The sequence below is a fragment of the Strix uralensis genome, chromosome 1 (assembly GCF_047716275.1).
Source record: "Strix uralensis isolate ZFMK-TIS-50842 chromosome 1, bStrUra1, whole genome shotgun sequence".
NCBI classification, from domain to species: domain Eukaryota; kingdom Metazoa; phylum Chordata; class Aves; order Strigiformes; family Strigidae; genus Strix; species Strix uralensis.
In genome coordinates, this window is record NC_133972.1 from 39434306 (window position 1) to 39684963 (window position 250658).

Consider the following 250658-nt stretch of genomic DNA (forward strand, 5'->3'; position numbering starts at 1 on the left):
TGGAAAAAAATTCATCAGCTCAGTTTCCACACTGATCTTCTCCAATTCAAGAACAAGCATGTCCTAAACTGGCATAAAACATGAGATTTCATTTTACAAGTGATGCTGTGATGCTCAAGGCAATAAGGATATCTTATTTTTGAGGACATTTAAGATCTTTTTTTGTGTGTTTGTGAGTTACAAAATCAAATGAAGACTTAGTGACGTATCTGAGATTAAATCAAATTATTCCTCTGAATTTAATTGACCTGATTCATCAGAAATCTTCATAGATTATATCTATTATATCTACGATATATCTATGATCATAGACTACTCAATCTGTTAACTTTTTGGAAAATGTAATTCTTGCTCTGTGGAAAGTTTGATATTTTAAATTAGTTTTCACCCTGAATCAAGTTGAAAAATGTGACTGATCATAACAAAATCATCAACAAAGAAAACATTTACAAACTGAAATTGAAACTTATAGAGAACATATATATATATCTAAAAATGTTCTGAGTTAGAATGCTACTTTCACATTTCGTTTTTTGTTTAAATTAGAAAATTGATAAAATTTTGGTTTGTCTTCACACTCTAGCAGTGGTTTAGGCATCCTGCAGAGGTGCAATTCAGAAAAACAAAATTAGATTAAGTACTTAAGTGAGCAATGAAACAATTCAGAGAATTTCAGTTGCTAAAATAGCCAAGAAAAATAATGTAGAGATTATTCCCCTTCTCATCTGGCCAAAAAAGAAAACTCTCAGCTTCTGAAATGCCAGTTGGCATAAGGTCCAAGACACTTTTAACATGATAATGTCAGTAAGACGTCTGTGGAGGAAGTTTATGTAGGAACATGCTTCACTGGAGCAGAATAACTGGATATGACAGATATCAACATTTTACACACTAATTGATAGTGGTAGTTCAGAATTACACACCAAATGTCTCACTGCAGATCTTAATGTCAGCTACAGTATTGTAATGCTAAAGCAAATACAGATCTGTATGTGATCATTACATCTAGCATCTAGCAGAGAAAAAAAAAAAAAAGAAACCCACAGAAAAAAGGGAATGAATCCTCTATGGAGCCTTTTCATTGACAATTTTCTTTTGTCACTACATTAGAGTAAATGCCAGGGTTTTCTCAGGTTGAAAGGTAAAAAGCTGAGAAAATATAAAGGCAAAAAAATACTGAGAGCTAAACTGGAGACATAAATCAACAAGATTTTCAAATTCCTTTAGCTTTGTGACAACACCCAGACTCCAAAGATACACCCATATTCAGAGGCATTTCTCAAAGAGAGTCTGAAGTTAATATTAACTTTCTTTGAATTCTGAAGAGTTGGTAGAGGAAAGCCTCTGTTTATTCTTCATCTCCCCACCTCCCATCCCATCCCTTCTTCTCACTGCATTCCAAATCCAAAGATACACCTCTCCATGGCCGAAAAGAAAGGACTAACGATGTTACAGAAATGGTTCAAACATGTCAACAGCAGTTTTACTGACTGAGAACTGTGGTCTAAAATCTTCACCAATTTACAAGTAACTATACAGAGTTGTGAGGTCAATGTAATTTTTTAAAAAAACCTGAAGAGTGCAAAATAATGGATTTCATAAATTGTATTGCTTTATTCAGATTGACTATTCAGATTTTGCTAGATTTTGTAAACTTTTAAGAATGAACATGCATTCCCCAGGTAGCTCATCAGTCTCTTAAAAGCTTGAGAGATGATTCATGTCAAAATTATGGAGTTGATTCATTGCAAACGTACTCTAAGTAAACAGAACTGACCTTGGTAGTTGCATCTGGACTCTTGCAAATCTTTTTCTAATTTTCAACTATTTTGTCTTGAAAAATTGCAATAAAAAAACCCCACAAACCCCTAAGCATCCCCCAAAACACTACACATACAAATCTTACTTTCCTGATTGGGCTTTGGCTCAGATACTAAACCAGTAAGTTTCAGAACAGGTAAACAGCACAGCAAAGAAAAACTTAACAGACATCTTGATCACAGCTGCTGTGTAAGTTACTCTGTAACACTGGAAGGATTCCCCACAACTAAATATCAGGGAATACATTCCATACTTATGACATACAAATTTGAAGCCTATTTCATTCCCTGAACATAAAAAGAGATTAGAAACATTCATGAATATATGGAGAGCTAAATTTTGGAACTAGTATGAAGGAGGAAAAAATAGGCATTTCATTAGTGAATTCTGTAGTGGATAGTCTTTTTTTTCCCCTCAAAGTGATGTGTATGCATAAATGAAATTTCATTTATCTTTCAATTTATATTCCTCATATAAAAAAGGAAAAAAAAAAGAAAAAAGCTTTTGTTCTGGTAAAATGTGACATATATATTGCTTATAATTTGATTAATCATACTCATTTCAATCATTTATTTTATTAAATAACTTTTAGAGTTGTTCTTGCTTTTCATACTATATTAAAAAGTGTGTGGCATGAAATGAACTTCAAGCTTGCAAAATGAAAAGCACTCAAAGATTGAAAACTTTTATCCTTAAGCATAACAGACAGTTTTAGTGATTATGCATTTAATTACCTCACCATATGCTACCTTGTACCAGGCCTTTAACTAGATTTTTCCTCTAGATTTCAAATAATCCAGAATTTTTGGGGTTTCTACGAATTTTCACTTGCTTGCCTTCCTTTAAAGTTTTTTTCATAACATTCCTCCCCCCCCAATTATTTGCAGATTTTGTGGTATTTATTAATTAGTTTTTGCTCTGGTTTTAATTTTTCTTCAGTCCAAATTTCAGCTTTTAGTTGTTTCTGAAATCTAGAGCTAACAGCTTCAGTTAATTACCTTCTGAAAGGGAAACTTGATTAAAAAGGGCCTGCAACTTCTGTCTTTATCTGATTGCTGATTAGGGAAGAAGCTATTTAGGTCAGTAGGAGTGCAGCTAGTAGGTATTTTGACTATTACAGAGCCAGCTGGGGTGTGAAAAGCATGCTGGAATGTCTCCAGGTAGGATGGGATTACACAATATTTTAAGGTTGGTTCCTCACCATGTGACAGACAAATTACCTGGTGTGTATCGAAAGTACTGGAGCAATAAAGGTTTGGGCTGTGGGGAGCACTTGGTGCTTCTTCCTGGGGTGGCCTCACAGTGGGAGGTGTGCATTGGCAGAGGTCCTTAGGCACTGGGTGAGGGAGTAAGTGTGTGACTATATCTTCAAGGATGACAAGCAGGTGATGGACAGGGTCTTCACAAAGTCCCTGGAGCAGCATGAGCATCAGCTGTAGGACATAACAAAGGAAGGAGAGTAAGAGGCTCTTTGTGTATGAGTGGTGGATGGAGACCCCCTGGGTGGAGGAAGCTGGCAGCTTGTGACTCTGGGCAGCAGGAGAAGGGCTCCTTCTTTGCCCTCAGACCTGAATTTGCAGCACTGATGCAGTGGCTCCAGGTCAAAGAAGGGGAACAAACTCTACTGAGGGGGGAGCACCAGCTCTGGAGGGGCAGGGGAGAGTGGCTGTAGACTCCCTTCGGGGGGTGGTGGGGTGGCAGTGTTCATCTCCTACCAGGTATACGGGCACAGAGGCTTCTTGACTGCCAGAGTCACAGGTAATTTATTAGAAGAAAAAAAATGGATTTCCATGTTTCCAAAGGTGTTCTACCACCTTTGGTGGCTAAGCATTTTACTCTTTTAACTTTGTTCAAATGCATTAATTGCACTCAACATTTATAAATTACTGTAGTTTACTTAAAGGAGTCATCCACAGAAAATAATCTCTCCCTCAAGGACTAGGGATTTTCAGGCTAGGGAGAAATAGAAAGTATGTAACTTTCCTAGGAAAAATAAATTATTCCTCATGATAAAAATAGTTGATTTAAGGCCAGATGATGCTTGAAGACCTCAAGCTTTAAAATATTACCCAGTGATTTTTATCAAGTACATCTGCTGTCGGTACTAGAATATATCTTTAAAAAGATGTTCAGTGTCAATTTATGGCAACTGTTTTTATGTTGAAGTTCACCTATATGTGTATAATCTTTATAATTCTGTATGATTGTTCTTTGTGATAAAAAAAAAAAAAATCAGTGTTTTGGTTAGTCTTGCTTGAATGGTGGTACTGCCTATGCTTCCACTCAGAAATGACCCAAATGATTCCTGCCTGTACACATGCAGTAAAGTGGTAGCATGTGCTACAGGTCATGTCATGAGATTTCATGATTTTGGATCTACCTCATGTTGATATTCATATGTTCCTAATTCAAAAACATGAAAGAGACTATTCTGGTGACAACAAATAAACAGTTACAATCACTGGTCAGATAGGTCAAAGATCTATTAAATAGGTTATAACATGTCTGATCAAATGATCCTGATGTACAAGATATCTATCCTGAATCTGAGGTTGTAACCTATTTAATGCTGACATACCATGTAGGTTACAGCATGCAGCAACTTGAACCCTAGTGTTCCTAATAAATCAAACTAAAATAAGATTTTCAGAAATAAAAGTGCAAGAAATTACACAGCAGAGCATGCCAAATAAAATTTGGAAGCACTCACAACAGGTGGGCAGGCTAGTCTTCTAAAGTTACTTGATATGCTTGCCATGAAGATGGAATTTATTTTTCCAGTAACTCCCATCCCATCCCCTCTCCCACCAAAAAAACAAAACACATTTTTCTCAGTAGGAACAAAAGGTTAAAGTATTTCAAGAGCAGAAAATGCTGAAAAAATAATACAAAAATACCCTTTAAAAGTTTCTGCCTTATTCTTCAGCCTGCCTGAGTAGCCTGATGACTGCTTCCTGACTCATTAAGCAGCTGTGTTGTCTGCATCAGAACTGGGTATGAGCAAGTCAGATGGTGTGGGGCTACTCACTGCTTAAAAGCAGTTTCTTGGAGCTGTTTCAGGTTGTGCAGAGATAAGCAGCCCAAAAAGACAACTTCAGGGAGTGCCAATAACTGGCCTAATTAAAAGTTCACTTCTTAAGCAGATTGGTAGCTGAACACCCAGTAGGTGGGGCAGCCTAGTAGCCCACCCATGGGCAGCTGAACAGCCCAGGCAATAAGGCACACAGAGGATGAACAATCATTTAATCAGACAACATGCCTGTTTCTTGACAAATCTTTCTACAGAGTTTAGGCAAGAGATACCAAGATAAGTCTGATGTTCTGAAATTCCCAAGCTTTCCTCAACAGGGTAGAGTCTAGACTAACATGTCATCCTGATCGTCCATTCTGTTGTGAATGTCTGTCTTGACTTCAGTCCAGAATAATTCAAGCCAGTTTTAGCATTTTGTTTTGTTGGACTATTTTTTTCTGCTGATGGAGCATGATAAAATGGCTCAGCACAGTGTCTAATGACCATCAGGGCTTGCACAAGGAAAGCGCTGAGAGTGCACATCATGCAGCTGGAAGTGGGGGAGGGCTGAAACCACTCCTTAGGCACTCTTGGGAACTTCTTGCCATTACAGCGCTGTTCAAGAAGGCTAACATGCAAACATGTTAGAGGGATTTCTGCTTGTGATTGGCTCCCCAGAATCAGTCAGAGTTTCAGGATGAACCTCCCTGCCTGTCTTCTTTGCAGTCAGCATAGTAACCACACCAAAAGGGTTTTCTATCTCTAACATTGTTTTATTAGAATAGAAATTAAACCAAAGTAACTTCTGAAATACAGACAATGGAGGTTTTTCTGTTTGAGGACTAATAAAAATACAGAGCATGAAAGCAAATTCCCCTGTCGCTCACTGTGTCCTAACAGGGTGAGCCATTGCCTTCAGATCTTGTATGTCTCATCTTGCAATCTCATCTGGTTTTCTGGGTTGCAGCAACCTCTGCAAAGCTCCTCTGGTCTCCAGGAGAACCTCCCTCCTGCAGTTCTGAGCCACTGTTGTCCTTTTCCTGATCAGGCCCATGCCTCCTCATCTCATGCTACATCTTTCATCTGCTACACTTCTTGAACTATCCCCTCCTGGCTTCCTTGCAGCCTGATGGTCCCTTGTGAGCACCATCTTCTTCTCTTTTCAGAAGATGCCCCATGAGCCCATTCATGTGTGACAGCTAGAACATGGAGTACCAGGGAGCTTTCCTGTTGAGCTGAAACCCATCTATAAAACGCAGTATGTAACATATACAGTTATGTGAATAGGCAAATAAAAGTAAAAGCTTCCATCCTGCTAGAGACCGGGCTTCCAGAAAAAAGGAACTTTTTCAAAGGCGGTTACTGAAGTGCTGATGTAAAGGAAGCATCAACTGTTTGGATGTAGTTGCATGCTGACATATGATAGCCTGCTGAAGCCATATTTTTGGCAAATGCACAGGAGGCGGTGACTCCATGAGCTGTTCAGTTGATCTAATAACTTACTGCTGCTGAAATGAAGAAGTCCTGTTTCCACCTCATTCTCTCATCTCTGGTTTTTAGCTACGTGGACCTGTCCTCTTTCTCCTGGGCTTTTATGCCAACTTCTGCACTTCTTGGACCCTCTCATGGGCCACTTGGCTCACTAGAGCAGCAGAAAAATGTAAAGCTATTTCTTTTCTGGCTTAATTTCTTGCTATGTGAGTTTGTGAGGTAAATCAACTCATGGAGGAATCCTGTCAGCCTCTGTGCCAGGGCAAGGTAAATGGTGGAGAAAGCCTGTTAGAAGTAAGGAGGGAGAGAGCAGTGCTACCCACCCATTTTCCAGCAGAAAGTCAACATCTGGCTCGGCTAAGCAGGGGACCAAAGTCTAAGGTGCAGATGACTTCCCTGGCCAATACACTAGGGGACAGAAGGCAGATGATAAGGAATTTTAAGAATAAAAAAAATATTTTCTCCTTTCAGAGAAAGGAAAAAGATATCAGACATATTACTGGGTTTAAAAAAGACCCAAACCTGCTATAGGATCAAGAATAGATGCTAATAACAAATAAACATAGAGGATAAAGTTCTAAGACTAGTATGTACGTTTATCACAGTAAGTTTCCCCAACAGACTGCATGAAGAATGTGTTATTTTCTCTGGACATCTTGGCAACCCTTGAACAAATAGATTTTGTTAGCAAGTTGCACTGAATTAAATAATTTAGAATGATCATATATGAACACTTTTCTATGGTTAGCAGTCCTGCATAGAAATGGAAAGTTGGCAGTAAGTGGCTAAGTGCACGGTATGACATTAACATGCAGAACATCCCTGTCTTCAGGCTTCTGGAGTCAATATTATCCTGTTATTAAGAATTACGTATTAACACATAGCTTGTATAATATGAACAAAGAAACACTTGAAAAAATTTTTTTAAAAGGTACTGTATGATGTAGGGTTTATCACTGGCAAAGACAATGTTCAAACTATTTCATAATAACAGTTTTATAATAACACTGATACATTTGGTGCTCCCCTAATGACATCCATTGCCAAGCGTGAATATAGGTGCTGAATACCTGGAGTAGTGATACAAAAAAATTGACATCTGCTCACCACAATGCACTCATTTAAAGTGTTTCTATATTCAAAGATACTACAACATAAATAAATCATACTAAGCCCAGCTCAGTTCTGGATATGATTCAGTTTGCTGTGAGTAATTGCCAAGGCAGACTATATCGCCCATCCCAATTTCAACTTGCCTTAATTCCCATTATGAGTTTATTATTTAGTGCTGGTTTAGTTCTCAGAGAGACCCAAACAGGAAGCGTCTGGGCGTTCTCTGTTCATGAAGTGGGTGGGATGGAGTTCTTTAGAGAAAACAAAATATGATCCACCTACAGATCATGTTAGGCCAGCTCCCCAATTTCCTCTAAGTAGAACACAGGCTTTTGTTGCCTTAGTTACTGGAACGATCTACTAGTCAACAGCAGAATCCCAGTCTCCAGACAGAACATCCTTCTGCATTTTTGATGGTAACGTAGGATGGGAAATAGCTAGTTTTCTATTTTTTTATTGTAAAAAGGAAAAAAAAAAAGTAGGTTATTTAACTCTTTGCAGAAAAATTAATAAAAAAAAAATCCAACTCTCGCAAAAAAAATCTGCAAGGTCACTGAATGGAGTGAGCGTTGCCTGGTAGAGGGTTAGAATTTCCACTAAAGCAATGTTCCCGGATGCTTTATTTTCTATGCCTTTCTTAAAAAAGAAGTGAGCGAGCACTGGAAACTGCATGCTAAATTTCAAGGCTTAAATAGACAACAGCAGCTACATTTGTAGAGCCAGATTTCTGAAGCTTGTCTAAAACTCATAGATGCTCCAGATAGGATTTAAAATTGTTCTTCTCACCAGAGGGGTAGCTACCGTAGTGCTATCATCTATTCTTCCTTGGACACAGAAACTGGAAAACACACCCCTTTGTTTCTGCTGTGAGGCATAAAGTCCAAATTCTTTGATTTTGAAAAACAGAATTTCAGTATGCTGATACTTGGGTGATAATTTACACTGAAATGGGGGTCCAAAATAATAATTTTTAAGAAAGTATAGAGTCACCAAAAAATGGTGGATTTTCTTCTTTCTCAGAATGCTGTGATATGAGGTAGTAGTTCTATGGCACCTGAAATGTATCTCACCTTGTGCAGCCATAGACTCCTTTGCCCGGCTAATCATTCTTCTCACCCCAGAGTGGTCCCCAGATACTGTTAACTGATAATATTTTTTTTTTTGGTGGGATTAAGTTTTGGTCATTTTAACTCTGCAAGCTGATAGTGGAGCAAGATGAACACCAGCACCAGAGCAATGAAGGTCTCAGAGTGGCCTGCTGGGATGGATGGTGTGGCTGAGGTTAAGGGGAGTTCAAGGAGCTTGAATGTGAGTAACACCATAGAAATACTTAGGCTAATCTGAATGAAAAAGCAAACATTTTCTACCATATGTCATTGCCTGCAATGAAGATCTAGTCAGAATGCTGTTGATTTTTTGAGTAAATTTGGAATTTTCATTTAGATGAATTCTGATTTGAGAAGTTAATGACTAGAGTTCTAGAAGGATCTTGGATTACTGTAAAGCAACACTGGAGTTGAGAACATTAGGATGCCATTTTAAATTTTTACTTAGTGTAAACTATAAATATTAAGAGAGTTCCCAAATCTATTTCACCATTAATGCCATTTTAAAACACTTGTGCCTTGTTCAGCTTAAAGTAAAATATTTTTATTGGTACTTCCAGTAATTTTCTGACATTCATGCATTACAGTATTGTTACATTATTCAAACTGCAGAATATCGTCTAAACCAACCCCCCCGCTGTTGTTTAAATGGCAATATGTTTAATACTAACATCACAAATGTGCATTACTCCAATTATTTTCATGTCAATTTCTACATATTTTTCTTTTCTAAACAAACTTCAGCTGAAATTACCTGTCATAGTTCCTTCCAAAAACTAAGGGTTGTTTCAAAGTAGAAAGTGGGGTTTTTTTTAATTTAATGACTGGCAGGATTTAAATTGTGGCAAGATCCTTTACAGCAGGATTTACAGTCCATTTCTTCTGCAAAGACTGTAAGTGGAACTGAACATTTGAGATGAAGGCGTTGTTGGGACATTGTGTTATTTTATTTCTGGCTAATCTATTTTATCACAAAACTTATTATTTGTACTTACGCCAAACCTCTCAAGTGTGATTGACAAACATTTGACTGGGAAATGCATGCTCCTGAGCTTCAGACTGAAGGCCTGAATGCATGAATCCTGTCCTTATTCCCATTTCCAAAAGTCATTTTCTACAAAGGTATAGCATACATTTGTTTTCACCATTTCTTTGTGCTTCCCTAGTTTTTATTCCTTTGCAAATGAAAGCATAATAGATGGCTTTGGAGGCTACCTTCAGTATAGTCACGTTAACTGGAGCTACATAAAACTGAGCCGTGATAAGCCCTTCTGAAAGTTTAAAAAAACACAAACTTTTAATGAAAAGAGTGCTGGACTGAGCCATACAGCTGAACAAAAGAGCCAACCAGCACACCTCAGCTTGTTTCTCAAAGACCTTAACATTTTAATTTTCTAAAATTGTGCTTTTTATGCAGAAGTCAAAACCTGAGCCATCTTTTTTTGGGCACGGAAACCTGTGTAAAAGTGAAAAAAGGACAGCTTGACCTCTGCCGCTTAGAGATTTTTGAAGATGAGAAGGGAACTGGGCCATGCACTGGGTAGGTGTGCGAGGACTTTCTCCTCGCTCTCAGAAGTGGGTCATGAAAGTGATGACACATCAAAAAAAAAAAAAAAAAATCCCCAAACCCAACCCACCAAGAAAACCTCTGAAGCAGACGATTCAAAGAGAAATAAAAAACCTGAGGTTTTCCCCAGGGCCGCCTTCAGCCCCTCAGCGTCACGGCGAGCCGAAGTAAGGCCGTGGGGCGCAGTTAAAAGCCCGAGCGCCGCGCCCGGGAGCGGGAGGGGGCGCGGGCGCAGCGGCGGTGCGCGGAGGGAGGGCGGGCCCCGCCCCGCCGGTCCGGCCCCGCCGGTCGCGCACCTGCGGCCGGGCCGTGGGCAGCCGGGCCATGGGCGGCCCGCGGGCCACCGCGCCGGGGCAGCAGCTCCGCGCCCTCTTCTACGCGCTGCCGCCCGGCGAGAGCTCCTTCCGCACGGTGGAGGAGGTGCCCGACTACGTGGAGAAGGTGAGTCCCCTCCCCTCCTCCTCGGCATCCTTCGCCGCACACCCAGCCCCCCCGCGGCTGCCGCCTGCCCGCCCGCCTTCAGAAGCGGCAGGCGGCCCAAGGAGACTGTCCGCGAAAGGGTACCTAGATGAAGGTTAAATACCTTGACTTTCTCTGACCGCTTTCGCTCCTGGGCTGTCTGTCTGCAAGCTGCCTGTGCGGTCGGTTTTAATGTATTTTAAATGAAGGCTCGGATGCTTCCGCCTGATACCAGGAGCTAAAGGTTTTCAGAGAAGCACCCCAGGTGTCTGAGGGTTGATGCTAACCATTGTTCAGCTTGTCGGTGCTGCTGACAGTGCTGCTGTCGGTGACAGCAAACTGAACTGAGTAAGCTAGAAAACATGATACAGTGTTTGGCTGTTATGGTTCTTAAAGCAAGCAAAAAGGCAGGTCGCTTTACGCCCTTAAGGTGAGTGCTATGAGCTCGGTCAAAGCAAGAGAAATAAAAACTTCTGTTTAAAATAAAAAATAAAGATTAAGAGAATTGAGAACAAATATTTGGTTGGGACAGTGCCATCTCCTAAAGCTCCAAGGCAAGAGTACAGAGGTCAGGGGTGAGAACTCCCTTGTCAGCAGGCAGCAGCATATCCCTCCCTCCCTCCCCATCTGCCCTGCCCGTTTATCTGCTTCCATGGAGGTACCTTTGCTCCCTTCTGTCCTACCTATTGCACATATCTTGGCACCCAGCTGCTGCTGAACCTGGAACCGATATGAGCTTTTCATGGAGACAGCAGATAAACACTATTTTGCCCTTGTCAAATTAAATTCAGTCCAGCTTCACTGAAGGCCCACACTTTATAGGGGTGCTGGTAGCTCTGGCTAGCTCCTCTGCCAGGTGCTTGGACTGCTGTGCAGCAGCTGCTATTGGGCTGTAATGGGGGTGTCCTGGGTTGCGCAGAGCAGTGCAACACAGCAGCTTTCTGGGAATTGTAATATGCAGCAAACATTGCCCTTTTGGGTGGTGTAAGCAGACAGCTGCTGCAAACCCAGCCTGTGCATGCAGCGTCTGGTCAATGGACTGCTTTCCTCAGAGGCATTTTGCAACTAAGCTGTGGTGTCATGACTGAGGAAGACTGTCTACAGCTTGACAGTTTTGCCTGGTCTCTGCCAGTCACCTGATCTCTCCTTCCAGCTTTATCTGTTGCATATCTCAGTCCCATTTACTGTTCCTGCGTTTCATTTACTTTCACATATCATTCACTTTCTTGCCAGCAGCATCCCTTAACATGCCTGACCTTTCTTCTCCCATGTAGACCTGTGCAATATTCAGCTCAGACCTTGGTGAAACCTGGAATTTCTTTTACTGGACACACAGCTGTAAAAGTTTGCGGAAGGATTCTTAATACTTCTTTGCATTGTAAAAGTGCCTTCAGGCTTCTGCTGTTGTAGAGCATCGTGATAAGTTTGTAAGGGAATATATACCTCACCAAAAAAAAATACACTAAAAGTTTCCCATTACGATTCTACTTTCCTGAAGTCTTTTAGTGGTATAACTCTCTTAACTGTATGGCTTTGGTCTGAGCTTAGGCAGTGTTCACACCTCTTCTTCTGGCCATGTGTTTGTGGGCAGAAGGTAACTACCTATAGTCCCTCTCCAGCTGCTTTTCACTGTTGTTTATTTGACCTACTAGTCTGGAGCTTCTTGGTGACTGTGTAGGGAACAATTGCAAGAGCAGCAGATCCACTGGATTCAGCAGGGCTAGATTTAATAGTGACATGAGTGGTAACCCCTTGAATTGGTACAAAGACAGAAGCAGATGTCTGAGCTCAGCCCCACACAACAAAAAATTTCTAGTGTGGAGCTGATAATAAATGAAGGCCTCAGCTCACATAAATCACTCTAAAAGACAGTAACGATAATGTGGGTGGGAAACAAACTACTGATTACAATCAGTGTCTCCTAAACAGTTTTGGGTTGTTTTTTTGTTTGTTTGTTTTTTTTTTTTTTTTTCTGAGACACCATATAGAAGTGTCATTTAGATCTTGGCACTGTGATCTCGTGCGTATCAGATGGATGAGGGTATTTCTAGTACCTTAGATCACATGGCTACAGCTGTGGGGATATGCACTTTCCAACATTAGGCAGGTGGCAGAACCTTCTAATTCACTCAAATATTCATGTTTTTGGTGGTCTGCAAAATTGAGCACTTTGGTGATTTCCAAAATATATGCACTTCGTAGAAGTAGCTCCTATGAGCAAGTCAGGTGTACTGTTACATCTGGGCAGCAAATGACAGCAGTGGGTGAAGCAGCTCTGATTTTGAGAACTTGTGTGGTGTACTTTCTGGCTGTGGTTATATTACTTCCATTTCAGAGGCAGGACAGCTCACAGTCCCTGCGTCATGCTCTGTATATTGGCAGAGCTGTACATGAAGGCCCCAAGTCCTGTTTAAAACATGAGCTAATCAGCTACCAGTGAGTAGTAGCAAAGCTCTGCAGCAGTGCCCAGGGAAAAGTCACCCTTCCAGCTAATCTCCAGAATTCTGGGAGAAGGGGTCCAAATCCTGGAGTTTTTGTCCTGTAGAATTTGAAACCCTTGATTTTGCCTTATTTCTAGGAGGAGAAGGGAAAGTATAAGTCAATTTTCTTTCTCTAGGGCAGAACATCCTGATGCTTACAATGTATACCGATGCTTACCCTGTCCTTTCATGAGCATCCTCTTTGCTGTGGATATAAGATTATGCTCCGCATGCTCTGTTTTTCTGATTCTCCCATAATTTACAGATGGGCAGATGGAGTGCTGCTTTTTGCCAAAACCAGGACATTGCCCAATATAGTTTTCTTGAACAACTTCACTTTGCCCCTTGCTACGTTCTGATATTATCACTTTTGCTCAGTAAAGACTTTCATGAGTCAGACTTAGGAAGAGAGCGCAGTGTTCCTCCTGCCAAGAGCCCCAAAATGAAAGCTTTAAATTTAATAATCACTGTTTTTCTATTTACTCTCTGCTTTTGAGAGCCAGCCTAAAGATTAAGTTCACATTTACACTCAATTCATGTTTTAGGCTTTACTTCTAAATAATGAGGCACAGAACTTTTGCATTTAGTTTTAGATGAAAGTTGAGATTCTTATGTTATAAGGACCTGGGACTTTAAGAAAACAGAAACTTTCAAGTCTTGCAATAAAACCATGAATTTATGCTGAGTTTCAACTTAGAATATTATTTTTTGCAACTGTATGAAGCAGCAACTGATTTTAAATGGTCCTTTGCATTCTGTAAGAGTTGATTACCTATAAAGGAACCCCTCTTATTCAGTGCTCAGAGCTTTCAAGGTATGGATCAGTTATTCAAATAAACCACAAGCTAATGCAAACCTCCATTAAGTATTATTGGTGATGGGTGAAGAGAAAGAAACTGGAAACAGAGAGAGTAAAACATGTCTAGACCAGAAGATATCAAAAGGATCCAGCTTCTGTCTCTGTCATGTGATGCCAACAATGGCTATTTCTTAACTTTGTGCCATTTTGTTTGTAGGGGCAATCCTTGGAAACTTTTTTTTTGTTGTCTTACTGACTGTCTCCTTTTTTTCTGAATTATTTGCATTATCCTTCTACTGTCTTACATTTCATCCTTAGACTGTAGGCTGCTTGGGACAAGGAGTGCCTTTTCCTTCTGTTTGTGTAGCATCTAACATGGTACAACCCTGCTCCATGACAATAGCTCTTAGGTGTTACAGTCACATAAATAATACATACTAGTCTTGACATAGTTGATCTCTTTGATCTGCTTTGGACAATGCTTAATGTGGGTGTGTGGGAGAGAGGTGGTAATTTCTTAGATACTAAGAGGTATGCCATAAATCTTTCCTTTTGCAAGCTCCTTGATGGGCAGGAGGTTAAGGCTGTGTCAATGTTTCTCTATCCTCTTTGCTATGACACTCCCTATTTGTGAGTCAAAAAGTGCTGTCAAATGCTTGACTCTCTCACAGCTTCATAGTGGGAAGAAAATATTTAATGAAGTCAGTGGGAAAGAAGTTATATTAGTGTATATTAGTATAAAGTCAAGTATTTTAACCATTTCAGAGGTTACTAGGTAAGGTGAATCACCACATAGAATACAGGCATCATATATTTCCTGAATGAAGCATCCCAATTTTTTGTCCTGAGCCCATTCAATTTGCTGTGCAGCTTCTGGTGTTCCATAACTTCAAACTGCCTGTAGTCTCTGCTTAGACCTGGTTCCTAATATTGTGGTCAAGTATTTCTTAGTTGTTCTTAATAAGACCCTTTTTATCTCTTCTGGAATATACAGCTGTGGTCATCAACCTTTGTTTGAGAAGTCAGGAATATGTTCTTTAGTTATATCAATTAACAAAAAGCACATTAAAAGTCTTGTCTACTTAGAAATTAAGCAGCTAGAGCATAACAAGTATTTATATTTTCCTACAATGTTTCAATGATTTCAAATGGAAGGTTGTGGTGGTTTTGGTTTTTATTTATTTCTTTACTTATTACTGATTTCAAATATCCAAAGATTTACCATGTTGGTTTTCTTGGGTGCTCTTTAGGCTTTATCCATAGGTCTTCCTTTGCTTTCAAAGTTTTTTATATCATCAGTTAGTGCGTATCCCAAGCAGGCTTTTAGATACTTCAAATGCTGTTAAAGAGCAAGTTAGGCATCTAAATTAAAAAGTGCCATGTTGATATTAATCTCTGTTCATCTGTTATTGTAACCTAACCCTGAGCTGCTGAAGTTTATGAACTTTCACATTTCCTAGACGCTATAAATCTCTTGCTGCTTGCATGGTTTGAATCATCCAATTCTTCTTTGACTGAGCAATCTGGTCTATATCCATCTTAGGCTCTTTAGTGTCCCAGCCTGGTAGGAATTCCCGGATCATATCTCACTTGGCAACAAAAATGAGCACCCTCCAAAATGCAATGGCATTTGCAGAGGCAACATGCTTCTTCCATTAAAATGTCGTACAGGCAGGAGCAGCCTCTCTTCTACAGCAGTGCAGTTTGGAGGGTTTCAGTCTGTGAATCTGTATGTGTTTGCAGGTAGCTTGAAGGGGACAGCAGAAGACAAACAGGGCAGGTTTGGCAGTGTGATGCCTCCCATAATGGTGCAGAAAGTCTCACTGGTCTTGAGTTTCTCTTACCCTCCAAAACATGGTGGGAATTTTATGCCTTAATACCACTGAGAAGGAGTTGAGTTGTCTGAATGTCTCCATGGTCACCTAAAAGTTTTCTACAGAGCGAGGGAGACAGTTGAAGGAACATTCATGTGCACAGAGATCTGGTGCAAGTAAAATAGCTCCTTCCTATTTCCTTGCCACAGGCCTTCTAGATTTCGGTGGCAGTGGCTGATGTGCTGCCACTGCCTCGTCGTTCCTTCCACCCATGAAGCACAGGGACTGTTGGGATTCCAGTGTCAGTAAAAAAAGTGTTTGTTCTACCAATTACTGTTATACAATGCTTTTTTTCTTGCCTGTGCTGATGCAAATTTGAGAACAGCTGTAACAATCTTTACTACTGAAAAATGCTGTTGTCACAATAATGTTACCGGTCCTACCACTACTCACAGCCATACCTTTCTCTACTGGGTGCTGCTGTGGTGCGTTTTTGACTTGCCAGTTGATCTTGGACAGTGTGAATTGAATCCTAGACTGAAGCTGTGTTGCGAGGGAGAAATGTTTCAGTCTCACTCATCATTATACTTTTCTTTCAGAAAGATGTAAAATTATTTTACAGTTAGTGCAACCCAAAAGAAAAAAGGGAACATTGTATCATTGCTACTTGGTCTGGAAAGAGAACATGTTGTATGCCCCAAATTGGAATGGGCTGCATAGTTACTGGGTTCTCTGAAAAAGCATACAGAAGAGCTGTTGCCACCTGCAGCAAAAAGCATGGCAACAGAAATGCCAAATAGAAAGAAACTCATTTTACTGTGTCTTTCGGATAATATTGTTGGATGCCAAATTCAGTGGCTGAACACATTCAAAAATCATTCACATATCAAATCAAAAGCAGATTTCTATTTTACCTTGTGGTTAGAGGAGTCCACAAATGTTGCTCCTCCTACTGATTTTCTTGAATATGAGAAATATGAATTTTGAAAGACTTTTGTGTTTTGTTTTGCTGCCATTTAACAATTCGTGTGCAGAAGATACAAAAGAAAATAATATGGAAGGAGGTTAGTGCACTGGATTTATGCTGGTGTTGTGGATTAAATGGTAGCCATGGTGGTTCTGATTCATAAAGTCCATGTGGAGCTTTATTGTAGTAGCTAGTAAGGTGCCAGCCAATCTGAGAAGTATCTGGCTGCATAAACTGATGGTAGGAAAGGTGGATCTAATTCTATTTGTGTTGTGACTTCTTTTCTTCAAACTATTTTTCAGAGTATTCCATTCTTCATTGCTTTTATTGGCCTGGAGTTTGCTGTCAGCTGGGTTCAGAAGCGAAAGCTGTCAGGTCGGATCAATGATGGCATAAGTTCTCTTTCTTTAGGTATCCTGTCTCGACTGCCAGAGTAAGTATACATGTTATATTAGCTTTAGATTGTTTTTAATCACTAAAAAGGAAGAAAAGAGAAGTATATATTGAAGTTGTTATTGCTAACCCAAAATGATTAAACAGGGCATCTGGATCTCACTTTGCTAAAATGAAGTTGCATAAAGAGTGTAAATGTCTTTCTATTCTGTAAGGCTAAATATGATACTTGCAGGATATTTTCCAGCTCCAATTATATTCATCTATATTTGATCTTGGCTGTCACCTTTTGGTGATTCTGCGACTTCAGCTGACTTGACTGTATTTTATGTTAGACTGTATGTTAAAATCTGAGTTTTCTTTCATTAAACTTCAGAAAGAAGGAAACAAACCAAAACCAACAAGTCAAGTCCATTATTTTCATTAGCCTTTAAAAATATAACCAGATTGATAGAATTGTGAATATGCATGTGATCCAAAATTCTTTGGATTCAGTCATAATCTTGCATTTGACTTCAGTGGATTTTAATGCCTGAGAGGATTGTTGCAAACATGATCATCTACTCTACTCTCCAATGTAAAGGCCATAAGATTTACCTGAACTAGTTCAAGGTGAACAGAGTTGTGTTTTAAAGAAATATCCACTGTGGATTACTAAATATCCAGTAATAGGGAATCCAGCAAATTCTTTATATAAATTGCTCTAAGTGTTTTTCAGGAGCGTTCATTTCGTCTAAGCAATACCATGTTTTAGATCTGCCTTTGCATGATATGAGCTTCCAGATGATAGATTTTATTACATCTTTTCTGTTAGAATGGGATTATATTTCTATTCCCCATGTATGAATTTACAGATTACCACCAAATTGCATATAATCTGCTCATTACATGAAGAAAAGTTTCTATTGTTTAAATTTGACTGTATGGTGTCAAGGTTTTAAATTATTCCCACAGTCCTTTTTCTGAATCCTCTGCAGTTTTTCAGCCTTCTTACTGCTGATGTCTCAAGTGCACTCTGTAGTTCAGAAATTACTACCTCAGTGCCAAATAATGAAGTCATTTGTTCTCTATTTCTACTTGTTGTTTCTCCCTTTATATATTCCAGGTCCTCTGAGCCATCCTTCATCCTCAAATATTTTTTTAGGTTCTGTGGCTTACATTCCTCATTCATAGGCAGTATGTTCTTATATTTGGCCACATAGAAATACATGAATTGTACATTTGCTCATCCTGCAATAGCCTGAATCCATGAAATGTTGTCTTTGTTTCTTAGAGATCCCTGTTTTTTTGTAATTTCAAATTTTACTAGAAATCTTCTCTTTCAATCCAGGTTATTGATAAAATACATTAAAAGAGCACAGCAACAAAAAATTATCCCTTCTGGTGGGTAGCACCCATTTTCTGAAATGTGTAAGCTACCCACTTTGTAATCTATTGAACATTTGACATTTACTTGATTTTTTTTTTTAAAACCTTTTTAATTAAGAGAAGACAATTTGTGATGGATCATGTTAGTTATCAGTGGTAAATATAATGGATGAAGCCTTTTAAGGAGTTTTGTAGATAAATAATGTCACTTAGAGACACTCTTCCAAACTCTTCTTATATCTGGAAATAAGAGGCATGAGCTTTCAGCATGAGAAATACTCAAACATAATGTCTGTTATTTGAGAATTTCATGAAGTTATTTTTGCAGCTAGTGTACAATCCATATTCAAACCATTTTGTTGCTTTTAATATGCCTTGTGAGCATGATCTTGAAGGAGAAACATTCAATTTTTCATTATATTTTAAGCTGTAATAAATTGAATATTTATTCATACATTAGAGTTTTGTGTGTACCAACACACAACCCTGATAAAGGCTTAGTTTCCATGCAGCTAATACTGAAATAGTTCAAATGTTGCTCTTCAGCTTAACCCAAATTTTCTAGACAGTCATACACTTCACAGGTTTACCATGTTAAATACTTATTTTTTTCATCTGAAGTATTTAGGATAGCTTAAGTTAAACAAGGGGACTGAGATATATGTAAGGTGATTTTGAATGGTTTTGTGAGGCCTTTTGGCTTTATTTTAAGAATACTAAAATGCTTCAGATGCACTTATTCCTGGAAGAAATGCTTGCTAAGAAGACTATTGTTGCGTGTGTGGAACACAGCTTTGCAAGGTGCTGAGTACTTTTATTATTTTGGCACTCAGTACTTTGCTGCAGAATTTGGCTTGCAGGCTATGCAGTTTTCTTTCGGATAAGAATTATTTTGCAAGGTTGTTTCAACTGAGTGAACCAAATGACCCTTAAGGACACAAACTTCACAGGCTCAGGCCAATCTGCAGGATTGGTACACTTAGTCATTGCCACACCAGCACAAGGAGTCTCTTCCAGGCCACTTGTGTGGCTCTCATGGCTGGAAATGGAAGACCCTCCTCAGCAGTCCTTTCCAAAAAAGAGTTCAGTAATGCTTTTAACTTTCTGGCTGAATGTGAAAGAAGCAGGCAAAATACAGACTTGCTTAATTATTTAATTGCATGCTAATATCACAGTTCTAATGGTGACTGCTTAGTGTAATGCCTCTTTTGTGAGTTGTGAATCAGAGACTGGCTAAAAAGGCTTGAACTAAAAAAACAGAACAGTTTACCCTTCTGTCTTCTGCTTCCATGGTGTGGAAGAACTGGGTCAAAAAAAAAAAAAGGGGGGAGAAAGAAAAGCATATGCAAAATCTGTTGCTAAGACTCACTTCAGTCTTTCCCTTTCAGGCAGAAAAGGTAGGGAAAGCTGACAGAAACTGCTAAAACAATATTTCAGCAGAACCCACAGCATCAGGGGAAATAGTAGTGCAAATCATTAACAGCTGAAGGTTAGATTAACACACCATTGATTGTATCCTCTCCCAGGGACTAATTTTCATTTTCTCAACTAGCAGCAATGGTTTGCCACTTCCTTAAAAAAATCTGTGGTTGAATCTAAAATGGTGGGCTTCAGTCTATTAGTTAGAATGAAGCTTCAGATGCATTGTTGCAAAGAGGTCTTTACGTTTAATGAAAAAATTAGGAGTCACAGACCATATTCAGCCTCTAAGTATGTTTTTCCATTTCACAGCCTGTATAACAGAAGTACTGCATATCTTGAGGGAAAAGAGTATTTATTCAGTGTTTCTTACTTCATTGTTGGAGAAAATGCAAATCATAAATTGTTGATATTCGTATGCCAAATATTAAAAATGTAAGTGTAAGAGGAAAAGTCTAATTGGACAAGTCAATGTGTTTTGTTTTTAGGCTTATTAGACTCAACAGCATGTAGTAAGTTGAATTGCTTTGTGCGTACATATCGTCTCTTGTAAAATAGCTCATACATTTCTTAAATATAATTTTCTCTGCCTTAATGCATACTCTGCATTCCTCTGCATGCATGAATACTAAATGTTATATGCAATGAAAAGTAATTTGGGGGAAAGTGAGAGACTTGAATTACTAGGCTTACTCCCGGCATCCTAAATGTTGGTGGTTAAAAAATTTCTGAGAACTTCTATTCTAAATAAATAAATAACTTTTCTAACCAGCCATTGCCAGGAGACTTGAAATGCTGCTTTAAAAATATTCTCCCAGGAGAAAGTTATTTTGGGTATAAATATCCACTATACAAGTATGTGCATTATTTCATATTGGCCCATTTCTTCTTTTAAAGCAGTAGAACATAAATCAAAAAGTGTTTGGGGGATAACTGAGGTAGGTACATTTTCAAACTAGTTGGGAAAGTCTCCGTTCTTTATGGTCATGCTCAATTGCCAATTTTTGGTGTTCAACTCTGCAACACAGTCATACAGTGTGTGAGTGTATATATATATATGTCTAACAGTTTTGTCAGTCAAGTCTGCAATGAAATTCTCCATTTCTAAAGAGAACGTTACCATTTCTATACATTATTTACTTTGGTTTCTGAAACAGAGGAGATTAGAGTTCTCTGAAGCATTGCTGAACATCGGAAAGGAATGAGAAAATGCTTTTTGATTAGTTCATGCTATTATGCATCTTAAGATATCTGCACATCAGTAATTGAATCAAAGGAGTACAAATCCTTTCTGCTGTAGACCAGTGTATTCAGTTTTGTATGTCATCAAGATTTTAAATAATCTTTTTCCAGAAGTTAGGTTGAAGAGGCTGTTTCATGTGCATTTTAGACCAGCACTTCTGCCAAATGAAGCACCTTTGCCTGACCTGTACTTCTGGCTGCTCATTCCTGCCTCCGCACCTTCTCTCCCCTTTTGCCAGCATCAGCACTTGTGTTGCCCAGTGGTGAAGTGGCCCAGGAGGCAGGTCCAGAACCCCCCATCATATTAACCTGCATCAGTTCTTACTACGGCTGTGCAAAATCTTTTGCTAGCACAAGAAATGGGCTTGGAAAAAAAGCAGTCAGGGTTGCTGGACAAGACATGCTCAATTCTTTTGTAGCATTACTGAGTTATCTGCTTTAAAACATATGTAAAATTGCAATCTGAAACCAGAAGTTTTCAATTCTTAATAGTAGCAATATGCAGAGCTGATTAGAATACGTTTGGTTCAAGTTGGTGCAAGCAGTTCACAACCCTGTGGAGCTGGCAGTGTCCTGACAGAACACAAAATACTTGCCTGCGTGGATTTATCCATTCAAAGTATGTCCTGAAGTATCTGCTAGGTACTTCATGTATGACTCTAGAAATTTATAATCCCATAAATTAGTGATTGCATCTCTTAGAGAAAAATTTGATACATGTGGTTTCTCATAAATTACATTTTCACTTCAAGACTTATTAGGTACATTTTTTCTCCACATCTGTTTGACTAAGACTTCGGACAGATGTTTATTTAGAGCATGGTCAGATGTGTTGCTTGTGATCCAGCTGCCCCCTCAGATCTGCCAACATAACTGCACATTTAATTGCTCCCTAACCTGGTCCTGACAAAGTGATCCAGCTAAAAGCAGAAACAAAAGCCCCCCAAGAACTATAAAAGAGGTGTTTAAGCTCAGCTGCATTCATTTTGACAGAGCCAGGTCAGGGAGCAGCTATGCATGCAATTATGCTGGCAGGTCTGAGGGCTGGTAACCACCACACTTAGGGCAGTGATGAGCAGATGGGGCCAAACTGGAAGGGTAATCACTTAACCTGGTTAAATGGCAAGTCCAATGTAACTTCTGGCTACTGCACTTCTGTCCCTCCTGTACTCATTTACATAGTCCTCTGTTTCTCTTGTGTTGGTTCAGGTGCTCATGTGATCCAGTGTGGAGTTATTTCAGTTCACTGTGGGAGCAAAAAGGTATTTGCTTAAGGCAGAGACAGACAAGTGAGTGGGAATGTGGCAGCCAAGAGCTGTCAGGCCCTAGGCTCAGGTGCTACTGAACCTGCAGTCATGACCATGCCTGCAGCAGCTAGCTATGGCAATTTAAGACACTACCTGTCAATAGACGTTTCCAAAACCCAGGATTTTAGTAGGTAACGAGCCTGAAGAGACCGAATGTACTCACCTCCTCACTCCTCCCGCTCTCCAGGTATATGTGTTTCATAAGAGCACCTTCCTGGCTGCACTGTCCCATATACACTGCTAATTGTTTCCACATTTTGCCAAAGGTCACAGTCCTCACAGCTCTGTCAGAAGAACAGGTTTTGAAATAACTCACTTCTCTTCTGTAGGTAAAGCCGTCAGAGTAGGATAAACAGTTTCAGTTAAGAGAGTAGTGCTGTGCAGCAGGAGCTGGTAGCATTTTCAGCAGGCAAATCTGACTCTGGAAAGGGATTTTCTAAATCAGTTCAGTTAAGCTTGTGGTAGTGACTGTCTACGTGAACAATCTTTGGTCTAATTAGGTTTTTTGATCTGGTTTGTCGCTGATGAATTGAGTGGAACTAAATCAGTAAAAGTTAGGATAATTAATCCACATGAGTTACTGTCTTCTCTCTGCATCAGTTTAATGCAGTTTTATAAATTTGGTGTAGACCATGCTGTGTCCTCAGGCAAGTCCAAATCCAGCTGTGGCCAGTAAAGATACTAGTGCTTCCTGCCTGCTGTCAGCTGTTCATCACCACCTCCCCAATCCCCTGTTTCCGTCTCCACTTCTCTCAGTGGTGAGTCTTTCCCAGGCATATAAGCAGCATTGCTTTTAGTGGTTTAAAATGTAGAATTCTGTTAACCTGGTTCATTTTGTTTGAAGCAGGCTGGAGAGCACCCATGTGGGCAGACCTGCTGGCAGAGCAGCTTTAGACAGCCTGGCATGCATTTTTGGTGATTTTCACTTTTTGGTGATGACTAAAGAAAGGTCTGAGCCAGAGTTTAAAACTCTGGAGTTTCTAATGCAATGACATATAAGCTACTAAACATTAAAAGTAAGTATTTGGGAGAGAGACCTGATAAAGTCAGGATGTTCTCCAACTAATTGACTGAAACAACTGGTAGTCCCTACCTACCATATGTTCTAGAGATTGCTGTATTTCACGCAAGCCTGTCAGGGAGCCAATTACTCTTTTTAGGTTGTTACCTCTTACACAGACACAGCTGTTTGCAGAATGCATATTTATCTACAACCTTAGTATTGCATCATTGCCTTTTTCTATACAGTGAGGCCAGTAAATGGCTCAGTGATTGCCTGTTCCTGAATCTGAGAGCCCAGCATTGCACCTGCCATGTCTTTAGAAACAAAGACAAGCTGTCAGTGTTTGTTCTCAAACATACTTGTGCTCTTCTGTGAAAGTACAGGCTGTGAACTGAGTTTACCCTTACTGAAAATATGTTATTAATTAAGTTCAGTAGTCTCTGTAGCTCACAAAATATACCAGTTTCTCAAACCCATTAATTGTGTAATTTTTATTCTATGTTTCTGTATTTTTATTTAAGATAAATTCTGTCAGTTTGCACACATTTTGGAAAAAATATAAGGAACTGCTGCTGTGTAGAGTACCCTTCTGACTGAAGCACTTCTTTGCTAAAAGATGCATTAAGCTTAAATCAGCATTCCACTAGGTGGAGCACAGGGGTAGCATTTTTAGAGCTGGCCAACCTTGTTTCCTGGGTCAATATCTAGAAGTTACGGAAATTGGGGAAAACGTCTCTAAACGATTCTGTAAATCAGTGTTACAGATCTGAAAAGAATAGACTTTCACCACTGTGTATATCACAGACAAAAACAAACTATCATTTTAAAAGTTGAGAAGTATGACCAAAGCAGTTCAGTAGAAATTCTCATGTAAATATTTTTCCTTATTTCATCATTTAATGTGCTATGAAGTCTCACTGAAGTTATTTCACTATATTTTTAGAGACAACAGAAACAGTCATGTTACCTTTGTTATATTTTTTCTAGATAAATTCAGAACTAATCTGAGTTGAATAGAATACTGTTTTCTCTTTCTTCATTACTTACTGTTATAAGCTTGTTCCTAATCTAACTTAAACTGTAATGCAAGTTTGCTGACTTCAGTGGAACAACAAAGTAGGAGAGCAAAATCAGATCCTCTGTTGGAAAAAGGTACTAAATAAGCATTTGTATTAAATTTATACAGTGATATTTAGACAAATATTGAAAAGTCAGGCCCGTTACCTCACAGAAGATGACATTCTAGAATCTCCCAGTATTGTGTGTCCTGAATTTACTGAACAGAACTTACTGCCCAGTGTGCTGGGTGGGTATAAATAGGCCTAAAGAAATATAATTTCATTTCTCATAAAGGAAGCTACAATGCCAGAAGCTCAGCTGTACTGAAGCTTTTGAACTAGGTTTGTAATCTTTTAAAGGTCACATGTAATTAAATTTACCAGAAGACCTTGCATATCTTAGGACAGAATGTGTTACTACTATGGATTATATCACCAAATGCAGTAGAACTTCTCATGAAAATATTTAAGTTGTGCTGGACTTTATTTGCTTATTTGTGTATGAAAGAGCAAAGATAAACAAGCGACTTGAATTATATTGGCAGGATTTAGAGTTAATAAAAAAAGTGTAACACTGACTTTTATTCTTTTCCTTCCAAAACCTATTATTTAATGTTTTGTTCCACCCACTACTGTAAATTAATATTAGTCTCCTAGAGAATAAAAAGTGAAGTGCAACAGGAATAGGTTTGGTAAAGAAAAGGTCAGGTCTATCAGACAAACATTATGCAATACTGTGTGCAATACTGCATACAATACAGCTAGTAGGGTTACCAAATTCACCTCCCTTCTACTTCATTTTGCATTTGATAGGTTTTTTTTCTCCTTGAGGAATTGTGGGATTTGCATTATTTAGGCTAAAATGCTAGAGAAGAAAGCCGTACTGAGGAAGAGGAGAGGCTTTGATTCAGCTTTTTGTGTCTGGTGGGAACATTTTCTCAAAATGTAGGTGCTATTTCCTGTAATCAAGGGCTTTCCAGAGCCTGATAATCATTTCCCAGCTGTATCATTTTGGTGAATTATTTTTTAGCCTTGGGTTATTTCATGACTGGTTTTGCATATTAAGAATGGGAGAGGATCATATTCATCTTGATGATAGAAAACAGGGAATAGAACTCCCACAGCTCCCTCTCCCTTTCCCTTCACCTTGTGGAAAGTTTGGCTTTGTGCTAAAGTGTGAAAAAAGCCTTGACTGCAGTATGTCAGGCATATTTCAGCTCGATTTGTGTCAACCCTAATAAGTCAGCTGACAAGGTAATAAATTGGGTGTCTGTTCAAGACCTGGCACCTGTACAGGAAATAAAAGGGGATTTCAGTTGCAGGAGGTTTGCTTTGTTTTGCAAATGGACCTTTTCTCAAGGCTCTTCTACCTCCCCCTCTCCCCTCCTTCTCCTCTTTACTGAAATCGTGTTATCAAAATGTTTATTTCAATTGTGACTGGAGCCAGTTTTTCATCTGGAAAATAAAGCTCTATGAGTATCCTTGGAAATGGAAATCCTTATGCTTTCCACTCTGAAACAAAGGCTTACAGAGTATTTAATTATTCATGTATCCTGCTGTTACATGTATGGTCTGAATAATTTCAAGTTATTGAGGAGAAACTGCCTTTGTTCAACATTTTGAAACTTCACATTCATGTAGTTTGAATCAGGCTAGAAAAACTGAATTTATTTAACCCAGGGAAACCGTATTAGTAATATCTCACTATTTTTAATGATAATATAACCTTGTGACCAGGGTGTCTTAACATGTTTCCCTCTGTGTCTGACCTCAAAGGATGCAAGTCTGCTAGAGCCCTTGAGAGCCAAGCTTTTGTAGGTCCAGCTGTAGAGTTGTGTTTTTAGCTCAGGGGCCCCAGGTCAGTTCCCAGTGTGACATGAGGTGATGACTCCAACAGTGGTGAGAGCTGAGGCAGTTTCCTTGGGGTCTTCACTTTCAATACATGGATCTTCCTCGATGCTCAGAAGAGAGATGACAGCTACTGTCTCTCACCCTTTTCCCTTCTGGTGACTGTCCTGGGCACCATGAAACAGGTTTCCTAAAACTTTCAGGGTCTAAAACTGATCTGTGAGTTGGAGGAAGCAAAATGGGACCTTGTGTTCATTGAAATGGGTAGCTGCCTTTTTTTCCAGTTGAATATCCTCCACCTTTTCCCTCCTTCATTATCCCGTAGGGATCTACCATAAGCAGGTCTTCATCTCCACATGGAGAGTTCATCTCCCAGAATTTCCTTCTTGGACTTTTTTAATTAGAGAAAGTCATAATCTGACCCAGTGGAAGGAGAAGGGGGGAAATGGTTTATTAAAACAAGTATTATCACCTTTGAATAAAGTATGTATGAACTTTAGAAACAAGGAGATGAGAATGAACTCTCAAAGTCAAAATAGTTGCCTAAGTGTGCATACTTTGCACATAATAAGAAAATTTTCAGTAGAAATGTTAAAAATCCAAGAATATGAATCTATGCAATGTATATAATAAGGTTTTCTATTCAGTCTGTCTGTTCTAGGATTTATTACTCCTTATGCAGAGGATTGGACTAGATGACAAAAGTCTTACCTATCTGCTTCTGTCATATTTATGGTTAAAACCTAATATTTAAATGAGCAAAAAGTTTTCTTAAGTTCTCTTCAGTATTTTCAAGAAGTGAAAATGGAACTTGAGGGATAAAAAATGGGCAATATAAACCTTTAAAACTCCAAGTGAACTTTCAGAATCGTAATTGAATGCAAGCTCTGGACTTTCCTATCCATCACACTGTAAATTTTTAAAAAATACTTAGCTAAGCAACTCTTTTTTTTCTCCAGCATTGCATAGTGATATGATGGATTATTCTAAATTAATTACAGTAATCAGCTAGTGCTATGTGCTATAGAGTTGTGATTCAAGCATGAAGGAAAGAATGTACAGCAAATTACTTATATAAAAAATGTGTTGCAGGGTTAGCTCAAGTTTTACACCTTGGCCTCAGCCTATGGAAAAAAAAAAAAAAGACTCGAGGGTGAAATACTGAAAGCTGATCAAAAATGGAGGAAATGTACCAGTTCACATATCTTTGGATGTACTGCAAAGGCATTATATGTTAATAAAAGCAAAAGAATAAAGTAAGAAAACAGTACCTAATAATAACTGATACTCTATGTTGCAAGAGGTGTTTTAAATTTCCTGGTCATTGAAAAGATGTTAAGAAATGCCCATTTCTTTGTGTTTGAATAATATCAGCTCCTTTCTGACCTGTTGTGAAAGGGGTTCAGAATTTATACTGAACTTTACAGATGCCGCATGAGGTGAATTGCAAAAATCTGGTTGGACACATATAATCTTCTTTAAAAATATTTATAGAACACAGCTCTTATGAAAATTAAACATGTTCCAGGTGTGTATGGTCCAACTTCTGGGCATAGCTAAGTTGTTTCTGAAGTGGCAGATACACCTGTCATTGCTAGTCAAGAGAAATTAATCTGCCAGCTGCTGCAAGGAAACTTCATGGGTTTTGTTGTGTTTTGTTTTTGTCCAAGACAAAACCTGGGATGATTGTAGTAAAGGTAGGAATGAGTTGCAGGTAAGATGTGGCAGCTGGCTGTGGAAAAGATATTAGTTCTCTTCTTCCCAAGCAACAACTACTTATAATGCTTCAGCTTCTTGGGATAAAATAGTGGATGTGATACTATCTGCTTGTAGGCTAGTTTTGGGAGCTTGGGATTTTTCAGATGACTTTGTCCCTCGATAATAGAGAAGCTAGCAGCACAGAAGCTCAAGATGTTTCCTTCTAGCCTTATTCAAAACACTGTTATGGGGAAGAGGGGCTAATGCCAGAAGTATAAAAGCTCTGAATGGATGTCTCTGCAAAAATATGGAAGTGACTGCAAAGTTCAGTCATAGCATGTGGGATGGTTTGCGAGCTGAAACAGCCATGTTTGCTGAGGTTTCCTCAGGTTTCAGTGCAGCTACCCAAAAGGACAGGACATGGCCAAACTGTTTTCAGGGATGGTTTCCAGGTGTGTGAAACAAGGCTTTAGAGGAGGAGGAGTGTAATATGTCCTTTTTTAATTTTGCAAATTCAAGTATTTTGGGGGCCATGCTGTAAACTATATCAAAAATAATCTATCTGAGAAAAAGAAAAAAACCCAGGGTTTGGGAAGAACTACCATTGAGAAGTGGCACTTGAGACAAGAATGAGCAGCCATGGATAGGGAGATGCATGGAGACTCTCTTAGCTGATTTCAGTGTAAGGTGAAGTTCCAGGTTGAGACTAAAGTGAAAGATGTTGGTCTGTGACAGTATTTCAGCTGAGGTTTTGCAAGGCTATGACACCTATGTGCAGTTTGTTACCACCTCATTCAAGTAGTGTCTTGCAGGTATGCCGTTTGCGTATCCCTTTGAAGTTCCCTGAATTTGAATCCCTCAGTCTTCCTTCAACCATGAATATGATTTATAGATTTCTAAAGTCTTGGCAACTTTACACAAAGATATTCTGATGATGCTTCCTCGATGCGCGCCCCCCCCCCCCCCCCGCCCCCCTCAAATATAGCAGCAGCAAAACATCTGAGAACTAGATTAGTTTTTTCTGTGTGTAGATGATGGTGCTAATGACAATCTTATTTCTGACTCTTAGGCCTTAAACTGAGGTGCGTTTCATCCACTGGCATATAAAAAAGGATATGTGTGACTTTCCTACAGTTAGTATCTTTTCCCTGTTTTTTTTCTGCTTGCTGCTTTTCAGTGGCTACCCCAGTTCAGTTCACCACAGTTCCACAAACATTTCCAGCAACTCGGCAAAGGAGGGTAGCAGGAGGGGGTGTGAGGAAGCTGCTGCAAATCATGCTGTGGTCTACTCTCTTCTACAAAAATGCCAGTTTAAATATACACCAATCTGCAGCTGAGGCACCATTTCACAGCTACCTAAGCCAGTTGTCACCTGGGCCACTCCAGTGTCTATGGCCTCTCATCTCTCTCATGCTGGGGTTAACATTTCCTCATCTGTCCAAAAACTCACCCAGCAAAACCAAACCAATTTGTTTGGAGGCAGCTCAGCCCCCAAATCAGTGAAATGAGGTGGGAGGTGGTGGGTCACTGAGGGGAGGGTGTGACTGTGGCAGCCCAAATTTGTATTAACCTGAACAGCTGTGGAGAGTTACCACAGCATCTGGCCTGCCCATCCCAGAGCTACTTTCTTTCTCCTTCTCCTGGTCTCAGCACCGACTTGCGTTAGGTCAGGGATAGCTGCTCACTCCCTGTAATCCAGGAATTTGGCAGTAATAAAAGGTGCTGTCTGATGGCTTTCCTGCCTTTGCAAATTCATGATTTTTTTTCTCCCCCTTTCTGTCAGCTGTGCTATTTCATTCTATGAATTGCCCTTTCCCTGCTTTTCAAAGGCACTGGACTTTGTCTTTTCCTGCTGCATTTATCCTCTTTTAAAATGAAGTTCAGTGATATGCTGGGCAGATCAAATATCTCACTGCTCCCAAAAGTCCTGTCACCTTCTGTGCCCTTCCTTACAATGGAGGCAGTGAAGGTAATTTAATGTCATACATTAGTGTTTGAGCATAATTGCTGCTATACTTCATTCACTTCTGACTTGTGAGTTTAGTAAGGATGGGTTTCTTCCAGATTGAGGAAAACAGAACAGCATAGCACCTGCAGAGCACTGGAGTGCTTCAGCCTTTGAGCACGTATAAATCCACAATATGGGTGGTACGTGGGTGAGGGTTGGTTTTAAAAATCTTGTAGACCTTAAGCAAAGGTTTCACTGAAGTCAATAGTAGTGTTACTTGACAGAGGTTGCAGAACTTGGAGACTGGTTTTATGTGTTACAAAAAGACAAAGTTATGTGGTAAATATATAGTAAAAAGGTTCTGTAGTTAAAGTTGACAAAATTGTTGATAAAAATTTTTGGATCTCTATTTCAGTGTTTTATTCAGAAGTGTTGACTTAATTAGTTATATCTACGTATGGAATAACTACAGACTCTTTGAACTGCCCTGGGACTCACCATGGACGTGGTATTTGACATTCCTGGGAGTGGACTTTGCATACTACTGCTTTCATCGCATAAGCCATGGTAAGAGTTAACGAGTTTTTCATGTATTAAAATACAAAATATAATTAATTTACTAATAAAATGAGGTATTTGGTTTTGTTTCTGTAGTTAATCTACTCTAAGCATATATAGCTGCTCTTCTTCCCAAGGATTAGCAAAGACTCACTTTTATTTGAGCATGGAAAACTGTTTATACATCATACTCTGTATAATAAACGTGATTTTGTGAAAAGAGGGAGTATCATTCTGAAAGCAGTACCACAATGAAAGTGAAGTATCATAGGAAAAAAATAGGAAGTACAGAAAAATTTTAGGGTTAGCATCCCTATATGCCTGTATGAAAAATACAGCACAGTACAGATAACTGTTTCAAAAGAACCTCATGGATGTACACAATGGAGAGCAGTAAAAAGCGAGGTGGCCAAAATAATGATGGGACAGCTGGCTAACTTCATCTCTTTCTGTGTGCTTTTTAAAACCTTTTTGAACATTTAATCATTGTTTAATTGATAGATGAATAAAAATGTTTCTATACTTTATATGTATATATGGACCCTAGTATACATGTATATATAAAGTATTTTCGAAATTCTGTCTGCAATTAACACTTGACTACATAAAAGCACATCTTGCCTTGTTTTTTTTAGAAGTACATTTTTAACGCTACTTGCTTTTATACATGAAAGAGAAAAAATACAGTTTAGAAAGGATTTAACTTTTATTTATTGTAACAATGGAGCCCATGTAAATCATGCTAGTTATTTCTGTACATGTATATTGTGAAGATGTAATAGTATTGATCCCTATGTGTCTGTCTCATTACATATTTCTGTTCTATAGTGACAGCATATATTTGCTCTAACGTTTTATGTCATATCTGAAAATGCAGTAACACTTTCCATCAATCCTAATTTTGGGCCTGATCTAAAGTCTGTAGCAATGAAATAAGAATCTTCGTGTTGTTTAAGAGACTTCGGACTGGGTTTCTGAAGGCAGAGCGCTCACAGCTCGGAAAAGCCGTGGGATCTAGTAACGATAGTTTATGTAATGCACTTTCAGAAAGGAAAAATGTTTTGATGCCAGTAGGTCAGCAGTCTATATGGAAGTAGGTAAGAAAGGAGCCTGAGCTGCTGCAGGGAGTGGGAGGGAGGGAAGGGTCCCTCCTGGGTGGGGATGGCAGGCGGGCGTGAGAACAATGCAGGGTGAGTGCAGGGGGACAACAATGGTGTGGGGGGGACGGGGTGGGAGGTGAGGAAGCAGGGGGAGCGGGAACAATGCAGCGGGGGGGACATTGCGGCCAGGAGCTGGGAGCCCTGTGTGGGTGTACGCAAGACTGGGAATACGCTTCGCAAACAATGACATTAACAGTGCTGGCAGGGCTACAGCCTCAGGCTGAGAACTGGTCCAGAGCAGGAGATATTCCTGAATTTTAAAACAAAAATAATTGCCTTCAAGTGTTAGAAAATCACTAGCCTCGCTGTGCTTTCACTGGAGTCCGTGGTAAAATTCCCACTGGCAGGGAAGGGAGCAGGGTCAGCTCCGTGCTCTCCAAATCAATTGCACGTAGTTCTGTTCCTGCAGCAACTTTGCACTTACGGTCGCCTGTTCCTCTATATTTTGAGGGGATTGCATGCTTTGAAATGAATCTTGCTAGCAGATTTAGAATTAAAATCCAAACCAATTCTGTCTATATGTAATGGAGTTGAGGAAACGGCATAAGAAAATACAGCTTTTGTCTTAAGAAGGTCAGTGCTGAGCCATTTTATAAATGTTAATTTACTCTTCAGGTTACAGAAATACTGTTTGCTGTTACGTCTGTGTTACTCGGCAGCGAACTGATGCAACATTATAGAAAATCACTCTAAATGGAGATTTTTATCTTAACCAGCACTCTTTTCTCTGGTCAAGCAATGATGAAATCCGTAGCACGGCAACACAGCTGCGAAAGTCAGATGGTTTGGAAGTTGCTAAGGAAATTTAAGTGTAGGAGATGGCTTTAAAAAGTAAAACGTAAACTCCTGAAAAATACTTTTGCACTTTGAGAAGCCAGCACTGGAACAGTCACTGGTACAAGCGGACACAACACACCCTTGCTCTCGAAAGTGACAGGGCCTGGTGATTCAGGCTTGGATCCTAGAGCAAAGTTAAAAATTAATAGCACATGTATATCCCAGGAAATTCAAGCTGTGTGGGCTTATGTGTGGGGACGTAAATAACAGCACTAATTGTTTCAAACTGGAAAACTAACATTCAGATACATTTTGCAGCTTTTTCTTAATACTTGATATAATTTTGATACAAAGAATCATCATCACGTAGCTTTTCCTGTCTCCAGGCAATAATTTGGTAACTCAAACCCCTGGCTTTTTAGCACCTTATTTCATGTTGTCCATGCAATAATTAGATTGTCTCTTCTGCTTTTCGAATAGTCTAAATCATTACAGATTTAAAAGTGTCTTCTGTAGCAGAAACTTTACTACAGAATATCGAGCTTTTACCCAGCACTTGGGAAGCTGTTTTTTCCTCTTCACTATATGTGTGTAATAGCTATTATCATAAACTGAAGTTATACAGCAACAAGAGGAAGTATTTTCAGGTGTGATCTCATTTTGCAAAGGATAGAGTTATTCTAAGTATGTGCTTGTATTTTCCATTGTTTGCAGTAGCCACTAAAAAGTTAGAAAATAAAATGTTTCACCACTTATTCCAGCATTCTTCTGGGTGTGATCCAAAAGCCATGGCAGTCAATGGGAGTGCTCAGTTAGCCACTGCTTTTTCTCCTGGTGTTTTAATGAATTTATAAATCAGTGTAACTTTTCCCTTTGTTTCAGTAAAAACACCCGTTATGGCTGTACTACTAAGAAAAGTAAGCTGTAAAATCACAGGTTTTATTTAATTTTTTTTTTTCAGGGAAGTATATGTGTGGGTTTGAGGGACTTTTACCAGATACTTTAATCTAGCATATATGGATTACTCCTCAAGTTTCCTCTCCAGGTGCAGAGTCCTTGCAGAGTTACTCCTGCTAGAAAGGGGGATTCGACGGTCCCAAAGCAGTGCCGAGCCCTAGCCATGGTGCAGCACACCCCTCCCCACACCCTGGCCTTGCGGATACTCCTGTTGCAGACATATGACAACGGCAGTAAGGAATTTGGAGGCTCTGTAAACTAATTTCTTCAGCAGCCACACCTTTTAATCAAGGGAGGAAATCTAGAGACTTCCAGATCCATGCAAAAACAAGAGAGACGCGCTTGTGCGGAGCCCAGGTCCTGGCTGCGGGACAGTGGGGGTTTTCATGGCTGTCCCTGGTGTGGGGGGCTCTACTGGTTCCACGGGCACCCCCCGGTCTGATCAGGGCCCTCGGCAGTGGCTGCGCTCTTAATCGTGTGCCCCAAAGGGGGATAGTGGGGAATGGTAAAACTCTGGTCCTTGGTGTAAGGGAGTAATTTTTAATCTATGCTTCCCAGGAGGTTGTGTCCTCCAGAGCAGCATGGTTGTCTCTCAGCCAGGGGACCCTCCTCTCCTCTTTCAGGCCCTGGAAGAAGCTGTCTAAGTCTGGCAGCCAGCAGGTTTAGAGAGCCTGTCTCATTTTAACGGCAGCTTCCAACACCTCTTCTTTTGTTCTCCTTTACTGCTGGGGAATTTCCATTGCTTCAGTGTCCCTCCCCTCAGACAACCTGGGAGAAGCCAGTTTCCTTCAGCAGGGCCAACCTCCGCAGCAGCTGCATTGTTTTGCCAGGGCCGCGGCGGCCCGTGTCAGCCGCTCGCCCCCATTGTCCGTTGGTGGCTTCCAGCCGCCCTGTGGGATACGTGACACGGTCCCTGTCAGCGAAAGACCGAGCCAATATGACCTGATGGTTTGAGTTATGTGCAGAGGTCATAAAATAGACCTCAACTGATAAGTATATCCTCAGCAGATTCCCCAGCTGCTATATAAAATTTTGAATTAATGGTGTGTGTCTTAATAATTCTGAGTTTGTTTATGGTGGATGAGAAATAAGCCTTCTACTATACCAGATATATTTTGGATCAATAGACTACACGCTTCTCAGATTCTCCGACACCACAGGACTGACCTTTTGGTCAAGGCCAGCTTCTGAAGGGTCAGAGGACAAAGAAGAAACTGAAAATTCACTTCAGTTTTGTCCCTCAAAAGGCCATGCCTCAGATCTGTGGCAAAATGTCTCAACTGAGGTTGTTGAGCAGACTTTCTTTCTAAGATTTCCATGAATTTGGAAGCTTTGTGAACTTTTAATCTCCTGTTTTGTAGAATTTTTTGAAAAGGGATTTCTCTTAGCCATGTTTTACATTGCTTCTGCCTCTTCTCTCAGTAAGCATCTTTTCTTACTGTTTCATAGAACAATTTCTTCAGCAGCAAAGCTGACTTCAGAAGTTTCTGGCTGCTCTTTCCTACACCATGTTGCAGTTCACCACCCACTCAGTTCTGACAAAAAACTCCTGCATGGAGACTGTGTGCATAAGATCACTGAAATAGTTCATGTTAAAAAACAGACTTGTGTTGGGTTTCTTTCTTAAAAAATTCAACTCAGTTCAGTAGACAATGGGGTCATTTTAGCCGTGGGTCAGGACATGCGGACATAAGCAACATAAGCCAGACTTGCTAGCATAGAATCTATGGGATAACTGGAGACTTCAGAGAGAGCAGAGAGGATTTTCTGGGTCAGTAGTGCACAGGCAGGTAACTCATTCTTTTATAAGGAACCAGAGTGGATAAATTGGGGCAGGTAGTGTCTCAAGATTAATGCCATTAAAATGACTGGAATGGACAACAGTAAAACCCAGTCCTATTCTTTCTGCTAATTCTATACATAGTCTGCAAGAATAATCCTAATATGTTATCACTTTGGGCACCAGTGCTATGCTATGTTCACTGTTGAATGAGGAGATGAGTTTGAACTTGCAAGCTTGTTAAAGGAAAAGGCAGTGGGGCTCAAAGTCTCTTTACCATCTACATTTACTGCTCATTTTTGGAGGGTGTATTGGAATCATATGATTGTGCTATCTTTATTTATCTGACCCATTCCTGCCTTTGAAGTGCCTTTTTCATCTGCATTTTATAATGTACTTGTCTGAAGTCAGTATATTAGAAGGCACTTGTGAAGTAGATTTTATATGAAGAATTGATAGTGTATTGAAATAATTTTGGATTTAAAGGATTTCAGATTTATGGGAAATTCATTTATAATAAAGTGATGTATGACTTTTGTTATTGGGAACATGGTCAGAGACACAAGGTTTTCTTTTCAGGAAAATCTGTATTCCCCTAGAAATACAGTAAATGACAATGTTCTTTTACATGCCAGAGGCTCCATCTGGGCGGGCAGGGGGAGAGGGTTGAGTGGTGGTAGTTTTTTAGGCTTGTCCTTCCATGTGAGAAAATGCCACTGCTTACCTATCTAGAAATTCAGTACCATATTGATTACCCAGCATGAAACAAATTTAATTCCACACCAGTGAAAGATAGAAAACTTTGGGAACTGTCAAGTGACTGAATGAGGCTCTGCTCTTTTTCTTGTCACAGCTTGTGTTGATTGCAAAGCGAATTGATACCCAGAGATTAGGAGAAAAATACTCTCTTCTTTTGAATTTTAGAGAAAACTTTTTTTGCCATTCTGTCAGTTGTTTTTTCTTATTTTTAAACAGGCTTGGGAGAGCAGGATATTAAAATGCTGACTCTGCTTGCCTCACAAAAATAGCAAAAGCAATAGCTGTTTGTCATATTTTCTGTTCTGTCTTCTGATTGATTCTAGTGTAGTACCTGCAGACAGCATAACATGAATTGAAAATAAATAGAGAGTTCATGTGAATATGATTCATTCCCTGCCTTCCAAGTCCACTGTAAATAAACTACATCATTTGTTGTTTCTATATGCTTGATTTTATAACTAAGTCTTTTACCTTTCTGTAACTTTTCAGAAACAAGAGGTGCTCCTTTACCATGTGTCATCTAATTTTCTGAGTGGACACTGAATTTGTAGAAGACCACAGTCAATCTTAGCAAATCAAAATGTTGTCATTCCTTCTGACATTTAAATGTATATTTTGGTTGAGAAAGTTCACCTGAAAACCACTTCAGCTGCAATGAGGCTTCCTGACATGGAGTGGTCTAGGGTCCCATAAAATTATAGGAGCCTGCTTGTATTGTTTTCAGGTTGTTATTGTTCATAATAAGTTCCTGTTGTTTGAAAGACTGGTTTCTCGCATACTGATAAGAATAATGTCATGGTATGAGGTGAGGTTGACTCATTTAGTCCGTTAAATTTATTGTGGCACATGCAGATATCACAAGCCCCTTCCTGTTTTACTTTAGAAGCTGTGAGATAATAAGTAACTTTCTGAAAAATCTCCATAACCTGAAGAGTTCAGAAGATGGAAATAAAAGAAAATCCACTAGAGAGTTTTCGCTTAATTTTAATTCCTGAATATCCAAAATATGTTTACAGGTGAATAGATTTTCTAAATATGTGAAATGCCAGAGGTTATTAAGAATGATGGTAGTAACAAATCTGCCAACAAATTGGATGGAAGTGATCAGCCATGAATTTTTGGCTCTTTAGAGCTGCTGTAGGATATGTTCTGGAGTGGGAGTATGATGTAGCAGAGGGTAGGACGGCTCACTGCTATAGGTAAGGAATCAAACTCTATGGTCTGGGTTCAACATCTAGTCCAAGAAGACATAACCGGCTTATCTTTGGATGATGGAAGGGTATCAGGAGAAAAGTCACTGTTCACTTGCCATGATTCTTGTAGGTTTTCTGCAATATCTATTAATTGCTTTTCTTTACCGCAGGATACTGGGAGGGATGGATTTGTATGGTTGTTATGAATTAGGCCTTGATATGAGTATAAAAGCAATCTTTTAAATTTTTTTTTTATGATGCCAAGGACAATGTATCTTTTAAATATAATGAAATATGTATTCATGAAAGTGTGAGCTGACAGTATTATGACAATTTTTATACCAAAAATTCAGTTGGTAATTCCATCTCTTCTCAGCACTGTTTATCTTTTCTTGAGCTCCCACCATGAAGAGATCTGGCAAGCTCCCCAGTACAAAATGAGAAAGAAACCATATTCCTCCATTTTCCTTGTTAGTTGTCTTTTCTCATGGTTGGGAAAGGAGCCAGCACAAGGTTAACACTCCTCTTAAGTATCACTCAAATCCTGCTTTGAGGATTTACATAATACATTGGTGTTCTTGAGGCTCTGTATATAGACATGCATTAGCTTGGGGTACCTATGGGTGTCTGGAGGGTAGAATCGTGTTTTTCTTACCTGCAGTGCCTGAGTGCACAGACTGGGGAAAAAGCTCTGGATCTCCTTGCACAAAAGCAAGATTGTAACATGCTGTTACGTAAAACATTAAAAAATGTAAAATAAATATCCTTAAATATTCAAAGCTATGGGGAAAATCTCTGTTCTTTTTCACCTAAGTTTTTCTTTAAGATGGTAAAACCTAAACTTTCTGAAGCTTGAAATGAATTCCAAAAGTCATTTGTGAAATGACTCTTTTCTGAGATCCCCAGGAAATGTGCACAGTGTGTCGATTTAAACAGGTGTTTGTAATGAAGAAACTGATACATTACACACGTGGCTGTTGTGATTACAGTCACGCTCCTGACTATTAAACTAATGTGATAGAAGTGACATCGTGCATGAACAACTTAAACCAGTATCTTATGGGATGAAGTGGGAGAAGAAAATTTTCTATAAATTAGCACGGTTTGACCATTCAAAAAGTCGGCTGTCTTCACTCCTTCGTCTCTTTGGCTAGTGCTGCCCTCTAGTCTGTGCATGTGCATTTTAAACAGGGAAGAAAATAATCCCTTTTTAGTCTGAGTGGAGACATGGGTATGAAAGCATCTAATTCACAGTGCAGTGAAACAGTTCGTTTGACATACTTTTCCAAGTGTGCTGCTGAAAACCAGTGAAATGGTGCATAACACTTGTACTTCTTAAGGTGTTATAGAACATAAAGTAAAATGTGAATTATCCAAGTTTTATAGTGAACCTTTTTGCAGTTAGTGAGTGTGGGAGAGGAGAAACTAGTTCTTCTGCAATAGCTTCAAGGTTTTATTTTTGTGGGGTTTTACCTGAAAAAGGGTTTGAAATAGTTGTTATACACTATTTGACCTCCTAGATGTTATAGTCACCTTCAGTCAGGTGACTTCATAAATTGAAGAGAGAGACTATGTTTGGAAGTTCAACTACTTGTTTAAGGAAAGCAGTCCAGCTATGTCTGCCTTCTTTTCCTTTTTTGTTTTTGTCTTAAACTATGAATGTGTACCTTATGCTAGAAACTTATATTTAGAGTAAGCGAAAACCCAGCTGAGAATATATATTGTTTCCCTTGACTTAATTTTAAGCCATGTTACTTCAACTAAAGGCTTCTTACTAAATTAGAGAGAAACATAAAAATGCGCACTAATATCTATTTCCTGAATAAGTTGCACACAAATCACTTCATCCAGGATCATTTTAAACACATTTATTTCTGAAACCAATTGCAGTGACTTTGGAGATGCTAGCTGTCAGTTTCTGATACAGCAGCTTTGCCCACTGTCTTGCTAGAGGGCTTTGTCCTGGGCTGGAGGGATGTTCGAACAGGGGTGAGGTTCATTTTTATGTCCCTTCCATGTTTTGCCAATCTATTGAAATCAGCAGATCAACGATAAAAGGTGCCAAATGTAATAACAGTTTTTAATTTGTGATATGAAAATGTGATTGTAAGGAATTAGAGTAAAAGCACACATCATATAATTAATCAAACAGCAGCAGTGGTAACTATTTTTTGTCACTAAGTTTTAAAGTAGAAGCAGAGGCCTAGAGAAATGAAAGGCATTGTTAAAACAGATGGCCCATTGAGATGCTTGTTCTTTTTCTCTTACAAAATGAAGATGTTTTTCTCCCGCTGTGCTAGTAAAAATTGCCTGGTTGTTACTGCTCTATTTGTCGGTCTGTGTAGTTTTAGCATGGAGAAAGAAATGCACAGAATTCTATCTCTCTGCATCCCTGCTCTGAAGCAGCACTTTAGCTAGGAGGCACTATGAAGACTTCGCAGTTTCAAATAGCTCTTTTCAAATTTCTTTTCAAACGTTTTTCAAACTGTGCAGAATCTAGCTGTGGAGCACCTTCACAGTCTACCTGCAGGGAAAGGTAAGGTGACTTGAGGGGGGCATATGCGATTCTGTGGCTGGGGGATGTGGCACAGGGACCCAGCTCTCCTCCCAGGGAGTTGGGCCACTCTGAAGGGCTTGGACTTGCACTTCTGTTCCTTAGTGGGACATTGCTAACAAACTCCCATTTCTGGACTATTAGGGCCAAGGACGTACCAGAAATACCATTGGTATTTCCATTTCTTCCATGCTCTTCATGGAAATTTTTCTGTAACTTTAATACAGTTTTTCAGTATGTATCCTATCAATACATGACTATTTCATGCATATATACATAGAAATTTTTTAAATTATATTTGGTATCAGGTTATGTGACTGAAATATTTCCAAGTATGTACAATTGATCATTTCAGAATTAGCTAAAATTAAAAAAAGGAAAAAATACTGTCCATTGCTAATTGCACCCTCAGTTTTACTGACTGATGTGTACTCCTTGCAAAGAATAGATGCATGATTATTTGCAAATTTGAAAAGGGCCTTGTTTTTTTGCTATGAGTAAGAAATTTAAAACTACTTTTCAAAGCAGACTAAAAGTGCATTCCACCCCAACCCCCAAATGGCAAGTTGTTCCTTTCAGGATATTACTCAGATTTCTAGAAGCTGGATGTCTGTAATAGTTTTCCTCACTTGCTAAAAATCTAGTGAGGCCATTACCATTTAAAATACTTTATTATACATTTCAAGATTGGCAATTAACATTTAAAGTGTGTTTGGAGCAGAGAAAACATTATTGTATCTGGACAATGTTCTTTGCATGTATGTTTCCTTCAATGCATCTTTATTGGCATAATAAAAGTATTTAAACTGCCAAAAATACTTTTTGAGTGTAGGAATGGCAATCTTTTCCACATCACACTATCTAAAGTGATAGCACGTGGGTGGAAGATGTAACTTAATAAAAATTACTAAGCAGATTTTTTGCCTTTTTTTCTTTTGAATAGCTAAAATTATCAGTAAATCCTTTTTGGCACAACTTTTCTTTTTTTCAACCAAAGATATTTAAATAACTACAGTATTTCTCAGTTTTTCTCAAGAATCAGTAATTGTCAAGCCTGAATAAATTCAATAAGGTGAAATATTTTAAAAGTAAAATTACTTTTTTAATCTTAACGAAGACATACTCTAAATAAAACATAAGCATCCTGTTGCAAGAACATATCTACAATGTTTTCATGTATAAAGCTGAATGAAAGACAGATACCCTAAATAAGAACCACTCAGCTGTTGTTGCGGTATTCATAGTTGGATTCTGTAAAGCATGTGGATTTCAGCACTGGCTGTTGGCCTCTGGGCTGCTTATTTTGAGGGCTAAATGGGAACTGAAGTATTCTGAAAATTTCTTTCTGTTGCCAGCAAACAAAAATTGTGACTAATCAAATCGTACTGGTACGTATGCGTGGGCAATGCAAAATTTTGTAGGTCCAGGAGGAGGACTCTTGATTCTATCTAGCTATTAACTTTCAAGAAACTTTTCTTCTGAAAAAAACATGACCATGCTCAGCCTCTCTGAGGACAAGTCAGTGGCGGTCATTATGCAGACTAACAGTAAAATGGAGGGGGTATTGCTTCAGACAACACAGAGCAACCTGGGCATGTGACCTTGATGAGAGTTCCCCTTGATACTTTTAATAAAATTAGGAGAATTCCTTTCTATATAATGAACATTTATCCCAAATATCACTGTTGTTTGAAGCATACCTTGCCATTTTATAGTTGTAAGTTCAGCAGTGACAAAGCTATTGCTAAGTATGAAAAGGGAAGTGCAGACTCTCAGACTGTAATAACACTATGGCATGCGACATGTTTTCACAAGGAATCATTTCAGAAATCAATGACGTCATGTTCATGCCTTCCAGCAACTGGAAACTGGCCTATTAAATTGAGACGGAAAAATGTATGATTTTTTGATTTTTACAGCACAATGGTGTAAGGAAAGTATACACTTCATATGTGTATCATATATTTTATATGCTTTTATGTTTTCTTTTATTTTCTTTTAAATTATATTCACTATTAACACATATGGATGCTGAGATCCTAAAAAGTTTGTAGTCATAAAAATAACTTTTTTTCAGTAAGGTAACCTATATTGGTTACAGAAATAAAAATAAAAGGAGTTTTTTACCCAAAACTGTCTTTTAATTTAATATACTTTTGACTGGAAATTACCTTCTGTTTAAAAAGAGAAATAAAATAGATAAATAAAAAAAAGGAACTGTTCCGGAGTTGTTTGTTGCCTAGAAGTGATGTGAGGCAGGAATGAGCAAACCTTTCAAAGCCAACTCTCAAGTCTTTCCTACTGTTTGCAGCCTTGCTGTTTTCCTGATCTCTCTTATCCACTCATTCTAACATGAAATTTAATTTTTTCTAATTGTAGATTTTGTATTGGTACCTAAATATATATTTTATTTGTTGATTTAAAGTTGAAAAATAAATCTAAAAGTATTATGGACAAATGCAGAGTTAAGTATGTAAGCTTGTTATATCATTAGCAGCTTCCCTTGTACCATATGGTTAAAATGAATCTGAGTCATGAATGCTTTACAGCATTCCTATGGGACAATGGCAGTGTGCGAAGTGCCCACAGTACACATATAAAATAAATTCATACTAAATGATAAAATTTTAAGAATCCATAATATTAATTTTTGGTATTTTGTCTTTAATATATGCGTATGATTTTTAAGTTAACCTCTCTTCTAAGAGCACTTCAACTTCACCAAGCAGAGTTAACTTGGAAAGTGTGAAGCTGTTTCAAAGAAATAACAAAGGAGAAGTGAATGCAACCTCAGCTAAACAACAGACTTCAAAAAACCTCATTGCATAATTTGAATTTTTTTATTTCTTGTCCAAAGCATTTTGCTAGGCAAATTCAGTTTGGATTCCAGGATGGTGATTTGGAAAATTTAAAGTTGGTAGTAGCTTTCAATTACTGAATAGTAAGAAAACTAAACTCATAATTAGATAGATTCAGAAATGATTGACCTTTTCCTTTGCTAAATATGTACCTTTGATAGTAACATTTGAGTCTCTCTTTTTTTTCACAAAGTGTTTTGCAAAGGAGATGAGTTTCATTATGCCCCTCTGTAAAATAGGAGAAGGACGGAACAGGCAGATGAAGAGACTTTCCTAGAACAGTGGCAGAACAAGGGGGTGAGCTCCTCAGTCTGGTGCCTCCAGTCCAAAGACAGTACTTCCATTACAACAATTCTGCAAGTGAAGTGATTTGGTTTCTTTTATTTTTTTTTTTTAAGTGAATTGATACTCACTTTTCCTGTTCTGTGACTATCCCAAATCCAAAGTTTAATTGCCGTAAGTTTGCTATATAGTTTATTCACAAATCAATCTGTATTCTTACTTGTGATTTGCATGGTTTCTTCTGGATGTATGTAACATTTAAAAAAAAAAAAAAAAAAAAAGCCCGTTTAAAGATGTAGGATATTTTGCATGCATTGCAGATATGACTGTGTAATAAATACAATTGCATATGTATGCTCCCTGTGGCTACAGAAGTACATATTCACAGAATAAAAACCACAGTCAAAGGAATCCAGACTGCTTATTTTTATACTTACTGATATCCCAGGGAAAAAGGTAAAAAGCAGTTTATAAAACCTGGACAAAAGAAGGATGTAACTTTTTTTTGTACTCCCTTGGGCAGAATCTCAGCTGAAATAACTGACAGTTTTTGGACTTACTGAAGGAAATGATGAGTGAAGATAAATATCCAGATGTTTGCTGGCCAGATGTGTAAGGTTACATTTGGAAGGCATGAATGCTCTACCTGTGTCTTCTGAGAAGGAAGCTGTAAATAGTAAACATGCTAAATTTTTATTTCTATGGTTAGGGGGGAAAAAAGGGGTTTCAAAGTAAAACTTTGTTTTGCCTTCAATCTAGTGTTTTAAGAACAGATACAGGTTGCACATGCAAATTTGTACAGCATACAAGTGGGATTTTTTTTAATGGCAATTATGTCTGCGTGGCTAACTTAACACCCTTTGTACATTGCTTTTAATTTAAGGGAGATGCAGCTTATAGAACTGTCTTAATTTTCCAGCAGTAGGAAATAGGTGTGTCAACTCTCTGAAAGTTTCCTATTTTCTGTTCCCATGTTTCAAGCTGCTTATTGACGACAACAAAAAATTTAAACCTTGACTTTTTCCCCTCTTTCCCCCGCCTACGCTAAGTCTCTCCCTTTCCCACCTAACATACAGATCTGCTTCTTTTCAAATAAATTGTTGGAAGCGGCTGCCTGCTCATACAGCAGCACAGCTCATCTCAGCTTGTGCTTGCTCTCAAACTTGGGAAGAGGAAAGAAAACTCTTGTTAAAGTCAAGTAAATAACTTAGCTGCTAGGCAGTAGGAAAAATATTGGATTTGATTGTGTATTATTCCCATATGGGTGAGATATATTTAAAATTGAAAAGGAAACCAGCTCCCTTAAAACTTAAAGGGACAGATTTTCAAAAATTGGCAGCCAATTTTCACCTATAATTGTACTTAATGTGGAAGGGATTTTCCTCTGCTGATGAGGGATAAGAGGGTCTTGCCACCGGACTAGCAGTGAGGCAGAGAAAGCCCCTTCCAGCATGTAGATGTTGTTACTGGCCAGATCTTTCTCTCCTTCCTCGGGCTAAAGATCTCCCATGGCCTGCAGGGTCCTGGAGAGGCAGGTGGGAGCTGGAGCCTGCCACAGTGCATGGGAGGTGATGAACTCATTTATGTGAACTCCCCACTCCTTTAGGAGCTCCAAAACAAGCATGTCAAGAGTGAAACTTTAAAAAAAAAAAAACAAAACAACAACTTTTTAATGGAGTTATCATTCTCCTGGGCAGGCGGTGTTGCAGCATCTTCCAGCACTGCAAGCTCCCTTAAATGGCATGGCTTGTAATTTTAAATAGAAACAGCCTTGAAGGGTTTTTTGTTTATTGTGCTTCTGTAAACTTGGTTTTGTGTTCCCATTCTGCTAGTGTGTAAACATTAGAAAACATAAAAACCATATAATTACAGAAGTCCAGTCTCTTCCTCCTTAGAAAAAATAAAGAGCTTCCAGAAATCCTTGTCTCAAAGACACAAGCTGTCCAACCCCAAATTTCTTCAATGACTTACTCATTTCTTCCCAGTCGTGTATAAGAACAAATAGGCTCTTGACATGATCTGAAGATTGGCCATTGCAAGGATGTAGAAATAGCTTATTTCAATTTCAGTGTAATCCTCAAAACATTGCTCGGAAGTGTCATGTGCTCAGGACAAGGCAAGATGTTAAAAGGTGCAAAGAAAGTGTGGAGGTATCACCAGATGCAGTGCTTGCTGCCATGAGTCTTTGAATGTAGAGAGGGAAGGGGAGCAGTTAAGAAGAGAAAACAAGGAAGAGGGATGGAGAGTGACCACAAAGAAGTGATTATAGTAGTAGTGTAATCCTGGTCCTGGGAGTTCATCCCTGCTCCTGGGGCAGCTGCTGCTCCCCATGAGGAGTGAATAAATTGCCAGGCCCTGGGAGTAACCACGTGACACTTAGAAGCTGCCCTGGTCCATCACTGTAGTTATGGTGGGCACTGCAACCCCCCGGGAAGGCAGGGCTTCTGGACCCTGCCACCCACCTGCTCTTCCCACTCGCGGCTGCTGTTTCCTCATGCAGGTGAGGGGACAGGAGAGCAGAGTGACAAAACATGTAATTCAGATTTGCTAGTCAAACTAGGTGTTTTTCAAGCATGTCGTGGTGGCTTATCTGCATGTGTTGCTAGTGTTGCTAGGTCTTGCAATATTATCGCCCGTCTCAAGAACTTGTGGTGTTGGTTTTGAAATAATTCTGAGATTATTTTTCTTTGGCTTTGATTTTTGCAGCTGTAGGACACATTTATTTTATTTTTTTCCTGCATCTTGGAGGAGTGAAATAATTTTTATAATAGTGGAAAGGGTCTAGACTACAGCAGTTGAAGCACTCGGAGAAATTTTGGATATCGCAATAACTGTATAGAAGAAGAAGACTGGGGCAGGCAAAGTGGGGTACATTCAGATAGGGATGTTACGGATTTGCCTGTGTGAGCGGGCTATGGAAGCACCACTGGATGCAGGGGAGAGTGTGGGGAGGGCTGGATGGAGCAGAGGAATGTGAAAGGAAACAGTAGGCATTGGGGTGGTATGGAGGAATGTATGCGGAGTCAGGACGAGTTTAGAGGAGTGGTCTGAGGCTAGGTGAGGAAATTTATGATGGATAGATTTATGGCCACTGCATGACAAAGCTGAGGGTAAAGCCCTGTGCTAGAGAAGCCTGCAGAAGTTTTGCTGTTAACTACAAAATGAGAGTTTGCACCAAAAATGAAGGAAAGTCCTCTTTTTATATCAGGCACTAAGAAATCCTGTAGTTTTGCATACAGCTAAAATGAAATTTTGCCATACATCTTGGGCAGCCCTCTCTGCTTAAAGTACTCTAGTCACTTCCCAGTTAGTTATGCTTCAAAAGCTTATGATTGTCAAGCAAATATAATGATTTTTCAATGTGTAGAACTAGCAATAGTAGTTTTTAGTGGATAAATTGGGTAAAATTGTCCTCTCTGTTATAAAGGAAAAGGCAACGGCAAGTGCTAGAGGACTATATTTTTATGCATATTTTGTATATTTTTCCGTCTTTTTTATCTCTTTAGAGATAGCTAAGATTTTTCATTTGCTTATAATAAAACACTGTATTAATATTTTTTAGTTGCATATAGATTTATATCTATTAGTCAAGTAATACAAGCATCCCTTGAGAGGTGCACTACTGAGTGTTAATATAATTGCTGAAAAGTTTCACACATTTTTTTAGTTGGGAATAATATCCAATATGTAGTGTCTTTTGTGTGAGGCGATAGCACAACATTTTACACATTAATCAAAATAATTCACAGAGCTTACTTCATCTTCCACTCTAGTAGGATATGGTTACTACATAAATAACTTTAGGACAGGAAGTAAGAATAATACTGTAATTAACTGAAATTGCAGGGGAACTTAGGTAGTCAGAATGTAATTATGCAAGGCAGAACTCAGTCAGGAAACAGGATTAACTTTCCTGTTCTTTTGAAAAATGCCAGATGATTGCTAATATTTATAAATGGTTTTTACACGTCAACTGAATGATGATGCCTGTGACAGAGGAGCTGCCTTTAAAATTATGCTAAGCAGTTGGTTCCTCTCTGACTCAGTGATAAAGATGCTTCCTCCAGAAGCAGCTGTTAAATGTCCTTCTTGCAAGAGAGATTTCCTTAACGGTGTCACATCCAAACATTGGCCCAATCTTTATTAGTTTGTCGGGACTAATTTGATTGCAGTATACCCAAAGTAAAGTCAAATTGAAAATGACTGAATAAAACTGGTTTATTTTAGAAAAAAACCCCAAAATTGCATATTCTATGTTATGTTAGACAGTGACACGGGGAAGTTCAGCATGGCAGATACCGGCTCAATAGCAAAAGGCACAGTTATCTCTTAACTTTCAAAGGATTACGAGACCCCTCCTAACTTTAGTAGAAATTGTTTATATAACCTGCATCATTGTTGAAAGTGTTTGTCATGTGGTTCATAAGTAGCACAATAGAGGTTAAGTCAGAATTAAACTGTGCCAGAAGAAATACAAAACAGGAGTAGCTACTAAGTACTGTCAATTAAAATCCAAATGCAGGGAATATCTAGTTCAGGAAGAAATTCACCATATCTGTGATTTGCTCTAAACAGAGCTTTGGAATGCTAATTGAAACCAAAGTATTGCAGACCCCAAGTCTGATGCAGGTGAATGCTGTATTGGCAGCAGCTTTGAATGCTAAATATTAACAAGGTCAAATGAGCCACAGTGTAGTCCTGCTGTACGCTATCCGTTCCCATACATGAGCCACAGCAATTTTAATTGTAAGCCTCCAGGCAAATAATGAATTTCATCTTTCATTGTTTTATTTATTTGTCATTTATTTTTTAAAGTTGTGTTTGCGGTACTCTTAAGGATTTTAAAATTAAATCATTGATTACTGTATTAAAATTTGAAACAGGTTGGAGTTGTTAGCTATTTTGAGTTGGGTATTTATTTTAAAGTAAAAAATCAGTTTTTCTTCTAAATTTCTCTTCTATCCATAACTGAATAATTCTGTGAATTCTCTATAATCTACTAGGTTGATATACTACATTTACAATATGGTGACTATTAAATATGTTATTTTGTAAAAGACACCATGATGTTATTCTGATTTCAATTTAGTGTAAAATATTTATAATACTGTAATCTGACACTTCAAGAATATTATTCTCAATGCAAACTAAAATTGTTAATCACACACCTAATTTTACTGGATTGACTGAGTTAGTCTACAGGGTAAAATCACAATAAATCCTCTGCCTTCTTAATGATCTTGAGAGATTTGTTCTGCTTTTGACGTGTATCTTTGTATGGAAATAAGATTTCAGTAAGCAGTGTTGTTAACATTAGATGCCTAAGTGTCAGTCTTTTTGATCAGATAGCATCCTGAACTCAAGGGCTGAGGGTGGGACAGTTCTGTATCTTGCTTTAAGGAAAGCTTACTTCTGCCTTTTTGACTTCCCATAGTGGTGAGCAGATCAACAGAGAGATACAAAATGTTAATCCTTCATACTCACTAAAGTATGTCTGACATCATGAGCACAATTCTGTGGTATTTCTTAGGGAAAGACTTGCCAAGATTGTAAAGAAAATGTTTTTGCAGGGAGCCTTACTTTGTCTTGACATTTATGTGAGGACACAATTCGCCGTGAACCCTTTAGTCTTCCTCTTCCTTCAGAGAATAATGAAAGGAGCCTATTCATACAGGTCTCTTGGCATTTTTGTGGAAAAATAATAGTTCAACTGCACAGGCCCACTCCTCATCTGAAATATGAGTAAGCCCTGGAGCCACAGCAATCTGTGCCCACTGCATATTTCTACCAGGATGCTGGACTGTTGCCATTGTTAATAATGTTGAACCTAAACCCAGCATCCACAAATGAAAGAAACAGATAAAAATACTTATAAAAGATCAATGCTTGTAGTATAAATATACCAAAGATTACGTTAGAAAAAATATGTAGCATAACTGTTTATTATTACATTAGTTTTTAAAATATTTACACTTAGAAATGGCCTTTGCTCATTTTGTAGTTGTGGAATGTTCCTTTGGGAGCAATGGCAGGATGTTTTCTGTTAACCTCATTTTTTTCTTTAACTACAAAAGGAAAACCTTTTCTAGCCAATTTTTCTTTTTTTCTCCTTGTAACTAGGTAATAAACTTGTATCTAAAAAAACACTTGCTAGAAAGTGCTGTTATCTGTTTAAAATTTACGGAAATGCTGTAGTTTAATGGTACAATAACTAATGCTCAATTATAGAGGAATTCCTCCGGAAGAACAAGTCATGACTGCAAGTGCCAAATAAATCTGGTGGTGTGACATGGATAGTAAAATTTCATAACAATAGTAATCTGAGGGTTATGTTTTCAAAGAAGATTGTGTTGATAGTACTACAGCTGACCTGGCCATGTTTGATTTGGTGTGTATGTGAGGTATAATGCTACTAAACTATTGAGGATTGAACAGGGTGATTCACTGTACATAAGATGAAGACTCATGAAGTTATAATCCCGATTAAGTGCTTGAAAAAGAAGAATGGTATTGTGGCTGTGGAGTTCTCAAAAACCTGAGTCTCTCCTCAGATTGGTACCCCTAACTGCAGTGTTGAAACCCAAATGCGTGACTATCAAAATAAAGCAAAACACTTTTGTAATGCCCTATAAAAAGAAAAATATTTAAAAATTGAAGGGGAGAGACAAACAAGGAGAACCCTTTTCAAAATTGGAATACTATCGTATAGAATGAATTTAAAAACTGAATCACCACAGGCAGTCTCCAGGTATAATATAAAGGAGAAGAGTTGCAACTTCCTGCTACTGTGAGTTGCAGGACTGCTGCTGTGGCTAGTATTGGTGTTAGCAGGGAAACAGGTAAAATATTTAGATTCTAAATGCCCTCAGCCTGCATGTCCTTGTGGTATTCTGTTTATTAATGCTGTTTTTTCCCCCCAAAGATTCTTAAGTCTTAAAAAGTGAATCCTATTGTTCTCAGATAAGGTGCCTATGTTTAAGTGCTTATATTTTTGCTAACGCATGAAATAGAACAAAGTATTACTCTATTTATTCTTTTAGATAAATTAAAAAGACTTTCTATTGCTGAAAGTTCTAAATACAAACCTGCAACAAAGTTTAATGCTCCTATTTTATTACTTGTTAATATATTTGCTTTTAAGAGTTAAGAAAAAATATTCTATACCTCTATTACTGTTGTGATTTAATCTTTTTTCATAGCATCTGGTAAAAATACACAGCTGACTTCTTAAAGAAGTCCATTCCTGATTTATATTCTGGAAATATGATAAAGAACTGACGTTTTCTTACAATTTCAGATTTCCAATTAAATGAGACGGTCCTGGCAATTGAAGACATATTTTTTAATGAAATAAGATTAATTGCTTTTAGGACTGTAAGGGTTTTTTTTAGATGAGAGCATTTTCATTGTTTTCATTTAATAAGTGAATCAGAAACTTTAATTTTCTAGTTGACTGAAGCGATGTGTAAAGGTTTTGTATGAGCATGATTTGCAACAGTATAAATTCCATACAGGGTGCACAAGATAAGATTATTTTTTATCTTTAAGAAGCTGAAGAAATAAAGGACTGGGGAATTCACTTAACACTTTTTTAGTGAATATAGGTGACATAAGAAGCATAAATAAAAATAGTGTCTCAGAAGTCACTCATCATTTGGTTGCTGGAAACATTAATTCAATAGTACAGCTCAGGGAGTAATTACTACAGCAAATGATTATTTTGCAGTGTCTTGAATATGGTGATGACACTGGCATTTTAAAAGAATCTGTAGAATCCAGATTTTGTTTAACATACAATTTATATAATATTCAGTCATATATTAATTTTAAATAATAAGTAATCACTCTATAACAATACAGTAACAAGTACCAAACCCTAGATTTTAAAATTCTAGGTATCAAAATCAATTATCAAGGTATGTAAGTCTATGGAAATAGCATCATTTTGAGAGGTGACTTCACAAAGCTGATATTTAAACATTTCTTTTCTAGCTGAGAGTATGTGTGTGTTGGCAAGGATTGCAATTCATGTCTATTTGAGAGCCTGGTACTATAGGACCATAGTGGAGTAACTCTTCACTAGCTCTATGGATAAAGTGAATAATGTTTTCATTGTTCAGAGTTCCCATCATTTGGGAAGATTAGGTGACCTGAGGAAAAAGTACAAACATATTTTACCTCGTGGTGGAGAAGGAAACAGTCATGACAAAGAAATGGATGAATTTCTTAAGAAGATTCTAGTTTGCCTTGCTTCTTTGGGCAAGAAACTGTGAACTGTTGCAAGGTAAGGACTGAGGGCAGGTGCTGCTGTTGCCTGAGAAATTACGGGGTTGTTTGAGTTGGAGCCTCCTTTACATGTGGAAAAGGTCAACGGAAATGTTACTGGGGATGTGCTGAGGCTCTAGAACTTCCCTGCTGGCTTAGGAGAGAGGGCCTTTCCCTTACTGCACTGTGACTTGTAATGTACTTTACATCCAACCGTAGTGGAGGAAGTATGGAAAAGTCATCTTTGCAAGAAGAAATGTTTTTGAACCTGTGCACACTTAATGGATGGCTATTTTTATATGTTCATAACATTATAAATATACGGAGTATCTTCTATTTTAAAATGTTTACTTGAGACAAATGAAAAACTTTATACACTATGAGGGGTGAGGCCGCTAGCGTAATGAAATGTATTGCTTCTTATAAATACATCTTTATAATTGAATCATGCAACTGTTGAATGACAAACAACTTCTGATAATCAATGTCCTGAAAACTTGAGAACATCCCTGTGATTTTCTTTGTATCTAACTTCTTCAACTGGTACTAAATTATACAACTGTTGAGTTGTACATGTAAAAATATAACCATAAATAATGCCTAAAGATGCTAGTAGATAATATTCTTGCCATAATTTTTAATGCCATGTTCAATACATTTTTAATTGTATTTAATTATAAAATATGAAACATTTAAAAAAATTCCATTGGTGATATCCTCAGTATGGAGATCTCTAGAACCAGAACCAGAGCTTTCCATTTGCTGGGCCAAAATGAATTGTCAGTCATATTTTCAGGCCGTATCTTGGACAGTCATGGACTTCTGAATCACTAAGCCCTACTTCTTGGTGTGATAAGCTGTAAGGTTAGACAAATCAGTTCACTGAGATAAGCCAAAATCTTTATAATTTCTGATCCATTGGATTGATCCCATGCTGTGATCCTCAGTCAGTATGAGAATTAAAGGAAAATATACAGATCTATGTTTGTCCTAAGCACCAATTCCTGATATTTGTTTTAAAAAGCTTGGATTTAATGGAGAACATTGTACTACTTTCTCATGTCTGAAGGGAACAACCTAAGGAATATGTTTTCCCCTGAGAGACTGAAGAAAATTATCTCTTCCAGAATTGCTGTGTTCTGTAGTAATTGCTCTTGTGGAATTAGCTGCTGCTCATGGGGACATCCTTAATCTAACTGGTTTATTTCTGATAGCCATGGAAAAACAGAGCTCATTGAAGCTCTAAGGCTATTCTAACAAAGCAGGATTAGGTTGTGTTACATTTTGCTGCCTTGGTTTGTGGTAGGCAAAAGAACCAGTTCAAGGTTAGCTTGGGTAATTCTACCCAACCTGTAGTCACCTGGGAAAGTCTTCACATTTGGTGGCTTTTAACTCATATTGCTTTAAGCAGGAGTTACTGTTAGTCTAAGGACACGCAGAATGTATGCATCCTCTGAAAGAATATTGTGCTGGCTGCTGTTTTGCTGCCTATGGAAGAGCTTAACTGCAAATTAGAAGAACATACCTTAAAGCAACTTTCAAAATATGTGTTGCATAGAATGATGATTAAGTTTTGGGGAATGGTTTTAATTAATGATGGCCAGTACCTTTACCAAGAGAATATTAGCAAATATGTAAGCATGATTCAAAAATTTTACGGTTTTATAAAACCATTTTTGTATGTGTGAAATGGCTCAAAAGAGAGAAAAATATGGTTTTGTACAGCATGAATGTTATTTTACTCTGCCACATTCTGACTCAATAGCAACATGTGCATATATTTTTGAATGAAAGATTTTTCCAGTTGCTCAGTCTCCAGGATGAATTTATTATGAAATATTTAAGTGACATTAATGTTCTCTTTGAGCAAAATAACAGCTTTTGTGGGGTGTCAATGTTCATTCAACTTGTTTCCTTACTGGTAAAATTGTCCATCATGTGAAGGATTTGTTTCATTGATCTACTCTCCTACTGGCAAAAAAAAAAAAAAAAAGGCAGAAAATTCTAATTTAAGACAGGTTAACCCCCACTTCTATACACAGTAAATGGACATGGCAGGAGCAAAACCATCATTCCCTCTATCTGTCTTATTAGACTTTGGAAGTGGTAGTCTTTAATTTAATGAAGGCCCTGTCCTCCAGCTGGATTTGTGAAGGGAAATGCTCCCACACAAAGCTGATTGAAACTAATGCTTCTTTTATGTGAACATGTTATACCTATCTAGACCTTATGGTACTTGATACAGTGAATGCAATCTATTAGTCATCAGTATTTTATAAAAGTGAACAATTTGGTCTGTGATGTCTCAATAACCTGTCATATTACAAGCTTCTATTTATCATTTAAATAATTTGAATTGTATAGTGCTCGTGGTTTCTTTTATGTTGTTGATTTCTATATTCACTTTAAAACTTGATTTAAATTCCTTATGCCTTTTGCAGTACATTACCCATAAATGCTTCTTGCACATTGTTCAGTTTATAGCAGAGAATATTACTTTTTTATTGGTAATTGCACAGCAGATTATTATGTGGTGAAAAAAAATCCATTCTTTTCCTAAGGCATAAAACCAAGTTCCTGTCTGTTTTGCGGATGTTAAAAATCCCTTGACACTCAAAGAAGAAGAGTGGGAGTATTAACTCTCAGGAACCCTTGGCTGAGTATCCATGAAAAGACTCTTTCTCCTCCCAGCACAGGGGACTAAGTTCTTAGGAATGCTTACTGTGAAAGAAACACTTTATGTAATCTTAATAAATAAAATAAATTTAGGAGCATTTTCTTAAGCAGGAGGGGAGGAATGGGAACAAGTTCAACTTTTTATGTATTAAGAAATATACAGAGTAGGACAGATTATCTGAGGATTTGTCCAGGCTTCTAAGCATGAACTGCTTTGGGGAAAATGACTGTAAAAATAATTTTCCCTACCTATTTTTAATGTTTGATAACTTCAGTGGAAAAAACCCTGTCATTTTTCTCCTTTTTCCAAAAGATAAATGCAATAAATAGCCAAACCACTTGCACTGTAAAGGTCATAGGGGCCTTGGAAGTAACTTTTAACATGGTAGCAAAGAATCTCTTAATTATTAGAAATGACAGGGGTTTTTCAGTCAGGGTGACCACTCTACATACTCAAATAATATTAGTGACTGGCACATAAAAATAAAAGGACTTGCACTGTATTTCGGTATAATCAGAGTGTCTATAATGCTTTTATTAGTTCGCCTTGCAAACTTTTTACTGATTTTGCAGATTTGCAAACTTTTCTGAATATGTAAAAGTATAAGCCCACCAGCTAAAAGCCTTTAGAAACCTGGACCGGTTCTTGGAGGTGTGGGTCATCTGGGCTGACACAGGTCTGGCGGGGCTACTGTGCCTGGGGGAATTGCTGGCTGCCCTCGCTAGAGCTGAGGGCTTTGTGTGCACCGGTTGTTAAGACAAACAGGGAAAGCGAGTGCCAAGAGAGACCGCCCTGCAGAGCTGTGGATAGATGTTATTATTTTTAAGAAGAAGCCCTCTGGTGATATAACAGGGCTGACCCTGTTAGCGGAGGCTTCATAAATCTTTCTCAAGTGAAAGTTCCTGGCCGCGCAGGTTGGAGGGCAGACAAAAGAATCAAAAGAGCCAGGATGTGAAGTCTCTGTACTGTACATGTGAGGGCTGCCTATGGGACTCTGCAATAATACAACAATAGCCAAGATTGCAAGGCACAGCTTCAGTTCACTGCCTGCTTTCAACTGCTTCTAATAACAGTTTTAATTTTAGATTCCTCACGGCCTTCTGCGTAAAATCTTAAAACCGTAATGATTCTTTACCAAAAAAAAAGAAAAAAAAAATATTAAATACTATTGAAACCTCTGCTTAGAAAACACTCTCTTAACAATATAGCAATAATTAAAGGTGGTGATTAGAATAGAAAATTTAAAAAGATAAAGTGGCTAGAGCATAAATATGTTTGATTCACTTTGACTTTCCACATATTTGCCATGCTGTGATGAAAAGAACTTTATATATTGTGTTATCTGTCAACCTACAGGAGACCATTTTGTCTTGTTATCATCTGCTAATCATTTGAGTTAGATGCTTTGCAGTACAGGACCTTCTCAAAGCTGTTTGAAGAAGCCTCCTTGGAGCATACTGGTGACATGCCAGTCCCACAGTTCAGAATGAAGCTGAGAAACATTCTTTGTGGTTAATACTTGCACCTGTTCAAACATGATATATGTGTATGGAATATACATAGCCTCTCATACTCCATCAGTACTGAAGCCGCAGGCTTTGGTGTTTGCCAGCTGTGTACTGGTGACCCTGCAAATGGAATAGACACTTTTCAGGTCCAAAAATCACAAGACTTCTGCCATTTGAGCTAACTGGGTTTACAGTAGCATTTAGGTGGTTTTGCATTGCAGCAGGTATTAGAGATGACATAATCCCTAATTCTTGGATGTACCTGAAACTTTGCTTTTATCCCTCTGTGCAGTTGTGCATTAACAGTTGGAAATTAGTTGTATTACCCTGGAATCCATATTTCTTGCGCGAGAAGAAAGGGAAGGGCGGAGAAGTGGAAGTGTAATATTTAGACAAGTATGCAGGGCCAGCTTTAAGGCCATTTGAATTGAATAGAGAGACTCAGGTTTTTCTACTTGGAGCTGGGACAGGAGCAGAATGTATGTTGGTAGAGTATATGTGCTGTAGTATTTCTAGGGTAAGTTTTCCTTTCTTTATTTGCTATTTTAACATTTCAGCATACCATCATTCCCCCAAGTGGAAAATTTACATGAGGTGAAACATAATGAAAACAAATGAGCGAGTCTTGATTGGCTTTGCAATTTACGTAAAATGTTGGCAAGAGCTTTGATTAAGAGTTTAAATTCACACAGGCTTAATCAAAAAGAAATTAAAGTTCTATAAAAAGGCTGCTCAGGATTCCCATGCAGAAACCAGAATTGTCAGCAAGAGCTAATTCTGTGTGTTTATATCAAGACTGGGAGAAAGGAATGGAAAATAGAGCATAATGGGCAGTTGAAGTGTAATTAATATGTGTACATCACTACTCCCAGAAAATATGATAAGTGATACACGCTGTAGAGCTGCGAGCTTGGGGGAATACTATCCAGCGGAAGACCCATCCTGATCAGGTTGACAGGGAAAGGTACCCTTGTGGGTGCAGCCTTGTGGCATGAGCTGGGAATGAATGAGGACAACCCTAACAGCTGATAATGGGTGGACTTAATGTTCCTTCGCAGTAAATCTGCTCAGGCTTTATCTCCTTATGTTATAACCTATGCTCTTTTGTTCAGTAGTACAGGAAATTCTTACTGTACATGTTGGAAATTTTTAGGCAACACATAGCTAAACAAAATCAGACCGTTACTTTCCATATGACTGAGTTATCATTCACATTATCCATCATCAGGAATGCAAGTGGTACATTGCAGTGCATTTTAATTACATACCAGGAAAGAAATTGAAAAGTAGTCTAATCAAGTTCAGAATGGACAGAAAAAATGGAGAAAAAGGAAAAATTTGGAAAGAGTTAATGCTGATTTGACAGAAAGATTCTCTGCATTAAAGATTTAGCCAGTCACATTCTTTTACGCAGTATTTTACAGCTTAGCAGACTGGAGAAATGTGATTTTTGAAATGAAAGATAGCATATCAGGAAAAGAACATTATTTCACAAGTGAAGATTGAATTATTTATGATAGCAATTGGTATTTTAGTATTGTGGCCTGAGCCACCTATTTTATAGCAAATCTCACTGAAAAGAATTTGGCCCAGTAATTCTCATTGTAGATGCCCTGACACTCCCGTGCTTTCCAGTCTTTACCAAATGAAAAAAATCTACTGTTTTCAGTGTGTGGATTTATGTAGGTCAGTAAGACACAAAATGAGCAAGGTCTGTATCCTTGATAACTAATGTTCACCAAAACTTTTGAACTTACGGAATTTTTAAATGGAACATAAACCCCAATAATTTCACTAGGAGCATGTTATTACTGGGACAACTAATCATTTCCCTTTTGAGGGTGTGAGCCTTTAATGTGTTTGAAGCTATTTTATATTGTTGGCAGGTATTTCACAATTGTAATTAAATTCAAAATATGCCAAATGTATGATCCCGCTGGACTCTGGGCAGATAATAGCTTATAGCAAATAGGAGAAAGTCAAGGTCCTACATATTGGCACGCTTGTTGCTGCCATACTAGGAGATCTTTATTTTAGCAAGCTACAGACCTTTTGTATTATGGGGAGAGTAATCAATAAATTGTGTGCTAGTAACAACTGTTCCATGTATCACATCATATTTCTGTATTTCAATAACCAGCAAGGGTAGAGGGTCCCCATGGTTTATTATAATGAACTGTACCTGTTCAGTTCTCAAAGCCAGGTTAGGAAGAGTTGTTTTCCAATTCATAGTAATTACAACAACAAAAAAATCCCTTCCTTCTGCTGAAGGGGAACAAAGCAAGGCATTGAACAGAAACCTCTGTTTACCCAACATTCTCACTTCCTCAGTGTCTGTGGCCTTACTAAGGAATTGCAAGTTGTGCAAAGTAAACAAACTGCATTCCTTGTAAGAAATCTTCAAGAGTAAACTGCTCAGATGATAGTTATAGTCCCATAAAAAAAGACAAAGGTACTTTTGACAATAACAGTTTAGATGCTTTGACATTGGGGCCAGAAATACCTAGACTGACTTAACAGGAAACCATTTTTATATAAAGTTCTGGGGCTTGGTTTGGTTTGGTTTTTTAGTTAAAAAGGGATTCAATGTACAGGCCCCCAATTTATATTGTAGGCTGTAGATACCAGACATGAATGCATATACTGTGTGTGTGATTCTGCAGAACACATTGACTCTTTAAGTCCTGCAAAAAATGGTCACGACCCATCATCAGCTTTCAAGGCCACATTCATTTAGTAAGTGTTCAGAAAATATCAGATATGTCAAGTCTCACTTTGGCAACAAGTTTCTTGGAGATGCTCAATACTTAACTTATGACTAAAGCGATGAGGTTGGAAGGAGAAACCATAACAAAATCAGAATAAAATGGCTTTTGATATGCTTTCTGTCTAACCTTTAGGTAGTCAGTATAAAGACTTGAATAAAGAAAGAGACCATCTTGAGTTAATCAGAGTAATTGCTGGAGATTTAAATACTGTTGCACACAAGTAATTTTTTATTAAAACTGATTTGAGAGAGTCTGCATTTAATATAAAAAGCAGGTTTTTCTGTTGGCATGGGAGTGAGAACAGCAGTGTGATCTGTGATGACAGCACGTGACATGTCCAGTGTCCTAGGATCCAATGGTTGTTTTGCTTGGCCAGCATCACGCAGCAAATTCCATAGGATTTTGTACACCATTGACTCTGCTGGTGACAAGATCTGAAGTCACTCAGCAGACAGAAAATCAACAGCTATTCGGCATATTGCTTGCATGTGCTTGACTCTACTGTTTTCTGTAAGGTTTATTAGCTGCTTTCATTATTTTTTGTAGTAAGCATTGCACTTTCTGATCCAGAACAAGTTCAGACAGCAATAAAAAGTGATTTTGTGCTGCTTTGTACAGTTTTAACTGTGTTTAAAAGTAGAAGCACATGACAGTTTATTGAGTTGCATTGATTTTAATGAGTTTTCAACAGCTCATCTTGGTTATTTTTTTTTTAAAGGTTGCAATTCCAATGTGAAATTTCCTCCCTAAAGCAGTTAGTTGTTCAGATTACATTGTAAAATGAGAGATTTCCTTTTTCTTCTTTACTGGCAAAAGCTGGCATACTGCTTGTTTCTCAGTATTTGAAAAAAAATTGCTCAAATACTCGTGTCTGTTGAAAATAATTTCCAATCATGTGTACTAGAACTTCTATGTGTGCACCTCTGAAAAAGAGACAGAGAACTGGAGTTGAATTCTTGCCCATTAGTGAACGAAATTCCTTTTTGAGCTGTCAGTGATTCATATGCAATATTTTTGTATGGCCCTTACAACTAGAATATCTCATTACCTCACAAATGATATTAAATATTTCCTCCCAAGGGGATATTTTCTTTTCATAGTACCTTTTGCAAACATCAGTGTAAAAAGAAAATGATATATATTTAAATATCTTTCATTTTAGTGTTTTGTTGAAACAATTTTAACAATTTCATTATGTATTCTGTCTTTATTAACAGATAGTGTACTATTAGGAAACTGAGAAATATTTTAAATTACCATTTCATAGATGGCTTTTTCTCCGTTGTACGGATTGTTATTTTAATTTATGTGTAAAAAGCTGCTGTCAGGAGAAGGCATATATATACCAGTTAGATCGAAGTTGTTTTTTCAGTAAGCAGTAATTCATGAATGCCACTCAAAAATGACCAATTTGACTTTGCAATGACAGAGAATGTCAAGACTTTCCTTATCGTGGAAGTCTCAGGTGTTGTTTTTGTGTTGCATGTTTTGGTGCCATGTGGGTATCAGTAGCATGTTACTGTCACCTTTAAATCTTGCAAAACTGTTTTCCAAAACACACTTTTCTGCAGGAAGGGAAGAAGCCTTTTCTCTTTCATGTTTACTGTCCATGGTGGGAAGCAGCAAACAAGAGCCAGGAGTTAATCTACTCCTCCCACTCACCCCTTCCCCAACAACAAAAGAACCCCATCCATGTATTTCTTTTATCTCCTCTTCCACCAACTCAACATATGAATAATTTGTAGGAATGCTTATAATTACTCAGTTGATTTCTTCAAAAGGAACACTTGGCTGTGAGTAAGCCCATAGTAATCTTCAAAGGGAAAAGTGTGTATCTACATGCATATTTTTTAGGTGTCTATGTTGACTTTTAATAGTCTGATACTTTGTACAGATGACAAATGAGCTGAGAGTGGTCACCAAAGGACAGACACATGCATAAACAAATATACGTTCAAGGAATTAAAAAAAAATAAATTTAAAAGCATGCCAGAGAGCAGGGTACCTTTAATGTGAATATATATACACATCTCTAAAGCTTTTTTTTTTTTTTTCAGTCAGATTATGTATTGCCCAATCTATCTTCCTTTCTCCTCTGTACAAGATCTTTGGCTGCACTTCTGTGATGAGGTTTTTTTTTTTGGTCTTTAAGTATGCCAGATGCTGAAGTTATTAGCTCTTCTACAATGACAAGCAATTAAAATCTTGAGATGCATTTTGGAGGAAGTCTGGATTCACAGTCCTACCTGGAGCTGGATGGGATCCACAGTCCAGGGATCCCTGCACCTACACAGCTGTTACTGTTTGCACTGTAACACCTCTTGCCATCACAACACAGAAGAGCAGGTCAGTCAGGATGATTTAAGTACTTTAAGCAGCAGCCTTTCAGGTGAGGGATCCTGCTTTCCCATCTAAGGTACGGATTTTGAGACTGCAGGGAAATGCTAAAGCATGAGATGGGCAGGGTTTGAAAACTGCTTGTTTGAGGTTTACTTTCAGTTGTCTTAAATTCAGAAGAGTGCCTGCCCTTCTGGACACCCGTACCTTTCCCTATGCATGTGATGAGATGTAGAAGCACTCTCTGAACTTCATGCCTGACATTTAGGTGTTTGTGTAGTGCTCACTGTTGTTAGGAGTGTATTTTTATAACTGTGTCCAAATGCTATCCATGCTGGGAAAAGCAGGGGTTAAAAGGAAAACTAAACAGATGACAGAGCCAAGGATGACAGTCCCACTTCTCCTCTTGTTTTACAATCCTAGCCAAAAACTAACCCAGTGAGCTGAATTACCTTGCAGAGTATTGTTGTGAGTGCCAGAGTGAGCAGGAGCATGTGTAGGTGTACAGGAGGAGAAAGGGGAAGAGAAGCTGAAGAGGGACATGTGATCGCCACTTTGGTTAGAGCAAACTACCAGATGCAGATGGGCCCTGTGGTCTGACTTCTCCCTGGAGCTCTGCTCCTCTTCTCACAGAAAACATTTCCTTTCCGTGTCTCCAGATGCAAACTGAATTAGGCCTTTAAGGCCTTTTCACTTAGGGTGAATCCAGTGCAGCCAGGGTGGCACAAGGGAAATCCCTATGGAGCTGGGTTTGGCAGATTTGCATGTCCCTATGTAAATCCCCATCTTTTCATTATTTTAGATGGACGCCCACTATTCAGCACTGCCAGGGCAATCACCAGGTCTTCAGAGAGAGAGCTCTCAGCTTTCCACTGCTTCAATAGGTGTGTGCTAACCCCAGGTAGCACTGGCAGAGGTTAAACATCGCCACCTCCTTTCAGGGATTTGGAGGAGTCAAGGTCAGAAGGAAATGTGTCTCAGGCTTTTGAGAGGGGCAAGTCTGTAGCTGCACAAAAGCTGATAATTGAAGAGAAGAAGCTGCCAATCCACAGGGCTAGTAGGAAGAGGGGGTGAAAGTAGTGGCTGTCAGGAGCTCTAGGAGAGGCGGGAGTTTCCCAGATACACAAATGTCTTTCTAGTTTTTCTCCACATTTCTGCCAAGATGCAGTTTCACTGATTGCTAAGCATTTTCCACACAATTGCATTTGCTTTTTTATTATTTGGCTTTTGAGTGAGGAAGCAGGGGATGCGTTTGGTGGGGTCTTTTCTGTTGTTTCTTTTCTGTCAGAAAAAACTTCAGTGACTGTCCTGTTACTCCAAAAAAATGTGCCACTGGAGCTTTAATTCCCTGGCATCCTACCAGAGGGGAAGAGAGAGGAGTTCAGAATAAAATCTCCATTGATAAATGGCAACTCTGATAGTGTGTTGCCACTTTCTCTTAACCTTAGTATGCTGCTGCAAGATAGCAGTTATGATGATGTTTGACTGGTTTAAGTTCACGTGAAACTTTTGGACAAGATAATTTTTAATACATCAGCTACATAAAATGTGTTAAACTTGGATTTCCATCCTGTTTTAAAATCACTTCTAGCTTTAAACCACTCTGAACTAGACTGGTCCAATACTTTTTTTAGGAGTCGATGTGAATCTGAAAAGAAAAAAAAGGAACATGATACCCTGGGATGACGGCTTGCCCTAGATAACAAACTATTGGGTTTGTGCGGCAAGATTTTTGTAACAGGGGGACTACAGGGGTGGTTTCTGTGAGAAGCTGCTAGAAGCTTCCCCTGTGTCCTATAGAGCCAATGCCAGCCACTCCAAGATGGACCCACTGCTGGCCAAGGCCGAGCCCATCAGCGACAGTGGTAGCGCCTCTGGGATAATGTATTTAAGACAGGGGAAAAAAAATAGGGGTGAGAGGAAGGTATTTTTAAGATTTGGTTTTATTTTCTCATTATCCTACTCTGATTTAATTTATAATAAATTAAACTAATTTCCCCAAGTCAAGTCTGTTTTGCCAATGACGGTAATTGCTGAATGATCTCTCCTTGGCTTTATCTTGACCCATGAGCCTTTAATTATATTTTCTTTCCCCTGTCCAGTTGAGGAGGGGGAGTGATAGAGCAGCTTTGGTGGGCACATGGCATCCAGCCAGGGTCAACCACCAAGAAAAAAATAATTTTAATTCTGTAGGAGGCAGAATGTTGACTTGCCATTTCATCCAATCTAAAATTTTAAGAGTAGAAGGAGTAGCCTGTGGCCAGGCCCAGAAAACATCAGTAGATACTGGTACCCTCATACATTGTCAACATTTCATTTTCTAAAATTATTTTCTGCTTCACCTCTCAAAGTAGCAGAAGCACTTAGTTTGTTTGCTGGGTGTTTGTTTTTAAAATCCTTGATGTAAAATTAAGCTTAACAGAATGGAGAAAGTAACCTCAAATAGGACTCAGAAGATGTGTAAATAGCTGAAATTATCTCACATTTGAAATATATCAGCGAAAAATTAAAGAACTCTGAAATGAATCTTGCTTTGTTTCAGCAGAAATCTTTTTGCAGCAGACTGTGGTTAAAAAAACCCCCGATCAATTAAGTACATACAATAAGTATGTACTGTTACTATGTTCATTCCCATAACATGTGAGAAAAGCCTCCTCATAAGCTTATAATATGTACTGCTAGTGGCCCAGCAGGATAGAATAAATATATCTGCTTTTTGTTAGCAATGTATCTACTAGCTGCTTGAAAAAATTCATAATATAAAGACACTCAGAACAGAAATGAATATTTTATTTTATCTATTTGTTTCTAATTTAAAGTTGAAAAGGAAAGTGCAGCTTTTTCTGTCCGTAATAAATTCAGATTTCCTAGAAGGAATCTGAATTTATTCAGATCCTGGATGGATTCTATTGCACTTATCTTTCAATTTTGTGTTAGCTAACTCTTCCAAAACACAATACATCATGAAATATTATTTATACGAAACATAATAAAAACCTTTCCTTTACAACCAGGTAGTTGTTATTTCTGAGTAGACTAAAACCAGAGAATTGAGGAATATTCTTCCAAGGAAGATAGGGTCTCTGCTATAGCCACATGTAAGCATTGAGAGGTCTTCTGTTTGAAGCCTGTGCTTGCTATAAAATCACTCTAATCTCTGCTGCTAAAGTTATGAAGTAATGGATGTTGTTTGGTGCTGACTGGTGGATTTTGTAGACAGGCAGAATGCCGTGATCCCTGGAAGACATAATGAGGGGGTCAGATGAGAGAATATCTTGCAAAAAGCTGTTTGAGCCATTCATATTTGAGAAGAAAGCTGACACTGTTTCCTTATGTCAGTCAGCAGAGCTGGCCTGTGCCTTCTCCAGACCTGTGTCCATTCAGATTATACAATCAGAAAGTGTCTTCTCTTCAGAATAGCGTGAAATTTCAGTTTGCCATGTTTAATTGCTAATCCAGACTGGTTTTGCTCTTCCACACCAGATATCCAGGGCTATTTTTTCCAGCCCTCAAAACACCTTTCATGTTTTGGTGGAGGAAGTCTGTACTGCACAATCTGCAGAGCCAGAAGGCTAAAAAAGTCCAGCTCCTTTCATTTTCCTGGGAGTCTCTGGGATTACATGTGTCCTCACAGAAGGGCTGGAGGACTTGACGAGAAATCCCACTATTCTGGAAAGATGCTAGAGGAACAGGCTGTGTGGACAAGGAAGGTCTCCTGGGAGCGGCATCGTTGGGCCCCTCTGGACTCTTTTCCCACTGCCCAGGGTACACGTTTGGAGGACCCCATGTTTCCAAAGTGTCTTCCCACTTGACCCCGGGTATAAACTATTTTTTGCCTGGTTAGGGAAAAGGCTGCAGCAGGAGGTTAAAAAAAAAAAAAAAAAAAAAGCGCTTCAGGCTTCATTCCGTATGCAGTGGATTATCTGGGACTTTGGGGAGTAGAGTGCATGCCCAGCCCTATTTCCAGGGTGTTTCCAGCCACACCAAGTACTTTCTAGAGAAGCCCCAGGAGCACAGTATGTTGCAGGAACAGGATGTATTTATTTGCCAATGTGTATGTTTAGAGACTGATCGCATCAGAAAATCTTGGGCTTGACCGTGAGTTACATATATGTAATTTCTGTATGTATCCACACAATGTATATATATTCCTGTTACCTGTGTACATATAACATGTACAGTTCCCGTGATTTGCATGTATCTATTTCAGGATAAGAAAGACAACATTGAGCCAGTGTCACTATTTTCCTCTTACATGAAACTTAAAATTTTGGTAGTACTGCTTGATTGATTCCAGCTATAGCCAATTTGGCAAATAAAAAGTAAATTTTTCCAGTTTTTTAAGCAAGCCCATAGAAACAATGTTGAGAAAGGAAATTGTATCTGGCAAGTTAAAGCAGCTTGGATTGCTATTCTCTACTTCACTACAACATACACCCACACAAACTTTGAACTCCATTGCATCCTAAGTTCCTGCTGGCTGCATTTCCAAAGATTCAAAATATTTCTAATAAAAGAAGTCATCAGCCAGTTTTTCCCTCTGAGTTCTGAAATAGATGGTGTGACCTGTAGTTACCAGTTTCTAAAATTAATGGATGAATCATAAGAAGACATACTTTATTCTTGTTTATCATTTGAAAATGTTGGCCCTTGTGTTTAGCAACGTCTGTCTTTTTTTTTTTTTTTTCATTATTCACAATTTCATTATTATAAATGTGGGAAAAGTTCCTAGTGGGAAAAGAATTCTGCAGACACACACAGAGATCCCAAAGCCAACCCCCGCATTGCAATTTTCCTATTGCCTCACATCTGGAATGTGTAACTTGCAAACTCAACCATAACAAGAATTATGGTTGAGCAAGTTAAAAAGCTTGCATTTGATGAGGAGAGGAGTAAAGTTGACCCTGATAAGGACTTTTTTTTTCTTTACATGAAGCCACATCTTTTTTCTTAAAGGAAGAGGAAAAGAAAATACGTGCTAACTTTTAGCCTAAACCCAGGAAGTTAAACCCCTGCTAATGAGAGCTAAAGCTCACACAGCTGGCTTGTAATCAGGACTGACTGTACTCCACATTGTCTTGCACATATATCCAGTCTTTTTTTCTTCTTCTTTTAAATAATCATCTGTACATTGCAGCTGGGACATGGTGATTTTTTCAGTTCATAGTTCATAGCTCATATTTAGTGAATAGCATAGTGAAGGGTAAATTGAAAAAGAGGTATTGGATTGGAAATTTCAACTTTATCTTCCATTAGACATAATTCAGAATTTCTGTACTAATACTTGGATGGAGTAAAATAAGACTAAAGTCAAAACAATGTAATTCACCTAAAATGATTATATATTTCAAATTATGCTAAAATCAGCAGCATAAAAAATAACAGGTTATATCCCTGATATATGTCAACTGAATTCAGTAAATGTACTTCATAGATGATTTTCTCCTTTCATCATTTCTACTTGGACAAATAAGAATTATTATATTTATAGAGACCTTTGCAAACCTGATGTGTCTGAAATCCTGATTATAGATTTTGTGCAAATTGACAAAATGTAGTTCATTACAGGTATCTAAATGTGAGTTCACGTTCCCATGAGCTATACAAGGATGTATAAAAAGTGTGAATCTACAGTTGAATAGTAATTTTTTATCTTCTCTAACTTACTTTAATAGCTAAACTCTAACAGGGTTTATAAACATCCATTACAGGATGACCTGAGCCTGATTCAACAGTCTTACAGTGTTTGTAAAAAAAAAAAAAGATCAAATGGATCCAATTTCCATTTTCCATGGTCAAAGTCATGGATGAGAAAATTACACAAAAATTCTGTGAGATCATAACCACCAAGTTATGAGATTATGCTTCTGTTTTCAAGGCTGATACTGCCAAGAAGAGATTTGAGTCTTGCCAGAGGTCTACTCCATCCTTCATGAGTAAAGAAATAGAAGATCTGCAGGCTGTCAGAAATCAAGATTGCTAAAGAACTGTAGAACAGTAGAAAAGTTTCACTATGATCCCCTAACAAAAGTTTTTCAGGAAGTTACGATTCTATAAACCCATGAAGAACTACTCCATTTCCAAATAATAGGAACTGGGGAGGTATTAACTGAAAGTTTTGATTACATAAATATAACAATGACTATCATAAGCAAGAAATATAATCAAGAAAAGGGAAAAGATGGATCAATACCAAGCCACAGTAAACACTGAGGGATACAGAGGCATAGCTTTATGACATTACTAATGCTGAAGATGAATAAATTATTACAAATAATTTTGATCTCCACAGGTACAAACTGATCTTTCTATTAACTGCTGATGAATTAACATCAGTTATTCGGTTAAAAAATTGAAAGATTCCTGACTACTGCAGCTAGATACATAACATGTGTCAAGCACACTTCTTTCAGATGTGTGCAATGAAAGCATCATTCATGGAATAGCTCCCAAACAGGAGTATGCTATCCTGAGAGCTTAAATCCTTCCACTCCCAAAGTGATCAGATCAATATGAAGAATGACTGAATCATTCTCACTATCAGCTCCCATTGCCAATCTCTAAGAGAATGCTGTAAAATATGGGTGGATATAAGATTAGCATATTAAATGTGCACTGGCATTTGTTCATCATCTGAAGTTGAAAATGGATGTTCAGGATAAAGATGGTCACAGTAAACAACTCCCTTTGATGAGAAACACTCTATCTGTTTCAAAATAAGTTGAGCTCATTAGCAACCTCCTAAAAAAAGTGCAATACATTATATTAACCTGGATGTCGCTTCCTTTCAATAGCTCAGTTTCCAGATTTTTCTTATGTCTTACAAATTCACTGATTTTTGTCCTTGATGATGTAGTTTTGGTGGTATTTTTTTCTAGTTCAACTGCACAGAGGCAACTAAATAATTTAACAAGGACAATATCGGCTGTGCAATAAACTTGGCCAAAATGAAAATCATTGCACCCATGGATGCCTAAAATAATTGACTGCAAAGCAGACACTGTGAATGCTATAAATTTCAAGTAATTTGATTTCCAGATACTGAATCTGACAGTTGGCATCTAAACAAATCTGTTGTGACTATAAGCAAGATGGTGAAATGAAGGCATTTCTCTTTTCACCAGGTTTCCTCTTCACTACTTCCAGACAGTTTGTTGTCTTTTAGAAATCTAAAAGTGATTTGTACTGACAAAGACGTTGAAAGCCATTCATAATATTGTCTATGCTTACCTTTGTACTGTACTGCAGAATAGGAGTCAAACTTCTGAATCCTACAGAGGATCTGGCTTTCCCAGCTCACTATGAGCATGTGATGTGGGGGTTGAAAGACCAGTTTCAGCATTTCACTATGCTCTTGCTGTATGCCCCAACAACCAGGAAGTAAAAAACCCAAGGGAATCTAAATCCTAAAAGTCTTGGTACTTTCTATATATTTGTCAGCCCTTTCCCGATGGCAGAAATTAGCTGCCTTACCAAAAAAACCCCAAACCCACAAACCAAAAAACTAATACTTATAGATTATTTTCCATTTTACAAACTTAAATCTGATGATATAATATTACCAATATATCAGTAATTTTACATGTTTAAATATATGTACATAGATAATGTGATACAGATGACAGACAATATTTGACTATAAATTGTTTATTGCCAAATATAGTACCTTGTCACATAAAAACAAATAAAATATCCAAAATGCTTACCTAAAACTTAATAATAACTTTCATTTTCTGTACTCCATTTCCATGTTATGCTTGACATAGTGGAAAAACAGTTTTCTCCCAGAAACTGATGAGATTAGTCTCTGTGCCCACTGTGGCTGTTGTCCTTCCATCAAATGTGTTGTTAGCTTTAGCACAAGTTTGTGGACAGAACTTCACAACTGGACTGGGATAACTCACATTTTTAGCACTTAGACTGATGCTTTGAACCTGAAGGATGCAGTCCCTGCAGTCCCTGAAGGATCGCAGTCCCATAAGGAAGTGTTTTAAGCATCATAAGATTTACAGAAGCAGTTCCTAACATGTACATCTAGTACATGTAAGGTACAAGTAGTGTTTGTATTTTATTAGTTACCATATTTCCTCATTCAGAATGTTTAGATCATTATTTAGAATGTAGCATTGCTAAATTGCTTTTATTTTTATTTTTTTATTTAACTTGTTCAATTTGGCTGATTTCAGGGAACATAAATTAGTTTACATTAGAATGGATGATATTAAATATATGTGACTGAACCTTAAAAAAATTACTTTAAAGGTTTTGTTGGCTTATTTGGTTGTTTTATAGTTGAATTAAAGAGTTGAGGAAGTTTTCTGTTAACCTTTATCAAGGTTCTTTTAGATTTGTGTGCACTGAATTTGAATTCAGATGTGGAGCCAATACACTGAAGTGTGCTTGGACCAGTTATTCTGAAGTAACTGCTGGTATAGCAGCAGCATTATGTTGTGACACATAAGGCAGATTTTACTATTAGTAGGTTCTAATACTGTGCTATTAATAAATCACATAATTTTACTATAGCTGACATAATAATTGTAGTTTTACTTAAGCCTTACCCCTTCATCCTACAGAATACTGAAGAAGAATCTTCAGTCTGTATAGAAATATTTTTAAAGTGTTTCTAGACTTTGTGATTTCAGTTAAAAAAAAATTAATCTTAACAATTGTGACTCAAGTGCATTATACACATTCTGAAATCAGAAGGAATATTGTCACAACCCATTTTTTGTTGTTGCTTTTTAATCTAATTGATTTAGTGTAATTTTTGTGGGTCTTCCCAGAGCTGTGTTCCTGATTTCTTAGGGACTGTTCTCCAAGGATGGGTTAAAGGACTACCTTGTGATGATGGGTAAAAGAATTTGATCTATATATTTTTTTTAATTTTTAAATTTAATTTTGGTGGGTTTTTTAGTCTTTTATTTACTGTTACAGTGACAAGTTTATATTGATAAAGCAATTCCAAGTCACTGCATCTGAATTTTCATTAATTTTCATTGTTTAAAGTTGTTTAAAGTTTTGAAAGGAAAGTTTTGCCTCACTTAGGAACAATCCCTTTGGGGGAGTTTATGGAAACATTAAATCCCAGTCAAGAGCCCCATGCACAGAAAAAAAAAAAAAAAAAAGGTCATCTTTTCTGCAGCACTGACAGCTTTGTCTTATATGAAAATTACAAAAACACCCTTAAAACCACATCCCAAAATCTGCCACTGGATTTTATTTGGAAGTAGAGCCATATGTTGATCTTCCCTTGCTATTATTAAAAAATGGATTGTTTTACCAAAACCAGTGTTTCCTCATTTTTGGTTGATCATGATTTTAAGTTTGAGTTCAGGATACAAAATGACAATATCATGTTGAGGGCATTTCAGTATTTTGGGGCCAATTTCTGTGATGAGGAACACACAAATTTTGCTTCTACAAAGCTTTAGTAAATATTAAACTTCATGAAGTCAGTAGAACTCTGATGCCATGAGTTGGTTTGAGTTTTGGACTGTAAAAAAAGTCAAGATAGCTATGTTTTATTTTCTGATGTGTCAGAATAACATGAAACTCAAAAGTAAGATTGTGCTGTTCCTTGTTATCTGCAGATTTGTTATTGATTTATAGCAGCTGTTTATGTGGTTCACAAAGAATCAGATTTCTTGGATGCAGGCAAAATTTGCAATGGAAGATATATATGTATACACTTATTATTTAGTTTTTCTATAAATTTAGGTAATGTCATTGCCTTGTGGAAAATTGTATTCAGAATTTTAACTTTAAACAATAAAAGAATTTTGATGCTTGTTGAATTTTAGAATATGTTTCCTTCAAATTTTTCTTAGCCTTAAAATAAGAAACCCCTTCAATTTCTAGTCCTAGCAAACAAAGAAGCTTAATACTCAACACCTTTAAACCTTAGAGTTTTTCCACACATGCATTCCAATCTAAGGAATTTTTACACAGAAAATTATAAGTTTTAAATAGAGTTTTTCCTGAAATTAGAAAACAAAATTACCTTTGAGAATGAAACTGATACAATCAGCTAGTTTCTTGAAAACTGTCAAAAGTGGGTCAGTCAGTAGGAGAAAGATTGCACCTGTGTAGGTTTTAATTTATTGTTGTCATGGTCTCTGGGAAAGAAATCAAAGTGGAAGGCAGAAAACAAAGTCCTGTTTCTTTTTCCATGTATCTTTTAATACATCAGTAGCATCTGGACATCAGTTTGATGTCTAAAATCGAAACTGGGTTCAGCAGAGTACAGTAAAGTGAGACTTTCAAAATGGCAATAAAAGCACTGTTGGATCTGCAGAGTAAGTGTAGCAAAGTGATGCCTCTAAACATGTTAAAGCTGATCGAAGAACAAACCAGAAAGTTGCTTAACAGAAAGTTAAATTCATGTAAGAGGAGAGTGAATTATTTAAAGATAAATATTGAAACTATTCTTGCTGTATGAGAGGAACACCTGCAAAGTGAATCAGATTTACATTAGAATGTTATGTGTGCTGGTTTTGTCGCCAGCCTAATTAAAAGATCCTTCTGAACCCACTATGCTACTTTTCTTCCCTGCTCGCTTTCCAGAGAAAATTATATGTATGGGGGATGCTGCCTTGATGTGCAGTCTGGCTGTGCAGATGCACTGGAGAGAACAACTGCCTGGCAGATCCCACCATCAGTGCAACACAATGCATCAATTCAGGACACAGCTGATGTACTCCTGTACCATGAACGTGAGACCTCTACTTAAAAACATTTAGATTCATAAGGCTAACCAATGAAGTTTGTTTGCATAATTTTGGGAAGCATAATTTCGTACTTTGTCTGCCTTACCTCTTCAAACTTCGATGCTGCCATGGCTTAGATACACGTTTGCCTTTCAATGCCATCAATGCTTATGTGGTGTGAAGTCATGTGATTACATTCAGTTTCTAGAAGAGAAGGACTGCCTCTTTGTTCTTTCCTCACTTTTCTTATCACTTCAAGCCCCACTCACTGTGAGTTGACTTTGAAGGGAGCAGCCTTGATCCCCTACTCCCTGTCACCCTGCACATGGCTGCCCCTCGCTTCCCCCACCATGCAGGTCACCGGGGGGTTTATACAACTCCAGAAACACAAGCCTCTGCCACACCGTCATTCTCCTCCATTCACACCCTCCCCTGGCATTTTCTTTTCCCCTAAATCCAGCTGCCATCTCACTCTGACTACTTTGTTGTGCAGGTGTGCATCAGCTCTTTCCCTGAGCTGATGCAATTTACTAATCCACTGTACTGCCAAGGAAATATATATTTTTAATTTTCCATAGCTCTAAGATCCAGAAATATAGGAAATCTTAACCTACAGGTAATATTATAGTTGCCTTTATTGCCATCTCTGAATCATCTCATCTAGCTAAAACTGTATATATATTAGCTTTTAATACTTGTGGGAAATAAATGGAAAACTTTTTACTTTAACTTTGATGTCCATTGCGTTATATTGTCTTTTGTATGAAATTATCAGAGAACAAGATTTCAATTACTAACTAGAGCAAAGTCACAATATATCTATGATAAATTTCATTTTTACTGAAGAGACATTAATACTTAAGTGATAATTGATCATTTAATCTGTATGAATGTAATGTTAAAAATTTTGTGTTCTTATGTGTGCTTTAGTACTTAGTGTAAGTCTGCACAAGCCTGATGCTATCCATTGGGGTGATTCATGTTAGCAAGATGATTTACACTTTTTACTTAAGCCTGCTGTCCACGGACAAGCATGGTGGATCAGCTGGACACTGGTATAGATTGTTAACATATATGTTGTTAATCAGCTTATTAGTGCTATTGACAGTTGATCCTGTTATACTTCCTATTTTTAACTCAAATTCACACTGAAAGAAATATACCTATTTAAAAATAGTAATTATTTTTAAAATACATATTTAAATTTATCATGATCTATTTTAAAATTTGTTAACAGTACTTTTCATAAAAAACTATCCTTTGTCCCTGGCATTGCATTGATTCTCCCAATTAACTGCTTAATCAAGTCATTTATTACTTTCCTGGAACTATAAAGAAATTAAGACATTTTAGACTTAGTAAGTAAATAGTTAAAGTACATTCTTTATATCTAATAAGTTCTTAATATTATAACTGTTAATGTCTCCTTGGAATTTTAGTATTAAGAATTTCTTTGTTCTTAAGTTACATCCCCTAGCCTCTTTTTTTGGAGGCTTTCCTTCATGGCTCCCTCAGCAGTACTGAGGCCACACATAGAAAATACATTGCTGATGCTTATTTGTAAAGGATTTGACCTATCCCTTCTGCTTGCCCCTTACAACTTCTCCCTTATGACCTCAACATTTCACTCAGGCAAGCCCTGTAAAATTCTGCTTGTTTGTGGGAAGTACTTTTTATGAGAGAAGTATGTAGTATCATTTTCCTTGGTTTTTGATCATTGTCCTCACAATTGCTATGGTAGAGTTGGTTGCACAGATGTATTTTGAACTGAAAATTTTTCATGACTGTGGTGTAAGGCTGCCTTAATCACAACAGGCTTTCTCAGCCGTGCTTTGGCTGTGACCTATGACGTCTTCACTCCCCTACTTCTAAAACCATTTCCTAATAGAACCCAGAAGATCTCGTCTATGATAAATTGTAATTCTGGGTTGCAGCTGGAGATCTCATCAGATGTGCTGTATGTTCTGGGGCTCATTCATTAATCCAAAATAGTGGCCACAGGCAAATCCCTACATGCACGTTTGAAGTTTTAAAGTTCAGCTGTGCTGAAAACTGTCCTAGTAAAATAGGCTATGAGTAGGATCTGTGTTCATAGTCAGTCACCTCTACCTGTATACCAATGGGTGACTGTACTGCAGATGGGATGTCATTAGATAATACATAACAACATACTTATACAGAAGTGCACAGAGTATGGCGTGTTTATGCACTCAGAGTCTTACGTGCATGTTGGTCAGCTTTCTTGATTTTACATTTGTATAACTTTAACTTCAAAGGAGCCGTCCTGTTAAGAGCTCAAAATCACACCTAATCTCCTCGTGCGTTGTCTGTAGCCTGCCTCTCTTCTGTATTTTAAGTGATTTTGTACTGATCTTCTGGGCTGAAGAAGCGTCAAATCCATCTTAACATGAAAAGCGATGTAGTGAATAACTGAGGGGCAGAGGAGTGTGCTTGTTCTTTGTCAGGAGCTTTACTAGTCAGTAAAGGATGGCCATGAATTTAAGGTGGTATTTTTTGACCATGCTCTGACTGCCATAAGCATCACTTGAAGTCATAGCAACTGACCTAATTCTAAACCAGAGTTTCCCATGAGAATGTTGAGGTAGAGCAAAGCCATATCTGGGAAAATCAGCAGCAGTGTATGAGTTGGAGCTGATGAGTTGCTCTCACAGGCCCTGGAGCTGAGCTTGACTGTTCCAAAGACCTGGTTGACAACCAGAGATCAAAGCATTAGGCACCACACTGAAAGAATTAACTTGCATAGATTCAGGATAAATGATTAAAGGGAGAAAAAAGCTGGAAATTTCAGGGCAGAGCAGCTATGTTTCTCAGTAATCATCTCATTGATCTTTTCTAGTACAACCGGAGATTAATCAGTAGGTCAATTTTTCTTGTCAAGACTTCCTCCAACATTTTGACATACAACAAAAAGTTATGAAGAAAAAATTTTTTTAGTACTGTGCCATCAGCAGAATTTTTATATCCAGAAATAAAGAAGTAATGTAGTACATTTCTGAAAGTGACTAGGGACAATGTTATGGATCTTTATGGTTAGTGATCATCTTGATTTATCTGAGAATTTAATGCAAATGTTTGTCATCTGTGGTTCACTCTAAGATGCAAGAAAACCACCCCACCTGTAGATTTCATGGTGCATGAGGTCATAAAACGCATACTCCTTAGGTTAGCAATTTATATGTAAGCTCCAAACATTCATAGGACACCAAAGGTGTGAAATTCTTCTAGAGTTTAAGTTCAAGAAAGTTTATTTGTGGTCTCTAGAGAGTCCCATTGTTTCACAGGCTTTATTATCTCCTCTTGCTCTAGTCTAGCACTGCATCTCAAGAGAAGACTGACACAGCCTGCTGTACATACACACTGCTGAGGCTTCAGCACCTTGCAGGATAAAGCCCTGTCTGAAAAGCTGCTTGTGAGTGGGACTTTTATCCTGAGCTCAATTTATATGCCATTTTTGTCTACTCTAGTTTCATAGAACAGTTTATGATAAGAATACTTAAACTGTCACAAAACTACTTAAGTAATATAAGGCAAAATACAGAAATTCTCAATATAATAATGAAAACAAATTGCCTTTGATTTTTTTAATAATAAACATAGAAATAATAATTTCTTTTTATGCTTAAACTGGATTAAAGTAAAAGCTTCTAAGCAATTTTGATAGAAAGAGACTGTCCAAAAATCTTTAAAGAGTTAAAAAATGCCAATGCTTACAACAAATCCACTCGCAGATTTTCTTTAAACAGATCTTTGTCCCTGCTTAGGCTCGAAACCATGAGATCTCAGTCTGATTAGATCTTTTTACTTGTTTTCTCTGTTGGAAGAGATTTGAGTTAAATGTGAACAGAAAGTTCTGACCATGCTGTTTATTCAGTGCTTTAGAGAATTCTCTGAGAAATGTGCTTGCTATGTCTTCCCATTTTGTGCATGTTCATCTGTTGTTTTAAGAGTCAAGTAGAATATTGATACACTTGAACATATGCTGGAAGAGTCATATAAAAGGCTGTGGTGGCTGGCATGGAGTATACTGGTTTTGCCCTTGATTCTTTTCACTTTTTAAGTGTCCTTCCGATATTCAGACTGATTATGTATGAGCATTCTGCTCTTCTCTGCTGCATTAAAACAGGGGGAGAGTAAGTAGTCCAGAGTAAATATCTTCATTAAAATATGTAAAGGCAGAATCAAATCTGCATAAATGAACATCTGTATATACAGTACACTAACATAATATTTAGTCAGATGATCACACAGGGATTGTGGCTCTAGGCTTCAAGAGAAAATCCCCAAATCTACCTCTCAGTATGTTTTGTTGCATAATAAACTCTTTCAGCTCAATTTCTTGCATTAATGCTTATTTTATTGTGCTGAATAATGAGGCTGGCATTAGCTGATGTAATACATGGATAAATACTAAGTTGTTTCGGTTGTTCAGTTTCTTACACAAAGGTTATCGGGACTGCACATGGAGCAAAATAAAAGAAGCATTTTTAAAGCTCTGTGATTCTGATTGAACAAAACACTTGAACACACAAATCATCACATCTCCATATGTAGCAGGTCCCAAATTAATGAGACCCTTGAGATACAACTGCTCATCTGACTTTCTTGAAATGCGAGAATGCTGGAATATAGTGAAGGCTTCCAATCTCTAAAGCTCTGCCTTACCACAACAGTAGATACATGTATAAACTAGAATAAGAAAACTCTTTGAATACAGATACCGAAACACTTTGAAATGCATCAAAGTGGAAAAAGATGTGAGAACTCATGTATTGCCTGCCCACTTGTCATTCCAGGGAGGCATGCAAGTCCAAGAAGTTTATAGTGACATCCTGATTTGAATAATCCTCATACAAGCTTTTTTTCTGTGCTCCTTGGAAACTATCCTTCTTTCCATCAGCTTTGTCTGTGCTCACTCCACTTGTCATTCCATTGCCAGGCCAGCCCAGTGTGATTAAAGAAAATGTGCTGTGTACTGTCACTATAAATGGTAAACAAACCAGACACAAATACATACCACGTGTGAATGAAAATCCTTGCATGTCTGAAGAATCAGGATCAAGAAAATGTGTGATGTATGTTGTTAAAGCTATTCCGGAAGTATGATCTATACTGGGAGCTGTAGTATATTTTTAGTTTCAAACTCTTCCTCCAGCATTTCTCTGGAATAATTATGAGGAAATGAAGCAGTAATCCATAACTATGAATATTAATTAGTAGCTGAAGGAAGTGCCATGTTCTGTGCCTGCTTTAATAAACATATATAAAAACTAGATATAGATAGTTTATACATTTTTCTAGTTTCCTCTAAGGCTCCAGATAGATGAGAACTGGAATTCAGCAGTTTTCACGTGGCCTCATGGTCCTGCACCTGGAATGCTTGAAGAGCTGAATCAAAACTGATAGGCATAGTTTACTCTGTCTTAAATATTATAACGTATGATATCAAATTACAGTGGAGAGAGCTATTTTGGAAAGTAAAGATAGGTGTTGAGTGGATTGCTCTTAACACCCAGTAGTAATACTGTAAAGCTTGTTACTCCTGTACTGTCTGTTAACTTTTTCACTGGATTATTAGAATCTTTACAGCATCAGAGTATACCCCACAACTAGTAATAAATTTGCTTTTCTAACAGTAATTTAGATCTGTTGTCATGAAAAAGCCATTCTCACATTAGTTTGAATTTTAAAATAAGCTTTATCTTATAGATGAAAATTGCTTGTATAGTTTTGAAATAAATTAATGCAAATTGGGAGTTTAGAGATGTTATTTTTTTTTCTTGCACCCATGAAATACCTTCCTGAATTTAAATTTATAGCCTCTGAACTGTAATCCATGTTAGATGAAGGAGAGATTTAGACACGGTTATTGCAGTTGTAGATTAGTGTGTTATGCAATCTGTGTGACTACAGGTTAGTCATGCCCATTAGTTTTCCTTCAAAATTTCATCTTTTAATACTGGAAATGTGGTTTAACTTTAGATTTTGTTTGTATCTAGTAGCACTTAATCCTCTGGATTAAGGTTTTGTTTTGTGGGTTTTTTTTTGTTTCACTTTTTATATGGTTTTCTACATAATTTGTGTTATAAAAGGCAAAACTTTTGTCACACCTACCAGTTTCTCCTCTGGGTAGGCAGCATTGTAAATTATTAAATACAACTACAGACAGTGTCATGATAACTTTTAATGTGATGGTGAAGTGAGAGCATTGATTTTATGTAATTTGAGTCAGAAAAACCTGATCAGGTAAACTATTTGTAACTTCTTGCAGCTGAATAGGAACATAAGTAATATTAGTAACAGAAAAAAGGCCAGCTGATCCAGCTTGCCTGAGTTTGTTTGATTGGTTGATTATAATCTCAACCACCTGCTTTTCCACTGAGCTCTACTTCACCAGTCCTATCCCATTCCAGAAACAAATGTATCTGTCTCTTGTACACCTTTATAAATCTTTCTTTATAACTTCAGTTATTCAGACCTTATGTGGTCTTATGGCACAGGAGATTCCTTAGTCTCAGAAGAGACTGGAGCTGGTAGGTTCTGGATGCTCAACAAATGCACAGAAAGAAATGCTCTTGATTTAGGGGGTTTTAGTCTAGTTTCAGAGAAAATATGTGGGTGATTAGAATAGTGGTGTGATAGAATTAGGTGAACATCTATGTGGTGATATGATTGCCTTGACTAATTCCAAAGCATAGATGTTTATTTTGTTTTTAGATTTAACAGCAGACACCTGTACTACTTATAATCTGTACTGATATCCTGCTGACATTTACTGTTCTTTTCTCCAATTTTTATTAAGGAAGTACTATCTTTCTTGTACTTGGGAAGAATAAGGAGAGTATTTAGTACTGTTAAATTAGAGTTCTTTTCACTAGTAGCAGTGAAAAGTAAACAACAGCCCTATGAAGTAACATTTTCATTCATTTACTGTTCTGCCCATGTCTCTCAATTCCAATTTACTTTATCAGATATGCTACTTCTCTATGGCAGTGGTTAAATAACTGGGAATGTTATTTAAATAGGATTAAAATGGTTTAAACAATCATGTCAACAATTGTTTGATCTGCTTTTGCAAAATAATGTTAACCTTCATATCCTTCAAGTTCTTTATAAACATCTGAATTTACTGTCATGTGTTTCAGCAACTAAATCTAAATTAGGTTCACTTGTGTTCATACAATATTTCTTTTTTTCTTTTCCCCTTCTTCCCCCTCCCTGGATGTGAAATAAAGAACGTTCCTGTGCTATAGCTACTACCCTAGATTTTGTGATACTGGCACCAGCTGTGTAAATTATACTGCTTTGATTATCTCAGATTGATTCCCTGGTGTAAACTAGCAATTCCTCCAGGATTTAGCAAAGGATATTCTTAGCCTGGACTGACACAATTGTGCTCTGCCTCCCTCTGGCCATTGCTCAGCTGCTGCTAAGTGTCTCTTGGCTGATCAGCTGAAAAAAACAAAAAAACAAAAAAAAAAAAGACTTAATCCATTGCTGGGACCTTCTACCAAAGTATGTAAGTTAGTGCTGGGATGAATATGGGGTAGTCGTTTAACTTACAAGCTTTGAGAGCTCCCATGCTGGGTATAGAGATAATGGGTACTGGCACGCATCTAAAATATCCTGTGAAATTATACATAAATGCTTACTGTTTGATATGTCTTAACACACTGTAAGACTTTGTACTTACAAGTATGTTTTCCATAAAAAAATCAACACTTTGTAGATAAAGAGGAAGATTCTCTGTTTCCTTCTCCTCCCCTGCTAACTGTGGGAGGAGATTGGCTGTGGAGTAACAGGATTTTTTTGGTAGACTAGAGTTATTTTGGCACAATCTGCCTAAAGAGGCTAACAGCACGCTCTCAATTTGGGTCAGTTCTTTTGTCTAGCAATGGATTTTAACCAGAGATCTCAAAGCAGAAAAACTTCTATTTTTATATTGAAAATACCCTACCCTTGCCAGATAATAATGACACTTTATAAAATAGAGGAGCCTATTTTTCTTAGGCAGATCTGTTTCCTATATACAATTTTAATAGTTGAGGTAAGTCTGCAGTCTAGTATCTTGCACTTCATAGCTTTAATGCTTATTTTTGTGTGTTTGGAAAATACAAAGTACAACAGATGCATCCTGCATTGAGCTTTCAATCTTAGCTTATCTTATAGTTTAGACCAAACAGATAAAGGATAAAAATCAATTAATTTACAGTTGGATGTATTAAAATGTCATAATTAATCAGCCATAATGTCATAAACAAATCATAATTAATCATTATCAGAAAAAATAATTATTTTTCATACTTGGTATTTTCTGTCTCTGAAAGCCTTTCCCTTTTGTTAGCTCTGTTACTAATCAGCCACTAGCTGTAGGCCTTTAAAGTCAGAAAATGCAACATCAGTCAGGACACATGTAGCTGCAAAAACCAGTGAGCATGTAGGAGGAGTGCCTTTACAGGTCAAGTGCTATAGCTGTTCTTTGACAAATCAGTCTGAATTAGCATCATAGGATCCTGTTGGTGTTCCTGCTCCCCCACACCTCCGGTTTCATCTGTTAGCAGCTGCTGTTGCCAACCCTCATTTTGCACTCCCAGACCTGTAATCTATTTCAGTGTTTGCTGGCAGTGCTGGAGCAGCTTTGGCCCCACAAACATCACTACCCAAACTTATGGCAAACATTGACATGAACTCTGTACCTGAAACCCTGCTGCCTGTGGCTTCACCAGTCTTCAGCTAGTAATCATTTATTAATACTTTGAGGAAAGAGCAAATGGAATATAAAGTAACTCCTCTGCCTGATGGTCCAAGTTCAAGAGATAACATGAGTAGCAATGGACACACAAGTAAAAGGGTTTCTTAAAGGCTGTTTCATGCCTTTTTGCTAAATGATCACACTGCTGGTACCTCTATCCCCATGGATGGCTCTAATGTAAAGACCTAATTTAGGCACATGCATTTGTTCCCTGCTGAAGGGGCAGTACAGAGAGTGGTGGGAGAGAAAACCTTGAAGATAGCATTCTGGTGCTAGAGGCATCCTCTAGATAGTTGTTGCTGACACATTTGGGGTTGGGCTCTACCAAATGGATCCTGGCTTGGTGGGGTATGGAGACAAACTTATAATGCCACCTTTCTTTTTCACCTTTAAAATGAGGCTGCATGCTTTGACAGCTGTCTGTGTTCTGGTCTCTTTATCTAACTTATCTGTCTACATGGCTCCCATGTCCTCCATGTTAGAATGATAAATGGAAAAGGCTATTGAAATTTCAGCATGCTTAATAGTGTCCAGAGCCGATCTGTTGTATGACAGATGCAGCAATAGGTAATTACTTGATGGACATGGAGGACCTATGGTTAGCTATGTGCTTTTAGGAATGGGAGTATACTGACAACACTTGTCCGAATGTAACCTGTGGAAGTGCAGGTTTCTTTTTCTGTGCATCACATATGCTGTAAATAAGCTGTATGACTATCAAATTCAATGGATCTATCACTGTTAAGTAAGCACATGGTATCTGTTACTATATTTGTTCTTTTTATTTCTCAGAGAAATAATTTGACACTTGTAGAACAAATTTATATAAATATGGGTGGCTAATCTCACTAAATACCTGAACTTGACTTCAAAGGGTTAACTGTGTTTTGAATTGTGTAATATATAATGAACTTGTTTCAAAATCTGTTAATGGTTATTTTTCAACTGAATTCAGTAAGTTTGGGATCAGGTCCGTAGAGAGTACAAAACTCACGTGCACTGCCTAAAGAATCTGTCTAGCTTTTTCTATGGCTTGCAAATCTGTGAAGGAGTGGGATGAAAATTAGATGTAAATGTTCTTTTCTAGAATATTTTAAATTTTTTTTTTTTTTTTTTTTTTTAAGGGGGATGGTGTGTCTTTATGTCCCTCAGGCTTTCCTAGTATCTCAGTAAATTTCAGTCAATTTCTTTGCAAATCTAGTCTGCATTTCCACACATCTACCATTCAGGAACTTAGCTCAATAAATCATCTAAAAAACTCTGCAAGAGAAAACTGTATAGAGCTAATTCCTCTTTTACACCAGGATAACTCCATTGATTTATCAGAGCTAATTCTTACTGTATCCGGCTTGGAAAATTGAAGAACCAAATAAATGAATGCAGGAATTCGATCTACAAGGTAAAAGTTATGTGAAGGAGCCATGGTTATGCCTTTGAGTTGGAGGACTTTAATTGATTCCAGTTCATCCTTTTTATTTTTCTTTTTTGTTTGTGTGTGTTTATTGTCCTAGCATTCTTTGAATGTATTGTTCTGAGGGGCAAAAACTAAGATTAATGTGGCTGAGTTAGTATCAGTTATTGTTTTCTTCCTAATATCCTGCAGCTTTATGTTGCTTTAACGTATGCACATTCAGAGTTTTGAACATTGTGGGAAAAGGTTTCACTGGCATCCATTCTTGCCGTTAAAGTGCTTCCCATCTGAATATTGCCTGCCAAAGTATGTGGTATCCTGCAGAGCAAGAGGATGAGGACATAGATTGCAATGAAGCTGAACAGTTTGCACTTCCTAACGGTGACACCAGACATCAATCTTTTGTAGAGACAGCCCAGAATACAGGAGAATAAGAACTTTCACCCCCACTCCCCCACAAAAAAAAAACAAAAGGAGAATTATCTTCTCTTTTCTTCCATTTCATTCCAGCAGTTTCCTTCTAAGATCCTCCAAGATGAATATGTTCTCAAATTGCATAAGCTGACATTTCAGTGGCTGAAATGTTTTTGGGGAAGGAAAAAAAGAAAAGAATTGAAGTAAAAAATAGTAGGTTCTCTGAAGTAACTTTTAAAAAAAAAAAATTATTTAGTTTAGTCTCAGTTCTCTTTATCATCAAGCTAAGGAGTAGAGTGCTAATTTAGTCACAGTTAATGTGTTCCACACATTTATACCACAGTTTGACATCAGTATTCAGTAACACCAAGTTATATTATACAGGTTGGCAAATGCTCAGAACTAAAGATTGCCAGTGTTGTAATCGACCATATCGGGAGAAGCTTGAGTCAAGTCTGCAGCTTGTATAAAGTGGCATACATCTATAGAAGTCACTTTGCACCAGCTGCTGAGGATCTTCTCCTGTAGACAGAAATTTGTTGCAGGTTTTTATTTTAATATATAAATCTAATTTCACCAACAGGATGATTTATAGTTGTGCAATTAATGAGCCATATGCTCCTCTTTGTAGTAAAAAAGGTGCAGAAAGAGCTAAGTGCTGAAAAAAACTGCTACATCAATGAGCTGCAGAAGGTAATGTATACAGTGTCACTCAATCAAGAGCCTCTTAGGGTGTGAGGTGGATAAACCTTGCTATAACCATATAACCAGTATGAACCCTCACCGAAGAAAGGATAGGTGAAAAATTGTAGCCCAGTGTTGGTGGGAAATGCTTGACAGGGCTTAGGACTGGGTTCACAAACTGGAGTTTATGCTATGATTTAGTTATCCTTGAAACTGCCATGGCACCAATTTATTTTTTGGTACAAATCAGAGCTGTTTTCAGACTCTTACTCCTCTCCTAAAAAATCTGTTAAGAAAGCCAGAACAACTGGAAAACAGCATACCCAAATCAAGCCTTATACACCCACAAAAGAGACAAGTGACAGTGTAACAGCCACCACCGTCATGATTCCTCACAATCCAGAGACTCAGATCTTTGTGACAGCGATCATCCAGAGGTCAGGTAAACAAAACTTTAACCAGCTGCAGAGCTGCTCCGAGAGACTAGCGAACTTGAACAATTGGCTTCAGGGAGGTGTGAGAAACAGGTTGGTTGGGCAACTTGGTATAATGGAATTTGTGCAAGAGACCTGCTGTGTACTGAGAGACTTGCCAAATATTCCACTATTTTGAGAGGTTACATATATACACATTACTAAAAATTCATTCCTTCTGTGTGTTTCTTCATCTTTTGAATTTTTCCTATTTGTCTTTGTGGAAATGTCCAAATCCAACATTTGCATGCTAAAATTACTTTGGATCATTTATCTTCTCAATATATTTCTCCACAAAGGAATGCAGATTCATTTTCTGTTAAAACTATGAGTGAAGTTAGAGATTGAGTCACTGTGAACTTCTGAATCCTTACCTAATAACCTTTGTTCCTTTGTGGTTTTCCATAGCATGTGTGGAAAGAGGCTGTTCAATTCCTGGCAACTGTATGAAATGCTCACAGGCCATGGATTAGGACTGTGCTAATGTAATTAACGGAGACTCTTACTCTTGTTTACATTGATACAACTGTGCTGCATGAAGTTTGATCTTAGCTTCCAAGGGAACTAATTCTACTAGAAGAGACTGAGTCTTTGGGAACACTGTGGCTTTTTCTAGACTTTCAGTTGATGTCCTATGCTTCTGAAGATACCAGGAGATAACATAGGGCACATACGGGTTGAGAGGACCATTATTTTTGACATGGCCGAGCTCTGCTTTCCTAACCACATGATAACTTAAATATTTTACAGATTCAGAAGTAATTCACAGTCCCCTGGATTCTTGCTAAGAGGGGATATGATCTGGCCCATTGTTTGTTCTGGGTATCATATGTAATACTTTGGCTTGTCTTGATTCTTCCCACGTTTCCCTAGCCCATTCTGCATCTTAAGTTTTGCAGATCTTATTGTGGATTTTTCGTGTGGGAGCAGTTTTGTGTTTTCAACTGGTATGGCAGCAGATCAAGCAGGAGGTTTTGGCTTGTGCACTGATTCTGGAGGCAGGTTTTGTAGAAGGTTGCTCTGATTTTTGGCTTGTAAGCCATGGGAGCATATACCATGTATGACTTGATTCTAAGTTAGCCCACTCACTAAATAGTTTGCTGACCACATACAGTAACTTAAGAAGAGGGCTGAAAAACAGAGATAATACTGAACAAAGCACAGAAAAAGTGCATCACAGAAGGATCAGATGCTGAATGCCTAGTGAAATTGCATAATTAAGCTTCTGGATTGCAACTATGTAGCTTACAGAGTGTTTCATGGTAGCATTATTTTCTGTTTGACACTGGCTGTGTGACGTGCTGTATGGTTGCCTATCCTGGAATTACCTGGGTACCCGGTGTATTTCATAGCAAAATGACCAAAGAGGGATAGATAGTGCTGAGGCTGAAGGAGTGCTTCTGAGTTGTTCCACTTCTGACACACAAACTCTGGGAGCAAAGACTAGCATAATCTATTTTTCCTGTTATTCTAAACAGTAGTGGAACTCCAACTTTCAAAATGCTGAGAACTGGTCTGTGTCAGGTACAAGCACAGATAGGTGCTTCTCAACAAAAATGTGCAGAAGAAGAAAGTTAAGAAGATTGTTTGAAGCTTTATAGTGAATCAAGTCTAATTCAACACTTGAACTCAGATTTCCTTACAGTTAGTCTTTTGATTTACATATGTGATCATCCTGAGAATACAAACTGCTAATACTCACTGTAGCCAAGGCCACAATGTAAGAAAAATGTGTCTTATTAAAAAAACCAACAAAAAAGTATATATTTCCCTGTATACATGCTTCTTTGTGTGTGGTATATAACACCGTCTTCCAGATAAATTCCTTGGATCTAATCCTGTTCTCATTAAACCCGCACAGCTCTACGCTTACACTAGTGTAATTGAGGAAAGAATTTGTTCCTGTAAGAATTATTTTTCTAATAAGAAGGAAGCAGAGACTTTTGGCAAATAAACTAACTTGCAACTCTTATTGAACAACGCTAAAACAAAAAACATAAAGATGAATTGGAAGAGTAACAAAAGAGGGACTATACAACAGACTAAAGAGAAGACTCATGTGCAGATCATATCTACTTCTACTTCATATCTACTTCATGTGGACATGATAACTCGTCTGTGTAGGTAGATTTCTGATTTCATGTGAGGTGGAATGGATTCTAGGGTGACTTCCCAGTTTTAATAAAGGCATCCACTCTGAGGTTTTTAGCCAACTTTTATTTAAAAAAATCTGGAAATTGTCCCTCCCAGTAAAAAAACATAAGGGGTGCTCTGTCTCATATACTAATACTATGTATAATACAAATATGCATACAAATACTATGTATTCTTCTCTGTTTTATCTTTGTATGGAGGGTTGAAATGCATAGAAAAGGAATGACTGGAAGATTTACCTTCCAGGCCATTTTTGTTTCCTCAGTCATCCTGGGTTTTCTATTAATTCTGACTGGAGAGAAGTAGACTGATGAGAGGATCCCTTTTCTATTGCTTGTAGATGAACACAGCACAGAGTACCTGCCTCTGAAGCGCTGCAAGTTACAGCTGCTCTAGGAAGCACCAGTTTCCGTGCTGAGGTCATCAGGGACCACGCCATGGGCAAGGGGTTTCTTGCCACGTGCTTGGCTTTGAGTTCATCATAATGTGGTAATCTGAGGCATAGTCAATGTAATTTTGCTATCTTCTAAGTTTCTAGCTAGGTAAATTGTAGTTAAGTTCCTCACTGAATACTTGAAGGTATCTAATCTTCTAAGACGGCAAGCATAGTGAAACTGAAGGTTTTGTTTAAATTTAAGTAGATGCTGAGGGGAAGCTTTCACCAGTTCTTCTAGCTACAGTCAGCACTGACTGAAAGAGAATAGAAACTTTACAAGACTCATCATATGGACATCTTTCTAAAAATGTATTTTTTTTTCACTTTACTTTAGATCCAAGTCTTATAAAGCTGTGCGCAAAGAAATTACCCCATTTTAATTAAAAGGTCTATCTAATCTTTTTTATTCACTAAAGATTCATTAAATCTTTACCATTTCACTGATTTGGAGGATTGCGGTAAATGGTTGTTTTCATTGACATCACTTCTTGAAATGGCTATTGGTTTTTTTGGCATACATATTTTCTCCTGTTGTTAATCATAAAGTGTTGAGCTATGGAAATCACTGAAAGCTACAGAAATGAACAACAGAGTCTCATTTTGAACTCTCTGCATAATGTATTCTTAAAGAGAAACCTTACGTGCATGATCCCCAGTTTCTACTACCATGGAAGAAATACTTTGGAAGTAGTGAAATACAGCCCAGGCATTGGATCTGTCTTTGGGTCTCACAGAAAGGGATTTTATTAGTGCCAAAAAATTAATTTGAAATAGAAAAAATCTAAGGCTAAGTAGAATCATTGGTTGCCATACCAATTTGGTTGTGACGGTGTGTGAAACGTGACATTTTATGTATTAATTAGGAGGAGGAGGGAGGGAAGAAGTGGAAAAGAAGGATAACATAATTAATCTTTCTTCCTTTTGGAAAACCCAGAAAAAAAAACCAAAATAAAGCAGGACTGCTGCAAAAAGCCTGGCTCCATCTTCTTGATAACTGGTACTTTGAGGCTACTATTAAGTTCCCCCAAAGCCTCCTCTTCTCCAGGCCACTTCCCTCAGTGTCTCATTTTCCTTCTTCTATCAGGAGAATTAATATATTGAACTGATGCTAAAAAAGACAAATCTTCATTTTCCCTTAGAATTAGTATTAGGATACATATATGTCAACCACTTGAAGCCCACTAATTTTATCAACTGCAGGTCTGACTCTGACATAACTTAATGTACACTTAAAGATCTAGAGTGAAAACTGAGGGCCAGATGATAACCCATCCATCATCCAGCAGTTCCTGTGTAGCACCAATTTTCTTTCCTTCCTCACCTATCTACATGGTGTCATTCATTCTCTTTTGGGATTACATGCTGATTGATTTATTGAGTGATGGAAGAAAATATTCATTGATTCTGTACAGTGGCAATAATAATGTATTAAACAATAATTAACTCCAGTAGCAAGATGTAGTTGTTCTGTTCTTCCCTGGATGTGAGTAGCTCCTCAGGTCTCCACCCATTAACAAGAACCTGGGAAAAGCCACACCAGCAAAGGAGGCCCTTGCTGTACTAGGTTATAATTTGTATAACTTTCCTCACATAAAATGGAAATGCTGACTTAATCTTCTGTTAGAGATAGTTCTTCATAATAGCAGAAGATTCAGAAGATTTCCAAGACCCAACTGGGTGTAGTCCTCAGGAACTTAAAGCTGGTCTCGCTGTGAACAGGAGGTTGGATTAGAGACCTCCTGTGGTTCCCTCCTCTGCCTGAATTATCCTGTGATTCTATGATGTTCATTCTCCTGAATCAAAAATAGTGGTTTTGTCCATATGTGTATTGCAGTTATGTATTTTTAAAATTGTATTTACCAATCACATTTGACTTAGAAAACATCAAAAATTCCATTAGAGCATTGTATGGGTGGCTTCTCCAGTTTCATCACCTCTTTTTTCCTGTGGCTTCATGAGAGAATTTGACTGGAGAGATCTAAAAAATGCAGTAATGCTTCCTGTTTTCCACACAAAAAAAAAAAAGAAAAAAAAAAAAAGTTGGAATTGGTCATATCTCAGTCTCACTCTCTTTTTTGGTTGTTATGTAATAATACATGTAAGAAAGTACATGTGCGAGAATCTTTTATAATTTCATTCTCATTCAAGTAAGTTTCCTCATTTTGCTTCAAGTTATCAACATTATGAAAGAAAAAGTGAAACCACAGCTCTTCTATAGACACATACATTTCAGTTTCTGTCGCGCGTAGTTGGTGAGCAGTCAGCTGTATTCCTTGAAGAGTGCTTGGTCTGTTTCTTACATTTGTGAGATGTCTTTTAGCTGTTATGATTGTAATATTTTAAATGTACTAATGGTTACAGACTGAATTTTGTGATGATCTATTTCACACTTATTCATGATGTTAGTCTTTTGCTTCAAATAAAAAGTTATTGATGATCAGTTTCTTCAGATAAATTTTTAAGACAAAAATTATGTCCAATCATCAGCTCTGCCTATTTTGCCAAGGAATTTAACATAGACTGTGCCGTTGATGTCAGCAAGAATAGGATTAAGGAGCAGGATTTAATTTACTTAGCTGTAACAGAAGAAGTCAGAATTAGCTTTAGCAGTTAAATTACTTGTGGCAGAATTGTTTGTTTATGTCCCTAATATTCCTGTGGTATATTTTTGAATGATAGATCATTTAAGCTGACTCACACATCTGAAAGATTAACATTTTACCAATATTCAGTTACCTTATTGCATATTCTTGTTAGTGTAAGAGGCAGTTTAACTGAAAAATGAATGCTAATAAAATGCCTTTTTAGTAATTCATTTTGAAAACCATTTGACCTTAACTACAATGAAAGTAGACTGTAAAAATCATCATAGATTCCCTTCCTTGAACTTTTCATAATGCTGAAAAATGACTGAGGGAAAGAAGCAAGATCCAGTTACTGTACCCTGTTTGTACAGCTGTACTTCATTGAGTGGAGGCTTGTGTTACACACAGTTTGTGATAGGAAGTAAATGCTTTTAAAACAACTAAGGAGACAGGTCTTTAACCTCCACCTTTTCAGATTCTTTGTTCACTCATTTAGCTTCTGTTGAGGTCTTGGAGAACATTTCAAATACAAATTATTATTGAGTACTGAAGCTCATCTGAATAATTCATCTCCTAGTGAGCTCATTAGGCAGAGATGCATTAAGGTTTTGTTGGCTTTTATTTTTTTCAGAGAGATCACTAATTCTTGATACAGTGAATGCTTGTTCCTTCAGGAACAAACGCTTTCAAAGAAGGGAGGATTCTCAGATTGAGTGTTAAATGTTTTACAATAGTTGAAATTAGTTTTAATTCATCAATTGTAAGGATTTTCAAAGACTTAGAGGACATTTAAAAATGATGTTGTCATGTAAATTACCAAACTGTCAAAATTAATTAGATTTGAAATTCTTAGTTTCTAGCATACAAGACTGTTACCTCCTGTTACAAGACTATCTAGTCCCCTGAAATGATGAAGACACCTTGAGATTCATTAAGGGGATTTTTTTGGCATTACTTTACATTGCAAGTATATGTTAATGACCAGACCTAAACTATTTGATACAAGCTTGGTACCAGATAATTTCAGGACTTCAAATATACTTTATGAGATCATTCTGTGAATGTAATTCTAGTATCTGCCAAAGGCACTTCTCTAACTATTCTAGTGAAACATATCAGTGGCAATGGGAGCATGCAGCTGGCAAGCCAGTAAACTTTTAATTTCTGTAATCAGATGAGAGTTTGTGTACACTTCAACCCGTGAAATACATGTGACCTTAAAATTAGGTTTATGCTAAATAGGCATTATGTGGGCTGCATTAACCACCCACTTTCTCATTTTGCTGCAATTAAGGTCATCCTCATAGCTTGGTAGCTATACATCTGACAGCCATGAACATTTCTATCTTAACCTCCCACTTAAGGCTGTCCAGATATCAATATACACTGCAGAGGGGCCACCCAGATCTGCACTTAATGAGAAAATGCATTGAAATACAATCAGGATTTTGAAGTAGTCTTCTTCACTGGGCTGCATTAGAGGTGCTATGCCTTCAGAGCACATGGCTGACACTGGTTTTGCCCTTATTTCAGCAACTTTTTTTGAACTGTGACACAATAGAGCGACTGCTTTCCTTTGGCTGGGTCTAGAATTCCCAGCAAGCAGTCATTTGTTTTTCCATTTGTCACTAGCAGACAGGCAACGGCTGTGTTTTGTGGTCTGTGGTACAAGTGGGCCTGAAAATTTACATGTCCCAGAAAACTGTAAGCACAACATCAGACACCAGTTAGGTTGTTTAAATTTGAAGTGTAAGAATTTTGGAACATTTTATGTCCCCTTCTAGTCTTGAAGTATAACTTCAATAAACAAATGCAGGCATAAAAGCATCCTTAGTCCTTGTCTCTCTGAACCCCATAACAGAACTCCTACCGACTCAGGTTATCAGGACTCAACTCAGACTTTCTGGCTGTTTAATTCTCATCTCACACATCTTTCTGCTTATCCAGCAGTGACTTAGTTCCTGCCACAGCCTTGCCTTCTTCATCATAAAAGTTACACTGACTTGTGTCCACTTACTGACATTTAACCTAGCCTACAGAAAGTCATCTCTGAGCATTAGGTTTTATTACTTTCTATACTATGGTAAAATAGCAAAGTGTGAATTGGGGGATTAGCTGCTTTTATCTTAAGAAAAAAGGCCATGGGAAACAAATGTTGCTTTGTTCTCTAGTACATACCTCATTAGAAATTATGTGTTTTGCAGAGGTTAATATACTGTGGGCAGCGCACCAAATACATCATAGTTCTGAAGATTACAACCTATTCACAGCCTTGAGACAATCTGTACTGCAGAAATACACCTCCTGGGTAAGTTGCACAAGATTTGACAAAGAAATTCATATCAACAAGTTTTAGTAAAAGTGAAACATAGTGTTTATTTCCCTTCAAAGAAAAACATATAAATTATGTAAGATGATTGACACTGAAAACACAGAAGTTCAAACTGAAGAATCTGAGAATCATAAGCTTTAAATATACATTCATTAATGTTTTTACAACAAACTTGAAAAGAGATACAGTAGTTAAATTTAAGAAGGCTAATTATAACCCTGCATTTATATTTTCATAACTTCCTGAGTAAAATGGGACAATTTTTTCGTTCAGTTATTCATGGATAAGTACAGGAAAAGACCACAGTATAACATAACTACTCTAGAATATGTCTGTATAACTGAAAGGAGCAAGGAGAGAAGTCATTCCTAAAGATTGCTTTGGACATGCAAATGTATTTATTTGTCTCTGCTCATTCATGTCATGTGTCAGTGCTCCAGTAAGGGCAGTATGCCACTACTTTTACCTAGTGTTATTTCATACATAATTTATTTTAAATGGTGAACTGTGCACATATCCAATATAAATTAAAATGAGTGCTCATATACAGATTTTAAAAGAGTATATTTCCAATTACATTCATAATGTAACATACTATTCAGTGTTTAGTCTTGGGCCCAGGATAACTGCTGATTTCCTCAGTTGCTCTCTCATGTTCTCTGTTGACTCTATTTTTAACTCAGCTTGTAGTTTCTTTGCTTGTTTTTTAAAAAAGAATAATAACTTCAAAATTTGAATTTTCAGAATTACAGTTCAAAAGCAATATTCAATGTATTTTTGTATATATATAAAATATATAAATGCTATTCTCCAATGAGGTATAATACTGGTGGTGGAGGAAACCCACAGTCCTCTGGAAATCTCTGCAACTAGCCTATGAGCAAATGACTCAAAGCCGAGATTGTGTGCTCACACAAATACAAATCCAGTGTAACTACATTAACTTCAGTAAAGTTAGTCTGGATTTATGTTCATATAACTGAGTATGGACTTAGTCTGTTATTCATAACAGTTCCAAGCCCATGACATTAGATGGGCACTAGGTTCCAAAAAAATTACTAGTTCTGGAAATTGTGAAGCTGATACTATTTCTTCATTTTGTTTCTTAAAGTCTTCTCTGTAAATTCTTGTTATTTTTTTTATTCAGGAAATAGTTATCTGATGTTGGTAGGAATCCCTCAAATTTACACAACCATCATGAACAATAATGGAAGGGATGCATCTCTCACAACTCTGCTTCCTATGTAAATACTGCCATGTTAAAGGTTTAACCATCGGGACTATATGTGCAAATCCTTGACAAAAACAATAATTCAAAAAAGACAAAAAGCCTGTGAGTACATATGGGTGTGTACATAAGTGCTTTGCCTGTGTGGTTTGGAGGATGATACCTCAGAGAAATATTCAGGAAGGCCAAGACGTCTGGCCTCGTTAGATTCTGAAGACCATCCTCAGGACCACACTGATATCACTTGGCAAATAATGTATGTACATTTAAAATTCATTTGCTTTGAACAAAGGGAAGCAAACATAGGAATCCATAATACTTTTGCGTGCAGTGTTTTTTCCACTAAATATTTGGTATTAGCCAGGATATTTGGTTAATGTAAACATCGGTTTACCTCCCTCCAGATCTTTTGAGAGGTATGCAAGTTTTCTTTATTCAAAGCCTTGCTGCACTGCTATTTTTTTGACTGCCAGACTTGTCCAGAACCCCATGGATGCATCTGCCTTGAAGCTGAAGCTCAGTGAAGCCTTTATTTAATCTCTGAGAGTGATCTGATGTTGCTGAACGTGTACTGTTGAATGCAGTTTGACATCCAGTTTTGTGGAGGCTGTGAGAAAGTTGTGGTGGATGATGTGGGATTGTGGGACTGTTCTACTGCCAGTTCTGTATGTGTTTTAAGTTAATCGTTACAAGATAAATAAATCAGCATATTAATCTGTGTGGGTTGTGCTCGAGCTGATTGAAGAGAAGTGGAATGAAAGAGAAGAGAAAAACATGCTTGAAGTACAGTCAGTTGTGTGAGATGTACTCCTGAACTTGGAACCAAATGTGTATTGCTTCATGTCGTTTGCACACACAGTTTCTGTTACTCCTGTGAAGGGGGCAATAGAAAAGCAGACCTACTGTTAAGACTGAGAGATGGTTTTGAAGCTCATTTTGTGGGAAAAAGATGTGGAAAAAAAATGTATATTCATTTTTAAGAAGTCAGCAAGCCAGTGCTACATAAATTTTTGCTTCTGATGAAACAGTGTAATTGTGAAAGGAGAGAGTTGCATATACACCTTGAAAAGCTATGATTTAATTCGAGTACCAGTTCTCAACTTTCTTCCAAGGGTAAGATTTAATTGCAAATATTAGATCCATAATAATTTGATAGATTTAGACTATACATTTAGATAAAGGGTTGAATTATGCCTTACTGGTTTAAAAGCAGTGGAAACATCTGTATATAAATCTGGAAAGGGAATAACACTGTTCTGTTCAACACTGAGTCACAAAGTTCACTTCTTATCTACTAAGCAGTCTGCCAGGTCTGGGATCTGTAAGGGATGGGTTTTTTGTTTTTTTTATCCCTACCTTTAACTCCTGGAGAACCCTCACAGAAGTATAGCCCACAGTCAGTGTCTGTTGGCAGCTGCCCTGTGGCCCCACAGCCCTGCGGTGGCTGGCTGGCTGGCCAGCAAGGGCCACCCCATCAGCAGGTGGCCCCATAAACCCGGCATGGAAAAGGAAGAAACTTTGCCCTCCTGCTACACCTCAGGAGTTGCACATTTTTCCTGTTCCATAGTGGAAGTGTTTATAAGCTTTTACTGACAAATGAGAGTGAGAAAGGTAGAGCATGCCCACGTTGGAGAGCGTGCAGCAGACACTCTTCAAAAGGGGCAATGCCTTAAGCGTGAAGGCACCCAGCTGCAGTGCAGCAGCCTCAGATACAAATCCCTCTCCACCCCCTCGCTGAGTGCCTTTCCCATCAGGTTATCAGTTATTGTGGCGCTCTCTCAATCTCTGTTGCTGAATCCACAGTGGGAAAAGATCTGTGAGTGGGATAAACATTCTTCTGCAGTTTTGACCAGAAATTCCATCTTGGAGCCAGGAAAGCTTTTCCTCTACAGATTAGTGAAAGCTGGTACATTCCCATGAAATGTTTTGATTTGGTGAACTGGCATTTCTAGTGAAAAACTGTTTAATGATTTTATTATTTTTTTCTGACATTGATCTTGTTGTTTCAGTGGAACCACAAATAGGAGAAACCAAATCTTTTGTATGGGAGAGGTTTTCATTCCTCCCTATGGGTTCTACTTCCGTAAATGATCTTTGAAATCCTTTCTGTGCAAAATAAAGCTTACATTGCAAGGAAACATGAAGCAGTTTGGAAAGCATTCTCCTTTGTCAATCTCAAATTTACCTGTAGATTTATATAAAATTTTCCTCGTCTCACCACTTAGCCAGGAAATCCTAGTACTCACTGTGAGAAGTAGGTTAGAAAAAATATGAAGATGATCCTTCCTTCCCCTCTGAGTCATCTGTAAATACCACCAAATTGCCTCTGATACTTTTAGGGAAAAAGCATCTAATTTTTAACCCTGCTTTCAATCCTGCAACCACTGCCATGAATAATCTGAAAACCATCTGTTGGTTTTTTCTAAATCAACTTTCCTCTCCATTCCTTCTAAAAAATTTCCTGCTCTTATCATGCCATTAGACAGGTACAATCAATAATAAGAGAAAACTGCAGTAGCTTTACTTAAATGTGGCTGTGTGTCCTATTCCTTTGTTGGCTTCTTTGTAAAATAATCTTTGAGAAAAACCATGCCAGGCTTCTGGCTGTAGTGGGACAAATGTCTGTCTGGTTTTGTTTGGGTTGTGTTTTTTTATTTTTGTAGCTCTCCCACTTTTAATAATTAAATACTAAGGGGGTCCAGATTAGAGGAAGAAGGAAAAAGGAACTCTGAAAAGAGATTGACTCCATGCCAGTGTTTAGGACAGTTCTTCTAAAGTAAGGGAGGCTTGCACTACATCACTACATGTCTGTTTCAGAGCATGGAGAATTGTGGGTTTGAAAGTTGCTCTTCTGTTCAGTGGCATCCTTCACAAGGCAGTCTGATCTGCGTTTTTAATTCTTAAAGAAGTCTCATGCCCGCTTCTACTCCAGAATTTCATGCCTAAATGCCACATCCCCCCAATAGTGTTTACTAGCTCCCACCTTAGGTAAGAGTTGCTGTGGATTTTTGTGAGTTTACTTTGAGTGATTCTTAGGGATTGAAGGTGCAACTTTCACCTTCCAAATATATTTTTCTTTCTTTTTTGTTTTACAAATGAAGAAAAAAAAAAACAAACCCTTTTTCTGAAGAAAACAGTCTGACTTCTAACACAATGCAGGTCTTGGAATTCTTATTCTATTGCTCAGCCAGTTAAGCAAGTAATTGTGAAATTCCTGGGACTTTACTCTGTATGTGAGACACCACTGTGTTTCCTAAGTAAGCAATTTTCTGAAACTGTTTTCATGCTAGCACGTCTTTAGAACTCAGCAATATATCTGGCCTTCAAGGGAGATGCCATGAGGAAGTTAGGGTGAGAATTTGTAATTAACTTTGAAAGCCAAGTAAGCTGCCTTGCCCTTATGGTGCTCACGTAGGGAGTTCAGGTGGAAAACCTATAGTATTATAAATTCACACCTTGCTTACTCTGTGATAATTCTCCCCTATAAGTGAACCCTTCATGTCAAGGATATGTTGCTGTCTGCTCCATATAGTACACAGAATAAACATCTAGCCTCAGGATTTCTGAGGTCTTTTCTTGATTTTTTTACTTGTTCGGTATGACTTTTGGGAAATTACTTTTTCATCAATTTATGTCTCATTTGCTATAGCACATCTAATAATCAGTAATAATCAGTATCTATTCTATGTAATGTCTACATTATGGAGGTATTAGAAGAAGTAGTTATCTTGAGCAGTGCTTTGAGCTCCTGAGATAGTACTTTGTTATATCATCACAAGTTTTGAATTATATATATAATGTATATTTTCTTTCTCATTTTTCAGATTTTCAACTTGCCCATGGCTCTCTTCATTCCCCCTTCAGTGTTTGCTGTTCATCTACAGTTTAATCTACTTTACCAGTTTTGGATACATACAGAGGTAAACCAGGTTTTTAAGCCATACCTAAACAGTTAGCCTGGAGCAGTGTCCTGGAAATCCACTAGCAGCTGATTTATTGTGTAAGAAAAATCTTTGTCTGACTTCTTTAAGGAGAAACATCTGTTCATTTTTATTCCTTTTTCTGAATATATATTGCTAAGTTTATAAGAAGCAATGAGGCCAGTTGGTCCCAATTAGATCTAAAAAAAAAAGTAACTGTAAGGAATCAAAACTTTTTGCTATTTTAATACTATATTTTCCTATCTTGCAGCTTATTAAACATTTCTGGCAGATACTGAAACTGATTTCATTTCAAAGATAAATATTTTAGGGAAAAACATCCAAAACCTAGTGCTTCTTAAAGATCATTTAGAGTTGCAACTGAGGTCAGATATTGTTTCCTTCTTAGTGCAAGTAATTCTCAGATGAAGAATGCTCTTTGATTATCTGATAGCTATTTGTTTATGACTGCACCTGTTTATTTGTATTTTGTGAGTACATAGACAATATCTAGTTTACATACATATACAGTTAATAACCCACTGTGATTAGTAAGTAGTTTCCCACACTTCTCAGGTAGTTGAACAGCCTCCTGCCCTCTCCCTCACACTGAAGTAGAGGTGTTTAAAGGTATACTACGTTATATGTCAGTAGCGTATTTCTCAGTAGCCCCTAGTGGGCTGCGGCTAATTACCTCTACATCACTTAACTCCTTTGATTATTCTGACTATACAGATGCCTTTTTCCCTCTATAGTTTCATTATGTGATCTATAGAACAGTTGTTTTGGAAGGCAGTTTTATTTTCTTTATCTGCTATTTTAGGTGATTGTGTTGCTTAAATTACAGTTTTCATTTTCTCTTTTCTGTGTGTCTCCTAAAAAGAAAAAAAGGAAAAAAGCTACTTACAGTGACCCAATAACCCCAATAACAAACTTCTGTTGTTGAAATTTCACGTGTATTGGGCATATTTCTAAAATCATTAATGCATGTCTGATGCTCTGCAACAGCATCATTCTGAATAGGAAAGGCTTACAATAAAATGTCATGCACATCACCAGAAGTGACATAAACTCAAACAATACACAATTAAGCTTGTCAAAATGTTTTGAACAAATTTGAACACTTTGAAATGATACTAAATGAATCCTCTGAATCACATGATAGCAAAGTTTTGTTGGCCATGCCTTAGGTTCCCCAAACTGGCTTTACTGTGTTTTGCCACTATGAAAAATATGACTCATCTACATCTTCTCTGCTGTCTGAAGTAATTTCTTCCGTGGCTGAGAGGTTTCTGACATTCTGCTGTGTAGCAGTAACTCAATGAGTCTCAGCACTGGTGCCACAGTGTGTGTCTAAAGTTTCTAAAGTGAATTTCAGAGACTTATGAATTGCCTATGTCCCTCTAAAGCGCTAAATCCTTCATAGGGCTTAAATGGAATTTCCATAGCATATATGCAATGTGCCAAGTTTAGACACTAGTCTAAACAAGAATGAATTTCAGTCTCAATGAAAAGATAAGCACCCCTTGCTATTAGATTATTGTGCCAGTAGAAAAACAATGGATTTTTACTGATCCAGTTGATCCAATCATAGATCTTTGTTTACAAGGGAAGTTATTCTTAATGTTGATATTGTTGATTTTGTAGCACAGCTGAAATCAGTTGAAATATGTTGAAGTCATGCTTTAAGGTCAAAAATAATGTCAAAATAGAAATAGGGCTACACCATGTATTAGCAGATTTCCTGCTCTCAAGGGCATAACAGAAATAAGAAGGGAAAGGAAGGGAAATAGTAGCAGCTATTGCAGCCAAGCAGGTTTATATTAGCCAGTATTTTTGGTGAAATGCTTCACCATTATACTGGGTTTTTTTGCAACAACTATTACAATTTAACTGTTTAAAGCTGTGACATCTTTAATTTGTTTTTTCTAACTGTCCTTTTCCTGAATTTTAACAGTTCTAATTATCTTACACAGATCATAGTAAAACAAAAATCCTTTCTCTAAGTTTCAGTTTCCAGAAGTTTCCCAATATGTGAGGTTTGTCTGGGGCTGCAGGGCTGGGATTATATAGGAAACAGCATCCTGTCTCAGTGACTGCTGCTACCCCTTGCTCTGAGAGCTGAGATTCATCATCCCCCAGCAGCTCTGGTGTCCTCTGGGAACCCGTGGTGCATGCTGTTACAAAGTGGCAGTACATGTCATTAAGGGTCTCGTGGAGATATGCTTCATTATTTCTAGTCCACCAGTGCAAGATGTAATAGTTCACTTCTAAACTGCAGGAGCATTTGATAAGAAATGTTGTTTGTCCTCAGATTTCTATTGCTTTTATTCAGTATCAATGTTTCCTTAGACAAGATTTGGCCCCATATTGACTAGTCAAGTATATTTGAAAATTGTAACTTCACAACTTTTGATTACACATCTTTCTCCTTCAGAAAAAGAAAATCTGGTAAGATACAGGAAAAAATCTCTTTAAGAGGCAATTTTTTTTTCAGAGTGCTGAAAAGCTTAATAATGGATATGCACAATTTATTGTTTTATAACAGAAAAAAGTGTGATATTTAAGTAATAGGAAAGAACAAAAGTATATGAAAGTTTCTGAGGGAAGATGTTTTGAGAGTAATTTAAATTTAATTCAGTAATTGCAAGAGAATGATCATGCTATGTCATGTTTCAGCCTAGAGCAAAAGCTTTTAACATGTATACTTTAATTTTGAATGTGTCCAACGTTGTTTCAAACAGTGCTAACAGAAGTTTCTTGTGTTATAACTTTGACCTTCTTCAATATTTGTTATGTCAGTTTTTGTCCAGCTTTCCTACCAGATCAGACATGGTCTATTTTATTTTAACTCAAGTGGCTCATATATTCCTGTGAAGACAGTGCACCAAATCATAAACATCAAAAGTACCCACTTGTTCTATCTCAGACTTCTTTATTTCCTGCGTTTTTGGTATATATTAGCTTTTGGCCTTTTATATAAAATAGTACAACATTTTAAATACCATAAATCTTACATGAAGATTATATTATACCATTCTTTCGGTGCTAGAGATCTTTTATTATTACTAAAATCAGAATGGGCTATTGGTACAGGAAAGGCATTTCTATAATTAATAAAGAAAGGTTGGGTGTGCTGCACTGAAAATATGACGTTATGACTTAAGTTATGTATTTGTATTTATATTCTCCCATTACAAGAATTTTTGCTGTCTGAAGTTCACTTTTTTCCACTGCTTCTGTGCATTGTTGCACTGTATACACAGCAATATAAAATAATATCAAATTTTCCAAAGATTTTTTTTTTTAAATCTCTGAGTAGCACCATGGTATTGAAATAAACTCATAATAGTTTATTTAAATGAAAAATGAAAAAAAAACCCTAACCAAAAAACAGCTGAAGAAAACACTTTTCTGTAATGGTGAATAAAGATAGGATCTCAATAAATCGAGAGAAAACAACGTTTTGTTCTATCCAATAGTATTTAGGTCAATGGAGTGAGTCAGTAGATCTGCTCTTAAATGATCAGGGAGAAATGACTAGACCATTCTCAACTAGATCATGGGGGGAGTAAAAAAATTACTTTGGTCAAAGAGCACTAAAAATCTAATTTTTCAAAAGCCACAAAATGTTTCAGGACTGTTACTGACAGACAGAAATACTCCATTTCAGTTTATTTTCACAGGTGATTCAGAAGGTCTATGGCTCATATTAAACTATATCCTTCCGTTATGCATTTATTACAACCAATAAGTTAGGTGTGTTTATAACCTGATAGACACCTGTGAAAAACAGAAATTAGTTTCTGTTGGTTTAGCTGTAATTTTTATGAGATGTCAAGTTGTATTTGGAAAGTATCAACTGAATCAATCCCTGATGGTAGTAATTGCAACAGCAGATTATTCCTTGCCTGTTTGATCTTTGACATGCATTAGTTTCTGTTTAATTTTCTAATTTAAGGAAAGACTGTAATCTGTCCTCTACCATACTCACGGAAGTCAGGTTTCTTAAGGCATCTCTTTTTCCCTTGTTTAAGTGTTTCTACCTCATCAAACTCTGGGAGCAGAAAAACGTGAGCCACCATTCTTAACTAGGAGTAACGTTGGTGAAAACAGGTGAAGAATGGGAAAAGTTTTGGCAACAGCTCACGCAGCCTAGAAAAAGAGACATGAAATTGCTGCAGATATAGGCCAAAATACGTTTGGTTTTGTCAGAAAACACCAATTCAGTAAAACTTAAATCTGTGGTGGAAGTATATAGTATTTATCAAAAAATATTTTGCACTTACGTGCAGTGTGTACTGGTCTAAGTTTCTGTATTACTTTCTTTAGCTTTGATTTCTGCTCAATTTTCTTTAATGAAAAACTTTGAAAGAGAGACAAATTGTGGAGGCTTGGTGCTTTCATGAAAAGGATTTCTATTCCTGGCAGGAAGCCATGCACAGCCCATCTGGGCTCCCTGCGTACAGGTGAGCTGTTGTGGCCTAATCTTGAAGTCCTTACATCAATCAGCTCTTACCTAGGAGGATGGCCAGATTCAGAAAAAAAAATCTTTCTATGTTTTGTTTTGGTTTTGTTTTTCCAAATATGAGCTTAGGGTCAATAAGGAAATTAAACAAGCAGATTGAAGAACCACGTAAAATTAAGTAAAATACATAAAAACATATATTTCTTTTAAGTAGCAGTACACCTGTGATTACCATATCAGTAGCAAAAGCTGTTCTTGAAACTCTAAGGACATATATGTCTTTTTAAGCGGAAGATGTTTGAGAAAAAGGTCTTTTGGATGGTGTTTAAAAGAATCATAAAATCTTTAGGACAATGTGATAAATAAGTGACATCCTGAGAAAATAAATAAAATATACAGTTATTAATTCCCAGGCTCTAACAATTGAGATTGGTCCTCTATTTCTTTGCAAATTTAATTTTTCTATTTTATTGGACCTACCTTTTCCACATTGTGTGCTGTAGTCTCATTTAAATAAATAAGAAAGGAATGCAGGAGTAAACAAGTGTAAGGTTTATTTAAAGTACTTTCAGTATTTTAGTAATTTAGAAGCAATTTAGTAATCTGTATCTTAAAACTGAAAGGTAAATTTGATCAAAAAATGAGACTTTGAATTTAAAAAGCATTTTAACAAAACTTATTTGACTATAATGCTTTTGAGAGTTTGCAGTGGGAAGAAGATTGTTTTGTTTTTGTGATTGTTTTGGGGAGCTGGAAAAAGATTTTCAGTAATGAGCTAAAATCTTCAATAGTTTGCAAATGAAAAATGGAGATGTTCTGCTGACAGGTAAAAAAAAATTGAGGCCTTGTTTACAGAGGCATATATTTATGTTTAATTTAATGTACTGTGAATAGTTCCTGTAAGGTCATGAAGTAATGAGTCAAATTTAACATGTGGAAGTTTTGGCAAAATGTTGGTATATAAGTGGTATTGAATGGATCTCAGTGGAACCAGAGTACGGTGGACTGATTTGATTTCCTGGCTGAGATGAGAAATGTGGTTTGGTTTCGTTGTGTGGTTTGGTTTTTTTTGGGTGTTTTTTTTTTTTTTAATAAGGAGTGTCACCAGTAAGAGATAAAATCAGTAATAATCCAATATATTGAGTGTAATTGTGAAATTGCAGTCTGTCTTGAATTTGATGCTGGAAACTCATTTTTAATTCAAATAGCATATGCCAACAAAACCTTTCATTTCGTGTATTCTAATACATTAGTTCATTTAATGAAAGAACAAACCTATTTTCTTTAATTCAGCCGCTATAACCAAAAATAGACATGGGTCTGTCTGATGCGCCCTTTCAAATTAGAAACACACACATCTATCCTAGTCATGTTACAAGCGATCAAAAACTTACCATTCACAAGACTTTTGATAAAAGTCATCAAAAAGATTAATGTAATTAGGGGTGATTACAGCCATTCTCCTAGTCTGATGTTCAAGATTGTGTCCAACAACTCTCAGTGATGCAGATTTAAGTGGTATTTCTAGAAACAGGTCGTGTTGTTTGACAGCTACTGCCTTATAAAAGCTGGATTTTCTCACAGTTACAAAGATCCAAGAAATTATTCTAACTCCAGTGGGGAATGAACTAATAACTGATTTGCATAAAGACCAACATTTTGGTTTACAAAAGAAAGTTCTGGTCCCATTCCTGGTAGCCGATGCTTTCATCATTCAGAAATTCATTGTTCGCCTGCCGCAAACTCTCAACTCAAGCATTTACTGTGGAGAGGAGGAGAACAAATAAATCAATAAATACCAAGGAGATAAAAATACTTTCTTTAATGCAGACAGTGCCTTTGTAGTCCAAATGGGATATATATTCAATATAGACAATAAAACTCAAACATGATTCCAAGAAACAGAGATCTCATTGCTTCAATCCAGCCTGTCTGCCAAAATGGCTTATTAGATTTTCTGAGCAACCTGCAGAATAGAAGTCTTGTCATCATTGCACTTGCCAGAGCGTGAAGAAGAGCAAAGCTAACAACATTATCACTAAGCAGAAATACTAGCAATAGCTGCAAAATGTGTTCCACTTTTCCATGTTTCACTTCCCTCACGAGGGGAGAAAAGTATTATCTTTCTAGATATATAAAGTGTATAACTCTGCTTTTGTTTTAAATAAAAATAATAACAAAAGAGAGAGAAAATAGAGCATTCATAAGAGAACACACTGTTCCTGTCCTGCTATGTAGGCTGCACTTAAACACAGTTTAATCAGGAAAAACGTAGTGGGATGAGGTTTGGAGTGCCTTCTGTGGCACCTAGGACCTCAGTGATGATTAGGAGTGCCAACTTTACACCTTAGTAGCCCCACGATGAGCCTCCTGTTTTAAAGCTAAGTGTCCCTTGGTACTTTTAGGTATCTGAGTCCATGCAGAAGTACCTTGACATGGTGAGTTAAGTATTTTATTCTTATCTAGCTTCTCTTTCAAGTGAACTGCAGAACAGAGAGGGACTTAAAAAATATGTAAGTCATTTAAATGAACAGAGTAGTACTCTGCACCCAGTAGCTCTGAGTTCAATGTGCAGCACAGGAGCTGTGATCTTTTTCATTCAAAAAAGCAGCTGCTCCACAATAATTGGCTTATATCGGTGATTTGCATTTGATGGGCAACAATCTGGGCAGAGGAAATCTTCCCTTTCGCTGTTGAAACTGGGTCACTGGTGAGGCCAGAAATTAAAAGTTTATGGGACAAGAATATACACAGGAACTTCACTTTTCATCCTAATAATTAAGTCCTTGAGTTTGAGTGTTGGCTTCTGGTCCTTGCACCAAAGACTCTTGCAAGAGACAGCTGTGAAATGTTTACTTCAGCAGCAGTGGGCCTGACTATTGCTAATCTGCCTGCAAAAACCCTAAAACTAAAATTCATAGTTCAAGAGTTTTATTTAGACTACTTGTATCTGTTATGTCTCTGGAGAATTTAAACACATGCAACACATTTCAGTTCATTCTGCATCCTGGAAAACAATCTAAACAACTCGTTTACCAAATAAAGTTAATATAAAAATAAAAGGATACCACATTACACAAAGTGTAGGCTGCTGACTATATTTTGATCTATTTAAAGAAGAAGGTGAAGAGCAACACTTGACTATATTTTAGTTTATTTCAGGACTAGCATACTGATTTATTTCTGTTTTTTTTTCCCTGCAATTTCCAGCATGTATTTATCAAGCTCCTGAAAAGTACTGAAATTGTATAGCAATTTTTCTCCTGGAGTTTGTTTAAAATGCTTAACATGATATATGACTGAAAGAGTGACTTTCTCCATGCTCTGCTATTTGTAATGCCACAATTAAAGCAACCAGTTAGTGTAGGTTTTGTCTCATTTTTAGCAGACAAATTGATTGAAACTCCCTATATATACTCATCTTTCCTACATGGCTTAATTGGACGTTAAAAAAAAAAAAAATTACATCCACTTATTGAAAGTGTTAAATGAAATATTCACAGAAGATGCCAGTTTGATTCAAACCTTACCTCCTGGTTGAGGCATAAAACAATGAAAAGTGACAACAGCCTGCCTTCAAGATAATTTATTATAAACACATTTCTAAGTCTGTGTGTTTATTATATAAATATGCCCTAAACCGGACTATCCATTAAAACTAGGCTTTCACCTCCCATTCCTACAATACAGATTTATCAGAAATTCACCCCCTATGAAACTCTTTATGATCCCAACAGGCCTGATTCCTCTTGCTTGTTTTATTTCTAAACTATAAATATTGTTTTTTCGCTCCTCAGTGTGGAAATTTGGCTACATCCATTTTACATGCTTACTGGAGTAGAAAACTGCCTGATCAGATAGGAAAACAGTTGGCAGTGTATAAATCAGGGTTTGCCGAGGATTTCAAAGTGTGAAACTGGCAGACGAGCACATATCCTAGGAGTTCTGCCTTTCCTCAGCTTCCCTGTAGAGATTTCACATGGCAAATCTGATCACCAGGGCCATCTGTATAAATATACATGGGTGTGTTGTCCTGAATTAACACAGCAGCTCTACTGGGGAATGTAATTAAGGTCTTATTTTTAAATTTCCCCATAAGACTGTCTGAAATACAGATTTATATACCAGGAACAAAAATCTTATCTTGATTTTGATGAGGAAATCAATAGTAATATGTGTTTTACTATCAACTAGTCTAACAGAAACCCCAAAATTAAGTTCAGAGGGTTGCTTAGTGATGCTCCAGGGATGAATTTAGCCTCTCCTGTCCTGCAGATCAGCATAACGCTATGATATTGAAAGTAATGCTGCGCTACAAACAGTTTTTCTTATACTCAAAGAAAAAAAAAACCACCAAAACCCAGAGCTTTTTATATACGAATGGTCTTACTGTAACATTGCCTTCTCTACTCAGTCGACATTCCTTCCTAACATTTATGTTGAAACAGAGTTAAGTAAAGATTCATGTTGTAGTGGTGACAGGAGGAGTTGTTCCACAAGATGTAAAGTTTCCCTTGGATTTCATGTCACGATTTTTTCTCATTATTTAAACAAGAACTACATTGAAGTGGTGCAGGTACCAGGCAATAAAGATTTCCCTTGGTGCTGACAAACTCTGAGACCGCAAACGGAGGTGCTTACATGCCACAAGAGATATTGCATAATGTACTTTTCCTAAGGCTAGGGATTGCTGTCACAAAGGAAACATCTTTATATAAGAACTACTATTATAGAAAAAAACCCCAAATATTTAGTTCTCCTATATGAAGATTTCACTTCCATAATGTTTTATTCAGTAATGTATGGAAACTGTTTCTAAGCATGCAGCTTTTAGCCTGCCTTATTTTTATTAAGCTGCTCTTTGAATTGCTTCGATTATTGTCAGTTATTGCACATTGTTACTTAGCAGTACCCAAGTACATTAGAGGGAATATCTTGTTTGTTTAGGGGAAAAAAAAAAAAAAGGAAGAGAGAGGAATATGTGTTTTGTGGAGAGATCTGACAAAGCTTTTATAACTTATGTAAGATACCTACCTATCCGATTTGTAGGTAGTTATTGAGTCCATTTGTAAGGCTTTTGGCAAGTGAAAAATTATTTTAGTGGCTGTGGGATGTTAAAGAATAAACAAAGCAAACAGGAAAAGTGTTTTACTGGAATGCTGTAGTTCATCTGTGGGTCACTGGCATGGGAGTTGAGGTGCACATGATGTGTTAATTGAGAGAGGAAGAATTGGAGACAGGAATTGATTTAGAACAGTAGGTGTCTTTATCAGGGAGACAAACACAAAAGTAAACCCCCCAGCTATATTGGTCAAAATACAGATAATGTCATCATTGGAAAGCAGTTGGGGTATTTCAGCTTTTAGGGGATTAGTAGCTATTTTTCTGTATTCCCAAAATTACTGCAAGATGATAATATAAAGAACAAGATATTTTATATTGACAAGCAGACTCATTTTCCTTTCAATAGGATGAAATAGGGTTTGAAGTAGTCAAAAAGGATATTGAATAATGACATTGCTACTAATTTTTTTAATTTTGAAACTAGTTTCCAGTAGAAAGGCCTGAAACAAAACTTCCTACTGCATACAAAAATTATAGTAGCAGAAAGATTTTTCTTTTTTTAATGAAAATTCTGATTACAAGCCACAAAAACTGAGCTGTTCTGATATTCTTATCACATTTATTTTGTTATTTTTAAAATTTTTTTTCCTGAAACGTGAACATTGTGAGAGGTCTTATTCTAAAAAGCCATTTTGAAAACTAAGCTATTCTAAGCTGACAATGTTTTTCTGTCTTGAATGACTGAGACCTAGTGGTGCTTTGGTGACTGGTTGCAACTGCAACATAAAGTTGGTTACTGCTACCATGAACACTTACGAGCTCCTTTGCAATTGCCATTCTCCAAAGAAATGTTTGGATGCAATGAAGACACAGAAATGAGGGTTGACTGACAGCAGAAAGGTAGACTAGTAGATGGAGTACCTGCCACTGCCTTTCTCCTCTCTGTTGCCTGTTAGGCATTCTTTTGAATATGGACTGTTGTTACACCACGTTCAATTTTGTTACAAGTCAATTTCTACAAAATTCCTTCCTTTCACTGTTATTACAGTAAGTTCCTGTCAGCCTGACATGACAGGGTCAGAAGCTTGCCTGGCAAAAGTTGTCATACTATCCTAACCTTGACAATTTACTTTAGTGAAGGATCTGCTTGTGGGAGTTTTGCCCCTGGTAAAATGGCAGAATATAGAAAAATTCAACAAAATAATAATGTTCTTTGTTATGTTGTGCTGCAGGAGCCTTCAAAATTCAGCTTTCCAGAGGTGATATGTTTCTGTTTGTTGGAATGATATATGGATATATCTATAAAATATACATTTATAAAATATTTATAAAATTTTTGACACCAAAAGTTTTCCACTGACCATAGTTTTTTCCGGTTTAGAAATGTGCTAAATATATAGAAGTAAACTTACTGATAGCAAAGGAAGTTTCTAGAAATAGCACCATATACCAGTTTAAATATCTGGTGAAAAAATATTTTTGATGTGTTTTAGCCAAAGTGTTGATTTATGGATTGCTAATTTCAGCATGCTGGATTTTTGCTTGGTCAGGTACAGAGTTCTGTACCACCTCTGAGCTTAAAAGTCATGTGGTTATAATTGTTATCTCAGATGATATTTCCATCAGCATGTGGCTAGTATGTCTTTGCAATGGAGGTAACCTTGGCTGAATAATGAATTGAACTAGACTCAGGCATCAATCACTAATGATGCTGCAGAGAAGATATTTCAGTAGATTTGTAAATATCATCACTCAAAGAAGGACTATTTTAAAGGATGAGAGAGGTTTCATTTTCCAAAGAAAATACTTTATCTACGATTAGTCAGAAGTACTTATTTAAAATTTTATGTAAATTCCTGAGGTCCTTAGGGAGCCCCAAGACACAAAGTTCTACTTTAGTATACCTATGCATTATACGGATTTTCAAAAGGATGAATTTTAATTTTAAAATATTAATTTAATCAGCTGGATATTGAAGACTTGAAGGCATTCATTCTGAGGACATTGTATTATAATCCACCTGTAGGCTAAAAGTGAACACTGCTATTCTTTAGTGATTCCCTGTTCTCCTAACACAGATTTGGATTATTTTCACAAAAATTGTTAAAACACAGCTAAAAATATGTTACAACCAAGTAGATCAAAGTTAGGTGTGACCTAATAGATAAATCACTGCTCTCTCAGGTGCTGGGCTGCAGTTCAAGACATTTGACTCAAATTAAATTAATTTAGTGGTCACATCTCACATAGCTTAAAACAGTGGGATTTTCTGCTTGAGAAAGGTGGGAAATGGAGCTATCATGAATGATAAATTGTTTCTCACCTTTAGGTGGTCTTTTCAGGCTTGAACTTATTTTGAGGGAGAACTGAGAAATACAAATGGTCCTACTTATGTTGTCCTTGGCTTCTGAGTTAAACAAAGTGAAACAAAGCAGTTTAACATTACAAAATGTCCCAGTATTCTGCTTTTCCAGTCAAGTGTGTGCAGGATTTTGAGACAGATGCTCCAAATGTTACAGTTCTCTGTATCTGAAGAATTTGCTAATTTCTATACTCCTTTAATTACAGAAATGCTCTGCTTAACCTATTAAGTAGAAGTTCTTTTAGCTGTTATTAAAGACAAAAATGAACAAAAGGTATTTATTCCTTTTATTGTGATACTTGCCTGATGCATACAAATTTAAATACATCTGAAGAATGTCCTGTGTTTACTTTTTGAGTACAGATCTACTTTCACTTGCAGAAGTGTGAGTTAAACAGAAATGGCTATAACATATTTTAGGACTTTGTTCTGTAAACCTTAAGTGATTAAAAATCCTTGTATGTTTAGGTATTTAGATGGATGGGCATGCTCTTATGAGTATTGATTGTTTGCCTTTCTACTTAACATGTTGTTTGCCACTATTATCTCTATTATTATATTACAGATCACCCATTTTGGCAGTATGAGTATTAAATGTACTAATTAAGTTCCGTAAAAGACAAAGGTGATAGTTTCTGGGTTTTGCCTGTTAAGGTCTAAGCATTTTTATTTAGCTGGTTCCCCCCCGTCCCCCTTTTTAATTTCAAGACATTATGGTCATAATCAGTTATGGTGAATAGATACCATATTTTGAAAGGAAATCCTTATTGGTCATCCAGTGATTGCATCTATTTGTGACTGATGGTTTTGTGTTTGGGATTGTTCAATGGTTGCTTTGTTTGGGTATCCACACACTTCCGTTGAACTAACCAAAGCACAACATTTGAAGTTAATGCTGGCTTTCCTCTGGCTCCATAACACAGAAGAGTACCTAATCTAGCATAAACCCTGCTGATACAAACTTAATTCATCAGCATTTTCTGACAAAGAGGCAGTTTGTGGAAATCAACACTTTCAGTGATTTTTGGTCTGGTACTGAAATGATCAAGGCTGGATTTTCTGTGCTGTTGAATCATTGACTTAGATCGCAGCTCCACTATGAATTTATTCTAGTCTGCTTTCTTTTCATGCCTCTGACTCATGCCAGTGTATTTGTAACCATATGTTGGATCAGATTCAGGAACTCATCCAATTAAACTAATTTAGAAAAACAAAAAAGAATTAATTTTAACCTGCATCAGTTCCCTAATCAGGTTTGTTGTGTTACTGCATTTGTGCCAGGCTAAAATAAGGGTATTGATAGAAGGAACAGCAATTAAAGGTACTGAAGGAGGAAGGAGAACTTGTTTCTGGGTCAGTGCCAGCCATTTGCTGGTGTAAAGTGTTCCCATAACTGGGATCTTAGAGTTGCACTGGATCCCAAGCAGTGCCAATGGATATGGGTGAAAAATGTGAGTGAAATGATCTATAAGGAATCATGAATTGATAATAAAATAAGAAGAAAATGTGCTGCTGGCTCAAAAAGAAATTTATTTTTAAGTTGCATTTTACTAAATTTCATTTTATTCATTAAAATTCTTATAACAGTAATATAGCGAAATGATTCAGGAAAAAAAAATGCATTCTTGTCTTTTTATGCAATTTTCCTTAAGATAAACATCTTCTTAATGCATTTCCCCACCCTCTTTTCCCTCCTTCTTCTTGATTTTATACAGTATTTTCAAATTCATTAAAACATTACTTTCTTTAAGGTTATCAGCAACCTTGGGCCTCTGGAGTGGATTCTTAATACTCCCAGTCATCACAGAGTTCATCATGGTAAGCTAAAAATATAACCTCTTATTCCTCAGTGTGTTTTTTCTCATGCTCACTATTTGTATGATAATAAAGTACTAAAGTTGTACTGTAAAATTAGTTTTACAGAAGGATTTTAATTTTGATCATTGCTTCAAAAATAGTCTTTGTTCAGTTAGAAATGTCACAATATTTTAAAAAAACTTTTTTATAACTTTAATTTTAAAATTTTTGCATTTAAGATTAGTTATTAGGTGTAAATTAAGCCTGGATAACATGAAATAATTTTAAGACTTTGAGCAAAACAATTCAACATTTGTAAACATGGAGTGATAGAAAAAAATCTCATCCTTCCCTGACTACTAAAACATCAACTTGTCAATCACTAACAGATGCTTTTGCATTCAAATTCAAGCACTGAACGTGTGAAAAGATGTGGTTACCTTTTAGAAGAACTGTAAAATGTTTTAGTGGAATCTGGTTTCAGCTGTCTGAATTATTGAAAAATCTCACTTCACACAAGTGCATGATGATTGACTTTTTATCAATATTCAGAGGAATTCAAGACAGTACTGCATATATAAATTGGATTAATAACTCCATTACACACTGAAAAATGTCATGAACATATCTGAGGAATCAAAGTGGATTTCATAGATGCTCTTGGCTCATGCAGAGATAATAAGTAAAAGAGTATTAGGGGGATGGAAGAACAAAATAATTTGAAACAGACTCAAATGCAGTTATATGTACAGAGGACGTTAATAATATTTATTATATCCTCCATGTGTAAAGTGTTTATGGCACAGTGTAGACTTTTTAAAAAGGCTGTGGTGCTGCAAGTGTCTAATCCTTAAAATTTGTACAAGTACTGGTAATCCTGGAGGGAGACACTCTGCTCTTATTTACTCTGCTGTAAATCCAAACTAATCCTCTAATCCTGATCGGAGTTAAGCAGAATCAGTCCAGAGCTGATCAAGTGTTATACAGTCACTCCATACAATCTCCACGAACCTGGGGATATGTAATCAATGTTTCTTTGCTCATACTTTTGATAGGACAGCTTATATACAAATACATTCCCTAGAAAACAGATAGAAGGATCAGTTTTCCTGACACTGAAGTTAATAATAATGAAGGCAGGATCAGACATATGGCTTAGAAGATAGAGACAGCTGAAAGCTATTAATGAGATGATTGTGCATAAATATATTTAGCACATATTTTCTTAGGTATAAACTGGGGAAATGATTTTTTGTTTGCTTTTTAATTTGTATTTATATTTTGAACTGACTTTACTCTCCAAATGAATCCTTTTGTTTCACAGAAATTTTGGGAGTGACACATTTTGTATGTTTGAATCTGAGTAGAAAGAGAGCAATAAGGCTAGTAAGAAAAAAAAAATTATAGACTTATAAGGAATGGTGGGTGTTAATGAAGAAGATTTGCCTTCGTAATTGAGTTGAGTGTATTCTTACATACACAATTATTGATTTCATAAATGGTTTTTATAGGTAGAAATCCTTACTGCATCGACAAAAATTATGGCGGCACACTCATTATCTGGGACAGGATATTCGGTAAGTAAAAAAAAGGCGTTCTCCCTCATGTTTAGTTGGTGTGGCAAAAATATGTATACTTTTAAATTTGATTGTTGGTTGTTCTGTTTTTTTTTTTCTTCTTTCATCAGGAACATTTGAGGCAGAAGATGCAGAAGTTGTATATGGCTTAACACATCCAGTAAATTCATTTGATCCCATCATGCTCCAGGTGCTATAGTTTGTATCACTGACTCTGGTATCTTCAACAGCACTCATGTTCAAAAGAAACTCCTCTCTTAAGCAGAGTTGAGGCTATCCTTGCAGCGCTGCGTAGTCAATTAAATCATCTACAATTTCTTCAGTATTTCATTACAAAACAATTATTTCTACTCACTGCATCGAGCATATGCAGAGCTTGTAGTCATCATGAAAATACAATACAGTAACATTAACAACTAATTGCAATGGTGATATTGTAATGGCCTTCGACTCAATGATGTCCATTTTGCCATATGCAAAGCAATATGCAGTGAAGCACAAAAATATATATTTTGTCTGTTATTTGTCTTATCTAAATATAGATATTTCATAAATAAACCCATGGTGTAATATCTTTACTATTATCTCTTCTGCATATTTGCTGGTTAAGGTACGCCAGAATGATTTGTGTTGACAGCATTATATAGCAGCCATCATGGTCTCAACAAAACCTTCAGAACAGGTTGAATATAAGTTTTTTTTAATTAAAAAAAAAAAAAGGAAAAGAAAAAATAAGAAAAAGTACTTAGTGTGGTGCTTCTTAGATTTATTGGTTTAGGATTCACTTAAACTGGATAAAAGTTCTCTGTAAAAACCTCCAGGACTGAGAAGCATTGAAGTCCCTTTTTGCTTTTCATGACTGTTCACCCAAGGAGGCATCTCAAAGAATGAGAAATTCTACCTGCAGGGGTGTCTGGGCTGGAAGCTGGAAGGATGGCCACAGCTCACGCAATTATGTCCGTTCCAGTCAGATACTAAATAATTTAGGTATTGAGAGTATGTCACGTCAAGGTCCCAGTAACCAAATTCTAGTTTAAAACAACCATAAATACAGCTATACAATATACCAGTAAATACTCTGGATTGATTACAGGAGAGACAGATTTTCCTCAGACCAGAAGTCAGTGTAATCCTCACTATAAACCAAGGGCTTTGATATGGCTCCTGCCTATTTCAGTCAGGTTTTCTGAACCTCTGACTGTCTTCAGCTATTCCTAATTTATTCTCTTTATGCACTTTGAAAAATCATTTACTTGAGAGCTAAAAATATAAATATATTTTTAGAAATGATTTATAAATGAATAAAATACAATGTTTTATTAAATTTTATTTTACTGACAATGAAAAATTACTTGCTCTTTTTTTCAGTTACGTCCCTTGGCTCATATTTGGAACACGTTTTGGGCCACACCTGGATTCTGCAATAAGCTTTCTGTCATATTCAAAGGGCCAGGCTGGGGACCAGGCAAACCTAGACTTGGCCTTCCTGAGGAAATCCCAGTGGTAAATAGAACATGCACAGGCTTTCAGTTTTGTGTAATTTACTTGGACCTCTTAATGCTACTGGATCAATGTTAAAAACTCTACACATGCTATTTTAAATTAGCAAATTAGCAGTCATAAAGCATAGGGGAAGATAAAATGGGAACAGAAACTGAAGGAAATGAATGTTTTAGCTCTCCTTTTTTTTCTTTTCATTTGAAGGAAAGAAATATATTTTTTTATTTCTCTTTTCATTATTCATTTCCTAAAGAGATTTTCAAAATTGTTCTATAGAGTACAATATTTTCTTTTTTTCTTTTAGCTGTGAACATAAACACACACGCTGTCTCACACTAAGTAGCATATAAATTTGATAGTAGATTATCTTTGTGCAATTATCTGTGTCCCTTAATCTTTTTTGTGGTTGTAAGTATAAAGAATACTAAGGAATAACAGGTCACTGTCAAAGGCTATTATCTGTTTGCTTTATACAGATCACTGGAAAAGAAGTTCCCTTCAATCCAAGTGTACCGGTTTATTTTAATTGCTATGCAGTTGTACATTTTGCTGTAATAATGGACTTGTATACTGAACTTCTTGGTACTGTGACAGTAAGTACTTCCTATCTTTACTGTTAGCATGAGATGATATTTCATAATATGACACACAACATGATTAAATAATAAAGCATCGAGTAGAGGCTCTACAGCCTGACTCATATACTATTTTATTTAAACTATTGTAATAGTAACTAGAGTCTGTAAAAGGAATCAACATAAATGGCTAAATATATAACTATCTAATATAAAATGTATAGTGTTTGATATTGTTTATTAATCAATATTTAATAACCATATTATTTACAGATTAATATGCTTAAGTTAATCAATTAAATTAAAAAATAATGAATGTTCCATAGAAGACATATGTGTCTGCTTCAGTTTTTAGGACCTCATGAGAGGAAAAATGTATCTCAGACTTGAAACTATGTAGGTTTTGAGATGTCAAGGTTGGTCACATTGTTAGATGCCAATAATACCTAAAATTTAGAAGGAAGATTGCAAAGGTCTTGCAGTGCTTGCTGGTGGGAAGCTTGGTGTCAGCATGAGTTCAGAGTAGCTGGAGCACAGACTCAGGGCAAATCCTTCTTCCAGTCTGGAACATACAACAGCACTGATAGAAATACAGCAAGGAGAGACACGTATTTCCCACCTCGTGTTTTGGCTGACAGCATCTCCCTTGTAACACAATGTGGTTCCTCCATGGATACCTGGCAGTCTCTGAAGGTGAACTACGAGGCCATCTCCGCCTGCAAGAAGTGAGATATGAACTGCTTCCCTGGGTTCACAGCCTTCTAACTTCCTTTTAATTCTGCCTTCCTTGACAACTCTATTTTACTGAAGCTAAAATCTTTTAGTTATGAAGCATAATTTTAATGCATCTAATATTCCCAGAAATCAGCCGAAGACCTACCAAAACACCACAAAAGTCTATCAGTTTGATAAAACGCCCTTTGGCCACCTTCTTAAACCCTTTCTAAGACCTCCTTGGTTAAAGAGCAGTCTTGTTGTGTTTGTGTCACCCACATTGCCATAGAACTGCTGTCAGGGTGCCAAGGGCCCCATGGGTTCTTCAGCCTCTGCTCGCCTGTGGACTCGCCTCATCCCAGCACACTCACCCAGTGATCTCCAACCCTTGACCAATGGTGATTACTGTCCCCTGCCCACCTCGATGGACACTGCAGGACATCACCCTTCTTGCTGGGACTATGGCCCTGTCTGCTGGCTGCCACTGGCCCCCCGCCCCTTCCCCAGGGAGCAGCCTCTCTCACTGCAACCCGATGCCTTTGCCCATCACCAACATGTCTGAATCCAGTCAAGAGACAGATTTCTAGAAATGTCTTTTGCATATCTGACCATGGTCATCCATGAAAGATTCCAGAGGATTGCAAAGCCATTTCAAAGTTGTCAGAAATCTTGTCCAAACATTGATGTTTTGGTCTTCTGGTTCAGACTTGAGTCCCAGGGCAAGAAGGGCAAGAGAAGGACTCTCTCTGCAATAATTTCTTGGGATACGTGGCAGCAGGCTTACAGCAGTTCTGGCAGCTCTGCACATACTAGCTGCTACAGCCCTTTTTTTTCCAGGTTTTTGGTTAGATGTATTCTGAGTAACACATCAGACCAGTAGAATGATGCAATTTTTGAGGAAAGTTTTAAAAATATTTTATGTAGCATTCCTGATATAATATAAAAGCTACCTCGGGCATACTCTTCTGATTAATATTAAGTTATTCTACATATTGTGTTCACCTCCGTAAAGGGTCACAGTGCAACTGCAGGGAATGTGGAGATTACTAAACCATCTGAGGCTTAGTCTATTCTAAGTAATTTCTGAGGACAGGAAATTGAGCCAAAGATAAGGATAAATACCTCCAGTGTATACAAGACATACAGTATACGTGATTGCCAATGTTCTTATATCGAGAAAAGCCTCTGCAAGATTTTCCAGATATGCTTCTAGATTCCTACATAGCAGAAGCAAGTCATATTTGCACAGGGATCAAACTGTGGAGTTTTTGTTTGATTAGTTTTCTGTTTCCTACTTTTTTGCTGTTGCTTTTAGCAGCAAGAAGTAAGGAGTCTGCTTATGAATTTTTTCCTATTTTATTCTTTTCACCTTTTTCTGGTCCTGGAAGGAAAAATGGATGGTCCAAATTACTTTCTCTGCCGATAACTGCAACTGTTTAAGAATAAGTAATAAGGGAAGTTGAAAAATGCACCCAAGCCCCAGATGATCATTAAATTCTTGCAATCATGGAAGAAACATCCTGAAGATCCACCATTTATGAACTTATTGGAGAAAAACAACTAGAAAATTCTCTGCAGAAAACTGCAGGGTAATAAGGTAGTAAGGATAAGACGGAGAGCGTCTAGAAGCACCTCATCTCAAGACATAAACCTTCAGCGTGGGTGTAGAAAGTGCTGGTCCCAAGGCAGAGTTCCAGCATCGCTCTGCAGTACAGTGGGGAAGCTGTCATGAGAAGGAAGCTTGTGTATGAATAACTTTACTTGGCAAAAATCTTTCTTCAATATCAGTTTTCCACTACACTGAGTTATGAAATGTCTATGGATACAACTGGAACTTTCTGTCTGGCTATGAATTATGTCATAACTGTGGCATAGCTCCATAAATGGAGAAAGCTAACTGTTTTCCTCATTTTTAGGTATAAGTTCCATTTCATAATAGCCATAAGACACAGCACACAGCTATTACATTTCTCAAGTGATTACAGTTGCTCAGTGTTTGGTCTCACGCCTGTAGAAGTGTTAAATTTCTCTGTTTGTAAAGAGCAACCATATACCTCCAGTCTGAATGACCTACATTTAACTTACGGAAAGAGCAAGACAAGAAAGAACAAATATATATATTTTCCACAGGAGAGAGCATACAGTGTTTATTTTCTATATAGTGATCTGCACTACATTTAGAGAATAAAAATTACTTCTGAGCTCTGCACATCTAGATCTGATCCAAAGCTCATTGAAGAAATGGGATTTGGATCAGTCCCAGAGAGAGTGCTAGGAGTGTAAAACTGCAGTACATTCAAAGCAAAAGTCTCATAGCTCCAGAACTGCATGTATCACATAAATCAAAGTGAAGTGTACCTTAAACACATATTGCAGTGTCTTCTTTGTTGTTGATAGATACTGTAACATTTACTGTGCCTCTAATGCTATGAATATGTGAACAGTTTTAATTAGAGGAAAAGTAGTAAGGGTAAGATAGATCTCTTGAAAGCTGAGAACACAATATATCCATCAGTAGGACATCACCAAGTATTGTATATGAAATATTGCTAAGAATTTACAATTATTTTAGGAATTCTAAGGTAAAATAAATTCATACAAAGACATCTAACAATACAAATTTCATAGCATTGTATTAGCATTCTTCATTTAAATGTCAAAAGGTCTGATATATGACAGCAAGGCATCTGTTAGCTTATGAAACATGCTGACATTGTTTCTAGCAGTTCTTTTGAAACACTGAATGCTTCAGGATGAGAAAATGCATCTATGTTATTCTTCAAAAGGATTAAAACAATCTGGGTTCTTTGAAATATAAAGTAAATTTGGAATATTTCAGTGTTCCTCTAATAAACATTTGGAAAAACATTTCCTTCATTTAAATTAATTATTTTTTCGTTACTAAAAAACCCATAAAATAATAATGCTGTGGCATTCTGTTGATTACAGTGTTATGTAAACTTCTTCCCAAATTCTATAACCCCACCCCCTTTTTTTTAAAGCTCCAAGATATTTTTAAAGCTTTCAATGAAATCAAAATCCAACAGAAATATTTTTTTCTGTTTGATTGCAGCCAATAACCACATTACAAAGTTGTGACTGACTTGTAATTGGGGAACCTGCTGTGGTCCCACAGGCTTCTCTCTTTATACAAATACTCCAGTGTATAAATACTCATTTATTGTATATATGCATCCATACATATTATGGTTAAGTGGAACGACGATGCTAGCCGTAACAAAAGTGTAAAAGGCACATTCTTTTCACACTGCAACTTGCAGTGTGTAGGTTTAATATATGATGTTTTGTTTAGTGATATAACCCACTGACTGTTTTGTTGATTTTGGTAGAGTAATGCCTAGAAAATGGATGCTTCAGCTGCCAGCATCCACTTCATAGGGTGATAACATGTTTGAAAGTAAATAAAAGAATCAAGGCAGCATGTAACTATACTACTGGAGCTATAAAGAGAAAGTTATGAAAGCAAACTAATAATGCTAAAATTTATGCTACGTGGCTGGTTTTCTAAAAACTGTTATTCTCAAATGACATCATGGTGTATTTCACCACAGATTTCTTGGTAGTCCTTGACTAGGAGCACAAATGAGGAAACACTTTTTTTTTGCTGTATGTGAATGTGGTGCATGTATCTACAGTGAAGGGTAACTTACACCTTCTACCTTCATGGTTCCCAGTAAGGCTTTATGTTTCACCCTTCACCACTCCAGAGAGCTGAAGAATTGGAAAGTGGAAGGCTGCAACAGTGTACGGGGACATTACAGTGCCATGCATTTGTGTGAATCTGATGGTAGTGCCAGTTTGCAATTAACTGTGATCTACAGGTTGTCCTTTAGAGTCCTCCAGTCCTTCATGTTCTGGGCCACAGGTGGTATTGGACCATAAGAAGTCTTACAAACAGCTAGTATTCAAAATGTTATGGTTCAAGGAGGAGAGTGTCTGCAGAGAAATGGAAATTGGCCTGAAAAACAGAATCTGTAAAATACAAACATACCTGGCTCAGGTAGTTATTATGCTAAAGAACCTCATATAGCATTTTAACCATTTAAAGATAAAGACTTGTTTATAGTTTGATTTTCCTAAATTATAAGGTTGCTTCAGTTCTGATTTACTAATATACATTAGAATGTATTTCGATTCCCATTTTTTTTCTGGAAATCCATGTTTAAAATGACTGCAATTTATTAATTTCCTTTTAAGTTCTTAATCTATGTGGAGAGTCAAATGATAACTCCAGGCTTCAATTTTGCACATCTTAGAGAAAATGTGTAAGAGAAGTTTGCAGGATCACACTCCCAATTCTTGTATTCAAACCCTTCTTTCTTTCTGAGGAGAAAGCTGCAGTCTGAATTACAATATTACAGTGTCTCTAATATCAAGCTTATCATTATTTCAAGGTCCATCAAGGACAATATAATAGAATAATAATAAAAATTGTTGTTGTTTCCTGAAAATATGTTAACTTTAATTTTTATTTTTCTCCCTACTCCTCTAGAAATGGCAGTTAAAATATATCTTTGAGCAAAGAAATAGAAGAGAGAAAACATCACTAAAATATGAACCAAAAGTGTCTGCTTTGGAGAAGCGTTTCCATCATCCACTCAAACACCTCTTAGTGCAGGGACCAAATTTAGCCTCTAGACTTGCAGTCTAGTTTATGACAAGAAATAGGATCATTTAGAAAGTTCTCTCTCTCCACTGATTACAGAAAATGGTTAAGTTAATAACAGGTTTTTAGGCATTTCAGTAAAGGTACTTAAAGGAAGGTAAAATGTATCAGCATCTCAGTTTTCTGAAACTGGAATCACAAGGAGACCCAGATGCCTGGGACTTCGTGACTGGTTGTGTAATGTTAGTCAGCTCAGAAACACTGGGAAGGCAAAAAAGTGTGAAATCATGCAGCTTTTTAAAATTGGAAATTGGAGACACCCTTATTCATTCATATCAGGTACTGCTGGATCCTTCCTGAAGACAAATATTAACATTTGTTGTCTCAAAACCATTGCAGGTTCACTTGTTTTCCTTAAAGTGTGATTTTAGCCATATATTGTAATGTAGCAATTACATGACTAGTTTGAAATTTGGATTTGATGTTCAGTTCCTTTTCCTGCCTAAGGGGGATACAAAACCTTATGTTCCTTTTCTCAGAATAGTGCCCTGCCACTGTGGGAACGTTTTTAAGGCAGTCTGTAGAAGCTAGTGCATTACACTGTAAGCAAAAAGCGAAATCAGACTCACCTTGCCAGAAGAACTAGGTTTCAAAGAAGGTGTAATTCTCCAATATAAAAGTGAGGACAGTCTCTAAGGAGGAAAACCGTGAATTCCAGTCCTAGGTCCCTTGGAAACTCCTTTATTTGACAAGTAACAATCATTAAAAAACATATCAAAGCATATCAAAACATTTCTAAGAAATGTATGGGTGAGTTCCCTTATGCCTGTGCCAAATCATGTTTTTCTTTGCTCACTTCTTGAAATTTTTTATGAGCCAGTTTCGACAGGAAGCTGAAGTGGGAGTTGAACTTACTGTGGCTAGATGAGCAGTTTAAGAACTACTCATTTTATTAAACTTAAATAGAGTCTGTGCCTGATTTCTATAAAAAAACACTGTCCAAAAATTTTGCCACTTCAAAACAAATTGCTTCGTGTTAACAATGGGGAGTCTTTTAAATTTGGCATAGCTGTGGGATTTTTTGATTATAGAAACTGAAGTTTTCAGAAAGAGCACCCTCAATTTAATCTTTTATTGGCAAATTTTAAAACTTGTATCTGGAATTTGCAAATGTATTCCAAGTGATACAAACCGTGATAAAGGACTATAAGCCCATTAGAGCATTTTCTACTTTCTTGACTTAAGCGAGAGTCTCAACACATAACTGCTATACTGAGTCCCCCCAGGGTTCAATATTTAACTAATATCCTGTCTCCTGTGATGGCTGATAGCAGATGCCCGGGGTAAGAATGTAAGAAAAGTGTAAAGAATATCCTTTCTCAAGGTCTACATATAAGTAGATGATGGTGGTAATCATCAGTCTGAGGTTTTGTAAGTTTATCATAAGGAGGGATGGAACAGATTGGAAATGCAGTAATGAATTTGATCTAACCTGGTATAAATCTCTGCAACAGAGTGGCTTGACAGGTGTCATTTGTGAGAAGTGTGTTCTGGCTTGTAAACTGGTGAAGTTGCTGTTTAGCTCACTCATTGCTGGGATTGTGTTTTCATTGTTCAGTAACTGTTTCTTAAGGATATCTGAGTAGGTGCTTGTGATTCTTCAGTAAAACAACAGAAACCTGCCCAGCCTGAGTGTGTGGTTTGATGTGTTTTGCAAACATGGGCACTGTAAGTTCACACAGCTGTAAAACTTGAGAATATCCTCCTGTGGCCTCCCACGCTCACAGAGACTTACCTTAGATCTCTTCGCGGGGTAGAGGCCACCACTGAAGGAAGGTGGGCCTGTCACTGAGTAGGATTTATCAAAATCAGTGCGGGCATTCATAGATTTTAATTTTTCCAGTGCCTGCAATCTTGAAATGCAAGATACTGTTCATAAACCTTATTGCTGTTGAAGCTAGAAAGGATTCCTATAACTCAGCCAGATCCACTATTTTTGTTTTGGGTTTTTTGTTGTTTTTTAAATGAAAAAACAAAGGCTTTTCAAAACTAATATTTGAAAGGAAGTCAGGGAGGGAACAAGAAAACTGATAAAATATTTGATTTTCAAAGACAGCTGTGTAGAATACAAAAAATATTTAATAAATGAAAAGAAAAAATTCAGACTTCATAATGAAAATAATTTCTGTTTTCCTGAGTTTCATTTATATCATTTTGATATAAATTTTAAGGACATAAATCCTCATGCTGCTATTTATGCAAGTACTAACACACATGTTAATGTTTAAAAGTGGTTTATGTCTGATTGAAGTTAATGGTATGAGTTGAAGAGTTTTGTTGAATTGGGAACCAAGTGTCGAGTTGTCATGAAGGCACATTAATTTTCTCACCAATGTATCGGTTTTGGTATCCACTGGGATTCATAGATGACTATTGTAAAGATGTGGTAACGTAAGATGAAGAAAAAGAACAGGGCTGCTGGGATTTTAATCTAGAAATAAATTTGTTCTCTCTTGGGTAAAGCCATAAGGGAATCAAGTAACTTTGGGAAAACACATGAATGTCTTAAACATTATTTTGGAAATACAGCATTCAGGAAACAACTATAAAGGTGGTTACTTCAGAAAAGTGTGCTATCCAGAGCAGATATTTTTGTTGTAAAATTTAAAGTAACAAATTACTTTAAAAGCAGATACTAACATCACTGAGTGAGGAGGTTGAAGCTACTGTTCTGTTAAAACTCAATTTCTCTTCAGAAAATTACTCTAAATGAATTCTTTGTCTACTTTTTAACAGATGTTATCACAGGGAACTGTTCTCCTGAGAATTGGCTTTATCATTCTGTCCCTGACCTCTTTCGGACTACTTATGGAGAACAGGTAAGATACAAATACACTTCTTTTTTCCTTCTCTTATTACGCATTATTTATCATTATATGGAAATCTCAAGTGTGTCAGAAATTATATTGATAAAGAAATATAGATACACTCAGACACATATGTTGCTGTCCGTTGACTAGAAAATAATACATGACTAACAGCACCTAAACTCAGGAGTGTTCCCATAGCAATTGTCCCTTGCAGAAAAGTTATGGGATGGACTACTCATGTCACCCCTCTCTGCTTGCATTTGCTGGGTCCACATCTCTGGGTTTGGGACACTGGCAGGCCAGTGAGACCTGCAGGCTGTCCCAAGGCTGTTCAAGGTCAGACTACAACGAAATTGTCAGTCCTGTGGAGCATGCCGTAGGTGTCAGATACAGTGATGAAAAGCACACAGTGTAGCTCAGAGTAGACTCAAAATCATGTGACGGATGGTGTAGACTTAAGACTAAATTCAACCAATATGGATTGAAATCAAACTGGATCTTGAATACACCAGCCCATACACTATGGAAGTAGCCAATATAGGCACCATGACCCTGCAGAAGAGTAAATAGCAGCTACAGTTTCTTACAAAGAAACTATGCGCTGCCAGAGCAGAAATGTGGAATAGAAGCTTCCTTGGAGATTGAGGTGTCAGTTCTGCTTTGCACCTGCTGGTCGATGTTTTCAGAAAGGAATACCTTTCACTTGTATGGACTGAACAATTTATTTCAGGATAAATAAAAATCTGTCAATATGCCAGAGATGTGTATAACTTAGGGAGTTAATAATGTGCATTAGTAAAAATCTACAGAAATAGACCAATGAAAAGATTCTGAACTACTCATGTAGCAGTTTTCAGAATTTTGCTGTTGTCATTTTTGAGATCAAAAGAGGATAGCTGTATATACAGCTACCTTTGTGACAGCTTATATGTAGTTTGTGAGTACGTGTATTCTCACGCCTAGCCAATTCAGTGTTGTAAGTCCATGTAAGGTGTATACTATGAAAACTTAACTATAAGATTAAGAAAGGTGACTTGGTATAAGTGCAGGAGATCACAGGCTATTTCTACATTCTCTTTTTCACTGAAGTTAACAAAGAAGAAAAGATTGGATGTTAATCTGAATTACTTCCTGTTTCTAGGCCCAAAGCAGGAATTTTGGAAATCATCCGCTGCTTAGTCTTCATAGGTGTGTACAAACTTGGCTACTTAAGGAGTCAGTTTTCTTATTTGGGCTATGCTTATGAGGTAAGACATTTATTTTGAAATGTCTATGCTGATGGCTCTAGATTTTTTATCTTTTTAGAAAAAGCAGAAACACTAAACATATATTTCGCTTCCTTATTTTTTATTATACTATTCGAGTAGAATATTGATTTATTTCTTATCTCTTTATTTCTCACTTTTTGTGATTAACTTGTAAGAAAATTATTGGGTTTTGCTGTAGAGATACCAATTTCCATTGAAAAAAAGTCAGGAAAGTGTATATATACCATTTCTTGCAAAAATAATTTATTAGTGGCCATATGCTCTGAAGTGAATAATAAAAATGTGTTGCTGAATTTGAACTGATTGACTCACCTTTCATGGGACAAATCTGAAAATACTTGGAGGCTGGAAGAGTCTTAAATATCAAATATTTTGTCTGTACTTATACTGTACCTCAGAAACAGACTTTTAGCCCTTGACAAAGGTAGGCTGCTGGACTGAATAGAGCTTTGGTGTGATTAAGTATGGTTGCTTTTGAGTTATTAGGACTTATTTTTATCCTGTTTGTGACTTTTACTTTTTGATCTACCTTTTTCTTTTTTCAGTATAGGTGGTATTTCATAATAACTCTTTTAATGTTATCTGAATAAAATAACACTAAATCATTAATATGATTCTGATCTGAATAACATTCCCAAGCTACCTAGTGCTGGTTACCAGCAAAACCAGTTATCAACAAGGTTATGAACAGGTTGCTGGACTAGTAGAACTGTTACCAGAAAGTTACCTTTTGGCTTAAAACCAGAAAAAGTGAAATAAAACAGTAGGGACTGAGACTCAAACCAAGTTCAAAATGGTTCCTTTCACTTGAAACATCTGTAAAATTTATAGCAGCTTTCCTAATTGGAGGTTTCTGGCAGTGGTGCTGATTCCCCTGCTTTTCTAAAAGATAAGCAATAGGAGAATGGAAAAATATCTTATGCTACTGTGGGTCTTTTTTTCTTTCCTTTTTTTTTTTTTTTTTTCCTTGGGATAGGAAACCATAACTGTTGGACAACATTTAAAGCTAGATAAATGCCACTAATCAAGAATTGTTTTGATTTTTTCCTATTTTGTTACATTGTCAAAACTTTGGTATATAAATCAAACAGTTCTTGAATTCCTTTGATAAGAGTCTTCCAGAATTCAGCAGATATTTTAAGGATTTTACTTGCTTAAATATCATTTGGAAAATGTTTTTATTATTTACTGAGTAGCCTACTACAGTAGATAGGCTTGAAGGAAAGAATTCTAAAATTTGACAATTAATTCTATAGCCCTTGAGATACAGCTCTCAGACTTGAATTATTCGAGTATTCTGACTGAATTTGCAGAGAATTATATGTCAAATTATACACACTGAATTAAAAAAAAAATTCATGTACTTGCTGAGGAGTGTGTGTAAATATATGTAATGCGTATGTAAAAGTGTCTCTTGCTAAGAAACTAGTAGAAGTAAAATTATCAGGTTATTTCTATTATTTGTAGGGAACTATACAGCTTACTATTCTTTCATGAAGATAGTAAAATGAAATGGTTCTTACTCTATTATTTACATGTATCTATCATTAAACTTTTAACTTAACTGCCATCTCAAGTTTTCCCTACTGTACTTTCCTATCCTTTCTTCTGTCTAATGTTTTTCCTTTTATCCTTTATATTATATTTATCTGTACTCTTTTTTTAGTCCCTTTTTTGGTACTAAGTAGTCCATTTTTAACAAGAAACAGGAGTACCTTGCTCACATTTTTTTTCTTGGAAAATACTGAAAAAATAGGTGTCTTCCAAATCTTTTGCTCTCAGGGACACCAGAATAGATAATGCTTCTGAGTAATGCCAATATGTCAACATATATTTTTATTATAAATCACAAGTTTGTGATATTAATAGCTTTTGTGATCATAGAAGCATAGAATAATAAATTGTTTAGGTTGGAAGGGACCTTTAAAGGTCCTCTAGTCCAACACCCCTGCAATGAGCAGGGACATCTTCAACTAGATCAGGCTGCTCAGAGCCCTGTCCAACCTGACCTTGAATGTTTCCATGGACAGAGCATCTGCTACCATTCTGGGCAACCTGTTCCAGTGATTCACCACCCTCATCATAAAAAATTTCTTCCTATATCTAGTCTGAATGTTTGTAATGAACTTCAAGGGGTCCTCCATTTTGATATAAATGATCTGCTTTTGCTCTCAAGGCATACAATTTCTGGATTCATGGTAGGAATGTTCTCATGAGTGGTAATATTGTTATAATGGGATTCATGATAAAAAAATTCTGAGCAAAGGAAAACTGCCAGAGATTTGTCAGTTCGTGTTGGAAAGTCTTCAAATATTAATGTTTTAGCTCAATATTGACCTGATCATTTTGAACCAGTAACACCAGAAAGCAAAATCAATCAATAAATAGATAGGTAAATAAAAGTTTTTCTCAGAAATTAGGTCTAAAATTTGTCTTAAAAATTGTTTTTGGTCAAGATTCAAACAGGTTATCTATCTTTCATAGTATAATAGTGTAGATAACTTTGAACATCTTGTGAGGCCCATAAACATAGACCTATCTCATAAGAAATTTTTAAAATGTCTGCTACATATGTCCTAGTAGTATTTATCTGCTTGCTTTTCAAATTCCTTTGTTCTGTTTCACTTTCAAATCTACTTAAAATTTTTGAAAGGTGCAAATTAAAACATCTATTTAATCTTTTCATTTGCCTCTTGTAAATATTCCATTTTTAACATGCACCTGGATTTAGCTGACTTTGATCTTTTTAATGTTATATTTCTAGTACTCATAATCTGTAATACACTTGAATAATGTCCTCCTTGTGTCATCATCCTTATATGTTACCAAATAAACAATTCTTTAGTAATAGAGTATTCATGAGCAATAGGAATGAATGCACAACATCATGTAAAAGAATTTCTGTTGACTATTTATTTTTTTTTTTTTTGTCTATAAATTAGGCCTTTCAGGGCACTTACTTAGGGATGAAGAAAAATTAACTGCAAGAGGCATGATAGCACTACTCAGTGTGTCTAGAATCGAACAAATAATTCCTAAGTTAATGCAGCAAAGTGCAAGACTGATTTTGCTAACAGCATGTTGGATCATTAGTGAAAAAGTGTGAGAGTCCTGTCTATGCATTAGGTTTTCTGCTGTGACTGTGTTTCATATGTTTATATTTCTCATTAAAGTTTTAGAACCAGTAGGTAAGGTTTCAGATCTTTGCAGTTACTATTTGTGGGGTACTCTAAATAGCAAAAATAGGTGATTTAAACTGCAGATTATTGCATTTGGCTCATAAGAAGGTCTGACAATTATCAGAACTACTGCATAGGAGGAAGGCCACCTAGGTGAAAATTAGAAGGAAAATACAGAAGAAATGAGAGAAAACTAGGGGAGCAATGAGAGAGAAGAGCAGAGGAAACAAGGAGCAAGCCTTTCTCATTTTTCCATTAAATTAGCTCAGGTGAGTGTGAAAAAAAGCAGCTAAGATTGTGATTCCAGCACGAGGAGCAGTCCTGTCCTCTGGCTCTAGCCTCTTACCCTCGCTAATTGGGTTAGCCAGCTGGTCTTATTTATGAAGCCAAAGATTCTTCTTCAGATAAGCGATGCAACTTGCTGTGGAGTAAGGAAGGTTCCTAATGCTGAGGTTCAGGGAAGGTGGAAGTAGAGGTGTGTAAGAAGGAAGGACTTCTGCTTTTGCTAAACCTGCAATCTTAATATGGTTGTTAACTGTGTCCACAGTCCAGTAAGTACAGCACTGGGTCTATTGATACTTTGAAGTTGTGCGTTACCAGCCTTGGTTCCACAAGAAAATTATGTTATTTTTATGATTGTTTAAAGATATTGTTATCCTTGCTATTGTATGTGAAGTCTTTTAAAGATACACTCCTAGGGGATCTCTCCTGGTGTCCTTTCCTTATCCAAACAAGACAGTAATTTGAAGTTATCAGAGTTAGAAAAGTGACCTTTTTTTCCTTGTGGGAGGTGGAACTATGCATGTTTCTCAGCATGCGTTTTCTGTTCCTTGTACTGTATGTATTTCATACAGATGGTTAGGTGAAAGAAGCAGGGTTTTTTGGTGTTTGTTTTTTGGGGTTTTTTGGTTTTTCTGTTTTTAAAAGAAGTGGTGATGTTTGAGGAAATTTTTAGATCTTAAGAAAATTGTTTCTTGGGTGCAGGTCACTGAAAACCTTGATGATGGGGCAGAGATATATTTAACTGGTTGTAGACAGTAAACTAAGGAGCTAATGTGTTTCTGCTTGAGGATGTGTGCTGCCACGACCTATACTAGTTAGTTTTCTTTAAGCTGATTACTTCATGCCTGTGTAATGTGGTCATCATGTGTGTTACTAAAGCCAAATCATTTTCTGTCAGAGTGGGCCTGGAGTCTCCTAACCACCTGGAGGTAGCAAAAAACATTGCTTGTGTGTTCAGTTATGTGACAGTTCAGCAGGCACAATATGTAAAAATAAATCTGTGGTGATGGTGCACCTCTTCAAAGTGTTTCCATCCAACTGCTCTGGTTTGGCATCAGCCAGCATATTCCATGAGCTGATTTTGGTCAAGCACTGGCTGTTATTTGACAGTAGTACTAATGAGGAGCAAGTAGAAATGAGAGCCATTGACATGTTGTTGGAACTCTTGTCTTAAACATTTTCACCAACTCTTATAGTGACTGCAATTCAGTACTGAGAAAGACTCTTAAACTAAAGGGCTAGGAGTGAGGAAGCTAGAGGAGGTAATACAGACATCTGTCTTGATGTGCTTGTTTGTCTTTTACCTTTGTTTCAGCTAAGGTATTGTATCTGAATTTTCTTCACCCAGACTCTTTCTGCACTGCAACTTCCTGGGCTGCCTGGCTGTGAAAGCACTGGCAGTCATGTATTAATTTACAGGTAGGAAAGACAAAAAATCTAGGACAACTTTCACTGAGGAAAAGAGAGGAAAAAAGAGATTGTATACATGTGTGATATTTTAAATTAATAACTTGTTTTCTTTTCTGTTTTATGTGGGCATGTGGTCCATTAGAAATATAACCAGCTTTGTAAGATATATAAAATCTTGTGCTGTAGGGTATAATTTGGCCCTTACCTAATGAAAGCAGAAATGAACTTTGTTGTGGTCAAATTGTTTATTTACTCCTCCAGAGTATCTAAACTTATTCGATGCAGCTGTTCCAAACACTTCTGGAGACAGTATTCTGTACCAAATGGACTGCTTCTCTGATCTTGGATGCAATTCTGTTATTTCTTATGAGTGTGTCAGCTAATTTGTCTGGATAAAATATATAATATCTCTTTATTAAAGAACTGATTTGCACTGTATTCTGTGTTCCACAGCAGTCCCTCCTAATGTGATATATTACCACACCACTTATTTCTCCTTTCATCGTATAAAGACTTGCTGTTACCTCACTTGTTTCTTAGTGTAATTTACCAGCATTGGAATACTGACTTACGAGTACTGACTTAAAGCAAACATTTACTCATAAGAACTTATTTCCACATCAATGATAGTTTTCTGTACTGTAGCATTTTTCCTTGGTCCCTCATTATGATCATCTGTGCCACATTTTAAAGAGCAGCATATCCCATATTTGGTTTCCATTAAGGTGAAAGCTCCATGCCCTGTGCTGTGATTTATGACCTTAGCATTTATGCAGTCTCTGTGCCCTAACTAGATTGGCTGGCGTATTTTAAATGTGTTTTAGAAGTGAAGCTGGGGATGGAAGGAAACTCTACTACCTTATGATAAAAAGCCTTGTCAACACACATGGAATTAAACAAACACGAGTTGTAATCTGTATTTTCTATGTTAGCTTCATTCAGAAAAGTCTGCTATACCATGCAGTGTATCCCAGGGACTGGACTTTTAATATTCTTGACAACTGCCCTAAGGGGAATAATGTCCCTTAGAAAAAGTCACAGTAAAATCTGGCAGTAGATTAAGTTAGTTTCCACTTAGGTGTGACAGCATAGTCATTACTGATTTTAGACTTAGCCAGTTTGAGAGTCGGCTTCACCACCATCAACTAAAGACTATGATGTATAGTTCCAGATGCTCTGGCCAATTGACCGTAAAATTGCTCCGCATTTCTGGTGGAGCAGCCAAGCTGGAGCTTTTAAAATCTCCACTCCCTGAGCTCAACACCCTCCCCCTCTGCTTAAAAGCTGCTCATTATTCTTCTTCTGCCCGCTGATCTTAGCAAAAGAAAAACTTCTGGAATCAATTAGAAGTGTCTGCACTTGATGAGATTTGCACGTGAGTTCGGAATTGCGAGGCTTTGATAGTGTCAGCCAACAGCTGCAGTTTCAGGTGGTAAAATGGGGGAAGGAATTTTCCAGGGTTTATTTACAATCATAAAATAAAACAAAAATCAAGACAAGTTGGAAACCATCTAATGTGTTGTTAAAATGAAGCCTGAATTGGGTTATATATTTATTTTGTCTAAAAAAAGTAAACTGGTGGTTTATTATCAGGATCTTTTCAATTACCTTGCCATTATTAGGCTGTGTAGAGTGGTTGCAATAAAATGCAAGCTATGGTCTGCTTGCTGTAGTTTTAACTGTGAAAGAGGCATCTGCTATTACTTTTGTCACTTTAATTGCTTGACAAGACAAGGAGGTAGTCATGCTTAATAGAAATCAGAAGCATGCAGTCAAAGATGAAGCAAAGGTGATAGTCTGAAGATAGAAAATACATATTTACATATACTTTCTGAAATTTTGTGGTTTTTTTCTGTCAGCACTCACACTGATGGTTGTAAAGCTCATTTTCTGACCCTTTTTAGCCCAAAGCAGTTAGTGATTGACTTATATCTGTATGCAACATTTGCATTTTAAAGGTAACAACCATGCCAAATGAAATTAGTAATGTTCAGTTACACATCTGAAGGTGTCTTAGTGAAAAGGAAACTGTGCCATTTCACACATGTTGTTACTAATTTGCATTGCAGACTGGTTTGGTTCATAAAGCATAATTTTTCTAAAAGCTAGTAACGCTACAAACCCCATCAAACTGCATTCTTTTCTACATCATAATAACATATGGATAATAATGGAAATCTCCATAGCAGTGAATTGCTTCACCAATATTAATCCCTGGTGACAACTAAGATACTCCACATGGGTAGATGTTTCTGTCTAATTGCAGTTCCAGTACTAGAGTATTAACTGACTTTTTTTTTTTTTTTTTTTAAATGCACAAATGCATATATTCGTTTCATACCTGGATTTTTCCTGCAGAGGTAGTACTGTTAGGAAAACTAATCTGTAGAGTAATTTTTTTTTTTTTTCTTCTCTCTTTAAAGAGTTTAAAAAAGTACTTCCAGTGAAGGAGCTCTCAGAAGATCCCTTGTTTACAGTATTAGTCATCTGTGTAAGCACAGAGGCACCTCTGCATCACAACACAAGCAGCGCTGGTGTACCCTGGAGTGAAAGGCAGGCGTACAGACAGACCCCGCGCTGTTTGGATTCTGTAGGAGAGATGCAAAGGCCGTTGGAGCAGACTTGTGTTTCCTATGCTTGACAGAGCCAGTGCTTACTGATCACTTCACACTCTTACACTTTTTACGTTCAAGGTTGATTTAAAGGTATAGCGTAAAGCACACTGCAATCTCTGAGTCAAAGGCAAGGGTAGGATGAGTGAGTGCTGCGTCCTGAATGAAAGACACGGGCTTACTTGCTGAAATTTCCCATCCACACATGCGGTGTGGGGAAAAGCAGAAGATACTTTCTGCATCCATCAGACTGTGTCCCACAGCCGTGCTGGACACCCCAGAGCAAGGAGGCTTCCAGCCCCACCCATGCACAGCTGGTGCATGTGTGCGCTTTGTGGCCTATAGCTGTCTGTAACCAAGCTCACCTGCATGTGTGTGTTTATTAGGACAACCTGATATGTAAAATTAGTAGACTTCTTTTCAAAAGCAGATAGTCTGTGATCAAAACTATTGCAACTGGCAGGTGGGAATTGTCCTAATCTTAGAGAGGAGAGCTGTACCTGTGTTGCCAAGACCATGAAGGCAGATGGCTTAGTTTGAATTTTATCCTCAACATGACAGACATTAGCTTTTAGGAGATGACAGCTTTAATATAGCTAGCTATTTCTGATGTGGAATAAATCTGGGTTTGGCAGATACTAGGCTGGTTCTTTGTGGTCACCTTGTATTTAAAACATTTTGGATATTTTTGTCTCACAAGATTTAAATAGAGAAAACACAAATGTAAAAAAGACATGCAGTCCAGGTTTACTCAATTTATATGTCTTGCAAGGGAAATGGAGGTACAAGATTCTTCTTCCCATAAATGTCTCTTCCCACTTCTGTAACAGTGAGCAGAACATGGCAGCTGTGAAAACTTTGCATTTCTGGAACAGAATGTCTGTATATGACCGAAAGAATCGGGCTGTGACATAGGCCATTGGAAAGCCAAATCAATACCTGTATTTAGGAAAGCAGAAGTTAACTCAAAATATTCTGTAATATATTTTATTAGAATTGATGATTGAAAAAAAAAAAATCTTTTACTCAGAATGTTTTTTTTTTTTCAGAAGCTTCTTATGAACAACAAAGAAAGAAAAGCACAGTAAAAGTCAAGCCTCTGTTTTTCTACTAGCAGCACCTGAAATAACCACAGAGACTGAAAACTAGTTCATGACATCTGGGCAATTGCATGCTAAATTCTAACCAGCCAGTGCCTTTTGTCTAAAGTGGGCAATAGATCAGTAAGATAAAATCAAGTCATTATCTGTGCTGTGATTTATTTTCTTTATTACTGCCTTGTTATATCATTCCTTTGTAGGAGTTCTGTTTTCTATGATGTTTAGAGTCAGGTAATATAGAGAAAGCAACAATGCTATATTTATTTTTATATTTGGGTATTATGCAAGACAAAGAATGTTTTAAAATTTCCTTCTTCTTCCAATGCCAAATAAAAATTGCCTGATGAAAGAAGTTTAGGAAATGCTGTGTTTAACAACTGATTCCCAAATGCAGAACACGCAAAATGCTGTATGTTTAAAAGTTGGAAATAGGTGTTATGGGGAAAAAAGTGCATGTAAAGCTCTAGTTATCACTTGAAACTAAGGCAAAATAATGCAGCAACCACCTATAGAGTCTGGGAGTGATCACATCTGTCCTGACAGAATTTGTTTGGTTTATCTTAATGTGAAGCCCATGGAATGCCTGAAATAGGTTGTTTATTTTACTGATTGGAAGCTAATACACAGTTGAAAATGCCTGGTTTTAGTTTGAACACTTTAGATTTTATGGAAAAAAGGATGCTATATTTTGTCCTTAGCTATTACCTGAATTCATTGCACATCTGCATATGACTATAAATCTCTAGATAATATTTGTTTCTCTTTTTGTTGGCTTCATGTAAGTTGGCTACAAAGAACGGTCAGATATTAGGAAACAAGTGGCTGTTAAGCAGGATGTTAAGAAGCAGAATCTGGCCATTAACTGCATTGTTTTGTATCTACATGTCTCAATACTTATCTCAACTTTCCTTTGTCTGAGAACAGGCTAGTTAAATTGTAACATTGTAGGACAGATACCTGCCTTTGTGCATACATAAAAGGGCCTACCCCACTTCTGTGCACTATGTAAGCAGTTAATAGAGCTGCCATCATCCTAGTTAAATTCCTGGTCATTTTTTATTCTTGATTTTCAAGTGAAGCCTATTAAACAGCTTCCTTGTTTAGAAAACTCACTTTTTTTAAAGTATACATATTTTTTTAAGTTCTCCATTATCTTCAGCTGAGTACATTCTAGCACAGTACCAGATGCATTTAGGAGTCTAATTCTAGTATCTTGTGGACTGTCTTCACTTTTAATGAAAGTGTTGGCCTAAACCAAATCCATTACACATGTATCCTCCATACTACATGTATGGATGGTAATTAGCTTTTGGGGTTATCTGAGGCTTATTAAAATACATCACCAGACCATAAAACATGTAAAAAGCAGGACTTCAACTGTCAGACTTGTAAATTGGACCCAAAAATGTGTTACCAAGATACCAACAACTGAGAAGAGCTTCATAAATTTTAAGAATTAAGGTACAACTGGCTAGAATTTGTCATGCCTTCTGGACAGAAGCCTAAAATGTACAGTTGGCTGAAAAAAAACCCAACGTATGCTTTTGCATTGCTTTTAAAAAGCACTGAAAAATATTTGAGACTTTTCTAAATAAAAGGATACAGTTTTTAACTTTCCTTTCTCTGTGTATTCCTTTCTCTTCCCTTTTATTACTTTTGCTTTTTTTTCCTATATGTGAAAAAGTAAAAGATACTAAAAGGAAATGGAGAGAATTAATATGAGAACTTACACAGAGGAATTAATTAAAAAACTTAAAATATAAAAAGAAAAAAAATACTCATGGGGAATTTCCAAAAAAAACCCCAGTTCTAACCAGTTTTAGCAATTGTGTTTGCATCCTAGGCCAAGATTTCTGATTAAATCTATTTGCTCTAGACAGAATTGTTCATACCATTTTATGGCCCTCTGTTGGTAACTACACAGTAGTGAACATACTTTGTCCTATCAATGTGCTGAATATTTGAATTGGTCAGTAAACTCACAACTCTGCTGGAATCTCAAACTGCCATTGCTCAATGTGCTTTGCCCTGTTGACTCAAATAATAGAGAGATCTAGGAAAACTTTATTTTCTTGTTCACTAACCAAATCAAAATAAGACCTACAGAATAATTTGAGGTTCAAGAAACTGGAAGTCTTTTCAATTCTTTTGCAAAATGAACGACAAACACAAACAAGTGGGAGGTTGGAGATAAGCAGTTAGAATGCTTCATTTTACTTGGACTAATACATTTTTATTTCACTTTATGATTATGATTCTTATTATAAAATAAGAACAGTGAAATGCCAGAAGAAAGTATTGCCTGAAACAGAAACATTCAAACTTCTCCATTTAAAATAAAATCAAAAGTCTTCAACTTGCTGTAAATTCATTAATCTTGACATGACACATTTCAATAAATAAATTGTTTGATAAAATCATCCCATCTCTACTTCTAAGAGCAGAGGAAGATTAGCAAGTGTTTTGTCTGAGTGGCTATATGAGGCTCTTGCTGTTGTAAGTAAGAAGCTTTCCATTAGCAGAGGGAAACTGGATATTTAAAAAAAAAAGCAAATGCTGTCAAGTTTTAACACAGCCCCTGATACTGGTAGAATATTAGCACCTGATTCACATCAGCCTTTTAACACCCTGATTTTTTTTTTTTTTCTGTCATTATACATTACTCAAAGCTAGCTCACTTGAAACAGATAATTCTAGAGTAAGAAATTCTCAGTAGAGGCTCCATGAAGATCTTAGAAAATCCTTTCATTGCTTGAAGGACAGCTGGGTTCATCTATGTGGGGGGAAAAAAGGTCTGTTTTATGTGTATATGTAGTGCGTAGCTATCAATGAATTATATCAAAGAACAAGAAATAAATTTAAATAATAGCATGGTATATTCTTGTATAACTTTATTTCCCACTGTGATGTCAATTTATACAGTGTTACTCTGATTAAGAACAGTGATAGAACAAATATAATTTTATAGCCTTAATTTTTATATAAATTGATGCCATCTTAACTTGATGTTTTTGAGTATCTTACTGAGCTATTTATCACCTTCTAAGTGTTTACTAATTTCTGCCAAGTTCTTATAAAAAGTCTCAATCCACTAGATGAATCAAATCTGCTTGTTCCAGTGATGTAAAACTGACAGTTCCAATGCTGGCTAGTAGAGAGTTAAGATAGAGGAAAACGGGATCTTTAGTGGATCCAGGTTTATTTTTTTGGCTTTGTAAACTCTGTGGCTTTCAGAATTTATTAGCATCAAATAAAAATCAAAAGCATCAGATTACAAAACTAACAAAAATAATAGCTGTGAAAGCAGCATGCAAGCAAAACTGGTCCACTTTTCCTGGACAGTCCACATAAAATCTGCCCAACCAACTACTTTACATCCTCTGCTGTTTTATTTTGATCTTTGTGGAGATCAAATTACATAATCTTCATGATTTTATTTTGCTTTGTAATGTGCAGTAATCCGTACTATTAAACTCTGCACAAAAGCATATTACAACTGTAAAATCTGCATGTGTTAGAGTGTGCATATTTGGGCATATATGCCAGCAATTTCAGAGAACCCATAATACATTTGGCGGCGGAGATTCTGATTTTCAGAACTGTTCGTGTGTGGACAAATGTTTGCCTCTTGGCTTAGAGTCTTCAGAATGCAAATCACCTTTGGAAAATTGTGGTTGAAAGGGAACCATCTTGTTAGCTTAATTGCTAAGAAACTGAAGCTATGCTTAATACTTTTCAAAACAAATAAAGGTAGGTCTTCTGCTGAATGTCTGTCTGTTTGAAGGAAAACTCAGCTAAGACAGGTCACACTTTTGCCTTCAGTCCAAGGATGAGTCTTCTTTGGGGAAAGGATATGGAAATCGGTGACTGTCAAGTGTATTATCAAATGCATTATTACTCTTTGTTGGACAGAGTATGCATATTCAAATATTAGCCTGGTTAAAAGTGGAAGGAAATGGTGTGAGGGGCGGGGGCAAGGCAGACATGACAAACCCTCTACTGTCCATGCAGGGCACAGCTGTAATGCTCTGGGGGAGAGTGAGGGTAAGGATGGAAAGTAGGGAGGATCTGTACATTCTCCCAAACTTCTTTTATTACTTTCTTTGTAAAGGGAATGAATGATAAGAAGTTACTTCTCTGATCCCACCCCTGCAGTACTGTAAAATTCAAACTTTGCAGGGAGAGTGGGAAACGAGAGAAGAGCCTTGGGTTTATACAGCATTATCTGCATATCTTATATTACATCCTTCCAGCCCAGCTGCTCTGATTTCTAAAGTATTTAGTCATGTCCTTGCAGACAGATTATCTCTTTGTAGTTTGGGGACAAGGTCAAGGAACCATGGTTGGATATTATATAGGCACATGCTAATCTTATTTTCCCCAGTGGTCATGAGTTCCTGAATCAGTGATTTAAGCCTAATTGTTGTTTTGTCCCAAACTGTGGAGGAGACATTACTGTTGTTCATATTCATTAGCAGAAGTTTTCTCCCTTAAAATTTGTATGAAGTCATCAAAACTGCAGATTCAACTAATGTACTAACGCCAGGCAAGAATGCTGTATGAGTTTTCTCCACCATCGTTTCCCTATTACGGTTAATGCAGTCCATCTTACTGAAACCAAAACGCTATTGCCAGTACACCTCTTAAATTATTCTCAAGCTGCCAGCTGTGCCATTTGACTTTGATCCTTTCTTTCATGGTAATTGTCATGCTGAAATGTAAAACTAAAATATGTTCTGCACCAAGTGCCACCTTTTCATACTTGTGGAGGATATTCGTCTTCATGAGATTTCTGCAGATTTTACGTGCTATTAATAGTCTTCTCTATGTGCTATTGCTGCCATCAAGTGTAATTATATAATTATGCATGTGTAACTATTCATGTACAGTAATTTTCAAGGAATGCCAGATCTCTGGAGCTCATTCTCATCCAGCATTTTCATACTGCTTAGCTTTAAAATAACACTTAGCGTTACATGAAACACCTCATTGTTTTATTTTAATGGGAGCTAAAAAATTGAAAAATTCTGGTTGAATATGCACTTTGAAGTATGTTGCTGAACAGAAGGATAGATTGCCTTGTTATTAGATGAAATTGGGTAGTTTAGTGACTTGCTTTCCTGTTTTGTTTTGCTCTCACTGTTAATTGAGAAAAACTGGAGTCATCAATGTAAATAAATCCCTCCATTAACACAAACAATTATATTCACCTTACAGGTATTATTACATGCAAAGAAAAACATTTCTGAAATATTCTTCTGGACAATCTGGTTTAAAAAAATGCTTTCTAAGTGTGAAAATTTTAAGATATTCAAAATATTTAGAGAGGAAAATAGTTTTCAACTGTTAGTTAATTTTTTAGGGATCTCATTGTTAACATTTGGGTGTTTTTGACCTTTGCTGTATTAAAGAGGTCCTGAAGCACCTTGCTGTCCATTCACTCTACAGTGGCAAATCAGTATTTTAATGCTCTAATGAGAGGCTGGACTGCAAGTAGCAAAATATTTAATCACTGCAATCACTGTTTGCGATGTGCTGCTTAAGAGTAGATGTTTCCTTTACTAACTCTGAGGTCAAACTAGTTGGCATCCAGGTATTCTAACAGTTGTTCAAGGTACTGTCAAGTCCCAGAACAAAATGATAGTCCTGTTCCCAGGCACATACAATGTAAACATGGGATAAAAGGGAGTCGGTGCATATGGACAAGCATTAGGACCATTGGAGGAGAAATCACAAAGTATTTCTGAAAATTGAGTGTGTAATAATGGAGGCTAATGGAATTAGCTCAGGGAACAGAGAGATATGCTGAAAAGATCCTTAAAATGTTGAAAATTAGCTTACTTTTCAAAAGAGAGACAAAGGAAATGTACATAGAGGAATGACATAGCCAAAGGACAGTCTAAGATATTTATTTCATTAGCATTCTGGGTGGACATCAGTGAGGTGTAAAGGTTTTGGCAAAGATAATTACTGTATCGGAGATATGAGAAGACAAGGGCCTGGATGAGAATCCCAGATTCATGAATGAATAAGACTAATTAGCTCAGGTATGTTGTTAGGAAAGAATGTGCATATGTGGATGTGGGGAAGTCTCAGGAGAGATGGGAATCAAAGATGATATATAAACAGTGATGATGATATCTAGAATTATAGGGAAAGAAGGAGGCAAAGTTTATTTGGAAACAGAAAATAAATAATTTAAATTTAAGATGACAATCAGACACACAATAATATTGGGAAGGCTGAAATTTAGTTGGCTGGGGGGAAGGGGAACAAGACTTGCAGAAGAGTGGGATCTGTGTAGAGATGGTAGAATTTGTGCTGGGGGTAATAATATCTAGAGGAGTACAAAAGCAGAACAAGGACAGACCTTGTACAAAACCTTGGTGTATCAGCTGTACATAATGGCATAAAAACTTGATGTACCTGCTGAGCCCTACATAATGACATAAACTATTTATACAAGATCTACACAATAGATCTTTTCAGTTAAAGAAAAAATGATAGAAAGATCTTTTATTTAAAGAAAAATGTCAAAATATACAACAGATGAATAGATTTATCCTTGCTGAGTTCATGATGGCGAGATTATTTTTTTTTTTGAGCACATGAAAATGAAATTTTCTGGCAACTGGGACCAAATGTGATCCCTAGTCATGCTGCAATAGAGTGCTCTAATACTACAAAAGACCTTTACTATTGTCAGAGAGTGAGGATTCATCTGTGATATAGCAATTGTTCAGCCACCAGTGTCTTCTGCAAAAGCAGGAATAAATTGAGGTAGTGTTGATAATTCAGAAAAAATGCTTGTGACAGATCAATAGCCTGAAGAATCAGAGATCAGGGTGCTAAAAAGGAATTAAATCTTTGCCATTAGCTGTCCTGGCTGGTGCACCCTGCCTTTAATCTGAGCAAAACGTTGTTTATTAGCTCTCTTCATATGAAGAAGGACCCTCTAAAATAAACCTCAATATTTACAAACATTTCCAGAAAGGAGGAAAGAACAAACCCCATAGAAAATCTGAAATAATATATGAGCAACAACAAAGAAAGATTTCAGGAGAGAGCTTCAAATAAATGAAGTGATAGTGAGACATAAGGACACTGGAAGACTTTATGATGGGAAGAGGTGAGGGAAAAATAAAGCGATGAAGTTGTGTGAAAGGATGCAGTAGAAGGAAAGTATGGAGGAGAGAAAGCAGCCTGATTTGTCAGGTAAATTGGAAAATGTTATGGAAAAAAAATACTGCTAAATGGTGTTGCTCTCACATGTTTCTAAGAATCAAACGTTAATAGCTATTCACTGAAGTGTTCTCACATAGTTCTAATAGGTGAAAATACTGGTAAAATTAAAGTGAAAATTAAATCAATGCAACAACTGCTTAAGAAGTTTCATATCAGCAAGTTTGGTGCAATTTTGAAAAAGTAAATAGCATTCTGAAGTGAGATAATCTGAATTGGTGGGGTTTTTCTAAACAAGAGAGAATGAGATGTATAAGCAAACATTTATGGTGAAAGTGGTATACACTCCCTTCTGAAACAGTTTATCTTTTTAACAACTGTAACCCAGTGCATGATTTGGGACTATTCTGGAGGATCTACCATTGCTGAGGGAATGGCTCTAAAGTTTTGCTACAAGAAATATAGAGATAATATTATTTTTTTGCATTAATTTGTGAACATTTTCATTGACTTATATTTAAACAGATTATAGAATCCAGCTGAAATGATTAGCTTCTTGAAAAGCAGCACATCAGGAAAAGACTTAGATGATTATAACATCTAGTCTGAAGTTTTGCATGTGATATTGCTATTTAAAATAGCCACAGTACGTACTTTGTGTGTTAGTGAAAAACATAACTTGGAAATGTTTGCATCTGACAGTGATCTATTTTAAGTAAAAGAAGAATATTGTTTAGGTGCTAGTGAGAAGTGTGAATATTGTGATTGGCTACTGCACAGAAACTTGCAGACAGGTAATATGTGGAGAGCAAATGAATTGCTACTGTGTAAGCTTAAAACTGTAGATGCAAAAGCTAAAATAATATTTACCTATACATGGTATAATGAATCTTTATTGGCAACTGGTATTCACAGACTATTTGAAAGGTGGTATTGGCCAGACGCAAGTTATTTGGCAGAGATCTTACCTAGTATATATTTGCAGAGCCTGTCTGCATAAGGATGCTGGCAGGTTTACCCTGATTTCTATTCCAGGTGACAAATTTCTATCCAAGCATATGAGTGATCAAATATTTTCCACTGGAATCTGGGCACTGTAAAATTTCTGAAGCTGAGTAGAAAAATTGCAGGATTTGCTTAAACTATAATAGCCTCTGCATACCAGTGTGACGGCAAAATATTTCCACTTGGACAACATCAGGGCGAACTGCGCTCAATTGAACTAAACATTTTTCTGGAAGGCTGATGGTATTTTGTTGCCACTTGTCAATGGCATCTTCTCTTAATCTAGAAGATGTGATTACTGTAGTCTTCAGTTAATTTCTGTGTGAGAATTAAGTAACGGCAATGGAAAGTACTGATGCACTAACTTTATCTACCAAAGCAAAGAACTCAGTCCAAACCAGATGAAAGCTATACCATAACCACACTAGCTTATTTTTTTCCAATGCAAAGCCAATTAAGAAATAGAACAGTTTCCATTAGTTTATTTGTCTTTCCTGGAGCAATTACAATTGCTAAACTTTCCTAAACCATACAAATGTGGAGTCTCCCCTTGTGACAGGTTGTTTAAATTTATAACTAAAGCTAGCATTTCCATCTCCAGTAAAAGCCAAACAGACATTTAATTATGGTGCGTGACATTTCTGACTAAAATAGAGCCAACAGAGCCTGTCAGACAGCCCTCATTGTTCATGAATTTTGAACAAATTGGGGATCTGTGAATTTATAGCCAGGTTTTTCTCTACTATTGTTTAAAATAGCACACATGGAAAGCACGCCATGGGTGTGTTGTAATTCAGCTTTAATGATGTAACACTTGGTTTCAGTCAATTGTTGGAGGATTGCAGTAACGCTGGTTTAGTGCTTCAGACATTGCATGTTCCTTAGCAATTATAGTCCAGCTTTCAATAATGGCTGTTGGCGGGATATCCACAAGTGAAGTCATAGCAATTTTGAAAAAGAGCTAATAAAAATACACCTGCCTTGTAGTGGAAAACGAGCCTTTAATATCTCTGCTTTGAAGTTGAGTGAAGCCCACAGCATTAACTAACAGATACCAGTATTATGATGCAGTAATCCACTCCCCCAGGGGAAGTCAGGGGATTGAAGTATGAAAGGCTGCTATTTTCTAGTCACATATTTTTTAGTCACCATAACATCATAAAGGAAGAATGGGAATAACGAGGTAATAATAAAAACTGGAAGGCGTGTTAGCTGTGAAGTTAGGAATATGCAAAGCCATCACAAACTGTAATTCAGGGATGCTACAACTTAAGTGACGTATAATGAGTCAGTTGTTAGTTTTAATACAATTCCTTATTTAAATACATCCAAATCCACTTTTTGTTAGAACAATATATGGAATATTAAAACAGCATTTAGGGAAAAAGAATAAGAAATATTTTTTTTTCACAGAACTTCTCAGCTTTCTATTCTGTTTCTATTCTGGATCAGTTTAGGTTTTGACAACATTTTTCACAGCCACTGAATATTTGTGGCCATTAATAATCCTCAGTTGCTTTTCTTCACCAAAAGATCTAGGGTGGATTCCTTTTGTTAAATTCTCTTTTATATTCTCTCCTGATATACTTCATGTGTTTTGAATTCTTTTTCATTTTAGGAAGCATGTGCGGTTACGTCCTTGTGGCCTATACAGTCAAGTTACGTGTCTTTCTAGGGCAGTCCATAGTGCAGCAGTTATATGCAGTTATAAACTTCTGTTTGGAAGAAGCATAATAAAATATATTTTCAATAAAAATTGTGGGAAAAAATCCAACCTCTCTAACTACTAAAATGAGAATAGGAACTTGGAGGATCCATTCCTGCCTATTGCTAGGTTAGTGACTGCTTAGGCCAGTGACAGAATCTTTCTTTGTGTTTGTTTAACTGAATGGAAAATGCATCCAAGAATGCCCACATTATAATGCATTTATTAGGTATGATTACTGTGTTTGTAAAGAGTCTCTAGAATTACACTATGAAAGGCCTTAAGCAATTAGAAGTTACACTGTTGAAGAAATGCAGTTCCCTGTGTTCTCGGTTTTATTCTGCACAAAAACTTTATTGTCTGTTGTGGCACACTTCTCCCATCTCTCTCTCGGAGACGGTTGTCCTAGTCTTACTGTAGTGAACGCCTGAAGACGCTTTAAGCCAGGAACGTATAATTAGAGCTCAGTTTAGGCTCACAGTTGTTCAGTGTGATATATTATGCAGCTATTTTGCAATCACTGCTGTTGCAATTAAGATCCAAACTGCAAAAAAATTGTCTGGGTATATACACAAATGGGCCTCTTATAGGTGGAAGGGAACATGAAATAAAATGTTCAGTATATCCTTAGCACAAAAAGGTTAATCTGGAAATCAGCAGAGCTACTTCCATATTAATCACTAGATATAATTTATGAAAAAAAAAATCTAAAACATTTTGATCAGGAATTTGTTGGCAACCAAAAGCAGCTCAGGAACTTGCAGGATATACATCCTACAGTTAGACCTTCAGTTTCAGCTGTGTTAGAGGCTTCTCTTCTTAAAATAACCAGAATTTGAACTGTATACCTTTAGGGCTGGATGCTGCTTCTCTCATCCTCATCCCCACCAACATAGTAGGGTCCTCTAAGTGGAGAGGTGAAAGATAAAGGGCGCTTAACCCCATGCTGGCCTGATCAAACACCGTTCCCTGCTAACACAGGAAGAAACATTCATCAAAGGGATATCACTTGAGTATGATCCTACAAAGACATGCACACATGCTTAACTTCACGTTAATGGGACTATTTAGGTGCATGAAGCTAAGCATGTGTTTTAAATCTTTACTGGATTGTAGTCTATATTTTCCTTTCCACTAACCTGAGCCTTTACACAAGGCAGTTACCTTACTGGTCTGAAATGCTGAAAATTCTCTCTGTCTGTGGAGAAGATTTTATATGTCTGAATTCACTTACTGATCTTCCCTAGTTGCCATGGGATTTCAATTTTATTACTTCTGTCTTTTCTGTTTTTGTTTAGGGTTAGTAGCACACTTTTACAAATTTCAAGTAACTTATATACTTGCTAATTTTTCAGAGCAAGTATTTATATAATTACTTTTCAAATAAAAATCCAAATTCTTGTTTTATATTAAAAATATATTAATGGTGCAATCTTCTAACTTTTATACTAGTTTTTACTCAAATAAGTCTTTAACTGTCTCTCAACATTGCTATAAAATAACTAGGAATTACCTATTTTATTGATTTCTGTTGTGTCTTTTTGGGAGTGAGTGAACTTGTGCTGGAGTTGGAAGATTTCCTATTCAGCATTCAATTTAGTAAAAAGAATGTACAGAAATGCTGAATCAGAAAAAATATTTAGACTCTGGAAATAGGAAGAAACATAGTGATCTTTTAAGCTATTACAATGTTCAATCCCGTAGCTAAATTTAAGTATGCTCTGCATTCAGTGCTAGTCACAAAGATTTTGTTGTGCTGGGTAAACCAGATATATCAGGAAGCCGATCCGTCACACTTTCAAACTTCATAGTACTGTCACTACATATTTTACTGCTGTTCTTTTCTTTGTAGAAATCAAGTGTGTAATTTGCATCATTACTCTGAGAGTAAATTGCTATTGAGTCTTGACACCTGCCAGCACTGGTATTCATTTCAAGCTGTAAAGCAGTACTTTGAAATAAATATTGGGAAACTCATTAGGTATTGTCAGCTGTATCATCCATGTTAGCATAAAATAATATAGCTAAATATTTCTGGATTCTATTTTCTACTAAAAAAAAGAACAAAACTCATTGTGAAAACTTTTCTTTACTTTAAAAGTATTTTCTAAAGCTATGTCCCCCAATTTTTATCAATTTTATACACATTATTTTTCCCATATGTTCCTATATGAGAAACATGAACAGTTTCTGGTTTTACATTCATAAAGTTCAACATCCAATTAAAGGATTAAGTGGGCCAAGTCTGACAAGAACTCTGAAAGTGAAATTCCCCTAGCCTCCGTTATTTCCAAATTCAGATATAAACTAAATTTAACTGATCTTAGAGACCGCATAGTGCTTAAAGTCAGTAGAACCTAGATTCTGACCCTGGCTGGTCCTGGATAATTCCCAGTTGTTTCAGGAGTGGAGTGTAAATACCCAGGGAGATAATTTTTTGTTATCTTAGGAGTTGCATTAATGCTTATAGTCATTTCTGCTTTAATAATTTCTAACAAGAATCTTCCCTGCCTCACGAAGCATATTTATCTGCTCCATCTTTAGGTAGACTGTGTCTAACCAGCTGTAGTGAATCTGGACTGAGATGTGTCATAATGAAAACTACCCCTACAAATGTAATATATTAAAACCAAGGTTGTTTGTAACCACGCATATTCAGCAGATGATTTCAACTGGAAAGTGTATATAAATCAGTATTAATTTCCTGTAGTATTGATAGACTTATGTTTTAGAAGGTTGAAGGGAGAATGTGAGAGGAAAAAACCCACTCTTATCATTAGCTTGACGTGCCCTTCATACTTGTGGTCCCACAACCAGAGTTGCCAATCCAGTTCAAAAAGAGATTCTGAAATATTCTTTTTTTCCCCAAAGGGAACGAACTGCGACATAATAATGCCTGCCAGATAACTTGTGATCATCCCGCTCTTTTCTTGAACTTCCACCAACTTCAATCCTAGTGAGTTCAAACTTCTTGTCTTAATCTTCAGATCTTCCATGCAAATGCTTACTCTTGTACACCATGCTCCTGACTGCACGGAGTTAGTCTCCCATCACCTCCTGTTTCATCAGGGAGGTTGGTGCCTGATTGTTTAAGTGTTCATTCTATCTGGTTACTCCTTTCTTTCATTGAACTGATTTCTTATGTTACTTTTTTACTAATGTCTCCCTTAAATCCTTTCTTAGTATCTGCTACTTTCAGGGCTCCTGAAAGACAAGAACCAGTGTGTGTGAGGGCTAGCCAAAAAGAAACATTTAGATGGCTGCTGGTCTAAGGCATGTCCTACAAGCATACCTCACAGTTGTCTCTCTTATCTGTAAGCTCTTGGTCATTATCGGTTATAAGCTCATGAGAAAAAAAGACAGTTTAAGGCTTGTTTGTAATCCTTCACTTATTGAAACCCTGATCTTCATTTCAGCTGCAGAAGTTGACTGTGGTAAAATAGTACACTGACAAGGCTACCCAAAATGAATTGCTGAATTACATGTTAATAGGCAGTTATGGTTTAGTAGATGATTTTCAGCCAAAGATACGTTAAGAATTTGCAAGGAGGGATCTGTGACTTCTGTGAGGGCACTGTCCTCGGCCATGCAGCAGATGTTTTGCTGTGGCTGAGAGGCCCTGAAAGCAGGTACACAGTGCACTTTGTCCTGGAAATCACCAAGGAATCATTCAAATAGTAGTAGAAATCATTGTTATAATGAAACCCTTGAATGTGTGAGATTAGAAATGGAAACTAGCAGCTAGGAGGGGAGTCTATGGCTGAATTTATGTTGGGAGGACAGAAAAAAGTCATAGATAACAGCCCAGGGGCACAGACCTTTCATGCTTAGAATTGTGGCCTCAAGCAGAGGTGTTTAAATCAGCGTTCCCAGACTGAAAAATTTTACATCACCACTGAGACAAGTTCAAGCTTCCTGCCCTGATGGAGCCATCTGATAGAAGCTTTGAGTAGGGAGTTGGACCATGATCATATAAATTAGACCAGATTTTCTGAAGCGGAAATAATGCAGCTGTATACATTTACTGAGTCTTCTTCAGAGTGAAATGTCACAGTAAGGTATAGAGATGCTTTGCAAGTTCCTTTGAGGCATAATTGGTATAGCTACTAGACATATTAAGGAATGAAAATTGTATACTGAAAACCTAGTACTTAATAGACAGCTAGATAGCCAAATAAGAATTTTTCTACTTTTTTTAATTAAATGTACTTGCAATTTTACATGTACAGCTAACTTCAAGCACAGAACCATGGCCACTGAACTTGAGCCTCTTAAAGCATTGCATTTTCTTGGATCTGCCTAATAAAGCCCCTGCTATTTATGTGTCCAAATCAGTTTAATCTAGGCATAAGTCCATGGAAAAAAACACTCCATATTGTTGTCTTTTCAATCATAAATCAGATAGGTTTTTAATGTTTTCTGCTTTAATGTTTTACATGTAGAGTGATATGAATCTCAGTGTTGTAGCTTTTCTGTGTATTCTGTAGATTACACCTGGCTGCCTGACAGAAAGCTGTCAAAGTAAATGACTAGAATTAATTACCATTCATTAGAGTAAAAATTAAATAGGGATGCGAAACTCATAGAAGCTCCACAGAGTAATATACTCCTATACAACTCTCTACATTATGGTTCATTAGGTATATAAATAAATCTTTTCAATACCCTTTGGCGGTATGGAAGTAAATTGTCATTTTAAATTAAAATCTCATTAGTGAGCTAGTATACACCTCAATATCTGAAATACGCTTATTTTTGTATTGATGCCATGTTATTGACTTAACTGCCAGTGTTTTCTAGTCACCTGAACTTGATAATAATAAAAAAAAATGTGAAATGATTCTATTCATTTTGGGTTTGAACTTTTCTTATACCTCTTCCCAGTGCTGCATACCCAAGGGAAAAGAGTTCCTTTATTAAATCTGAAGTCTAAAATTCCACTGCCTCAGCTCTTAAGAGGATTTTAGAAAATGAAGAACCCCGCCTACAGGAGAGGCTGAAGAAGGGAAAAATAGCCAGTTTACAGGCCTTGGGGGATTAATAACTCTTCCCATATTCCTTGGAATCCCATTGAATTAAAGTTACAGTGAGGCCATGGAGACAAAGGTCTTATGCCTTTTGCTTTCCTGATCAAAGTGGAAAATATAATTTTTTGGAGAGCAAATGGTATTTTTCCCCACTTATTTTATCTCTAAATCTCTATGCCACCATTTGTTTTATAGATTGGAAATTCAGAACTTCAGGTTAGCAAATTAATTTACCAAGTAAAAAATGAATTATAATGGTTTTGATACTGTAATGGTTAGGACATCCTATATATTGAAAGTACAAATTTCTGTGTTAATGTGGGAGAATTTGGAAAATATTTCTGTAATCTAAAAGTATGCTGTTTATGTCCACGCTGGAAAGATTGAAATAGATTGTCAAACTGAAAAGGTAAAATAGAATAATTAATGAATTTGCCTCTACTTAGACCACTTAGCTGAGAACTGACATGATAATACTCCTACAATGCAATTATTTAAAAAGAAATAATCTACTGAATGAAACGGAAGGGTTGGCTGAACTTTAGTAAACCTAGCTTGGAAGGGTGAAAAAGAGGGGAAAGTCAGTGGAGAGTGGGTATTCAGGGGGAAAAAAAAAAAACTTTTTTTGGAAGTGACTTGTTTTATCCAAATAATTTTCAGGCTAGCCACAATTAAGAGACAAATACAAAAGGGTGGGGAGCTGTAGAACAAGCCAGCAAAGGAAACAACAACAAAAAAAAAAGTATGAAACATATGCCAAGAGAAAGACAATGTTTATAGTCCAACAGGAAATGAACAGTGAAATCATAGTGCTTGTGAGATGAGTTGAAAGGAGAAAGTGGAGAGCACAGAAGGGCAAGATAAGATAATGTCTTCTTTGCTTTCCACCAACAGCAGAGTGCAAAGGGTGGTGAAGGAGTATTCCTGAATGTAAAAGGGTGAGGTCAAAATCGAGATGTATATAGTATGTGCTTATCTTGCTTTGGCAATATAGCAGTAAAAATGGGTAATTTTACCTCTGGAAATGGGGCCTTCTTTGAAACTGCTAGACTCTGTGTTAGAATAGCTTAAATTCTGCATTTAGACTGGGTTGCAGACTTGTAATGTGTCCTGTGAACTGAGAACAGAATGCAAATGTGAAAGCATCATAGCTGCTACTTACATATGATGGTACCTGATGGTCTCTCTTGGTGAACTGCGTGTAGCCATTGTCACCGTTGTGGTTTGCTACCATTCATACCTGTTTGCACTTGGCTTGCGTAGATAGAACTGACTAAACAAGTTACAAAGAGGGCAGAAAGCACCTGTGCAAAGACTTTTTTGGTAAGAAAAGCAGGGAATGAAGCGGAGCATGTAACACTCCTTGTATAGGAAAGTAATATGGGTCAGTTTCCACTTGTGCGTTTGGCCATGCTGGCAGTCCTTTTTATGTACTCTGCATACTAATACTAGTTTGACAATACAGTAAGGCTCAATCTTTTATTCTAATAACATATCACTTTTACAGAAGTCCTGTGTCTTGTTTTTTTCTGGAAATTCCTGAGTTACCTTCTAGAAAGATGACAAATTTCAAAGGTACTGATACCAAAAGACATAACAACAGATTAGTTTCAGCTCAAAAAGACAAAAAATTGCATAGACATCTTTGAGAGGGACTGTTGAGTATAGTTTGGTGTAGTGGCATCTAATTTAAGGCATCAGTCTTTTATTGGAGCCGGCCCCAAGTGACGTATATAAATCTGTCTGTCATCTCCCATTAGCTTGTGCTAGTTGCAAAAGGATGTGGGAACCAACAGTGGATTAAAAAATAAATTAAGCTTGGATCTATCGTAAAGGAAATGCCTCCCAACTGCCAGAGGGTCCTTCCACAGCAAGTCAAGCCCCTCTTTCCCACTCCCAAAATGTTATGTGTCTTGTAGTCATTAGCTTATGTCATTATTATAAACCTGATTTTTTTTTTTAATTTAGTGCATCCAACTTTAATGACAGTTCTTTATAGAAAGCTTTTTCTGTCAATAACTGTTTTACTGTTGTTATTGATGTTGTGAAGTTATTTGAATGTTGCAACATAATACGTACTCTCAACATTGTCACAAAACTTTGAGACATTCTTGTTTCCAAGACTAAGAGCAAATTCCAATAAAGATTTAGGAGCAAAATCTTCACAGATTTGCTTCATTATAAACTTTTCAGGGAAAATGCTATGTGTGTTCTCACAAAATTTAATCTTAGAGATTTCCCACAGAATTAACAACATTCTTAGCGATATATTCTAGCAATTCAACTGTACATATTCAATAGGATTATAAAACAAATCATGAGAATACATGGTGCTAAATGTCTCCTTTCTACTTGTAGTTGTAGTAAAAAGCATCCATCAAGTCACTGACATCTTCTTCCCCTTCAGTTGAAGTGTGGTGAACCATTTGTTAAAGCACCAAGAAACGTTTTAAAAATCAAAGGTAAAGACAAGAAGGTCATTCATGGCTATTTACTCCCTACTGAAATGAACACCAAAGAATGTTATCTGTCATGAAATTCCACTTTTGTCCACGTTTTTAAAGAGACAAATGGAGAAAGTAAGAGAACACAGACATAAACTTAGAAATGGTATGAATATTTATGTATTCACATATATATAAAAATTTTTTTAAAGTGTATATTTATTGAACATATATAGTAACACACCTGCACAAACATGCTGTATATCAAATACTATAGTATATAATATGTATCGTAGGAAATACATTAAAAAATTAATTAGTATTTGTCTCATAATAAGCCAGATAAATAATCATTCATCCTTTTTCTTGCCTCCAGACTTTCTTCTGAAGTCTTTTGAGTTTGGTTTTGTCTATCAAAAATACAGAAATAGAGGTGGGTTCAAAAATTGCTGCCACTTATGATGTCTCTTGATATATTGTTTGGCACTATAGGTTTGTTTTGCCAATATTATGATTGAGAAAGCTAAATCCTTGAAAAATATTCAGTAAAATTTAAATATTTGTTCAGGGTCTTGCAAATGAAAAGAAAATTTTGTTTGAAGTGAGCCTGAAATCACCAGCTACTCTCTTTTTTTTTTTATCTCCAGGTGAACTAATAATGAGTAATTTATGTACTAATTTGCCTATGTTATTTTGTCTCATGATTGTTAACGATTTTTCTTGTTACTGCTCTGTCTAATCCCTAATCTGCTAGACATCACTCCTTTCTTATTGAATACCCACTGAGTGCTGGCTCATCTGTCCAGCAGCATTATTTTTATGAATATATTGATCTTGTCTTGAGCTGTTCAAGAGGAACTATTCTTAAGTATTAAAATGTCATTGCATTATTGATTTGGGCTTTTTGAGTCATACTTTTAGATTTTTAAAAGGATTGCCCTACATGCATGTCATTTTTGTGTTTAAAAAATAACAGTAAAAAAATAAATTAAAATTCACCTTTACTCTTGAAGAGCTGCTGTGTGCTATAGCTATCAGCTGCAGTATGTTCAATAAAGATAGAATAATAAATTTAGACAGCAATGAAGTTCAGCATTTATCTTAATATATTAGGTTTGCTTCTTAAAAACACCCTAGTAAACAGAATATTGAAATACCGAGACTCTCTGAATACACCCTTAATCAACTGTAACCGATCTGCTGACAGGTGCATAGACATACAGACTGAACCATGTGCTTGGGTTTAGTGATAGGACATAAAAAATAACAGAAATGAGAATAAATCAGCCAGAGATGTAACATATTAATAGCATATTTGTCTACTGGGGAATGTTCTCTAGTCTTCAGAGATGCAAAATGTGACTATTATTGTAAATTGAAAAAGAAAAAGCCCTGTAGTATTATTTGGTGCATTGTAATTGTTAATATTTTAAAAATCATTGTGTTGGTTTTTTTTCCCCATCAAATTCTCAAACTTTTCCACTTAAAAAGTCACTTTACAAACCTCTCAAGTTATAGGGAATCCACAGCTGAGGAAGAAGTTATAGGGAATCCACAGCTGAAGAACATGTGTTAGCTCATGTGGCAATGAGAAATATTTGGTTATGCAGTTTATATATGTTTGCATTGCCAGTTTCCACAATGGACCTCTGCTTCGTTCATGCAGCATGTAATGCACTGTTTGCATGGAAAGACAAATGAAAAACTAGTAGACTGCTTACCATCAACTGAAGCTAATATGTCATGTGGAGAATGCAAAACCAAAAAAAAAAAAAAAAAAGGCAAAAGGATGTGGTTGATGACAAAATGTGGTTTTGGCCTTGGAACTTCTCACAAGATTCTGTAAAAACAAAAAGTTCACAAAGGCTTAAGAGACTAGAAGAGTTCATGGAAAAAAAATCCATAACAGGTTTTTGTATATATAGAAGCTGTGGCTGGTTCAGGGATTTCTTGAGCGAGAAGGATTTGAAAATTTAAGATGTGTGATGTTAAATCTAATTCAAATTCTGGTGCACAATATCTGATAATTATTTTTTTACCAACGCACAACTAAGAAAGAAGAACTAACCTGAATTTAGAGGACTGTAGGCTGCTTTTTATTTGAACTCTAAATATCAATTTTCCATGAAACTTTGCCATTTTGGTTTTATGTGTTTGCAGTCAAGGATGGTATGATTAATTCCTAGTAGATAGCTGGTAATATGGTAATTTGTGTTCTGTGAAAAGTGATGGTATTCAATACAGACCAGCCATCAGTGATCACACTTAAACAAAAAGAAGCTTGAAACTACTGACTGATTCAGAAAAAGCGCCTCATTTCTTTAAGAAATTGATTGTCTAATTTGCACAGTAACACAGCACAACTGGCAAATAATGGACAGATGTAGCTATTGTACAATAGTACAAAATGCGTTGCTGATTTGAATAAGGATTGTATATGATTGTACCCCAAAAGCTTTTTAAACCATACAAGAATAGTGAGAAATCATAAATAAGTTAAAGAAAAACATTAAAACTTATTACTACCTTTTACCATTTGTACCTAAACAGCCTACTTTTCAGACAGAAATGTGAATTTTCATTTACTAGCATGTTTACAGTAAAGTTCATGGTAGGTATACAGTTGAATATAGATATTTAAAGTACTTCAGACAAATTGTGTATGTTACTTATAAGAAGCTTTCATATGGAGTTAGAAGCTATGATATTGTTATTGGAAGGGTCTTCAGATTATTAGATTATGAAAGTCTTTTCCTAAAGTCAACCATAACAGCCATATAAAAGAAACTTTTGTGAGTCTGCACATACTTAAGTGGAGTTATAGATACTATAGGAGTGTTGCGAAGCTGCAAATGGTTTAGGAAATAGTGACAGTAATGATTCTGTGACTGCTGTCCAAAATCTTTATGTGTCTGATTGTCTTGAGACACTTTCCATGTCTCTCAGAGAGCTCAGAGTAAGGGAATGAGAGACAAGACAAGAAATTCTGCTGGCTTCCAGGGCCCTGCTGCTCCAGGGCTAGACAGAGTTTAGGCTGTTTAGTAGCTTTATCACAGGGAGACTTGGCAGTTTCAGCCTTGGCTGTCTTCCTTGGCTAAAATGCATTAGGGCCACCACTGTGCACAGCAGATGAAAGGTAGGATCAGGGATATACATGGAACTTTGGGACTGCCCTCTAGCCTCACACTGTTTTCTGCATTAATCAAGAAATGAATTGCTATTTTAGCCAACTGCACTCCTAGGGATTCAAGGACACCTAAAATGCATTGCAAATAGTAAACAAAATAAGAAACATTACAAAAATCATTGGAGTTTTTTGGCCCTTCATTACTTGCCTTTTAATGAAAGAGTTCCCACAGACCAAGAACCCTCGGCTGTTTAAAACTCCATTGTTTGGCAATCAACCCATTTTTTTTCTGAAAAGGATTTAAAACTAAGCAAAACCTCAGGTACACAAAACACAACAAAATGCAAGGTTTATTGTCTTGGTGGAATGTCATGCTAACATGGCATGGTCAGTGCTAAATTGCTTTGATGTCTGAACTAGTACATTTGAGTTTCCTCAGGTAGCACATGGCCTTTGTGCTTGTGGGCAAGCTCTTTATTTATTGATGACTTTTTACAAACTGCAACAAGCATTTCCTTCAGGAAAATAATAATTCAAAAAACCTTCACATACTCTACAGCAGTGTGACATAGTTATTCTAGCAGAAATCCAACTTTTAATGAAACCTTTGATCAGATATTTAAAAAGGAAAAGACTGTTCGGTGGGCATCGTGCATTGACCTTTCATGAGCAGTGATACTACACCGGTGAATGCATTTCACATGCATTTGTGTGCTTTTTACCCTTACGCACACTCAACACAGAAACTCAACTCCCTCCTTGTTTTCCTTCCCTCTTGCAGTTCTGTCCAGCCCCAGACTGCAGTATAACCACATCCTCACATCCTGTGCCCAGTTCTTTCCCTACCATACCAACAGGGATATCAGTTACTGAGGAGATGGACTAGTCCACCCTTAATGTAGTACTTAGGGGAGTATGGTGGAGAGCCACAGGATCATAGAAACAGGATAAATGAGGAGATGGATTGGGCTCTGAAGGGCACAGAAGACCACGCAAAACTGATAGAATTTATAGAAATGGACACTGAACTGTAGGGCTGCAAGAATTGCAAAAAAAGCCTCCAGTCCTTCTGCCTTCCCCATGACAGGGTCAATAACACTTCCTAACAGACGTCCTGGCAGATGTGTTTCTAACCTATTCCAAAGACTTTCTGTGAGTATTTAATTGTTCTTAGAATTTAAAAAATTACTAAGCCTGAATCATATTTGCTATCTCCTGTCCTATCCAATGTGGATATGTTCAGTTTGTTTTTCATACAACTATGTTAGTTGTTATGCTTTACATATGTGTTTGTGAGGACTTCTTTATACATATATATCTGTTTATAAATAGTTTATTTGACCTTCTGTTACAGTATGTTTCAAATATTTCCTGTGCATTCCATCTTGTGTTTGGAATCAGGAAAAGTTCATGATTTGGGGCAACTTATATCTTAATTTTCTTTCATTGTAAGGAGGGGTTTTTTGTTTTGCTGTGCTGGTGTGTTGGGGTTTTTTTAACATTTACTTCCTTAATTTTTTTTTTTCAAGGTACCATGAACTCTCCTTAACTCCTTTTCACCTTAGATAAGTTTTCCTTGAAAACTTACAACCAATTCTGTAAGTTTATTGAAAGCTTCATTGTTGAAGTGAAGTTCATTGGTTTTATTTCTTTTTTAGTCCTTCTTCCTATCCCAATCACCATGAGGTAGTATTTCATGGTCCCTGTGACCCCAGTTGTCAAATTATGTTTTGATGTTCTCATTGTGTTACCCCCAAAAGCAAGAACCAAATACAGAGGCCCATTCCCTCTTACTGTGTTTACACTTTCTGTATCTAGAAATTATATAGTAGTAAAAAAGCTTAAAGGACAAGCTAGGTACTGCTTAATTTTTTTTTCCCCAAAAAGTCATGATAATTACAATTTTGCATTATTACCAAGACTTATTACCAAGACTGGATTTTGCCAGTTGCTCACAGAAAACCACATAGCAAATAAAATAAAGTATTAAGCAGCCAAGATGCTGGATATGATTTTTAACAGTATCAGGTTGGTCATGTCAAGTCTTATAAGTAAAATTGACTCAAAATGGAAATGCAGACTTTTATAAAGATTTGGTATCACATTGAATATTTTTCTAGTATCCTTGAGCAAAGGCAGCAGATTTTCATGTGTTCCAAACCTTTTCAGGTAATTAATTTTTTATTTTTTGTTTTCTTTTCTAACATTATCCATAAGTTAAAAATATAGGGTAAACTAAATAAAATATTCAGAGGAGCCCTATTACCATCTGATTTTGAACTTAATCTTGAATGACATACTATAAGCAGTAAGAACTAAATCATATGAGAATCAATTAATTGGCATTATCAAGAAGTCTGTAAAAATAATTACTAAAGCAGAAGTCTTTAAGATTCTGAAGTATTGCGCTACCTGGAACACAAGCAGCAGGCAGCAGAAATTCTATAAACCAGGAATTTTGCCAAACTTTCTCAGGCTGAAGTCCAAATGAAATTTTTTTTAACCCAGCCAGATTTTCCATACTGATCCAAGGAAATTGCAGCCCAGCAGAGTCCTGGGAGCCCTTGCATACACTTCATTGCAAGTTAATGTCTGTCTGTTTTGGGGTTTTTTTTTTTGTTTGTTGGTTGTTTTTGGTTTTTTTTTAGTGGTGTCTGTATTAGATACCAACAAAAATGTATGTTAACAGGCTGACAGAAAATAAGATGTGAAAATACTGGAAACAGTACTTGCATAACACAATTTATGATGTGATGTGCGTAATGTACAAACTGAGGTTTTGGTGCTGCAAAAGTTTACATACGTTATTAACATTATGTACATGAGTAATTCCTGAAGGATCAGATCCTACAAGTCTCACTCAAGTCACTATTATTTGAACATGTTTATGACTGCAAGTCTCAGCTTGCTTATCAGAAGGACTGAAAGCACAATAACTTCCAAAGGTCTGTAACAAAAACATTGCTGTTTGTTTATTATAATGTTCCTGTAAGCATTTGTTTTCATAATGCCACAGAACAGTTTTCTTCATTTGACAGTCTCATCTCAGCACACTTACACATTTGAGCCATTGATTTAGACTTAGTTGTCACTGGTATGCTTTATCCATTACACTGAAATTCCAGAATAGTCCCTAAAACAAAATTTAATCATTCTTTGTGATTCTTAGCAGACCTACAGTTGTCTCAAGTCATCAGAATAGGTTAGGTAATTACAGTTCTTAAACCTAGGTGAGAAAAGGGAAGTCCTGTAGGAGCAGATAAGAGGAAAAAGAAAAAGGAAAATCTATTTGCAGCATGACCTTAACAAGTACATCATGATAGCTGAAATTATGTCCTGATATGATAAATGAACAAAGACTAGCCTATTCTGCCGTGACTGCTGGGGCAGAAGTCACTCACACAGTAATGACTGGGACAGTGCTATCCAATTATAATGGCAGGAAAAAAAAAAAAAAACAAAACCATTGCTAACGTGGTTGTAACCATCCTGTAAAAAAGGAGCCTAAATAACCACAGCTTTGATCACTTACAGCAACTGAATCTTTTTGAAAGCTTTTAATGTTTATTTAAATAAAATTATGTAGTAAAAAAAAATTCTTTAAATGAAAACCAAACTTGATCCACCAAACGTGAGCCAAGTTGTTCAGATACATAACTGCTCTCTGCTGCAGATTCTTCTGAAATAATTACCCAGAGAGAGAACAGAGATAGATTTTACTACAACATGCAACTGATGAGTGATGACTTAGTGCAGAAGGTGATTTGCAGTTTTGACTATAAAAAGGGTACGTGTGGCCATGTATACTGGCAGCATTCATATGCCCAAGAAATGTAAGTGTTCAGTATTACCACACCTATAAACATGATTTAAATGAAAATTTTCTTACCCGTGGGAGGAGGACGGGCCCCTTGTGGATGTATGAGTCTGTATGCGGGTGCTTATGAGAGATAGAGCTGTATGGAATGATGAATAGTGCAGAAAAATATTTTTGTCAGAATAGTGTAATTTGCTGTCCATATGTTCTTGGTGCAAGGCTGATTTCAAATACCTGAATTATGGAGACTTCTTACCCAGAACTACATTCTAACAGGTGTTGTGGATCAGGTAAAATGATTTAATTGCTGCTCTTTCAAGTGGGGGCAGGAAAGCAGTCATACAGCATGGCAGAGTGTCAGGGAATAGCAGTCTGTAAGATTCCTGCTGGGGATGCCTGTGATGTGAGGAAGTCCTTCAGAAGGTGTAACCTGACTCTTGTGTCTCCTTCCTATAACTACTGAAACAAAACTCAGGGGAAAATTTTAAAGCAACCGTCTTTAAGGGTGAGGGATACTGTTCTCTGATAAAGTCTGTCTGTGCAAACATAAAGCTAGTAGTCCCTGGCCTGGTTTGATGCTGATGTGCATGGCCAAAGGAGAAACCCCGATCAGGTCCTGGTAGTAGCTCTGCATTTTAGATTCAGGCTTTTCTGTATGAAGAAGTTGCAGCAGCTGAAATTTCAAACCAAGATATGATTTTCATACAGTTTGAAATAAGTATCTTTAAAATGTCACATCAAGGCAGGGCAGCTTTGGCAAATATAGGTTATCCGTGGATGGGACACCAGTCTCCTCTCTCTGAATTATTTTCATTTTTTTAATTGCAGAAGTGGTTTGTTTGTTTTGTTGTTGTTTTCCCCTCTCACAATTAGTGTGTTAAATTCTACTGACTTGTTAAGGAATAAATTCATGGGCACACTGGCGCAATCTGCATAGACCTCTTCAACTTGTGAAAACTTGGAGTACTAGGTCACAGTTGCTCCTTTGGTAACCATAAAAACAGTTATTGCCTAAAAAGTTATACATGTTTAACTATTCACACCAAAAAAGACAGTTTTTCCATTTTCTCTTTCCTTGGGATCTTTTTTGGTGACCCTCTGCCAGTTGCCAGAGGGCCAGGAGCATTGTCCAGCAGCAGCACAGGCTCTTCCCTTGCACAAGCTGTGACAGGTTGACACGAACAGTAACTTTCCAGCAGCCCTGTCAGGTCTAATTCATGGTGAAATCTGTTAGTTTGTGGAATTGTCTTTCTAGCTCCAGTCCTTGGGAATACCTAAAACATGTCAGTGCAAGACATTGGGAAATAGAATTTGAAGAGCTTGTTAGTCTTATGACCAATAATCTCATAATGCTGATTTTTTTAATTATTATTTTTTAAAGCATCAGCAAGCCCAGATAGAACAGGACCGCTTCTAGGGTTTAGGATAACTCCATGCATTGGTGGGACTAGGGCCCAGTAGTGGTTATGGCTGTGAAGAGCAATGAGGGGCAAATGCTCTGTGACTGCTCGACCCCTCAGTTCTGCTGCTGCCTCAGTGGCAGGCTGTAGAAAACCTGCTTATCTGCAGTCTCACCTATAGGACTTGGGCATGGAAGTTCTGGTGAGGCTTGAGCGCATCCTTGCAGTCCCTTTGTCCATGGGATAAGCAAGTCCATCCTGTGTGAAGAGCAGCTTCAGGGCCACTCTTGGTTGTCAGTGTGAACACTCCCTGGGACTGGGAGCATCTGTGTTGTCTGTGTGCAGCTCTGAGGCTCCTTGTCTGACCTACCTGTCCTGCAGGCAGTGAACCTTTCAAGAGACTGTACGTGAAGACATAAAGAATGCCCTGTGGGTTGGTGTATGCAGCACAGACGTTTCATGCTCAGATCAGCGCAGTTGCAGCCACTGAAATAACAGTTCTATTAACATAAATTTTGTTCTGAATGAAGATAATTTTTAGAATTTAGACTATTTAGCTGATGTACTAGGAGCCATTGCCTCTAGAAATAGACATTGTACATAATCATCTTTCAGATAAATCTTTTCCTTCAGTTTATGAATTAGAAATCACTGGAGGCTGGGAGGGTGTTCTAAAAAGATATCACTGCATGCTTGCCCTGTGTTAGCACTCTTCCCTAGGCATTAGCTTTTGGCTACTCGGCTACTATCAGATACTAAGCTAGACAGACTTTTTGATTTTACTAAGTACTTCCTTCTTAAAAATCTTAAGCAATGAACAGAACAAAAAGAAACAAACCTGACAGTTTGTCAGGTAAATTCATTCCAAAGATACAAATATTTTTATATTATTTTACATGCATTGCTTGTTCAGTGTGGTCTATTTCATTCAGTCTACACATATGCATCAGGCAGTCCTACTACATAAAGAAAACCCCCAAAAAAGAAAATGAGACAACTTTCAAGTGCTGCGCTTGCCGACATGCCCCACTGCCCGAGCTCTGTCCCATATTTAGCAATGACTCTCAAGTCAGTTCTGGACTTTTCTCCTTTCTGAAAAGAAATTCTAAATATAATCTTGCCCTTAAAATTTTATTAGGCAACCACAAATTACTGTTTTGAGATTTTGGTTTTATTATGAATATTTATTGTTACAGTTTGCTTTGAGTTATCCATGACAGCTTATCTAGGTTGTAGATGTACAACCTAGATAAATAGAGAGACACTAAGCTTGATGTCTGCAACCTGCATTATTGACTCAGTCCTGGCACTTGACAAACATGATTATACTTTACAAAGTATTTTTCAAGAGCAGGCTAGCAATTTTTGCTGAGAAAGGAGCATGAACTAATAAATCCAGTGAGACATGGGTTGCACAGTGAATTGCACACATGACCATCTGAGATCTCTCTGCCCATGGCTCAGATCCAGTTGAGCTGGGGGTGTGGAGGAGCAGCATTTCCATGGCTGCCTGTAACACTCCTTAATGCTACTGATTCCAGGAACAATTTTCATTTGGACTGGTGCCCTATTCTTTCACAGGGAGACAGCTCACATCCAAATTTGTGCCTATACCAACAAACCTGTCTCCTCCATAAACATTGATCTTGTTATATCATGGTTGAAAAGTACGATGTTCTCTGTAGGAATCTGGTCAAAGAAATCTTTTTTGTTCTGGCTCAGGACAGACCAGGTTTCACCTGGACTGACCCAGCGTGAGCTTGTCTCTGTCTTCTGCTCCTCTGCATTTTTCTATTCTAGATAGTATCCCAGATGCCCAACATTACTGTATGTACCAGAGAGGTAACAGTATTTGTGTTACTGTTCAGCTAGACGATTGGAGTGCTTTCTCAGAGGTGTGAAGAATTTTTAATGTAAGGAAGAGACATAACTAAGGAAAAAGAGATATCAGGACAATCAAAGGAGAATACATGCTTAAGAATATTATTCAAAGTCACCCATAGTATAGTATTGAAGCTTTAATAATCATTGTCCTAGGGAACCTTTTTCAAAAACATCATCATTGCAGAGTAGAACAGGATGTGCAATACTTTTCTAGGTGAGGACTAGAGGAGAGACCATAGAGACACTGAAAGGCTGTTGATCTACAGTTCTTTTTTTCTTAAATACAGGAGATGTGTGAGCTCCAGACTTCAAATGGAGCCCATAAACATGAAAGAGTTTTTCCTACACTTCAGCAGAAGATTTTTTTCTCATGGTTTGCTTTTCTGATGTTTTGATATGGTAGGGAATTTTGGTGGTTGCTGTGTGTGATTTCCATGCATGTGTAATTTCCTTAAGCCTAATGGCTTTGTTTAATGGCATACATAATTCTGTCAGTTGTTTTTAAGTCTCTTCATGTTAAGAAGACATTTTCAGTTTGGCCTGTGTGAGAAACCATCATATTGGAGCAGGAACTGAACTCTATGCTGAAGGTCTGTTCTTGGCACCTAAGGTTTTCTGTGCACTTTTAAACAGATTTGAGCCTATAAAATTCCATGGTTTAGATTTTTCAAAAGCCACTTACTGTTCTTCATCCTGATAACAATAGAAAAATTTTCAGTTTAAACAATTCTGAATTAAAATCATACCCTATTCAGATGTCCCAGACTGCAGACAGCTCTTATCTACCATTGCATGTACATACAATGTAAAACTACTATCAATGGGCTTAAGAGTAGCCTGTCTTCCACATATTTTGTTGATAAATATGCCTTGAAAGTGATAGATTTTGTTTAAATTTTGGAAAGTAATGTCAGACACCCAGAGATTTCAATGGATTTGTTATTTATTTATGTTTACATTAACTAATAAATGAGCCTTCACCATATAAGCAGTTTTCCAGAAAACCAATTCTAACATAAAAAAGAGCCCTGATATTTATCATTCTGAATTATAACAAATGGAACCTTCACTTTATTTTAATAAGTTAATATAAGTTAATACTGTCATGTGCAAACCTCCTTATATACCTTGTATAATAAAATAGCTGTCACTTTTGCATGTGGAATTAGGTATGTGGTGATTATGTAAAAATGAACATTCTTCTGATTCTAAATGTGAAAAGCTGACCTTTTAAAAACACTTTAACAACTTTTAGTGTTATCATAAATCTTACCAATTCTTTAATGTTGCAGTTTTTTGGTTGCATATATTACACTAGTTCTACGAGTCAACTTTTGTTACAGGGAAATTTGGGCCTGGGGCCAGGTAGAGCTTTGGAGAGCTTTTAAGTTTGAGAGCCTGTTTCACAGCTGGAAAGCTCCCCAAAGTGAAGTGATCCCAGAAGAATATGTTTCCCATTACCCAAATCTCTACCAAATCATGCCTTGTAGCTCTAAAATAATTAAGACTTTGGAAGCCCCAAGAGGTCTTTTTTTGATCCATGAATGAAGTTACCCCACGTTCAAATAACTAAAACCTGACTCCCTCTTAACCAATGAAACACAAAACCCCTCCATTTGTCAATGTAACATAAAGAGAATGCTCCAAAATGTCAGAGCCTTTACACTTTAATGGATTCAACCTCAGGACATGTCAGGAGTTTTGATTGCAATTGTTGGAGATCAGGCTGAGGTGTCTGTGCAAGTCCCTGGGGCAGAAGAGTTAATGTTCTAGAAAATACGATGTAAAAAGACACGTTGCTTTATTTTGAAGTTTGAATGATGATGAAAGTGATAAAATCAGAAGAAACCCTTCAAGTCCCTTGTGTTGCTATTAGTAATACATTCTTTTGCAGAGTAAGAACACTGTGAGTAATATTAAGAGGTGGGCCACTGCTTCTGCTATAAGAATAAGATAGGAAATAGATATTTGTTGGAAAAGGCATACCAAGATATTACAAAGCCTTTTTGTTTATTTTATATTCAATTAAAATGACACAATGGCTATGGAAGATATCTTACTGAGAGAACATGTAGAGCTATCAAGCAGTATTACTAAGAAACATTTCCAGATTCACTAGAGAAAGAAATCCATTGGCAGGATTTTGCTGGAAAAATAACAGGATAGGGTTAATATGAGTATCCAAACTTCACTGAGATTCAGAAGAGAAAAGGATGATATTCACAGGCTAAGTTGAAACTTGTAGGAAACATAATAACAACATAACTTTCTTTGCATTTCTTTCAGTATTTATTAGAAAAATTCAAAACCTACTGTGGGATCATGCAATCTTGATGTAGTTTCTAATCTACTTCTCTACTTCTAGAGTCTGTGACTTCAAAAAGGGGAAAATTTTGCAGGATGCTAACTTCTGAAAAATTATTCCTGTATTCTTGGGCTTGTTTAGTGATTTGTGGATAGCTGCAAAAGAAAGTGGGATATGTATTTTGAGGGGACAACTAATGTCACTTGGGCATCTGAGAATTTAAATGTGCTCACAAATCAGCTATCCGTATAAATTTAATAATGCTCATTTGTAATTGCTGATGAAATTTTAATCCCTCAATTATTGGCACCTGCAAAAACTGAGAACTAAAAGTATATTCCTTACTTTGAAATTTTTTTTCTGAAACCAGTCTACCATCTAGAATTTCTAATGTATAACAGGTGCTATTAATTTATTATACTTCCATATTTTAATACAACATAAACACCATAGTAGTTAAAGTATTCATTCAGACAGCAAAGCTGTAAGAAAAATCATCAAATACAATACAATTAGCATGTGCATATTTATGGTTGGACTACCTATTGGATGATGATACTGAAATAAATGTGACTTAAACAACATTGTTATGTTGGCCAGTGTGCCTTATTTCTGGCCAGATGAAAGTATTCTTTTCTTTCTGTGTTCACTGCTTAGACCCTGTTTTGGAAGAAGATATGCCAGCTGATAGAGGCTTTTTTGCAAATACGGTTATGTTCATCTCATGAATTTCACATGTTCCATCAACTGTTAGCAATTCCAGACACTGGTAATTGATAGTTAGACTAGACTGGTAGCTAAAGGATTGACAACCTCAAGAGAGACTACCTGAAGCAGCTGAGGCCCAAATTGTCATTAAAAATTCTTTCTTACACTGGAAGTACCCAGACTTCAGCTGTTTTGCTTTCTCAACACTGCTGAAGACTGAACATGCCTAAGTCTGGTGGGGACCAAGACAAAGTTCCCCTGTCTATACCATGGGGACTCCTGTTCCAATATACTTTTAGAGAATACTGTCATGGTATTGACAGGTTCAAGCTCCCTTCAAGATGCAGCAGCAGTTGTTTTGTTGCACACTGTTAGTACTTCTCCCTCTCTCCCCTGAAGTATAATAGGCCAGCAAAGACAAGTTGTTCAGAAAGCAGAAGAACCATATGCAATTCTTTTTTTCTTTCTGAAGAGACAAATATACATCTCTACTTTCCAGAGCACTACCTGTATCAGCAGACTTTATTGTATCTGGTGAATGTCCTTTTAAAGCAAAGTTGCATGTCAAAGTTGTGTAAAAAGCAACAAAAGCATGGACTGGAATTGAGATCTCTTAAGTCAATGGTCTGTAGAGTCATGTTCACCGTTTTTGGTAGACATTTTCTCTCATTTCTTAAGTCTTTTATTCTATTCCTGTGTAGAGGTATAATTTCATCAGGAGTGAAAGAGTGTTTTCCCTTTCTCAGTATAGATTTTAGTATGGCAGTTGGAACATGCAAAAGAATGGAAGTGGGTGTGAACTCCCTTGGACTAAGGAGAAAATTGAAGTAATCTTCCGAAACAATTTATCTCTTGACTTTGTAATAGATTAGGGTTTTTTTGAGGGTGACTTTGTAAAAAGTTGGTAGTCAACACCACCCGCTTCTCTGCCTAGTGAATCTTGCTCTGCTTTTTGAGGAGCCCACTTGTTGGGTGCCTCACCTTAGGAAACGGGTTTGAATGCCTGACCCTGTAGATAGAGTCATCCTGAGGTTGAGAGTGTTTAGTTGCACTGTAAATTGAAGTGCTTATTCTCTGGGGAGAAAAGGTATTTTTCTGGTAGCTGGTTGCAGTTCCCTGTTTGGTGTCATAGCCTTTTTGGATCTCCTTTTGAATATCTTTATTTTCCCTGTATGTTTATAAGGTGTCTTAAGCAGCAATGTAGAGTGAGTGGCATCTGGATTACAATTTTTTAGCAGGTGCCAAAAGTTTATTCATTGCACTGTGGATCCTGCCCTTGGTTACATTTGAACCTGTGACCCAGAGATGTAAGGTTCCATGTTACATTTCCTGTCTTTTGAGTCATCCAGCTCCACCAAACATATTCTTACTGTTGCTAAAAATGTACTGCATATTGACTGCTGACAGGTTAGACTCTTTGTCCTCCTGCTTCACATATTACCAAAATTTGTACATCAGACCTGGCAGTGTTCTTCTGTTGTGTTTCATGGTAGTCTTGTGCTTACATTTCAGGATTAAAGTGTTCCAGAAAAGAATAGCTGCAATATAATTAGATTTATTGTTACATTCTCTAATTTTTCTATTAGTCATTTTTAAAATTGGAGGCCAAATTTTCAGCTGGCGTGAATTCATTTAGTAAATTCCCTTCCTTCCAGAGTTCCCTCAATAAATTATCCTTCTTGAATGTGAAAAGTGCATCGATTTGTGCTTTGAGATTGCATGGATTAAATTTGACTTCAGCTTTTCATCTGTTGAATTAATCTTATTTAACAAAAGACCTACACAGACAATATTTTTATAAGGACTGGATGTTAAGCATGCTATTTCCTGTACTGTAGAGAGCGAACGTTGTCAGTAAGCAGCCAATTGTATTTTATTTTACTTTAATGTTACCACGTGGGAAGGCTGACAATTAAAATCTTTCATGTGCTCATTTTTCAGGAACAGTGTGTTGTATTTATACCGGTATTAGAAATATTTATGCATCCAGCTATTGACAAGTAAGAGTGTTTGCTTTTTTAAAGAAAAAGATGAGTGGAATGGGTGGTTTCTGGATTAGAATGATTAATCATGCTCTCCATGTGCTGAGTTAGAAGTACTTAATTTATAATTTGAAGAGTTATATAAATAATATCGAATGTTGATGACTAACATTCCCAAATAGAGTTGGATTAACATTTTGGCACTTTCATAATTATATGGGACAATATTTGGGTTATGTATTGCTTTAAATTCTATAATTAGCAGTTCTAGTATGTTTTTAAGAGCAATATTGGTCCAAGGAGGGACAAAGAAGTGGCATATTCTTTGGTTTGCTGCTAGAATAGAAATGGCTTGGTTATGCGTGTGTTTATTTTAATTCTCTTCTTGTGTTTCTTCCTTTTCCTCCTCTCTTTAGTCTTTCATACCTACCTGAACAAACACACTTTTGCTTCCACAATCAATATTTCATTCTCCTGACTTTCAGCATCATTCATACTCCTTGCATTCCTTTTTAGCAATGCACTCTTGCTCACTCTTCTAACAAAAAACATGCATTGTGGTTAGGCAGCAAGAGGTCAGCACTAGTCTTGTGTCACAGGTCAAACAAGATCACTTACATTCTTTATCAGGGTCATTTCTTCTCCCTGGGTGGGATATGAACTTTTCTTTTTCTTACAGAGGAAACAGCACAGATGTTCACCACTCCTTGTTCAGAATTTCTGCTGCATGTTTTACCATCATCTTTCACGTAAACTTCCAAAACAACAAGGCATGAATCACCCATTACTTATCCTACTAGTTATGTTCAGTATTCTAACAACAAAGTAACTGCACAGTGTATTTAAATACATTTGTGATGTATGTAAAAAGTTGAATTCCATGGTTTTTAAGTTACATTTAAAAATATCTCAAATATTCATAACAACTATTTATAAAATGCTCAAAGTGTTCATTTTTGGATTTTCAGAGACATATTTTTCTGTTGCATATGATTTCACATTTCCTAATATAACTTGACTTGATATTACAAATATTATTTTTGTTCCCTTTTTTGCAATGTTTGTGCAAAATAATAGCATTTAAATGGAATCATTCTGGTTAAAAATGTTTGCATCTTTTGTAATTTTCTTGAGTTAAAAATAAGCTTTTTTGCCATTTTTTCAGCCGTAGAAAGATAATGTTACTAGTATTTCTTATTATTCTTGCATTTTATTGATCCTAAAGGAAATAGGGTATTAATTATGCTTTCACCATCGAGTATTCCTCTTTCATGGATGAATGAGGTAACACATAAGAAGTTCTGTTACTAATCTTCCCATTCATGACTGAATTTTTTGCCAGTATGTGTCAGCAACATCCCACTTCTAGGTAGCTTTATGTCATAAGCATTTCCTAGAATATATGTCATTCTCTATTCTGTTTACTCCATGCTTACCCTTTTTTGTTCCCAAAAGTTGGAATATGAAACTAGCAGTATGGAAAAAAAAAACCCAAAACCACAACAAACCTTTATTGAGAAGTTTCAGCATTTCAGATGCTTTTTCCACTTTTTAAAAAGAGTTTGTTTTTGTTGGTTTTCTTCCAAAACCAGTAGATGTTCCTTGCTATTGTGTTCACTTGCTTCAGAAAGCAACATTTCCTATTTACTTTGAGGCATCAGTACAACTAATGAGTCTTTGGAGTTTTCTCTCAAGTGCCTGAGTGATATAGTTCTGTCTACATTAGAAAGCAGTGCAGCACAAGAGGAACTGATCTCTAGAGCAGACTGATTGGCGCTGAGGATCTTAGTCTACATGGTACATGTTTTGCTTTGGCCTGGGTGTAGTCTGGTCTGAGGACTGAATGCCCAGTAGCAGCCAGAAGGCATTAGGTGTGCTGCCAGAGGGCATCTTCCAGTTGTGTTTCACCCCAAAGGAATCCAGTTCTGACACTCCAGAGCTACAATGTGAACCAAAGCTCAGCAAGTGAGGATGACCAGATTTGCTTTTAGAGTCTACTGACCTCAAATAAAACACTGTGGTAAATACATCCTTTGCACCTCAACATCTTCCTAGGTACGGGAGAAATTCAGTATTTCTATCAACTGAGAGCAGAGTTAATTTTTTCCCTTTTCAACATTCAGCTGAGTTTGTCACCTTATTCTCTCATATGTTCTGTCTCCAGATTAGTTTGTCCCTTTTTGCAATCAGACACTGAGGACCTCAGTTTCTTATGCTATCTTAAACATCTTATCAAACAAATTGAGAGTTTTGGTTTATGTTTTGAATGACCCAGGATTTCATTCTGGGTTTTCACAGAGAAAACAAGGGGAAAAGGAGAAAAACGAGGATCATGGGATGCTGACGTTACTTCTGGGAAACCATATCCAGTGCAGCTGAGCCGAGATCTTAAAATTGTTGACTCGTATAACAAGAATAATTAGGTAAAGTCAGTTTACTGACTTAAACAGCACCACCCTATGTTATTATTGTTATTATTGTTAGTGTTACAGTAATACCTAGGTGCTTGTTAAGGTTCACCATGCCATCATGCCAGAAGAGTCTCTTTTCCTCAGTCCAGGGACAGGACAGAACTTAATGAGTAAGTAAGACAGAGGGAAAAATGGTCAACTCGTTTTACAAAAGATGCAGTAGTTGTAACATAATTCATTGGCAAGCTGTTGGAATAGGCTAGGCGTTTGAATACTTGTTGATGTGAATAGTACCAGGCAAACAGTATTTTGCAGTATTTGCATGGACACATTCTTAAAATTCCTCTCTTGCTTCAAACCACCAAATAAAGCAGGGTATGTGTATTATATGTTGGGAAATATGTGCAAATATTTTCATGTATGGGGGGGGGGGGTGTGTGTATGTAGGGATCTTTCCATAGTGGAACATCTGTCTTGCTGAAGTTGTCTCAATGGGATTACAGCTCAGACACAGTTGATGGATATTATTGTTTAAGCTAAGGAATATTTTTTCTTATAAAACCTGCTGTCACTGTACAAAACAGTGTAGATCTATCCTGTATGAATTAACTATGATGTTCATGTCACCACAATATGGCAGGCATTCTTAACTTCACATATATGTTTTTTTGACAAAATGCCTGTGTATGACTTTTATTCCTTAGTATTTCCCTAACTTGACCCAGAAAGTTACAATGGAGTCAAATTTGCCCAGCAATGCCATTTTCTTTCAGCCCAGTACTGCACCTTAAAGAGTGTGTGAGCCATCCACTTTGTATTTCTACTCCAAACCTTCTAATATTCTTTTTTTAATTCACAAGGTTTCACGGTGTGCATGCTTATCATTTGTCTCTAGTTTGGAAGAGATAACGCTTTGTAACTTGTCCTTCCTAATATTTTTAATATGTTTTTTTTATAAACCCAAATTAACTGTCAAGATTTGTTAAATGGTAATTAATGCTGGAGTAGGTTGATAAATTGTTCTGTTTGGTGAAAATCTAGATGAAAAAAATTGTTGATATCTGTAAATGGAACAACTATGTGCAACTTCTGAGCGCAGAAAAATGAAATACAGATATCTAGAGGAGCAGCAGACTTGTCATCACTCTGCCTAACACTTGCATCACATTATAATCCTGAAAAAGCTTACTGCCCTATTTCCATTAATTTTGGTAACTTATTTTGGCTATTGTATAGTCCAAATCTTGTAGTGTCCCAGTGTTTAATTTTAAAATTTATGTGCTTCGAAAAATCGTATAAGGCAAGAAATATTCTTTCACTTTTATGTTGTAGCTCAGATTTACATTTTTAGAGCTTCCATCAGCTTTGGCAAAATGAAGATTAGTTTGATCCAACTTCTGAAGCTGGGAGCTAGGCCAAGACTCTGGTAGTCAAGAGATCTGCGAAAGCGTGTTGGTGCTCTATTACCTGACACTTTTGGCCCTACTTTCAAGATTTTTATACACTCTTTTTATTTTCTTGTGTGTAGGGCTCATATTTTCTTTTTCTCTGAGTTTGGAATCTGGTACTATTTTCACTTAGCATCTCTTACACATCACTAAATGCATTATGAAGCAGCTCCCCAAGCCCAACTCCACTACTCTGGGGATATGTCAACAAACAAGTGGTTGAGCTGGCTTAACCATGGACCCATCTCTTATGAGTATTTAATCTTAATTAATAAAACAAGCCTGAACTTTTCTAAAATGCTGATGCTTACAAGGGGTAGCCTTTGTTTCACCCCATCAGTTTTCTCAGCACCTGAACATTGATTCTGAATGGAAAAAAAGATTCATATAATACACAGACGTACACTTGAGCATTAATAACACAGCTATAATCAATCAGAGTAAGAATGGTCCAATTATTCCACAAATGTAGTTTACTGAATCAGTATCTGTGGATTAAGTTTGTCACAATGTAACTAGCTCTGCTGAAACTATTAAGATGCATTGTGAAAACATATATATTGTTAAGGGAAGTCTCTTATCTGCTTGTTTCTATACTTGCTCTGCAAACAATATTTAAATTAATTTAACAAGATCTTACAGTAAAAGTTTCAAATCTGAAATTTGCAGACCTGAGTTCCTGTTTAGGAATATTTTTGAGAATGTCTCCTTAATGTTATAATTTATGAAGCATTTCGGAAATGGCTTTCAAAGCCATAGAAAGGCAATATGTTCATACAGACAGCTTAACTACAGAAGAAGCTGTATTCTTTTTTTCAGGTAGAGCGATCTACAGAGAGATAATGATGGACAGGAGACAAAGGATTTGTTTATACTCTTTCAGCTATTTGTTGTTTAGTTTTTATTTATAATTAACTGCAACAAAAATTGACATGTGGTGAAATTCCATCTGCGAGATAAGATGTAACCTTTGTAAACTGAGGTTATCAAGGTATTTTAGGGCTTCCTTTTCTCATACAGAGAAAAACCAACATGGGGAAAGAAAATGGAAAAGTTGGCAGTTGGTCTTTAAACACTTGTGGTAGTAATTAGGAAAACATCCAGAAAATAAAAAGGTTCATTATAAAATACACTGAATTAAAAAAAATAAATTTATGCTACCCTAATTCTCCTATTCCAAATTAAATGGAATAAAAGGCAATGTTTCCTTCCCAGTTCTGAATTATCATCCACATATTCTCTTGTTTTGGAGGGTTTTCTCCTTTTTTTTTTTTCCCTTCTTATTGCCTAGATATATTTTTCTACCTTTTTTTAAAAAAACCACAGTCCCTCCCACTTTGTTCCTCTTCTCTCACACCCTTATCAGTGCTCATTTTCAGGGAAAGAGAAAGGAAATTAGAGGTACAGGGTGTGGGGAACTCTTGACCCACTTCGCAACACAACAAGAAATAAATCGAACTCAAATGACTTTGGCAATTTGTTGCAAATGTTTTCAGCTAATTCTCCAAGGCTTTTCCCTTGACACCAGCAACTTCCCCCCTTTTTTAGGTTCACCCCGTTGCAAGTGGCCTACATCACATGCATGTGCTTCAGCTTGACAGGTCACAGAAAGTATAGACTAGCCTTTCACCTTCAGCTGCCCCTTCCTCTAAGCAATATTGGCTTCTGCAGCTAAAAACTGCTTTTCACATATAATGAAATTCACAAGTGCATTGGAGGAAATGTGATTTTTTTTTTTTTTTTTCTGCCCCCACAATTTCAATAGCAGTTTATTCCTTTAAAAGGCAAATTGCAGAAGGGAATAACTTTGAAAGCAAACTGGAAATATAAAGACAGGAAATGAGTCTGTGACTGTATAACTGAGTTCATAAATGGGTCCTTTTTTGGTATGAAACTGGGCTTTTAAAGTAGAAAAATCACCTACTTAACAAAACCATTCTCTGTTTCAGCACTGCAGGAGCATGAAATAAATCCATGTTTCTTTCTAATATATCATTCAGTCTATCAAACTATTTCCAAATGACCAGAGTTCTAGCAGTGCAGCAGAAGGTTCCATACCACTGCTGGAATGGTGATTTTTTTAATATAATCCTTTGAATTTCCTTGTTCATTCAGGTTTACAAAGATTCCTATAAATCCTCCCCTAATCTGAAGGTGAGACAAGCATATTATTTCTCAAATTATGAGCTACAGACACCCTAACTTCCCTCAGAAACCTCTTTCATTTCTTCTGTAGCGAGGATTTATGCATTTTAATGTATTCAAATGTAGTCTCCTGTATAAGTCTCAGAATGTCTGCACATGCTCATTCCACATCAACAGTTACCCAGCATCAAAAGGATTGTCCCTAGTCAGAGTTACAGTGCTATCATGTTGAGCTTATCACTTATTAGCATGGCATTAGGAAAAAAACCCTTGTCTACACTGTTTAGGGCAGCATGCAACCATGATAAACTTACAATTTCTCTCTAGCTTGACTCCATCTCCCAAGTGAAAAATACAAATAATCAGTTGCTTTGTGTTTCCGCCCCTGCTCCCCGAATCAATAAGTAAAAAGCATGTACACACAAGGCATGCACATTGTAAAACAATTCTGTAGGATTTAGACTTGGTTGACTAAAAAGAACATTTCCTTCAAGATTTCCTAGTTTTTCTGCTGTTGAGAAGTAATCGTGTTTTCTTTTTCTGAACTTTAATATGAGGCACTCCCAAGCATCTTTCCCTAGTCCACTGCTCCATCACAGTTTCTTACTGCTTTATGGAAACAACTTTCTTCCAATTCAGAGGTTTGAGGAGAAAGAAGTATTGCGAATGCTGTTTATGCTAAATGTAAAAAATTCTTGGGGGCTTTTGCAGTTTTGGGTTATCAGATTGTGTTGTGCATCAGAAGGTGAAGGTGCTATGTAGCAAGTGTACCTTGCAAGCAAATGGAGAATAAAAGCCAAAATCATTGTGCACGTTAGATTAGGGATGATTTGTGGATATCCAAAGTCTTTAAAAAAAGAGATGGTGGTGAATGAGCTGGAGATGATTCCAATGTCTTATTCAGTCCATGTGGCTAGCAGCAGTGATGGGTGACAGGGATCTCTGCAGGTTCAGATATTCTGCTTTTTGTAGAACCAGGTTTAACAGTAGAGCTTTAAAATTATATATTTTTTTGTCTTCTCCTTAGAAAACACCCCTGTGCTCTAAAATGTACTTTACTGCTGTAGCATAAAGGTATTTTGATATTACCTTAAGGTATGTGAACTGTAGAGATCACACATAAAATGACTGACAAAACTATTGAGTAGTTAGGAAGAACATCCTGTATCTCAGAAAATCTCATATTTGTCTTATTTAGTCTTTAATCAGGTGTGTTTGGTGGGGGTTTTTTTCGTGGTTGTTTGGGGGTTTTTTTTAATCTTCCAAGGATCTATGAAATGGAATGAGAATAAGATTTTCACTCTAGGCAGAGTAACAAAATACACTGCAATCTCAAATCATGATTAGCTACTAAGAAAGAAGGTACAGAAAAAATAGTGTGGGAGAGTGGAGGAGGGTGTTAATGACAGTTATTCTTTGTATTTTTTTAAATAATGAAGGTGGCACTCTGCTGAGTCATTCTACTATGTATCTGAAAATGGCAGATCAAAAAAGCATGAGTTGTATTTGATTTGATATTTAATTATGGTCAGCAAAACCTATGAAGCTACAATATTGCTTCCTCCTTTTAATTTTATTTTTAAAGGTAATTTTGTCTGTCTATAATGTTAGAATGTGCATTTTTTTCTGTCTTTTGATAGGTTATATACAAATGGCATTTTCATTATTCCTGTGGATAGGAAGATTCAAAAACATTATAATTGTCTTCATTGACAGATGAATTATATTTTTTTAAAGGAAAAAAGAATGGACTGGATAACATCTTAAACTTATTTAAATACAATTCTTTTTTATTCTGTTTTAGAGAAAAAATGTCTTGAGTAAAACAGAATAGACTGAAAACATCTTAAACTTATTTAAATACGATATTCTTTGCTGTGTCTGATGGAGAGTTTCTTTTTAAAATTCTGAGCCAAATTCCACCATGTTACAGTCATACAGTTTATATTATTTTTAATATTAGTGTATTGAATGCAAAATATATCCTTCTACAATACATTTGCATTCAAAATTAAGATACACTACCTGCCTCATAATTACCTCAGGGCTACAGAAATTAGTACCATTTAAAATTAAATAGTCACTCTTCATCTGGTCTTAGACTTTTTAAAACATAAAACTTTTGCGTGGTTTGCAAAACTCAATCAACTCAAAGTTGACTTAAATATTTTCTTTCCATCAGATGTTTGATTTTTTTTTTTTTTATTTTATTTTCAATAAGTTCTTATGCTTAATTAAGCATAAGAATTTTGGTAAGGTTTTTTTCTGGACAGTTTTCTCTAAAGTGTATTTGAAAGATACCAGCTTAACATAGCAAGATGAGCTAAGTTTTGGATGCTATAGTAATCTGTATAAGCAGCACTACTTTCTAAATGACTGGTTCTGTTTTCCACTTAAAAGAAGATAACTTAAAGTTAGCATACTGTCTTATCAGAAGATATTTTTATCAGATGTCTAAAGGTATTTAAATGCATTCATGTACAGAATATCACTAGAAATATTTTCAAAGTTGGATGGGGTAGCTACACATCTGAATACCTTTCATGCAACTACATCCAATTTCTGCATCATACCAAAACTCTCCCCTTGCCCCTCTGTCCTTCATACACTTAATGCTGTTGGGACATCTGTCCCTTAGGCTAGGAGGTGGCCTAAGCCATGAGCATTTCAGCTTCTAAATGCATACCAGGCAAGTTCAGATAGAGCTCTGCTCCTCAGACTACAACCAGAGTCTCAGACAAGCTATTTCTCATTTATTCTGCTGAGGTATACTAATTCAGCAAGGTTCAGAGCACAGTTAGCTAAATCGTGCATCAAGGATAATCATAAATGAATTAATTTACAGCTCTCCTAATTTGGTCAACATCATGACTGCCCATTTCTTACGTGTGCCATAGAAGTTATTTTAGCTACTTTTTTATTGACTATTGCATCACTGGTTTAACACATGAAACATAACAAAAGGGCAGCGGTGGAAATGCCCTTCTTAAATCTATCTAGGACTTGAAAGGAAGATCCAAATTCACCATGCTTTTCTGTTGTCTGACTTTACCCATGCTTTTACAATGAGGACCCTAACTGATCAGGAGAGGGCCAGAGTACCTTCTGGGGATGCTTGCACTCAAGCTCTTTTGGTTGAAGCACTTCAATTCTGTGTCAAAATCTCCAATATTCTATGAAGAAATTGAACTCAAGGTCTGAGGGCCAAAGAGAGCAATCAAGCCACCAAGCTGTACTCCTTGTGTCTCTGGTTCAGTGGACATACTGAGCACACAGAAGATACAAGAATCTCCTCCAATTTTTACTTTAAAATCAATAATATTTTTAGGCACTCAGATCTAAGGGAGAGTTCAGAGTTGAAAATACTGAGGGGTAGGAAAGATTTTTCTTTGCTCCTACATCGTTCAGAGGCAGGCCTAAGCCTCCTATTGAGCAGCTTAGGTGGATCGCTCTTCCATTTACCTGTATTTATGAACTGTTTTTTGGTACTTTTAAAACTGTGTGTGTTCTTTATGGAGTCTGGACACCTCAGGCAGACTATCTGAAGGCTTCAGGTGTTTGACTTCCAATTCCCATTATTGTCTATGAAGGTTAGACCTCTACTACCCAAGAAGTAAAAATAATCTTTACAAGATTTTTTGTTTGTTTGTTTATGCCCAGACCTTGCAGTTTTTAAAGTTCTCTGAGGCACCAGAGAAATGTTTAATCCCATGGCTTTATGTATTCTAAAGGTTCACTTCCTATCACTGAAACATCATATTCCTGGCAGACTATGCTCCTAACTTCTAACTTGATTAACAAAACTCCCTAAGCTAGCCTGAGTTCAAACCTGGATCCCTCCCATAAGTCTTCTTCAAGAATATTATTCCACACCTATTTGCCAGCAGTTTCCTTCTGACCTTCCTGTTGCTGAAGCCTTTATCCACCCTCAAGAAAGCTTGCAGATCATCTTGCACATCTCCCTGGACATGCATTATCTCCTACGCTCCAGGCTTTGTTCCCTCCCATAACCACCCTGGTCTCCCCACCCAACAGTGTTATGAACTCCTGGGCTTCAGGACAAATTCTGTTTCCATGTGTCATTTACTTGGATGCTAGGTAGATAGTTTAGCATTATTAATTGATGTTAGGATTGAATAGTATTTCTATGATAATATATTTATTTTTTGTTCTTTTCCTTGAAGTAAGAATCATCATTATGCTTAACCTTGCTATGGAAAAAAAAAAAAAAAAAAGTATTCTGGGTTTTGGTTACAATATTATGTGCTGAATGAGTCCAGAAAGAAAATATCTATGTAGAGAGAGAAAAGGAAGATGGAGAAGTCAAAGATGCTATTCTATAATTAGGCTTTCATGGTGGAATTCAATAGAACAGATTAATTAACTTTAGCCTGATTTTTCAGGGGACCTTCAAAACTTTTGTGCTTCACCAACACAAACAAAACACAAGTGAAAAACATTTTCTTGAATCATAGGCTAATGTTAAACGGCTCAAGACCATCTTCAAAACCTCCACACTGTTAATGAAGGTATGGTGGTCATAAAGAAGGGAATATGGCCAGCATGTCTTGAACTATAGTGCTTTTTAACTGGCTGCACATGTAACTTCGAGAGCAGTTTATAGGAGAATGAAGTTACTGTAGCCGTGGACATTTCATTAATTACTTTTCAGGTCTGGGTGGGAAGTCCAAAGGTTAATAGTTATGGTTATTTCTGAAATTCTTAAGTGTTGAAAAATACCTATATTCAGTCTAAGAACTTTGTTACAGACAAGAAAAATCACCCTAAATACCTCTTTGGCCTCAAAAAACCAAAACAAAACCAAAAAAACCCCAAGCAGTTCTTGTGGGGAAAAAAAAAAAAAAATTATCTCAAGAAATAAAAATGAAGGAATATGGCCTGGGAATATCCTGATAATCAATTCAAGCAGGAGTTGAATGTTTTGGATTAGGTAACTCTTCCTGCTGAGGTCCCTTGCACCAGAGTGTCTGTTAAGCAGATGAAGAAAAGTTGCTGGAACTCATTTTTCTAGAAGAACCCTTCTTACATTTCTTCACTCTAATTGGTTACCTCAGTGCACAATAACAAGAAATTGAGAAGAGTGTTCAGAAGCTGCAGCTCTTGGTCCCCTGTTACCTCTTTGAGTTGTCTCATTAAGGAGGATGCGACTACAGACATGAGTCAGTTCAGGATTTTGCCCAAGAGAACATACTAATTTTCACAAGAAAGGGAATTTTCTCTAGTTTGATGGTCCTTCTGGTTATTTTCCTACACTCTAAATCTGTCATCTGCTTACAGTTTTGCATGTGCTTATGTGCATCTAGCTGAATCTTAAAGAATTGCAGATGTATGTGTATTTCTGAGAAAGGCATGCCTATCATTCCTCTTTGAGTTAAATGGTCTTTCAGGCATCCTTCAAATACATATTTTTCTTCATGGAAAAGCTTTCTGCTGCATGAGGGTATTTCTTCATTCAAACTAGGTCATGATTTTAACACTGATAATACTTAGTTAAATAGTCTTTGAAATTGTAACTAAGAAAAGTTCTGCGTATGTGGTATCTTAGATAACTCACTATGTGAAAAAGAAAATAGGTCTTTTTGAGATACTTTTTGTTTCATATACATTCAGTTACCTGAATGCATGCTCTTGTGATCTATACACAGTTCCATTGGCTTGGCTTTCTAGTGTTAAGCATTATTAGAAAAGTTCATAATTGTGCTTTCATTGATCATGGTATATCATTCTGTTCTGGCTGTGGTGTTTGTGGTTTTTTTTTTTTCTGAACTTCTGTCGTGGCTGATTCCTAGTAATAACATCAAAAAGATGCAAAGGGGGGGGACAAAATCAAATGAAAGAATGAAACAGTCCTGAGAAATGAAAGCTAAAACCTAAGTATATCACCTGCTTATAACTAATCCCGTTTTAACAAGTTATAAACTTCTGTGAAATATGATGATGGCATCAGTTTTCATATTTAGAGCTGAATGCGGTCCCTAACTCTTTTATGCTTTTAGCTTTGGGGGCAAAAATGCCATACCATTATCTTTAGGTATCAAATGGTATTTAACTCTGAATTCAGACATTATCTAAACTTTAGTATTATTTTACTCAGATTCGTAAAGTAGAAGTGAGGTGAAATGGAATGAGGACAGGCTGGAGCGATGGGCTAAGGCCAGCTGTAGGAGTTTCAATAAGGCCAAATGCCGGGTGCTGCACTTGGGCCACAACAACCCCCAGCAGCGCTACAGGCTTGGGGAGGAGTGGCTGGAGAGCTGCCAGTCAGAGAGGGACCTGGGGGTGTTGATTGACAGCCGGCTGAACGTGAGCCAGCAGTGTGCCCAGGTGGCCAAGAAGGCCAATGGCATCCTGGCTTGTATCAGAAATGGCGTGGCCAGCAGGGACAGGGAAGTAATCTTACCCCTGTACTCGGCACTGGTGAGGCCGCACCTTGATTCCTGTGTTCAGTTTTGGGCCCCTCACTACAAAAAGGACATTGAATTACTCGAGCGTGTCCAGAGAAGGGCAACGAAGCTGGTGAAGAGTCTGGAGCACATGTTGTATGAGGAGCGGCTGAGGGAACTGGGGTTGTTTAGTCTGGAGAAGAGGAGGCTGAGGGGAGACCTCATCGCCCTCTACAGCTACCTGAAAGGAGGTTTCAGAGAACTGGGGATGAGTCTCTTCAATGAAGTAACAAGTGATAGGACAAGAGGGAATGGCCTCAAGTTGCGCCAGGGAAGGTTTAGACTGGATATTAGGAAGCATTTCTTTACAGAACAGGTTGTTAAGCATTGGAATGGGCTGCCCAGGGCAGTGGTGGAGTCCCCATCCCGGGAGGTGTTTCAGAGTCACATTGACATAGCACTTAGGGACATGGTGTAGTTGGGAACTGTCAGTGCTAGGTTAACAGTTGGACTAGGTGATCTTCAAGGTCTTTTCCAACCTAGATGATTCTACGATTCTGTGTGATTCTGTGAGGATCACCATAAAGCTGTTCAGTCACTGAGGCAGGTGTAAAGGAAGCTGAGGCTTTGGCAACATTGTGGTTTAGTATAAGCATCTCTGGCTTTTGGCAAGTAGCTGGTGTTTTGCATATATCACTTTTGTTCTCTACACTTTTTCAAACAAATCTGATTATGAGTGAGAAAAAAAAAAAAGGAAGAGGTACTATTTCTGTGACCTCACTTTCTTCTCAACCGAAACCTTTTTCTCTGTCCAGCCACCTTTCTATGGAATTTTATGGGATTTGCAGTTCTGAGCATCGGTAGCACAGGGATGAGCATGTTTGCCTTACCCAGGGATATTCTCACATACCCTGGAAGCTGATCAATTTCTTTTTGGTACTTCCGCTGCTAATGGTATGATCACTCTGCTTTCTACTTCCACCACTTCCATTCTTCAGATAAAGTGTACAGAAGTTTACTCACGTTTAATGCACAGAAGGATACATTCACTGAGGAGAATTCCTCTGTACATTATAAAGTGTTGACATTCCACGTAAGTCACTTCTGGTGTAGATAATACAGATTTTGATATTATGTCAGTGCTAGAATTTGATAATGAACACTCAAATTAACTTTTGTATTAATTTTTACATTTTTCTGTTGTGTTGTATTTTATTAAGATGGGGAGTGCATCCAAAATAGCTAAAAATCAACATCACATACAGGAAAAGATTGAGTTATTTGAATTACATTTTGTCTTTGATAATGAATGACCAGTTAGAGAGAAAATGAAATCTTTCCTCAAAACTGAAAAGTAAAGGAGTACCATGAATTCTGCTACTTACAGCAGTCTATACAACATGAAAAATTTTGGTGTGCTTCAACTTAATTCTGAAAAGGGCTTGTCTGTAATACATATTCTTTGAGTCAATATCTTCTGATATGTTTGTTGAGCTGCTAAGTTTGAATTTGTTTCTTTGTCAACAAGGCATCAAAATGTTGACAGAAAAGTAGTGAATCAATGGGAGAAAAATGACTGAAGAAAATTACTAGTAAAAGCAACAACTTTCTAACAAACCTCGTGTCTGTTCTTTCATATATGTTTTTTTTATCACTCCAGAACATCCCATGGTGTCCGATGGCAGATTTTATAGCACAACTGATCACAATTTGAGCTGTTCAGCAATTTCTAAGTGTCAGTAAAACAAAAGCACCAGCAGATCTTTGCACAAAAATGAAACCAGACTTTCCGAAATAAAGGTGGCCCTTGATTTTTCTATCAGTAATTCCTAGTAATGCACTGGGTGAGAATGTGTGCTGCGTATCCTTTGAGCACATCACAAGACTGGCAGCTGGGAGCAGGGCAGCTGTAAGTCTTTGTTAGACTGACTCTGGTCTGCTCCAGGACCAGCACTGCCAGCTCTGGCATGATTTAGAAAGCTGTGAAAGCTTGGGGTTACAGAGGCCTGTCTCTGGTTATATCCACTCTACCTTATAGTAGTCTGCCTCTGTTTCATTACGGGCAGGATCATGACCCAGCATCTCTGAGGTGCTCGCAGATTGTCCTGATATACCTGTCATTGGCCCAGCACTATTCTGAGGTAGCTGGGTGATTCTTGAAAAGAAACTTAGGAGTGCATTTGTATGCATCTTCCCTTGGGAAAATATTGCTGGTTTATGTTTTATGTTATTTTATACCTGGGATGGAGAGTGGACAAGAATCTGATCCCTTTTTAACATTTTAAATTTTATGTTAGTACAGAGGCAAAATATATATGTGCGAAAGAAAAAAGCAGAAAGTCATTCTGACAGGTTCTTCATTTTTTTGTTAGGCATCCTTATATTATTTTGACTTATCTGAAATAATGGAACTAAGCTTGAATGCTAAATGATGTTAGAGATGTGTTTGCAAGCTGCTGTCTTATTGTTTAATAGTAGTCAACTAATTAAATTCTCTTCCTAATCCACTTTCTGTCACTCACTAAAACTGCAAGGGGGAAAAACTAGCATTTTGAAAATTGAGTAGATAGAAAGTGCCATACCTCAGCTGTTGTTTTTTGTCACTAATACTAATGGTGTAATGTATCACACCAAAGCAACTCATGTTGAATTTAAACTGTTTTGGAAAAGATGATTTAAAAACATCCACACAAAACCACTGATTTGTGTGGGCAACCAACTGTGCAAATCAGTGAACTGCTGCATAAATTCTGGCATTGTCAGTCATTTATGTTCAAAACTCTGACCACAAAAACTGAAGTAATTGAATACCAGCAAAGGCCTTTATTCTCAGAAGCATATAATTAAATGGTCTACTGAATTAATATTTGAGGGACCTAACCTAGAGAAATGACAGGCCAGTATTTGCCAACTTTGTCTGTTCTTAAGAGGACCTCTAGCAGCCAGGCTGTATCACTCACTGCATGAGCTCCAGGGCAGACTGTCCATTTCCTCTTTATTCCACTATATTTTTTAAAATATTAAATAATTTTCTTAGAGCAGATCCTACTCTCTTATCAATGGAAGAAATAATTGGTTTTGATTTCAGCTTCTAGAAATAAATATGTTATGATTTTTTCTGTCAGCAAACACATTTGTAAAAGGGGAGATAACCTAAAACTGGGCAAGAGAGAAGATGAAATCAAGCGGAAATGCATTCCTCACAGGAGATAGGCTAGTTTTTTTTCCCCTCCTTTTTTCTTTTTTTTTTTTTTTTTCCTATCCTAAGCAGTCATTAAAATCTGTTTCTGAAATCTTAACTTTATCAGCTGCAGATAGGAGGGTGGAAATATGTGTGGAGAAATTCTTTTTTGTATGAGTTCCATTTTCCCATAACTCCGGTTGGGATGCATGATAAAATTTATCAATGAAACATCCTAATTTGATCCTTAAGCAAAGGGATGTTGTCCTATGAATCATCTGTGTTTGTGGGAGGCAATACTGAAGCTAACAGAGCAGGAATGGGACCCAGATGTTTTCTGGGAAGCTGGTTGCACTGTAGGCTGTGTGTATTACCTAACGTAAGCGACCATATGGAAGAAAAGGTTGGAAACATCCCATTACAAGTCATATATCACTGAGCTGACAGCAAGGATTTCAGCTTGTTTTTATTTAAATCATGAAAGCAGCTGCTCAGCTGTCCAGCTGTATTAAATTTAACCCTTTTTCTGGCAAATGAATTTTGCTTTTTGAAATGGCAGCCCAACAGTTTGGTGCACTTGCAGAAGAACACAGGTTAGAGGGTCCTGCAATAACCATTGCCTTGTCCAGCAGGACAGCACTAGTGATGGCTAAGTCTGCTGCTGGGTGATAGGGTAGCCACTCGATACACCTGTACTCCATGAAACACCAGCAAGCCTCTTATCCTGGGAAGGTTGCAGAAGAAAGGTATATGCACTATATAAAGAGAGTATTTGTTTTTTTTTTTCCTTTTAATCTACTTATTCTTCAATTGTTGAACACCTTTAGAATGAGTAATTACAATTTTTTTTCATTTCTTATGCCATTCCATTTTCTATTTTTCTTATCTATTATTATTGATTGTTTCTTTCCTTAATTTTCCTTCCTCTTCTCTTCTTGTGTTTTTATATGGTGTTCATCTCACTCTGTCTCTTGTAGCCTCTCTTCTCAACTCTTCTCTCTGCTTTTTCTTCTCCTGGCTCTATCCTTTTTCTTTTCTGCTCTCCTCCCTATTGTTTTCTCTTTGTCACTAGTATATAAGCTTTTCTCAGGGATTGTCTCTTTCCTGCTTCTCTGTCCCCTTATATACACTGTTTAGTCTTTACTGTGTCTTTTAAGGAATTTCCTCTTTCCATAGATTTGATATTTATATAAAAAAGCACTTAGTTTGCAGAAAGGCTGTTCCCATCAGTAGGAAACAATCTTTGGCCTCCAAATCAATCCTTCACCACATGTGTCTCAAGCAGCTTGTTGATTTGTTATTTTTTAGCACTCTTTTTCTAGAGAAAGAGACTTTAAGTGAAGCCTAACAGTTAAAGTTAGGTAACAGCCATACAGTAAGTACAGACTTTAATTTCCTGTGTAGAAACCTGTGGAGGAAATATAAGGAGTATCCAGCATAATACTAAACTGGATTAGTAGCTTTGGCATGCTAAAGTGTGCTAAAGTAGGTTTGTCTCTTACTGTTTTGGAGGCTGTACCCTTTATTCTGTGCTGTCTACGCTGCTCGCCTCTATGTCAGACCATGGAAGTTTTCTTATTTTGCATCCTTCATGTTTTATATTGTAGTCATAATCCTTTAAGCCTACACAGTATTTTAGAAGGATTTCTTCCACATCCATCAATATGAGGCTTTGTCATAATTAAATAGTATGCTTACATTTGTATTTGATACAAATATTTACATCCAGATTAATTTTCTCTTCCTTAAACACAGTGGAAACACAAGGAACTCAGCAGCAATTGCTTCCAACCAGTGCTTTCCCTCAGTTACTACAAGAGAGCTCCTGGTGTAGACACAGCCTATAAACTTCCAATCCAGGCATTAAGATGTGGTTGCAGTAATAGTATCAATCCCTAGTTAGATTGGGGAAAGGAGTAGGATCAAGAACTGAGATCTTCCACGCCAGTTAAGAGCAACAGAAGGTGTCCTTACAGGCCTCGCACCTGGCCACAGGAAGGTTCTTCATGCCCAGGTACTATGAAAGGCAGCCAAAATATTGCCCTCTTGCAGAAGAAGTAAGTTCTGTAATAAGACTCTGTCAGTAATTCCACGTGGTTTCTCTAGTTCCAGGAGGTTCAGCCTTCTTGTCATTAAAATAACTTTTTTTTTTTTTCTTTCCCTTTTCCTATTTCCATTTCCTTTTCTATCTCTGTAGGCTATGCTTCTGAAACACCCAGCTGTACCTATGGCATCATATTCATGCCTATAACAGGTAGTCTGTTTTCTGCTAAAACTTGCTGTACTGACTTTCCAAGATTTTCCTCATTGTTTTATCTAGTTCACACTCACACACTCTGTATAACATAAGGTTTGAATCTCTCTGTTCCATAAGACTAAATTTTCCCTTCCAGTCTGTTAGTCAGACCTCTGATATCACATTAACCCTCTGCACCTGTGTCCAACTTATGGTTAATAAGCATTTTCCCTGCATTCAAAGTAATAATCCAATCATTATCTGTAGTCATCTCTTGGACAATTCTGATGGGGGTTTCATTACTCATACTGATCGCCCTCCTGCTGAAGCAGCCTTTTTTCCATGGTGCAGTAGTGTCATCTCTGTGTGTTGGGTAGCATCTGCTCATTTCACGAATACACCATAATTTGAATCTGTAAGGAGGCTATGATCTGCACTGATTAGCATGTATCTGCTTGACCAGCTAGACTCACAACCAAAATATGCCCGGAGTATTATGTTCCTTGAGGAGACATATGGAAACATTTTCAGGTTTTTCTGAAAACTTTTGCTTCTTGCAAATATCGCAGTTTTGGTGAAAACAGTTAAGTTTCTTGCTATCACACATTATTCTCAAACTTTCTACAGAGTCACTGTATTTGCATTATTTTAAAAACATTTTCCTTTATCTCTGGTTGTTATAAAGGACTTGTCTTTACAGTCGTTCAAAGTAACATCATCTTATTTTCCTTCCCAAATATGATGTTTTATGGGTATGTTCTGCAGGTTGATATATTCTTGGAAGTTTCATTTTTCCTAAGGATGCAAAATTCTTCAAATCTCTGTTGCTCAACCCAATAGCATATTCTTTCTCACTTTTTTCTCAGTTTTTATGTAAATCTAAGGCCTCAGACTAAGCAGTAGTTTCAAAAAGCTACCATTTGTTCAATGTTTATTCATAGGGGGTTTTGTTTTGTCTTTTTAAAAAATGGACCAAGTTCTTGACTGATTTTTTTTTTTTCTAGTTATTTGCCACAATGTTAGGTAGTCCAGTTGGAATGGAGAACTCCGTTTTGCATCTCTTCTTCTCAGCTTCTCATATGTGGCAGCTGTGTGCTAGTGTCAGACCTTTATGATTAACACAACTACTAGAGCTATTACTATGTATGCTAATTTAACAGTTAGTAATCCAAAAAATACATGAGAAAAGACAGTGTGGAGGGGAGGGAAAGACAGAGAAGTGTATCTCCTATCTACACAGATTACCCTATACCTGGTTAAGGTAGCTAGACATCTTTCAGGCTGTTTCTGGACTTTTCAGGGCTTCCTCTTGCAGGGGGCAGTGGGAAGTCACAGTGGGTCTCTTCCTTCAGCACGAGAGTCTGCTATAACTTGTGGAGCCTGAACACAGAATCTCACCCAAGGAATTCAACCTGATTTTGCTGTGAGGTCCTCCAGGTGGCAATGCAGACAAACTAACAGGTCAGAGTGCCAGTTTAAAAATACTGAACTGAGAACATCAAGTTTAGATTGCCAAAGTGGTTATTTTAATTGTGTTTAATTTAAAATGTTCATCATTTGGACAGGACTGCCAAGTTCATGTAAATGTGAATTGGGGACAAAACACGAGGGATAAATTTGGTTTATTAACATCATTAGTTACTTCATAGCTAAGAGTAGAAGATGAGATATTTTTAGTGTTAAAAAAAACAAACCACAAAGCCCACACATAATTACATATGAAGGCACTAAAATGAGTCACTTTATTTTTTTTTATTATTGGTGTTTAATTCTCTACAGTCGTGTATATTGGTAGTCATTTATTCCTTGAGGAATGCATACTAAACGTTGGTGTTCTGATTTTATGCCATTTATACCAGTTTTACAAAGATAAAACATGAAGATGTAACTTCTAGATTATTTAAAAATTTTAAACCTCAGGAAATAAAAACAGCTAACATGTTTACACTAGAGATTTTCAGACAATGAATTTCAGTGTGCTTATATTTTGCAATTGATTATATATGTATCAAAAAGGTTTGAATGGTGACAGCATGTTCCATGTCCTAACTTATAACCTTTAACTCCCAAGAAAGCCAAACCCAAACTCTTAACAGTAAGAAAACAAAAACTCAACCCTAAGTTACGTAGAAGATTTAAGTAAGATTTTTCTCTGTACTTGCTATAGAGATGTTGCAACAGCAAAAAAAATGAAAACAAGCTCCCAGTGCCAGCCTACAGGAATTGATGACTTAAAATGACTATTAATTTTTGTGATTATGTGAAAGGATGTCCATACCCTAGTGTACCAACCTGGCAAGATTGCTGTGTCAGGGAAATGAACTTTAGAGGGAATTTAACTTTCTTGATGTGACATATCCCAGATGCACCTATTTGAAGCTACCTGTAAACTTTTTTCAGAAAACAAAGTCTTCTGGAGTTTCATGAAATGACATCTGATTTCTTAAAGAATTTTTTCCAACCTGATCCACCATCTGTTTGAACTAGTTTCTCACATGAAAGGAACAAATACCTCAATTTAAATTGGCCATCAATAAAACCCCACACAACTTTTCTGATTTGGAGTTTTTTTAATAAGATATGAGATTTAGGATGTATAGCTGAAGTTTACTATATGCATTTCATTTTCTTGAAATGTTGTACCTGTTGTGTCAATGAATTTGTTTTGATTTCACTTTTACTTATAGTTTCATACCACACTGCTTTTCTATCTGTAGAGCAAACTTCTAAAGGAAATGTTCCTGACATACATGTTTTGTTTTCTGTCTTTTTTTCTGCATTCATTATTGTTATGGAGTGCTGCTTCAGCTAAGCATTCCACAAATAAATGTACACAATAAATATTTTGTGACGGATTACCAGGCTGTGGCCTGGTAATTATTTACAGAAGCCACACAAATGCTCCAGGTGGTAATTAATTAATTGATGTGAATTGATAAATATAAAAATTAATGATGTGGATTACTATAATGCTATGTAATATAGAAATTGTTCCTCCTAGAAAATTCCAAAGCATTCTCTAGGCAACACTAGTGTGGAAAATATATTTCTATTCTGTAGTATGTTACTAGATTTTAGCCAGAGAATGAAGAGGAAAAACTGGCTCATACAGCCGGGAATTCGTGGATCTGTAATCCATTCTGTGTGCTTCTTATAGTGCCACTATGGCTTCTCTTAGAGTGCCACTATGGCTTCCCTGATCTTTTTGTTCTATATAGCAGTTGCAGATTTTGTTATTTTATTACAGACTAAAGTTTAGCAAAGCATTTGGGGAAATATCTTTAGCTTCTGTTATGTTCTGTAGGGTTTTCTGAACAAAATATTTGTTTGTGTGGTTTCTTATCACTGTGGGAACTGAACTTGGTTCAGAAAGTTCTTCCAGTCATGTGTTTCTAATACCCACATCCCATGTAACTCCTGTACATTTGTGTTTCATATTGTGGAATTGATATATGTAATGGATTTCTAGTGTATATATGTATTTGTTTATAATATTCTCATCACTACAATACCCGAGCAGCAATAACAGTCCAAGTTCCATCATGTCCACTTAGCATAGATGTGACTTACAATACCCATATTTTTCATTTAATGCCCTAGATAGAGAAAATTACACCCTACCTGTCAGCTCCTCATTTGCACTTCCTTGTGTCTGTCTGTTTGGGTTTTTTTGTGTGGTTTTGTTTGGTTTTTTTGACCCAGATGCTACTGTCCTTCAACCATGAGATGAGCTTGTTGAAACCTTTTGAGTTTTTAGTCACAGTTTGCCTCCAGGCCTTCAATACTATACCAATATAATGAAACAGCATCTTTCTTTTTCTCTATTCAAAGAGAGCATATGCCTTATGAAGCAGTTTAATTATATGAGTATATAAAACCTTAATACTGATTATATTAGGTAAAATTTTCTGATCTTTTTGTTTCATAATTTATTATGATATGTTATCATCATCCATATATTCATAGATGGAGTCCAATATGAGCTGTCCGAGATGGGAGTGGGGTGTGTGATGGGTGAGGGGCTGGTACCTGACAAAAACGTGCATGTAGTTCCTACAACAGATGGGATACCAAGCCACTCATTGGTACATGAGTAGCAGCAGAAATTGACACAGGCTGCTCTGGTTAAAGGGCAGAGTGACAAGATAAAGTGACTGAAAAGGGAGGAACTAAAACCAGCAGGGGTTTATAGCTTGTTTTTATTGCTGTTGGTGGTGAGATTTTTCATGTAATAGCAGGATGGTGAGTGAAACAGTGAAAAAAAAAAAAAAAAAAAAAAAAGGAAAAAAGAAGAAAGTACAAAGGAAGTTATAACCATCAGTGTGTAAGGAGCATTTTCCTCAGGAGAGCAGCAAAAATGAAGTTATGAGAGTTCTACTGCTGTTCTGTGGAAGAGGCAAGTGTTCATTGTACTTTCTATGTTTATGTGTCCCAGAAGCCTGGTTTTTTTATCTTTTTAACTTTTGTAAGCTTAACAGGGGATATATACTGACACACAAATGCTGCTGACCTTTTGGCTTTTTGTTATCTATTTAACATTGAGGAGATAGTACTGACTCACTATACAAGTAAACAGCCTCCTTGTGTTGCTCTGCATGTATGAGGCAATTTTTTATTGTTTCTGAATGGTGCTTCCTCCACCATATGTTGTGATGGCTGATTGCAGGTCTTTTCCTTGCTCTATAAGGCCTTAGGAAACCTACCATTCCCTGAACTGGAGCCATATTTGAGTGAGTGCTGGTAGGGTGGTTTGCCTGCTTGCTATTGCTTGAGAAATAGGAATTCGAGTCTCACTCCATAGAATCATAGCATCATTTAGGTTGGAAAAGACCCTTAAGATCATTGAGTCCAACCATAAACCTAACACTACCAAGTCTACCACTAAACCATGTCGCTAACTGCCATGTTTACACATCTTTTAAATACTTCCAGGGATGGAGACTCAACCACTTCCCTGGGTAGCCTGTTCCACTGCTTGCTTTTGGTGAAGGAATTTTTCCTAATATCCAATCTAAACCTCCCCTGGCACAACTTGAAGCTGTTTTCTCTCATCCTATCACTTGTTACCTGGGAAAAGAGACCAACACCCACCCCACTACAACCTCCTTTCAGGCAGTTGTAGAGAGCGATAAAGTCTCCCCTCAGCTTCCTTTTCTCCAGGCTAAACAACCCCAGCTCCCGCAGCCGCTCCTCATAAAACTTCTCTAACCCTTCACCAGCTCCATTGCTCTTCTTTGGATGCACTCCAGCACCTCAATGTCTTTCTTGTAGTGAGGGGCCCAAAACTGAACACAGTATTCGAGGTGTAGCTTCACCAGGGGGATGATCACTTCTCTAGTCCTGCTGGCCATGCTATTTCTGATACAAGCCAGGATGCTATTGGCCTTCTTGGCCACCTGGGCTCACTGCTGGCTTGTATTCAGCCATCTGTCAACCAGCGCCCCCAGGTCCTTTTCCACTGCGGAGCTTTTCAGCCACGCTTCCCCAAGCCTGTAGCATTGCATGGGATTGTTATGACCGAAGTGCAGGACCCATCACTCAGCCTTGTTGAATCTCATATAATTGACCTCAGCACATCAATCCAGCCTGTTCAGATCCTTCTGTAGAGTCTTTCTACCCTCAAGCAGATCAACACTCCCGCTCAACTTGGTGTCATCTGCAGATTTACTGAGGGTGCACTCGATTCCCTCATACAGATCATTGATAAAGATATTAAACAAAACTGGCCAGTTACTGAGCCCTGGGGAACACTGCTTGTGACTGGCCACCAACTGGATTTAACTTCATTCACAACACTTTGGGCCTGGCCATCATCCAGTTTTTTTACCAAGCGAAGAGTATGCCCATCCAGTCCATGAGCCTCCAGTTTCTCCAGGAGAATTCAGCGTTTATGCCAAAGATTGTTCCCAGTCAACAGAGCTATAAATTTCCATCTGATTATTTCAGCTGAAGAATCAGGGTGGTTGGATACCATTAAACCTGCTCATGCTTTTACCTAGTTACCAGTAGCTATAAAAACTGTTGTATTAGACATGTTGCACCAGATAGGCTCAACTGAACTTGAGAGATGAGAGGCAGTTCTTGGAGGCTTCTCAGGGACTGCCTTCCCAAAATTTGTCAAGCACCTTGTCAAGTTTGTCCAGGACAGATGTCTGGAATACAATAAGATGTCTTCATACAAGGTTAGACATATGTTTAACATATATATAAAATAGAAAAATGAGTTAATAATATGATACAGAAGCATTAAGCATTTGTAATAAGGCATCATCTGTAGGAAAAGCAGAATCCATAAGGAAATAGTAGAATAATTTTGATTAATAAATCTATTGTGAAGTCATTCTGTCTCTGTAAATTTTGTATATAACAAAAGGGTTTAAATGTGTTGAATAAATTATTCTTCTAAAAGTACATTTAAACATAGCAAACTTTTTCATGGAGATAAATAATTTTCAACTGCAATATTTAATGCAAAAAAACAAGAAAGCAGACTCAAATCCACAGGTATGTCTTTTGGGTTGATAAATTCTTCCTCCCCACCCCTCATCTCTCTATTAGGCTCCAGTCATATCAATCCCACATAAGAGCTTCAGTATGTTTTGACAGAATAATGATAGATGTGTATGTGTTTACTCTTATTTCCTACTTCCAAATATACATGTCATACTACAAATTTTATTTCATTTTTGATCAGCCACACCTTCTGCACAACTCCCTGGTTAAGGTTTTACACCACCAGAATGGAACTCTCATTTGACTTGTTTTTTAAATTAATATATCCCAGTTCAATGCTTCATAAAGAGACCATGGGTTTATGGAGATAAAAGCATTAATATAGGTCTGATTGGTATTGAATATTTTTTTTTTTTACTCTAAAATTGGTTAGCTATGTTAAAGATATATAAATAAATGTTACTTCTTTCTCTCTTTCCAGACAATTATTTTTCAGTACTGAATATAAATTCACATAGGAATCAACAGACTTTGAATTCATAAGACTGACAAACCACTGGGCAAAATTACAAAAATATGGAAAATATATTTTTCACTTTACAGTTATTACTTGTCCTTATTATGCATGTGTGTGGGAGAACTTTACAATAAGCCCCTTCAAGGCCTGTTTTGGAAACTACATAAGGATACCATCACAAAGTGGCCTTTGCCATTGCTCCATAGCAGCCTGTGGAAGATGCCATGTCCAGCTCACCCTGAGTGGATGTAGAGATCCTCTGGGAGTCACGCCTCATGTTACAGTTCCTCAATATTTTAGCATGGCTCATAGCCTGGTAAACACAGTAAAGCTTGTTGATCCAGTTCCTCCTCTGTGAATCAGAATCAGCCCTGTAATAAGGTCCCACAGAACACTACTAGCTACAGCTAGAACAAATCTATGCATTTAAATAAATCATTGTGTGAGTTTAGTTAATGAAGAACTTATGTTTGTTTATTCAAAAATACAACATCTGTGTCCAGACTTGTTTGGTGGTTCTTCATTTTTGTCTTTGTTCCTGAATGCATTTACATAGTACTGTAGACTGTGATAAGCTTTCTTTAATCTTGGCGAACTCATTCATTTCTTCTTCTCTGGTTAGTGCAGCTAGAGGTACTTTTAAGTCACTTTTTAAAATCATTTAGCTTCTCCTTTATTCCAAAAATCAGTTCTCTCTGGTGGTGTTATTATGGTATCAGTAGTAAATCCCTTTAGATACAGACTAATCTTCCTGCAGTATCTGACAATAATTTCTTTAACAATCAGGAGACTCAATGCCATACTCCAAATTGTCTGTAATAGCCTCTCCTTAGGTTCTATTATCTGTCATCACTATAGACGTGCCTATAAGTCTTCTATAATATTATCTTGTTGCTAAGCTATTTTACTCATCTGGACATAATTTGTTTTATGATGCAATATTTATTCTCATAGCTGAAAAAATAAGTGGATTTCTTTTAGGCTTTCAGGCTTAATCCTGTATTTTTTATGTGCATACTCCTATAGACTTCAGTAAGACTACTTTTGTGAGTAAGGGTTGCAAGATTAGTTCTTATATCACATATATATCACATATATATGAATTTGTCAGACGTGTGTCTACACTTCTGTAGCTCTGTTACCTTTCACTCTCTTACTTTAATGATTTTTGTGATAACACACTTATTTTCCATATTTTCTGTGTGATTCAGTATTTAAGTATGCAGGCTTTCAACAAAAAAGAAAAGTAATGTGTTTTTATAGTACTGATGAAAGTATGATTTGGCTGATCTATATGCATAACTGCAAAAAGCTTCTATTCTGAGAGTGCTTGAAGGACATAAAAATAGGAGATACTTTCAATAAAAAAATGAAATAATTCATTACAAGTCAGTTGAAGGGTAGAAAAATAATTAAAAGAGCTAGCACACCAAAATATTTCAAATAACTAAACTAAAACTAGAGATAAACATATACTATTACCTAGGTTAATTGTAGGTTAATTAGTCATCAGCAAAACCTCTTTGATCCTTAATGAACAATTGAATATGATTACATTCTTATTTAAATAGGTAGTGGGGGATTGATTCTTATTGTCAGAAAGAGACACTTTATGTTGGGCATCCATATGACATTTTTAAAGACCTCTGTCACTTAGTTTGAAGTAAAAAGGGAGGATTGCTCACCTTTTAGCTGATAGGGTATAAGAATCTCTGTTATAAATACTAGGACAAGAAAGCAGAAAGGTCAGGTACTGGTTCTTTTGGAAGTTCAATGAATGAGTTGCAAAGGAGAAAGTGAGACAGGGCAGAATCAAGCTCTAGTGTATAACACTGGCAGCAAAATTCCCATAACTCTTTCCCCTGTTTGAACAGTTTTGGGCAAGGTGTGGCTTAAATACAGTAGTTCTTTTTCTGAATTTGTGACTTCCTTACCAGCTCAGACTTGCTGACTTCTCATGGTTTGATCAAGCAAAACCACTTTCTTCCTCTTGTTCCATTCCTAGAGGGATTCTTATGTGATCCATCTTGCTGGTGGTTTCTACCTCTTAAGAGGGGAGCAGCAGCAGCCTGTGTGGCTTAGCTATGAAATCACCACTCAGAGCAGATATAACTTCTTATCCTTATGGCTTAGAAATACTGTATCTACCATCCTGGCATTGACTTCACCAGCTTTAACGCTTCTCTGGTCTGAAGGAGCATTCAGACACTAAATAATAGACTACCTTTGTGGATGCTGTCAAGCCAAAGCTATTGCTGTCTGGGGAATGTACTAGCTAGGAGAGCAGCTTAGCTCTTAGTGCAAGAACATTGGTAATGCAGTTTGATCGTTGCACTGAAGTAGAAATAGGTATCTGGTGTCTAGGCAGTCATCAAGACAAAAACAACAAAAAATTTTTGGGACTGAATGTAAGTGAAAGGTCTTGACGAACAATGGGTTGGAGTGGAGAGCCCTGAGGAAGACTGGTCGATGGCTGTTCAAGTAGCCTGCTGTGAGTATTTAAGCAAACATCGTTCAGATGTCTTTTGGGGAGAATGCCTTTTTGATTGTCTGTTGGGAAGGATTACCACATTTATAGAGCTGCTCATTCCCAAAGCACTTTCCCAAAGATTTTTGCAGACAACATTGATCATCTACTTATTTCCCCTGTTGACAGACAGATGTTTCTTCATTTCATAGGAAGAGAGGCTGTGACAGAAGGGGCAGGCAGTGACAGCATTGTAGGTAGTAAACAGGTGCAGCCATGAATGAGACTGATAGAGCTGTCCTTAAAATAAGCACATAAACTAGTGAACTGTAAGCTTAACTGATAGTGCTTCTGTTGATTCACTGAGCAATGAATAACCATTAAATCCAGGGTTTTTACAGTCTCATATATGCACTGTTCTGCTGTTTACTTACCAGCTATAGCTGGTATATCTAGTATTCCATTTTTAGTTACGTTCATTAACTGTGCTTTAATTGGACTAATTAAGTCCACTTAAGAAATACTTATATAATACTTCAAAAGGTAGAACTGGAAAAAAATGTTGAACAGTGTCAATATAAGGGCTTCAAACCAGCTATGTAAGCTGTCCAGAACAGAAGCATAGACTTTTGACTAAGTATATACCTCTGAAAAGATCACTGGATATCAATATGTATAGGTAAAAAATGACATATATGAATAATTTCTAAACAGTTACTAAACAGTATCATAAGCCACATCCTAATGTAATGTAATTTCAATGAAATTTATGAGGTAGCTGATGTTATAAAATTCTGGGCCAAATCAATGTATAATAAAACTTTGCATGTGTATTTTCTTTGACTTCAGAGTTACACTAGGGATAAATATGGCCCCACAATTCAAAATCAAATCCATATTATGACATTCAGCCTACAGTCTGATGAAAGAAACAAATCTTTCTAGAAAATGCATAGGATATATATATTTTAGATATGCATTTGAATTTCTGTGTATGTATATTTATATATATAGATACACACACACACACTTCCATGAGCAATATCTTTTCAATAGTATGCAGTACCATTTTTTTTCCCTGAAATAGTCTCTGCTTTCACAGTTAAGGTCTTTATCATGATCACTAAATTTCTGCAAAAGATGGCAAGATGGAGAACATTTGTGCATGCTCTCACCTTTTTTATAGTTTGAAATCCAGAAAAAAAATCCCTTTTGAACATTTTTAGTGTTTAGGCAATCAGTACCTGTGCTGCCAAGACTTATTGAAAGCAGCTGGATGCCTGCCTCTGTCCTCCCCCTTTCTCGGAACTGCTGCCAGAACAGGTAGTCAGAAACGGAAAGTAGAGAAATACTTGAGCATCTGTGCTCTCTCTCTCTCTCTCTCTCAGGAAAACAGCTGCGGCTTCCATAGGAAGCACTCATTTTTTCCCATCAGCCAAGACTCTGGATACCCTTGGGTCCAGTTTTGGCACAGAAAGCCAAGTAGGATGCAGTTTATGGCTTAAAACTTATGAGAGAAACCGTTCGGGCGGTCCCATCCCTGGCAGAACATTGAGATGAATTCCCCAGGCTGCAAGCCACATGTGGGCCTCTGACCTTTTATTAGCATATCATGGGAGAGGTTAACAATTGTTGAGACTTCAGTCCTCCCTTTGACATACAAATACAACAATACCAAGTAGCCTTTCCAAGACAAGCATTTAGTTAGGGCACAACATCCTTTTAAATCTAGGATTCAGTAGAGAGGGAAAAACAAAACAAAACAAAACAACCCCCTTAGAATAAGAAAAGGATATATTTCTATAAAACTGAAGCCTGGATTGTATTTTTTCCAACATTCTGTAATTGTTAATAATAAGTGATTTGTGACTTTTTAAAAACCAATGTAATCATGAGATGAAAACAAATGATCACACCATTTTTAGCTCTTCATGTGGTCAGTGCCATGAGTTATGGAACTAAGATTGCTCAATAGCTGGAGTGATAAGAAATGCATGAAATTATCTGATTTTTAGGAATGTCTGTTGTATTTATCCCAGTACATAATTGTTGAGATTAAAAAAAAAAAAAAAATTCAGAATTATTGATATGAGGCATGTCAGAGAAAAAAATCACAGAGGGACAATCTGTGTCTTTCTGACATGTCTCTTTTCTCAGCATTGCTGTAGTGAATTAAACTATCTCATTTTTTTAGTAAGACGTGGATTTAGTAGGACAGAATCATTGTCTGTTTTACAGTTAAGCAGCTGTGAAGACTAAATGTCTTGCTATATGCTGCCTAATCTATGGCAAAGAATGCAGACTGAATACCCCAGCATCCCAGGCTTTTACCATAACTCCTTGATTATTCTTTCAGTCTTAAAGGCAAATGATTTTGACTATGCAGTCCCATGGTTTTGGTGTAGAGAGTACACTGAGTGTAAAATAGGAGTGAGCAAGCTCATGCTTCTGCCATCAGTCTTTGCAACTATTGTCTGAAAAGCCAGTGCAAGCTGATCTCTAAATGTAATAATCCTATGACTACTCTGATGGGAAGCAGGTTCAACCCTGTCCAATGCCAGAAACTAAAAAAAAAAAAAAATTAAAGAAGCAACAGATTCTGCTTTTCATCCTATTACTAAGGTGACAACCACATCTGAGAATGAAATTGGTGAAGTCTTCCACAAGGTTGGTTACTACAAAAAAATAGCTACTAAGTAATGGTTGTTCCATGTGCTAAGCAGTCTCATCTTTATTAACCACTGTTGGCAAAGTAGATCTTAGCAAATCTTAGTTAGAAGTGAAAAGTCCTTTTGTATTCATTGTGAATAAACAGAAATACCGGGCTGGCGGGGAGCCCATGCTGAAGAAGGATCAAGTGCAGCTACACCATAGACACATGCCTATGTAACCATTTACACACCTTTCACAGGTGATTACATAGTTGATTCCAATGCTGTACCATCCTTGTAGCCAGTTATTATCTAATGGCAATTTTAGTTAAAAAGGTTTTCTAGTTTTTATTACCTTGAGCAGTAGCTTATCATCTTTTCTTTTTGTATTATCCTTTTACATGGCAGAAGATTGATCTCATTGGCCCTCCTAGGTCTTTTTTTTTTTTTTTTTTTCCTTCTCAAGAATACACAGCAGAATTGCTTCAAGCTTTCCTACAGTTCCACTTTCCTAAACCTTTTATCATTCTTGTTGTCTACTTCACAACTACATCCAGCTTATCTATGTTTTCCTTAAAGACTTCCCTCACTTTTCAGTAGGCTGGATCAAGACCTATGGGCTACATGAATCTTCCACATTGATAATGGCATCTTTTTGTATCAGCACTGTATGGTGAGACATGTTTTCTTTGTGAACTGCTCCAACTCTCCAATATTTTTCTGATGTACTCCTGACTAATGATTATTCCTCACAGCATATTTATGTGTTTGGTTTCTCTTAAGTCTAGTATCTTCTATTTCTGTTAAATTACACATTTTCTTCAGTATCTCTAGATTTTTAAAAAACTATTATGACATATCCTCCAGTTTTCCAGGAAAAGGAAGATGTTTCATAGTTTTTTGTATTTTAGAAATGTTAGGATATACATGCCTGCTTTTTCATCTAAATTCTAATTTCCCTCTCATTTTGTGATATAATAATTGAGTCTTCCTTTCTGGAGGTTTCTTCTTCCACTCAGTTCTGTACCCTCCATACAGAAGTTTCATTTAGACTATATTCCCCTAGTTTTCCTAGTAGAAAGTCACATGGATCACTGCCATTAATTTTATTTCCTTTTTTCTACAAGCTAATTAAATAATATAACTACATTGACCTGATATAATGAGTAGGAATATCAATGATTTAGCCCATTTGAATATATCTGTGGTTAATGTTGATAATGACTTTTATATAATCAAAAGATTATAAAAGTTTTGGGAATGGGAGTTTCCCTGGACAAGAATAGAAGCAGCAAGCCAGAACACAGGAAGAATGTTTTGAGAGCAGTCAGGAAAGAGAGACACCAATAGCCAGAAGATCTACTTTTCCATGTAAAGGGATGGACAGAGGGCTGGACTGACCTCAGCATATTTTTCTTCTCCTTGGAACTTAAAAACAGTCACAGTTTACTGCTTTTGACCCCAAAAGACGGTTGGCCAGGAGAATGGGTGTGTCCTGTCTATCTTTAACTTGGACGTGTATCTTCTATGGCAAGATTTTCCTTTACAGTATCAATGAATATTAACCCATTTCCTTAATTCAGAAGTTGTTTTTTTTTTGGTTGGTTGGTTTTGTTTGGAACAGCCTTCTATATTCTCCATTTTTCAGTGAAAGGATGCATTTCTCCTTGACATGTTGGCTTTAAGAGCAATCTTAGTCTGCAATTACTTTTAGTCTTGATCTTCCTCTGTCTTTCTTGAATATTTTTCTCATGGTTGTTCACTGTGCTGGAAATCCCTTCTGCTTGTCACTCAATTGTTTTGTCCCGCTCTGCACATTCTTATTCCTTTCTTTCACATTTGCCATTAGTCACAGTAGCCAGCTTTTTCCCATCACTTCTTTTCAACATCTGTAGCAAATCTTTTCCTGTCAGTGGGTTATAGTTAAAGGCTGGGGTTTTTTTTTTCTTTTTTTTTTTTCCACACACAATGGAAAAATTCCCATTTTGGAGCTTGTAGCTAGTCAACTTTCTCTCAAGAGGGTATTTAGTATACCAGTGAGTGGAGATCTTCCACTTTGCAACCACCTTTGTCAGAGGTCTCCCAGCTGACAGAGCAATCTTGGTTCTGTTCACCACCCTGCCAGGGTGCTTATGCACAATAGCCACACTCTGAAATGAAACCATCTGTGTAGAACATAGAATATTTTATGTCTCCTAATGATGGAGGGATTAGACACTGACTTACCTAATGTTTTTCCTGAAATGTCAGTATAGTATTGTATTAAACTGACATAAAAATGAAGGGATTGAAGAGATTGAATTATCTCTGTAGATGCTTATTTGGTGAATGTTACACAGCTAGGTAATATCCAGTCCAAATTCTGAAATGTTATGTTTAGCAATTTTTCAAGCTACAATCTTTTTTTTTTTTTTTTAACTGTAGCTGTAATTTTCCTGTATTTTCAACAAAGGATGCAGGCATAAAGGAGAGGTACCTCCTGCATGGGCTCCTTTAAATTAATTTGCCCCATTTTTTAAGTAAAAACTTACTTCAATGCAGGACCTAAACTTTACTTAAACTCATGACCATATAAAAAGAATACCCTTACTCTTATCCCAGAAAAATACATGTCCAGCCTTTCTTGCATAGAATATTGCATTTAAAAGCATTCAATTCTTTAAGCCTAAGAAAACAATTTAAATTTGATTAAATATAAGATTTCTGTGGTAACTATTGATTAAACTAAAATGAGCTTCATATTTCATAAATAAGGGAGATTAAACTGCTCTTTACATATAATTTAAATAATATAAAGTGAAATAGTTCTTTGCAGATGTCTGTTTTAGCCTCTAACTTGTGTTTGAGCTATAAGTGATGCAGTGGGGTCTATGTAATTATGCTACAGCTGCTGACAGGCATAAAAGTAAATGAGATGTTTCATCTCAATGGGTACATTTCCTGTTTAAATGTTTAAGAAAATAAACATGGCAGCTTTAGCCAAACTGAGACAGGACTATCTCAAATATTTCATTTCTGCAACAACTCTTTCAATCTCATTTGGCCTGTTAGCCTGAAATAGATTAAACTGGTATGTTTACAGATTAAGTTTTGTCATCTTTTATGAAAGCTTTATTTTGAATTGTTCATTTAAAATATAATAATTGAGAAAATTTCCATGCCTGTTGTTTCTCAACTTTGAGGGAAAAGGGAGGTTGAAAAATTGCAGAATATTTAAAATAAAAAGAGTGACATTCAGAATTAAGGTCTTCTAAAACTGTTGCTCTTTGAACTGTTTTTTCAGTATTGTGTTGTCAAAAATGAAACTAAAACAATATGAAAGAACAATAAACAGAAATTGTAAAATATTACTATGCTCTAGAATGTGTAAGAAATTGTATATCCTGTTTGCAAATTTTATGAAATTTTAAAGCTCAGATGATGATTGACAATTTATAATTACTAAATATTTTTTTTTAAAACATATTTGCAGAACAATGAAACAGACTTGGTCCAGAAGACATTTTTAAATGTTCATTGAACATCTAAGAAGAATTTTTTGTTTAGCAGGGTTTTACTTTGAGGATAACTTGAAATGGCTAAACATTTTAGAATTATCTAGGAATTTATAGATGAAATTAGGTAACACTGTGGGAAATATTCTCAGATGTTTCAATAAAATATTTTAAAACAAGTTGCATACTGAAGAGATGCAGAGAGTTTATGCATATGTTAATGACTATAATGTTGATACCGTCTCCAGCTTGCATTAGCTCATCACAAAGTGAAGATTTAATAATTATTAACATGCTTTGGAGTTCCTATTCACATGACTGACAGCAAAGCTTCTGACTTTAATGCTTTTTTGGTCTTTTGGGGAATGAGGTAAAACATTCCTAATCCTAGTGCTTAGGTTGCCGGTTATTCTGTGACACAAGAGAGAAGGAATTTTATAGGTAACAATTCAATAGGATACATATATCTATACAAGTGATTTGAGAGGCAGTGGGCTGGTTTTTCTTGAGTGAAAGATGTGATGCAAGATACCATGCTGGATACACATAAGCCATTTTAGGTCTAAATATAACTGTAATAGCACTACCTGTGTAAAAATCCTCATGTATTTAGCTGAGGGATGTGACTTACTAGCTTCTGTGCAATGCCAGGAAAGACAGAATCAACCTGGTGCTGTGCTGAGAGAGGTTTAGCAGCTTATGTCATTGCTAGTTCAGGCATCTCTGCAGTGCACTTGATTTCATAGTGGAGATGTGCCCAGCTGTGAAAGCAACTGAGGAATATATATCCTTTCTCCAGATCTTTGTCTTTCCTGGATAGGTAATATAAGCCTTTTAAGGTATGGGGGCTTTTGCAGCCTATATTTTCATGCATTATCTAGTTTTAGAGTCTGAGACCATATTTTAATAAAAGGAGGAATGTTTAAAACATTTAACAATAGGAAGGAGATGTATATATCACTTCCCTATTATTTTCTTATTATCTGTTAATAATGAAGTATAAAACTAATGAGGTATACCACAGTAGCAAGAAACCAGTCTGTGAGTGAATTATCAATATGCTTTGTGGGGTTTAAGATACTTGGCTTAATCCCGTGTGTGCCAACAGTCTCTTAAAACACACCTTGTTCTAGGTCAGGGACATGCTGAATCCACAAGATACGTGCTGCACCAATAGTCTGAATGTGTGTCATGACCCCTCATGGAGAATCTCCAGGCATTCTGCTGCTTTTATAGAAATCTTGGACAAGTGCTATGAGGCCACTACTATTGTAGTTGTCCCTGTTCCCTTCTACCCACTGTTCCTTCAGCAAATACCAACATTAAAAAAAAATCAGCTTCCCACATCTTTGTCCATATATTTCCAAGTATATGGAAGGAATCACACAAAGAAGGAACCTTCTTGTTTCTTGGTTTCCCTTTCCAGGTATTGTTATTGCAACGTTTTTACTAGTGCAATCCTCTTGATCTGTGCACTGTACAAGATTAGTGATTTTTGGATCTGCTATTAATGCCATGGCATTTCTCTGCTAGCCTCAGACTACCCATCTCCAAACATTGCACTGAGAATGAAGGTCCAGGATTTGTGTTTATTACTCAAATCCTGACTTCTAGAAATAGTGAACCTCTTTCCCCACTTCTGAGACATCTATTTTCTATCTCCTCTGTGTAGTTCAGCACCTGAAACAGTCCTGTGTAGAGAGTGGGAAAACAGCGATGGTGTTAGTGAAGACTGCACCATTTAGGTATCTGTGAAATCTGGGGTAGTTTATTCAACCATTTTGTTATCACTATTAGTATTTTTTATTGACTGTTATATCAGTTCATGATCTTCATCTTTACTAGAAAAGGACAATGACATTACCCAGACGCAGCCTTCTCAGATGAAGTCCAAAAATTACTCTATCATTAATATTAAATTATTTCTGGTGCCTTTGAAGAAGTCATGTCCAGATTTGTAGATAAAGAATATAAGAAGAACCTTAATCATGTTTGATTTGCAGTATCAGTTAAACAGTTCTCAGCATCTCACATTGAGAGGGCTCATTGTTTATCACATTTGTCAGTATCAGGTCCACTTCATGATGGCAACAGCCAACCTGATGAAGTATGTGGATGTGCTGATCTTACTGGGCCCTCTCCAGAGCTAGGAATACATTACCCAGCGCAGAGATGTTCAGAGAATTCGGTATCATAAACACGCCTGCTCATATGGTGTTGTACCCCAGATATAACCAATTTGTTGCACAGTTGCAGACTGTCCCTGCAGTGAAATTTGGAGTGAACATGTCTGGGCAGAATCTAAGAAATGTCAGAGTTGAATTGAATCATTGAATGATTTAGGTTGGAAAGGACCTGAGGTGTTGTGGTTTGAACCTCTTCCCCCTCCTCTAAAGCAGGGCTATCTATGGACATTTGTCTACATTTCTAGACCAATGTCTAAAGCCTTGTAATTCTATTCAGATGAAATCTGCAAGAGAAAAGACACTATGTCTAGGCAACTCAGATATACAAAGCCATTACAAAAGAGAAAATGGCAGAAAATAACACTAGTGATCAGCAACAAAGCTAATCATGCCAAAGAGGGTGCCTGAATTTAGCTAATGATTTTTGAAGTACTTTACAGCCTAATAAACCTTGATCACTCTAGTGGGGATTTCCTGTGAAGAGCAGACTCTGTCCTGCAGTCAATCCATTAGTTAAGCTATCTTTGTTCTTGTGAAAAATGTTATTTACATTTCTGTAGGCTTATTCAGAGAGAGAATACAAGTTGTATGGAAATAGAAATACTGTATGAGAGAAGGTAATGTAAATATTTGGAAGAGGACTGTCCTCTTCCGGCAGTCTAAAGGACAGTCTATAATTAATCTGTAGTTACTTGAACAGGTAGATGTAACAAGTGCTTATATTAAGGTGGCAAAAAGTTTGCATTTGACTTCGCTGGATATATGGTTGTGAGAAATTCTGCTTTTAGGCCTAGTTGTTCTATATATGACCAAGGTCCACAGTAATTTTTCATTTGAAGACAGAAGTGAAAATATTGTTGTTATGTAATATTGTTTGTGGGGGAACTTTTCTCAGTGTAAAAACAGAAAAAAGTATACTATTTAATTCTATCTTTTTATTTCAAAACTGTCTGAATTAGGAAACCAATTTGTGAATATTTTTGTCAAAGAACAAATTTTAGTTCGTTTGGACAATACAAGGAGGAATGAGAATTTCTGTGACAACAATTTAGAAACTGCAAAGGAAAAAAAAAAAAAAAAGAAACCACAAAACAAAAGCCAAAAATCTACCTGTTAAGATGTGAGAGAGTTGAACAGAAAATGCAGGAACAGAAAATATAGGATTCAGGAAATATGTTTTCCCAAGGGCATTAGAAAAATACTGGTCAACTATAGTTCAGGTTGGCTGGTGGAATGCTCTTCGGCTGCTTCCTGCTGCCCACGCTACTGTCTGCTCGAAATTCTGGCACGTATCTTCTCAGCTTTCCATTGCTGACATCACCTGATTGCACCATTCATTCAAGTGGGTCAAGCCTTGTAACTCTAAAATATGTAGCAGCAATCAAAAGAAACTGAACTCCAACCTAACACAGCAAGTTTCTGCTTGGTAGCCCCATACAGCTGGCTCTGTTCAGCGTAGGTCAGCATTATAGCAGTAGAGCCAGCCAGAACTGCGGTCATGCAAGAGAGGAGGTGGCCCCTTAATTTTTTTCCCTCTTTGAGTTTTTCTCAAACCTCGTCCCCCACAACCTTGCAGCATTATTGTTTCATGAATATGTTGTTTCTATCGTGTACTGGCAGTCCTGACATTGATAGGCAGTGAATCAATACTTTTATAGAATCACGAAGCCAAACTAGTTCTGCAGATCCACAGTGTGCAGTATGTGGTTTTTTCATTCTGGATGTAATAACTGCAATTTGAAATACGCCCCCACAAGCATTGATTTCATGCTTTAAGAAATTCACAATAAAGAGTTTAATTAAGAAAGAAGAAACTGCATCACTCCATTTTAAAAAGAAAAATTCAGCCGAGATGTTTTTTGTTAATTTTCAGGCTCTAATAGCAATAACTATCTTTAGCTGAGGACATTTCCTGGGGCTTAATGGCCCATGGCTGTGCTTCTTCAGGTGATCATCATCTCCCAGCAGTCATTAATCCCCTACAAATGCCCCACGCCTCAGTCATTAAATGTGCTTAAACATGCTTCTTCTGAAAATGAAATACTTCTATATTTAATGCATCTTCCAGGAATAGGAGTGATCTTTGAGGTGAGGAATGAAAGGAGTTTAGTAACGTGTCAGAGAAGTACTAATTATGGCAAGTGGGTAAGATCTGTTTCTGGAGGTAGCATGACAAAGAACTTTTCTACAGTAAGAGCATGTTATATGTAAGTCATCATTTTATGTATGTCACAATTCACACTCATCCCAATTACAGAACAGCCAAATCGGAAATACAGATAGTTATTTGTTGTTGTTTTTCTTCTACGGGGCATCACAAAACTCAGAGAGTATCTGCCTGCAGCACTGCTCAAAAAGTCTTTTCGTTCCATAGCTGTAAAACAGAGCTATGCAGTTTTACACAGTGTTTGTGATAATGCAAGAAAAAAAAAAAAAGTTAAATCTTTCATATGTAAACGTCTGAAACTCTTACGAGTAAGTCTTTTGGTGACAATTTTATGAGTCTTGCAAATGGGACCACAGCACCAACAGGCTGTCTACTTGTTTTAAACGCAGCCTATGCTTGCTCAAGTAGAATTAAAGACTTCAATGAAAATAGTTGAAGGGAATTTGTCTCGATAGAAGTTGAATAGGGATTGCATTTTTTAAAGTTGATTGAAATGCTACTTACTGACACATTGTGTTATTTCCATCTCATGCTATTAAGTATGTAATGCATAGATTACGTGAAGCCTGTACCTGTCCCAAACAGGTTGTGAGAGGGATCAGACCTGATCCCATCACATTACCTTAAATGAGTTCAGAATGAGTACCTTTTAGGTATTATAATCATTTGTTATTTATGTTGGACATTCAGATCTCATGTACTTCGGTGAGTGACTGTAGATGAGGAAAGAAGTTGATTTTGGGGCAATTCGTTGTTGAATGTTAAATTATATTAATGTTAAAATTGCTATCCTAGTCAGTACCTTTTGATTGCAGATTAACCTGAGAAAAGAATCACTATAACCTGACCCAAAAATTCGTTTTCATTTCAATTTTCTCTGTCCCTTCTAACAAACAAATTATCACCTGAACAAAACATCTTTCAGTATAAATGGAATGTTTTGTTTAACTCACAGTAAAAAAATTCACTTCAGTAACCCATAACAACTGTCTTAATTTTGAAATTTTGTAAGTTGTAGACATTTTTCTACATGAAAAACAAAGGTTTCTTTCAAGAAATTTAAACTGGAAAATTTCACATACACATATGCACACACTTTTTATCCTAATCTCTCTCTTGTTTTTTTGGACAAAGCTATTACCTGAATTAGACTTTACCCTGCAAGTATTCCTACTTATCCCAAAGAAGTTTTCAGCAAATAATCTAATGAAAAAAAATTGTTAGATTTCTTAAAATTCACTAAATAAAAAGAAGATTCACAGAGCCTAGGACAAGATAAAGAGTATTACAATCTAGTTTATGTCTCATCATAAATGGCAGGTTGGGGAATAAGTACTGATCTATTGTACTGCAGCTAGAATACTTCTTTTGCCATAGATTCTATTTAAGACTACTTCGGGTATTTGTATCCTATCATGCAACTTACAGTGTCCTCATTCTTCAGACCCATTTGCAAAAAAAAGCAGTTAACATTTATTCATCTACCTCCTGTCACAGGTGGTGTTATTATTGTCCTGTCTTCTTATATATGACTCTGAGTACTCCAAATCTAAACTCAGTTACGAAGTAGGGAAGGTCATGAAGACTTTGCCAGTTTCCAGAAAGAACAAATTCAAACAGGAATGGTCACAATGAAGAGTAATAGAAGAAAGAAAGCATACATTCTTAAAGTGAATTTATCAGGATGCCTAGAATTCTTGTATAATTTTTCTACTCGAGAGCTCTCTGTTTTCACCTATTCATTATATTTACAGTCAAGTATCATTTAAAAAAATCTTATATAATGTTTCTCATTTTAAATTTTTTGTTGTAGATCTTGTTTTCCTTCTGTGCTGCGTTCTGGGGAATCCAAATTATGAAGCAGATCTCTTCATCCAAAGATAAACATCACTGAAAGAACAGATCTAACATCGCTTTAATTATGGAAGCAGCACTTTGGAATAGCCTTCTAAGTTCCTTGGAATTAATCAAACATGAATCTTACTGAATTGCAATCATTTCACTTATGATAGATAAGGTTTGTGATTTTGCATGAAGTCTTGAAAGATTCACTAGGACGTGTATTCATTTTTATTTGATTTTAAAAAAATATTTAATTTCCCTCAATTTAAATAAAATGTGTGTTCATAACATTTTTACATTTAAAGGATTACAAAGTCTTAGAAACCATGCAAAACTAATTGCATTTTGCAATGATTTTGTTAGTAATCATATGTGAAAAGCATTTTTCACAAGAGAAATAATTAAAATCATATTTGTTGTAACCTGGTATAAAGTGACTGACTGTCTTCCTATTGAGGCTAAACGTAAACATATGTGAATGTCGTTTTTTCCGTAATGATTGAATTACACTAGAATCTCAATGTCATGCCCAATTCAGTGTTCATAACGTACAGCTACTCAAGGATGAGTAGTCAAGGCAAGAAAATGATTAAAAACAGCATGATAAAATAACTCAAACTAGTATGAGTTGAAACATCTTCAATAAAATTGGCTAATGTATGTGTTGTATAATACAGACTTGCAGTTTAGACTGAATTATTTAAGGAGTACACCTGCAGTTGCCAACTTTAGATACTGGTCAAGCCAGCACTTACACATGGGTATCCCATTGACTAATGTTACTCACGTGACAAAATATTTGCAGGGCTGGGCCCTTAATTTCTGGTAATTTCCTGCCGGGGTGATCTCAGGAGAGATGCACGTCTTGTCTTTCAGGAGCTGTTGGAAAGATGGTTTGTACTAAGATAGGAAAATTAAATACAAATGGTAAAGGGAGTCTCCAAACAGCAGGACTGGCAAAAATACTGGAGCTAGGTTGTTTTTCTTTCCTCACACTCTTCCAACTTTTTATTTGGCTCCAAGACTTTTAGAAGTGCTTAAAGTCAAGTAGCTAAAAAATGTAGGCTGTCTTGCATGCTTCAAACTAGTAATAATACCTGGATTTAAAAATGGGTTTAAGTTTGGGTTGGGTTTTTTTCCCATTCCGTTCTAAGATGTTAATGACATGCTAAGAGACATCTCAGATTTAGACAGATAGCCTGCTTTTAGTTAACCTGTATTTTCAGTCTCTTAACTGTAACAGATGCCACTGTCTACATAGTTGGATGTTTCAAATAAATTGTCAGAAACACAATAATGTCATTTAAATAAAATTAATCCAATGTCTAGTGATAGTATCAGCTTAATTTTATATAAATTCTTACTTTAAAACCCAAGTTTTAAGTTACTCCATTTGTGTATCAAATGCCTTGTGCTTATCACTTTAGATTATGCTTAAAGACCTTGAAATATTTGACTGAAAAAGCAGGCGTTAGCTTGATGAGAGATACTAATACCGGGGATGCAAAGTAAGAACACCTCCCTAAACTGAAGGCATGTTTAAATAGAGGACTTAACTTGTAAATCGTCTTCACTTTACATAATGAGAAGATGAAAAACTGGCCCATGAAATCCTAGAAGAAATCAGATTTTAAATACTGGTTGAGAAGTTTAATTCAAATTTTTATTCATAACAATGTAGGTTTCCAATGTCTTTTTAAGAAATGGATAAATACAATTATATATCTCTGAGTTCAAGATTGGAAATATAATCTTGTGAATATCACACTGGTGCAGCAGCAAGGAGCTTTCTTTGGTACTACTAGTTATGACCCAAACTTACCATCTCTTTGCCTGAATTTCCCCATCTGTAGAATGGGGGTGATAGCAATACTGATGGTATCTCTTACCATAATCAAAGTATTGCATTTGGGATATTTTCCTTACAAAGCTATTATAGGATATTTAAGAAATTGACAGAATCTGATTCCAGAAGTACAACACAATCTGCAAACTTCTTGTGTGACCCCATAAATTTGTGTACCTATATTTTCAAAATTTGTAATAGTGACATCCACTTCACAGGACTATTTTGAGGTCAGTTTAATACAATGACTAAATCATATTGGAAGTCAGTTTCCTTATCAAAATAAATCCTTCAAAGAGACAGAAACAGGATAAAGATTTAACATTTTCTGCATTTAAAAACCTACAGTCTTGGAAGGACAATAATTAAGATCTGAATTAAATCTAAATTAATTAATTTTAAAGATATCCTAATGAATGTCATTTGTTTACATGAAGTGATGAAAGGAATGTGATTTCAAAGTTAAATTCAGATTAAGATGTAAATGTTTTATGTAAATCACCAGTTTCTCATTCTAGTCACCATCAGTTGCCTACAAATAAATTAAAAAATACAGATAAAGTAGTGACAAATATAAAAGACACAGTAGTTTAACTAAGACCTTACCTGAAAGAAAACAGTTGTACTCATATGAGGTCAATTCTAATAAATGAAATATGCAAAAACCAAGCACAAAATATAATCCCTGCTACAGCCTACTCTCTCAGAGATCCTTACTTTCTCTTACTTACTACAGAAACCTTACTTTTCTACCTTAAATGTGTCTCATTTCTCAGCTTGATGGGAATCTGGAAATGAAACATTCCTCAGTTTCAATTTGGCAGCCCCAGTTTGGCCAAGTGAGGGGGGAACTCTACCACTGGGAACATCTAACGTGTCTAACAGAACTGTGTCCCTTATAAAAAGTGGCTAATAAAGGCAACCTAGTCATTAAAGCAGAGGCCAAATAAATTTCCTCTTTTCCAAGGATTTTTTAATCCCAGTTTCCTACTACCAAGGACTTGCCGTTGTGTATAGGTTGTTTGAAAACAAGGTGCAGAAGAGTAGCAACATTCTTCTCATTTTATACTGAGCAACACAGAGTCTGAGAATGACTTCTCAGGCTGAAGGCTTGAACTGACTCATCATGGGTGTCCAAGAGTCTTGTACTTTACAATAACATCCACTGGGTATGTATAAGCAATCCTTTGGATACAGACTGGAAACTAGAGTTTGCCTTTCCCAGAGAAGAGATAGTTTCGGGGACAAGCTCATAGAACACCCTTAAATTCATCATTCTCCCACTAGCTATGTGGTAGTTAGCTATATCCCTGTCAACTTTTTTGTCATGATTTTATTTTAATACAAATTATTTCAATATTTTAGGCAGCTAACACCAGTACTGGATCTAGTTCATACTGCCTTTATAGCCACTGCAGTGACTCTTGGGATTGCTAATGCTGAATGGGAAAAAACTATTCTTGGTCTATCCTTTTTCCATAAAACCTCTGGTTCCAGCATAGGCATATACAATGGCCATGAGGCAGAGTTTTGCTAGGTGTCCTGGTTCCCTGCTGGTGTTTGACCTGTTCAGTTTAGAATTGAATAGGTAATATTTAAACAGTCAGCCCAAAGATCTTTGGTTTTGAGTAATCAAGAGACTCTGGAGAATAGATGGTCAATGAATTGAATTATGTCCAGTGAATATATTTCATACAGCTAATTGAACGAATTAAATGCTAACTGCAGACATCGCTTATTGCTAGGATATATTAGTGACATTTTAGTAAGCCATCCTTCTTCCCTCAACTTTTTAATATTCCATTGTTTATTTCTTTAGAGTTTGACCATGTTGTGTGGTTTGAACAATTGTATGGGATCAAGTGAAATCAGGTGAGCTACATGAGGAAATAGTGAACAAAATATTGATACAGAACCAATAGATTTTGTGCAAGTAACTATTTTTCTTTTAGAGAGCCACTGTTTCATGTCTCTGGAAACAAAAATATTCTGCAGGCTAAAACCCTAGCCTCACATGTAAAAGTGAGAAATTTCATAAATAACATTTGTAATATTTGCAGTATTGCTTAAGACTCCCTTTTGATTTTGTTTGTCTTTAAACTCCCTAGTGACACACCTTGGGGGAAAAATGAGGATAAACAGAACTTTTTTTCAGCAAGAGTGTTAAAAAAGTGACTTCCCCTGCTCTTTCCAGCTGTTGTAATGTCACATCCCTCCACATGGCCTTTCCTGGACTATGTACACAGCAATATCAAGTTACTGAAAACCCAGAAGTAGCTGAATCCTGTGTATTCTTGAGACCTGACCCTGTGCCATTCAAGTCACCAGAAAACTTGCTGCTGACCTCAGGATTAGGTCAGTTAAAGCTGTAAACTAAGCACACGAGATACAAAGGACTCCAGGCCCTTTCTCTCATCTTTCCTGTCTCCAGTTTTCTCTCAGGTCTGTGGGCCTAGGGACATCATTATCTAAACCATTATCTAAAAGAAGGTAGTTGATCATATATTTTAAATCTTCCTTTTTACAGACAAATTTCTGTAATCTTTCAGAATTTTATGTCATGCGATTAGACACTGCTAAGCTGAATAGCACTGAAGGTAAGAGTTGTTCAGGCTTCTTTGCTCTTTAACTTGTGATAAAAAGAGCTATGGCTCAACAATAGAGTTCATCAAGAAGATCCATAACTCTCAGAGAATGTTCAAAGCATTGCCATGTCTTGCAACATTATGCAAACTATGTTGCCCATAGCTGAAGTTTTTCTTAAAACTCTGGCTCCTGGAGTCCTGTGACTGCTGCTTTTTTTTTTTTTTTTTTTTTTTTTTTTTTTTACTTACTTGCTTTAACGAATGTTTCTGACTGCTAAAAACAAACAAGAAGATTTTAATAGGTAATATTTTAAAATATTTTCCCTTTCAAACCGCCCTAGTCATTACATGAGGCTTGACTCATGATTTTTAAACTCTTGGGATTGCTAATGCTGAATGGGAAAAAACTATTCTTGGTCTACCCTTTTTCCATAAAACCTCTGGTTCCAGCATAGGCATATACAATGGCCATGAGGCAGAGTTTTGCTAGGTGTCCTGGTTCCCTGCTGGTGTTTGACCTGTTCAGTTTAGAATTAAAACAAAGTGGGCCACAGAGATGACTCTCTGAGGGCCCACTACTCTCAGTAACTCCACACATGCAGACCTCAGCCACAGTATGTCATGTTACCTGTCACTCCCAGCAGTTCTGGTCAAAGCAAACAAGAGGTGTACTGTGGACTTCAGGATTTTCTCTTTCTACAGAGGACACAAGTGTAAAAATACCAAGTTTGAAACTCAGATACAAACCACATGGTAAAGCAAAAATAAGATATCTCACATACTGCAGAAGCACTTCCATATTAATATCAGGGCCAATGGAAAGCTTGGCTCCGGTCCTTTGTCATTTTTGCCCCACCTATGGAAAACAGCAGAAAAATGTGGAAACATTGAGTAAGAATTAGCTGCTGAATGTCCTTGTGTTTATGGTTTGGCAAAGTGATACAAAATGAATCCTCCCCCCCCCCCCCGCCCTTGCTATATTTTTAATATTTCCTCCTTTATTCTTTCTTCCCATTTTACTGTCTGTCTGTCTGTCCCTCTCTCATGCTTGTTTGTCTTTGCAAAAAATCCTCTCCTGTCTTCTTTTTGGCTTGTTATGCATGGAGGTACATAATGGCATATTTCATATCCACAAATATTTTATTTTAATACATGAGAGCCAAACATACTTACCTAAAGGTGACTACTTTCTTTACTGTTCCCATCAGTCAACAGGCTCTTCTAGTATTCAAAACACACAATACACTGCTCATACATTGTTAATGTTGTATTTATTTCATATGTATCTGCCTAGTGTCCTCTACTGATTCATTTTCTATTTCCATTCCAGTAACATAGCACTGTCCTTTTCCCAATTTCTACTCCCTGTCCTGTTTCGTTGCTATTAATTCCTTCTAGTTACTTGTTGACCCTTCAGTGCTGTGCTTTAGCTGTCACTGTCTCTCTCTATCCCAGGATGTACTACTACAGTTTTTATGCAGTTTTCTAACCTGCTAATTTTAGTGCAGCAGAGGCAGGCAGGCCAGTAGTTTGAATAAGAAGAGTTTAAATGAATAAAGAAAATCATGGAACACCTTTAAACACTATGGAATTTGTGGTGTTTCTGCTCCTTACATTTTTCCACAAACCTTGCATGTAAGTACTTATCAGCACACCAATTATAGAAATGTTTGCCAGGAAAGAAAAATACTGTAAGACAATTGAACTATGATTTTTAGATTGACAAATAGCCTATTAACTTACTGTGTCAGCATGTCTTTTGCTGGCGTCTATCTGCATTAAGGTCATGAGCCTGTTCTTTGAAGATAATGGCATTACTCTGCTTCAAGTAGCAGCTTTTGTGATTTCAGTTCTAACAGCCCTTTACCTTCTCTCCACTCATGACTCACAGCTGACTCATTACCTTTAATCATTCTGAAAGCACAGATTTTATTTTTGCTCTTCTTTTAATCACAGTGCAAAAAAGAATGCTTTGAGGGAGGGTAAGGTGTTATACACTGCAGCAGTGTAGGTATGTACCAACATGCTTTATTTGTGGAAGACCTCAAGTACTCCCAGTTTCCTATCCATCATCACAAACTGGATTTCACAGCAGTGTCTAACAGAGGAAAGCCTGATGATCAGGGATAGGTAGGAGAAACGAAGGAGATGTTTCTGAGATTCTGACAGCAAAGTTTGCCACTGAAGATCAGATCACCTTTGGTTTTATTTTATATATGACTTATTTTCCCTGAAATATAGCTGTAAGAGAGGATTAATGTATTCATGCCTTCATGGCCAATAATAAGATATAATCTTGAATGTATTTTTTCTTTGTTAGCAATATTCCTATTATTCATGGAAAAATCTAAGAATGCCTCATATCTATAGTTAATTATGCCTGATAATTGGACTATAGTATGTGTGTAAATGGCTTTATTAATGAAAAACAATGAACAATGATTTGTGCTACTGAAACAGAATTATTGCTCAGTATTTTTTTCCCCAGGATTTCTCCTTGCAAGAAACCCCTGTGGTGGCATTGGAATTTAGTTATCATAATCCTAGGTGTTACAGAACCATGGAAAGTTGCCATACACTACTAATAGCTTCCTCTTTGCACCTCTTTATGAAAGCTCATAATATTTTCCCTGAGGAATCAACCAACTCTTAAGATGTTACATGAAAAGTAACTCGTCGCTGAGTGTGGCTGAGAGACAACTGAGCATTGGCAGAGGTGGGTGTTGTACCATATCAGGCAGCCTAAGCAAGGTGAGATGATCAGTCTCTCTTCCCCAGTGTTTCCAGGCAGGGAAGCAGAGATGGACTTGGACAGCAAAAGTTGCAGAGTGAGAGAGGAGCACAGGTTATAACGTACCCTACTGGGGTAGCTGGGGGGTATGCCCTGGCAGGGGGACGCAGCAGGAGGTTGGCAGTTACAAGCCTATTGGGCATGGAAGTGAATATCACAGTCCCTCTCATTCAAAATATAAAGTTAATAAGAACAGGTATGACAGAAAAGATGGTCCACAAACAGTGTCTGTGGCCTATTTGTGGGTGATAGTGGTGGTGGTGGCTGTTGTTATTATTTCTTTGGGTTTCTCCCATTTAGGAAGTTCTCTGTCACACTGTGCCTTGGGTAAGCGCAAAGAACATGGGTCTTCTAATAAATAGCAGGGATTTTTCTACCAATACTTTGATCAAGAAGATGAAATGGTATGCTGGTGGGTTTTACATGTATTCGCAATACATGTCTTCATGGTCCTGTCAGATTCTATTGCACTTAAATGCAAGATATTGAAAGCAGGCACAATGTAGCACTGACCATTGAAGATGGTATAAATACATCCACTGAAGTGCATAATTTAGTACATTTCCTACTGTAATTGTCTCACTTAACAGGATGAGTATACAGGGTTATGTACAATGCTTGTGACTCACCAGCAGAAACCACTTCTGGTTAGTGGATGCAGAGGTCCAGTGTTTTAAAAAAATGTATTTATTTTGAATTTTCAGAATGAACAAAGGTTCATATAATATTTTCTCTAGATAGTATTTCACAAGCAATATAGTTGTAGGCAGTGTAACAGAGAGTAGTAGCTATGAAGTTGATTTTTATTAGTATGTTGAAGAACTTACCAGAGATGTCTTGCAGTCAGATTTTAGTGGGAAACAGAAGTAATGACCAATATTACCACTAATAAAAGTTAGAAAATATTGATCACTGTATTATTAATATTAGTAAAAGTAACTCAGCATTTCAACTTCAGTTGCACAGCCTGAGCTCAGTCAGATTTGCCAAAAATGTGCACTGGGATGTTTTTGTTTTTTCTGGAAGATTTTCTGGAACTTATGGAAAATGTAGTTATGTAGTCTAAATATATTCTGTGGAAAATACTCAACTGTAAGGCCCGTTTTTCTGTTAAGGAGATCTCAGAGCAACAGAATTAATAGTGCCTGAGTCCTTGAGCTTGTCTGGTTAGAAGATATGCATTTGGTTTCTAAGATGTGGAGATTTATGTCTGAATTCTCACAGAATAGGATATGTAGATATACTTTTGTCTTCTCCAGGAGGCATAGTCATATTTCTCAACCACTCTCTAGTATTTCTGGGTAACTGCAGTCATAACCTCTATTTTTTTACTGACTACATATGCAGCAGACACTAAGGTTAAAAAGGTGCAAAATAGTAACACTACATGGCTTTGTTCTTACATTTGGTTCCTCTGGGGAACAGCTTCTGATTAGAGAGAAGTGAGCTAAAATTATGTAGAAATATATTTTTCCTTTGTGATTTCTGCATCTTATTTGTTTGTCTGGAGAACAACGATAATTTCTTCAGCTATGCACTGGAAGTCCTACCAACCTTTTCCTTTTCAGCTTTTCATAGCTGTGGTCTTTGCTTACTTAACATTTTATTTTCTTTATTACTATAGCAAGTATGGAATTATAGGCTAGATAAAATTCTGTACTCTAAATTCTTGAGAGAATCTGATTAATAAAATCCCATTAATGATTTTGCTGTGCTATGGCAGTTGCTATTGGAGGCAGCTGCTTTTGATGTTTTTCTCACTGGATTCTTTGAAAGGTCTCAGTTCTTTTCTTACACCTTCCACAGGGAAACTACACAAATGGGGAAAGCCAGCTAGGCTGAGGACCCTAGTGTCATCTCCTGTGTATGAATTACACATGCAAGATTTTTTTAAGAGTCAAGAAGAGTGATGCTGTGCAGTTTCAATATGCTTTCTGGCTGCACATTTGACAAAATCTCTGGAGGCAGTCACCCAAGTAAACTGCTTAGGCACCATGTGTGAGGGCCTGGGGTCTACTTTTCTCTAATGGGTTGATTCCAAGATGAATAAAGTCTTACAGATAAGGTTCCTGCTGTCAGTAGCACATCAGAGAAGATTAGTGACAGATGAAAGAGTAACCCCTCCTCTAACAAGAAACAGCAGGTAAAAAGCAAATGAAAATGCCCCTTGCTGTTTTCCTTAAGAGCTAATTCTAGATTATATGTACTCAGGTGCTGCCATTTCAGGTGGGAAGAAACCCTGCAGCCTGTAGCATTTTCTTATATTTAGTGGTCTCTAGCATCTACTAATGCTTGTACCTTTTGGAGGTTCCTATCATTCCAAAGCAAAACTGATCTTGGGAAAGAAATAAAAAAAAAAAAGGCAGCTGGGACAGAAGCAGAAGCTTGGTCCTATTCTTACAGTGTTTTACTAAGAAGAGACTGATCCTTGGCTGACATAAATTAGGTAGCTGTGCTGACCTTTGTGTTTGGTTGTTTTTTCTTTTTGGCTCGTTGAATTTCCTCACATCCTAAGCTCATTAAACTGTGGATTAGCCAAATTCCCTGGAAGAAATGGTTTAAAAGGTAAGTGCAGCAGCATATTGTAAATTCTGTATTTTAGGACAGAATTTTTTTACAAAGACACTTGCATTAAAATGCAAAGGTTTGCTAGATTGGGAGCCATAGACTTGTCGTTAGCAGAACCATCCAAATGTCTGTGTGTTTGGATTAATGCACGGGTCCAGGATTCTAGACAGAGGGAGACTTCCTACGTGAGCAATAGGGCTCTAGGGTGGACAGGTTATTTGCAACAAATTATTCAACTACTTTTGTCTCTTGATCCTTCAGCTAGTTGCTTATAAATAGACTAGCAACCTTTTGGACACATTTGTTACTCAAAATAACTCCAAACTGGAACAAGGTTCACAAGCAGATCATAGGGAGCCATGAACGTAGAAGCTGTTTGTGTTGGATACTGACATCTTGTGGTATAACTTAGTTTGGGGATAGATCCTGATGCAGTTTTTGCAAAACTTGCACCAGTGAAAATGCTCTACTACTGATCAAAATGACATTCAACATAAGGGCTTACAGAGACTTATAGAAAAACTCAATAGGTTTTCTAAAGGTAGAAAGCCTCCCATTCCCAGGTGTGTTCCCAAGAATTAGGGACTACAAACTATTTTGTGTTTTTTAAAGTACCTTGTTTTCCAAGGCAGTAGATCTGGTAGAGTCATCTCAGCATCATGTAGTAGAGCTGACACAGTAGCTGTGTAGGGTTTTGCTACTCTATTCCAAGCAGTATAAAAAGGAGATTCAGAACAATGAAAGATTCTGATATTCACACAGAAAATATGCTTTTTTCCAAAGATTTAGGGGTTAGACAAAAAGAACAAAGTATCTGCTTGGTCAGTACAAAAGCTGAAAGATTTCTGTAGCATAGGGAAGTAGCTCTGAAACCCATTTTACTCGTAAGATTTACTTATCTATTTCAAGCAGTTATGTTTTGACAGGTCATTCCAAAAGCAGTAGTAAAGATTCATAGCAGACTTACTCCAGATGCGATCCAAAACAACAGGAAAAATGAGCATTTGTAAAACATGGTGCAATAATGTGCAAAGTGGGTTAAAGAAAAGCTAGGCCATTTTTTGCAGTTGAATCAAGAGAGAAGAAAAAGCTAACAGGAGAGTGCTTATTAGCCCAGAAGCTCAGTAAGTTCAGTCTTACTTTCATATTCAGTGAAACTATTAGATATTTTGGTTTAAAGAATGAAAAGATGTGCACTGTTTGGCTGGAAACTGCTCACTTCGATGTCTTAGCTTAATGAATTGTGCTGTCATGCTGGGATTTGAAGCAGTCCAGTGAGTAAGGCTTCCCTGCTGCCTTTCTCTTTGACTGTGTTACACAACCAGCTCTCTTTTATATTTTGATAGTGACATCTATTGGAGCTTTGAAGAATAATCTTTGGGAAAAAAAAAAAATCCAAATGTATATTAGCAAAAGAAAAATTGTTTGACAACTAAAAATTTCAGTTAAAACAAAAACAGATACGTACCTGTCATCAAAACATACAAGCATTAAAATACCGATGGGAAAAAGAAAAATGTGACAGAAGTTCAAATCAGATTCAAGAGAAAAATGTGCCTTTTTCTCTTTTGATGATGGGTGAGTTTAGAAACTTACCCAGATGTCTGATGTTTGTTTAGAAGAAACCCATCAACCAAAGCTGCAACCTCAAGGTGAAATAAATACAGTATTTGATTGAATCCCCTATCGATATATGCAAGACTTTGACAAGTATTGACAAGATCACATTTAACAGAGTGGGTATAGTAGCGGTTAGCCAGTCAGCAAAGACTTGGCAAACCTTCCTCTTAAGCAACTGAAGATGAATGAAGTCAAAGGGACACAACTGTCCAGATTATGATTTAGAATGAAATTAGCTCCGGCTTTTCTAAGCAAGCCATCTTCACACCTCTGGATTATATTGTGAATGTGACTTGTGTCTGTTTAGAGTTTATGACAAGGGTCCTAGACTTGTCCAGAGATGTAAGACTGATACACAATGAATATGTGTGGTCAATGGATTTACATTACAGTAAATTAGCCAATGTACTTACATTTTTTTAAAAGTGTAGGTACTATAAGACTCTAGCATTCAGTCCCTGGTGTCAGCAGTAGGCAGTACTGAGTTACGCTACCTCACAAAATCTCCAGAAGAAATTAGGAGATCCAATGTCCAAAGGAATTAGGAGATCCAATTAGGAGAAAATGCCGTGGCAAGCACAGTCCCCAGGCGGCCCCTTTCCCTTCTGTTCCTTGTTCTTCTGAGGACTCCAAGAGTCCCTTCACACCCACCAAAGAAATGAGCCTCATATTTCTCAACCCATGTATCTCCATAACATCTAGCCTATGATGAACATCCTCATGTGGAAGTTTCATGTTTATTTGTTAGAGGTTGTGACTTTGGGGCCTTTTTCCTGGATTCTTCTTTTCTACAGGGATGTGATAAAGAATTCACCAATATTTCAAATTATGAAAGAAGTAGAAGATTTCTTTGTTGCCTCAGATTATAGATTTTGGTAGGGTTTAATTCTTATTTGGGTTTTTTTGCGTATGATTCTATTTCAGTTAATTCTGAATTTTAAAGGCTTTAATTAAATTTTACTACTTGGTGTTGTTTCATGTATCTTAAGATCTGATTTTTCTTTATTCTGGTGTATCTTCACCAGTAGCAACATGGCTTATACCCTGTTGAATTCATTATGATAATAAAAACACGACTCAGGGAGCTAGTCAGACTAGGATCTTAGCATGAAATGAAGAAGTGAAGTATGATCTTACAATAGCAAACGTAATCAACTCCAACAATCTGAGTGCGGAAGTACTTGATAAAGCCTCAAATGACTATTTTCTGAACTGCATGTTTTGCAAATCTCTATGCATAAACCCCTTCATATACCATGTAAAACAATTGATTATGTCTTGAGTTACTGTTCTCATATAAATAATATATCCATTTCTCCTGCTGCTGGGTGAGAAATGTTCAATTTTTACAGCCAGAGTTATGTTTTCTATTCTTATTCAGCATTTACAGAGCCTGAGGGAGAAATAAAATGTTAATGATGTTATAAATGCACTTTTCATAATGAAAATATATCCAAATTCATCTCACCTTTCATTTATTTAATAGGAATGCTATCATATTATTTGGTGCTTTAAGAATGTTTATAGAAGGATAAAATAGGAAAGAATCAAGTAGTTTAGTCAGTGTATTGTGACTTTCTGCACAAATATTGCTACATAAGAATAATCCTGCTTTGGTACTGTATCCATGTGGCTCGCATAAGCAGTTTCAGTGACATCAGTTCAAGTGAGCAAACACTGTAGAGTCACTTTTCTCCATCTAACTGTGCTTTCAAGATCATTGATTGCTCAAATGAATATACTAGAAGCTGCAAATGAAAGCTTCTTTCTCGAGGCTTGAAGATAGATATTAAGGGACAGATTAATTGAAATGAGTAAAACTCTAAAATCTGAGCTGGGTACTTAGCAAATAAGATCACAAGAAACAGGATAGGGACACCACAAAAGCCTTTTATATACGTACCTGGTTCTGGTATGGCCGGGAACTTCTAATATGCTTGACCATCCTCAAGCAGACTCTGAAAAGGTTTTTAGGCCTCTCTGTACTTTTCTTCTATCATACAATTGGGTGCATTAAGCTCAGAAAAGCTCCAGCCCATATTTGCACAATGCTGACCTAATAAGCTTCTTGGAACATTGTGTCCTGAGAGCACAGGACAGAGACATCCTGCCCGAGCCTGTTCTGTCTTATTAAAATTCAGCTCCATCTCAGCTCTGACAGAATGCAACTCTATGCAGAGCCACCTGGATGCCTGCTGCATACTTTTCCCAGTATTCAGGCTGTGGGGATAGTGTGTTAGTTCAGGCACATCACCAGATCCATGCTGATCCAAGGCAGTAGAAAGGCACTGCACTGAAGTAATGATCCCTCCCAATGACATCTTAACAGGTCATACAACCAGAGCTAACAAAGATGAAAGAATTTTTTGTAGACTGCAGGAGGAACATAAATACATTGGAAAAGTTCTAAGCCTAAGTAGATGAATAGTCATGTTAAAAGTATACTAGGAGTAAATCTAAAAGGAATGTTAAAAAGAACTCATCAGCAAAGAAAACTTTATCTAGGAAGTCAGACAGTAGTAAGGATCAACTGAGAGATGCAAAACATGGAGCTCAGAAGTTGTAAAAGGAATAGAAAAATAAATTCAAAAAGTATGTCTACAAATCCAAATGAATGCCTCGTTTTAGTTTTAAATTAAGAGAAAGATATAGAACATGAAAGCAAAATGAGGATGGTTCATGAGTTTGAATATATGAGGGAAAGGAAATAACTATTGGAAACAAAACTAAGTAAGCTTAATGAGTTCAACTTTGGGCACCCATTATTCACTGTTCCAAAATAATGAAGGAATAAGGATGCTTTCATCACTGGAGAACAGCAAATACTACACTTCTGTTAGACAAAAGAATTATTAAAGTAATTTGATGCTCATTAGCCTGACCTCAATAGAATTCAAAAGTGTTTAAAAAATAAAGAAAAAAGTGCAGGTAAATAGGAAACAGAACAAAATGCAGCATTGGTTAACCAAAGCGAGGTCGTGCCAGGCTAAATTGTTGCCATTTCTACATGGGGTAACTGATTTTTGAGACAAGAACAGTATAATACATCATCTATCAATACTTTAACAGATAATTTTATATGATGCTGCATGGGAAATTATTAGCAAAACTGGAAGAGATCATGATAAATGCAGGAATTATAAGGCATGTAAGGAAGCGGAGAAAATGATGGCTAAACACACTAGCTCTTTTCAGCCTCAAGAAAAGCCTGCTGAAAGGGAATATGATTGTGTTCTATAAAATCGCAAGTAGAAAGGGCATCAGTAGGGGATGCTTATTGCCTTTCTTTAATATTGGAAAATCTAGGTAACATCAAATGAAGTTATAGGCTGTTAGGTTCAAAAGAAAATGGAGTACTATTTCACCTGCCATGTAATTAAGCTGTGAAGTTTACAGCTATAAAATGTTATAAATATAAAAACTGTTTCTGGAGTTCAGAAATACTTAGGTGAATTTATGGAATAAAAAAATCTGTCACGGGCTATTCAACACAAAAGTCATCTAGGTAGAAGGGAAATTTTGGTCTCACCCAGTTCACCTGTTCTAATTTTCTTAGGAAGCACTGATAAAAAATACCCTGGGAGTTAATACTAGAACTCTTTAAGACTCAGTTTTGGGGTTATTATTATGTAACTTTTCTCTAATTACTTTGGCACAGAATGTTTGAGTGCAGAAATGAAAATTAGTTGATAAAGCCGAAAGACATCAGTACAGACAGATCTGGATATAGTATAATATTAAGGTATAGAATAACAGAAATTTAATGAGCTTTAGTAACATGAACGACAATACCATTCACTGAAGGGCTAATGACAAAAACCTGCTGTTAACTCAAAACACAAGTGACCAAGAGGAACTGAGAAGGAAGAGCTGGGTTTGCTAGTCAGTGCCAGGGGTCTCTAAAGCGCTGTGGTTGAGGAAGGAGGAGGTGTTCAGTGAGAAATTCCTTGTTAAGATGGAAAAGCCCTAATGCTGTTTTTACAAGATTCTGATGAGATCCTGTCTACAATACTGTAATATTAGATACAGTTCCAGTCACCTATATGCAGAAGGCGGCAACAAGGCTATTTAGAGACTGCAGAAAGACTCATTTTTTGAAGAAATAAAACAGAAGCTAAGAGACAGTATGATTGCTTTTCCCAGGCTGTCTGGAGATTGCGTTGTAGCTGGAATTAATACGGAATTCCTCTTGTTCAGACTGAGGACATGACAAATGCTCCTTTTGGACCAACATAACTGTCTGTCTGCACCATAGGGATAGAAGAAGAGTGGAAAGCCTTGTCACATGCCAGCGGGTGGTCAGAACTCAACTGGGATGCACGCCAGAACCTGGGAGAATAAAAGGGCAGTTTGTATATAACCGTTGAGTCCTCAGGGAGGAAACATCAAAAAAAGAGGAGATGGTAAACTAATTGGCAAAGAAGCCTTAAAATACAATGTATGAAGTAATCATCAATAAATTTAGAATAAAAATTTGAAAGTAGATGGTTTGGAATTGCTTGCTAATATGCCTGCTTGCCTGTAGTATCAGAGTTCCTTGCCCTTCCTGACCTAAACAGAGTAATATGTGTATTTTTACAATATAAAGTGAGAGAAAGAAATGAAATAGATACTTTCTTTCTTACCATCTCTTGCAAACAAAAAAGCAGAATTGTTCAGCTGTCTAAAAACTCACTCAGATTGGGTGTCATTAAGTGCAGACCCCTTGAAGAACTTATTCCATATTGAAAGCAAGCCAAGAGACAACAGAGAACTTTTAGTCCAATTGTGTGGGTGGGTGGCTGGGTGGAGGGAGCGCTAGCGCTAGCAGAGACATTAAAGATAAAAGTAGCGGGAAATTAAGATTTCAGATTTTGGGTCTCTTCTAACTTCTATGGTAGTTGTTGTTAAGAAGTAACCATTTCCATGTATTTATTATTGTATCTGAAGCATTACAAAGATTTACATAGGAAATAGTATTGCTAAATTAGACTTCTTAAAGTTGTTGCTTGTATACGTTCATATACAAGCTTAGACCTTGATATTTAACAGCAAATGTGATCAAGGTAAAATCTTTTGCAGATGTAATTTGCTGCTTGCAACAGGGAGATACTACTGAAGGATGATACGCTCATATTTACTGAATGCAAGTGATTCTGTCATCCTGGCACCTAGCATGCTCTTCATTCACAAGGGAGTAAGGTAAGTTTATATTTAATGAGGCTTTATCTCGACTACTCAGAATTTGTGATACTGTAACAGATTCTATTCAACTTACATCACCAACTGTGGGCTTTACTTGTGTAGTGTAATGCTTTCAGATACAGTATACTTTATATATATATCCTCTGACTTGATTGTTATTTATACACTTACTGTAATGCATTCTTTTCACAAACATATCAAACTGTGTTTTCTAAACTGAAATCAGAGGGCTTACGTACCAATATGAGTCACCGTTTTTCATTTTCTTTCCTGCAGTGTAGGCTAGATGAATTATTTGGTTTTCTGTGAATCTTAAATAGTACTTTATCATGTCCTGTAACTGTTCTACTTTTTGTTTAAGCACTTTAGGATAACATTATTTATAAACATCAGACCTCTTCACATTTGTTTAAGAAAGACACCAACAAAATGTTTCATTAAAGAAGGATTAGATATTTATTTTAATTTTTATTAACTGAGGTAAATCTTTGCTAGCATTTTTTTCCCTCTTCCCTGTTTATATTGCTTAAGATGTGTTGACCCTTTGCAATTCATTCACTACTTCATACTGTTAAGAAACAACACCCTATTCTCATTATTGTGACTGCATTCCATTTTATTTACTACTTTGATCTCCTTCAAGATGTTGCTTGATGCTGTGTTAATCCTTTGGTTTATTGCTATTACAATATCTCACGGGTCTCCTTTGTTGCTAAGCTCCTATAGATAAATGAATTATATGACCTTGGCAGTTTCTGTTAACACTGCTGTTGTTTTTCCTTGAAATTTTGTCTTTGAATTGTAACAAGCAGTAGGTCTACCTAAGGCTCTACAGCTGGACACTTGTAGTTAATTAGGGCTATTGATGAACTAGGTAAATTTGGCTAAACCAAGAACACCTGGGGAACCTTCTGCCCTCAATGTAAATGATTGTATTTGTTCAAGGGTAAATTGTGAGGAATATTTTCAGTCTTCCTTAGACTTTTCACTGGCATAATGAAAAGAGGTATTCTACTCCAGAGGGAGGTGTTATGACATGCTATTACAGTAGTATTAATAAAGAACAACTTTGGCTTTTACAGTCTTTTTGCTATATAAGCAAAATTATTTTGGTGTCTCTAATGGGTTTTTGGGTTGGCCTGGTTTGGTTTTTTTGAGGAACTAGTAATAAGGACCTTTGCCTTTAGCTTGCTTGCAGGTTTGTTTTGTGTTGTTCTTGATTTTGTTGTTGTTGTTTCATTTTTCCCCCTTTCCTTTGCATCTTACTGGCTTTCTCCTTGCTTTATTGTCAGATCGTTTTTTCTTATGCAACTTTAGGAGAGGATTAGAGGCATGCTTTCAGAGGTGGGGATTTTTTGCCTCCTTTTAGAAATAGACATTTGATTTTGTTGAGTATTATTCAGATAGTTACTAATATAACATTGCTCTTTTCATACCTGAGGACTTATGTTCTCAAAAATTTTTAGTATAATTTTGAAGTAGCTTCTAATCAGATATAAAGTTGTAGACAAGAAAAAGTAAAATGTCACAGATGGTGGTGGTTGTGGCCATAGTCATTCTTCTGAGCCTTGTTAATGGCTGACTGGTCCAGAGGGCTGTAGCTCTCCTTTCTGGGTTGTGCTGGCAAATGTCTTATCTCACTGTGTTAAATAACATTATGTTATTTTGTCTGTGCTAATATGTTATCTCTGTAGGACAGGGGCCATGTCTTCTTATTTTCATTTAAAACTATGGATGTGAATGATAATGCAAGTATAACTTGTAACTTTCTCTCTCTCTGCATATTAATTAACTTACTATAATTTAAGTTGTGTCTCAGTATGTGTCCTGGGCATTATTTTTACTGAAGTGTGTCACTTTTCATTACATTAAATGAATATTCATTTAATTTCCTATCTCACCTCTGAGCCCATTTTGTTAATGTCAGGATTATTCTTACATCCCTCTGAGTCTTAAATACTCCCCTTATTTTAGTATCATCTGCAAATTTAATGATATGACTTATTACAGCTTTATCTACACCATTGAATAAAATATGAAAATCTTTTGGTGTTAATCTACATCCCTGAAGGGACTTCTCTTCTCAGCATCTGTCTTTACATTTTTCCTCCAGTCACCTGTTTTTCTGGATACTGATCAGTACATTGGTACTGCTGATCCCTGAAGGCAGGCAACTGCATCAGATCTGGAGTCAATTGATGTTATTACAGTTTTTCAGGAGAAGTAGGTACCCCAAAAAACCCGAACTAAAGATCAAGGATAGGAAATAGTCAGACTTTGGGAGACTGACCTTCAGATATGAGTGCAGGGTCATGAGTGCTTGATATTGGAGAAAAGTTTAAAGCCCATATTTAATAAAGATTTACTCCATCCACAACAAAAGTTTCTTAATGGTAACAATGATCCATCATTTTGAATTTCCTCTGAAGCTTTCTAAAAGCCCAGCTATGTCAAGCCTCTTGGTTTATCTGGGCTAATAACATTTTTCATTTTTTAAAAGTAACCAGATTTCTTTTAACATGATTTACTCTTTCCATAACCACAGTGACTCATAATGATTAAATTGTGCTTATGTAATTATATCCTTTAAAAAGATCTATAAATGTAACATCTCTTTCCTAAAGATCAGACTGAGGCATAAAACTTCCTTGATTTGTCCCTACAGGTTGAAAAATAAACGCTAAAGGTGTTCATCACATGATTAGGCAAGAGACTGACAGCTCTGGCAAAGAGGTTTGAACTTTGGTACTAGAAGGGATTTCCATTATTTTTACTGGATTAGTGGGGATAATAACACTTGTGGACTCAAGAGCAGAAGAGCTGAGAGTCAGCTTGATTTGAGAGTGTGTGAACAAACAGAGAAGGAACTCCATGAAGTATTTTTGTGTGAAGATTAGAGACTTGTGAACATGGGCAAATAAGAGAAAGACCGTGGGCCTTGGAGCTGGAGGCTGGGGAGCCTGCACTGACCTCCAGCTCTGTGAGCAGAAGAGGACAAAACTAGAGAAGTCTGGGTGTTTATGTAAATAAACTGTATCATTACGTCAAGAAAGAAGGAAGCTGTAAGTTTGAAAGTTTTTTTGTGAGTAAATTAATATATTAAGTTGTGGGCTTTTTTTTTTTTTTTTTTTTTTCCTAAAATGTTCGGTACCCACAGTCAGGGCTTATAGTTTGCCTCCATTTTTGAGCCAAAATAATAATAATTAAATATTGTAAAATATGACCACCGTAAATCCAATTGTAAATCTGGCTATTAGGTGTAATAAATTATATTCTTCCCAAGAGTTAGAACAATAGTGCACAGAAAGATGCATAATTTTTATATCTTGTAAGTTCCCAAGCTGCAAGGTACAGTTCTATCAGTATTTGTTCCTATCTGTGGATTAACTCTAGGGAGAACATGGGGGAGAGAGCTATTTTACAAGGCTGGAAAACTACTGTTCAATAGCCTTTAGTCATCTGCAGGACCTTTTGCCAGCTGATACACCTTATTAACAGCACAGGCTAGGCGTTTATAGAGCCACTTCATCCAGAGTCTCTTTCATAGACAAGCTGTTCATACTCTGCAGGACCACAACACTTGGCGAAGGAGGCTGAGCAATCTTTATTGAGGCAGCAGTGTGACCTCATACCCTGCTGCTAACAGAAGCATAACAGCAATGAAAGATTAATTTTCTATTTCTTTTTGCAGAGTGTGAAAGTGTATCTCTTAGGTTCAGCCTCAAATCAAAGAATAAGATGGAAAAATTTAGTTCTGCTTTCACTGTTCCCCATTTATTAGGTTGAGAAACATTTCTTCTCTTAAGCCAGATGATACACAGCTACATTCAATCTTATATTTTTATCAATTTACCAATGTTTTAAACTCACAATGGGGAAAAGAAAGTGTGAGAATCCTAAAAAAGAGGAGAAAAATAAGTTCTGAGGTTTCATTTTTTTATACATTCACACTTGATATTAATACCTCCTGGTTAGAAAATGCACTATATAGTTTTCATAATACCTTTTACCAGTCTTGGGATGGACCATTAAGATAAAACCATGCGATCTGGATGAAAGGACTGTGTAGTACACTACTTGCACTTAATTTAACCTAGACTTAGTTGATAGACTAATAGAATAGTTGTAGCTAATGAAAACGCAAGAACAGTATAGCACATCAAAATGAAGTGGTTTAAAACCACATCAGCATGATTTGAGAGTGCTGAGTTCATAAGAGTAGAATGTAGGATCTGATCTCTGAGAATTATAACAGTGACAGATTAATGAGCCATCTACTGTAGTGCTCCAAGATCAGACCGTATTTGATGCTGTTGAAGTTGATAGCTTAAATTTGTACTTTCACAAACAATAATTCAGTAGTCCTAATTTGACTCATTTCTTTCATGTTATTGAATGTGCAATTGGTTTTGTGCTGGAAAAAGTGTAGAAGTACAGAAATTTCTAGACAGAGCTTTTTAATGAAGGAGAAAAAAGTTTGTAAAGATGATACTGTTTATTCTTCACAGAGGAGGTCCAGAGATTCATTACACTGTTTGCAGATCTCTGAAGCACCAGGCTCATCAGCCGCAGCATTGTAAGAGCAGCCGTGCTCCTAAGCCTTCAGCTATTCATGACAGTTCCAGCAAATGCTGAGAGATGTTTCCAAACTTCTTCAAGCAACAACAAAAAAATGCTCAATCAGAAAATTAATTAATTTGGGGTTTCTGGTGTACTTAGCCTTGCAAATTCTGATGCAGAAACTGATTGGAATTCTCTGCTACTGAAATCCAAATTCAATATTTTTGGTGAAAGAAGTTGCAGAATTTAAGAGACCATTTTCAATATCTGATTCACTCCTTGGCAACTTGGTTCAGACTTGCAAAATGAACACTCATTACTATGAAGTACCTTCTTTAAATTTTCTGGTAGCTAGCATAAACTGAATGTTAGTTCTTTTCAGGTGCTTAGCTGAGGGAATAGGTAGACCAGATGACATTCTTGAAGACTGGCTTTAAAAACATTTTTCACCCTCAAAGACTAGTTCTGCAGTTCCTCCTCTGCTTTCTCCAGTAACACTGCAAAACAATCTTTTTGCTGACCTGTTCAAGAACTTCATGCAATCTTTCTGGGGTTAATTATTATTATTAGAATTATAATTTATCATTATTTTAAAAATTCTTTAGGTACTTTAAATAAACATTCAAAAAGCTGAAGGTGTCAGTCAACCTGGACTCCCTGTTTTCTCTATGCCTCTCGCAATCAGAAGTTCGTCAAGAAAAAAAATTCTGACATGAGCTAGTTTGGAAGTAGCTATTGTTCTATAAAGAGTGGTCACTATGGGGCTATCTTTAACTCTCTTTCTGCACTTCCTATTTATGTAAAGGGAATTTCACCCCCTTGGTATAATTGCATCAGCAATACATTTCATTAAGGTGATGCAATGTGTGCTGCTGAGGATGATGAGGTCACTTTGGCTTAGTTGGTCTGAGCAGCATCTTTACAATTGTTCCTTTCCCAAATGGCTGTACTTGTCAGTGAGCAGTTAACACCAAACAGTTGTGTCTGGCCTGAAGTTACATCTGTAAGATGATTCTTATGATCAGCTCCCTATATAGCTGGTGCTAAACCTTGGCATTTTGGAACAATAGGATGTTTCAAACTAATAAAATAGTATGACATAGTTATCTTAGTTTATGCCTTTAACACGAAATTTAATTCCAAAGCTATACATGCTTTCTTCTGTCAAACAGAACAGAGAGCACAATGCCTGTGACAGAACATTTACTTCAATCTGGGTACACATGAGAAAACAAAATTTATGAACTGTCTTCTGCTTGAACCAACACGTTTCCAAAGAGATTGTTTCCTAATCTAAGATTATTGGTCAGATTCCTCTTGAAACCCTAGTGACAGGTAGAAAATAAATTTCAACACCGCAGAAATTTACAAAGTGTGCCAATTTGGACTTATGCAAGGGATTTTTCAGTTTCGTATGCTGCAGATAATACTATTGTGTTATTATCTGTTGGTCTATTTGCCTTTACCTGTGTGGTCATCTTAAAATGCATTTTATTTTCTTAGTTAGAAAGTTTCTCAAGTACTTGGAATGAGTCATTTTAGAAAGGGTAGATTAAAACACTGTAGTTTGAGAAAGAGTTGACTTAACTGCTGTAGTTGTGCAACTGAAATAATGGTTTTGAGTGAAACTGATAAGAAGCTGGATAATAGACCAGCAAACAGGATGTCTGTAGTCCATCAAGGACTAAATGAGATCTATATAAAGCACCAGTGTAATTGTAAAATCAAGACGTGTAGACCGGAACAGATCCAAAAATAACATTTGAAGATATGTCAAACAGACCAAGTGGTTCTGATAAAAGACTAGAATGACAGTGTGTATTTAGCATATAGGTAAAGCAGATAAACCCGTTCAAAAGTCTTAGTACTTGCCTGATGATATCCAGTAAAAAACATCAGTCAGCATGTAAGGAACTGATTCCCTGCATGTGAAATAGACCTGTGGCTTCTATACTTTATATTCAAGCTGTAGGAGAGGTAGATCCTTGTAGTGTTTGGACCCAGTGCATAGGGCTGTGCTTATCAATTGGCATGTTGTCTGAAGAAGGAACCCACCTGATAAAGGCCAAACCTTAAGGATAACTGAACAAATATGGTCTCTGGTAGGTGCAGAAACAGTTTATCCTCTAATTAAATCACTGGAGTGGCTCAGTAATGGTTAGACTGTTGACATGTTGGCTGCAGACATTGGAAGAAGCAGACCCAAGCAGTAAGAAGTAATCAAAGTGAAGCACCCTTTCTGGGAACCATCGCGTATTCCAGGACACTGTGGCTTCATCAACAGCTTTGACAGATGAATTACTCCATACTTAGGTACCAAACTCTGCCATAGGAAGGATTCAGAAGCCACCAGACAAAACGTCGCATGTTTTTCAGGAATTAATACCTGTTATGGCTCTGGTGTCTCTGGTCCACAGAATTGTCTGTCTCACTATGGTGAGAGGTATGTCTCCAGACAAAGTTCTTCCTCAGCATATAGTTGTCTTCTGATGTCTTGGATCTATCATCTCAGTCTTATAATTACCAAAGGGCAGCTGTAAGTCAACAATATATCAGAATTCCAGAAACTGTGGGTTTAAAAAAAAAACCAACCAAAACACGCAAAACCAAACAAACCAAATAAAACAAAAAAACAACCCCAAACTCAAATTCATACCAGTTTCAAAAGCATGGAGTTCTTCGGGATTCTTTGTAGACTGTCAGAAAAGAAGTACCAACAAAGTCTTGCAACACCATGTCATCTGCACTTGGCAACAAGAGAGGTATCAACCCCTCAGATAAGTTGTGGCCATCTAATCATCTCGGCTCCTGTCTGAAGATGCAGAGACAGGAGTAGATTCTGTATTGTACAAAGAAAATAGATGGAAAAGTATAGATCTAGTTGAGTATTGCTGTTCCTCAAAGACTTTTGAATGAAGAATGAGTTTGTCCTTCATCTAGTTAACCTTAGTAGTAACTACTGTTCTGAATTTGTTCTTCACTTACAAAAATCTAGGAAATGATGTATGAAAGTTACAATTTCAAACTTTTTTTTCCGGTGTGTAGGGACCACATTTAAGCTCCAAGAAAATACTTTGTTAATGATGTGTCTGAAGGTATTTCATGCCTTATGCTAAGCGTTCAGGCTCCTACCAAAAAAGAGGCAAGACATTTTGAGGGGAGGAAGGAGAAGGTTTAAAGAAGTCTTAATTCAGGCTTCAGTTGTGACTTTCAAGCTTGAGAAATAGCTATATCCAGTTCATTAGATACAGCAGATAATTGCAGGATCATCATTCTATCCAGGTATAAGTATTCTTAGGGTAGCTTCACTCCTTATCTTCACTCTAAAGAGAGGAGAGTCCTCTTCCATGCTAAGTGCCATGAGAAGGAAACAAAAAGAGATTAAAATTCAGAAGTATCCTTTGAATTACTATTTTTAGGGTGTGTAATCTGTATTGTAACTGCTTTACTGAAGAGAATTTCAGAAGGTCAAGATCTATTCAGGAAGCATCAGAGCTACAATCCTCATGGGACAAAATACAGCAGTTCTTCCAAAAATAAAGCCAGTTACAAGAAATCACTTTTTTATTTGGGACTTTTTAAAGCCCATCTATTAGATAAAAATCTGGCATGTTCTCTCTTTTCCAAAAGTTCTAAAAATTGCCATGGAATGCATATTCTCTCTAAGTGATTATTTATATTTCTTTGCTTTTGTGAGGTCTGTGAAGTACAATGATTTCCCATTAACTTCAGAATGTGGATATACAATTTAAATAAAAAAACAAGTATTGTGTGATCCAGTCTTCCAAAATCCCACTTAGGTGCTAAGAAGTATTGTAAGCATAAAACATAAATCTCAAGCAGAAATCCAGAGAGTTAATCCTTCATATAAAAAGTCATTAGGCACTATGTGGTATGAAAATTCCCCAGGTATGCAACTTTAGTTGTTGGAGTTTTTGGGTTTGTGGTTTTGGGGGGGGGTTTAATGCCTGTTCAGAGACAAGAATGTACAGCATGTTCTGATCCAAATTTAGGCAGATAGATATAGTTCAAATGTTTAAATTAAATGTTTAAAGATAGACATTTTTACATCTTCAATTGTTCATTAGGCAGAAGATGCTGATCTTCCCGCTAATCTAATTCCTTTTATTCTGATGGGATTGCATAAACTAGATTAGAGGCCATTGTTGGAAGTTGGAAATACTTGCCTTTCCTCTAGCTAATGTAAATGTTTGAGGCAAGCAATTCCATCTGTTTAACTCTCATGTTAGACCAACCAAGATGTTGCTGCCTTTTGAGGGAGCCTGAGAGAGTGGTTATGTTGCACTCAAAGTGAGCCACACATAGATGAGCCCCAGAGTGATTTACAGCAAACTGCCTGGAGAGGTTGAATTTAGTGCCTGTCAAGGGAGAAAGGACATGCCTAATTTAGACATGCAGGACTTTCTTTCAAAGGTCTTCAAAGACATTTAACTCTCTCGTTGACTGCATATAAAACATTAGGCATACTTTTGCATTTCTTCTCCCCAGAATATTTAATTTCCAGGATTGCTGGGTCTGCTGAGCACTGTGAAAATGTTACCTATTTGCTTTTGGTAACATAGAAAATGTGGAATATTTTTTAGCATAATAAAAATTTAAGATCTAATGAAGTGTTGATTCTGTTTGTGGCAAAAGCTGCTTCATATATAAAGGAGCACTATACAATTAAGAAGCTTATGTAATAGTGTCTAAAATATATAAAATAATTATTTAAATCTATTATTAAAAATATTTGACATGCCATCAGTTAAACTTTAGGACCTGTAGTCAGTGTTGCTAAATTGAATTTTATTGGTTTAAGATTTGTCAAATGCAAAAAATAAAAAAAAAAAAAAAAGAAAAAGATAATTTACTACTAATACAGGATCAAAAATGAGTTGAATCTAATGGAATGGAATGAAAAAGATTTCAAATAATCTTTTTTAAAAAATTGGCAGTCAGTGTACTCATGATGCAGAAAGTTATGGATAGCTGCACACAGGGAGTAGTTCTAAAAATTTTCTTATTTATCCCTTGAACCTTGTTTTACATGGAAAAAAATTACACTAAAATAATCCATAGAAAACATATTTTTTTTCATCCACTAGTTCACAGATTAATAATTCATCAACCAGTTCTCAAGGAGAAAGATTTTCTTCCCTTTAATTATAACTTATCTCTCACAGTAGCTCCTATTTAGGACGAATTTAAAATTTGAAGAGGTGCACAACAAAACTTCCTTTCTTCTGCCCTTTTTCCCTTGTAATCACAGTGAAAATGTTTTTTGGAGCTGCTTCTAGAAACTATTCCAAGATAAGCAATTACCACAAGAATGTTAAATGTTTGGAAGAGTTTTAAAAAGAGGGGTGGGTGAAAACTCTAAACTTTGCTTTGGGGACAAATCTGACTGGATCAGAGTCTCTTTATGTAACTTAGCAGCATGAGCTTGTCATATAAAGCAATTACTCATCAGTCACAAAAAAGGGAAAGGAAGGTAGAGACTAGATCTTAGAAATCTGTGCTGTATTATCTACTTTTCACCTAGTGGTTTTCCAGGCAAAACAGTTGTAGCGGATCACTATTTGGTGATTTAATGCAGAAACTTTCACAATCCTAGTGGGTCTTAATGATGAAATATTAATTTCTTCTTCCTTTCCACCTTTTCTTCTCTCATGATTTTTTTTTTTTTAAGTTGTATGATATATTTGACACAAAAGGTTTTCATATTTAGGAAAAGCAAAGGATCCAGTAAGACACCTGGCTAAACAAAGCCAATATGAATTTATTTTCTGCAGTTCACTCCCACCCATGTGAGTTAATTCATCTGTATTTTATCTGAGTTGATCTGTCCTCATTCAACTCTTGACCTAGTCACGTAATGACAACCAACTTCGTATTCAAACGCAGGCATTGAGCTGACTTCATAACCCTACTCAAAGTACAATAGCCAAATGTGCTTACATCAAACAAGACAGTGATGGAGTCTTGTAATGACTCATGCACAAAACCAACTAGGTCAGGTGAGAAACTGTCTGGTACTTTTTCCTATCTTTTGAGGGGGAAGAGGGAGGAAGAGAGGAACAGAGCCATGTGAAACTGGCTCAGCTGCCAGCGCCTGCAGCTGTGTCAACACCGTGCTGTAACTGCCAAATGTTTCTGTGCCTGCAGAGAGCAGCTTTTATTCCTTCTGGGAATAAGGAGCTATTTTTTACAAAACATTGCCTTCCTTTTAATAAATGAGATATGTTAGGATCTGGTTTAATGGTCTAATGAACTTAAAATTACTCTTTACACCCAAATTATGATGCTGTTTTGAAGTCTTCTGGGGCCGACGCAGACACATTGCACACGTAAATGAAGTGACGCTTCAGAGCAATGAAGCATATGGAGAAGACACCACTCACACAAGATCTAATTTGTCTTATCTATTCCTTGTTTCATGCCTTCTCCACATATCCCATGGATATACATAGTTAACTAAAGTTAAATAACATGCAGCAAAGAAACTTCTATTAAACATTTTACCAGATCACTTACTAACAGAATTAGTCACAGAACAGCCCAGGCTGCAAGGGACCTTGAAAGATCATCTGGTCCAACCTTTCACTGACAACGGACTCTACATGAGATTACCTAGCACCCTGTCCAATTGCATCTTGAAAACCTCTTGTGGCAGGGACTCTACTGTGTCCCTGAAGAGGTTGTTCTTACTTGTAAGAAATTTCTTTCTTATATCAAGATGAATTAGGTGGACTTCTTCAGCCAAATTCATGTAGCTGCTGTAACAGCTGAATGAGAAGGAAATGACACTAAATATTCACTATTATTCTTGAGTCAATAGAATCAAGAATAACCTAATCATCTAGATAACTGTCCCTATAACTTCCACTCCCACAATGTTTAGCAATGATTGTCAGATAATTAGAGATACAAGGCAGTGAGTGAATTCAAGCATAACTTTAGACAAGTCTTTATTGTGAGCCCTTTGTTACTTTCTCAGAGAGGTGAAAAATTTCCTTTACATCAACTTTCCTATCAGAAAGAGCTCTAGTATTGTGTATATGTATATATTGGAGCATTCGCATTTCCTGAGTAAAAGATCAGACTGTTCTGTTGTTGATCCAATATTTAGACAAACATCTTTGGAAAGTTACAAATAAAAAACTTCAACTACTGATTATTATCACTAAATACTACAGTAGAAGAATACCTACCATTCCTAATAGTCTATTGATTGCTAATGATCTTTAATGGTAGAGAATATGCGATACAGAATCTTGGATTCAACTTTTTTTGAATGATGGCTTTTCTGGCTATAGATATAAAAGAACATAAATAAATGAGGCTGCTATTTACAGTTAAGGCAGTGGGAATGTTGTATGTTAATGTTGTGGGAGATTTGTAATGTAGTCTATGCTTCTGCACAGACTTCTGTGGCATTTTATGGACTCTGTATAGCCTTTCTCATTTGTCAGATTAAGCTAGTGCATATATTTGTGTATTTTCCTACAAAATTTAACACATAACATTTGAAAGAACTTTTATTGACCTTAGTGAGACACTAGTTTGGTGTTTGGTTTTGTTTTGTTCAGTTGTCAGTTTCTCAAAGAAAGATATTTCTGCAATACCGCAATGGGATCAATACAAGTCATTTCTCTCCTTTCATCTACCACATTCATGCAAGGAAAGAGGCATACTCCAGCCCTGTCCTTTTTTTATTTGAATAGAGTGTCAAGACTTTGACTGCTAAAAAAGGAGTCCACCTGCTGTATACCTCCCTTTAGAAAGAAGATGGTAGCCCAAATAGCATCACTTTGACATAGCTTTCATACCACTAGTGGGATCCAGTGTTGGAGAGCCCCAGTACAGACCAGGTTTCCAGGATTTTTAGTGAGATATTTGGGCAGCAATTAAAGGAGTTGCATAATAAGCTTCATATACAGCACCGGACCTCAGAGTAAGAGGAGAGGGTTTAAGCATTGGTTTGTACTACAAGGGAAGCTCACTTAGTGCCTTAGAAGTCACCTAGTTCAAAGAATCACACTTTGAGAAACACTGATGTAGACTGTGGAACAGGTTGTATATATTTCTATATAAAAGCTTTTAAAAAGAATCTTTCAAGAAAATAAATACCTTTAAGTTTTATTTTTCTTTGGTTTTCGTGGGCATTTGATGTCAATTTAGAATGGATAGAGTATCTAGATAGATAAAATAGATACTTTTCATTTGATGAAAACTTGCTCTTTGAATTGAAAGGGAATGGCTTTGGAGGGATGCTAAAAATGGTTCCATCCTGAACACCGAAATGGAAATAATTTTTCTAAAGTGATATAAATATTTTCAAGGGTAGAAAAACTAGATATATTCTACTGAAGTTCAGATTTTTCTGTCTTCAAAACCCAAACCAAACACCAACAATCTGTCTTTCCTGAGTTTCTTATTGACAGTATGCACATACTGATACCGAATTTAAAAAAAAAAAAAAGCATATATTTTATTTTCAAAACAGTGCTTTCTTTAATTTAGAAAGCATGCAACTGACTCAAAATACTTAATAACAAGGAATCAGCTTTGCACAATACTAACTTCAAAAAACCTCTCCGAATAAATGTTATTGATTTAACCTTGCACTTGTAATATTCTGAAGCTAATTTATAGTAATACATTACTAAATATTAAAACACCTAAATGAACAAGTCAGAAATGGACTAAATTTTCTATATAACATCAAGCAAAGAGGTGGTAATGAAACACAAGTGTTTCACACATACATACGTACTTCATTGTGTGTCAGTGCATGTGGAAGAGATAAAAGTATTCTGGAAGAAGTTCAAAGCAAATATCCTAGTATCTATGGAAACAACAGCCCTTCTGCCCTATGTTAAGAAAAAACAAATTGTTAGACTAAGTTAACATCTTCCTTTTAGTACTGTTTTGGCCAAAACAGATTTGTCCTCCAGAGCTGATGAGGCTTTGAAAGAGATAATGAGATGCCTCCATAAAACTCCAAGTGCTTTTATTATGACCTGGGGACAGACTTGGAACAAGCATCTTTCAGCATCATTCACTCACATATGACTGAAATCAAGCTCCATTTCAAAAAGCTCTTCTTTACATTTGGCTGGAGTTCCAGGTTTTGTGCCAAATATGGGAATCGGCCATATCAATTTTAGTATGGCTCAAACTCTGAACTTTTTAATAATAAATAAATAAATAAACTTCTTAAGTTCAGTATTGCAGAAATTTCGACTTTGAGTCAACAAATAAGAAACATGAGCTTCTATATTCCCGTCCTTACATAAACCTTTGAATAACATCTTGTTATATTAAATATAACCTAATCATAGTTACATAAAGATGACAATATAAGAAAATGTTGGAGGACTGGAGTCATACAGGGTGAAATTTATATAAGAATTGTGGTCCATCTAACATTCTTCAATCATTTCACCACTCTAATAGGGATGGACAGCAAAAGCATAGGTGTAAAAGTTATATAGTACAAAATTATGTATCCTGTGTTACTCTGAAACTTTTCTGTTATGTACAAAAATATGGGGTTTCTTTATACTTTTGTCTCACTTATCTCTTCTAGGTTCATCCCTATTATTTTATTTATCTATTTTTGTTTTATTCTGAAAAAGTAGCGGGGGAGGGAAACCTCATCCACTTTGGTTTGAGCTACACCAGTGTCAGACTTCGGCAGCTAGGAAATATTACTTGTCCAAGATCTGGAAAACAGTAGGTATATTTTTGAATTTTGTTGTTAATTCTCTGAAGACAGTTCTTGAAATGCATCTGGTCTGTATTGCTTCTGTCATTTCCTGAAAGTCTTATTTGCTCATTCGTGAATTTTTTTTTCCTTCAGCTTGGCTTTTCATCACTTTGTTTTCATTAGGTTATCAACTAAGGTTATATGTCATAATATAAGTTCGATTACTTGCCTTTGCATGTACCAAATATAAATAACTTGAAGGACTGAGTAATACTTTTGCCCTGTATTAATATTGTGTAAAAAGTATACTGGACTTAATGTGAATTGGAAGATACTTCTGTAGACTCATCTATACTGTATTTTATAGTGACAATAACTGTTTTTTAAACTTGAAGGATTTACTCCAAACTTTTAGCATTTTCTTCCCATGATAATGAGCCACCAATTATTCTGAATAAATTCTCCATAGATAAAATTTTACATGCAAGTTTTAGAGAGATTTTTGCCTTTCCGCCATCTCTTCAAGATCCTTACAAATCCCATAAGACTTTAGAGCTCTGTTAGGGTTGAAATGACTACAGAAAAGTGATGTTACCCATTCCAACAGCCTCAACTCTGAGGCAGTTCAGGACACAGTTTTGCAAGAGAGGTCTAAAGCCACACTTGCATTTTTTGATTCTGCACTATGAGTTTACAACATGGCAGATGTAGTCTCAAACAGAATGAATGGAGTTTACTGTAGGAAGTATATAACACTAGTATTTACTTCTCTTTATCAGAAGGGCTTTTAATTTAACTAACAACAATGTCTTGCCAAGTGAAGCACCTCAAAGCACTTTTCTCAGATTTCAGGAAATAACTAATGACGCTTAGTTACCAACATCTTTTCTGTATGTCAAGGATAGAACTTAAGATAGCAATTAAATAGACTGCTGCGCTCAAAAATGCAATCAAAGGTATCATTGTATTCCGTTTGCTTCACACATAGTTAATTATGTGAATGCTTAACCTGTGCCCACAAAAACTAAGCAAAGCGAAAAAACCTCCATAACATACCTTTCTGGTCTTATTCTCTGTCCTTGGCTTTCCCTATGTAAAATGAAAATTGTTACGATTACCAACTTTCTGCAGAAGACTTGGCAATTGATAATTCAGTAGACATAAAGAATAGCTTTTTCCAATTCAGGTCTGTGGCCCTAGACAGAGATAAATCTCTAAGATCATCCCATTCTCCTTTTCTACTACATAATTATTTCTCCTACAGCAGCACCTTGGAGCCGTCCGTAATCAAGCCTGAGATTTCTTGATGGTACAGAGCATGCAATTACAGAATGAAAAGAGGTCTCTGCCTCACCACACGGACACACAGAGTAGTAAAAAGAGAGACATGAGATGAGTAGAGACTCATGCAGGAACAGAATGGAAAGAGAATTGATATTAGACAACCCATGACAGTCGGAGGTCTCTTTGTGTACGTGGTCAGGTTTTTGCGCTGCAGAGGTTAAGTTTTGCAGGCTGGTTTGCAGAAGAAGAAAGAAGTAACTTTTCAGACCTTTATGGGGAGCTCCTCTTCAGTACTTGTGGGTGCTGAGGCTGTGATTGCACTTGCAGCTCTCTGGCAGAGCAAAGCACTTGTAGCTGTTCCGAAATCCTCACCCATGCTGCTTCGATGGTTGGTTTCCTTAACAAAAGGTGCTTGAAAAGCAGGGTTATTTGTAATGTATTTCCTGCACTGCAGGGCTTGAAGAAGGAAATCTCTGAATTTACAATTTACTTCACATTTAAAAAGCTAATTTACTACAGTTTTGAACTGTCCTTAAGCAGATTAGTATCATAACACAAACAGGGTGCTTGCTCTCTGTTACACGCAGGATGGTGTCTAAAGACACAAGCAATGTATTTCAAACTCACTCAAAAATAATTACCAGTGTGAAATTCTGCTTTCTCATTTACACTTTTCCTGTAAGTATATCTGCATTCATAAACTTTGAGAGCTTGTGATACTATTCTGTTCATAATTATTCTTCCATGCAATTTCCTAATTACAGAAGGTGAAGTCTTCTTAAAAGACAATTCAATTTTTAAATTGGCAGAAGAGCCCCTCTGACCAAGTTAAGGTTATTCTTTGAATATGTAACCAGATCACAATACTTCCTGTGAGGTTTTAAAGGCAAATGGACTGAGGAGGATGAGAAAGATTTTTTGATACTGCTACTGTACTTTCAGAGAACCCACAGGGTGTCCCCATTCATACTGTGCCATGAATCTCTACTTTAGTTTGAGTTATCTCAATTATCCAAGAGCATGCACTGGGGTGGGCAGCAAAACAGTCTTCAATATCAAAACAGAGGACAAAAATAATGTTCTTTTTCCAGGGTTTTTTTAATGCCCTTTACTTCATCTGACTGCTTCTATTTTCACTTATAACCTTAGTATCAGCTGTGTTATTTCTATGGGGAAAAAAATAGTTATGGAAAACTAGACTTGATCTTTCCACTTTTTTAAAAGAGATCTAATAGTCTTATTTTACTGTTTCTTTTAAGTTATATTCTAAGCCATAGTACACAAAAATTGTACTATACCACCTGGTGACATAGCTGTAACTTGGAGAATTTTTCTGCACCGTGTTCTCTCACTAGTATATTTTCTTTATGCTATCCTGGAATCTATTACAACGATGATAATATGTGGGTGCTAAGCAGGATGTGCCTCTACCCCTTTCAAATCAGTATAAAGTTAGAAAAAGGTCTTACGGCTTTTCAACTTTTTTGCTAACTAGTGATATGCACTATGCTGTTCCAAATTAAACTTATTTTCAATGAGGGAGTTAACACTGATAGGAAAGTTAAACATATGAGGTAAGATGTCATCATAATGAATAAGTTATATCATACTGCTTCTTCATTAATCCCTCTTTTTGTTTAAGGGGTTTCCAAGTAAGTTAGGGAAACGGGTGCTCTAAGGTGGGTGCAAAGCTGATGAGGTAACTTTACCACGAGAGTAGGAATCAATTGCTAGCTGTCCCACTGGAAGGATGTGTTCGTTGAAGGTTTTCCCTGATCTTCTCTGATTCTGGTACTGTTCTGTATTTCAGCAAGGACCAGTAGAATAAATAGTATCTTCACTGAACTGTCCAGCAGTTGTAAGTGAAGAGTAGCTACAATTCTTCTGGAAGATGGACTCATAATTCAAAGTATGTTGGTAAACTGGAGAAATAATTTCTTTTTTTTGTTTGTTTTTTTTTTTTTTTTTAAATATGTGCAACATTCTGTCCTTGATAGAAATCATCAAACGTGCAAAGACAGATTGAAGATTTGCTGTTAATTAGTACTAGTTCCTGAGAAAAGGATGTTGTTTAGTATGAATTACAAACTGAATGTGAACCAAAAATTTCAGACTGCTATTAAAACAAACATCTGAGGAAGTACATAAAGGAACATTATTTGTAATGCATAGAGTATAACATCTCTATTTTAACTAATACTACAGTATTAGTAGCAGCTGGAGTATTTTGTTCCCTTTTGGATATCATCTTGAAGAACTGACATTGGAAATTGTATAGAGGAGAGCAATGATACTTACTGAAAATTTTGAAAACATGACCTATGAGGAAAAGCTGAAAGAAGTGGTTGTTCAGTTTAGAGGATTAAAAACTACAGGATGATGGAAGTCTTCCAATATCTCAGTGTTATCTACAAATAGGAAAAGAGCACAGCGTTTTCAGTCCATTGTGGTTATGCTGAGGAATAAACAGTAGGCAGCACAATATTACAATAAGGCAGATTCTAACAGTTTATCTAAGCATCAAATACAAAGTAAGGACAGTGAAGAATGAGAACAAACAAAAAGTTAAACCAATAGTTTAAACAAACATACTGTGAATGATCTAGAAATAATTCTGCCATGGAACAAGAGGTTGAACTAGGTAAGCTTACAGGGTGCCTTTCACACTTATTTTTTTGTATTCCATTAAAACTTCATGTGACTTTAGCATAATTTCTAAAGTTACATAGATAAGACTAGCCGAGAATAAAAGGTAAAGTTATGGGAAGGTAAGGGTTTTTTTTTTCTTTTTAAACAGCAACTGTAGTTTAAGGAAAATTTGTTTATTTGAATGATAATTAGGAAAACTGATATAATTGAGAAATGTCAGTGTCACAGAAGAAAAAAGTATATAGGCAACTGTTGTAGTGCAGATAGCATGTGTTTGCACTGTGTAAAATGGCTAATTATAATTTTTGCCTTTGGCAAAGACACAAAGTGATTTTTTGCAGTTTGATACTTCTAATCACATCATAATTGCAACTAAATCCAACATATTGTATCACCACCTGCCAAAGTCTCATGTTTGATGTAACACACTTTATAGCAGTTCTGTTCCAGACTATTTCAGCTCAAACATGTAACCCCTAAAGTAATTGGAATATTCTAGATATATAAGAAAAAAAACTTCAGATTTTAAGAAATGAAGTAACATGACATGGGTTCTCTACCAAAATTTAAAGGATGGGGAATGTACAGTAGCAATGTAGGAACTCATTACAAAATATCCATTGCATATTAAATGTAGGATATGTTTCTCCACTTTTAAAATGCATTGGGAGTGTCATTGTGCTATATAGATATAATGCAAGTCTCAGTCTAATCCACATTGCTGCACAATCTTTTATGGATAAAGGTAAGAAACAATGCTTAACACTGGGAACTAACTAGCAGAAGGGAGAACATAGAATTACATTAAATATGCCAGTGAAAAATTGCAGAAAATGTGGTGGAAATAATTATATTGCAATGTCTGTCTGTCCTGAAAATATATGATATTAAGGCACTGAAAAAACAGCCTGTAAGTACTTACCAACCAGAAGTAAAATCTGTTCTCAAATGCATAGCTTGCCCATATATTGCCATATTTCATCCTTTCTTCCTTTACTGGTGGTATATAGGTGTGTCAGTTAGCTAATGATGTTTTGTTAAGAGGGAGAAGGTTTTCTTTTTTAATGAAATATATAAATAAATTCAATTGCAAAAAATATGCCAACCTGAAAATTATTACAAAATCAAATAAAGGCCACAAACAAATTATCTTCAGTTATTCTTTTGACTGCACTTTAAAACATTTGTAGAAAGTGAGAAATTATCCTCCGAAACTCAGGTAGAAGTAGGCAAGCCTGTACACACATAGGCAGAATCCATCCCTGTAAATGCCCCAGCTGAGGTTTGTGAATGTTCAGAAGGAAACCATACATCCTTCAGCAATACTCAGAGTGAGGAAACAGAGGAAAACAGACTAGCTTTAAACCAATCTGTACAAATGAACCTTGAGTTTCTCTGGGGGTCAAAGAAAGAGCCTTTTTCAGTTTGTTTATTGACAGTAGAACTTCCCAGTGGCTTTCCACCAACCCATTCCCAGTTTCTTCCTTCTACAGCAGCTTCTTGAGTAAGTAAATTCTTGAGGGATAGTGGGCTGCTGTCCAATTTTGTTTCTAAATAGGGTCTTACTGGTTTTTTTGATGCCTTTACAGTTCCTTTACTGTAGGAATAGATAAAATCACTTGAGACAGGTTTACTTACTGATGCTTAACTAAATAAAATTAGAAGTCTTAGGGTTTTGTTGGTTTTGTTGTTTAGTTGGGATTTTTTAAATTTTGCATGCTACTTTTTATTTCCTAGAGCGTTGCAGATGGAAACTAACAGTTCTACTGATTATCCCAAGAGGGGAAAAAAGAAAAAAACTAATCTCTGGTAAAACATATCTGTGCTCTCAGAGAATGGGATGTGTTTTGAAGCACTGAGTAAAACCTATGCAGGCAATATATAGGTAAGGGAAAAGGTTAAAAGAGAAGGAGACACTGACTTTTATTTCCTTTAGAGCCTGCCTAGCTTCAGATTTTCTTGGACAGGTGGATATGCTCTCAGAATAAGATAGGCAATCCTAGAGGGTGAAAAAAAATCTACTTGATTATTTCTTCTCCATGAAGTGACTTGGTAGCAATCCCATTTCTTATTCAGGAAATCAGGTCCACATGGTTTTAGCTGAATCTGCTCCTTTTCAGTAGTAAGGTTGCCAAAGCAGGTCTGTCCTGAATATTACATCTTCATATGCATCACCAAAGGAATTGCGAGGCATAATCATTCATTGTGGTGATGTTTCAGGAATGACAACAGCACTTTATCAGGGACACTAGAATGGAGTCAGAGAAGAAAGGGATTATAGCACACTATTAATTTCTTTTTTGTTCTTATTGTTAATCCAAGGAAGAAACTCCATATCTTGGGTTTTAGATGTTAAAATTAGATTTTGTTTAGAAATGAACTTATTACAATTATCATTAAAAGTTGGTAAGGAATACAATGAGAAAATACAGAAATGTTTTAAAGAGAGTGTTATGCTTACCTGATCTGTTCTTCATTACGAAACACAAGAAAAATTAAATTGAACAACAACCCCCCCCCCTATATTTTCAGCCAGTAATTTTTGACACATGGCCAGAACTTCTGCCTAAGTAGAAAGATAATGTTTTAAAAAAATCAATCTTTAATTAAAGATTTCAAATTATCACCTTGGGGAAACTTGAAAACTTCATTGCTGCTTCTTTGATACCCTTGTTTCTAATAAAACATCAGGTTTCAGCCTTTGGGTTTTTAAACCTTTTCTGCTTTTAAAGACCCTTTTTCTGTCAATAATCCACTGAGAAAGATATTGATAGGCAGTTTCTTTCTCAACCCAGGAAATTTAAGCATTTGAAATACCATTTTTGTGAAACCACTTTTATCTGCTTAATTTCAATGTATCCTCAATATTCAATAGTAGGTCTGTTGGGGTTTTTTTCCCCTTGCTTGTGCTTGAGAACCTACTTACATGACTGTTTGTAGGCTTCTGGAATATTATTTAAATATCTAAAGCTAACCATGCAAGCAAATGCATTGACTTTGTGATAGCTGGGCTGTGTGGAACACAAAGATTTTCAGAGAGCACATTGGTGGCACTTGTACACTTAATCATGAATGATCTGATTTGCACACTTGAAAAATTATTTAATTATAAGAATTAAAAATGATGCTATGAAGTATTATTTTCAGATATAGGACAGCTGAATGTTGTGAGGCAAAATTTATAAAGAAGATATCTAATAAATTTTTTTTGCTCTGCTGATTCCTGCTTCAATTTTCAATTAAAACATAACCAGTAGTTATACAACAGTATGGCGATAAGGCACTAAGGAAATACTCATAAAAAATTAAGGGAAATTAAACAATGAAAACCACTATGATGGTTTTCAGCTCAGAGAGAAGGAACCAGAATACAAGGGAATTGCATTAATCATTACATTTGCGTGCATATATGTGAAATAAGTACATAACAAGTAATATCACCAAGGTAGTAAGGTATGTTGTAAGTCTCTTACTTGCTAGAAACAGGGGACCTTTCTTTTTCTCCTGTGCAGGCCTAAGGGCAGTCAGATTTATGGTAGGTATAAGGCTTCTGCTCGGGGCTCTATGGCAATAGAGTAGAGTGGAGTTGGTGGTATGAGAAAAGACCTGGCAATTCTGCCACCCTCTGCAATTGTCTGCTTTATACTGGGAGCCCCTCTGTTGTTTTCAGAGGAATATGAAGGAAGGAACAAATGAAAGAACACCTATTCCTTTGCATCATCTTGCGGACCATGCCTTGGCCAGCTCTCTGGACCACAGGCAGTGTTCTCTACAAGGCAATGAATCCTATAATTCAGGGAGGTATATACATCTTCCTGGTTATTGCCCTGACCCAGAAAGCCACCAAATTACTCTGTTACTGCAGTTGTGATATAATGTATAAATATGATTAAGACATGGTTTACAGAAAATTCTTTAATTAGTGTGAAATAAAAGTACATTAGAGACAAATAAGAAATCCTGATAATTATGTTTTCCTTGAGTGTTGTTTGCTAATGTGTAAGTGAACAAGTAGAAAAACTGTGCAGAGGAAGGATGAATGAAATTGTAGCATTGGCATAGTGGTAATGGAATTTCTTCCTTCCTGTTTAATAAATATACTCTGTAGGATTAAAAGAGCCACTGTTTTTCACTGATAAACATAAGACTGGATTATAAATCATTAGGAGTGACAGATAACCTCAGTATTTATTCAAGAAATGTCTCAGGAAATCTGGTCTAGATCCAGATAAAGATATACGAGGATGGCTGGGGAGGAGAGTTAAGATGTGAATATAATGCTGTAACAGTATTAAAATCAGGTTTTTTCAGTTTTATTTCCAAAAGAGTTTCATGTTTCAAACCATGTAATTGATAAATCATTATAAAGAGTAGGAACTTTCCAGAAAATAGTGACTAGGATTCAGTATTGACTGTAATAGAGATCTGTACCTATGTTTGTAGAACAAATAGACAATTTTATCAGCAAGGTGAGCAATTTAACTGTTTCAAGCCCTGCATGTTCTAGAAATGCAAATCAATGACGGAGAGCATGGTAGGACCCTATTCCATTTACAGGCATGCAAGAACTTGAAGCCCTAATGCACTATGCAAGAATTAGTATTTGAACAGCAATCCAAAGACAAGCCGTGGCTGTGTTTTTGAAATTAAATGGACCAAATGTAATGTTTTCTGAAAATAAAAGACTGAACCCCTAAGGGGGCTCTCTGGTTGTTTTCTTGAACAGCAGAAAACATCTGGACTTTACTTGTCTGAAGTATTAGAAGAAAAAATGCTGCATGAAAGAGAAAATCAGAGACCAGAAGTTCCAGGCATGTAGCCAATTTTGTATTATAGTCAAAGATTGTGTAGCTGATTCAAAGATTGGTGTGCCTCTGGGATATTTCTCCAAACAGAGACACTGGGGAAATTAGGAGGAATTAGTTGAAGGTGTGAATTTAGACTGCATTGCATTGCATATGCATGGACATTCTCTTTCAGAATAGTGGCCTTGGGTTCCTTTAGTCAAGTCAACCTTTGTACGAAATAAACAGCAGTGCACAAATTGGATGATACTGTTCAGTTCACACCTTCAGTGAATTAATTTTAACTTCCCTAAGTGTCGTTTTGCAGACGGGTCCAAATTCTTGGTCAGTGATATCATAACATCATGCAGGAGAGCAAAGAAGAAAAGGCAACAAATTCAGCTGAAGTGTTAAAGGTTTAGCAGGGAACAACCTAAAGTTCCTAAAGGTGTTGAAGATTTAACAGTATAAGTGGGTTTCCCCTTTTTCTGTATTTGAAAAAAAAAATCGAAAAAAATCCCACATAATTACTAAGTGTATAAGAATTTATTGCCTCACAGGGTTTTAGTGTCCTTTACTAAAGAAACCAAAACACAGTATTACAAATCACATCCTAAGTAATTGACTGAGGTGTGGCATACTCCTATTGTTTCTTCTCCTGGGGTGCTGGACTCACATCATCACATGTCTCTTAACAACCACTGCCATTTCATATATTTGCAAGTGTCAGATTATCTCATCTCTAGTAGTCAGTTCACAGAGCTCCGTTAATTCCAAAGAAGGGAATACAATCACTCTTTCACTGAGCATCAAAATATTGTAAGTGATATGAGAATATTTTTGTTTCAGGGAAATATATGTTTTCTACTGCCTAATCTCCTTCAGCTCTTTTCCAAGTCAACACCAAATTGTTTTGGTTTTTGTTTTTTTTTTTTTTTACAGTTACTATGAAGCCAATTATTTTAAATTATCATTTTTAACCAGAAAAGAGAAACCATTTGCAACGGTAGACTTAAAACAGTGTTTGAGTTTAGCCTCTTCAAGAACGTACTACACCATACTGAAGAAGCTATGAGCCAATTAGGCAATATCCATGTTTTCTTCATTTGTTTTCTGCTGATTTGCTGAGTTGTTAGCTGACCTTAACAACTGGGTTAAGATCAGTTTAAACATCCAGGATTTATAATGACCTGTTAAAAGTAGTAACAGAGTGCAAGGGTCAGACAGATGTATGGGAAACACTTGAAATGAAAGTGAAAGGGATTAAAGTCGCTTTATGGATATCTTTTAACTAACCCTTTATTAAGTGAATTTAAAGCTGCTAAACAGAGGCTTTACTGTGAAAATTAGTACAATTAGAAAACAAATGCTGAAGTTGGTCTTGTCTCCAGCAAAAATATACTCAAGACATCTAAACATAGTCAACTAGCAAAACATCTATTCAGTATTTTAGAATATATATAAATAACCTGATATCTTGGTCTCAAGAAAATTTCGTATTAAGTTTAGGAGGATCCTTTTTTTTTTTTTTTTTAATGATGGAGAATAAAATTGTATGTTTGCAAAAGCTTATTAATTACCCTTATTTTTCTGAATTTGCACTTTAGGTATGGGAAGTTTCTCAAACACCTAACCATTGCATTCATATGGGCAGGGGCTGAGTCAGTGGTCAGTAACCCTCAAAGTTCTTTCAAAATACTTAAATAGACAATAATTTTCTAAACAGCGCTAAGCTATCAGTGTAGTCATCACCATGGAAAACACTGAGTCGTTTAGAAACAGACATTTAAAACTGCTTTTCTGAAATCCCTTCCTGTCTCTCCTCTATATTCCAGCTTTTGTAGTTTCTGTTTCCTAAATGTATGGATATGTTTGAGCTCTTATAAAGTCACATGTAGAGATATTTCAGCAGCTTTTGGTTTTTCACCTGGATATTCTAGAAATTCTGCATATTGATGTCTTTTTTTTAAAAAAAATCCATCATATCTGAAAATCACTGTGCCTTTCACATTACAAAATCAATTTCCTGCACTTTTTAAGTGTAAGGAGAGAAAGAATGAGAGAGTGTGAGAAAGATTAGTACAACAAAGTGAATGTTCTCTCTCTCTGTCTTCATTTGTGCTGTTATAAAATGTTCAGAAAAACATCCAGATATTTTTCTTAAGAGGTGGACAACTCCTTTTTTGGTATATGGCCATATCCCACTACGTTGGTAATTCAGTCTAACTGGGATAGTGAGGGCATGATCATTATACTTCCAGAGAAGAACAGTCCCTAGAGAATCTGAAAGGAAGACCTATACACATAATAGATGTTTTGGTTCAGTGACTGAGCCAGAAACATTGCAAAGTGAAGGAGGAAAATATTGCAGTTATATTTGAGGTTCTTCTTCAGCTTGAGTGGAAATATTTGCTTTTATCTGGGGAGTGTTCTAATATCCTAATACTTCAGGAGTTAAAAGCAGTTTAGAAACAAAAACATACTTAAGTTGAAATGTTTCCTTTTGAAAGTGTCAAAGGAAACAGTTTGATTATTCTGAACACTCACCTACTTGTCTTGTTTTTCTTTTTTTTCCCCTTTGTTTTTTTAGCTATGAATTTGCTGCAACTATACTCAAATTCAGGAAGTTATCTCCTTAACTTTGCACTTCTTCAAAAATTTATTAATTCCAACTATCTTTGCTCAGGTCTATCTAAAATTACTTCTAGAGTTAGACGTTACTTGTGTGAGTCATCCACAGACTAAAAGATCAGAGTGACTGTATTTCCCTCCATTATGTTGTCAAAGACATTGTAGCTGAATTCAGTGACATAGCACGTAATGTTGCATGTTACTGAAATGGGTGTACAGAGATATATTCCTAAATATTTCTGACATTATCCCATTTTACAACGTGTACTTTTTTTTCTACATTTGCACTGTAATTCTCTGTAGTCAAGAACAAGAAGTCAACTGTTTTTCCCAAGTTCCCACTGTGATTTTTATCATCTACTGTTTCTTACAGCTATGAAATGCCTATGAGTAAGTGCTAAATGTTCAACATTCAGAGGAAAATATTTTCATTGAAGCAGATGCTTCTCAGATTCTTCAGGAGCCTAAACATTGCATGAAAGTGTTGCTACTCCGCACAGAATAAATAAAAGTTTTACAAACCAACCATTTTTTTGAAATTAATATGAATATGACTACCAGTAGTATTTTTTGAGCAACACAAGAAGATAAAATTACCTTTTATATGAAATGAGTAATCAGTGTTCAGAGAAGATTTATTCCTTCAAATTAAATGTTCTGTTGCAATCATAAAAGTGGCTCCAATGTTCATTGGCTTGTTTATGCGAATACCTGAGTAATTGCTTCCATCACATCTACCTTACTACTATGGGTTTGATATTTATTTAATGAGTTGGGTTTTTTTAATTTCATAAGTGTCTAAGGAAGTACTAGAATATGAGACACTATCAGTATTTAGAAAATTTCAATGAAATGAAACCTGTGAACTAATCATTCACTGCAATGACATTAATTATACATCACATTCTTGTGATTCATCTTTGTTATGAATACTAGCTGCTTATGAGTTGCAACCCATTAAAACAATGTATCTCTCACACAAAGATATAATATTTAATTAACTGAAAAATGATTCTGCATTTTTTTACAGAATTAAGCATAAGTGATGCAAAACATAACAAAAAAATTAAATGGAAGCTCAAATTATGAAGTAGAGAGCCAAACCATATTACTATTTAGAAAGAAAAAGGCTTAGAATATAAAGGCAATAAGGAAGTAGGATAGTAAGTTTTGTCACTTTTTACTTTGGTGGCTCAACTGAAGCTGTTCCCTGCAATATTAACTAGTGATCCTCTGTCAGACATACTACATTAGTAACCTTTTTCAGTCCCTTAAAAAATACTTGTAGTAAACACATTAAAACATCAGAAACAGTACTCTCTTATAAACTGAAATGTTTACTTCAGTGTCATCACTGTAATTCAGTGATTAGATTCAGACTCCTCCTTTCTTTAGACACCTTACTTAAATGAGAAAGCTTTCTGACCCTTAACGGCAACTATCTTGAACTGTGAAGGAAAATGACTTTTGGATCTACTGACATTATATTGCTGAATGTTACGGTTCTGTTATTATATTATAGATCAGCAAATAACAGTTTATACAGAGGTTTGAGTATAAGCTTCTGTTTTACCCTGGAAAACCTGTGGATGTCTTTCGCCTTTTGTTCTCTTTTTTTTCTTTTTTTTTTTCTTATTTTTAATTATTTTCTCAAATTTAACAGTAAAAGATGATAAAACTAATTGCAAAAGATTTTCCTGTCTGGACTATTCTAGGGTCAGTGTAGATGCGCTTTAACTGTAAATTAACAGTCCTAGTCCTTAGCTGTCTGGGTCCTGATCCAAAGTTCACTGACGTCAATGGGAACCTTTCCACTGCCTCCATTTTGGCTCAGGTCCTAAATTTCTGTGGCAAAATATAATGCTGTGAGCTAAGCTGTCACAAAAAAAAATATACTGCAACTCTTCAAATCTCAAAATAGCAGAGTGTGTACAGAATTTGCAGTAAGAATTGCATTGTTGTTCTGAGATGCTCAGGCAGAAAGAATACTGCTTCTTTTACCTCCAAATTAGTGGTTTGCCTCTATAGAATAAATTACCCTATCTTGGTCACGTATGTTTTGTATAAGGAGAACAAATTCACTTTAAAACTGTGTCATGATGTTGCTTCTTAGACAATTATAATGAGATTAAGAACACTGAAAGGGTGATGAAATAACTTGTGCTTCTCAATGGTAAATTCAGCAGAATTACAGCCAAAGGCTTCTCTTTTCAGTTGCCATAGAGTTATTTCACAAAAGTGAAGCCAAATTTTCCCTTCGCTGTTTCTGAGTAAAATGATTCATGCAGTCAGAGAAATTAAGGATAGCATGGATTATTAGGAGCTCAGTTTTCTGAATATTGTAGTTTTATATGCTTATTGGCTTTTTGTTCGTTGGAACCTTTTAATGACTTGTCAGGATCTGGGTTAAAAGTAATGAGGCTGAGTGTGTTAACTTGTTGCATGCAATCTAACATGTCTTTGCTGTTGCATAAGCAAGCATTAATTAATAGGAATTGTTCTGTATTAAAAGATAAAACAGGAATACACTGAAAAGGTCATCAAAGATAATTACACCTCAGCTAATGTATATAATAATAACTTGTCAGTGTTTTAACATGAAGCTTACAAAAAATGTAACCTGCTCAGCTGACTCTGTGACACTTGTAAATATCTGGCTTTCAGAAAAGACAGAACAGATATTAAAACTTGGAAATGAAGCATTGTGGGATGAAAAAAATTAGGTGAGACATTCTAGTCTGACATAATGGTAGTTTTGACAGACCTGTACTAAAATTGGATCTGCCAACGGGTACAGATTTTGTCACGTTTCTTTCCACTTTGGAATTGCTGCCTTTTGGAGTCACTGAGTAACTAAACTCTAATACATACCATAGTTAAGAAACTTGCTATCCTCTGAGCTGGTAAAGAATGATTTCAAGAACTTCAAGCATTGTTTTATCCGCAGGAATGTTATTTAATATAATTTAACAAATTGGAAAGGATAACACTGAAAATGGGCAATGTTGCACAAGGGATTTGGTGAAACAAAAGGCTGTATTTAATTTGTTTAAAAAACAGCTGAGGTCTCAGAGATTTTTTTGCATGAGTTTGGGAATCTGACATAAAGCTCACTTTTTCTGCAAATAGAGACAAGTGGAGTGCAAGGGCAAAACAGTGCACATTATAACCTGACATTCTATAAACAGGTTGTGGATCTTGAGATACTATATGAACCATTTAATTAAAGTTCATTATTCTCCACTCACCCTACAATGTAAGAAACCTTACTGTTTCAGCGCATGATTCACTCGCTTTCTGCATGAAGGTAAATTGAAAATGCAAGTTTCGGTAAAAAGATCAATCATAACAAATAAGGAGACACAGTTCCCCTGAGAAAAGATAAAAGAATTTCTCATATATTTCCTGTGAATATTGCATTTTTTTTTTTTATTTTATTCTGTTTTAAGGAGTCGGTTTTTTGCAAGACTGTTCATTCACAAGCTGTGCAAGCTATATATAGCAGTGTTTACTGCTACAATAACACCTCAGCAAGCACTTTTTTCTTTGCACATCTAAGCCTGTCTAGCCCATTTTAAACTAGAAATAGCTCTGCTGCAGCTGTTGAACGTGACCAATTCATCTCCCACGCACTCTCTGCTCAGAAGTGCAAACTCTTCTCTTTCTGGAGAATTTCCCTGAGATTGCAGGCATCAGTGCATTTGAAATAGGGACACAGTGTCTCAGAGAGGGATGTCATGGATAAAGTGGAAAAGGGATTACGGATGTGAAACTTTGCTTCTGTCAAATACCACAAACTCATGGTAACTCATGTATCTAGTTGCTAACAGGAGCAATGTAAATACAGGACTATAGCATTCAGACAAGGTCCAGAAACACTTCAACATCTGTGATCTTAGAGTAGATCCAGATCCAGAGAGGTCTATTTTCAAAAATATTATCTTTCAGTGATTGTTTTCATTCTGTCAGTAAGAACTTTTAGGGGTCCAGTGTGTTGCAGTAAAAAGCAAAAAAACAAATCCTCTACAGCTGTGTTTCTTTACATAAAAATGTTGAGCCTCTTGTAAAACAAACAAAAAGTCCCCCCAAAAAACTTAAAGGAGTAATCACAGTTTACAAGGCAGGTATTTGGTTGGGTCGATTTAATCAACAGATTATATGATTAACTGATTTTTTTTTTTTCCACTTGTTCTCAATTCATATGAGACAACTAAGCTCTAAAACGGAGCTTTAAAACTAAGTGTTTTCAAATTGAAATAAAAAGTGCTTTTTAAATGATGGCTTTAATGTTACTGCAAACCCATAGGCATTAAGGATTCCCTTTCCCCCTGGGAGAAGATAAACTCAACCTCATGCTGAGTTCATTCTGTTTCTAACCAGTACAAGTGCATTGGCTTCTGTTTGTTTAATCCTGATTTAGGTGGACATCTGCAAGATTATGGTTATGTCTTTAACAAATAGAACTACAGGTAAACCTAAAGCTTTAATTTTGAAAAGTAAACACTAACAATTCAAAGCACAGATATAAACATTATAGATTCTATAGATGTGGAGTAATGGTCTGTGACTCTAGAGATAATCAAATATGACAATCCTCAACTTTTAAAGTAAAATATAGAGCATTGAAGATACAGTATATTGATATGCATTCCCAGAGCTCTGTAACTCAAACTACAGGAAAATCACAGCTGATTCTTTGAGGGCTTTTTTGTTTTCAAGCTAGCTGCCAGCATACAAAATCAACTCTTGATTGCTCTGCTTGATGTTCCACTTGTTTTTAATCTTTCAATAAACAGCGGTATACATGCAAAGTAATGTGGGGAAAGTACTTTAGTGATTTTTTCCATGTTCTGAAATGTGAGATTAAAAAGAATTACAGAAAACATTTGCCTATTTTGTGGGATGACAGAGTGATTTTAAAATCAAAAGTCTTTTGGAGAAGATGGCAATATTGTATATGTCAGTGTTGTTTTTATTCCCGGAGAGCTAAATATAATAATATTATTTTCCCTGTAATGAGTTTTATTCTTAATATTAACTGAATTTATAAACACTAACATAAGTCTTTGCTGGACATTCTTGATGGGTGAGATTGGCAGCACTTTGAACATTTCTTTTGTATGATGTGGGATGAACTGATGCAAAAAACCCCAGGTAGCTTCATTTTATAATGGGAGATTCTAAACTGTCAGTCTAGTAGTCTGACTGTATATCAGAGTCAGTGCATTGGAGAGGGGCCTTTGCATTTGCACCCAAAACCAGTAGCCCAGATATGATGGTAGTTTGGATATGTGACTGGAATTGATGGAATTTTGAGCATTACACACAAAATTCTTCTGTCCACACATTTTAAACAAATTTCATCCATCTTCTTAACTTCATTTAAAA

At 36.7% G+C, this 250658-nt stretch overlaps 1 protein-coding gene across 6 annotated transcripts; it reads left to right on the forward strand.

Annotated features, from left to right (window-relative positions):
* Positions 1-10038: 10038 nt before the first annotated feature.
* On the forward strand, positions 10039-203729 carry AGMO (alkylglycerol monooxygenase). Of its 6 annotated transcripts, XR_012631931.1 has the most exons (15): positions 10041-10549; positions 16930-17060; positions 30327-30478; positions 90185-90288; positions 95365-95460; positions 109106-109172; positions 110663-110728; positions 110839-110918; positions 112097-112231; positions 112705-112821; positions 120941-121023; positions 122156-122261; positions 148143-148246; positions 148605-148661; positions 203025-203729. XR_012631931.1 is itself a non-coding variant. In XM_074892213.1 (14 exons), coding segments are annotated over exons 1-14 (1281 nt in total). In that variant the 5' UTR covers positions 10039-10432; the 3' UTR covers positions 203026-203729. The 6 variants fall into 6 exon arrangements, 5 of the variants coding, with proteins under 5 accessions (XP_074748314.1, XP_074748325.1, XP_074748303.1 ...); XM_074892213.1 differs by lacking the exons at positions 148143-148246; positions 148605-148661 and adding an exon at positions 143629-143713 and having other exon boundaries at positions 10039-10549; positions 122156-122202; XM_074892202.1 differs by lacking the exons at positions 148143-148246; positions 148605-148661 and adding an exon at positions 143629-143713.
* The last annotated feature ends 46929 nt before the right edge of the window (positions 203730-250658 follow it).

Coding starts and splice junctions, on each gene's coding strand:
- AGMO (XM_074892180.1), top strand. CDS start 10,433: ATGGGCGGCCCGCGGGCCACCGCGCCGGGGCAGCAGCTCCGCGCCCTC. Junction 17,061..30,326: donor ATCCTGTCTCGACTGCCAGA/GTAAGTATACAT, acceptor TCTCTATTTCAG/TGTTTTATTCAGAAGTGTTG. Junction 112,822..120,940: donor AACTTCTTGGTACTGTGACA/GTAAGTACTTCC, acceptor ACTTTTTAACAG/ATGTTATCACAGGGAACTGT.